At 43.9% G+C, this 232,500-nt stretch overlaps 10 protein-coding genes and 2 long non-coding RNA genes across 22 annotated transcripts in view; 5 read left to right on the top strand and 7 right to left on the bottom strand.

Annotated features, from left to right (window-relative positions):
• ppfibp2b (PPFIA binding protein 2b) overlaps positions 1-5,036 on the bottom strand; it is a 53,372-nt gene extending 48,336 nt beyond the window's left edge. For all 4 annotated transcript variants that reach the window (XM_053426548.1, XM_053426540.1, XM_053426542.1 and 1 more), the window contains exon 1: positions 4,816-5,036. The gene's annotated coding sequence lies outside the window, so the exon portion shown is untranslated. The remainder of the gene's footprint in view (positions 1-4,815) is intronic.
• A 3,581-nt stretch (positions 5,037-8,617) lies between these two features.
• On the top strand, positions 8,618-29,272 carry bmal1a (basic helix-loop-helix ARNT like 1a). 2 transcript variants are annotated; one of them, XM_053426538.1, is made up of 20 exons: positions 8,618-8,750; positions 17,566-17,710; positions 18,534-18,597; positions 19,590-19,737; positions 19,986-20,006; positions 20,205-20,237; positions 21,258-21,287; positions 21,848-22,005; positions 22,566-22,645; positions 22,811-22,903; positions 23,001-23,118; positions 23,504-23,653; positions 25,788-26,034; positions 26,261-26,367; positions 26,465-26,615; positions 26,868-26,947; positions 27,076-27,184; positions 27,364-27,457; positions 28,735-28,828; positions 29,115-29,272. In XM_053426538.1, the coding sequence occupies exons 3-20, from the start codon at positions 18,552-18,554 to the stop codon at positions 29,270-29,272; spliced, it is 1,917 nt and encodes a 638-aa protein (XP_053282513.1). In that variant the 5' UTR covers positions 8,618-8,750; positions 17,566-17,710; positions 18,534-18,551. The 2 variants fall into 2 exon arrangements, with proteins under 2 accessions (XP_053282513.1, XP_053282514.1); XM_053426539.1 differs by lacking the exon at positions 18,534-18,597.
• Positions 29,273-33,983: 4,711 nt separating this feature from the next.
• Positions 33,984-46,174, bottom strand: LOC128445116 (BTB/POZ domain-containing protein 10). The gene is made up of 8 exons (XM_053427902.1): positions 46,038-46,174; positions 41,052-41,305; positions 40,414-40,723; positions 39,463-39,565; positions 37,858-37,978; positions 35,036-35,233; positions 34,745-34,855; positions 33,984-34,429 (listed from the first exon to the last, which is right to left on the bottom strand). The coding sequence occupies exons 1-8, from the start codon at positions 46,172-46,174 to the stop codon at positions 33,984-33,986; spliced, it is 1,680 nt and encodes a 559-aa protein (XP_053283877.1).
• Positions 38,445-40,785, top strand: LOC128445117 (uncharacterized). The gene is made up of 3 exons (XR_008339254.1): positions 38,445-38,657; positions 39,206-39,714; positions 40,422-40,785. It is a non-coding gene; the product is annotated as an uncharacterized LOC128445117 (long non-coding RNA).
• A 13,815-nt stretch (positions 46,175-59,989) lies between the features above and the next one.
• Positions 59,990-61,868, bottom strand: zgc:162634 (uncharacterized protein LOC555881 homolog). Of its 2 annotated transcripts, none has more exons than XM_053427049.1 (2): positions 61,427-61,454; positions 59,990-60,657 (listed from the first exon to the last, which is right to left on the bottom strand). In XM_053427049.1, exon 2 carries the CDS (start codon positions 60,407-60,409, stop codon positions 60,197-60,199), a length of 213 nt encoding a protein of 70 aa, XP_053283024.1. In that variant the 5' UTR covers positions 60,410-60,657; positions 61,427-61,454; the 3' UTR covers positions 59,990-60,196. The 2 variants fall into 2 exon arrangements, with proteins under 2 accessions (XP_053283024.1, XP_053283023.1); XM_053427048.1 differs by lacking the exon at positions 61,427-61,454 and adding an exon at positions 61,610-61,868 and having other exon boundaries at positions 60,389-60,657.
• Positions 61,869-70,569: 8,701 nt separating this feature from the next.
• On the bottom strand, positions 70,570-155,039 carry LOC128444703 (polypeptide N-acetylgalactosaminyltransferase 18). The gene is made up of 11 exons (XM_053427312.1): positions 154,790-155,039; positions 107,649-107,856; positions 107,350-107,516; positions 102,073-102,259; positions 94,646-94,843; positions 93,113-93,227; positions 88,729-88,914; positions 86,428-86,565; positions 81,358-81,453; positions 74,832-74,999; positions 70,570-70,716 (listed from the first exon to the last, which is right to left on the bottom strand). The coding sequence occupies exons 1-11, from the start codon at positions 155,037-155,039 to the stop codon at positions 70,570-70,572; spliced, it is 1,860 nt and encodes a 619-aa protein (XP_053283287.1).
• A 17,123-nt stretch (positions 155,040-172,162) lies between these two features.
• LOC128444881 (uncharacterized) lies at positions 172,163-172,844 on the bottom strand. The gene is made up of 2 exons (XR_008339197.1): positions 172,604-172,844; positions 172,163-172,384 (listed from the first exon to the last, which is right to left on the bottom strand). It is a non-coding gene; the product is annotated as an uncharacterized LOC128444881 (long non-coding RNA).
• Positions 172,845-202,355: 29,511 nt separating this feature from the next.
• Positions 202,356-210,848, top strand: slc12a3 (solute carrier family 12 member 3). The gene is made up of 26 exons (XM_053426877.1): positions 202,356-202,637; positions 203,019-203,156; positions 203,573-203,648; positions 203,750-203,845; positions 204,097-204,236; positions 204,323-204,433; positions 204,567-204,678; positions 204,754-204,884; positions 204,991-205,075; positions 205,503-205,648; positions 205,867-205,974; positions 206,068-206,191; positions 206,372-206,473; positions 206,997-207,152; positions 207,282-207,381; positions 207,515-207,626; positions 208,167-208,304; positions 208,404-208,510; positions 208,723-208,805; positions 208,968-209,045; positions 209,170-209,268; positions 209,369-209,480; positions 209,901-209,987; positions 210,286-210,424; positions 210,555-210,622; positions 210,707-210,848. Exons 1-26 carry the CDS (start codon positions 202,356-202,358, stop codon positions 210,846-210,848), a joined length of 3,072 nt encoding a protein of 1,023 aa, XP_053282852.1.
• A 1,527-nt stretch (positions 210,849-212,375) lies between these two features.
• ldhd (lactate dehydrogenase D) lies at positions 212,376-218,323 on the bottom strand. The gene is made up of 11 exons (XM_053426604.1): positions 218,183-218,323; positions 216,509-216,621; positions 216,100-216,241; positions 215,819-215,960; positions 215,341-215,500; positions 214,990-215,189; positions 214,407-214,535; positions 213,910-214,037; positions 213,577-213,667; positions 213,310-213,421; positions 212,376-212,589 (listed from the first exon to the last, which is right to left on the bottom strand). Exons 1-11 carry the CDS (start codon positions 218,270-218,272, stop codon positions 212,409-212,411), a joined length of 1,488 nt encoding a protein of 495 aa, XP_053282579.1. The 5' UTR covers positions 218,273-218,323; the 3' UTR covers positions 212,376-212,408.
• A 241-nt stretch (positions 218,324-218,564) lies between these two features.
• fam169b (family with sequence similarity 169 member B) lies at positions 218,565-223,094 on the top strand. 6 transcript variants are annotated; one of them, XM_053427123.1, is made up of 7 exons: positions 218,565-218,685; positions 219,547-219,693; positions 219,864-219,966; positions 220,312-220,397; positions 220,681-220,843; positions 221,711-221,893; positions 222,614-223,094. In XM_053427123.1, the coding sequence occupies exons 2-7, from the start codon at positions 219,568-219,570 to the stop codon at positions 222,754-222,756; spliced, it is 804 nt and encodes a 267-aa protein (XP_053283098.1). In that variant the 5' UTR covers positions 218,565-218,685; positions 219,547-219,567; the 3' UTR covers positions 222,757-223,094. The 6 variants fall into 6 exon arrangements, with proteins under 6 accessions (XP_053283098.1, XP_053283095.1, XP_053283093.1 ...); XM_053427120.1 differs by lacking the exon at positions 218,565-218,685 and adding an exon at positions 218,692-218,911; XM_053427118.1 differs by lacking the exon at positions 218,565-218,685 and adding an exon at positions 218,692-219,003.
• Positions 223,095-224,498: 1,404 nt separating this feature from the next.
• Positions 224,499-227,778, top strand: arpin (actin related protein 2/3 complex inhibitor). The gene is made up of 6 exons (XM_053427817.1): positions 224,499-224,678; positions 225,432-225,507; positions 225,802-225,934; positions 226,646-226,852; positions 226,970-227,130; positions 227,433-227,778. The coding sequence occupies exons 1-6, from the start codon at positions 224,587-224,589 to the stop codon at positions 227,439-227,441; spliced, it is 678 nt and encodes a 225-aa protein (XP_053283792.1). The 5' UTR covers positions 224,499-224,586; the 3' UTR covers positions 227,442-227,778.
• Positions 227,779-228,227: 449 nt separating this feature from the next.
• Positions 228,228-232,500, bottom strand: part of LOC128445056 (aminopeptidase Ey) — a gene marked incomplete in the record, with an annotated part of 11,566 nt that continues 7,293 nt past the window's right edge. Inside the window, 5 exon segments of the mRNA XM_053427816.1 lie at positions 228,228-229,163; positions 230,111-230,174; positions 231,054-231,194; positions 231,281-231,448; positions 232,354-232,435. Coding sequence (XP_053283791.1) covers positions 229,042-229,163; positions 230,111-230,174; positions 231,054-231,194; positions 231,281-231,448; positions 232,354-232,435 — 577 coding nt within the window.

The following is a 232,500-nucleotide window of genomic DNA, read 5'->3' as shown; positions in this document are numbered from 1 at the left end:
AGCGGGGGGGTTCTGATCAGAGATTGAGACGTTGTTCTATATTTGTTATGACTTCCCAGGGATTATTTCATATTCATTTCCCTTTAGTTGACGTTTGACCTTTGACCTTTGGCCATATAAATCAAATAAGCCTATATTAAAGTACAAAAGAACAATTAAGCCCAATTTTGAGAGACAACTTTGAAGCTTTTTAGATTTTGTGTTCAGGAGAATGTGACGGATGAATCACCACCATGACAAACAGAGGCGGAGCTACGCTGTTATAGAACTAAAACAAACTGTTTCCCATAATGCATCAAATAGCATCATTTCCCTCTGACCCTCCTGCTTTGTTAAGGTCAAAAGCAGCGTCAGTGTTAAACTGCAGATTTGTCGTCTCCGAACCCAAACAGAGTTTTCTCAGGACACAGAACATCATTCATCTAATTTCACTGTTGTACGAGTGAAATATCCTCAGCTGACCTTTGTGTGTAAAATCTGTGGAATGCTCCTTTAAAACCAAACAGAGGCGTCTTTATTACAGAAGAACGTTTGTCATCGAGTTTACAACAACACGAGCGAGTCCTTGAGATGCTTCTGCAGAGGAAACGACAAAAGCAACTCAGACCATGAAGTGTTTGTGCTCCACCAGCTGATTCAGCGCCCCCCCCCCCCCTGCAGACAGACACCAGTGACGTCTGGAGGACCAGGGCCGTGAGGAGCTGCTCTTCAGCACCGAGGCAGCAGGAGACTTGGGTTACGCAGCACAAGAGTCACAACCTCAACCACGACGGCAGCAGGTCACGTTACAGGATGAGGTTTCACAAGCAGAGGCTGGATGTGGGACGGTCTCTTCAGAGGAGCTCAGGTCAACGTGCACAGTCACATGATTTAATTCTGAATGTCGAGCTTTAAATTAAATATATATCAAAACTTCCGTCCTGGTAGTGATGCTGTCGTTTCAAGACTAAAATGTTACACCTGAGAAATTAAACTCATCACGATCAGATCAGTTTTATGACTATGATCTGGACAAATGTTCATATAACTTGAAATATTCAATGAAACAAATATATACAGCTGTATTCTGGATGTTTGGAGATGTAACTGAGATTTGATGTTTTACAGTTCAGCCATAAACTTGATAATAAATAACTCTACATAGAAATCTAAAAGTGAATTAAGAAACTAAACATAAACACACATCTATTCTGCATTGTTGATACTGTAAGATAAATGTTTGTGTTGTGAACCGATGTTTGATATTTTCCAGTTTGACCCTAAACTTGATGAGAAATAAATACAAATCAAAAGAAAAGACAAATGTAAACAAATATATTTGGAACTTGAGCTAAGAAATTAAACATAATTTGATATTTTTTCTGTATTTATTCACATCTGACATAGACTCTGATACAGATGTGTTTGCAAAAGGCTCATAACTCACCGATATTCCACGACCGAGAGGATTTCTGCTCTTAAGACGACTTGTACTTTATAGAAATTAAAAACTGATACTAGAAAACGTGTGTATTTGACTTCCTCTGACCTTTGACCTCCTTCTCTTCTCACCTCTTTCTAACTCAGTTATAACATCCAGCCCTCGTCTCTTCTTCTTCTTCTTCCCTCTTTTCTCAAACTGTCTGTTCCTGCTTTCCACCCCGCTGCCCCTCTCTCTCCTTCCTTCTCCCCCTCCATTTCTCTTTACCTCCGCTCTCCTCTGTTCAGCCGCTGCTTTGTTTGAGATTGTTCCTGACAAGTCGTGTGTGGACGCACGTGTCCTCTGTGCATCTTCTTTAAAAACTTACATAAAGTATTTTGGATTTTAGATCAACGCGGCAAAATGTCTCATGTGAGAAGAAATATATTCGATATTTTGAAACCGAAACTGAAACCAGAACACAAACCTTCACATTCTTGTATCACGGTACAGAACAAAACAAGTTTCTTTGGTTGACTATTTAATATAAATAAACACAATGGATGAATGAATTAAAGGAAGAAACCAAACTTAATCATTTGTTCATTTAATGTATATATGTATAATATTTACAAATCTGACAGTAAACGATTCCATAAGCATCTGAGACTTTTATTTTCTCATTTCATTTAAGTTTGAGTGTTTGGAGGATTTCTTCACAGAGGAGAAGAATCTAGTGAATCTGCTGAATCAGCATTCACACCAATCAACTGTTTAACTAAATTATTATTTAGATTTTGCTCCTGATACAAACAGAGAAGAGATGAGAACAAGTGGGTGTGTCGATGATGTAAAACAAATTACTCAGGATGACAGAGCAGAGCCACACACACGTAGAAGACGCCAACGAAGGTGTCAAGAGAGTTTGTGGTGAGAACCTGATTCTCTGGAAACCCCCCAGAGATCATGTCTAAAAACAGCTTTTCAGACAGAGGCTGAAAAGAGGAGCTGCAGCATCGGACTGAGGAAACTGAAGTGTTTTCTGAACATTAAAACAATTTAAAGTAATAAAACACAAGCTGCATATGAGCAGAATGTGTCCCCTTTAAGTTCCACGACTCGTTATTCATCATTCCCACCGACACGGTACTTAACTTCCTCACATTAAACCTTTAACTCCAAACTGAACTGTCAAACAAATGTGTGGAAAAACTACAAGTGAAAAAAGCCTAATCCATTCCTGCACATCCTCTCTCTTTCTCTCTCTCTCTCTCTCTCTCTCTTCAGAGGAGAAGAAGCTTTTAATCTCTTTCTTTCTTTGCCGTTTTCTCTCCGACAGGAATATGACTCTGTCCTTTTCAGCTACCTCTTTCTCATTTCCTTCTCCTTCGCCTCACAGCGAACCAGAGATAACCTCGAATAAACTCCTTCATTTTCTCTCTCTCTCTCTCTCTCTCTCTCCCCCTATCTGTTCTTCCACTCCCTCGTGAAGCAGAGGATTCTCCCTCGCAGATTAACAGCCTGACTTTGTCTTCCCGGTGTCTGCCCTTCTCTTTCTATCTCATCCCTCTTTTGCAGCCATTCCTCTTGACTTTATCTCCCCCCTGCATCTCTCCTTCTCTTATTCCTCTCCATTTCTGCGTGGCTCCTCCTCGCCATCAGGGATCAGTGGATTACCTCCAGGGAGGGAGCTACAGTAGCGGCGTGATTAGCAGCAGTACTGTATGTGACTGCAGGAGAAAAGCACCGCTCTCGGTATTACACCAGGGGCTTTGATCACAGGGATGAGTGCCATCCTCTGCTGAGCCAGAGTGTGTGTGTGTGTGTGTGTGTGTGGGTGGGTATGTGTGTGCAGGGTGCATGCATGTGTGTGTGTGTGCAGGGTGCATGCATGTGTGCAGGGTGTGCACAGAACCAGTGGACTAACAACACCGTCAGAGCAGTTTTCAGGATGTTACAATCACAAGTTAGTTGCAGATGCGTCCCTTCAGCTCCTGTCTCCGCCCCCCCTCTTGTCTCTTGAGGACTAACCCCACGACCAAAGCAGCTTTAATCAATTCACCATCATCAATGATGCCTTTCAACTCTGTCCCTTTCAAATGAGATGTGCACGAGAAGAGAGGCAGCGGCCGACAGCGTTCGGTGGCAGGGGGCTCCTTCACCTCCTCTCAGGCCGCCGGTGGGTGATGCTGCCGTGCGTGGATGCGTGCGCACGTGAGGGCTATGACTCCAGTGCTGGATGCAGCAGATGCTCCAGCAGAGGGGAGCCACACATCAGCCTCGATGTTCATCCATTAGCAGCTCAGCACCCCCCCCCCCCCCCCCCCCTCCATCCTTTACTCGCTCCGTCAGAAGCTGATGATTTGCAATTACACAGCATGTGTCAGTGAGAGTAGACATCACTCAGCGGCCGGGAGCTGGCGGCTCGTGACGGAGCGTGCAGGGAAGCACCAGTGTCACAATGGAAGGACCATGTTTTCTGTCCCGGAGCATGTTGCCTGTACTCGGGCCACATGTGCTGTCATGTGGAAACAAAAACATCTATCCTGCACAATTTAATAGCATAATAATTACTCCTATAATCCCATAAATCCCACACAGCTGTTACGGTAATGATAATCTAATAGTATAAGCACTGTAAAGCTACACATTTAGCATTAATATTATTATTTTAATTGTTTCCTATTGTTTGCCCTGAATTTAGTAATTTGAAAAGCACCTTGTTACTGTGCTGTATAAATTAAGTTTTTTTATTATGAAATATTTATACTTTGTGCTGTGTTATAACACAGGGGGAATTATCACACTACTTGTCTTGTATATATATATATTCTTATATTTGTATTAGACTGTCTTTATATTGCACTTTTTTGATTATCTCTGGGTTAAGTTTACATTATTGTGTTTTACTGTAATTTTGTATTTCTGTATTTTATATTTTTGCCTTTCTGTACTTTTTTATTTAACTCTATCATATCAAAAGCTAGAAATGACTCATACCCAGCCACTGAAACTCTGAAAAACTTCGGTGACTTGTCGATTGTTTGTCTATAGCTTGAATTAGATTTTCCATCATTCTCTGATATGAAACTATTTGAAATTAAACTGTCATATAAATAAAGAGACATGTTGCAGCAGTGGTTTAAAGTGTGTGAGAGACAATGATCATAAGAGATCACCACAGATCTCAGATCACCAGAGACCAGAGATCATCACAGACCACAGATCACAGATCACAGTCATCACGGATACAGATCACCAGAGACCAGAGATCATAGATCACAGATTCCAGATCCCCACAGATCATAAGAGATCACCACAGATCATAGATCACCAGAGATCATCACAGATCACAGACCATTACATATCTTCAGAGATCCCAGTCATCCCAGTCTTCAGCTTCTTGTTCTACTCACCTCAATTTGTTTCACATTCAACTCCTCATGAACTCGATCGAGTCCAAATCCTATGATTCTGTTGGCGCGAGACCCCTCAGCACGCGCACACGCTCCTCACACACAGTCTGAGAGTCCCACACACACTCACACACTGGTACACACTCCCTCACACACACACACACACAGTGCAGTGGTCCCTCCGTGTGTGTCCGTCTCAACTGAAGCTCGAGCTGCTTCAACTCAAATATCAGCATGTGACAGCGGCGGTGCGTTCAGGAGCAGCCCGTAAACCTGTAAACCTGTCCACTCAGCTCCCTCACCGCTCTGTAATACAGGCTATACTAATCATAAAGACCCTGTGTGATGTTAAATCATCATCAAAATTATAGATTATAATATAATATGTAATCATATTATACACTGTATTAGATGACATCATGACAAACTCTTTTGTAAACTTTAATGTCACAAACCCAACTTCAATGTCTCTATGGAGTTATGGGGTTTTATAACTTGCACTTTTATATGCACAATATACTATCTATCTATCTATCTATCTATCTATCTATCTATCTATCTATCTATCTATCTATCTATCTATCGACCTAGTAGTTCTATAATTTTGTTTCAGAGACATCAAACTAAGGTAATTTAGTTTTTCTGATTGTATTTATCAAACAATGATGCAGACAAAGTATCAAATGTAATATAAAAACATATGTAAATATCCATTGATATATAAACTTAAAAAACACTCAACAACCTAGAAATAAAAAATGTTTTGACGTTTTAATTTAGTTGTTTTAATAAACACTGACATCTAGTGGCACAAATTCAACTCTGCAATTAGCAGTGCCATTGAGTTTAAGCCTTGTGTTCATTTCTGGTTTAACTCGTTTGTTTACTTTTGAACTTTATATTGACCTTTACACAACAATCAACAAGTGCATTTATAACTATTTCAATTGTCATTATATACATTTTGATTTATGGACCCAGACAATTCTCTTCATGTTGCCTTTGTTTTCTTGAAACCATGAATTCATTTAAATCTTAAATGATAAAAGAGGAGCGACAGCGGCTGAACTGGGGTCAGTGGCTCCTTCAAACTAAATGCTGTATGAGATGAGCTGCAAGGCAGAGGGAAGAGAAATATGAAGTCAGACCAGACACTTCCAGATGAACTGGTTTGTCTTTGTGATATCTCACAACTCATCTACAACTTAACTGCAAGGAAACGTTTGTTCTCAAATGACAGAATGGAAAACGCCTTCAACAAAAGAAATGTGGCCTTTTAATTGGCACTAATTGCTGTGTGGTGCATTTCTCATGCTGTGAACATGTAACATGTCTTTGTTGATATTTTCATTTTCATTTAGCAAACTTATTTTCCAATCGGCCGTGTCAGATCAGGTGAAACAGAGAGAATGGTTCATCTGGTAAAGCATCAATACATTAAACTGCTTTTGTCAGACAAACAAAAACACAAGTCAGATGATGATTTTAGTGTTTTCTTACTTATCACAATGTCATTTTAATGAGAACACAGAAACAACAACAACACAACACATCTGCACATTGTGTGGAATCCAGCTGTGCATCGTACATTTACTGCCTCTCGCTCACAATCAGTAGTTTCCCGCTGTGACTCATCCAATTTGGACAAAGTGGAGAAAAGTATATTCTAATGAATCCTTGAATATGAGTTTTACAGTGACAGGAAACACAGAGGAAGCATTATGGAAATACAAATGGCAGAGAGAATAAATATCTATCCCTGTAATTTAAGTTTTAGACTGAATGTGATACGAATAGTTAAGTTAAGTTCAGTTACGTTTAGTTACGTAACGTTTAGATTTGGTTAAACTTTATCGTACACAATGTGATAACTTGTTTTTGTCTCCGAAGAAGAAGAAAAAACATAGATTACTAATAAAAACAATTGTTAAAGAAACTGTAAATCTGGAGACCTAGTTACTTTCCGTCAACAGACCCATTTAAATCACATAAATTACACCCTTTACTCAATAATCTAATATTTGAATTACACTTGGGATAAGCGATTTCATGTAGATAAATAAGTGTATACATGCTGTATTTATTTAGATATTGTGGTTTGTATGTAAGATGCACATTAATTACACATTTGTAAATTCAGGTTTCCTTGTAAAAATCTGGAAAAGATGAAAATGATCTTTTACAGCTGAACTCTGTCTCCTTTACATTAATTTGTCTATTGATTCCCTTCTGCACGTGGAGCCATGTTGGATTAATCCAGAGGCGAGGCGGGAACGTTTCATCGAAACTGTTTGACCTGGTTCTACAAGTCAATAACAGAGGAACGTTACTAGACAGCGACACCTACTGCCCAAAGGTTGAAATCACTGCAACTGGGTCAGGCCCTGTAGTGATCTGTTTACATCATCCACTAAACCTGAGGTCAGGCCACAGCCACTTATCACTGAGGAACTACTGCTTCTCTGTCAATACCATCAACACCTGCCTGTTTATTGCTCTTTAGAAAAAATGCAATATATGTGTGTTATTGAAATTGAAAGGACAATGACACAGCAAGGCTTTAAATACAGTTGTGAGGACATGAATACAGCACACGTCAATGGATGACTGGTTTAATTGTTACAGTTGACAACACAATAGTGTAACTAATGTGATTAAAAGACTGAACAACCGCATTCTATTGTGACAGGCATGTCATTATATCATCAGTAGATCATAATGTGGAGGTAACACCCACAGCCCTGATTCATTGGAGGTGAGAAGGTGTTCGTGCCAGTGACCTATTTTCTTAGTGAACGAACAGACGTGTATGAGATGATTATTTCTACCATCGTCACCGCACTTTATCATTTGATCTAATGCTGCAGGGCAAGGCAGGTGAATTCCTGACCCAGTTAAATCTACCAGTAAATCATATAGGTCCACAGTTTACAGTATAACACAAAACTTCTACCAAGATTGTTTTTATCATTATTTCCTTTATTTGACAGTGAGAATGAAGAGACAGGCAGGGAACATGAGGAGAGAGGGAAGGGCTGTGACATCCCACTATAGCTAGAACTTAAACATGGACGTTAGATCGTGGCCCCCGGGATGATGCCCTAACGTATAGTTATGGTTTCTATATCTTGTTCCACAGTCGGGGCTGAATACACAACACTACACAGCCAGAAACTCTCCTGGAAGCCAAACCTTAGAGGCCTTGAGATCCCACACATGGTCCATGCATGTGATGCAGAGCAGCTGACAAATTTACATGAGTGATAACAAATAATAAATTATTTTGTTTGAATCTCAAATGAAAAATACATATTATAATCATTACAATGTGTGTGGAAACACAATATAAATCCTGAGGGAAATTCGTATGCCAGCTTGCTGCAGGATTACAGTATCAACAATATATAACATGATGGAGTAAAGTGAATAAAAACAACAGAGCTGTGTCTAAAAATATATGTGAAAATAAAAATGAAAGCATATATTGTTAATGAAATACTAATATAAAGTCTATATACTGATACAGAAAAAGAGACTGACAGTCAATTAAATGACAGCTGACAAATTGACATGAGTGATGACATAATAACACATTTAAACCCTGGAGACACAAACACACACACCCACACACACATAATAACACAACACAACACACTGAGTGGCCTCTGCATTCCGTTCTCCTCGCGCTCCGATTGGCCGAGCATCTTGTCCGTCATCTTTCCCCAGCCCGAGCTCGCAGCCCATTGGTCGCCGGGACGCCTCCTGCAGCAGCCCGCACGCCATTGGCTGAAAAACTAGGTTAGTGGTCCGACGGGCATGACGCTGAAGAGAAACTGGGTCAGCGGCTGCGATTCGTTTATGTCACACTGGTGCGGGTCGTTATCGCAGCTCGCCCGGTGGCTTCCAATGGAGACACGGACCCCGGCGGACCCGCGGTGAGTACACGGCGGACCCCGGCCTGCGGGCGCTCGAACCTGCGGCTCGGGGGTGCTCGGCGGCGGATGATCTGCGGCGGTACCGTCGATGTTTTTCCGCGGTCACGTCACTGTGGTTTTCCCGGAGCAGGGACGTTAGCTCGCTGCCCAGCTCCTGACAGCCAGTCGAGCTAGCAGCTGAATGCTAACATTAGGGACTACGCCCCCCCCCCCCCCTCTTTCTGGGGTTCATCTGTTGTTAGGGGGCCGTGCGTGTTTTGCGGGACTCGTGTGCAAGAGGCGAGCGCCAGGGGGGGGGGGGGGGGGGTGCGTGTTAAATGTCAACTAACCCCAAGGCAGCTGTGCTATCGATGCTAGCAGGCTAGCTATGTAAACAGGCCTCGGTGGGCAGCTCCAGCACGGGGGTTCTTCGACAGCATCCTGCCATGCTAACTTCAAAGCCAAAATCAAAGCCCCCCCCCGTCGTTAGCTTTACGTCTCTAAACGGCACAGTGGGAGGGGGGGGGGGGGGGGGGGGGGACTCGCACTTGAGATGTGGGCTGTTTCGAAACAGCAGCCTCATGATTGGTTATAAAATACCGTGACACTAGTCGCTGGCAGTGGGAACTGGGTCGACTGGGCTGCAGTCTCCCGTAATGGTTCCCCTGAAGAGGGTCACGGGCGCTGCTGGCACCGGGCTCTGGGTCCACAGCCGCTGGGTCGGTTTGCAGCAGGGGATCCCTGACATGGAGGGGAGGGGGGGGGGATCTTCAGCAGCAGGAGGGATGGTTGCTTTTTAATTCCACTTCATCCTGTGACTCACACTCACCAGCTGAGGATCCGTGGGATGTTTGTGAACTCAGTGTTTCCCAGTGGAAGTTCGTAGTCTGTTTGGGGACCAGTCATGTGAAAAGTCTAAATGTTAATTTGAGATATTTATTGTATTAAATGTTGGATTGTTAAAAATGCAACTAGCCCTAACCCTATCTTTTTAAATAGGGTTGAGAGCCTACTATTAAAAAAAATCTCATTGGACAATATTGATAATTATTATTTTCATTATGTTTAAAGACTCCATTTTGCTCCAGAGTGAAGAAAGAATAATGTGACGTTTATCAAGATAATTATGGATGTAGGTCAATATAGTTAAATATCCCATTATATTTAGCATTATTATAAAACTTGTTTTTGTCGGTGAGTAAAGGTTGTCGTTTTAAATTGTCCTCTTTTTGTTCACACAGTACATGAGCAGTATTTTGATATATTCGACTTTGATATTGTTTTGTTACCGTCCCTATGTTTCTGTTAGAATCTTTTAAAGTCGGATCAACAGTAGTGTGATCTACGTCCATGCGATATGACCCAAATTATTTTGAGTTCATCTATTTGTTTATAACGGCAACGCGAATGAATAGACATTTCTATAACTGTAGACTGTTTACCCAAATGGTTTTGTTTTCATTCCAGTCCGTTCGTTTGTTTGTCTGTTGTGGGGACCAGTCTGTGGCGTTATTACAGATTTCTGGTTCATGACAGACTTTCATACACAAACTACTTCATGGCAACAGACATAGTCTTTTAGGTACGAGGTCCTGGTTGTGTCCTGGGTCGTCTTAGTCCTTATGGCCCGTTCTGTGTCACAGATAATGTCCATTAGAGTTTGTTCATGTTGTCGACTTGCCTCAAAACGTGTGATTTGTGACACAATAGAACATAATATGAAACAAATTGTGTTTTTCTATCGTAAAACAATGTCATATCTTCCAAACTCCCGGTGTTATCAGTAGTAAACGTGTTAAGCTTTTCCGGACAGGAAAGACATCCGCCCTGAACTTCAGACTTGGACTCACAAGTGTTGTTGTTTTAGGCTTGTGCACAGGTAGCAACCTGCATTAGTGCTGATCTGTTGACACAAAGGCATTTTGATAACGCAAGTTTGTCGGGATGATTCGGCAGAGCTGCAGGGAACCGGCCTGTTTATCATCAAGACAAGCAAACCAGTGGTTTCTCTTAAGAAGACCTGTCCATGAAAACACATGAAAAGTTAAAGGTGAACTAATAATGTGAAGAAAAAGGACTTGTGAGCATTTTGTTTATGGTCTTCAACTTGTCTGCCTCGTGATTTTGATTTGGAAAGTTGACGAGATGCAGAAATCCCAGTGGAGCACAAACCACTGCTCTCATTAGTAGCTGGTGTTTTTTTTGTACTGTATTTAATATTGTTTACAACGTTATTCCACGGTTTGATGTTGAGTTATCTAGAACCAGGTGATTTTTGATCATTATTATTATTTAAATGTTGCCTTGTTTAGAAGCAGACATGTTTGATTAACTGCCTCCAGCATGTGTAGGACATCTCGGCCTCTGCTCTGGCTTTACCTGACTGGTGGTGTTGGGCCAGAAGAGCAGCTTAGTGTGTGTAATGCAAATGTGGGTCACTGTGACATCCCATAGTAAGTAATGACCAGGCTGCTGCAAGGTGTTTCAGGAGAGGGGCTCCCTTAACCGCAGAGCTTTGGCTTTTTAACTTTGAGAGTCTCTCAGACCACTGCTGCTGTCGGAAACATTTCCTTCCACAATCTTGTAAGAAACCAGGACAGGAAATGACGTGAGCAGGGTTTAAAGCGTGAGTAGGGTTAAAAGCGTGAGCAGGGTTAAAAGCGTGATCAGGGTTAAAAGCGTGATCAGGGTTAAAAGCGTGATCAGGGTTAAAAGCGTGATCAGGGTTAAAAGCATAAACAGCAGCATTCCTCAGGTGTTTACAAAGCATGCGGGGTATGATCGACTCATGACAGCAAGCAGATCCGTCTCGTCTCCACTGCGATTTAGTGCGACTGTGTGTTTAGAGTAGTGATTGTGTAGTTATAGAGAGCTGTCAGTCAAGCACAGACTGTATATGTCCACACAGTCTTGTAGACTTGTAATCAGGCAGCGCAAGTGAAAACATCTGCAGTCTTGACCACGTTGTTGCAGTGTTTACCAAAGAGCCTAAATAAACCCTCAATAAACGACTCCCTCTCGTGAGTTAAAAGGTATGATGTTGATAAATGTCTCTTATTCATAAACAGGAAAATAAAATGGGCTGCCCTGATTGATTTGTCTTTAAAGGAAATATACGGGCAACTTCCTGGAGACCCTGAAGGCAAAGAAATTAATACACATATTCTCAAGTATGAGAATATGAAATTGTCTTTGTATGAAATTCATTAACAGATATAGTGCGTGAGGTGTAGAGATTCTTTTAGTTGGAAATTGTTGCTTGTTGTCAGAGCTTGGTTAATGTGTTTATCATATTTACAGTTGGTGTTTGCTCCAGCTTCACATTTACTGTACAGACAATCATTTTATATTTTATTTTCCTCTGCAATAAAATGCACAAGCACAGTTTTCAAGCTTTAAACTCTTCCTTCACTGTTGCACATAAACAATCTGGACACATACACATGGTCAGAGGTGAAGTGTATGGGCAGTCCTGTTACGGCATACACAACATAAACACACACATTATGACTCAGAGTCATAACAAGTCTCTTCTCTGTAACCTTCTTGATTCAATATTGTGTTGGAGCGGTTGTAAGAAGGGAACAACTCAGCAGCTGAGTGATTGGATGAGGTGATAGGCGACAGGTGCTTTCTTCAGTTTGGTTGAACTTTGATTCCCTCATATTTCTCATACTTACTTTTAAAAGACAGAATGATTTAAAAATGATAATGATCTATATGTTTGTTTTTGTTTGAGGGAGGATCCTCATTCCAGGGTTGTGCTTTACAGTGCATGTCACATGACTCGGTCACGCGATGCACAAACTATCTCTGAGATAAAGTGACCTTGACGATAAAAAGTAATGTTGATGCATAACGTGGGATTTCAGTCTCAAATTGTATTGTGGTAATGCATATATTATAATAATCATAATAAAGCCATGAAGCACTCGAATGCTGATTTGGATGCGGGTTACCCTGGCAACAGCATGAGCATCAACGCCTTAAGCGTCTGCTTCTTCAGTCGACTTGAATTTTGTTATTTTTGAAACCTCATATTCCGTGCTCGATATAGAGGCTGAAAAACCATTGAGGATCAAATGCATTACATGCGTTTTGAACGTGCGGTATATTTAAACACGGTAAGTGAAACGGGTTCTGATATTTTAATCTGCACTGCTGTCACCGGCCCTCGGAAATAACAACATTATTCTCCTGCTCAATTTTTACGGACATTTTTCAAAGCTCATGTCTGAAAGATGCATGTGTGTGTGTGTGTGTGTGTGTGTGTGTGTGTGTTGTGCAGTTTGTTTTAAATCTCCGTCTCAGAGTTTGTTCACACACACAACGTCCTGCGGGTGATCTCATCCCCGGGTGGACGGCCCTTAAGAAAGTATAATGTGAATCGATGCCTCTATAAACTGCTTCCACTCAAAGAACTCCGGTGTTGTTAAGTGCCTTAGATGTTCCTCATGAAGTAGCTGATCTCGTGCTGAACTCCCTCAAAGTGCAACATTAGCATTCCTCTTGAGTTTGTGTGTTTTCCGACTGTGCGACACACAAAGTTCCAGTTGTTTGCGGCTGGTCAGTGTTTGTGTCGGCTGGTCTCCGCTGGTGGAAACGAGGTCGATGAGCCGAAACCGTAAAATTACCTCTTGGAGTTGGGTGATCATTTTCTCGGTGTTCATTACAAGTAGTGACACAGTTGGTCCATGTAAGAGAACTGAGAAGTGCAGCTTCACACAGACTGGAGGTTGCCAGTATCTGGCTAATTTCAAGTTGAAACCATGAGACGATGAATCATTATGTGCGCAGACAGCCGGGCCGGTATTGTGTCTCCCCGTGTGTGTTTGTGTGTTTGCGTGTCATCATAGCAATCGTTGTCCTGGAGACACGCACAGCAGCCGGTCCACCTGTAACCATGTGAGATACAATCAGGAAACTCGACAGGCGAGGAGTTCAGATCAAAATGATGGAGAGCTTCGAAAGTTGGTGTCGGTCGGAAAATGATCATATCTCCATTTTATTTGTTTGGTCACATAGTGTCATAGTTTGTTAATTTAACAGTTGGAATGGTATCGGAGGATCTGTGTCTGTCCATGGTTGAGATCCTGTCTCTGATTGGGGAGAGCGTGGAGCTGATGTGATGCCCGGACGTCTCCTCGCTTCCTGACTGGCTGAGTGGGCGCAGAGTGTCGAACAGGGCAGCTCAGCTGAATGGCATGCTGACTCACGGACACAGTAGAAGTAGGTGGTGGATGGAAATTGAGGCTGGCTGGTTTGAGACCATAGAGACCGGCTGACCCACTTTTCACTCCAGCACCAGTTCCTTTCAGTGTTCAATCATGACATGGTGGTTTTCCCCCCTCCAGCCCAGAGCTTTGTCCCAGTATAAGAGCTCACTGAGTCTGTCCTGACCCAGTAGTCGGCTGCCTGCTGCTTCAGCACTGCTTCTTGAGCTTTGCATTTTCATGTCACTACATTAAACATTCAAGAAAACCCACCACAGTGTTTCCTCCAGATCCTCACAGGAATCAGTCTGGTCACAGCTTCAGACTGGTTTCTATCGTGTTATCATTTATTTTTATTCTATCTACTAATTCCATCGATAGACCTCATTCCATAGACATGTGACAAGTCTCCAATCAGTCTGTGGACCGAGTTGAACGTGCCTTCTTCTACGTCCTCGACTAAACTGCAGCAGCAACTGGATCCAACCGCAGGTCAAAATCGCTGCCAGATCATTTGGATGATTTGATTATTAGGGCCCGAGCACCGAATGGTGAGAGGCCCTATTGAATCTGTAAGGATTTTTATTATTATTATTATTATTATTATTATTATTATTATTATTTCCCTTTGGGGGGCTTTTTCAGGGTCTAGACATGCTCAAAAAGTTATGAAACTTTGCAGGAAATTCAAGGTCTGCGGATATTTTAGTATTCTGGAGTAATTGGAATTGGGCGTGGCAAAATGGCTCTACAGCGCCCCCTGGAACCAGCCCCTAGGTTTCCACATAACGGATTTTCATCAAAATCTGGATATAGGTGTATCGTGACCAGTCATGAAAAAAAGTCTCATGGAGCATTATGAAAAACGCAACAGGAAGTCCGCCATTTTGCTTTTAGTGGCCATTTTGGCAATATCCCACATTTTTACTTTTACGTACTTGTCCCAGGGCTTTCATCAGATCAACTTCAAATTCAGATGAGTGTCATCACAACAAGATGGAGATAAAAAATGATTGAGGGATTTTTTTTTTATCACACCGTGTGACCGTGGCATGGCGTTAAAAATTGGTTACACGCCATCAAAACACGGGCATCTGTATCTCGGACATACATGTTCCAATCAAGTCCAAACTAGACATGTAAGACAATAGTCCCCGCCTGATGACATCTATGCATAAATGATGACTTAAAACCGCAGCGCCCCCTGGTGGCAACAGGAAATGTCTTGTTTTTTGCTTGTCTTACACTTGGATGAATTTCTCCTCATCCACTGACCTCAACCATGTCAAACTGTATCAAATGGGTCCCAAGACATTGACAATGAAGACATAAGATTACCGTGACTTTTCGTCAAACGCCATATGAATGGCGTGGCATTAAAGTTCATCAACTCGCCGTGAAACACGAAATTGCTGTAACTTCAGTGTTCATGATTCTATCTCTCTCAAACTACATGTGTGTAACAACAGCCCCCCCCTGAAGATATTCATATGGTTTTAAGAAATGGGCGTGGCAAAAAAACTGACCAGCGCCCCCTATAGGGCAACCCCGGCACTACGATGGCCGACATTTATACAAATCTATCGGGACATGTGTCGTTTCATAACAAACAAAAAAATATCTTGGATAGGTATGCTTGACCAAACAGGGAGGCCGCCATTTTGGATTAAGTGGCCATTTTTTTTCCATATTCCACATTTTTACTTGATGCACTTGTCCCAGGGCTTTCATCAGATTAACTTCAAATTAAGATCAGTGCCATCACAACAAGATGGAGATAAAAACTGATTAAGGGATTTCTTTCCCTTCACACCGTGTGACCGTGGCATGGGGTTAAAGTTTGGTTACACGCCATAAAAACACGAGCATCTGTATCTCGAACATACATGGTCCAATCAAGTCCAAACTAGACATGTAAGACAAGAGTTTCGGCCTGATGACATCTACACAGAAATTATGACTTGAAATCACAGCGCCCCCTGGTGGCAACATGAATTGACATGTTTTATTCTTTGATGAACTGCTCCTGGCTGCTTTAAGATATACAGCTCAAATGAGCTCAGTCAAGTCATTGAATCAAGGTCAGAATTGTGACATTTCCTCAAACCATTTAAACATTGAGGTGCGGCGAAGGATCATCCTTCGCCAAAGGACACGATGTTTTCATAAGTCCACTGTGCATTGTCCTATCACTACCAAACTTCTGTCACATGATAAGAGTACAAGCCTGAACAGCTCTATGTGTCAATATTTCCTCAGTGTCATAGCGCCACCTACTGATTATCCATGAAACAGGAAGTACTTTGTTAATCCACACTGCCTTATCCAACTGGCTCCAAACTTCTGACCTATGATCACAATCCTGATCTGAACAGCTCCACATATAAATATTAGTTCAGGGTCAGAGCGCCACCTACTGATCAGTGTGAAAATTAAGTTGTGTTAACATTGTCCGATTGACACAAAATTGCTCACGCTACATCAGAGCGCCTACATGAACAGATATATATGTCTGTGCGTATTAATAGTGATGGCGCCACCTACTGGCAAACCTACTGCCGCAGAGCGCAAAACGCATTTAACGTGGAGAAGTGCATGCTCGATCGATGATGTGCGCTTGGTCATCGATCGCTCTCTCCACCGACCGCAACAGGCTTCAACGTGCGGGTGCTCGGGCCCGCAAGTGCTACAACGTAGCCCTAGTTTCCATTGTACCAGACAGACACAGATGAACTGACCAGAGCAGATCCCCATCATGGCAACAACATTCACAGACTCGCTTTCCGTTTGGCAAATTCTCTTCAAAGCAAAAGGACAACATTCAGTCTCTGCTTTATACGGAGAGGACTAAGTTTTTATTTTAAAAAGATGAGAACTCTGTTGTTTATAAAAAGCTCTGCACACAACGTCCGGCACACAAACGATAACGTATGACTGGATATTGTAGAAGTGATTTGATGAGGACTCACTAAAGATAAATAGACATATAGAAGGAATAATTCTGAAGTAGCTGTGGAGCATCATCACAGGACAAGAGAACACGGCATTACAAACAGACACGTTTACAACGGGCACTGCACCAGTAACAGTAATTAACCAACCTGTTTGGCAGATAAGACTTGTACTTGACTAATCCATTAAATGATTACACCAGACTCGAATTCACACAACGATAAGCACCGTGGAAGAGTCCATCTGTCCCAGTGTTTGCTTAACCCCCTTCTAAACAGCAGTTATACAGTTAAAGCTCAGAGACGAGTGGGACAGCAGGTCTGTCCCACTCTGGATTTCTACCACATGTTAACGTGGTGTGAGTGGGTTTGTAGAGGCAGTGATTTAAACAGGTTAAATAACAAGGACTGGCTTTAACAGTATCATCCTGTCTAATGTCAGAATGAGAGCATTTACAACAATGTACGACAGTAAAGAGAAAATCATGAAGCCTCAGGAAATTATTCATTTAGCCCAGATTCAGTTTTGACATTTTTCAGGTCAGCAGTACTGAACATAAGGAGCTCTCTTTTGTTTTGTCCTTTGCCTTTTTCCGAATGATTTTGTTTTATATATTCTCAGATTTAAAAGATTTGCACTTGACTGACAGTTTTCTCTTGGTCTCTCTGCAGAGGTTGATGGTTCACACCCACTCAGATCAAACTGGATCAAACCAGGTCAGACTGAACCGAAACTCACAGATCTGAACTGAGCGGACCAGACCGATCCAGACGCCACCAGGCCCGTCCAGGAGGCCTGTCCCAGTTTCCTATCAAGGTAACTGTTCTTCATATGCAGCCTGGTCTCACCTCCTCGTCTGCATCAGTCTGACTCATGAGGAAACTGTCACAGTGTTGAAAACATTAACAGAAAAACAGAGACTTGTTTTTGGTACTTTTTCTTCTCACCTCATCTGCCTCTATATTTCCATATTCTGCTGCCGGCTACTATTTTCCGTTGTTAGTAAAGAAACAACGGAAAATAGACAACGTGCTTCAGCTTTAATGAAGCTAAAATATCCCGGATAGGGGCGACATCATTTTGCACTTTTAACGTCACTTGAAGTCAGAGTCAGTGCAGTAGTGACCTTAGTGTAGGGCTGCGATATAGAGGTTCCACCCACACACATGCTCCACCAATCAAGAGTCTGTCTCAGCTGTCAATCAGGATGTTTCACGCCGTTTATTAAAGCCTAACCGGGGATGGGGGCTGCTGATTGGCTGCAGCCAGAAGTCACACATACATCACATCTGTTGCTCCACTTGTCTTTAACCAGGATCATCTATATGTTCCCTGTTATATAAACACACATACATTAGATGAATTACTCTCATGCAGCTGATGTGGTCTGACCCAGATCTAGATGAGAAATTATAACAACTGAGACATACAGTATTTCTATACATGCAACTTCCTGTTTACCCCCCCCCCCCCCCCCCCCATCTGACCTAGATGTCATGATGTTATAGCAGCATGTGTCCAGGAAACTGTAACTGTGTGTGTGTGTTTGTGTGTTTTGTTTTTCTTCTTCTTTCTCTGTGTGTTGATTCCTGTCCGACCGCCGGTTGGTTGTAAACGTGATGTTTTGTCTGTTTGACAGTTGAGGGCTCACGAGTGGATGGAAGGAAATGATTTTAACACAGAGGCAGTGATGAACATCTGTGGTGAGTGTCACTTCATGAGGTCTCCGACCCATCATGACAACTATCTCTGTCATTTTAATGCTTGTCTCCCTGATTGTTTACATATAGTAAATAATTGTAGAGGAGAATTTAAGAATACACATCTTTACTTTGTTACACACAAAGCAGGAGAGAAATTGCTTAATGAAATAAATGTATTTTAAACCACAGAATGCATAATGTGGTTGAAAATTTATATTTTATTTCATATATGTTCCATCATATGAAATTATAGACATTACTAAAAACAGTTTCTAGAGGAGCAACAGTAACATTTACTAAATAAAAGACATGAGTCTGTATCCATCGCTCCTTCTGCCCTCCTGTCTTTGTGTCTTCCTCTCCTCTGTCCTTGCTCCTCCTTTTCCCTTGGCCTCCTTCTACCTGTCCTCTGTCCTCCTTCCCCCAGTCCTCTGTCTTTGTGTCCTTGTTCCCCCTGTCCTCTGTACTCTGTCCTCCTGTCTTCCTGTGCTCGTCCCTCCTCCCTCTGCTGCTGCTCTGAGTCACTGTCTGCAGTTGACTGGTTTGTCTCTGACACAAACTTAGTTTACAAGAATTTCCCATAAACTAACTTTTGGTAAACTAACATAATCACATAGACTCTACAGATTATAATTGTATTATTATTATAAAAAAAACATTGTGGGAGACTTTTTATTGCTCTGTACAGTAAAGAGATTGGTTGTTATCTTCACTGTGTGTGTGTGTGTGTTAGTGCGCACTGCAGCCCTGTGCAGAGGGCAAACAGTGCTTCATATTAAAATGATTAATAATTATATTTATTAGACAAAGGCAATTAGTTCTTCAGTAACCTGCGGGACTTTCAACCTGCCATATTAACTCGGGCAGAGCTTCGGAGCTGGTATTTCTAAAGCTCTGTCCCACGTGTGACATGAAGGTTTTTTACTTATCTTCCTTCATCAAGAGCACAAACAGCGGCCTCTTCTCACCTCATTCTTGTCTCTTCTCTGCAGATGACCTGATGGCAGACCAAAGGATGGACATCTCGTCAACAATGACTGACTTCATGTCCCCCGGCTCCACCGACCTCATCTCCAGCTCCATCAGCACGCCTGGCATGGACTACACGCGCAAGAGGAAGGGCAGCACCACCGACTACCAGTAAGAGCAGGAGAGATAGACCGGAGTGCAGAGCAAGAAGGAACAAAAGAATAATGACCATAGTAATTAACTGAAACTAATGCAATTTTTACAATTTATTTAATCACTCTGTCCCAGTCTTTAAAAAATATATGCACAGTGTATGAACTCTATAAATCAGTGCGTCTGTTTTATATTATAAATAATCACAAGAATCAATGTCTCAATGAAAGAATCTAATTAATATATATTTTTGTTTCTTTTTGCAGAATTGATGGCTTCTCCTTCGAGTAAGTTCAACCAACTTAAAGTTTTATCGATTTAAAGACAAGTTGAATCTGTCTAACACACATAATTAACTACAATTGATTTGTCACCATCAAATAATAGACAAAGCAAAGCTGCTGAACCCAGTGAACTGTTCTATGAAGCGCTGTGGATATTAAGATGTGGCCTAAAATGAATGTCCTGTGTCTTTTCCTCCGTAGTGACATGGACCCAGACAAAGATAAGCTTGGAGGGTAAGAGGTCACAGTGGTGACAGCTTTAATCCTCACTATGTTTTCATCTGTTTGTCCTTTTCCTGCTGTTGAAATGAGCCAGTTTCCTTTTGAAACCAGTTAAACTCAACTTGAAGGCTTTGGTTCCCCAAAATTATACAAAGTAAAACAAACATTCTCCTCAGTAAACGATCCCTTCTGGTGAAAATCAAGTTGTCAAACATGTCAACCTTGTTTTTATGGTAGAGAAACACATTTTGACCGAAATAAGCCGTCAACTCAATTTCCAGCTCAACGCTGCAGGAAACAATGCTCGTCTGAAAACAACTCAGACTCAGAGTTGAGAGGGTTTGTGTGTTTAACACAACAAACCTGGTAACTTGGGTCTGGGACTCAGCAGCTGGAAAACCCCCGTCACAAAAAGAGGAAGGAAGGTGAAGAGTCACATTTTAGCCACAATTTGTACCAATTCAGGACATTTGGGACCAAGTGGGGACCTGGTGCAAAAATAACAACACTGGAGGTTTCGCCCAAACTTCTCTTAACGTTCTAAATGATCTGACCTGTGAGATAATTAATCTTTTAATCTCTAAACATCGATAAAAACCGACACAGTGATTTGTTTTATAATATCTGATATTAGATGTTAGATGTTATCCGCGTGCCTGTGGGCTGGTTTTGAATACTCCTCATTCATTTTTCATTTGTTTTGCATAACTGCGTGAATGATACTGTGAGGAGGTTTGATGAACCTACATCCCGTTTGTATTACATCAGTCACGAGATGGTCTCAGGCAGATACAACCCCAGAGCTTTACTCACCTTGCATAAGCTTTGTTTCTTATGAGACTGATAAATGAGGCTAGTTACAGAACCTGTGAGGTTTGCCGTGGCTCCATTCCCTCCCTCCATCCCTCCCTCCCTCCCTTTACTCACCCCAGCCCTTCTGTCACACTCATTTAAACCTTGTGGTTTATTTTTCACTCTGAAACGTTCCCTCTTTTCGCCACTTCACTAAAACGTCTTTGTTTGTCTTTCCAGTGACCAACAGGGCCGGATTAAGAATGCAAGGTATAAAAACACCTTCTGTTTTCTCTCTCTCTTTCTCTCTCTCCCTCTCTGGCTCTTTCTCTGTCTCTCTCTCTTTATCTCTGATAATCTCTCCAACATGAATTAAATGTCAGCCTGTCTTTGGGCACAGATAAATCTTTGTGTGTGTTGATAATAAGAAACTTTACACATTGAAGTGTATAGATGTGTGGAGCTGAGGGCCTGTAAGAGCACACTACACCTAGTGGCTAATGACAAGCTCTCTTCTCTTGAATGGAAAGAACTCGTCTTTCTGTATCTTGCCAGATTCAAGTCTGGGCAGAACAGACGAGTGGGACAGACCCACGGATGTTTTCTTTACGTCCTGACTGATGGACTGTTTTATATCAGGTTCAGATAAGACTCTAAAGTGAGGGACAACTTGCCTGATCTTGCATCTGTCTCTTACGGAAAAGGTCAAATCCAACCGAGCTGATTCTTGATATTTACTTTCAGATTAATCTCAGCGAGGCAGGTTTTTTAAACAGAAGGAAGTTTGACGAGTTCAGCGTGTTGATGGTGTTCTGCTCCCTCCTCCACAGAGAGGCTCACAGCCAGATCGAGAAGCGGCGCAGGGACAAGATGAACAGCTTCATCGACGAGCTGGCGTCGCTGGTGCCCACCTGTAACGCCATGTCCCGCAAGCTGGACAAGCTCACGGTCCTGCGCATGGCCGTCCAGCACATGAAGACACTCAGAGGTTAGGATGGATGTGATGATGATGATGGCACATGGCTCAGAGTGTGAGGGGGTAGAGAAGCCTGTGAATGACTAAAAAACATTTAAATAGCAAGTTTCTTTGGTGTGAACATGGATAATGGTTTGCTGATAATAATACTGCAAACACATTCTACTCACACACTGTACACAACCTGTCAAAGAGCCATAAGGGATGTACATGCAGACATATTATGACCTTTGCCTCATCTGACTGTAAATCTTTAACAATGGGCTCATAGATAGAGCTGCAACTGATTCATCAATAAGATGATTGTAGATTAGGAGAGTGAGGTTGAGATTTTAGTATCCGAGCCAATAATCAGTGATTTGATTTGGGTTTGATCAACAATTCTGTGTCGGCCTTTATCCTTAATTCTCAAAAAACTTGAAGTCCACGTTAACACTCATTATTGTTTACTTGCAAAAATAGCTTTTTAGCACTTTTACATGAGGAGGAAAACAAAGTGTGTGAGCTGCAGGTGAGGTGTGGTGACCTACATGTCTGAGTGTGTGTTTATTGTTGTGCTTACTGTTGTGTAGGTGCAGCCAACCCGTACACAGAGGCCAACTACAAGCCTTCCTTCCTGTCAGATGATGAACTCAAGCACTTGATACTAAGGGTGAGTGCAGACGTCTGACTCTGGTAATACAGAGTTTGGCTTCTTGTTAACTGATGCAGACAGTAAAACTAATAATATTTGATTTTCCACCCAGTTCACAATGTGTTCTGTTCATTTGATATAAATGTTCATCCTTATTCTGTTGTTTCCTGTGTTTTCCTGCAGGCTGCTGATGGTTTCTTGTTTGTTGTCGGATGCGATCGCGGCAAAATTCTCTTTGTTTCTGAATCGGTCTACAAAATACTCAACTACAGCCAGGTATGTCGACAGCTTCATGGAAGATGGTGTTTACAGTGATCCCTCCATCTGTCTTCCTCACTCACTCTCGTATATCTCCCCCCCCCTCTGTGTCCAGAACGACCTGATAGGTCAGAGTCTGTTTGACTACCTTCACCCCAAGGACATTGCCAAGGTCAAAGAGCAGCTGTCCTCCTCCGACACGGCCCCACGAGAGAGGCTCATCGACGCTAAAAGTAAATAAACCCAAACACACGTCTGCATCTATTTTGTGAAATCTCGATTTACAAAAAGTTGAGATTCTATGAAATATTATAATGGTTGAGAATAGAACCAGGTATAGAGGACAAAGATTAGAAATCGTTGAATATATTTTCGTCTGTATTTTTAAACTACAAACACATCTGGAGAAAGAATGGGTGCATTTAGCTTCAGTCAACTCCTGAAACAGATGCATCATAAAGTAAATATGTGCAAGTGTCTGATTGATGGATGGACTGTCAGCTGATGATGATGCAATACATTGCAGACAATAGAATAATGTTTCGACAAGTTAGAATTAAACAAAAATGAGGCCTGCTAACATGTTATCTGTTGTGTATTTGTGTTGTGTGTTCGCAGCGGGTCTTCCAGTGAAGACAGACATCACTCCGGGTCCGTCTCGACTCTGTTCTGGAGCCAGACGGTCATTTTTCTGCAGGATGAAGTGCAACAGGCCTTCGGTCAAAGTAGAAGATAAAGACTTTCCCTCCACCTGCTCGAAGAAAAAAGGTGAGTTGTCCTAAATGTCACACAAACCCTCTTCCTGCCGATGGAAGCAAAGTGAGTGGAAGAGTGAAGCTGGTCTGAGTGAAGCTGGTCTGAGTGAAGCTGGTCTGAGGGGAGCTGGTCTGAGTGAAGCTGGTCTGAGGGGAGCTGGTCTGAGTGAAGCTGGTCTGAGTGAAGCTGGTCTGAGGGGAGCTGGTCTGAGGGGAGCTGGTCTGAGGGGAGCTGGTCTGAGGGGAGCTGGTCTGAGGGGAGCTGGTCTGAGGGGAGCTGGTCTGAGGGGAGCTGGTCTGAGGGGAGCTGGTCTGAGGGGAGCTGGTCTGAGGGGAGCTGGTCTGAGGGGAGCTGGTCTGAGGGGAGCTGGTCTGAGGGGAGCTGGTCTGAGGGGAGCTGGTCTGAGGGAGGCTGGTCTGAGGGAGGCTGGTCTGAGGGAGGCTGGTCTGAGGGAAGCTTTCCAGTTCAGATTCGGCTGTTGACTCTCGTACTTGAGACTCTGTTGAGATCAGCCCCGGTTCTCTGGTCCAACATCCTCATTAGAAGCAGGAATCACACCTCAGTTAGCACAGGAGAGGAAGTGGGCTTCTTTAAATGCTTCTATTTTCTTACTTAACCTTATGTAACATTTTTATTGCAGAAATATTGTTTATGTAAATCATTTATTGCCTTTTCACATTTAAGGAATTTACTCATTTGTTGTTATTGTTAAATAAATCTACTAAATAGGAAAATTCTGCTGGAGATATGTAAAAAAAAAAGACATGGCACCATGTCTCTGATTTTCTTTTTATATCAACTAGAACAGAACGTTCTTCACATTCCAACGTTTAAGAGTCAGATATTAAATTATCCAGTTTTATTTACACCACATAAGAGAGATGTTAATGGATGGTGGTTTAATCTCCTCTTACTAAAATATGGATTATGGATATTTTCCAGGCTAAATGTCAATCAACACTCAAATCCAGAAACCAGTCCCCTCCCTTTTCTCTCATGTCTAAATATCCACTTATTTATTTGTGTGCGTATTTGTCTCAACTGACGACAAAAGACGCCCGAGGACTTTTTGTTGTTGAAACATAAATAATGTGTTCAGACAACAGATCCGGGTTGTGACAGCTGAGAACGTGACCCTCGTCTTCCTCACGTTGTGTGAAAGCAAACACCGAACACAGGCTCGTGTTATTTCATCATGAATTCTGAGCTGAGTGCGTCGGCTGCTCGCTCGTTGTCGGTGAAGCGAACTCGGAATAAGCGGCATAAATATTTATGAGAGGTAATTTTGGAACCATGGCAACTAAAAATGTGTGTCAGCAAGTGCGGTTTGGATTTCCCTGAACCAATAGGAAGAGTCGTTGGTGTGTAGGTGTGTTGTGGTTAAGTCCCGAGGGCCTTCATCTTTATTCACAACTTAATGACTGAACTGGCATCTGGATAAATGACAGAGAAAAGCTTCGTCTCTCTAAAGCTTCTTCCAGACGTCCACTGGAGTCTGGACATTTTCCTGAAGCTGTCCAAAGAGGCTGAACGGGAGAACACAGATGTACGAGGAGATTGAGTTGTGTGGATAATTTCTGAGTGAGCACATGTGAAGAAATCCACAACGGCCTGTTGATGATATGATATTTAACAAACGACGGATGCAAAAATGGTAAAAATCTGTCTTCACAGCTGCAGGAGGTTCATTCAAACTCTCTGCCTCTCTCTTGCTAGCTCGTGCACACAGACACACACACACACACACACACAATGACATCAGACATGCTTGTGTACTCAGACTGGGTAACAACAACATAACTTCACAATGTCCCTGTGGTTGTGAACGAGTCTGACCCCGTTCGATCTCCTGCTGTGTTCTTTATGTGTGAAAAACAAAATATTCTGACCCAGTTCTTCAGGCAGTTGACGACACTCGTGTCTGAAGGCAGCTGTAGTGACACCACAGAACCTACATCAACACACAAGTCAGAAGAGTTGTTGTGTTGTTCAACCCCCTGTTTGGTTTCTGTCCACTGAACTGTGAGAATCTCCCATCACCCCTACAGCGTTCAATGGGATCCAGTGAAGTCTCTTCTTTTTTTATTTCCTGTTATAACCGTCAGCACCCTTGTCCCTCGCCCCTCGCCCCTCTCTCTCTTCACAGCCGACCGCAAGAGCTTCTGCACCATCCACAGCACGGGCTACCTGAAGAGCTGGCCCCCCACCAAGATGGGCCTGGACGAGGACAACGAGCCCGACAACGAGGGCTGCAACCTGAGCTGCCTGGTGGCCATCGGCCGCCTGCACCCCCACATCGTCCCCCAGCCCAGTCTGGCAGACATCCGGGTGAAGCCCACAGAGTACGTCTCCCGGCACGCCATCGACGGCAAGTTCGTCTTCGTGGACCAGAGGTGAGACGCGGTCCAGTGTGGGGGAGGGGCCAGTTGTTCATGTGACCTTAGTGGTTCGAAAACATAGAAATTCACAAAGGATTTGAAGGAAGATGGTGTAATTTGTTGGGGTCTCATATTGAAGTGTTAACGTCTTTCAATGCCTTCTAAACTATTGAACGCTCATACACTCAACAGCTCAAATTAAACACAACCTCTGTGTGTGTCTGTTTGTGTGTGTCTCCAGAGCCACAGCCATCCTCGCCTACCTGCCCCAGGAGCTGCTGGGAACATCCTTCTATGAGTATTTCCACCAGGACGACATCGGCCACTTGGCTGAGTGCCACAGACAAGGTGCCTGTCTGGAGACAGAGAGATCATAACAGACAAACAATACTGTAAACATGTGTTTTTATCTGTGTGCTCATCATGTGACCTTTCGTTCTCACAGTGCTGCAGATGAGAGAGAAGATCAACACCAACTGTTACAAATTCAAGATCAGAGATGGCTCCTTCATCACGCTGAGGAGCCGGTGGTTCAGCTTCATGAATCCCTGGACCAAGGAGGTGGAGTACATCGTCTCCACCAACACCGTTGTGTCGTAAGTAACACGAGACACAAACACACACATTAAAAACACATGATTAAGTTTAGTCTCTTAGTTTATTATGTGTCTTATATTTAGTTTTTGGGTTTATCCGTCCCTCTTTTCTTGAAACTTGGTGCAAAGGTTAATTTGGACTCAAGGATGAACTGATTTGATGTGTTAGGGAAAAGGTCAACGATACTGTGACCTCACAAACACATTTCTTAGCCATAAAAATCATATTATTAACGTGTGTTTTCTGTCCAGGTGTCCGATGGTGGAAGGATCAGAATACCCTCAATCTGCTGCCTCGCCTCAGAGTATGGACAGTGCTCTCACCTCCGAGGGTAAGTCACTACTTAAACCTATGAAAAGAGAAAGTATCAGTCCTTCATGTTTCACTGATTTATCCAGAAACAGATTATTCTTCACGTTGAATACAATGTCCTCATCCTGATCGCTGTGTGATTGACAGGTGGCGGGAGGCGGGCGCTGCAGACGGTACCCGGCATCCCGGGCGGCACGAGAGCCGGAGCAGGAAAGATCGGGCGCATGATTGCGGAGGAAGTGATGGAGATTCAGAGGTGAGGCGAGAGGGAACGAGGGAATTTAAAACCTCGAGGCTTTCAAGCTGAAGAAGTGTCGACCTGCAAATCTCTGGGACCCGGTTGTTACAGTTTATGTGTCGTCTAATATCTAATCAGAGGTTTGAATGTGAAGTGAATCTTAGAATCATCACAAACATCTCGTCTCTCTCTCTCAGGATCCGAGGCTCCTCCCCCTCCAGCTGTGGCTCGAGCCCTCTAAACATCACCAGCACCCCCCCACCCGACACCTGCTCCCCTGGAGGAAAGAAGGTAACCAACACACACACACACACAGACACACACACACTGCAGATATGTGTCAACCTATGAAGTGGTTTTCATGTAGAGTAGAAAACAAAGACTGAGTAGTCCCACTGAACTGAAACCCACCTGAACACTTGATATTACCCATGATCCTCTGCTTCCTGAACCAGAAGAGCTGCAGCTGTAACTAATCCACCAAATTGTTCAGAGTTCTTCATGTTTTAAAAGTTTGCTGCTGAATATTGGAGATAAACTCTGGTTTTTAATAACTTCTCTGAAATGTTCACAGTCACTCAACCATCAAACTTATTTTAATCACACTGCTGCTTTAAAGTCAAAGATGTAGATAGTGTTGCTTTAAATACCAGATTCACCCATTGCACATCATTCTGTGTCTACAAATGAACAACCACCAGCAAAAACACAAACTAGTCTCATTCATCTGATCCTCAACATGTCAATTTGATCCCTTCACAATAAAGTCTTCAGCACGATGGCGTGTGCAGATAAAGTCAGAAGTAGGTCGCCAGTGTCGGAGCGATTCTCAGAACTCAAACACTGGAGCTGAGCTCGGAGAAACAGAGACTGTAAATCGGTTCCTCTGGTCAGAGTCACACGTGTGAAACCTGAACTTGTACCTGAGCTGTGAACACGATGAGCAGCTGCTGGTGAGATACAGTGTGAGCTGGAGAACGTGAGTCCTGAACACAGAGAGGAAATCACAGCCGCCTGACGGCTCAGTTTACTGCTCACTGCCAAAGTGACCAAGTGAAGAAGCATCTCAACGTTACCTCAATTTCTCTTTTACAATAAAAAATAGATTTTTGGTGATTTTTCAGCATCAGAACTTAGAAAATAAACATTTTTATGATAGTTCATAAAAAAGTATTTGAGATTTGAGACTTTTTCGACCTAAGTTGCAACTCAAAACTATTTTTGAACTTTTTGCACTTTCTTATACATTTTTTACACATTTACTTAAATTCAGTTTTCCCTCAAACCTTTTTCTTCAGCTCCTGTAACGTGTGAATTTCCTCCTCTGGGGATCTTGTTATATATAGTGTTGTCTTTATTGTATAGTGATATTTCAGTAAGTGGACGATCCATATGAGACACAGACGTGTGTTTTTTCCCAGTGTCTTCATCTTTGTGGTGAAACAAAGATGAAGACGGAACGTTCGGGGGGGAAACTGATCAGTTTTCATAGTAAACTGATCTGTCTGTGTCTGTGTGTGTCTGTGTGTGTCTGTGTGTGTCTGTGTGTGTCTATGTGTCATCTATAGATTCAGAATGGAGGGACACCCGATCTGCCGAGCACGGGGATCATTCCTGGACCTGATTCTGTCGGCTACCCGTACTCCAACCAGTCCATCATGAGTGAGTCTCACACACACACACACACACACACACACACACACACACACACACACACACACACACACACACACACACACACGAGCGCGCCTCAGTTGTTGTCGTTCATGTTGTCGAACATTGCGGTAAACTTTAAAGAACCTGTGTATTTGGTGTAAAAGAAGAAGAAGAACAGAGTTTGGTCTCAAATCGACTCTGTAGTCGTATCAAAATGATTTTAGATTTTTTCAAATTGAACTTGATCTCAAACACAACTCACTGACCTGTTCCTCCATCCTCCTCCATCCAGGTGACAACTCCCACCTGAGCATAGACATCATGGACGAGCCCGGCTCCAGCAGCCCCAGTAACGACGAGGCGGCCATGGCGGTCATCATGTCGCTGCTGGAGGCGGACGCCGGCCTGGGCGGCCCCGTGGACTTCAGCGACCTGCCCTGGCCTCTGTGAGGCGGCTGGACGAGACCAAGCACCGGGAGCCGCTGGGGGAGAGAGAGTCGGGTCGGGTTTGATTCCGGCGGCCATGTTTGCTGCGCTCTGCAAAAAAGTTCATCTGCACACATTCACTCACCTTCAAGTTTTCAGTGTCTCCTCTCTGCCGAGAGGAGAGGAGACGGATTCCAGTGCAGACGAGTCTGGACGTTCAGACTCCAGCTCCTTCACTTCCTGTAGGTGGACCCGTGTTTCCACTGGAGCAGGGAGATGGATCCTGAGCTCGTGCTCCTGCTCCAGACGATGTGTTCAGATGAACGTGTTTGCAGCGGCGCTCGTGTGCAGATGATCTCTAAAGTTCACACGGTTACAGACATTACTCTTAAAGAAACAGTGCAGTGAGAGGAAGTCGCAGGTCTGAGGTGCTAACGTCTCTGAACTGACGTCACCACCAGGTGGCGAGCCAGCTCCGGGACTCCTGAGACCTTCATGGACATTACCTGAAGTTTGATGTGGGGCTCGAGAGGAGCGCTCCATTCCTGCCTCCCACCACGGCCCTCTTCATCATCTTCTTCATCTTCATCAACATCTCTAACGTAGGACGGTGGAGCCGCACAGACAGGAACTGGTCATTGTGTCCACCTGATCTCGACCTGATGGGAAGATCTGCTCAGAAGACACGTGGACATTTTTTTACTCCCAGGAGCAGGTTCAGTTAAATAATCCAACGAGCCCCCGAGCTGCTGCTTCCTTCACCTGCATGAAAGTTAACGACTCTTTCTCCAAACTAATTTAAAGCTGATATTCAGTCCATGTTGTTTCCCAGAGTTTAAACCACAGTTTGAACAAAAGATGATCCAAGTTCTGTGAGAAGTTGTCGATAAATGTTAGAAGTTATAAAACACAGGACTCGAACCCGATCTGAGGGACGGGAGGACGTTGGTTCAGGTTTCAAACCTGGTCTGAGGATCATTAGACTCAGATTTAACTTGATCTTGACGGACACGTGGCAGCAGCGTCCAATCTGTCCAACTCTGTCCCTGAAAACACAACTTAACAACCAGTCAGACTTTAAAGGACATCATGTGATTGAGTTGATCCTCGGGGGGGCAGCAGCCCGGTGTGTTTTCACGGTGTCACACACTTTAGGTTCCCTCTGCAGACGTTTCCCAGAGAAATGTTTCCCACTGCTCCTCCCACTCTTCAGCTCGTTGCCACTAACAAACCTGGGGTCCCACCTGCACCCCCCCCCCCCCCCCCAGCCCCCATAATCATCATATGAAGCACTTACGACGCAGTGAAACTGTCAGTCACTAAACTCCATGGATCAGTTTTCAGATTCCACACAGAGACGCTGTCTTCTTCTCAATACGTGGACTTGAACTTAGCCAGAGACGAAAGAAAAGAAAAGTTTGTCTGGTTGAGAAGTTAAAATAAAAATACCTCCGAGTTTGTTTCTACTGCGACGACGGTTAATCTTGAATCTGGTCAGTTTAGCACTTAACTAATAAGCAGATGATCTGTGACTGTACGTGTCCTGCAATCTCCCTCGTGAGCAGAAGGGGGCGACGACGTAGACGGGGGCAGCAGAGTGTGGGGGCGGAGCTACGGGAGATTCTCTGATCTCATTGGGTGGCGTCGAACAAGGTCTCAAGGACAGAATAGAAAACATCTTCATTTCAGTTTAGATTTTAGAAATGAAAAATCCTCAACACTTCTTCTTCAGGTCTCCAGCTCGAGTGTGTTCAGAGGAGACGTGTTGAGAGGAGGCCTGGTGGCGCCCCCTGCCTGTGTGGAAAGAATGTGCAATAGGTTGTTTCATTGTTTGTTTGTTTTTAAAGCAAAAATATACTTCTCATATCTATTGAGTCTTCAGATTGAATTAGACAAATTATTTCATTCTGTATCAACAAATATAAAAAACACAACTTGGAAAAACAGTAAAAATATTTGAAATGAGTTTTTTTATACAACAAAAACAAATTATACTTGAAATTGAATTATACTGTAACACACATAACCACATATATTTATACTCACTACTATACTAACGGTGTGTGTGCATAAACGTTTTCCCAATTTTGCAAATTTATATTCATTTGTTTTTGAATGTTCCCTGATAAAAATGAAAAATATTTAAAAGTCCAACTAAATAGTTAATCAAATATATTTTATTTAAAGAAAAGATTCTGATCCTGTGTTTCAAATCTTTTATTATTTTGTTTGAAATAGAAAAGAATAAAAAATTCGTAAAACTCTTATTTTCTTTCAAAGCTTCGTATCATGAACATAAGATCCTCACTTCCTGTTGATTTGTTTGTTTCTCTGATCGTTTGATTTAAAATGATTCAAACTGTTTTTAACGTGATTGTTTTAAATTTATTATTATTTTCTTTCCACACGGGCAGAAAGTTTTAGACCTCTGGTTGGAGCGTTGCTAGCTCCTGTCCCCACACATCTGTACGAACTCTGATCTGTACGAACTCTGATCTGTACGAACTCTGATCTGTACGAACTTTGATCTGTACGAACTTTGATCTGTACGAACTCTGATCTGTACGAACTCGGTTAAGTTCACAGTCGGTCTGACCCCAGGCCTGTCCACAGTAAACCACCCCCCCCCTGCTGGCGGCCCCTCTGTATCTGTTCTAGTGGTTTTTCTGTTTCAATGTTTTTACGCTACACTACAATACAGTGTTTCCCTTGTTGATATACCCCCCCCCCCACCACCACCTGACAATAATGTATCAAATCTTTAAATATTATCATGCTAAGAGTATACTTTATGCAAATATATATGAGTATGATGAGTGTATTGTATGTATCAGCAGTGAAATATTTTTAAAATAAAACCGTTTCTGTCATTGTGGACTTCACGACGTCTCTGTCTCTGCTGCTCCGGCCAATCACAGCAGCCCGCTAGTATTTTTATATGATGTTGCTGTCCAGCTTCTGGAAGCTCCGCCCACGAGGGAAAACATCTGCACCCCCGTTCGTCCTCGTGAACGGAGCTCGATGAACAACTCACTACGTTCAGACTCCTCTGATCATCACTGATGCAATAAACACATGAATATTAGTTATTTTTGATTCATTTATCTTTAGGTCAAATAAAATAATCTTTAAACTTATTTTACAGAATAAACTATGCAGAGAAGTCATGTGTTTCAGAAAAACTGTTTTATTTTCTATAATTTGATTTCATTTTATAAAAGTTTGTTTAAAGTGATAAATATCAAACCTCATGTACCTGTAGTCTGAATAAAAATGGACGTAGACTTAAGAAAATTAAATCTATTATTTCTCATAGTAAAGCACAGAAACTAATTGACAAGATGGATGCTAATAAAGTTTTTTCTTTAAACATGTTTATCAGCTCCAAACTAGATATAATAGATATAAAATAATAAAGTAAATGTCACTGTCACAAACCTTTCTTTCTTGTTCAGTTGATAGGAAACATTTGAATGCGTCTGATTCTATTAAAGATGATTCAGAATACGATCTGAAGGTCAAAGGTTATCCAGTCAGTTATCATCCGTCTAAACTGACCAAATCAAATGTTAGATTTTACATCTGTGTAAATGTCTGAAATTAATGAAAAAAATCCACTAATGTTTGAATAACCAATCCTCTTCAGTTTGATGTATTTCTATATCTGAAATCGAATGAGTCAAGATGCAAATAGTTTCATTATTTGAGGAAACAATCTGACCACAAGTTTAATGAAACATGTAAAGCATATTTAATATTTATATAAATATATAGAAGTCATCCTGTCAGAATCCTAAAATCCATCCTCTCTGCTTTGTGAAGGCGTTAGTTTCTTTATTTAACTTCTCTAGATGCGTATCCGAGAATTATTCTGAGAAATAAACAATAATGTTGAATAAAAAACACCTGATGTTAGAGAAAGTGAAGGAAAATCGTGGATCTAACGTTGATGAGTTCCTCCGACAGGAAGCTCGTCCTTCAGGCTCCGTGTGAAAACCTTCAAACTAAAAGAGACAAACTGTAAAACCAGGAAGTGATCAGATCAGAGTTGTTGTGAATTCTCTTTATTAGAAAAACGTTGTGTTTTCTGACATCCTGTGAGCTCACAGCAGCTGATGAGCCTGTGCAGAGTTTACAGAGCAGCCACTCAAACACGAGTGGAACAAAATTCATAACAAAATTAAATAAGTGGAAAAAGTATCAACCAAACTAAGTTGTAAACAACAGATGGAGTTAAACATCAGAAAAATCTGCATCCATAAAAAACTCTTTATAAAGAAACCGTTACACACACGCACACACACACAGACACACACACAGTCCACTGAAATGAAATACAGTACTCTGTCTTTGAACATGTGAACAGAAAGACTCTCCTCCGCTCAGAGGAATCGAACTGAATGACGCGAGGCGGCTGCTGATGTGCTTCTATCCGTCCTCGTTCATTCGGACGCTGTGCGTGAGAGAAGGCTGCGACAGAAGGCAAAGTGGTGTTTCCACTCGGGGGGGGGGGGGGAGCGAGTGTAAACGTGAGGAGGTGGAGCAGCCACGTTTGTGTTCGCGCTGAAAACAACAAGAGGTTCCGCTCGGAGCCGAGAGACGAAGACGCTCGTCTCCGTGTCTCCAGACGTGTGCTGTGTTTCCTGTTTCCATGAATCTAAACTTAGTGAAACACTAGCTGGAGACAGAGTGACCACGGGAGCGGAGGGTCGGGGGGGGGGGGGGAGCAGCCCTGTCATGCAGAGGGCGACGGGGAGTCGGGGTCCGGCTCGTAGTGGTACCGGGCCTGAGTGTAGCTGCTGCCGTGCTGCTGGTTCCCGTGGACCAGGCTGAGCGCCGCCGGGCTCGGACTGTCCTGCTGGTTCGGGCCCTCCAGGGCCTGCGCTGGCTGGGGGGGGGCGTTGTGGGGGTCGTTGGCGGCCGGCGGCGGCAGCGTGTCCAGCTCGTCCACCTGCGGCCCCGGGGGGGGCAACTCCACCAGCTGGTCCTGGGGAATGTCCGCGGCGGCGGCGGCCAGGTTGGTGGTGGACTTGGACTTGACGCACTGGAAGTCCACGTGGCGGCTCTTCCCCTCCTCCTTCTCCCACGACATGCGGATGAAGGGACGCTGGACGTAGTTGTAGATGACCTCTGGACGACCTCCGGGACGCCGCTTCACCTTCTCTTTGTAGGTCGGATATCCTGGAGGAGACAAACCGACGAGTCAGGAAACATCAGCTCATCTCCTACTGTCCAGTAACGAGTTGACCATTAGCTTAGCTTAGCATAAAGACTGGAAACAAGTGGTAACAGCTAGCGGGGCTCTGCTGAAACTGAATGAACTCTGATTACAGAGAGTTTCTTGTTTTCTAACATGTCTCTGTCACAGTGAGAAAACTTTTCTTATAATAATAATAATTAACTTGATTGTTTAGAACCTTTCTTAAAAGACAGTTTTCACCAAAACAAAGATAAAATATTCTCTTAACACTGAATTGAATGAAGAAGTTTCTCCACCTTCGATCCCCAGACGGATCTTCTTCAGGCCTCGGTCTTTCAGCACCGATTTGGCGACGTCTCTGTTCTCGATGTATTTGAAGAAGCGATAGAGTTTTGTGCTGTAGATGACTGAGGAGAGAGAGAGGGACGTTCAGACATGAATAAACAGCAGTTTGTAAAGTAAATTATGGTTTTTGAGGATTAATAAAACATTAGTCTTCAGGTAACAGATCTTTAATAAATGCTCATAAAGTTCTTCCAGATGTTCTTCCTCTGAATTTCCTGTGACTCAGCATCTGTGTGACTCACTCTGCGAGTACTCCTCCCCCATCTGGGGGGGGTACTCCTCGTCCCAGTCCACCACGTCGTCGTCCGTCAGCACCACCACGTGACACTCCCTCTCTCCGCTCTGAGCGCTCGCCACCATCAGCGGCAGCACCATCTCCTCCAGGTAGCACTCGAACTGATGCCGCGCCCCGTCGTTAGACAGCTCGTGCATCAGGGCGCCTGAGGAGGAGGAGCCAGGAGGAGAGGGGAGGAGACAAGGTGAGGAGAGAAGGGGAGGAGACAAGGGGAGGAGACAAGGGGAGGAGACAAGGGGAGGAGACAAGGGGAGGAGACAAGGGGAGGAGACAAGGGGAGGAGACAAGGTGAGGAGAGAAGGTGGGGAGACAAGGTGAGGAGATAAGGGGGGGAGACAAGGTGAGGAGACAAGGAGAGGAGACAATGTGTGAAGAGAAGGAGAGGAGACAAGGGGAGGAGACAAGGGGGAGACAAGGGGAGGAGACAAGGAGGAGACAAGGGGAGGAGATAAGGGGGGGAGATAAGGTGAGAAGAGAAGGAGAGGAGACAAGGAGAGGAGACAAGGGGAGGAGACAAGGAGAGGAGACAAGGGGAGGAGACGAGGAGACAAGGGGAGGAGACGTTATCAGACTTAAGAGTGAAATAGTTTATAAAATTACAGAAGTTTAAGACGTTTTCTCTTTTTCAAATGTTTTAAATTTGATTCAGGCTGAAGTTTTGGAGGCTGACGCAGATACAGACGTTAGAGAGTAAAAACTTTCTGATACAATACATTTGTTAACATTACATTATTTTAAATTGTAAATGATCCCTAAGATGTAAATACTAAACTCAATAAATATCTGATAATACTAAGATTTACCTCGGAAAGTGACACAAGTAGTGTTTAATGAACATTAACACAATACGACTTACTTCTATGTATTTAAAACAAAGTGTGTGATATTGTAACATGTGAAACTTTTTAAAGCCCAAAGTTCAGATGATTAAAACCCAGTGAAGAACCAGGATCTTCTTCTACCTCCTGGGTTTAAATAACAAGACAATAAAATGTCCTGGTTTTATTATTTGTATTCGTTGTTGTTTCAGGACGAGGCGTTGGGAGGCGGAACTCCAGCTTCTCTCTTTACGACTGTTTACATGTTTACGTGTTTACGTGTTTGTTCACAGGCTGAGGTTTGAGGGAGACTCTCCAGTAAACACTGGTTCAACCAGTTCAGCTCCACTGGGAAACGAGGTCATGTCTGGTTGACTCTTTAATTCTAAGTTCTGCTGCAGACGATGAACAAGCAGCACTGCACCACTCATGACCTCAATATCACATCTGCAGAGCGGCTTCAACAAACATTAAAACTCTACAAAGACAAATCAAGTTTCAAGTTGTTGATGTGAATTTAATTCAGTTTTTAATTAGAAACAAAGAAGAAGAAGCTAAAGAGTGAAATCTACGTTCTGACGCTGAGAGAGTGAAACACAAGAGTCTGAGAAACAAGCTCAACATTTCACTGCTAATCGTGACCTACTTACACACACACCACACACACACACAGACACACACACACCACACACACACCACAGACACACACACACCACACACAAACACACACACACACCAGCAGCAGCAGCAGTCTGTGAGCTGAAGCTCTTCTTCCCACGCACAGAAGCACAATAACAACACAAACACAAACACAGGTTTGCACAACTATCCTTATCAGGCCTGACCAAAACCATAACCCTAACCCTAAACCTAACCTACCCACAATGCACCTCTCACACCTGACCTCAACCAGGAGCTCAGAAAGGAGGTCCCCATAAGGTCCTGACAAGAGCAGTGTTTGTGATGGAACAGGTCCCAAAGAGCTAATAAAAACGAGTATGCACACACACACACACACCCCCCCCCCCGCCCAACAGCATGAACACAAACAAACTCAGCTCTCACACAAACGCTGAGCGAGCTGCTCAAACACGTCAACACCATCCCCCCCCCCCCCCCCCCCCCCCGCTCACGGCTGAGCTACAGCGGGTCCTAAAGGAAGACGAGCTGAAGTGCAAACGTCCGTCTCTCTGTGGGACAGGACTCGTCCCCGTCTCTCTGTGGGACAGGACGAGTCCTCATCTCTCTGTGGGACAGGATGAGTCCTCATCTCTCTGTGGGACAGGACTCGTCCCCGTCTCTCTGTGGGACAGGACGAGTCCTCATCTCTCTGTGGGACAGGACGAGTCCTCGTCTCTCTGTGGGACAGGACTCGTCCCCGTCTCTCTGTGGGACAGGACGAGTCCTCATCTCTCTGTGGGACAGGATGAGTCCTCATCTCTCTGTGGGACAGGACTCGTCCCCGTCTCTCTGTGGGACAGGACTCGTCCCTCTGTGGGACAGGACGAGTCCTCGTCTCTCTGTGGGACAGGACTCGTCCCTCTGTGGGACAGGACTCGTCCTTGTCTCTCTGTGGGACAGGACCCGTCCCCGTCCCTCTGTGGGACAGGACTCGTCCCCGTCTCTCTGTGGGACAGGACTCGTCCCCTACCCTCTGTGGGACAGGACTCGTCCCCGACCCTCTGTGGGACAGGACTCGTCCTCCTCTCTCTGTGGGACAGGACCCGTCCCCGTCCCTCTGTGGGACAGGACTCGTCTCTCTGTGGGACAGGACTCGTCCTCGTCCCTCTGTGGGACAGGACTCGTCTCTCTGTGGGACAGGACCCGTCCTCGTCCCTCTGTGGGACAGGACTCGTCCCTGCACCATGTGGGTCCCTCACCAAACTAAGTGCCTGAGCAGAAGTGGCCGCGGCTCGTTCACCCGCCGGGCGAGCGAGGGCTTCATACTCACTGAGGTCTCGGCACTTGATGGTGCTGTAGCTGAAGGAAATGCAGAGGTAGTCACATGCCTCCCGCAGCTCGGGAATGGAAACTCCATCAGGACAGCGGATTATCCCCGACTTGTAGTAATCCTGCCATTTTCAGCAGCAGCAGAGAGAGAGAGAGAGAGAGAGAGCACACAAACACACAGACACACAGAGAGAGAGAGAGAGCAAATGAGCAAGTGGGCTGAGTGGCGGGTTGTTCACATGCACACACAAGCATGGGAGAGAAAACAAGACGCCATTATTGATGCTGAAACGCTCACACAGGCGGCAGAGAGAGAGAGAGAGGGAGGGAGAGAGAGAGAGAGAGGGAGGGATGAGGAGGAGGAGGAGGACAGAGAAGTGTTGACAGCAACGTCACAGGAAAGAGAGGAAGAGAAAGAGAGAGAGAGAGAGAGATCCCTCCCTGCTCCAATTCTTCTCCATGCTCGCTCGCTCGGTGCAGCCTGGGTCACATGACTCAAGCACCACACACACTGTGATGGAGCAGTGGGAGGAGGAGGAGAAGCTCTCTCACTCACTTCCTGCTCTCGGGGGGGGGGGGGGGGGGGGGGGGGGTTGTTTATTCCCAGAGAACAAACGCACTCATGCAAACGTCTGTTACATCATCAGCCTCGATCCCGAGGTCATCACAGATCCACCTCCACAGAGAAGCTTGTGTTAACAGCTGATGGTTTGCAGGATTACACAGAAGCTACTGGACGGATCCACATGGAACTCAGAGGAAGGATGAAGAACTGATCAAGGAAGAACTCGTTGAATTTTGGTGAGGATCCAGATAATAATTAAATAATTAGACATATTTAAAGGGACTGATATTTATGAGTGGGTGTAATTTGTGTGTAAATAAAAATCCAGATCTTGTGGATTTAAATGTGGTTTCCAGAGGAGACTGTTCTCACAAAGACAGATGGATTTCAGGAATCTATCTGTTCTCTGTCTTTCATCGAGATTCATGAATTATTCTCTAAGAAATCAAAGGAAAAGATGAAAAAATGTCTCATTAAAACGTCTCAGTGTAAAAGAAAGTGAAAAACTTCCTGGATCGGATTCTGATCAGAACCAAAACCTAACGAGCTCCTTCCTGAGTCGTAGAACATCCATCAGCAGCTTTTGGATAATCATGTTAAGAGACAATCAGGTACTAATATAACAAAGAACACTTCTGTGAATTAGAGAATTTAGGTTATTGATGAATATTGAATTTGCTAAATCCTTCTAGAAACATTTTAAATCTACAACACGAGAGAAACTTTCTGATTTCAAACGACAGGAAAACGTCGATAGACAAACTGATCTGATTTCTCCTGTCAGAGCGATGGAGAGAGGGGAGAAGAAAGGAAAGAAAGGAAGAGGAGAAAGAGAAGTGGAGGCAGGTGGATGTAAGGAGAGAAAGTGAAGAAACTATTTTGGGTTGAAGAGGGTTTTGAACTCAGAGAGGTTCCAGAGACAGGACGGACTGAAGGAGGTGAAGGGAGAAAGAAAAGGTAAACAGATAGAAACACAGTGATGCACAGGAAGTGACACACAGGAAGTGACGCACAGGAAGTGACACACAGACGCTCGCTCACCAGGATTGCTCTGAACACGGTGGAGCTGATGCCGTCGGCCACCTCAAACTCTCCCTTCTCATTGGGTCGTGTGAAGTTGTTTTCCCGCCCAGAACCGAACATCCTGAGAAGGAACAGAAACAGGTGATTGGTCGAGTTCTGACTGTGACGAGCAGATCGTGGGTTTGTTCCCAGTTCCAGCTTCGAACCATTAAAGGAACCAGACACTGATGAATGGGAATAAAACCACTGAAAAGGAATCACCCCGAGGAGGTAAGAGAATGTAAACACATATTTATATTTGGAAAAATACAAATATCTCTGGATGAAAGAGGATTCAAACTTATAGAAGAAGTAAACAAACACACAGAACTTTCCAGAGATGTTTTTACTTCCTGCTGATCTACACAGGCTCCACCTCTAAATATCAGAATTAAAGATCAGGAAAATAAAATGTGAATTATTTTGAGACTGTAAAAAATAACCAACTCAAAAACTGGAGATGTTTTATAATATTAAGAAAACAATTATCGGTTCAGCCGACTACCGACTTATTATTTTAATTGGGAAAATCTCATCTTTTGAATCTTTTAGAATTTATTTTAACGTCTTTTCAAGGCATAAAAAAATTATCCGGACTACTGTGATAAAAGAGATTACTTCAACTCATTACCTACCTTCTTGATAACTATTATTATATATCTATTGTTATGTTCCAGTTGTATTTTATTAGGTTTATTATATTTATTTTTTTCAGCTGTACTGATGTGTTTTCTTTACGGTTTGTCTCAGTTGTGACGTCCTGAAGTTTCTTCAAGTATTTTTAAAAACACAACTAATTAACGTGTACACAACAGTTTGTCTGAATGTTCCTGTTGTTGTGAAGGCGTCCGACCGGGACAACGTGTGCGAGGCTGTAGAAACACGGCTCTGATGTTTTCCTGTATTATTATAAAACGTGTTGTTTCTCACCTGCCCAGCATGGTGTTGGGCTGAGCTGTGAAAATGGCCGGATCCACCACGAAGCGCGTGTTGTCCACAATGAGCGTCACTCGTTCTCCGAGCCTCAGGCCGCCGCGAGGCCCCTCCTTGCTGCTGAGGTCGTACACGTAGATCATGTCTCCCAGGGACTTGGAGTGGAGGTCGACTCCGGGGAGGCCCAGTGGCCGAGGTATCGGTCCTCCGATCAGAGCTCCTCCCATGTGGGAATAGGGAAGAGAGACCCTGGGGGGGCGGGGACTGGAGGATCTGGAGGAGGAGCCTCCGTCACCGCGTTCTCGGTCTGAGGGGAGAGAGGGAGGACACGTGAAGGTCAATACAGGAAACTTCCATGTGTATTATGTAGTATGTGTACTATGCAGAGGATTTGTGAGTTGCTGGTTGTACTGGGAGAAAGCGATGGAGCCAGTGACTACATAACCTGGTCGCCATGTTTTTAAAGTCCCGCCCTCACAACCAATCAGATCAGATTTGTCTGAAATCCAGAGCAACCATCGTTAAATCTGACCTGAGCAGAAACTGTGTGTATTTTAAGAAGGTCCTGCCTCATCTACCTTTAAGAGATGGAGACAGTAACAGAAGAAGAACCTTTGGACCACATGGCCGCTCACCGTGCTGCCGTGTGGGGGAGGTCACGTTCCTGATGCAGGGCGTCAGCTGACCCTCTCCTCTCTCGTGGGACGAGTCACGTGAGCGGTCGCTGGAGCGTCTCCGTTGCTCCCGGTAGTGCTCCACTCCTCCTCGTTCTCTGGCCCCGCCGGCTGCACCGCCACTGGAGCCGGACCCGTAGAGACTCATGGTGCAAACCTGCTGCCGCCGCTGCTGCTGGTTCCAGTCCAACACTGAAGAACCACGCTGCTGGTCACTGGTGGAGAAAAGAACACAAACACACACACAGTGAATAAGAGTCACTTCTATTCCTCAGACAACACAACTTTCAAAAATTGATATTTTGGTAAAGTCAATCGTGAGGTGATCTATACCGATATATCAGCTGATAAATATATTTTGAAATGATTGCCAATGATTACTAAGATGTCATTATCTGACAAAGAAATGCAAATGTGGCTTAATATGTTCCAGTTTCATCACAAATAACTGATAAATAAAAAGAAAAACTTAAAATACAACTAAATATATAGGCCTTGAATTAAGAAAGTAAACATAAATGTCAAATAAACACATGTACATCTGTTCTGAATATTCTTTTCTGTAAAATAAAAGATTTAATATCTGCAAACTTGAACTCTGATAACAAAATGTCTGTGAAAGACTGTATATTATCAGACAACTGATACATCGCTCGGTCTCTGATCATATCCCAGACCAGCAGAGCAGTAGAACTAGTCCGGATGAAGCGGAGGAGAGAGCAGCTCGACCTCGACTTCCTCTGACGTGAAGAAACGACAGCTTCACGTGGACGAGACCATCATTTCAAAAGTTGCAGAACATCTCCAGAGTCGTTTGGACAGAGCGTCGAGTCCGAGCAGGATCACGCTGCTTGTCACACACAGATCAGAAACCACTCGTGTGTGATTTCCTGGAACAATCACTAAGGCTGATTTGCTGGTGCACGGACTCGAGTCTCTCCGGACTCACTCACACAGGCGCTGGTGCAGAAGCTGCTCGGAGGGTAGAGGGTTCGTTTGGTGCGTGCAGAGCGACGAGAGAAAAGTCTGCAGTCAACTCGTGTGAACCCGTACGAGAGCTGAGTGCTGCAGGAACAGGGCTGACAACAAACCACCGAAGTCAGCTCGCAGCTACACGCACACACACACACACACACACACACACACACACACACAGACACACACCACCTCCAAGTATCCATTAGTGAGTGCATCCAAGTGAAACAATCAGAGCGAGCGGAACTCACTTACGTAAAAGACAACAGAAATGGCCTCAACTGTTTACTTGCTCCACATTGAGAGATGTTTCCGACTGATGGATAACGACCCTTCAATCTTCCCTCAGAGGCGCCTCTGTAATTCACTTCTTCTCCCAGAGACAAGCAGCCCTGAGAGAGCGGTTATAACATCTGCCCTCCACCTCACAGCGGATATTAACACTCAGGCTGTTTTCAGACACGAGGAGTTTGTGAAGTGTCCAGACAAACTGGTTCTGGACACTCTGTGGACGTTTGTCTTTCAAGAGGAAGAATGAAGAAGGAGATTTCTGAGTCGGATTTGGAACATGTCTGGAATTATTCAGGCGAGGGGCGGAGCCTGTAGAGCAGCAGGAGGCAGGACGTGAGGGATAAATTCTGCTCTGGATAGATCAACAAAACCTCTGGAATCTTTTTTTCCAAATTGACGCCAACATCTTCTGCGAGTATGTGTGATCATCAACACGCTCTATTGCTGGCTGTGGATTTTCCAGAAATTATCCGGCTACATTCTAACAGCAGCTCATGAAAAACATATAAATCTATAGACAGAGTTTTAGTTTTGTGGCATTTAGAGCAACTGAAACACTTCTTTTCAGTGTTGATTCATCCGGTGGCTATTTTCCTGTGAATATCTGTCTCAACTTCAATGTCATCTGATTTCACGTCGTGTCTGATCAACAGTCTAGAACCCGAGGATATTAAATTTGCTGGAACATAACGAATTGATCTCCTGACAGTCATTTACAGAACTAATGGAAATGTCACTCAGGAGAGAGCAAACCATCGCCCAGGTCTAAGTGTTGTTTTAAATTCAATCAGGCTGCTCTACACTGAAAACCCTCATAGATATGAATCCCCTGAATAAACACGATTTTATAAATCAATATCTCTGCATCAATAAAATATATATAAATATAAATATAAAAAAAACAAAAACATCCCATTTCTCAAGGTTCAACAAACTGATAAATTTCTGGTTTCACAACTCCGTTGATGTTTTTTTCTCATCTCATGTTCCTTCCAACAAATTTCCTGGAAATCTGTTTGGTAGATTTTCTATAATCCTGCTGATCCTCAGTTATTAATTTGGTCAATTCAAAATAAACATAACAGATCTCCTGAGAGCCGTTAAATCAACTAATCACTCATCGAAAGACTTTGCTCCCGATATAAGTCAAAAATATTCATAATAATTACAGCACAATATTATTCAGTAAAAAATACATTAAAAATCATGCAGTTGTGTAGTTAAACGTGTGAGTTTCCCTGTGCCGGTGCAGTTGTGTATCTGATCAATAGCGTTGATGCACAGACGCGTCCAGGTCTCGGTAATGAAGAGCGTCTTGCTCTGTCTCCAGAGAGGAGCTGCAATGAAATATGATGATGATGATCGTCTGCTGCATCAGAGATGGAAACTGACGAGCCGGCCGACAGACTTATTTCTATCGTTTTATAGAAATTGAATTAATGACGTATAAAAGGAGCAGTGCAGCACTTCCTGCTCGGCACAGCAGTGGAAACACATGAATAAACCACTAACGCATAAAGTTCTGACCTACTTTGCTGGAGCAGATTTTATACGTCGGTGTTTTAATGTTACAATAAAAAAAATAAAACTCATCAAGTGAAGAGTGCACTCTCCATTAATGAATAGATCATAATTATTATTATCGTCTTTAACCGGTGCTGCTTTCATTCATATCATCTTTACATCTTTAAGTAGCGATATTTTCATCATAACAACTATAATCTGCTGTATTCTGACATTCTGACATGTTCCTGAAACTACCTAGAGCGGCTGTACGTGAGAACACAAACGTCCGAGTCAGCTGCTCCAGAACTCTTCCTGCCTGGCCTCTTATCAAAGTGAGAATACAGCAGGAACATTTCTTGAAAACTCTCACAGCAGGCGAGTGGACGTGTTGATGACGCTTCTAACACAGAACAGAAGAAACATCTCACAAAGACACCAATTTGAAAAGATGATGAAATTCCAGAGCGTTCAGGGATAAGAGCCGATGAGGATAAACAAAACCACGTGGGAAACCAGACATTTCCCAGGTTCATGAGTGAAAACAGCTGATGTGAAGGGCCTTGAAATAATGTCTGTTGTGATTTGGAAGCATATTAATAAAATAGAACTGAGCCGAATCACTAGATACTTGTGTTTTCCTGCCTCATGTCCGGTGAACAGGTTTGTTTTGGTCAGACAGAACAGACCAGTGAACTAAACCATCAACAACACAGTGGGATGACTGCTCAGCACCTGGAATCCCCACCAACACCTACTGCACCGAGTCAAGGTCACAGATTGATGCCATTTTGATGGAGTACGACACAACTGTCTACACAAAACATTAACACAACCCTATCCAACATTTACAAACATTAAAGATGTTTAAATAATCAAATTTGTGCAAATTTACTTTTGAATTTCAAACTCTATTCATTTGATGTGAGAAATCAAAGACTAAACCGAGACCTCCTCACTTTCTCCTTGTGTTTTCCACCTGTCTAGCCCCCCCCCCCCCCCCCTGCAGTCTGCAGATGTCCTTGAACACAAGACGAGGGTCACCACAGCAGCCGTCTGCCTCCCTGGTCTCAGGTGACCCAGGTGGAGAGAGGACATCCTGCCTCTTGTTACCGCTCCGGCATCAAGGATCGTTATCAAAAGACCAACAACACTCGTCAGGTGTGTTGTTCACTCACCTCAAGGTTACACAAGCTCCTGCTCTTTGACAACTAGGTTTTCCATTTTCTAATAGAGACAGCGAAGTGTCACAGTGACTGATATTTGGTGATTTATGTAATTACACGAGTGCCTGACACAGCATTAAATGTTTTATCTCCGATGGGATTCAACGTTTTGCAGAACTGGGACGATTTAAAAAAAACAAAAGCCGCTCTTGCAGCCAAACAGGCAGAGAGCCAGACTCCAGATCAGCCGGGCGAACAAAGGAACTGAGGAGGCAACATCTCACTCACAGCATCCCAGCAGCTCCTCTCCTCTTTCGCGTGGCAGTGCAGATCTACGACCGCCAAGATTTCACACGGCCCGGCCACAAGAGCGAGCGAGCGAGCGGGGGGGCTAGTGTTTCACTTTGTCCCGGTTCCTGTCACCGGGCAGCAGCCTCCTCATGCACCGCTCTCCCTTTGTCGGAGGAGCCGGTGATGCTCGGCTGCTGCATCAAGGTTTAACACGAACACACGAGCCCGTCCGAGACACCAGAACTCAGACCGGAGATGCAGAGCGCCCGAGCAGGAGGTCTATTAAAAGCAGGAGGTGAGCGCCCCGAGGGGTGAGGGTCCCATCTATTATTTAGGGGCTGCTGACACAGACGTGCTGACAGGCTCAGGCAGTAAAGCTGCAGTCTGCACAAAAAAAACAAAAAGGCTATAAAAACAGAGAAATGTCCCTTTAACGAGCTCCTCACTCCAGAGGAACCATGCAAACCCGGAATGAGGATAAAGCAGCAGGAGATGTGAAGGAGATGTTTCATGGAGGATCTGATTCCCCTGCTCAGCTGCAGCAGAGGGAAGCTGAGCCGGATGACGGTGTGGGATTCTCTCTGCGGGCCACTCTCTCTGAAACCCTGTAATCACAGTAGATCACCACAACAATGACGGGGCTGGATGCGGCTCCGGGCTGCAGCGGAGGAGCAGGAGGAGGTGGAGGAGGAGGAGGAGGAGGAGGAGGACGGGCACCTACCGCTCGGTTCCGCGGGGCCGGCTGAAGACAAAGCAGCAGGGGATGAGCTGCGGGATGACCGCGGCGCAGAAGCCCGGAGCTCCTCCGAACAAAGCGGGCTCTCCGGCGGCTTCAGCAGCTTCAGCATCCTCGCTCATCACTTTGACACCTCCTCTGCATCGTCTCGCGCCGACTCGGCTTCTCCTCCCGCTCCGCTTCGGTTAATCCGGATTAAAGAGAGGACCGATATGGATCCACGCAGAGCGGGGAGCGTGCGCAGCGGAGACGCGCACCTGCTCATTCAGAGAATCTGTGAATGGCCGCGTGCTCGACTGAAGCCGAGCGATGGTGCGTTCACGTGCTCCTCGTTTTCCCCAGCATCCCAGTCTCCACGTATAGGGATGCCGGGTCATTAACATAACTGCTCTTTGATGGAAGCTATTGAATATAAAATAAAATAATAAATGTTTTTTTCATCATTTCCGCCAAGTTGCCCAAACTGGACAAAGTTTAAACCGTTTATTTCTTTGCCTTACACTTAGAATACAGAGATACAAAAAGCAAGACAAATCTAAAATGATAAATATGTACAATAAAGCCAACATCCCATAAAAAGTAAGATAAATATAAGAATATTAATATGTGCAATAAAGCTTCCATGCAATGTAGTGCAAGAGACAGTAAACAGATTCATGGTCTGAGTTTTTATCACAACTGAAGCTGCCACAGGTTCTCTCTCATGTGAGATGAGGGGTGTTCAGCTGCACTATGCAACTTCACCACTAGACGTCACTACATTCTACACACTGAACCTTTAATATGAAAAATTATATCCCCTTTTAGAATATAGGACACAGTGGTGAATGTCCCTTGTACGTTTGAGGGTCGTTGCACTTTTTAATTTAACAACTAAAAGCTGATGTTATAGGGACATAACTTCTGTTGTGCACATTTGTGTTTTGGCCTTGTAATCAACATACAGGCCGAACTTGAGGGTCCGCTGAGGCTAATGGTGAATCTGACTGGCTACTGGCTTGTATGGCAGAACCAGGAAAGCCATGTGGCCGCTCAGTAGACCAGACATCATTAACTCTTAGCCTTTTTAAACTAAACACTGTCCCCTTACAGAACACCACACAGGATGGAAGATATCCCTTGCATGTTGTACCGCAATCATTATTGCTGCGGCCAGTTGAAGTGACCACCAGGGGATGCTAGGGTCATCGTGTGTTTCGGCCTTTTAATCACATGACACCCTCTTCAAAGGCCGGCCCACCACAGGCTGGTCAGACCTGGGGGCGTGTCCCCAGCGTCTGTCCTCCTGATCCAGAACCATTGGCTGCAGCGTTCTGCAGTGTGTGCTGTTCTTTTATGGTCTGGCACAGAACCATATCTACATCTGTGGGTTGAACATGGCTCATGACACCACCTAGTGTCTATAACTGGGTCAATGCTTAGGTGGAGTCATAGATATCTCTCTATGTGATGACATTTGTATGAATGTGACCAAGATAACACTGTCCAGTCAAAGGTAGGCGTCTATTTTGAATCTATGGTGAAATCAAGCACATCCAGAGACGTCCTCCATCCTCAGAATGTCCTCCAGCTGTCTCTCACTCACTCACACACACACACACACCATCTGGTTAACAGGAAACTTCTGACATTAAAATGATATAATAAAAGTAAACCCATCTATAATTGTTGGCCTTATCATCCAGCCCCATGTCCAAGTATTACTAAAGACTAACGACATGACTCGATATTTGTGATATCATCATGTGAATGAATTATCAAGAAGACTACTCCCATGACAAGTGTCCCCCCAAAGACTCCTTGGGATAAATATGAGATACATATATTTCTACCACTATCAAAGAGTCATTAAATACAAGTATACAAACACAAGCCTTTGGCAGTGTGAAATGCAACAAGCTAACAGAATGCTACATGTACCATTTGCCTTGGTTTTCCATTAGCTAAGCTACATGAAACCTGGAAGAGGAATCCGTCCTGATTCTGTCTCATCATGTCTTAACCCCGAGTCTGTCCAGCTGTCTCCGGACGTGTTGTCCTTCCTGGACTTCTCAGCGGATCAAAGGAGTTTTACACTGTTTTGCGTTGACCTGCTAGGTTAGCATTTAGCCGCCGAGCTAGCGGCTCACAGCACAGGCGGTGGGCTAACATTAGCTTCGTTAGCTTAATAAATCACAGCTTTTAACAACGGTACCTCTTTGTGTTGCATCCCCGAGAGGACGGCTCTTCTCCTGGACGCTGAGGTACTCCGACACGAGAGGAACCGGCCGCACAGGAGACACAGGAACAATCAATAACACGAGTTTTCCCGGTGACTGTTAGCTCACATCCGCTCCATCTTTGTTTTGGTTTTGGGAGATCACGTGGGCAATGTCGCGATACAAAACGAAATCTCGGGTGAACAGCGACGTTTTATTAAATTAAATTATTCATTCATATTATCACACATACAAAAAGTAAATCATACAATTACATATTTGTACTTGATAGTTAAATTAGTCTGCGTATAAAAATATACAATTTACAGCTTAAACATGGGTTTACAGTCCAAATACAGGTTAAACTAACATTATGAGATCATGATATGAAATATACTACATTACAACTATATCATATCAATTAAATATATTTATATATATATATTAATATATATATATTTCTACTTTTTTTATAAATACACGACAGTGTTGGTCCAGCTCTTCATCTCCTTCAGTTTAAGTGCAAACACAACAAGGTAAACGTTTCATAAAGTCATAAATAAAATGTCACAAATCAAGTGAAGACATATAATAAATAAAACAAGTGCATTGTAATAATTAAAATAACAACCGGAGACGGTTCATATGAAACAGACAGCAGCTTGGAGCTCTGTAATAAGAATGTTGTAAAAAATTAAATTAAAAATAAATTAAAAAATCACGTCTGCGGTGTTATGAGCAGTTTCTCCAGGAAGGTCAACGCCTGCTGGATCTCCTCCGGTTGGAGCTCCGGCCCCGGCGGCTGCTCGGGACGCGGCCTCCTCCTCCTGGGCCGCGCCGCCTCCGGACTCCTGCCCCGGGCCGCGGCCGTGTGGAGGCTCCTCAGCCGCAGCTGGAGCCAGTCCCGCCGCTCCTGCAGCTGCTGGTGCTCCCGGAGGTTGTGCATGAGCTGCACCTCCGTCACCGCCCTCTTCCTGTACACGTGCATGAGACAGGCAATGCGTTAATTTACCTGAGCAGGAAACACACAGGCTGCTGATGAGGATCAGTTCATTAAAATGTGAATAAACAACCTGAAAGAGTTATAAGGACCTTGCGGTGCGATGTAATATATAAATCTAGATTTTATTCTATTCTATTTAGACTTTTCACCTGTATTTGATATGTTTACCCACCACGAAGATGGAAAAATAATTCTTAATGATTCTTATGATTTGAGTTGATCTGTGATAGGATGAGGTGAAGTTACCTGAGGGGCCGTCCTTCACTCAGAGTGGACAGGTGTAAAATGCACAGTGAAATAAACACCATGGTGTGAAAGTCCATATTTCGCATATTTCGCATGTTGACCTTCTCCACCTGTGAAAACAAAAACACTGTCAAAATCATATTTTCTTGTTGCTTTCAGAGCTTTTCTTGAATTTGAATATTTTATAAAAGTCCTCTGGGAGTGGAGGTTGTCTTACATGATGAAAATCAATTCAGTTTTATCAAGATTTAAGTTGTTTTGTCTTGAAATCATCATTTTAAATCATCAAGAACATCACAATCTCTCCGAAATGATGAAATGAATCAGGAATAAACTTGATTTGAGACGTTTCATCCTCCTCTACATCCCCACAGAGATCATTCAAACCTTGCTGAACATACCTGTGGTGGTGGGTGCTCCTCCTCAGTAAAAGTTTTCTATGAAGTCAGTCTCCCTCTGGTGTTTAGCTCCAATCAGTTATGATGAGCCCTGGACTCTCTGGCCTCCTTTTATAGCCACTGGGCTCAGCCATTGATGAGCCGCCTTCATTATTGCTGCTGATGTCACCGGTCCAGCTCCTGGAGGAAGAGGAGGAGGAGGAAGAGGAGGAGGAGGGTTGACAGGAATGGCAGCACCTCCCCTGAGCTTCAGGCTTTCACCACTGTCATGTCTTCAGAGCGAATGAATGTCTCCACCTGTTAAATACCAGACACACACACATAACCTCATGCACTAACATTCAAAATCTAATGAATGTCTTTATTCACTGCATGTAGTGATTATGTGAAATATATTCTTATGATTGTTGTCACATTTTTTAATGTACTACTCTAATAAAAGTATGAATATAATGACTAAATCGATCTCTGAGACGGTTTCACATAAAACTTTGCAAAACTGCACTTTTCCAAACAACTTTTTACCCCCCCCCCCCCCAAATTTAAAATTTGTCGTGCTTCTTTCTTATTTCTTCTAAACTGGTCGGATCTATGAGTCCACATCTGACGTCACCTTGTTTTGTGCGACTCCCAGGCCGCCTCACAACAATGGCTCCAACATTCGGATGGATTTACAACGCTCGCTGGCCCTCAGGAAGTCTCCCTGGTTACACAGGCACTCGACCCAGGAATTAACAATGTCTTAATGAGTTGGTCCTCCCATAGAGAAGGAGCTTCAACAGAGAGCTGACGTCAGAGAGGACTTCCTGAATCGAGGCGTGAGGGGGGGTCAGGAGGTCCGTCAGCAGACGATGCTGATGACGTCAGTGTCTCAGTCACGACCGAACATATGTCAGAGTCACAACCTTTATCTATTGTATGATTCAACTGAAACCTTCAGAGATCTCAAGACTGTTTAAAACAAATTGTCAGTGAAGGAACTGTTGGTCCATTAAATCAAATATAAACGGATTTGGGACCAACCGTTGTCTTTGGCTTTTTTTTGTGTATAATTCCCTTTTTTCGTGTCACTATCTTTGCATCACATCCCTGAGGAAGAAACACACAAAGGGAGAAACACCAAGGACGGAATTTTGTACTAAAAAGGCTTCAACAATGGAGGAGCTCAGTTTTAATGTTAACTCCCTCTGACGTGTTACGTTCACATAAAGTTTAACATTTCACATTTTCACTCAGAGTTCAGTTAAAGGGTCAGTTCACTCAAATCACAGAAAACAGGACGTCTCTCTCCTCTGTTGTTAAATGTACTGAATATATTTCACTTTTATTTGCTCTATTCTCAAGATTTCATATTGTTTCACGAGTGTTTCAGCTCACAACACTCAAATCCAACTGGTAGCTTCACTCTCGGGGGTGAAATCCGGTATTTAATCCTTAATACATCTGCCTGGGTTGATTGTGCCAAGTGGAAAAACTAGTTTTCATGTTATTTGGTCGAAATCAACCTGAAACCTTTGAGGGAAAAATTCAGATCAAGTCAGTTGCTCCAGGCTTTTTCTCAACTTTCCTGTCAGTGCCATTCTGTTGACAAATAAACAAAAGGGCAGAGGTGAAAACATAACCTCTTTGGCTGTGGTCATTGGAATAATAGTCTATGTTGTGTGTTTTATTTTTTAGTTTATGATCTATTTGTGTTCAGGCCTCTCATCTTTAACGGTTTATTCAAATTTAAAATCTTTCAGGCATCTCATCCGACAGCTCTCAGCCACAGGTGTCTCAGGGGTGATCGGTCCTGAGCAACACACACTGCAGAGAAACCTCCTCCTGCTAATATGGTCACACACACAAACACACACACACACACACACACACACACCCTCCCACACAGCCGCAGCATTAGGTAATCACGAAGGTATGAGTTTTCCAAACGTAACAGGAGCTGGGAATGTCTATGTCATGACACAAAGGCTGAGTTCGTACCAAGCAGCTCAACCTGCTGTGAAACAGATTCCAGATCAGATTCTACAAACGGTACTCGCAGAGAAACAGATGTGTCTGAGCCAAGTGCAGAAATGTAAAAGCTGAACTGATGGGTCCAGATCATCAGCCTCATGGGGAAGACGACAGCTTCAGTAGAAAAGTAAAATATACAAAGTTCTTCTTCAGATCTTTAGGTTTTAAGTTTTGAAGTGTCTGGTGATCAAACCCCCGGATCGATCATCGCCTGAGGTCAGCCGCTGCACCTGTTGATGCACAAACAAATGGCTGCCGTGCTCAGTGGCTCAAGCTGTTTACATACCAGCCTCACAAGATTGATGGCGATCGCTGCGGCCCTTCAGAGACTCTGACCTCCACTCCCCTCCCCGGGATACTAAAACAGACTGTGGTGGCCACGGCCTGTTTAGATGACACCCGCTGAACACGCCGACCTCTGACCTCAGCTCAGGGTCCCACAGCTTGTCATCCTCATTACCTCACGCTGCCTCAATGTGCGGCATGCAGAGGCATCGAGGTGCGTGGGAATATAACAAGGTGAGAGAGTAGAAGTCCCACTTCAACATCATAATGTGACAGGTGCAGAAACACTCCTGGTCCTGTTCCCATCCAGGGCCTCTGATCTGAGCGGAGCTGTTAACGTCACTACAGCGATGCAGGTGCATCAGTAAGACAAGCTGCTGCCCAAGACTCAGGAATAGTCGCAGGGGGAGTAAATAAGGCGAAGGGTCTATTTCAGACCAGGTGTTGACTTTTTACGGAGGCTGACGGCATGTCCTGAGACTTCTGACAGAGAAGATAAATAACATCACTCAGATGCTTCGCGTCTCAGGTCGCCCACAGGACACTGTGGAGAAAACCAGAGTTCAGATCAATACAGATGTGGTGATTAAGAAGTGGATTTATATGGACAAAGAAACAGGTCTAAAAAAGAGAAAGGATCTGGTTGAATATTTCAAAAAATGGACTGGATCAGCCCCTGATCCGTGTCCACGCCAAAATGTCATGACTTCTTTCTTGGCACATGTCCCGTCCGTCCGTTTACCTTCTGTGGAAATCCGTTTGGCAGCTTTGACGTAATCACGTAAACAAACAAACAAACAAACAAACAAACAAACAAACCAGCTAACTAACTAACTAACTAACTAACTAACTAACTAACTAACTAACTAACTAACTAACTAACTAACTAATGGACAGGCCATGACAACATAATCTTCTTTAGTTCCTTCGGTTGAATTAAAATAATCATTAATCCTGCTTTTATTGTCATATTCTTAAAACTCTCGACACTGACCATGTAATAACATGTTTTGAGGCTGTTTATGATGAAAAGAGATTTGAATAGAATGTCCTACATCATATCGAGCAGCCCTGAGATAAGTCAATGAGTCACATGCACCTTGCGGCTCAGCGTGATTGACAAGGTTAACTGTGCGGGTTCAACCTCAGGGTGAGCTCATGATCATTACTCGTGATGGACGGCGTCTGTTTCCCAGAACTGAGACGTCCCGTCCTGCGTCCTTTAAGGCAGCGCACCGTCCCCTCACTGCCACCAGACACCCCCACATTACTGCAGCCTGAACCCTCCTCACTCAGAGGAGGAACTCTGATCAGGGCTTTTACACATTTCTCTTATTTAACAGATAAACAATAAGAATAATTCTCTGGATATGAATCCACTTTGCTCTGTTTGCATCTCTTAGCATCAAATCCTCAAAACCTATCAACAAAATCAATCAATCAATCAATCTATCTATCATTAAATATATCATAATAATGATTATTCTCTCAAAAGACCAGCAGGGGGCGACTCCACTGGTCGTTTCTATAGAAGTCTATGAGAAAATGACTCTACTTCTCACTTTATAACTTTAGTAAACTCTTTCCAAAGGAGGTAATGTCTCAATCTCTAGTTTGAAGTCCTTGCCATTACACCATGATTTTTATTTTTTATAAATGATGAGTCACTTAGGGTCAAATAGACCATAGAGCAGTGTTTCTCCAGGCAGTAGAAAGGACAGATCCATCCCAGGCTCAGAGAGGAAAGTTACGTCACCTTGAGGTCACCACGGGTTCTTCTACACGCTTGGAACTTGAGGGGACGGATGATGAAGACGAAGGTTTAAAAGAACCTGCTAACTCGTCTGACGTGAAAATAAACTCAGCTGCTAAAACAATAACTGGACGTATAACAGATGTGTTGATAAAGGTTTATTCTTTCTTATTCAACTTGTCAGTGACCCCTGAGTCATTTGAGTTAATCCCCCCCCCCCCCCCCCCCCCACAAATGTTACGGACATTTGAAGCTGCAGAACAGAAACAGTCTCATTCATATTAACGTCCATAAACTCCCAGTTGGATCAATAACAGAAGAAAAACCAGCAGCTTTTCACCAGGAGAGTGCGTTAGATTTTCTCATGTATTGTGGCCACCGGCCTTCATGCATCTCTAAATAGATTCAAGGCTTTTTAAAAATGATAAAGTTTAAAGTTTCACTCCACTTCATTCTGAACATTCAGCCTCAAACCTAAGTGATGATTTAATAATAATAATAATAATAACTTTATTTGTATAGCTCTTATCTAGACAAGGTTATAAAGTGCTTCACAAAAAATCCATGGCAAAAAGATGAATGAACTAAAATAAAAGGTATTCAATTCATAACATAATAAGGTCAGAATCTTATGATTTATAGAGAAAACCCAACAGTTCCCATAATGAGCAGCTCTTTGGAGACTGGGGAGAGAAGACGCTCCTGAACCCGAGCGGCTCAGACGACAGGGACATTTGAATGTGATTTTTAAATTTCTGTTATTGTCTGAAAGTTAATGTGAGATAAGATAAGATACGATTTCAAAATGTTTAGATCACATAACCTTTATGTGGTTAATATTCTTTCTTCCTTTGCAGAACAATTATCAGCAGAATGAATAGCAGATAACAAGTTAGTGACATCTAGTGGTGAGATTCTGAAACATGCATTAATTTTTGGGAACCAGTCGTCAGTAACAAAAGTTGTGACCTTTTAGCTTTATGATAATACAATATAATATATAATAATAATATAACTGTGATAAATACTGAATCTGCTCTAACATATGCAATTTTATTTTCAGTGTTACATAAGGAAAAATGTTTTGTCTGTCTATGTTTATCTTTTAAATTTAAAACTGAAATTACAATTTTTTAAGTTTTTGGTTTTTGGTTTAGGTGTTTTAACAACATAATTTATGTTTTTCGATATATTTCTGTTGAAGACAGTGTTGTCTTTTAACCCTCAGCTAAATGACATTTGCAGTGTCAGGCTGTTTTGGCCTTTTATCTCAATTATTATTACTATCATCATCATTATTATTCATGTTCAACCTTCTGTTGTGTAGCACTTTGTACTCTATGATGAAAAATTGCTCTAAGTTGTAAAAAAAACACTTAAGACTGTTAAATGTGTCCTTTATTAATATATAGATTTTCTATGTAGACTTAAAAAATATTTTGATATAAGTGTATATAAAGATATTTTGAGGGTTTTTGATGAGAGCAGATGGGAACAGATTTATTAGCTGTGATTTACAACTCCTCCCCCTCTTCCTGAATTGTCATGTTTACATATGGTTTCTGTATCTGTGCTGTATTAATGTGTGACCTTCTAATTGATTTGACCTTCTTCTTATCGTTGGGCTTCAGTGTTTCATTCTAACTCGAACAGAACCTTGTAACATTTTTCACATCAGTATATTTAAAGTGAAACAGCATCTCCATCACATGTCTGCTGTTAAAACTCATCCCTTTCCTCTGGAGAAGTGATGTGTGGTTTTCCCAGAAGATCCTGAACGCACCGTGGGTTCTGGGCGGCAGAGTCGGTCTCTTTGAAGTTTCCACGTCGCTGAATCGACATTGAGGTAAAAACCATTTCTCACTTTTCTCTGTGTATTAATACTTCGTGTCCTCCGGCCTGTCCCTCGACCAGCTGCAGGGACACGGGGACACAGGGACACGGGGACACAGCAGGACGCAGGGACACAGCAGGACGCAGTGGGGGGGGGGTGGAGGGTTTCAAAAGGTGAAAAGGTCAGAAAGTTCGAATCAGGTTCAACATGTCTGCTTCACTGACTTGATGCTCACCTGTCTTTCTGCTCCTCAGATCTGAGGTCAGCTGGGAAAAGAGTTATTTAAAAGATTTAATATAAAATGTGACTGAAGCTAAATCCCGTCCACACGTGACGTCACCTGCTGAAGTGGAAACACAGTAACTTCTCTGTGGGAACTTGTTTCCTTTGGATCAGACTTTTCATCTCAGATAGAATCAAACAGCAGATCTGTGGAATCATCTGAGACCAGTGGAGCATAGTTCAACCTGAAGCTCTGTCACTGGTCGCTCTACTGGTTCAGCTCTCACATGAAATCACCTCATCCTAACCTGTGTGAGGCTGCTCCATCACTGATCTCCAGTAGATACCAGTAGATACCAGTAAAATACCTGTAAATACCAGTAAAATATCTGTAGATACCTGTAAACACCAGTCAATAACAGTGAATACCAGTAGATATCAGTAGTGTTACCTGTAGATACCTGTAAATACCAGTAGATACCAGTAGATCTCCAGTATATACCAGTAGATACCAGTAATCACCAGTAAAATACCTGTAAATAACAGAAAATACCTGTAAATGCCAGTCAATAACAGTGAATACCAGTAGATATCAGTAGTGTTACCAGTAGAAACCTGTAAATACCAGTAGATACCGGTAGATACCAGTAGCTCTCTACTATATATCATATCATATTATAACATACTCTTTGTATATTCTTTGTATATAATATTTATACATGTGTACATGTTATTATTATTATATTTACTATTATTATATATACGGTTGCTGCCATTATTACTATATACTGCTATTATACTGGTAGAATTACTATCATATATAAATATATATATTATGTTATATTATATACTATATATACTGTACTATTTGTATATACTGTCTAACAATAACATTACCATCATATCATCAGTACTATTACCATCATCTTGCCACTGCACCTTATCTACCTATTTATCTTGTGTTCCTGTTTTTTTATTCTTTCTACCTCAATATTTTTTATTTTATTCTATTGCATTGTATTTTATTGTATTCAAATATACCTGCTACTATGACGACTTAATTTCCCCTTTCGGGTATGAATAAAGTAATCTATCTATCTATCTATCTATCTTACCAGTAGATACCTGTAAATAGCAGTAGATACCGGTAGATACCAGTAGATCTCAAGTATATACCAGTAGATAACAGTAATCACCAGTAAAATACCTGTAAATAACAGAAAATACCTGTAAATACCAGTCAATAACAGTGATTACCAGTAGATATCAGTAGTGTTACCAGTAGATACCTGTAAATACCAGTAGATAACGGTAGATACCAGTAGCTCTCCACCAGTAGATACCAGTAATCACCAGTAAATACCTGTACAAAACCAATTTTACTTTTCTCAAAATAATAATTTCTGTGACTTTTATCTCACAGATTAAACAAAGCAGGAACGATTAACATTTATATTCACATTTGATATAAAATGTTTTACTTTCTTCATCAAGTTCTACATATTAAGTTGTATTTGTGTTTATGGTTAAAGGAATAATTAAATATTTTAAAAAACTAATAAATTAAACTATATTAGGTGAAATATCATCATCAGAAATGTTTGTCTCTCTATTCACAGTCATTCACTGTAATATTGTGATAATCAACTTAGAATCAGCATGAAGACCCAGTCCCTGCTTTGTTTTGGATAATACTTGTGTTATTGATTTGTGTTCACTTGTCTCATGTTGTGTTGTACTTGTGGTTTCTCTTCTGAGCAGACGATGAGCGACTGTGAGGACAGAGCATCCTGGGAGTTATGGATTTCACCGGTGAAGAGGAAAAGAAAGAAGAACTCGCTGAAGAACCAGAAATGTGTCAAACTGAAAAACGCCAGCGGGAAAACAGACGAGAGCTCGAAGAAGAAGAAGAAGAAGAAGAAGAAGAAGGAGAAGAAGAAGAACTCTGGATTCAAAGAGGCGATGGGGGAGTGGAAGGACAAGAAGAAAGAGAAGAAGGGAAAGAAACAGAAATCCTCCGTGGGGTTGGACGACAGCTTCCGGGTCACACAGGGTTTCACTTGTTCAGAACCAGAACCAGAACCAGAACCAGAACCTGAGTCACTGACTGAAGACTCCAAGAAGAAAACCAAGACCAAGAAGAAGGTGGCGTTTGATTTATCTCCCGGTCCCATCGCCATCAAACGTCCTCGATGTTCCCCCCCGTCGCCCAAAGAGAGCATCGCCCTGCAGACAGGAGACGGGGGGGGCTGTTCGCCGGCGGTGGGCCGACCGCACGACAACGACTCCCAGGTCACCAGTGACGAGGTGAACAGCCAGGACCTCTTCATCACGCAGAAGACCTTCAGGACGTCCCCCGTGGAATCGTCCAGCGGAGAAGCCTCAGGCAGCGCTCCAGAGAGGAGGATGTTCCCCCCGTCTCCTCGGGGATCGAACCCGCGTCTGCACGAGACTGGTTCTCATCAGCGTCCCAAGAAGACACCAGGGTTAGTACACACACTGCTCATAGAGGAGGAAGAGGAAGAGGAGGAGGAGGAAGAGGGGGAGGGGTTGTACCTGACAAAGCAAATATCCAAGAAGGAACCCTGTCAGACGGAGTTGGAAACAAACCTCCTCAAGGTGAAGAAAGCGTTCAGACCCAGACACGTGAAGAACATCTGGGATGTGAACCCGTTTCTGGATGATCCAGTCGTTCTGGAGTCAAAGACAAAGACACACTGGTGTCCCTCAGGTCCACCGTCTCCCTCATGTCCCCTCAACACCCCCGAGCCTTCCCGGCTTCCCCAAAAATCAAACACCTCCACACAGACGGAAAACTTCTTCACCGCAGAACTTTCCTTCTTCCTCAAGTTCTGCCAGAAAGGTCCCGGGGCCGTTTGTTCTGTGGACCTAAAGCCTCTGGACCTGAGTCTGCCCCAGAGGGCGAGGAGCCGACCCGGGTGGGGTTTGTCAGGAGTCGAGATGAAACATGAGGAGGAGAAAACGCCGTCTCCACCGGACAAGATGAGCAGCACCGGTCAGGAGGACCTGGCTCCGACCCGCTCCTCCAGGACGAAGAAGGAGCCGTCAGGTCGGCAGCGTGGTTCTGTCCAAACGACTCCGAGCCCCGAGTCCGAGTCCGAGCCCAAGTCCACCGACACCACAACCTCCAGTGAAGACAACGAAACCGCCTTGAGCACCGGGAAGCTGGACATGACCCAGGTGAGAGGACACGTCTACAGTGGTTCCTGGATCCTTCAGCCACAGAAGGTCTGTTTCTGGGACGATGACACAAAGGTTCTGTTCAATCTGTTCAATCCTCTGTTCTGTGTGACTCCAGGTCCGAGCCGTCCAGATGAGACTCAACGAGTCCTTCTTCTTCAAAGCGAAGGGGGACGGACGCTCCCACAGACCAGAGTCTCCGCTGATGAAGCTCGCTCAGGGCCGAGAGAAGAAAAGCAGGAAGGGTCGCTGAGGTCACTGAGGTCACCGGGGTCACGAGGACGGGCGGAGCTGAAGCAGGGGAATGAAAGTCAACTTCCTGAAAGTGGCTCCTCCCTCGTTCTTTGAGAGAGAAGTTAACGGTCGTTTCAGAAGCTGCAGTTTGTGGCTCTCATTGATTTTAATGTATTAAAAGAGACATTTTTATTATTTTTCTCCGCCCCATTTAAACCAATGAAGTAACAGAACATCTCTCTTTATAATTCAATATAAACTACATCCTCTAAAGTTAAACATTACAACCAGACTGTTGTTTTATCAGTTTGAGCCACGTGTTCCTAATAAACTGCCAACTCACCAGTAAATTAAAAATTCAACATTTAGTTTCTGTGTTTGGACGTTGAATCGTCAGGTTTGTTGTTTCTATAAAGTTGTTCGTGTCAGTTCCTTCTTTAAATATCAGATTACGGAAAAACTGCTTCATTAAATTGTAGTTCAGAGATTTGTCTTTTGTTCTGTATGAAAAAACCTTTTATCAATTAAAGTGTATTTATTGAACAGGAAGTTGTTTCATGTTTTCTTTATTCACCTCCCAAGCAGTGAATACATCCTCTATTAACAAACACAAATAACATCAATCATTTATTTCTGATTAAACAAAATGATCCAGGATTTATTCTGTCCTATCAACAAGCTGGTTTCCACCGTTAAACATGTTTTTGTTTACAGTATCTCTGGTTGTCCCCTTTCTGCTGTGGAGACGAGGTGGAGCCTAGTTGTGTCTGAAGAGCTTGATGCCGATCCAGCTCCACAGGTGGAAGAAGACGTAGACGGGGATGGTGACGGGCAGCAGCAGGCTGTAGAAGCACAGGCTGCTGCTGCTGGTGCAGCCCTGAGGGAAGTTCTCGTCCACCGCCGCCGAGTAGAACAAACCGAAGAGGGACACGATGGGGACCAGTCCCACCATCATGGACAGAGAGAACATGCTCACAGACGGGCTGTACACCACTGGGGTTGGTTTGATATCGGTGAGGTTGGATACACAAGCTTTGAGGCAGGAGGCGACACAGCTACACAAGTGACACACGTGTTCAGGACGGCTTCTACTCGGCGGTGGAGGCGTCTTTCTGGAGCAGGCGGGCCTCCTGGGGGATCATGTTGGGGATCCCGTCCAGGATGGGGTACGCGATGCCGAGCTCCTCGTTGATCAGCTCGTTGGTCTCAGCATCGAATCTGGAGACACAAGAGGAGCATGGTTATTAGAGAGGATCCCTGGATGTCCTCAATATGAAGACGTCTTCACAAGATGTCCTGAAAGAACAGAAACTGGAAGCTCAAGTCAACACCCGACTGTTACCCTCCAGGAAGTAGATGTGTCCCGTGGTGTTACACCATATCCTGTTCATAGAGACACAACACTGAGGAGCTTTGTGTTGACACCACAGCACTTTGAAGATATAGTTACAGAGAAAAATAATAATATTAAATATATAAAATAATCTTTACTCATAGTGTATTTCAAAACACAGACGTGTGTCTTTGTGTGTCTCACCTCAGCTGTTTCTTGGATAGGGGACAGATGTTGTGTGTCTTTGTGTGTCTCACGTCAGCTATTTCTTGGACAGGGGACAGATGTTGTGTGTATTTGTGTGTCTGTGTGTCTCACCTCAGTTGTTTCTTGGACAGAGGACAGATATTGTGTGTCTTTGTGTGTCTCACCTCAGCTGTTTCTTGGACAGGGGACAGATGTTGTGTGTCTTTGTGTGTCTGCATGTCTCACCTCAGCTGTTTCTTGGACAGGAGACAGATGTTGTGTGTCTGCGTGTGTCGCCTCAGCTGTTTCTTGGACAGGGGACAGATGTTGTGTGTTTGTGTCTCACCGCAGCTGTTTCTTGGACAGGGGACAGATGTTGTGTGTATTTGTGTGTCTGTGTGTCTCACCGCAGCTGTTTCTTGGACAGAGGACAGATGTTGTGTGTCTTTGTGTGTCTGTGTGTCTCACCTCAGCGGTTTCTTGGACAGAGGACAGATGTTGTGTGTCTTTGTGTGTCTGTGTGTCTCACCTCAGCGGTTTCTTGGACAGAGGACAGATGTTGTGTGTCTTTGTGTGTCTGTGTGTCTCACCTCAGCGGTTTCTTGGACAGAGGACAGATGTTGTGTGTCGTTGTGTGTCTGTGTGTCTCACCTCAGCGGTTTCTTGGACAGAGGACAGACGAGGACTTGCAGCAGAGCCTCGTCGATCTTCGGGCCGACTTGTTCCTTCCGGTCTGTGAAGCAGCGGACGAGCAGAGCCGGGGTGTGTGTCCGTGTGTGTGTAACAGCGGCGCGTGTCACACAGCGACCAACAACAACTGACTGTAACACAAATTTACACAGAACCTGAGGAAACATGACCGGAACCTCTCAGCTGCAGGACAACAGGAAGCGACTGAGCCGGTGTAACCGCAGAGATGGTCCTCTACTTCCGGTAAACCAGAAACTCTTACAAAGGTTCCGCTTCGTTCACCTCTTTAGTAACGCTCCTTAAAAATATTAGTTTTCATTCCTGTAATCCAAAATATTATTTGAATATGTTATATGTTAAAATATATGTATTATAATTTAAAATCAGTAGTAGTAATAGTAATTGTTAGACACGGACTGTTTCTTCAGTTTCCACATTTGTCCACCAGATGGCAGTGTTGTCCTGAACTACGCGCGTGTCACATGCAGCGCGGTCAGTGTCACCACTCGCACACTGTGCACAACAAAATATATATACCAGTCCACAAAAAAGGGGAACTTTTGTTGTACTGTTTAAAAAAAATAATATAAAAAGAATATAATATATATAATGTATATTTATACAATTATAGTAATTGATAATTTATAGATTGATTGGTCCTTCAGTTCTCATTTTGTCCACAAGGTGGCAGTAGTGTACTGCTCAGAATCAGAATTATTTTATTTGCCAAGTATATTTGCACAAACAGGAAATTGCTTATGTGTGGTTGGTGCACTGTAAATAAAACAACAATATAAAACAATAATATATACAGTAGAGAGTTATGGGCATGTGCGGTGCTAAGGTGCAGAGTTTGGTGATAGTGCCAATAATATATAAGTTTTAAATGATGTGCTAATGTTGTGATCTGACCAGAATATTATTATGATGATGATGATGGTGATAATGATGATTGTGATTATTATTATAACCATAGTAACCATTCTTTTTATATTTTTTCGCTCTATCTATCGCTCTATCAATCTATCTCTCTCTTTATCTATCCATCTATCTATCTATCTATCTATCTATCTATCTATCTATCTATCTATCTATCTATCTACCTGGCTATCTATCTATCTATCTATCTATCTATCTATCTATCCATCTATCTATCTAAATGGTTATGATGCTTTTGAGAAAGATACATTTAAATTAGATTTTATACATATTTATATATGTACATTTGTCTTCGTTTCCAATATGTCAAAACCTTGAAAGTTGGAAGAGGTTTCAATTTATGTTTATATATTAAATATTTCAAGCAATTCTGCAGCTATATGATAAATAACAGGAGACTAATAGTGCACGGCTCTATTCTTTGTTTGGACTGGAACCTCATTAAAAAGCCGGGGAGGAGAAACACATTCTTTATATCATTTGAACAACATCTAAAAAGTTTGTTCAAAGCAGAAACAAGGCGTTAAACTAAAAGGCTTGTGGAGAAATAATAAATAAAACATGAACTATAATCCAGTGTATCTGAGACTAATCGAGTGTTTGTTATGAATGTGTCTCACTTTGATAAATGTGAACCGTGTTTCCTCCGTTTCCTCAGTGAACCTCGAGTCTAACAACTATAACATATTATAAGAACAAAATCTAAAACAAATCAATTAAAAAATAACTATGAAAAATAAAACTAAATCTATAAAAGTGAGTTTTTAACCACTTTATAAACTGAGGCGGTGATTCTGCTGATCTGATGTCGAGGAGACGTCAACTGAGCAAAGTCATCATCCACAGATATAGAACTAGAAAAGACAGAATTACATAACATGTGCAGCTCTGTGATCAGTGGGTTCAGGATTAGCTTCCGTGTTGAACCTCTTTATTAGATCATCTTTACTTTCAGTCCAGAGGAGTTCCGGAAGCTCGGATGTGATTTTCCATGATGAGAAACGTCCAGCTCAGCTTCTGATGGAGGTTTGAAATCCTCATCCGTCTTCTGAGAGAGGAGAATCCTGGAGATGAGCTTCAAGGCCTCTTCTCTGATCCGCCTTCACCTTCAGTCTCTGTCCTCTGAGCACCAGTCCGTCCGGAAACTGGATTTTTCATCTCAGGACAAAACTTATTTTGACGTTTTACAAACCTGGACGGTTCTTTTGGAAAACAGTGAGATGATTTGTCTGCATGGGTTCGATAGCTCTGACCCGGCTCTGACCCGCTTCCGATGAAAAACAAGATATTAACCATATTAACACTTCTTCCTTGTCCTCAACCTCAGGGATGATGAACCAGCTGAGATCAGAAATCACTTTCTTATCTTAACTTTCATTTAATTTTCTGTAACCTTGTCGTTATTTCATCTTATTGTTGAGAATCAGTTTCTCGATTTTCAAGGGGAAACTGTTGATGCAGGTATTTGAGAATCAAAGATAATAAAACATCTCATCATGTGACATCACACACTAATGTGGTCAATTTCCCCAGAACAAAAACATCACAGGTACAAAATGATTTGTCTAAAGTGGAGGAAACGACTGGAGGTACAAGTGGTGAAGTTCTGAGTCGCTGGTTGAACATGATTTCCCTGCAGGTTATATTGATATAATATTAAACACTAGCAGAGCTTTCCAGCGTCCATACGGCTGAAGATATTGCTCTGAGACTTTCCTGGCAGCGTCCCACTTGTTTAAAAAATGTGTCTCGCTCCGACGTCTCCTGCTGCTCGAGGAGAAGACCTGCGAATTAAAGAGGAAACTAAAGTCGACAGCTTCTAAACTAAAAGACAACAAATTAAATCCAGACACCAACAATCTGCTTTTTATTATCGTGGATATAGAACAACGCTAAACACTGAGAAATGTTCCTGGCTGTTTGATTTATATCAGAGGAACATCTGGACGTGTTCGACCAGTCGGCGTCCAGATGTTCAGAGCGAGTAAAAAAAGCTCCTCTTGAAGAGTTGATGAAGTTTCACAGTGAATATGTAGGAAAAGTGTCAGAGCAGTGTGCACAGCTGGCTCCTCCATGTTAGTGGATGGGACATGAACCAAAGTACATGTCCAGTTTAATCAAAGATGGTTTAGTTCTGATGATCATCTCCACTAAATCACGTCACTTCAAGATGGCAGCCGCTGGAGTTTGTACATGTGTCTTTATATTTGCGTCTAACCCTTCTAACCCCATCTGTGTAAACCTTCAACACAAAGGCTCCTCAGCACTTCGCCAGCGATGCAGCTTTACAACGTGCAGCAGACCTTTATGTGCTCAAGGCCCCGTGTCCCAGTTTCTGAGATTGTTCATGAATTCTATTTTTCCACCCGTGATATAAGATCCTGAGAGATGAGCAGCTCACAGCAGCTTCTCTTCATGGCTCTGTGGAAACTGCCGACAAGTGGGAGGAGAAGCTCGGACGGCAGCAGCAGCATCGTGGTCTCCTCTGACACACTCTTCATCAGACCCACTCCTCACACATCTGACACACTCTTCATCACTCCCTCACCTCACACATCTGACAGAGTCTTCATCACTCCCTCACCTCTGCTGACCTTTTGCCTTCTGGGCGACGCCTCCCTCCAGCGCCTCAGGCTGTGTTTTTCAGGTTTGCTCCTCGGGCTCGTGTCGAGGAGACGTCTTCCTGCCGGAGTCGGGAGAAGTGACAGACTCGACAGAGCTTTCATAGCCGGGCGCTGATGCTCCTGTTATTTCTCCCACTCCTCCCCCCCCCCCCCCCAGGCAACTGTCACGGTGAGTGGGAGGAATCCGGTGTGTTTCATACAGACTCCCACTCAGGTGTCTCGTTACCACAGACCCACACACACACACTCGACTGTGATGTCAAATGATTTCCTCACTTCCTCTGCATTAACCAAGGAGGAGCCGGTATTTTTAACTCATTAAATGAACAGGAATAAACTCCAGTCTGTGTTCTACACCACTGGTCCTGTTCTAGTTTGAGTGGTTTCAGTCTCCATCATCAGCCTCAGCTACCAGAGAGGAACTCAACATGGAGGATCAATGACAGGTCTCTGCTCACAGCTGTTGTGAAGTTAAGTTTGTATTGTATAGAATCAATGTTGTATTAAAATCACCAATGAGTCACCTGCTGAGCGCCGGTTTCATCCAATTAGAAAAAGGAGATTAGACCTTTTTATTCCCCGTCTTCCCAGTCAGGAGCCTTTTCATTTCCATGCTGGAATATTGCTGAATTTGCATTTGTGGCTGAATCTGATAATCACATCCCCCAGGACTTCCTTCTCCTCCTTCCTTCTCCTCCTTCCTTCCCCTCCTTTCTCTCGTCTCCTATTCACCCACCATCCTCCTCTCTCTCTCCCTTTCCTCCCTCGTTCCTCACCCCAGATCTTCCTCCTGTTTTTTACCTCTCCTCTCTTTCCTCCTCCGCTGCCAAAGAAATAGATAAAATATAAAAGCTGAGCTCTCGTTAATGCAGCTGATTGATTGACAGGCTCTGATCCAATGAGGCGCTGCCCTTCAATTAGGCCTCCGCGGTCACCTGGCAACAGGGTTAACGACGTGGACCCTTCAATTAAGCCTCAGTGGTTACTCAGCAGAAGCGTGAGCCAATGAGGTGTGAGCGAAGGATGACACCTCGTCGTTACTGCTGCCTTCAAGGCCTCGCCGCTGTTTAGAGCTGCAGATGTGTGTGTCTGTGTGTGTCTGTGTGTGTGTGTGTCTGTGTGTGTGTGAGGTTTTACAATGACTCCGATGTTACGAGCAGCTCGGAGACTTGTTTACGAGCTGCTCACGATAACTCACCCCGACAATCTACTGCAGGAGAAGCGGTTCAGCCTTTCATGATGAGCTCATGCTCACAAGAGCTTCACTGCTCGCAGAGACAGAGCAGCAGACGGATCTGAGAATCTGTGAAGATGCATCCTCACTATTAAAAAGAGAGGAGGGGAGGTGGGGGGGTGGGGGGGGGGCAGCAGAGAGGATAATGACACAGTGAAGGAGGGAATCAGAGAACGAGAGTTTCCAGCTCTGCAGTGGACTAATGAGAGAGAGAGATGGAGCCTGGAGGTGAGAGTTATCCTCAGAGGCCCTGAGGCTGCACAGGCTCACACATCTGACCCTGGATCAGCTGCACCGCTGAGGACAAACTGCTTTGTTATTCTCCGCCCTGTTGCTCTGGAGTCTTTCCCCCAGAGCTTCATCCATCTAATGAGTCCACAAATCTGTCTCTGTCTCTGTCTCTCTGTCTGTGACTCGTTAAAGTCCCAAAGAAGAGCAGCGTCCAGTTTGGTCACATGAGAAGAAGCAGATCCACGTCACCACAGTGTGAACAACACGTCCTCTAGTGTCAATAATATGTCATATTATAATAAATTCAATTAAACATTAATATGTGTCCCGTCAGGTCATTTTGATAATCTGATTATTTTTTATTTCACCAAATCAAACTGCCAAAGATATATCAATATTTATAGAATCACTTTCCTCTTGAGTCATTTTCTTACAAAGTAAAAAGCACAACGTTGATTATGTTGCTTTATATTGAGCTGAGTTACTGAGCAGTGATTTAAAAAAGCTCTGAAACAAACAAAGATGGAAACAGAAACAAACAGAGGAAAGTTTTTATTTGTCCGTACTTATAAATATCCAGTTTAAATACACTCGTAAAATATTTCAGACATTTTCATGACTCTGTGTATTAACAGCTTCCCAACAATTGAGATACTTTTAAAATGTCAGGATCTAGAAACCTGAGCCCCAGCGGGAACAGAGGAGCCACCGAAGGTTCGATGCTACACAGTAGCCGATAGAAGACACACGTTCAAATCCCTGCTTCATCATCGCTGTGGTACCGCCGCCTCCGTCTGAGTACGTGTTGAAAACATTACAGTCAGATTAATAATGAATAGATTCATCCTGCTCTGAATTATTGATGGAGATTGTTGACGGGGGTTTGAATAAGCGGGAAATTGATTTCACGGCAGATCTGTTGAATAAAAGCTTAGATCTGAAAATGTGGAGCAAATAGTTAAATTCACATCCAATCACGTTCAAGATCAAACTTCAGTTACTGGATATCTGTGCCTCGTGAAATCATTTGTGTGATAAGAATGTTTGAACCTTGAAAATCCACAGGTATTTTTTAAAGGATTTCTCAAACAAAATACATTTTTATAACCAATAACTTTCCCATTAAATGTTCAGTGTTAAGGGAAATATTAAATTCTGTAAGTGTGACGTCTGTTATTGAGTGATTTCATGTTTTCATGTGAAAAGTTTTCCTGGGATGAACTTAATGAGGACGAGAGATCAAGTTACACAGATTGATCAACGTCCTGTCGTTTCACTGCATGGACACAAAACATCCCAAAATAAATCCAATTCAAAACAAGATAAACATAAGAAAATAAAATGCAGAAGATTCAATTCATCTGTTGTCGTCCCCCCCCCCCCCAACTCCCCCCTTGACACCTGAAAGGAAAACAGGCTTAAAAATAAAAACAATAATAAATAATGTAAATATAAATAAACCTAAACACAGCGCAGACAGGTTTATGTTTTAAATATTCAGCTATGAGACAAATAGTGATTTGTGAATATGGGCTATACAAATAAAATTTGATTGATTGATTGATTAATATCAGTATTAGCGTTTCCAAGGTCCAGATCGGTCCGGCTCTTATTCTCTGTTAGCGTGGATGTTTGAATTATGATTCACTGTAGATTTGATATTTATCCAGAAATTCCACTTTATCACCTGCTGACTATTATTTGCAATTATTTAAATTACTACCTGGTGAATTTCCACGATTCAGAGGAAACAAATAGGGCTCACACACACAAACACACACAAACACACACACACAAACAGGCACACACAATTTTAAAGGAACACACTCCTCCTGCCAGACACCGCCCATCTGTCACGATGATACAACGTCCATCTGCTCAATCAATTCCTTTTATGCTTCTCATCATATCATTCTGCACGTTCAGCTCAGCTCTCTGGTGATGTGCTGCGTTTCCCAGAATCCTCTTTAAAAAGGCCGACACAGAAGAAGCTCCACTGTATCACAGCTGTGTGGGCGGAGGCTGCGACCACCCAATAAGATACGAGTGAGAAGGCTTCTGGGAAATCAGATCTCAAACTGGTTCTGTCCTCAACCTCGAAATGATTCTGAACATTTGGAGTCTGGGGGGGGGGGGGGGGGGGGAGCATTGAAAAGCAGCAGCAGATTCATTCTTATGCTTCAAGGATCATTTGATTTATTTAGTTAGTGTTTGTGTGAGTTGTGATACGAGTGGAGCTCGGCTGTAAAACTCAAGTAAACAAGGATTAAGATGATCTGATGCTTCTTCCTGTAAATAAACTGAATCTATGTTGACACAGAGTTTATCATTAAGATTCATTGTTTCCTTGAGGTTTGTGAAAGTGATGAATTCTTTTCCTTCATCATTAAACATTTTCCTCCACTTTCTTTAACATTGTGAGACATTTCTACATCTTCACCAGTTTCCCAGAGAGGAATTCATAAATCCTGATGAAATCAATGAGACATTTAGGAGACTGATATAAATGAGTGAGTTATATCTGTTAATATTTTCTTTACGACCATCTGGCGACCACAGGAAATTATTCTCTTGCGACCCTGAACTATTAATTCTGGTGATTAAGTTTCATTTCATAATTCCATAGGGGGGAGTTTATATTTTATGATTTTACACGTACAAGATGAATTGAAACAGAACTCGTTGAAAATGAGTTTGGTAAATACACATCAAAAGTTCTATAAATAACCAGAAAGTTTGGTTTGGGACTAATTCATAATCTTTCATTGAAGCGTACGATATATATATAACTTTGGCCACAAGGGGTCTCTCAATCAAAACAATTAACAGACATCGTAAAGCAGCGATGAATTATGGGAGTTGTTGTTTTTCGGGACCATTGCCGATGAAAATCTACCTGACGAAGAGGTCACGTGTTAAAGTTGTTTTCATCTAACGTAGCAAACGGGGACAGATTAATCATGAGTTATCAACACAAACAGCTAACTGGCTAACAGGCTAACTGGCTAACAGGCTAACAGGCTAACAGTTAGCTCCTTGTCAAACTTCAACAACAGAGACACAACTAAAGAGGTTAAAACACAAAGATTTCTCTGAGCTTGAACGTTGTCGGAAACATTTTGGATAATGTAAGAACCCAAGTCATCAAAATATATAACATCGGACTATTTGTTTTTAGACGTTTAAATAAAAATGTGTTACATGATATCTTTGGGACTTTGAACTCTAAAAATTCTAAAAATCCTGGTTCCAGCTCCACATCACGTTCACGCTGCTGCTCAGGTTCTATGAAGATCTATCATCATCATTATTGCTGCTGCCTCAGCCACCGTCATGTGATGTGCTGGTGATGTACGAGCGAACAGGAAGTCGACCACCTCCTCTTCTTCCTCCTCCTCCTCCTCTTCCTCTTCCTCCTCCTCCTCCTCCTCCAAGTCGACTCGTCTGTGACGGTGAAACTGAAAACCTGTTGCAGGGTTGGGATCGTTTCTCCAGCTCAACACAAAGATAATAAAACCACAATTGCTCAATTTGTTTTGGTGATTGTGCGATGAGACTGCCCCCCCCCCCCCCCCCCCCCGTCTCACGTTCCAGACAGGGGCCGAAAAGACCCCACAGGCCGGCTCCTGTCCCCTGGAACCAGAGACTCTCAGGTCCCTGGTATAAAACGGTTATTGTCTCACTCATGTCCGTCTCTCTCTAACTGGACTCGTGAATCAGAACTCTTCGAGGATCCATCTCACATCTGGGTCAGTTAGTTATATTTTTGGTTTGAAGCCGTTGAGTTGTCCTCTTGAACGTCCATCACATGGGAGATGTCCCCTGCAGCCGCCTGGCTTCCCCCTGCATGGCGTCCCCCTGCATGGCGTCCCCCTGCATGGCGTCCCCTGCACTCACCGCGGTAGGACGGTCAGAATGTTCGTGATGGTCCATTTCTGAGCGCCGCAGTCCTGGATGGCGAGCTGGAAGCCGAACTCCGCCTGTTTGCTCTCCACCAGCTCCAGGCAGCGCTGGGACTCGGAGTTCTGGATGGAGCCGCCCTGAAGGAGAAGAGGGAACAATGAGCGACACGGACATGAAGCCTCAAGGCTCATTCATGGACAATGTTAGATTTGTCACACACAAATCTTCATGGAGGTGTGTTGATTAGTTTTTTCATAATCCTTCTAAGAAACAAACAAACAGACAAACAAACAGATGAAGACATCACCTCCTGGTGGACTAGTAAACAAAGAAACCACTTCATTTGAATCCTTTTCCCCTGTTATCGATTTTTTTCCTGCTTGCAAGTTAATGTTTGATGTTTATTATTCACCGGATGGTCCACTTGTTGTTGATACTGCAGATACTCTGTGTGTGTGTGTGTGTGTGTGTGTGTCTCTCTCTAACAACAGGCTGACACCTAAACTAGGTCCTTAGTAATATTGAAGGAGCAGTAATATGTTTTAATGAGCCTGAGCCCTGAAGACCAGGTGACTGAAGCAGTTTGTGTCAAACTGGTGGTGAGGCTGCTTTGTTCTAAAATCAATACGCTTTACTTCTCCCACAATAACACACACACACACACACACACACACAATGACATGCACACACGCCAGCCACCAGGGGGCGATCAAGATGCTTTGGCCTACAACTCTCTGACCCTCTGAACCCATCCTGTATTTTCAAACCAGAGTAAATTCAGAGACACGAAAAACAAACATTCAGCCTTATATTTTTTGTGTCAGGAAGTGTTCCTAATAACCTGAGTGTGTACACCTACACAAACACACAAACTATCAGATTGTGTGTGTAGAGAATCTGTCACATATTGGATTTGCTGCAGTTAACCTCTATTGACATTGATCCTGGACCAATCAGTGAAATGCAGAGAGAGGAGCGGAGTTATTTCTCATTTATAAAGATCAACACGATTCAGCTCCACCTCCTCTGCAGAGTCCAGGTCTTTATATACATCTATATAAATATATAAATATATATTTAAAGGTCTTTATAAAGCACCTGCATGTGCGGCAGTTACAATGTGATGATTCTCAAAATCCAATCAGCAACTAAATGATCGTTCAGAGACGAAGGAAACAACCTCGGAAAGAGAATAAATAATTTTCTAATTAATGTTTCAATGATGAAAAATGAACTGTTTATTGTCCCTGAATATCGACTGAGTTGTGCTCTGCTACTAGTTTCATGATGATTACAGTTTTTTGCAACATTTGTTTTTTTGTCAGAATTTAATTATAGTGAAAACAGGGATTCTATGATTATTTCTTGGCTCACGTCTCATCCCTCAAACGAGTTTGGAGGAAATCAATCCGGTATTTGTTCAAAGCAACAAACAAACGTACAGGGGGGAAAACGTGTCGTCCACAGAGAAGCTGCTGGATGTATAAAAGAATCTGTTCTGATTCATTAGCTCCTAACGGTGAAATCACTCAATTAAAAACAGGTTTAAAGAACTTTTAGAATTGTTTTTTAAACCCAAGCTGCCCTGATAATTTACCTTTCACAGTTTTTATTACTTCACTTTATAAAAAGCCTGGATCCTGTGTTATTCAATGGGACATTAGCACCGGAGGAGGTGCAGCACTGTGATGGTTCTTACTGTACGGCTGAAGCAGAGTCAGATCCATTAAAGTAATCAGGATGCTTTCTGCCTCCCACAGCGAAGAGTCAATTGGTTTTCTGTAAGCGTGTGACCTCCAGAGCGACTTCCTGCTAGAGCACTTTAAAGTTTCTGCAGCCGCCTCTCGGTTTTTTCCAGAGGAGCTCGGAAGCTGAGTTAAGATCAAATAAAAACACACGTACACACATTTTCCCTCCATCAATCCACAATACACACATTTTCACACAACCCCTCCATCGAGAGAGAGAGAGAGCGGTCTCAGACTTTTGAACGACGCTGTGCATGAACCCACGTCCACAAAAACGCAGACAATTATCTGGCATCAGTCCAGCGGCTCGTCCTGGATGCAGCGGCGGGTCGGCCCGTCATTCTGCAGAGTGCAGAGTTGGACCGCACGATCGATTCCCTGCTATTAGGGCGGGAACACTAATCAGTCGCTCAGACAGCCGGGCGGCCGGTTGGCCAGCGAGCCCGGGAATCTGTCAGCCGGATGCTCTATCATCGAGTCGCTCACCTCGGAGGAAGTGGTGAGTAAGAGCAGTGAAGAGAGAGGAACATGGGGGGGGGGGGGGATTTCACTCCCTGTGCTGGTTCAATAAAACTCATCTCAACAAGGTTCCAAAGGGTTTTTAAAAAAAAACATGAGAACAAAACAACACAGGTGAAAACAAACTTCAGAAAAATCCACATTTTCCTTGGAGAATATTTAGTGGATTATTGATGAAGGCCCATTTAGAGGACGGATCTTTATGAGTGGTTCAGTGCAGAGGTCTGAAATTACTACAGGACTCTATGCACCCTGCCAACCCTCTTAATACCCCACCCCACCCCCCCCCCCCCCCCCCCCCAACCCTTCAGCAGCTCTTACTGCACAAACCATCAAATCACTGAACGGCTCCTCGATCCTGCATCAGCACTTTACACACACAAAAACAATAACTGCCTCCGAGTTTTACTTGTATTTTGATATTTTTAAGCACCGGACATCGTTTTTTCTATTTTACAGTTTTAACTTTATAACCTCACATCAAAGCCCTGAACACTTAATTAACACGTTAATCCCTAATCATCCCCACTGTTCTTATTTAAAACTTTTAAAATAACACGTGTTATTGACTTTGTTGACAAGTTGGGACCGAGTTCAGTTTTGAGGTTTTGAACTTGACACAGCAGCTATAAATGTATTTATATGAATAACTTGTGTGTGTCAAAGTGGTTGTTGTTGTTGTTGTTGTAGTGAGATAATTAGTTTGTCTATTCTTGTTGTGTTGTGAAGGGAATCTAATCACTGGTGGAGATGAGCGTTTTATTGGGAAGAAGTGAACAAATGTCCCAAAACAAAATCCACCTTCATCAGGAAACTGTCCAAACCAGTAGGAGCTGCTCTATCCTGTCCTCCTCGTCTCCTCTAGAGGGACGGCTGCTGCCTCAGGGCCGACGTCACTTCAATAAAAGATCCTCTCATCAATAATTCACTGGAACCGACTGAACACTTCACATGAAACGCTGCCTCCCTCCGTCTCTCGGCCTGGACTCTCTCTCCTTTCTCTTATTCTCTCGCTCTGTCCGTCCACCTGCTCTCCTCTCTCTCTTCTGTTCCTTCCTTCTGACTGTGTCCTTTACTCCTTCCTGTCCATGGAGCTGCAATCTACACCCAATATTCATTCACTTTTAATCCAGTTTAACCTGAAGAAGCTGATCACACTTTAAACCACCACTCTACTTTCCCTCTTGAATCCTTCATGCAGCTGAGATTTACTCTGCGTTGTGAGAAAAGCCTTTAATTTAGTCTCAGGCCTCATTCGACTCCTCTAACGAACTTTCTCACAAAGGAACTGGACTTTTACTTCCTTCTTCTGAGACGGGCCTAATGGGCTTCATCTCTTTGACTCCTGACACGAGTCAGATGTGAGATTTCTGACTCCGGCCAAAGCTAATTAGAAGCAGATTCCCCGGGCCAGTTTGCCCAGTAGCCAAGACAGGGAGGGAACTGGGGAGCTGGAGTGTGGTGAGGTATCGTTCTCTGCGTGAGAGATATTTAAATAAGCCTCTTATACAATCTGATGTCTGGTACAAAAACAGCTCACACACACACACAGACACACACAGACACACTGCCGGGGGCATGAATACAGTAACGTCATCGTTAGACTAATTATCCGACTCCCTCTGCTTATCTGTCACATTTTTAAGACAACATAAAAAGTGTGAAGATTAAAAACGAGACAGAGGGTTGTTAAGAGTCAGAAGCTGAGGACGTGTGAAAGCTCATTATCCAGCAGCAGAGGAAGTGCTGTTAAAACACCCGTCGCATGAAATAATAAAAGTTTGATCCAAACCAGAGAAGGTGCCGCGTACAGTCGGGGGGGGGGGGACACAAATCCTGCTCAATTATTTAAAAAGAGCCGATCATCAAACCCGGGAGCGACAAGTTAAAAACATCAGGAAGTTCCAGCAATGAACAGAGCAGCGAGAAGAACGAGTGCAGACCTCTCAGCAGAGGAACCTGCCGCTCTGGATCTGCTGCTCTACCTGAGTGAGCGTCCAGGTGAGCTTCATGTGCTTGGTGGCTGCGTAGCTGCACTCCAGGAGCCGCGGCCGGCTGTTCACGTCCACCACACACTTGTTGTCGTCGTCGTCGATGGTGGGACTCAGGACCCCCAGGTGGAGCTGCTGGGAGCTGGTGTAGTACACGTTCTGCTGGGAGGCAACAGACAGGGAGTCAGTCAGTAGAGAGGACGCAGCACAGACACAGGGTTAATGATGCTGATCTGCTGCTGATTCAGAGTCTGTCTTCGGGAGGATTTCTTTCTTTTTAATATCTCCTACATAGTCCATAACTATACAGAGTTATGGACTTAAACAAAACGTATCATAATAAAACACTTGTTCGGTCGCAGAAGATTAGAAAAGATAAAGTTTAAACTTGGGATTTTAGCAAGAAGCAGCTTGTTCCTTGGTACCGGCTTCGTTGATAATGCTGATTTAGTTGCTTGATGTTTTAAATTGTGTCTAGATTTAAAACGACTAGATCTTCTAACCAGGAATAGTTGGTTCATATTGACTTTATTTCATATATGTGGCCTCATCAGACTCCACCTGCAACCAGGTGTTGATTATTGTTATGAATAGTGAAACAGTTACAGACCAGGAACAGAACCCTGAGGCACCTCAACGCCAACGGCTGCTTGATTTATCACCATCTTTATTTTGAATATTACCTTCATGAGGAAAACCTTTATACAAAATAAAACAGGGACAGAAAACACGTCCTCATTTTTAAATAATGCACGTTTGAAAATGCCACGCTGTTTGTTTTTCATTACGTGTACTCTCCTTCACCTCACTTGGAAAATCCAGCTCGTCCCTAAACAACACTCTCATGTATAATGTGAGAAATAAACAAGTTACTGATCTCATTATAAAGAGGAGGAGGGGAACTCAGAGGCAGGAGAGAGACGGGTCAGGTGGATCCTGGCTGGATAGGAACTGAGGACATTTTACATACCTGAACAAACAAACTAAAAACAAACCCAGCACCAGGACGAGGTAATGAATGCAAACGTTGGCCCAGTTTCCAAAAGGAAAAGATGAGACGTAAAAATCCCAGAGAATCTGACGAGTGAAGCAAATGAGAAGCATGAAGGTCGACGTGAAATCAAAACAAGCAAGTCTGAGTCCCAACTGAGGAACCAGCGGGATCCTCCTGGGTTCTCCCACTGGAGGTTCACCAGACTGACCCAGGGGGGTAAAGACCCACAACCCACTGGAGGTTCACCAGACTGACCCAGGGGGGTAAAGACCCATAACCCACTGGAGGTTCAACAGACTGACCCGGGGGGGTAAAGACCCAGAACCCACTGGAGGTTCACCAGACTGATCCGGGGGTAAAAACCAACAACCCACTGGAGGTTCACCAGACTGACCTGGGGGGTAAAGACCCACAACCCACTGGAGGTTCACCAGACTGACCCGGGGGGTAAAGACCCAGAACCCACTGGAGGTTCACCAGACTGACCCGGGGGGTAAAGACCCACAACCCACTGGAGGTTCACCAGACTGACCCGGGGGGGTAAAGACCCACAACCCACTGGAGGTTCACCAGACTGACCCGGGAGGTAAAGACCCAGAACCCACTGGAGGTTCAACACACTGATCCGGGGGGTAAAGACCCACAACCCACTGGAGGTTCACCAGACTGACCCGGGAGGTAAAGACCCAGAACCCACTGGAGGTTCAACACACTGATCCGGGGGGTAAAGACCCACAACCCACTGGAGGTTCAACACACTGACCCGGGGGGTAAAGACCCACAACCCACTGGAGGTTCACCAGACTGACATCGGGGGTAAAGACCCAGAACCCACTGGAGGTTCACCAGTCTGACCCAGGGGGGTAAAGACCCACAACCCACTGGAGGTTCACCAGACTGACATCGGGGGTAAAGACCCAGAACCCACTGGAGGGAGTAGATCTCCCATCAGGCCTAGCGCTGCCTCAGGCTCCCCCAGGAGGAACTGGTATTGCTGATCTACTCAAGCAGAATAAATTGGATGGATGATCATATATTTATAGGAAAACTGGTTTTAATGGGGGATTGTTTTTAGTTCTGTTCTGCACTTTGTAAAACACTTTGTAAAACACTTTGTAAACTCCTTCAGATAAAGTGGTATTATTATTATTTAGTGCAACAAGTGTCTGTGATGAAATCCCCCAGCCAATAGAAGATGAAGCCAGATGTTGTGTTGACACATTAAATGTGTGTTAGCTTTACTTCTTTACGGCTCTTGTACTTTAAACTGGTTCATGCACACACACACTCTCCAGGGCTTTACTCACACACTCAGCGAACACCAGAGGATAAATCAGAACAGAAAGGTGCTTTAATAGTTTCTATTAATATTATAAGACGGCTTTTGTTTAAACAGGAAGCTTGTGAGTCGGCGACTGATGAATTAACATGTTCTCACACATGAACACACACGAACACACACAATTTGTCAAAAAGTTTTTAAAGTCTGGTAATTGGTTTGAGTTTCCTTTGTATCAAATCGACTCCCCGACGAAATAACTCTACATAAATAATTAATTCACCACCAGTGTTCCAGAAAATTATAAATCAACGTCTAAAGTCTCCAAAGTAAGAGAAAGATCCCCCCCCCCCCCCCCTCTCCCGAGTGTGGAGTCTGTGTTTCAAAGTTTAATGTTTGATTAAACGTGTTCTGCTTCCTGGTTTCTCTTTTTCCTTCTCAGCCCCAAACAAACATTAAATTGTGCTGCAAGATTTCCTGAACGTACAAATTCAATATCCTGGCATTTCTTGTTTTGTAGACACACACACAAAACACACACACATACGCAGGGACTCCAACGCACACATTTATATTACAATATTAAACGATAATATTTAACAACACGTCAGCTCTATCTCACTACTTACAAATAGCCTCATAAAGCCGGACTCCTGAGACAGTGTCCTCACGAAGGTTGAAGTAAGAGGTTGTGTCACGTCCCTGTAAACAGCCTCCGAGGTCTAATTCTCAGATTATTGATCCGGCCACAAACCAATCTTCTTAGCAAGGCTACACAAACACTGACCACAGATCAGACGTGTCTCCGTCCTTCTCTGTGTCCACGGGAAACTCTCATTTATAAACTGTGGAATAATTATTGTCCTCTGCAAACTCCTGCACTGGCTTGGAAATTAAAAAAAATGTGAAACTGCCAAAGTGCTGTTTGCTTTCTGCAGAGATCTTGCAAACTCCACACAGAGCCCCCACCCCCCCCCCCCCCCGTCCGAGCAGAACCAAAATCAAATCAACAACCTTCTTTTGTGATATCCACTGTACCACTGTGCGGCTCCCAAAGTAACACAACTCGCTGAAACACTAAAAACAAAGCGATGCCCTTTCACAGCTCTACATTGGGCAATTTGTGGTGTTGGGTGTTTTTAAAAGAAACACACACATGCACACAGACACACACACATAGTGCAACAACAGCACTCAACCTGTCCATCCCATCCAGGTCGAGGCTTGTCCTGTTTTAGCTCTGAAACCATCTCACATCAGAAGAGCTGCGTCAGAGTGAGAGTTTAAAAGGCTTTTAAACTCCCACCTGTTCAGACTGGTTCCTTTATTAGCCTGCATCATTCTAATGTTGTTCTTTTCTATCTTTCTTTTCATCCCCGTCTCTTCTCCAGATCCCTGTTTTCATTTGCGATGTTCTCTTTTCATCCCCTCTTTCTTTTACTCTTTAGCACATTGTAATTTATGCTGTATTTTGTGAAGCACACCTTGTGAGTCTGGCCTTGAACGGCTCTAAACAAATAAAGTTTATTATTCCTGTTATTTGCATAAAACAGAGAACGCTGTGCATCGCTGACATTCAACAGTTCATCAGGCATTCAGAGCCACATCCGTCCATTCTGTTGGATACACACAGGAACGGGGGGGGGGGGGGACTCGGAGGTAATCTGAGGGATCGGACGAATCAGAATAAAAGGATCTGAACGGGGAATAAGGAACGACCGGGGGGGAATAACATCACAAAAGACACTCCGCATGAATAAGGGATGGAGAATGAAAAGCGATAAAGGGGCGTTTGAGGACCAGAGGAATATCGGAGACTTTGATGTCGGCTGTGAAACGGTTCCCCGCTGCTTTGCGCTCGGCCTCCGGAGGCTGCACGTCGCCGCCTCGTCTCTAACGCACACGCCATCGTTTCTCCGTTCACCGGGAGGTCTGGGATCAGTCTGCACGCTCAGCAGATTGGATGCTCTGAGTCAGTTTGTGCAGGTTTAGTCAATGAGGCCTGGAATTTCATTAGGCTAATGCCGGGAATCAGCCGTTAATGTGTAAATGTGTGAGAGAGCAGCAGACTACAAATAATCCTTTATATCCTAACACACTCTAATCCCTCTGTGATTACTGCAGCAGGTACAGGGCAGATAATAACTGTTATTCTGTGTGATGTATTCACGTGCAGCTCTTATTCTATAAGCCTGAATATCTGGAGTCTATAAAGTGATTAGTCGCGCTCTGGGTAATGACATTCTGCTCCTATCTCCACTCATCCTGGTAAAACCCCCAAATTCCTCTGTTATCTCCAGACGTGTCCCAGTGCACTGTGGGTAAATTACTGCTCTCTGTTTTTAAGCGAGCTGGAGTTCATACATAAATATGAGCCTAATGTTCATTTGTCATTTGCTCTGCAATTTAATAGCTCAGTATCTCTCGTGCATTTTCATTCACGCCGACTGGAGAAGTTCGTGTTCGGCTTTGAACTCACTTTCGTCTTAATATATGAATTTTAAGACCCAAACCATCAGTTCTTTAACACATTAGTATCATAATAAATTAATAATAAAGCATAATTATGCGTCCAAGAGGAGGAGAAGTGGCCGAGAGGCTTCACTTTGTTCAGTGTTAATCTCTCAAATCAGTTTCTGAATGTGAATACGATGAATCTGTGGTGAACAGAAGAAAAGAGGTGGAGACCCATCAGCACCAGTTTATCTGTTTTCACATATAGATCGTTGTTAAAAGACTGTTCACTGTTTGTGTTTTGTGTCGTTATGAATCGTGCTCAACCCGTAAATGTAGATTTTCTTTTTAAAATGTGGAAATAATTATGAGATCAAAACGAGCATTCATGAATTTCATCACAGAAAAGTCTTTATCTGTATTTAGTTTACAGCTCAAAAAACACATTTAAATGGGAAGTTTTTCTCTTAACTGAATAAATAAACAATATTTTATTTAATAATTGACGAGAGAGTAGGAGATAAAACCCCCAGGTCACGTGTCTCTGACGGCCCGGCTCCGGTCACAGTGATTAACCGCCTGACGGAGGAGTGACCTCACTCAGCTCGATGCAGAATCCTGAATGTGATTTTCTTAGTGAAGCACCAAAGTGTTTCAAAGTGGTAAATACTGGAAACGCACAGCAACACTCCCGGCTCGCTGCTGAACGTGTTCCTCAGCTCCGCCATTAAAGAGGTGATAAGTGGAGACTTTTACTGCCCCCTTAAATTACACCACCTTAAATGTGCGCTGGGCTGATAGAGCTGTCTATCGGCCTCGGAGTCACTTTTACATCCGTCAGCTGCAGAAGCATAAAAAGCCCCCCGACCAAAACATCACATGACAAAGCAGCATCATTATTATGATTACAGCCTGGTGACACATCGGCTATTTGCTCTGCTTCCAGACTTTAATGAACCAGTTTACTCAACGTGGAAATGTGACTTTTATTCATGTGAATTACAGACGGGCAGATCTCCACTGAGTCACCACATCTACTTAGAACTCCTCAGTTTGATTAACTCCAACACAAAACAGTGTCATTTCCTCTTTGAATAGGAAAGTTCACAGGTGCAGAGACAGAGTTTGACTGAATATGAAGACGGAGGACATTAGGTTTCATTCTGTGGACATTTGGAGATTTGTTGTGATTTCATATTTACATTAGATTTGTGAGTTTAAAGCTCTTTTGTGTGTGTTTTATATGATCAAGTTTTCTCTGTGTTGCTGCTCGTTTCGGCCAGAAAAGAAATGTTTGATCCCAATGGGACTAATCTGATCAAATAAAGGCTGAGAATAATTATAATAAAAAAGGATTTCTGCCCCCCCACAAGGTTTATTCCAGCCCCAAAAAGTTCTTGAAATCAAACTTTAGTTTAAACCCTATAACTGCACAACAGACTAAATCCACAACTACCTGGGAAATAAAACAAATGCTAATGTTGCTGAACACGGTGGTAACAGGCCGATATCGTGTCTCCATCTTTTTCTGAAATCGAATCATGCAGCTTTAATATTTGAGGTTATAATATCTGAGTAATATCTGTGGATAGATGTTTAAAACCAGGATGCTGATCTGAAAGGAGCCTTTTTGTTCTGCAGAGAATGAAGTGATCACTGAAGCTTCTCCACGTTGGTCTCTTTCTCTAAATCCCCCCGAAAAAAACCTGTCATTAGATCTTTGTTGTTTTATTATTTTTTAACATCTTTTGAAGAGTTGAGATGGAACAGCGCCGAGCGGAGAGGCCACTGACCTGCGGTGTCATCCCATGACAGAGGTACATGATGGGGACGTTGTCGGAGTCCGGTCCCTGGTCCAAACACAGGTCGTCTCTCAGGCTGTTCTTCAGCTGGAGAGAGAGAGAGAGAGAGAGAGAGAGAGCGGGAGAGAGAGAGAGAGAGAGAGAGAGGGAGAGAGAAGGTGGGCGATGAGGAACGGACAGAACGTAATTGTAGAAAAGTGATTTAATGTGTCTGCAATTATGATCAAAGATGGATTTCTACAGCAGCAGGACACCTTCCTCATTCAATCTGAGGTGTTATCAAATCAACTGCTCACCTCACTCAGTGCAAACAGGCTGTCGCTGCTCGATGGAGACTCACCTGGACATTCATAAATCACAGAAACATGGAAAAGACAGAAAATGGCACAGAGACCAACTGTCCCCTTAGATTCAATCAAGCTTTGAAGTGAAACCAACATGACGATGTCCCCGAATCATCAAACTACTGAAGACACATAAAAAACGTCCTATAACACAACTAACTAACACAACAACAAAACAGACAGTGGTGAAAACAACTTTCTCAGGTGTATTAAAGTCAGAAGCTCCAGTCCAGCAATTTATAAAAATAACTGAATATCGGTATTAAACTGCTGCGAGACCCTGAGTGAACTGTTGTGGGTTGTTGGAGTTACACAACTCTCAGCTTCCCACAACACACAGACACACACATCAGCATAGTGTGTGTGTCTGTGCCCCTCGTGCATAGAGACAGGTTTCTGCATCTCTCCTCTCTCCCTCCACTCTGTCCATCTTTCTATCTCCACTTCTACATTATTAATTAAGCCATTATGACAGAGTGGGGCACTACACAGCTTCAGTGGAGTGGCTAAAGTGAAGACAAATGGGACCAGTGCCGGCTCATTAGTGGCTGGCAGTGGGAAGTCACACAAACACAGGAGACCAGCCGTCACCTCTCCTGGCAGAAGAGGATCTGCATCTCAGGAAGGAAGGACAGATCTTTTAACGTGGCACTAACCCACAGAGCAACAGTCTCCAATGATCCACACACAACAATCATTATATTCCATTTTATACACATGGATCATTTTGCAGAAACCTTTCCTTATGTATTTATGAATCCAGAGAAAGAAAAGAAGGTTTGAATGATTTGGGAAATTGGTAGAAAAAGAAGAATATTGTTCCTGGATATCTCTGTTTGCAGGTTGTCAAGAGAAGGTCAGACGTCCAGAGAGCAGCTGGAGCTGAGAGGGAAGACGTCACTTATGAAAAACCCACGAGGCGCCCGTTCTCTAAAGTTGCTGTTAAAATGAAATTGTTCCACTTTGGCAAATTACAGCAATTTCCTCAATAACCCCGGAGCTTCGCTTTCCACTGGTTCCAGTTGGTTCCAGTTTTCCCTGGTTATATTTAACGACTCAGACTGTGGTGATTTGAATGTGTTGTTACCTGATTGCACAAATAGAAAGTTCTAAGTTCATTTAGTGCAGCAGCTTCCACAGAGGAAAGTGGCAAAGATCTTTTCAAATGTGTTATTGTTGATGTTTAAAGAATAAAAGAATAAAAGACAAAGATTAACCCCTTGTTGACGAATGTCGTGAATTCGCCTCAAACCCCACTCTGGTCTTAATGCCGCCGAGGTGACGATTGTGCCTGATGGTGCAAATACTACACAAACCAAGGAAGGTATTGGATGCACTCTGCCGCCATCTAGTGGTCGGAGTGGAAAATACATTCTAGCCCCTTGGGACTGTGTAGCAAAATTATTTTGAGGTATTAAGCTGTAATGATGATGGAACAGCAATGATTGCACATAAACATATGTTGTTATTCAATTTCCATCAAAAGCAGCATCAATATAATAATCTGCATACCAGAGACTGGAAAATGTGTTAAATTAAGGTTATGCCCCGTTATGCCTAATGTTGCTAATTTGCCTCATACCTTAATTTTATATCTACTGTTTATGCTATATTGAAATTAGCAATATCCACTTAATTTAGCAACTGTATGACAGCCAAAAACACAAATAATAATTTCTTTATATAATTGGAAATTAATTCAGGCAATAAGGGGTTAACTATCACAGAGATGCTATGCACTTATTTCATAGTAATCTAACGTGTCTGTGTCTCGGTCTCCTTTAAGGTGAATTCATTAGTTCAGCTTCACCAGTGGCGGCCGTGTGTTGGACACTGGGTTCACCTCAGTTCCTTGAATGCAGAGACGTGTCCAGACAGAAGTGAATGTTGCAGCTGCCTCTGGAAAGTTCAGGGTCTGTTGTGCGTCGGCTTTGTGAGTCTCACGTCCTGAACCTTTCCTCACGCAGCCTGGGAAACATCCCGTGGCAGCAGCCATCTTCAGCTCCTCCATCCCAGTGACCTTTCCAGAGAGGTGATTTGAATAGAAATGCCTGTTTGTCTTTTTTAAGAGCCTCGTTGTGCGTCGCTGCTCCTCGTGCACGTGAGCTCAATACTGGAGTGAGGTGATTGGAAACACTAATTGGCTTCAACTCTGCTGGGAACAAACTCCCATTAAACCGAGTCCTGAAGGAGCAATACGTGGAGTTTATGACGGGTGAAGGGAGGGGACATCTTCATTTTCTACTAATCTCTTTCACATGGCCTAGAGAAGGCCTGTTCTCCATCTGTCTCCTTCCTGCAGCTCCACGCTCGTCTGCAGTCACATGACCTCAGTCACATGACCTCAGTCACATGACCTCAGTCCGGTGGGAGTTTGTCTCCTGATCCACCGTCGAGCGTCTGTTCCACAATATCTCACGTTGCCGTCACACATATTACACTCATTCAATAATACAGATTCTTTATTAATCCCCAGAGGGAATTTCTCTTCCCTCTCTGCCCCATTTTATACAGAGAGTCAGACGCAGCTCTTCAGTGTCTTGCTCAAGGGCACAACGGCAGTGTGAATGCTTGTGAAAACAAAGGCTTGCGATTAAAACTACACAACACGACTTTCAGCCTGATTTTGACAGATGAGGATGAAGACACTTTGCTGATTAATGAGTTTCTAAACATATCCTGACAATTCATCCAAAAATAGAAATATGGATGATTTGACAATTTCACAAAAAGTTAGATCAAGATCCACGATGATCGCCCCCTGGTGGCTGGCTTCAGTATATGTCAGACACCCTGCCTCCTCCATGTTGTTGGATGGGGAAAAAAATCAAACTTAAAGGTTTTTGTACACATCAAGTACATTATTCTCATAATGGTTTCAGTCATATTAGCGTGTTCTTGTCAAACTGATGTATGTTCAAGTGTTCATGTTTCATAAAGTAAAATATAACTTGACTATTCAATGAATTAATAAAGAGTCAAGTCCAAATAATGACTTAAGAATTAAGAATTCCTCAGTGGTATCTGGAGTGAGGAAGGAACATCTGTGGAAACTTATCATGAGTCAGTATTTTGAACTCCAGCTCCAGGTGTGAAACAGTTTGTGTTCCACATCAAACAGCTTGAGGAGCCTCATCTAATAAGTCTGTTTGTTCAATATTTACCTCCTGCAGCTTCTGTCTGGCGTCACGAAGGAGACGGGAGAACAAACATCTCCACAGATGGTATCGCACCAGAACACTTGTTCTCCCATCTCCTGTGAGAGCTGGTTTTATGTTGAGTATGTAAACTTAAAATCTACATCTCTCTGTGATAACGCTTTCATCTGTCGCGCCCGGAGCAGAGCCCCCCCCCCGCACACCCCCGTCAACAAACATCCAGCTCGCAGTGCGACTCGAGTGTTTATCCAACAACAAACACGGGAGGTGGCGCCGCGGCTGATTCCAGAGCCGGAGACTCATTTCTCTCTTTCTCCTCCATCAACTCAGAACGTCCCCTCATTGTCTCCAGAGGAAGAGCTGACGTCCTGCAGGGAGCCAGAGAGCCAGAGAGCCAGAGAGCCAGAGAGGAAGAAGACACGACTCAAACTGGATCTGCTCTCCACTCGTGTTTAAAAGGTTAAATCAAGTCCAAAAGAGAAAGTGGAATTATTAAATCATTTCCCTCTTCCTTTCACCGGGATAATTCGGCTCTGACTTCCTGTCGTTTCTTTCAATTACACAAAAACCCCTCCCACTGCAGTTGGCTGATGAAGAGGAGAAACCACGCTGGAGTTAAGTGGAGTAAAAAGCTTTGTGCTCTCAGGGCCTCGCTGTGAAAAGAGCCCTCACAGCTGCAGCAGGTGTCACGTGCTCTCCGGCTCAATCAACCTTAATGGAAAAGTTAACGTTCTACAGGTAGAACAACTTGAAACCATTAAGTGTTAATGGAAAAGTTTCAGCCGGAGGACGTGTTAACGGGGACACCACTCTGACTGAATGAGAGGGAGAGAGAGTGAGTGGGCGAGTGGACGTGAAACTGGAAGAACACAAAGATCTCAGGATGAAGAAGAGGAGTCGTACACGTAGAAGACGAAGACAACAGCTCTGATCTTTCCACAGCAAACAACAACAAACAATATCAAATATAGAAATATTGGATTGTGCAACATGTTTTAAACACAAGAAAAGGTTTTTGCAATAGGGACGATGAGATATTTATAATTGAAATATAGTTTCTCAATAAAACTGCAACCAGCAACGACTCATGTGCAGAAGCAGCTCTCTGCTCTATGTCTTCTCATAACTTTATATCCTGATGATGTTTGTGTTTTGTTCTAACTGCTCTGTGTTTGTTCTTTATCTAAATAAAACAACATTAATTGTGTGAGGCTGTAATTAAAGCTCTTTATAGATTATTGTTTTCCTTTTGTCTGAAACGTGACAATAGAGCAAAACATGTTCACACAACTCGTTGCTTTTTAAGCTGCCACAACAAAGGCCTGGCTTATTAATTTTAGATAAAGCTAACGAAGGAGAGTTTTGTTCCTATTTCATAATGAATTAAAATACTGCTGAATACTTGATGCTCTGCTCGGAGGAGCTTCTCTCAGAGTGTGAGCTCCAGAGGGGACGCAGTGGAGACGTACAGTGTGTGGTGGGTGGTGTTTGCTAAGCTGTGAGGAGGGATCCACGCTCTCCTCCGTGTGGCCTCCTGGTTCAGATCCGGTGAAACTCACCACTCCGTAGGCGACTGTGTTGCTGTAGGACCGGAGCTCGGGGTAGATGTTGGCGAGGAACCAGCTGAACGGTCGACAGCCGAGTCTGGACCTCAGGGCCTTTCGCTCAGAGACGTCCCCGATGTCTATTCCCGAGTTCTGGAGAAAGGAAATAAACACAAAACCCACACGTACAGTTAGTTTAATAAACTTTTACAGCTTCCGTCTGATCAGATGAGGAAGCTGAGATGTTTCTCTGCAACATAATTATTAACCCTGTGCTCAAATATGTCTGTTTATGATAAAGCTTCACGATGAATACATTAAGCTTCAACTGCTTAATCTCCAATGGAGCAGGAAATCATAAACAGCCGGAGCAGAGGTCAGGGCCTCAGGCGTCACTGCATCGTTATAATGATAAATCAATGACTAGTGAAGTGAAGGGGAAACTGCAGGAAGACGTGGAAGAGGAGTCACATGATGAAGAGAGTTCTAAATCTGAGAAGGAATTCACTGGAACAATCCCCTGAAGATGATAAAGAGTCACCATTTCATTGCAGGAGAATAAACGGTTGATAAAAAGACAAATTAAATTCACATTATCTCAGCTACATTATCTCAGATCTGTGTCATCATACAGCGGCTCAGATTAAACCACGTTCTAATCTGCTGGATCAAGCTTTAATAATCTGGATCCGCACCAGATCTCACACACGAGGAATCAGGCCTGGAAAGAAATTCCTGGATCTGAACTGGAAGCACAACTTGCCCCCATCCTACACTCGATGGGTCAAGAAAATTAAGGTTTTCCCTCAAGGGCTCTCTGAGGAAATTTGATAAAATCTGGAACCCCTTGTTGTTCATTATAGACTCGTTAGATATTACACCTGAGGAGTCAGATATCTGAGTTCTGCTGAAGTACCACTAAAACACCAAAAACACATTAACATCACCAAAATGTTAGTGTTAGTTTAATCTTGTGTGTATTTTGTTTTGTTTCTAGTTTATTTTTATCAATTTTTACTTAATTTTGTTGTTTTGTTTTGTTTATTTGTCAATTTTTAATTTTCCCTTCACCTAGAGACAGGTAGGGTTGGGGGGGGTGTGTGTGGGAAGAGGGCTGGGGGGTTACTGTTTATTGTAAAATGTGTACTCTTTTATGTCCTCATTTTGTATTTTGTAGGCTCAATAAAACAACAACAAAAAAAGAAATTCCTGGATCTGCCATTTTGTCTGTTTCCTGCTCAGCAGCTTTTTGAGTAATTTTCCTGAAAACAAATATATCTCCAGTAGAGAAAAGCTATCGGGTGATTTTTAAAAACCTCCTCAGTGACTGAAATCTGTTGGTTCAACAAAAGACAATGTTTGAATGGACTCTCAGTGGAAGCATGAAAAGAGAGAGAGAGTGTGTGGACGGTGCTGAACCAGAACCTCTGGGATCTGCCCCGAAAAACAAAAAGACCAAAACACACTGAACCTGTTATTTCTCACCAGGATTGATCGTTTGGGACATGAAAGATTTTAAAGTGACATGAGGAAACGTTTGTTCACTGCAGGATTCTATTTGGCAAAGAAAACTGGTGGTCTGGACATTTTTTTGTAAATGTCAACCTCATCGGAAATAAGAGTAAAAAGAAACAATAGCAGCCGAGAGTCACAGTTTTTAAAAGGAGACACATGATGGTTTTCTTTCCTCCAGTGTTTCTACCTCCACTGAGGACGTTATGGTTTCACCCATTTTAAGCAAGATAATTTAGAGAAGAAATCAGTCAGATTCAATTGCTACAGACTTTCTACAGAGTTTCTCTCTCCAGCACCGGAGCAGAAACTCCAGATCATCTCCAGTGAGCTCATGAGCAGGAGATCTTCTGTTTGTGACGTTTCTAACAAGCGACTGACGTGAAACACAAACATCTCAGAGGAGGCGGACACGTAAACCTGGAGAGAACAAACATGTGACCTCCACAGCTGAATTTAAACCTCCCGCCTCTTCGTCTGAAAGCTCTGGAGATGTCCCTGACGTTGTGAACACGTCTGACTGGAAACCCTCCAGCTGAGTTCCTTCAAATGTGAAAAGAGGAAAACCTCCAGCCCTCCATCGTCGACAGCTTCCGTCTCCTTTAAATCCAAACTGTCTGAAAACTGTTTTCAACCCGTGTGCATGCTCCACGGATTCACTGTGACCTCTGTGACCTCTGTGACGGTTGCTTGGAGATTCTGATCACAAATAAGCACGAGTGCAATTAAACCCACACACATCCTCCCACGCACAGAGTAAGCACAGTGTGTGTCTGTGTGTGTGTGTGTGTGTGTGTGTGTTACCTGCAGTGGAACGTTCCAGGCCATGTACACGTGACTCTTGTGCTGGTCCATCCACACCTCCGCCACCCGCAGAGCGTTGCGGCGCACGTGCACCGTCAGGTTCTCCGTGTAGGGCTTGTGGGCGCGCTCGATGTGGGCGATCCTGGAGCAGGGCAGGACCTCCACGCTGCCACCACACTGCCACACCTTCAACACACACACAGACACACACACACACACACAATGAAGATATGTGCCAGGTGCATGCCGGTTAATCCTGTGTCCTCTAACAAGGGGATTAAATCTTTACTGTGACTGAAGCTGCTTGATAGAATTAGTGAACATGAGAAGGAATCACCACAGGAGCACATGTGGAAACTGGCAGATATGTTTTACTCAGGCCGAGCCACCGTGAGACAGAATCTAAAACCTCTTCCATCTTTCCTCAGTCTTGTCAGGTAGCTACATCCATAGCTGCAGTAAATAAAGCCTTGTTTGTGTCCTTTCTTTTTAGATTCAGAACGCAGCACTGGTGAGAGAGCGGCTCTGACTCGTCTGTGGGAAACGAGACAATCCTCCTTATTAAGATGATTTGCACACGTTTAATAGAACCTGCTTTAACGTGCTACAGGGTCCAATTGATTTATTTGACCCCACAAATACAAAGTAAGGACAAATAAACAAATCAACTAGAAACTGTGCCCATTGAAAGAGGTCAACCAAACTGAACTCCCCCCCAAAACTCAAACTCTAACCAAAACAACTGACAGAACAAATTAGGACAGATTGAGAAATATTTAGTGGCTGAAATCATTTGAAAACAATCTGGACAATAACGTAAACACATCTACCATATATAGGAACAAACGTAGCCTCTGGGACCATGAACGTGAAGCCAAGAACCTGTGTTTCCTCAAATGACCAGCAGGAGGTGACGCCACAGGTTTTAAAAGAAGTCAGTTTCTACAAGAGTCTTGGAGAAAATACTGATCTATGTCTCAATGTCTAGTTTCAAGTCTTCCTCAATACAGCTGATGATCATTTAGTAAATTATGATCATTTAGAGACATAAAGATGATTAAGCATTAATGGAGGGGGGGGTGCACGCCATGTGACTGACAGCGAGTTTCATCCAATATCAAACTTTACAACTTGTTTGCGTTTGAATCTTCCTCAGAAGCCTTTTTCTTTCTGTCACAAACATGGAGAAGCCGATTGGAAACGCCTGTACTCTCTATTCCAGTCCTGCAGCTTGTTTGTGTGCTCACACTCTAATCCCCGCTGCCACTCGCCTTCCCAGCATCCTTCCACAGCGCTGGCTCTGGCCCGGCGCCCGGGCAGGAGTAAAGACTCCAGCCAGAACCTGGGATAATACATGCCTCCCTCAGAAATACCTCAGCGTTCTCCATAAAGGATTTACAACACGGGGTGAGAGCAGAGCGAGCTTCTCCTCCAGCGTGACCATCTTTGTCTGAGCGAGTGGGTGTGCGGGGCGAGATAGAGAGCGAGCGGAGGCAGAATGGAAGAGGGAAGACAAAGAGGAGAGATTTAGAAAGAGTGTGAAACACGAGAGCCGGAGAGAAGGTAAAGGGATAAAGGAGAATGGAGATAAAGTGGGAAGAACAGAGGGAAGATAAAGGAAGTGAAACACAGGGGGAGAGAAAGACTGCTTCTCTCACTCCGCCTGACTCATCCGTTTCCAAAAGCCTTTTCTCTTCTTTAAATAAAAATCATTCTCCCAACGGATAAATCAGGGTCGTGTTCGGACAGGCAGCACGGAACGTCACTGCTATTTAGAGAAGCTGCAGATGCCTGTGTGTGTGTGTCTGTGTGTCTGTGTGTGTGTGTGTCTCTATGTGTCTGTGTGTGTGTGTGTGTTAGTGTGTGTCGCCCAGACTAAACCAAGCCCATTCACTCTCCTCATTGTCTCCCCCTCTGTCGTCTTCGCTTCTTTTAAAAGTTTTAACGAGAAAAAAACGCGAGGCGACAACAAATGAATGAATTATAAATTGCTCCGGGGATGACCGGCCTGAGACAATGGGTATTAAATATGCAGAATATTATTCCACGCGCACGTGAAGCGAGCTCCATCACAGCAGGAGTGTGCAGGCCGGAGATATGCAGCGGGAAGAAGAAGAATCCTGGCTGATAAGAAAAGACGTCTGTGTTCGGTGTGACGGAAATAGAAAGAGAGTCGACCGAGTGTTTTCAGACTCAGACCTCAGGTTGAACTCACGTGGAGAACGAGGTGGAGGACGAGCGAGGCCCTGGAGACGTGAGCAGAACTGATTCTGTCAAAATATCACGGCTGATTTACATATTCATGGATCTGAAATAGAGGGTTTTACAGAGCGACTGCAAGGAAGTGGAAATATTGACTTTTCCTCCTCGTGTGCTTCTAGTTATTGTGGAGTGAAAAATAAAAACCTGACAACGATGATGTGTTTGTGTGTTTGTGTATGTGCTTGTGTGTGTCTCGCTGGGTCGAGATCTGATGAGTCATGGTTTCCTGTGGAGCGTCGGCCCCAAACGTTCCCACATTCTCTACTCAAGCTGACATATGTACAGATACTCGTATGTACTAATACAACCTCTGCAATCAGTCAAAATGCACTCAAATTAAAAAGTGACCCTCTGAAGGTCGTTTCTGTCATAAAGCTGATCTCAGACCTGCAGCTGGATAATCTCCTGACAATCTCCAGAGCGGCTGCATGGCAGGAAACGTTTGTGTGAGTTGTGATAGATACACAACAAGGATTCATCTTTACTGTGTTATCGTCCATTTAGGTTTAAATCTGTCCGGGTGTCGGGAAGGTGAGTTTGATTATGCGACCGGCTGCTTGAGGCCTCGCTGCTTCTCACTCCGCTGCCATCGGGTCAAAAGGCGTTTGAGCAATTTGTCTCCGCACGGGAAGCTGCGGTGGAACGAAGGAGCCGGATAATAGAGAGCAGCTTCTACAGAGCGACCACAGAGCAGCCAGGAGCTCGGGAGAAAAGCATCATCGGCCTGTGACGTCCCACTGACTCGAGAGGCGAGGAAACAACAGGACGTTCTACACCTCGGGCGGATTTGGTGATTTATATTCATGACATCACATCATGTTTATGATTTGAGGTGAAAGCCGTTTTTAAAAGGGAATATTTAGTGCTCCATCATTCACAGTGTGAGTCTGAGGCTCCTGCTCATTAACCCTTCACTGCAGACGGGGCCTCACACACAGTGGAGGCTGAACAGGGCGTCACATTCCTGGAGGTTATAATAATCTCTGGTGGTTCAGATCCACATGAGCTCAACGCTAGATTCACTCTTTCATCGTCTTAGGCTCCATGAACATCTCCTTCATATCGCTCTGCACTTTGTTTGACGGCTGTTAGTGAGAATCTCTATTTATTAGAAAAAGGTAAGATTGAGGGAATAAAGGGAAAATGAAGGAGGCGGCACCAGCTGTCAGCAAAACACAACTGGAGTGAGAGATAATGACAGTGAGGCCACACAACAACAATAACACATCAATCTTCTCTTTAAGCTGCAGCATCATCGATCGCTCACAGCTGTCCACTGAATCTGGAGCCTGAGAGAATCGTGCATTCCTCATGGTGAGATGTGTTCTTCACCCAGCGGCTGCACCAGTATCAGCACCAGCACCAGCACCAGCACCAGCACCAGTATCAGCCAGGCCCGGGCTCATCATCACACCCGTGCGTCAGTGATCGTAAATCACTCCACGCCCGAGCCCGAGTCAACACTCTCTCTCGCCTGTCTCCAGCGTCTGTCGAGTCTCAAAGCTGTTCCAGCAGCCGAGGCTACAAATCTGTCCCAGGAGGACGGAGCTGCTGCGGAGACGCCGTCCTCTTGAGGACCGGTTTGGAGCTGAGATCGTTGTGGAGGCTGCAGACGCTGTGCAAAGACTCCCGAGCAGCTTTAATCACGGATAGATCTCCTTCTGCACACACTTTCATATAGTAAGGTTTTATTTTGATATATTGAACTTTATGGCAGCACTGGGGTGAAGCCTGGTGTTTCCTGTTTGCATGTTCCCTCTGTGTCTGTGTGGGTTTTCTCTGGGGACTCTGGCCAAAGGCAGATTGAGGTAAGATTAAAGAGTTATAGAGTCGTTATAATAAATGTATGTAGTTGATTCTAACCTCATGACCACATGAGTAATGTGAAGGACTGAGGAAGACCCCGTTCTGTCAAAGTAAAGGTCGTTCTTCATCTCTGCTGATATTCAACACATCTCAGTTCGGACAGTGACAGCAGCTTCACAGGACACGCACCACACTGTGCACACGTGAAGCACTGCATGCTGGGAGAGGGGGGGGGGGGGGGGGGCAGGAACATGTAGAAACGTTTGCACGAGGTTGCTGCTGGTTAATAAGAAGTTAGTCTCTCACACCGACTCACCCTGATGCCGAGCTCCACGTTTTCTCCACCGTATATTTCCATGCCCTCATCGAGCAGGCCGATCTCCTCGAAGTACTTCCTGTCCACCACGAAGCAGCCAATCAGAGCCGGGCTCCTAAAAATAGCAGAGGAAATAATGTTTTCTACGGAACAAGATGCAAATCGCTCGAGAGTTTAAATGCAAAACAATGTTCAACACAAACACAAACACGAGCAGAGTTCTAACCCACAATTAGCCCCACACTGAGGAACGAGGCCCCGAACATCTATTTTCAAGTGAGCTGCACATTTGATGCTGTAAACATACGCATTAGACTTTCATGAAAACCCTGCAGTATACATTAGACTAACAAATGATCCCGCTGTCAACACGCTGCCTCACACAACACAACAGGACATGTGGAGGGAACCCTGGAGAGAGAGAGAGGAAAACTTCCTCCCTCAACATCAGACCGAATCAACAGGAGGGAAAAATCACTCCTATTAGTATTCACACATCTCATCTTATCAATATGAAATACAGCCGCGCTGCAGACATTAATTTGATTCAGTGACATCATGAAGGCTGAAAAAAGTCAGGACTCAACATCATGCATGGTTCAAAAATGCATTTTAAAAAATATCTCTGGATCCTATTGGACTTTAGACTAGATCAGCAAATCAGTTATGATCATACGGTAGGAAAGACGTCACTGTGAAGTCAGAAAGGAGCATCGTACAGTGGAGACACCGTTAAACTATTTAAATAATATCACTAGAGAGAAAATCTACAGTTTATTTAGATTAACTAATTACTCACACTGTAATACAGGACTCACTTCAAATGTCTAATCAATCAAATAAATGAAAATGGGGGCAATAACTTGTGATAAGGCAAACTCAATTAAATAGTCAAATTAAACTTATATAATAAATAATATAAACTATGTATTTACATCAGAAATTAGTCTCTTCTTTAACAAACTGCTTGACGGTCATACGAAGGGGGGGGGGGGGGGGGGGACTAGTAAACACACCCAGTGACTAATAACACTTGACAAAAATAAGGTTTAAAAGAAAGAATAATAATTGGGGCGATTCATCTTCCTCCGGTTCAGTATTGAGCAGCGTTTGTAGAAATCTGCATCATTGATTTTCTCTCTGTGAACTAACACAACAACCTCCTGGAAATATTGTCGAGTCTGCAAGTTTCTTTTTTTTCTCTCTTGTTGCTCTGCAGGATATCTGAGCAAGTTTTATTCTGCAATTGCTATTCCATCTCAGGGCAGAAGCTCCAGAGTCGGCTGCAGCACATGTGGAGTAATAAAGGAGACAGAGCTGTTTACATCCGTCTTTTTATTTACTTAAATTTTTTATATAATAATCACATTGGAACTGTGTTTTTAATGGTTTTTAATGAAGAAATAATGAGCTTAGTAGGTGATAGTATCAAACCTGCTTCCATATGCTTCAAGGCAAATGATTAAGAATTAATATTTCACTGATATTTCATGATACCTGAGGACAAAGCCCCTCCCCCCTCCCTGTGCCCACCTGATGGGGGCCGTCTGGTTGCGTTGCGTCCACCAGGACTTGGGCGGGTTGAGGTATCGACACCACAGCTCCCAGTCGAAGCCCTGGGCGGACAGTGGGTACTCCTCGATCTCGAAGGTGTCGTACTTGATGTTGTCGAACGAGGGAGAGACCACGCGGGTTCGATCCTCTTTGATCCGCTGCAGGATGGGCTCGGCCCTGCAGCACCACAGAGAGGATCAGAATCAATCCAGAGCAACAACACATAAACTGAAGGAATAATCATTACAACATTAAACATTCTATATATAACACCACATATTTGTACTAAATATATTAAGCTACAGCAGGACCTGTTCTTCTTTGAGTTTAAATTATAGAATTTAAAAAGTCTCCATGAACAACAGTGTCTCCTTGTAGTTTGATGTTTAAATACGATGGTGGAAACTTTTCCTCGAGCCCAAAAAATTAATTTTCATAACACTAAACTTGTTCCTTAGCAACACAACTGCCGAGTTCAACATCACTCAGATGAGGAGGTTGGAGGAGATTGGTTTTTCCTCATGTGATTTATTAAGATTCACAATCATTACAGTGATTATAGCAGAAGGGAAAAGCAAAAATGAATAAAAAAAACATCCTCCAGCTTCTGGGCAGTTATTTTCATACCCGTCCATAATAAAATAATAAGTTTGACTAGAAAATGCGTTTCTGTGCTCGATCACAACCCGAGTCCCAGCAGCTCAGGATGTGAGTCGACATGTGCTCCAGTGCATCGGAGCCGTTTTTCATGTGTCCTGCAGCCGGAGGCAGTTTGAGTCTTTGTGGAAGCAGCGTGTTTGATTCAGAGTCAAACCCCCGAGTCGGTCGGTTCTGTGTCCAGCAGCAGAGGACCACAGACAGATGCATGCAGGGAAAGAAAAGACAAGCTGGAGCATTTGAACACCAACCTGCAGGTGGAGAACAAACATGAGATCAAAGACTTCATCCTTCATCCATCTCTTAAATCAAATCAAGCTGCACCGACTCACACACACGTGAATATCAAATCCTCTGATCCTCAATTATTCTCTGGGAAATCAACAAAAAGTAAATAAACTTGAATGCAACAATAACTTCTACAACTTCTGCTTCTCACCAGCTCTAGAGGTCGGCTGAGATCAAATCCTTTCATCTAAATCCAGAGCAAAGAGGGAATATAAAAGAGGAGGAAGAGAAAGGAGTGATTGTAAGTCCAGGCTGGAAGCGGAGGAGTGGATCCTCAGCGCTGACTGGATTAAGAAGGTCAATCCACCAGTGAGCCGTGAGGATGGAGCTGAATCAATGACCGAGGTTCTGAGAGGAGCCAGAATCAGAAGGAGCATCCTGGAGAGGATCTCGGCCTCGTAGACTATTCCAGAGGTTTTAGATTTAACAAGAAGGGAAGTGAAGGAGCTCCAGGGTCCAAACAGGAGGCGACCAGAACCTGGATATCAGACTGGACTCAGTCCTGGAGGTTTCTCTGATGGAGAAAGAAGAATCCCAACGTGTGGTTGATGCAGTTGATGAGAGAATGTGAAGGAAACAACTTCTTATCATCTTCAAACTGCAGCTGCTGCTCCGGAGAAAGATGAATAACATCTTTACTACGGGAGCCTTGAGGGACAAACTGCCCACGACCGTCTCCACACAAACGAGGAACCTTCCCTCACAACCTTCATGTTTCATTAGCTCGGCCCGGCAGAGGTGTGTGGTAATAAATCCAGAGAGCAGGAGGAACTGGTTTATTCTGCACGCTGCTTGTTCGTTAGCGGATTGAACCTCGACTCCTTTTCCTCTCTTCTGCACATTAACACTGAAACGACGAGAAAACACAGGAAGCCTCAGAATCTAGTTTGTGGGAGAGAATCCGGTAGGAAACCAATTAGTGGGACCTCCACATCAAAGGAGGCTGCGCCAGTCAAGGTAAAGTTTTCACAGCTCAAACTTCATATCGACCTGGAATAAAGTCCCCCCCCCCCCCCCCCCCCCCGCAGCGGAATATGAAGATTAGACTGAAGGTGAACGTCAAAGTACTGAAAGTCTTTATTCACAGTCTATGTTCTAAGAGTGAAGAAGAAACTCCAGTGGCCTCAAGAGTCAAGTTTTAAAAACATATATGTTTCATCAATTAAGTATATGTGAAAGAGCAAAAAGTAATTTATTCGATTTAATAATTAAATTGCTAATTTAGTCAATAAATCTACTTTTTTCTAATTTAGATTACAGGGAAAATCATGTGACTCAAGTTATACTGATTTAAATTTAGGTTTAAAAATAACAAGAAAACTTTACCTTGATCAATTTATATTGTTTTTGTTTTTATATATCATATCATCATCGACGATTAAATGTTTATGCTCGTCTATTTGAGGTGTTACGGTAAAGGTGCTCCGAGCGCACAAACACCGTAACACTCTAATAGACAAGCCTCCGATTTGTGTTTTGCCTTTTGTAGTTGTGTTGTTGTGGCTTTTGCATTCCTCTTTTGTGTTGTGAGCTTGTGTGCGACGTCTTGGCCTCCGCAGGTCGACCCTGTACTGAGTCTGCTGTTGTCAAGTCAGCAGGAGACAAAGGACTCAATGTGTTTCTGAGGAAGAGGAGGGTCTGAACATTTGGTTCCTCTTCCTCTCACCCCCCCCCCCCCCCCCCCCCCCCCCCACTGGCATGAGCAGACATGTCATTACTCTGTCCCCTGATGTTCTTTGTGTACATGTGGATGACGACTGGTCGAGCACATGTTCAGGAGCTGCAGAGGATTATTGTGATTACACAGTCAGGAAATCACTGGAACAGAAAACCGTCTCTAATTGCTTGTGTTTGAAAATAGCCGGCGTTGCTGATAAGTCAGTGAACGATTATGCAGATAAGCAGTCGGTGCTTTGTTGGTAATTATACAGCAATTTCTCTACATCCAACAGAACATATACATTTATATATATATATTATAATGTGTGAGAGGGAGGGTGGGATTCAGAGTCGAGGAAGGAGCGAGCAGGATTCAGAGGAAGGTGTTTGTGGAGGAAGACAAAGGAAGAGAGCAGGGGATTGAGAGGTCTGTAGGTTCTCCACCTCTTTTCATTAGAGCGGGTGAAGTCACACAGTTTACTGAGGCAGCTCATCACGGCACTCGTCACCAGGTGGAGAACAAGAAACTGAAGTGGATTGAAATGTGAGCAGTTTAAGAGAAAGTGGACAAAATATAAAACATTCACCTCCAGCTGAGTTCTTTTGTCTCTCTGCAAATGATTTCATTAGTCACACACCAACGCCGCCTCTGTGGTAATATGTGGGAGGTGTGTGTGTTTGTGTGTTTGTGTGTGTGTGTTTGTATCTGAGAGAGAGAGAGTGAGTGGGTGGAGGAGTAGGGGGGTGGGGGGTGAAAAACCCTGTAAATGTTTCCAGTTCAATCTGGAACACAGCAGCAACAAATGTTATTCTGGATTCCAGCCCAGGCATTATGATGAAGTGTGTGTGTGTCTGTGTGTAAGTGTGTGTGTGTGTCTGTGTGTGTGTGGGCTAGAGCCAGGTTCGTATGAGGCAAAATCTCTTCACTGAGGTTCTGGTTGAGATTAGGGATAAAATGGTGATTGTGGTTGTGTTGAAATTAGAGTTGTTGCGTTGAAGTCACGGTGATGCCACGTTGCTTCTTCTAAATGATTTTTCATCACAGTGTCAATTTCACTCTGTAGAATATTGTTTTAAACAATGTTTGTAGAGTTATTGCAGGACGGGAAGATCCACGGCTTCAAATCCTGGTGTTTAATTTGTGGTGTCACAGAAATCACACCAGAAATCCAGGTAGAAGTCATTGAGCAGACACACAACCGACACGCAACAGACACGCACACTGTGTGAACAACAGATGCACACGAGAAGCAGCGGTTGCGTTTGTGTGTAGGTGTGTGTCTGTGTGTGTCCTCATTCAAGCCTGCGTGTGTGATATTCTTCAGCCTGTCAGGATGATTAACAGACACACACACATCCCTGCTGCTGGATGCAGTGGTTCCAGTGAGTGAACCTTGAGGAGCTGAAGTGTCACAGCTCACACGCACTGACATTGAAGTTTTGTTTAAAAAGAAAAAAGCACTTGATTCCTGTCGGAGGAGTTAATGGAGTTCAGAGGAGAACGTGTCGGGAGCCGCAGCTGCCCAGCGCGGTGATGGATGAACCAGGCCCCGCTCCTCTAATGAGGTCAGTAATTAACCACTACTCCCAGTACTTACTCTATTTAATGGATTCATTAGGAAATATTTCCGCTGCGTGTCAACACGACGGAACGCGAAGCTGCTATTAACTCCGTTTCTCTAAAGGTTAAAGGTGAGAGTTGTGTCAAGGAAATGGAAAAATGTTCCTCATTAAAATGGAAATAACATTTTTATCAGGATCATCGAAGGAGGAAAAAGTCACGAAAACATAAAGTCCTTCACGTTTGATCACTAAAATCAAATCAGTCAATTTTGAAACCAAGTCAAAATTTAAAGTAAAATGCGTTTGTGAGCAGCCATCGCACACGAGGCACACAAAGGTGGGATCATGAAGAACACACAATTCACTCCAGTACAAACACTTCTATCTACAATCTGCCATGTGTGCATCCTCCCTGTCTACAGGTGAATCTATCTCTGGGTACAGAGGTCATCCTGAGTGCGTCTCCTTCAGAATCCAACACATCCTCTTGTGTGTGTTGTGTGTCTCCTTCAGAATCTAACACATCCTCCCGTGTCTGTTGTGCGTCTCCTTCAGAATCCAACTCATCCTCTTGTGTGTGTTGTGTGTCTCCTTCAGGATCCAACTCATCCTCTCGTGTCTGTTGTGCGTCTCCTTCAGAATCCAACACATCCTCTCGTGTCTGTTGTGCGTCTCCTTCAGAATCTAACACATCCTCCAGTGTCTATTGTGCGTCTCCTTCACTCTTTGTCGCCTCCAAAAAGCCTGAAACGTCTCATGACTCTCATTCAAACCGGATCAGTCTCCTCTTTCTGCCAGAAGCTCCCGGAGCACCGGAGCGTCTCTGAAGGTCTCCTCACCGATTCGCCTGCCACCTCCAATCAAACAGGAATCTGGGTCTTTTTATTTAACACAGGACGTCTGCAGGCGAGTATCACAGCTGTCGAGCAGAGGGAGTCGCAGACGCCTCAGATATTTACAAAGTTCTGATTATGTTAAAGCTTCATCATCCTCATGTGGGCGTGTCCAAATAGTCCGTCCACATTGAGCTCTTAAACCCTTTTGACAGGCGATTGTTTTCCAGCTTTGTGCAAAAGTCCAAAAATTAAAATTGCAAAGCTCAATGAATCATTATTCAATATTTAACTCTGCACTTTCTTGAGTTTGACTCCAGGACGACATCTAACTTTCACTCCTTTCTCTAAGTAATGTGACCATCCTGCTGTTTGAACTTTAAATGGCAGCTATAATGATCCTGCTGAGGCATAAAAGCATAATAATCGTGGTATACAGACAAAAAAAAGACCATAAAAATATATATTACAGTCAACCTTCATCTGTCCTTTAGTGTGGAGATGTTCTGTGTGGTCAACCTGTTCAGACCGGTTGTTAACGTCCATCCTGAGACACACAAGCTCACACCAGGTTTTAAAATGCAACTCGAACGTGACAACTTGTGATCGGATCTCACTTCATGATGCATGTGCAAATAATCATGTATAATTACGTCATGTGTGCTTGTGTAGACCAATTTATGATGTTTAGAGATGTGTCATAGGCCAATATTTGTGTTTGTGTGTTGCGTTCACACAACAAAAAGATGGCAACAAGCCTCCCAGACCAATGTGGTCTCAGGACGCATGGGGGTGCGTTCAAACGTGAACTCAGCACTGAACACGTGGGTTCAGATCCCTCAGGACAGACGTTAATATCAGAGTCAAAGTCCACAACACTTTATCACAAAGACACCCTCATAGTATTTGTTCATAAAGCTACTTCACGTCTCTCATCTGCAGAAACTAAGATAAAACGATCACAATTTAAATTATGGGATGTTCAGGCTGCCCTCAAAAAGTCCAGATGTCTCCACAGACACTTGGACACAAGGTTGTCTCTGTCTCAGCGTCAAAGACAATAACCTCAGGTTTAATTAAGATTTTCAACCTGAGTCTCTGCTTCTCTTTGAAACACAACACAGCCTGAATATAAATCCCTTCTGCTCCAGCTGCTCCCACCACCGACTCACTCTATGACCTGAAGCACTAATAAACATGTCAGCGGTCTGGACCCGGGACCCAGCTCCACCGCTCCTCCACAGAACACACAGGGAGGAAATAGAATAATCCCTTCATTCAACCGGCTCATGAACAGATTGCTTCTTGTCACTCAAAGTTCTTTTCTGCTGCTTTTCCCTGATAAACTGTTGAATCGAGGAAATTCAATCTGCCAGCTTCTCATTCTTCTCTCACTTCTCTTCTCTGGCTTCAGCGTCACTGCACGGGGACAAAGCGTCAGAGCTGGTTCCAGCTTCAAAGGACAGGGGAGAATTAATGCAGCTGTCCACAGCTTTCACTGGCCTCCTCATTGAGTCATGGATTCTCTCTATTTGCTCTAATCACATTTCGGTGTGTGGTTTAATCACCTCTGGACTGAGTGCAGGTGGGAACATCTAACTTTCTCTAATGAGCGAAGAAGCAGAGTCCAGGGAGAAGCAATCAACACTTGGTGTGTCAGAGGTTCACAGGGTGGCGTGGAGGACACCCTGCTGTGAGGTGAGAGCTGCTGTCACAGCTTCACCGAGGTCTGAACCTTTTTCCTGAGAAGAGGGAGAGCGAGTGGGCGTGTTGATGAAGTGATGGAAACTGAAGATCACAAATATCTCAGGATGAAAATGAGGAGGCATAAATGTAGAAGATGCCAAAAATGTAAACATAAGGGCTGAGTCAGCATCTTCTTCTCCGGGCTGCAAACAAAATGAAAGACAAAGCTTTTAAACCACATGACCTCTTGCTCCTTCTTCATATGTCCAGATTGTCCTTATTTTCCAGACGTTTTCCAGAGCTCTGTCTGAAAACAGCTTATGAATAGCACTTATTGTTTTATTTTATTTCTCTCTTCATCTGTTAATATATATATTAAGATATATATATTTTATTTTCTATTTTAAATGTTGATATTCCATTTTATACTATTTCTATTTTCTTTTATTTGGTTGTAATTACTTGAGCATTAATAGAAGAGAGCCTGAGACCCAAGCATTTCATTGCCAGCGACTGCTTAATGTTATTGTTGTGCATTTGACAATAAAAATCTTGAATCTTGAATCTATAATCTAAAGGCTGGGTTAGGGTTATCTTCTGTATGTTCTCCTGCTGTACAGATCGGTGAGGACTCTGTGGCTTCACCTGTCGAGCTCACTCGTCGTTTCTACTTCACAAAGTGCTGAGGCTCATTTAAGAACACAAAGTGTGTGTGCTCACCAGCCGATGTTGAACTCCACGTGTGCGTCGAACAGGGCGACCACGGGGGCCGAGGCGGCTCTCCAGCCCCGGACCCTGGACCGGATCAGCCCCTCCTGCTTGTCGTGGTGGACCAGCTTGATGAAGTCGGGGCCGTGCTGCGTGTTGGTCTCGTCCACGAAAGTCTGCAGGTGCTCCTTCAGCTCCACTGGGGGGGGGGGGCACACACAGACACAAACACACACATACACACAGAGACACACAAAAGTTAAAGCAAACTCAGAGAAGCTTGTTGAGTATTGGTCTTATCAACAAAGAGCCACAGCAACTCCCTCATCACACTGGACAGAGGAAAGCAGTGTGTGTGTGTGTGTGTCTGTTTGTGTGTGTGTTGACTCCTGAGGTTTGACTCTGACTTAAAACAATTAACCAACACATTTCACTTGAGTGCTGATACTTGTTCAGGTTTTATCTGCAACAACAACAACACATTTACATTTCATGGGGAGTCGTGGAAACACAATGGAATGCACATAAGCTCATATTGAATTCACAAAGATGCTGAATTTACATAAAACCAAATACCACGACCAGGAGGAGGAGGAGGAGGAGGAGGAGGAGGAGGACGAGGGGGGGGGGGGGGGGGGACGAGGAGGGGGGCGCTGAGTTAAAGTGCTGAGCAGCAGCACAAAGGAGGCACAGCGAGGACGTTCAGGATTATACAGCAAAAGAAAAGTGAAGTTCAGCAAAGTTTACCTAAAGTTAATTTGGTCCTAAATCGTAATGAAATAAAACGATAACCTTGTTGCTGAAGGAATCGACGTGTTCCCAGCCTCCACCAATCTAAATGGTCCCAGTGGAAGAACCTGACTGGTCTGCACTTCAGTCCCACCTCAGTAACTGGAGCTCTGACAGCAGACTGGCTCTTATCAGGCAGCAGCAGAGCTCCACCTCCATCCTGAGGGTGAGGGGATCAAATCTCTGCCGTCGGGTCCCAAAGCCTTTTGAGAAGCTGATAATTCAGCCGCTGCAGTGATTTCAGAATGATGTGTTTATTTATCACGTGTAATTATGACAAAGTGTGGTAGTTTGAATCCTGTTTGACTCCTTCACATCAGTTTGCCCTCTAACTAAAAGCTCTGACGGATATAACCTGTATTTCTTCAGTTGAAAGACTTGGAAAGAGACGAATCTGAAAGTCTGTGTGACGCAGGTTTTTATCATAAAGAAGATAAATGAAGTGTTTCTGTCTCTAGTGAGATAAACAGGGTTTTAGAGAACGTTCTGGAAATGTCACTTTCACATTTGGATAATAGCAGCAACAGCCTCAGTTTCACTATGAACCAAACACTTCCACACCTCATGTATGAAACGCTATTTGCCACATTGAGTTTCGTGGTTATCCGTCCACCAAACTAATAGAAAACCTGCTTGGTGGAGGTAAAAGTTTCAATATGAGCCTCTTGGTTAGAAAATGAAGGTTTTTTTCATGAGAGAAATCATAATACACACAGTGGAAGGTTTGTTTTGTTGCTCTCTGCAGAAATGTGTCACCCAGAACTGCCACAGTCAACAATCATCCAACAGTTAATGAGGTTTCAAATCACTGACTCACCAACTTCTCCAGCTTAATAAGAACAGTGAGATGAGAAGCAAACAGAAAACAGATCCAAAGGTTGTTATTAAAATGATTTGGCAGAACATCATGGAGCTCACATGCACATTGTTCTGATTATGCTCAGATATGTTGTGCGTTTGTGTTTTTTTTAGTGTCACTCCTGTTTTTCTTCATGGATGATTTCAGACATGCTTTGCACACATTCACATAGACACAAGGGCAACACACACACACACAGACACACACACACAGACACACACAGCCCACAATGGAACAGCGAACATCCTTTTCTTGTTGTTATACTTGTGTGTTGTTATACTTGTGTGTTGTTATCCTGCCCACAGGCTACAGCTACTGCCCTCCACTCTATTCATTAGAAGCCTCAGCCTGGATTATGAACTCCCTCTGTTTCCCTCTAATGAGCCACAGTCTGCTGCTGCTGACCTGGAGGAGTGATGGGCTCGTTTCAAACTGGACTGGGAGTGTTGGGAACCTTTGTGTTTCATGCACACCGGAGATTACTTTAATTCATTAAAAACATAAAAAGCAGGAAAAGAGCTCAAAGCGCCACAGAGGTCCCACAGACTCCTTATTGAACCGTTTTGAAATTCAACAGGTTCAGAAACATACCTGGAATATTCTCTGAGGAATCAACCAGAACAATGACAGAGGAAAACAAACAGGTTTTTAGTTTCTTTTTAGGTTTGGTTCTTATTTCCGATTTGGAGAAATCTTCAGTGCAGTTTATTGTCCATTAAAAACCTGTTGTTGGATTTCCTCTCTGGTTGAATCTTTCTAAATTCTAATAAATCTGTTTCCTCTGAGCTGGAGCTCCAGGCGTCAATAAGACAGATTCTAAACATATGTTACAGACTCATTTCAAAGATGTGAGGATTTACAAGCCTTAGAAACTCAAAGGAAACGCTGCTTTTCTCAACTCTTTGTAATTGCAACACAACATCCGATTGGAATGTGACTCAGAGGAGCTCAGACCTCAAAAGTCCCTAAAATCAAATCAAGCTAAATTTACAAACACTCATAAATATCGGTTTTTTAAATGTGACGGATGTTGTTATCAAGACTCAAGATTTAATGATTGTCATTAAAAAGTCTCTTGCTCCGGATTCACAGTGAAATGTTATGAGTTCTTTTCTGACTCAAACCACATCCCTCCACCAAGTTTCATAGAAAATCATCCAGTAGATTTAGTTTATATCCAACAAACTATCATAAAAACAAATGTAGAGGAAAACGCAGCAAAAGAAAAACTTGAATTGTGCTCAGTCTAGTTCCCCCCCCCCCCCCCTTCAATTCAAACAAGCAGCTTAGGCCAGTTTTAAATTCCCAGCTCCACAGTGGTTGTAGTTCCAGGTTTTCTAACTCAATTTGTTCCCATAGACATTTAAATCCACGACAGTTCACACACTCAGGAATATATTTTATTATTCTCTGAGAAATCAATGAAAATGGTGAAACATATTCCGACCTCACAATGTTAAAGAAAGAAAAACAAATAAACCCTGGATCCACATCCCAGTTCAATGAATCCCCCCCCCCCCCACTCCACGTCCTGCATCCGAGTTCCATCAGAATCCGTCCAGTGGTTTATATAAGATCCTGCGAACTGACAGACAAACAAATGAAAGCTGATAGAAAAATAACCTCCCGGCTGGAGGTAAGAAAACACAATTAAAGCAAGCGCACCTCCAGTTAGCTAATTAAGAGTCAGACGTCTGGTTCACACTGTGAAACATGTTGTCGCCCACGTGCAGCTGCGTCTGAACAACAGGAGACCAGTTCTCCACCAGTCCACTCAGAGACCTGGTGTGAGCGACTGGGCACGTCCCACCACTGGAGAGGAGATTGATCCTGTGAACCACTGACGTCTGGACTGTGTCCTCTCATCAATCAGTTCAATGAAAATAACTGTGATATTAGATAAATGTGAATAATCTAGTGTTTTTCAGGTTTACACAGCTCAGTGATCTTTAATCTGCACCTTGTGGAGTTTTATGGATTAAACCTGTGACGTCTCGAACACGCTTCCACCTCCGGGGCTCTGAGGGGCTTTGTGAATAATCTGGACCAGGATCTGCTCCTGAATCTCGTTATTTTAATAATTTCCTCTGAATGTCGTCACAGATCTTTGTAGGAGGAAGACGTCTCATAATGATCCTGACTCCACCTCCCGCCCCCCCCCCCCCCCCCCCCCCATGCCTTCACCCGAACCCTGTCCGCCCCCATTTCTCATAATTACAGCGTGTTTATGATCAATAAGCAACAGTAACGATCAGGAGAGTTCGCTGAATTATCTCCCATCGATTCCCTTTATGACCCAGAACCTTGTCAAGCAGGAGCATTAGATTTCCTATGAGGAGGAAACTGTAAGAAGGAATAATTGGAGGTAAATGATGAACCTATCTCTCTCCCTGGTCGCTCCAATAACATGCATCCAACCCGTGGAAGCACCAGAACTGAACTCTGTGTTGTTGAAGAACAGAGGATCATAAAACCTGCAGCCGACTGGAGAACGGGCAGATTCCTCTTAACGGTAATTATAGATGAAATATGTTCTGTGCAACGTGATGTGATTATTAACACCAGTCTTCCTGCAGACGAGTCGCACTCATGTAATAACTTCTCATGTGTTTTCATACACCACTGAAGCAGCTAATGTGTGAGCATGTCCCCGGTCCCGTGCAGCGTCCACAGCAGAGAATCAAACCAGTGGGACATTAAGCACCGGCACTCACTCTCCCTCTCGTTGCACTAACTACTGTTGGTTCACACTCGAGGAGGTTTACATGTATTTGAAATTCATTCCAGCCACAGTCGCTGCTTAGGCTGCGATTAGTGGAGGGTCTAAAGTCTGACAGAGGCCTCATGGAGCCGGATGCACTGGGTCCACTTAATGCTGCTGCTGCTGCAGACACAGGTTTGAACAACACAACGCTCTGGTGTGGTGGGAGTGTGTGTCTGCACAACGACAACAGGGAGAAGGGATCATAAGATTTTTCATGTCCCATATGCCAACATGGAGGACCTATGACAGTTAGCCACCAGAGGGCGATAGACAATCGGCTTCACTTTTGAGGAGCCGTCATGTCGTCCATCTTTAAATGGACACACCCCGGCCGAAACATTATGATTGACAGCTGAGACTGACCAGTGATTGGTCGAGCGTGTGGATGGGCGGGGCCTCGACACTACGTCTCCATCCCTGAATACTGACGTGAGGAGGAGGAGACTCGTCATCCATCTTTATTTATGATCTATGGGCCAAACTAAATAACGTCCAACCTAATTTTGCTCTGTTATTATTCATTGTGCTCAATATATTTCAAGAAAGCAGCAGATCAAATGTAAAATATGTTGTGGGAAAACTATCAGTATCAAATTTAACTGCAGGAAATCAACTGGTTTCTTATAGATTTTCATATTGATGCAGAATTTCCATCACAATCATAACAAGCGGTCGATTTCAGGAGAAACTGTTGCTGCAGAGACTTAAATCCCAGTGGGACACATCCTTTAATCCCAGTGATGGAAGGACGTCTTAACGAGTGGGAGCTCTGCGTTTAAATGAGCCTCAGCTTTAAATGTCAGAACTCGTTGTCCCCTGGGGGAGGGGGGGGGGGGGCTCAGTGTGAAATGAGTGGTGCATCAGGACGGGTTCTTACGGCTGCTGCTGTGGTCGTCCACCAGGATGATCTCCTTCAGCAGGTGGGACGGCGTCCTCTGGATGGCGGTGTGGACGGAGCGCAGCAGCACCGACAGGGCCTCGTTCACGAAGATGAAGATGATGCTGAGCTGAGGAAGGTCGGAGGAATACGACAGGTTCCTGCAGCTGGAGAGTGGAGGGGGGGGAGAGAGAGAGAAACAAAGTAAACCATTACAGGCTGGAGCCACGGGAGGAAGATACCATCGCTCATATTGAAGTAATCAATCAACCGGTGTGACCATCGATCGGCCGACTCACCCGTCAGGTCTCAGATCAGCAATCGGGCGAGTGAGGGAGAGGCGGTCGCTCAGGTAACCATTGTAGCCATAGTACCGGAACTTCTTGAGGGCGACCCTCCGACTCTCGGGGCCAAGGTCGTGACCCCAGTGTTTGAAGAGGGAGAGGGCGGGGTCAGAGGCCAAGGCTGAGGAAGACGCCAAGTCCTCACCGTCCTTCAGGGGCGTGTCTGTGGAGAGAGAGAGAGAGAGAGAGAGAGAGAGGGAGAGAGAGAGAGCGAGAGAGAGAGAGGTTGGTTGCATTTTGTGGCTGTTTTTTTTAACAAGTCGATTTGAATAGATTGGAGTTTCCCCCCCGAGCGCCACCACAGAGCGGCGTGCTGTCAGACGCCGTGACAGCTCTGGAGAAACCTGATGACAAATGAGCGTCCTTCTCCTCCAATCAGGAGGCTTCGCTGGGAGGATGACAGAGCGGCCACCACGTCTGCTCGGTGACCATTAAACCAAACCTGCTGGTTGAGGATGAGAGAATCATCTGAGCAGCGCGGGGGAAACGGAGCAGAACTTAAACCTTATGTGTGGGCGGTGTGGCCTAGGGGGTAGAGTGGTCGTTCTCCAACAAGAAGGTTGCCGGTTCAATCCCCTGTCCTCTTCATCTGCATGCTGAAGTGTCCTTGGCAAGATACTGAACCCCTAAAATGGCCACTCATAAATGTTGAGTGTACTACTTGTAAGTCGCTTTGGACAAAAGACATCAGAGTCATGACCATGAAGTCAGTTTGACAGACACGTTCTGCAGAGGACGACTTCAGATCAGTTTGGAAATAAACACCAAAAAACAAACTCATGGTTTTTCTGGAACTTTTTATTTAATGTGAACCATCTCTCACAAAGAGACGAGACCGTCTAAGAAGAGATTCTCACTCGTTGCTCTTCCCCCGTCCGGTGGCAGATCTGGGGCGACGCGGCCGCAGAATCCAAATGAGCCGGTGCGTTGTTTGTCCGAGCGGCTGGAAGACGTGGATCATCCCAGAGATATGAAATATTCATGAGCCGGAGTCTCTCGCTCAAATCCCCGAGCGGGACGCCCCCAGGTGCTGGCGAAGGTGAGAGAGTCAACAGGAGGTGCTCGACCCGTAAAATAACATTTGCTCCACATCAAGCTGGAGAGCAACATCCTCAACACATTCACAATCAACGTGTCCGGAATAATTAAATGTGTTTTCCTCCTCACTTTTTAATATGGAGGAATAAACTATGAAGGGACCCTCGGGGGCCGGTCCTGCACATCTGGGGGCCACAACCAGGATGAGATCAGGTCCTGTCTCACACTGATATATTCACAGAGGCAGTTACTGTATATATGCAATGACAACCCGAATTAATAAAGTCTATTGAAGCATTTTATGAATTAATAACACACTGAACCTGGTGCATTACATCAGCAAACGTTGACTCTGGATAAATAAACCGACTGTGCGTGACTTCTACTTTTCAAAGGAGAATAAGAAGGTTGGTGGATTCTTTTACGGGAACAGTGTGAACTCAGCACGTCTCTAAGTTTCTCATTACAGTGGATTAATGTTGCTGAGAAACATGTCGTCTATTTTCATAATTCACTGACTACAACTTGTCATCCCTGTTTATCCAGTTAACACGATGTGGTTTGTTTGTTCCTCGTTTGCATCGAGCCCAGCCGGTGAATAGAAATGAGGATTTGAGACGCCTGGCGACAGAGAGACTGACTCACTGAGCTTTGCAAAGTTTGAGTTTCTCTGTGAAAGTGGAAGTTATGACAAGTGGAGCCTGGAATAGATTTCACTGGGTTTCACTTGGGATGTGGAACCTTTGCTGATGCTGAGTCACCGGCAGCTGCATCGTCCTGTGACTCAAATCTCATTTAAACATCTTTATTTTGCTTTCCACAATAATATACGTTCATTAAAAATGTGCTGTTAATAGTTTTGTATGATTAAATTAAAGAAACACAGTTTCCTCTTTGTCGGGCCGGGTGCAGGAGCAGGTGGGAGAGTGATTGACAGCAGGGGGCGGGGTCCCGGAGGTCCTGGTGTACAAGGAGACTTTGTGTTGTCTCCAGAGTCTGAGAGACATTTGCAGGTATGTTCCAGTTCTGTTTAATGTGCTGCAGCCGAGCAGATCATTATCCAGCCGGCTGACGGGGGAGCAGCACCTTCCCCCACCGAGTGTTGGTCCGGCTGCTGGTTCGCTGTGTTTGCACGTTGGATGGAGAGGAGAGCTCCCAGGGGACACTGCTGTGTGGAGGCTGCTTCTCTGTGACCTTGTGCTCTGTCGATGAGCGAGGACGTTACAGCTCCATCCTCCAAATGAAGTCTTTCTGTCCAACTGATGCAAAACCAAGCAGGAAAAATGAAATATGAAATATGAGAGTAAAATCCGGTTTTGGATGAAGTGTGTTTTCCCTGGAAAGACTTCCTACCGCTTCTTCAAACCACAAACATGGTAATAAATGTGATATTAAAACCTGCATTCATGTATTTCCTCAAAAGAACAGTCATGTAATTTAGTTTAGAGCTCATAAAACACATTTAAGTGATCAGTCACAGAGCCATGCAGGAGCTGAACGAGCTCATCCTGTTGCTGAACGATCCAATCAGCACCAGCGAGGAGGCGAATGAAACATTTGGTAGAAATTTGGACGAATCCGACTCTAACCTTAGTCAAACGTCCCTCTTTCCTCTGAAGGTCTGTGAAGCGGCTGCTCTCCTTCCTGCAGCTGAAAGGCTTTTCATTGGTCTGAAGAGCAGCTCTCTCCTCTCAGCCGATAACTCGTCTAATGGTCTTGAGGCCTCTCAGCAGCCGCTCACTGACGGGTTCTCCTCTCTGCTGCTCCGGAGGTTTCAGGAGGTTTTAAGAGCTGAGAGGAAGCGGAGGCTGGACGGCGTGAACGAGACGGCGTCTCGTTCACGCCGAAACGTGAATCTGGTTTCACGTTTCGGCGAAGGTGAATCTGAGAAACGTGTGAGGTTTCTCAGATTCACCCGAGAGGCAGAAGGACAGTTTCTTGTGTCCTGCCCCCCCCGCACTCTGTCCGACATGTGTCATTATTGATTCAGTCCGACCCGGCTGCTCTTTCTCCAGCAGCTCCAGGGCACAGGGCACCACTGCAGGAGAAGTCAGGAGGAATCAAGTGGAGCGGCCACGAGGTTGTGTGTGTGTCTGTGTGTGTGTATTACAGTACCTACAGTAAAGTGTGTGGTTGTGCAGTCGTCACATGGACACACTGCTCAGTTCACATGTTTTCATTTATGCTCTGCATGTGTTTGAACTGTCGGAGGAAGTTAATTAAAAGTTAAGAGCAAATAAATATTAGTTCAAGATCTCTCACACACACACAGTGTTAAATACAATATTTCATGGTTTACAGTTGAAAACACGACTCTCTATTCATCTGCCACCTGACAGAGCCTGGGGGGGGGGGGGGTCAGAGGTCAACACACACGGGTGCAGCTCACTGTTCAGTCTGGCAGCTTCTCCGGCTCCACAGTAAACAGCGTCGCTTTGTTCTGTGATATCGCTGCTGGAGAGAGACTTGGCTGCTCGTCACTGTCTGTTCAGCTGTGATCACACACACACACAAGCACACACACACACACACACAAGCACACACACACAAACACACAAGTACACACACAACAAAAGTTCACAAAGAGACACAGAGGGGAACGATTTTGGAAAGAAAGTCAGATTTGTTTTCAACAAACCACCAACTAAGGGATGCAACTTATTTACTGTGTTTGAAAACTGTTAAAGTAACTCCACTCCCTCAGAACGCCCCCCCCCCCCCCCCGCGCTGCTGTTTCCCCCCACCAGCCTGTTCACTTTGAATCCAGACTCATGAGATCAATGTGACCTTTGAAATCTTATCACTTCATCTTTGTGACAAATGGTCAAACTTTGAGAAAATGTCCTAAAGTCAAACTTTGATTTATCATGTTCAAGTGTCGTGAGGCCACAGTGACCTTTGACCTTCAACCACCAACTTCACTCAGTTCATCCTTGAGTTTAATGTTTGAACCGAGTTTGAAGAAATTCAACATTTTCATGAGGAATCGAGTTTACAAGAACCAGACGGACGAATAACCAGGAAAACATCAGAAAAATAAAAAACTGAACAGACAAAATAAAATAAAAAGATATAATTCAAAGGGGAGACAGGAGAGAAAAGCCAGAGGTGTGATAAATGGATGAGGAGGAGGAGAGGCAGAGAGAGGGATGAGGAGGAGGAGAAGAGGCAGAGAGGGATGAAAGGCAAAGAGAGGGATGAAGAGGAGGAGGAGAGAGAGGGATGAGGAGGAGGAGAGGCATAGAGGGATGTGGAGAGACAGATAGAGGGATGAAGAGGAGGAGGAGAGAGAGGGATGAGGAGAGGCAGAGAGAGGGATGTGGAGGAGGAGGAGAAGAGGCAGAGAGAGGGATGAGGAGAGGCAGAGAGATGGATGAGGAGGAGAGGCAGAGAGAGGGATGACGAGGAGGAGAAGAAACTGAACAGACAAAATAAAATAAAAATATATAATTCAAAGGGGAGACAGGAGAGAAAAGCCAGAGGTGTGATAAATGGATGAGGAGGAGGAGAGGCAGAGAGAGGGATGAAGGAGGAGGAGAGGCAGAGAGAGGGATGAGGAGGAGGAGGAGAGGCAAAGAGAGGGATGTGGAGAGACAGAGAGAGGGATGAACAGGAGGAGGAGAGGCAGAGAGAGGGATGAAGGAGGAGGAGAGGCAGAGAGAGGGATGAGGAGGAGGAGTGGCAGAGAGGGATGAAAGGCAGAGAGAGGGATGAAGAGGAGGAGGAGAGGCAAAGAGAGGGATGTGGAGAGACAGAGAGAGGGATGAACAGGAAGAGGAGAGGCAGAGAGAGGGATGAAGGAGGAGGAGAGGCAGAGAGAGGGATGAGGAGGAGGAGTGGCAGAGAGGGATGAAAGGCAGAGAGAGGGATGAAGAGGAGGAGGAGAGGCAAAGAGAGGGATGTGGAGAGACAGAGAGAGGGATGAACAGGAGGAGGAGAGGCAGAGAGGGATGAAGAGGAGGAGGAGAGGCAGAGAGAGGGATGTGGAGGAGGAGAGGCAGAGAGAGGGATGAAGAGGAGGAGGTGAGGCAGAGAGAGGGATGAGGAGGAGGAGGAGAAACAGAGAGGGGGATGAGGAGGAGAAGAGGCAGAGAGAGGGATGAGGAGGAGGAGAAGAGGCAGAGAGGGATGAAAGGCAAAGAGAGGGATGAAGAGGAGGAGGAGAGAGAGGGATGAGGAGAGGCAGAGAGATGGATGAGGAGGAGAGGCAGAGAGAGGGGTGACGAGGAGGAGAAGAAACTGAACAGACAAAATAAAATAAAAAGATATAATTCAAAGGGGAGACAGGAGAGAAAAGCCAGAGGTGTGATAAATGGATGAGGAGGAGGAGAGGCAGAGAGAGGGATGAAGGAGGAGGAGAGGCAGAGAGAGGGATGAGGAGGAGGAGGTGAGGCAGAGAGAGGGATGAGGAGGAGGAGTGGCAGAGAGGGATGAAAGGCAGAGAGAGGGATGAAGAGGAGGAGGAGAGGCAAAGAGAGGGATGTGGAGAGACAGAGAGAGGGATGAACAGGAGGAGGAGAGGCAGAGAGGGATGAAGAGGAGGAGGAGAGGCAGAGAGAGGGATGAAGAGGAGGAGGCGAGGCAGAGAGAGGGATGTGGAGAGGCAGAGAGGGATGAACAGGAGGAGGAGAGGCAGAGAGAGGGATGAAGAGGAGGAGGAGAGGCAGAGAGAGGGATGAAGAGGAGGAGGAGAGGCAGAGAGAGGGATGAAGAGGAGGAGGCGAGGCAGAGAGAGGGATGTGGAGAGGCAGAGAGGGATGAACAGGAGGAGGAGAGGCAGAGAGGGATGAAGAGGAGGAGAAGAGGCAGAGAGAGGGATGAGGAGGAGGAGGAGAAACAGAGAGGGGGATGTGGAGGAGGAGAGGCAGAGAGAGGGATGAGGAGAGGCAGAGAGAGGGATGAGGAGGCGGAGGAGAGGCAGAGAGAGGGATGACGAGGAGGAGAGGTAGAGAGAGGGATGAGGAGGGATGAGGAGGAGAGGCAGAGCAAGGGATGAAAGGCAGAGAGAGGGATGAAGAGGAGGAGAGGCAGAGAGAGGGGAGGAGGAGGGCGGAGGAGAGGCAGAGAGAGGGATGACGAGGAGGAGAGGTAGAGAGAGGGATGAGGAGGAGGAGAGGTAGAGAGAGGGATGAGGAGGAGGAGAGGCAGAGCGAGGGATGAGGAGGAGGAGGAGAGGCAGAGAGAGGGATGAAGAGGAGGAGGAGAGGCAGAGCGAGGGATGAGGAGGAGGAGAGTAAAGGGGAAGTGACAGAAGGTGTTCATCCCTGGTCAACTGTAAACTGGGCGATGCTGAGCTCTGTCACATCAGCTCTCAGAGACACTCACTATTTACCAGCTCAGACACCAGGACGGCTTTTTGTGTGTGTGTGTGTACACACAGACACACACACACAAACACACACACACACACACACACACACACACACACACACACAAAAACACACACACACACAGACACACACACACACAGACACACACACACACACACACACACACACACACACACACACACACAGAGACCTGAGGCACGCCTGCTCTGACCACAGCCTGATGGATTAGGAGCGAGCCGCTCTGCTGGGTGACAGAGCGTCTCGTCCCCTCGTCGCTCTGCAGGACGAGCTTCAGGAGCGAGGACACGTCTGATCCAGAGACAAACATACATGAGAGTCCACGGGTGTGTGTAATCAGATGTGTACATGTGTACAGGAATCTGCATATATACTCAAAATCTGCAAATGTGTGAAGAGATTTGCTCGTGTGTTGAGATTTGTGTAGATAAATCTGTAAATGTGTGTATAGATCTAGATGTGACAGGTGGGGACAGTTACAGGACAGACTCACAGATAAAGACGTCACATGCACACACAGGAAATTGTGTTTTTGTTACAGTGGCTCCGACCGGCTCCAGAGTTCTATAGAGAACTCAGTGTTTCTGTGAAGTGAAGTCACTGATGAACTAACAGCTTGTTACCAGAAGTGAAAACTCAAATTACAGCTTCGGTGACAATCTGTCAACAACCCGCTGCACCTGCGTGTAGAAAATCATTTGGTGCTTGATCAGTTCGGTGTCTGTCTGTCAAACGCTCGGCTGCTAACGGCTCCATCTGGGCTGTCGGGGGGGGGGGGGGGGGGGGGGGCTGTGATTGACAGCCGACTGGCAGATGAAGTGTCGGGGGACAGGAAATAAGATGCAGTCGGGGGGGAAAGAGCAACCAAAACAATTTCAAACTCTAAATTCAGGAAAAATCAAAGCGTCAAACTGCCGGAGCCGAGATTCATGTGTGAGTCCGTCTCTCACTGAGAGAGTGTCCTCCACTGCATGGACACAAATACCTTCAGGAGAGAGGTGCATGTCTTCTGAGGACAGAGTCGGCCTCACTGTGTGTGTGTGTGTGTGTGTGTGTGTGTGTGTGTGTGTGTGTGTGTGTGTGTGTGTGTGTGTGTGGTGGGGGGGGAGGAACAGATGCTTCCAGGACCAGAATCTACATTTTCTTCCGAGAAAACTTTTCAGCTTTTGGCCTCGATTCAGTTTCCGAGAACTCAAACTGCTTTACGTCCGATGGGCCAACGCTCGAGCGCACCACCGGTTCAGGGAATCGAACCCATGACTGTAAAGGGGTGTTCAGTATTTGCATTCAGCTCTGATTCAGATGGAGTGACAGCGAGGATCCTGTGCAGTGTTTGTCTGGATTCAGAGACCTCATGTTCCTCCAGTGCAGCTGATTTGTTGCGTGGGACACCGAGACGCACATAAACACTTTAAACAGATCAGGACCTTAAATGCAACACGAGCTCGATTTGCAAAACACAGTGAGTGGATGTAAAAACCCTCAATTAAAGCTCGGCGCCTCCTCCGTCGACTTTCAAGCTGCTCATCAGCCTCGTATTGAAGCGGCTGCCGCTTCGCAGGAACCTTTCCCAGCATGCTTTGCACTCGCAACACAAACACACGCCCACTCGCACCCGAGGATTTGAAAGAATTTGTTTTTTGTGGAGAGAATCTCATTTGCTCTGCGACATCATTCCCCTCCGCACGCTCTTTGTCTTCCAATGTTTAAAGAGTCATCAGGGAAAACACAGGCAATTCATTTGGCTTTTGTATCGACACTGAGCCGCCGTCAGAAACACACAACGGCTGCTCTGCACAGCGCAGCGAGCGGGGACTCACAAACGGGCTTTTGTCGATTCTGTGTGTTTGGTTTGAAATCTGCCACGAGCACATTCAGAGTCATTTGCAAAATGTTGTGTTGCTCCCATCTGGGGCAAAAAGTGAGTCCATCTGCAGCAGCCCTGAAGAAAAGGAAACAAGTTTGTGTAAGTGTTGTGTTGTGTTGTGTTGTGTTGCTGCTCAGGGTGTGAAGACACAAACACACTGACAGGGCGACAGGATGTGAGAGTGCAGACGCAGCCTCGTGCAAAAGTTCACACACGATTAATTTGATCAAGCGACGAGCAGATGGTGATTTGTGTTCTCTCACGTCTGAATGATGTGGTTTATGGATCAGACCTGGAGTCAGATGTTTATTTATAATAAACACACAAAGACACAAAGAATAACCAGCTGAGACTCATTTACTGTTTTTAAGATGTGGCTTCAGAACTCTGCTCTTCATTTATCGGTTCACGTCAGTTTTCAGCATTTGGAAAATATCAAATCAAATCAAATCAAAATCAAATCAAAGTTTATTGTCACATGAACCAATGACAGCGTTTACAGGGTGAAGGAGTGGCTCTTGTATCTGGTCTGAATCACGTGTAGATGTAAAACAGATTAATGAATCTGGAAACTCATTGAAACCTGACAGAGTGACACGTTCAGGTGCAGAGCAGGAGAATCAGACGTCTCACGACCGAGCTGTGATTTCCCTCGTGTGACCGGACTTATCCAACTCTGCCCCCCCCCCCTCGTTGTTTACCGAGCTCACTAATGCAGCGGCGTGTTTTCTGAGCTCGCTCCACTTTCCACCGTCTCCCCAACACGAACCTGACGGGCGGCAGATTACAGATTAGAGAAGAAGAATCCATTAACGAGCCGTCTGCTTCCTGTCTCCACCATGAACGGCCTCTTCAACCTGCTAAACCCCATCTCACACCATCTTCTTCACATCTCCATCCTCCCTCTTTGCACGATGATGGTCGCTGACTGTCATTCCTTCTGCCTGTCGCTCTCTTATATTGTGTGGTTGTGTGTGTCTGTGTGTGTGTGTGTGTGTGTCAGAGAGACAGTGATGGAGTGAGACTGAGAGGACAATGGATTGCTTCCCTCTGCAGCTCGGCCCAAAACATTATCCATCACTGCTCCCAGGAGAATCAAGCATATGCCCCCGAGCACAAACACACACACAAACACACGCACACACACACCCACAGGGAGTGCACATGATTGGTAGGGACCGGGGGGGGGGGGGGGGATCTTCCACTTCCAGAAATCAAAACAAATTGAGTGGCTCTTCCTGAGAGTCCATATGTTCTCTGCTGCGACAGACGGCTCCACTGCTTCACTAATTGTGTTACAGCTTCTCTGATAACGTCTCATTGTCTCACACGAGCAGCTGAGCGGCTGAACCTGATGGCTTTACAGTGAAAAGGCTTTTTCTTGAAACGATAAACAGAGATTTTAAGCACCGGGCGAGGAAGATAAAAAAATCCTCTAATCTGATTCTGCTTTGTTTTCTGTTTTCTGCTGCGTCTCTGTTTGTGTGATCGAACATGAAGACATGAGCTCCGGAGCTTTTCTCCTTTAATTCACTGTAACGAGGCTCAAACAGAAACATCCCACTGAAGCTGGAGAGCAGAGACAGAGACAGAGACAGAGAGAGAGAGAGAGACAGAGACAGAGAGAGTCATTCAGAGAGAGAGAGAGAGAGACAGAGACAAAGACAGAGAGAGAGAGAGACAGAGACAGAGAGAGAGAGACAGAGAGAGAGAGAGAGACAGAGACAGAGACAGAGACAGAGACAGAGAGAGAGACAGAGACAGAGAGAGACAGAGAGAGACAGAGTGAGAGACAGAGACAGAGACAGAGACAGAGAGAGAGAGAGACAGAGACGGAACCAAACAAGCCAATGGACTGAATAGAGGGTTTACACATTTATTTAATGTTCCGATTTGAAGGATGAAATCTAAAAACAAAGAACTATGTCGTGCATGTTGTTGAGTTGTGTACTAAAATGATCTTAACCCAGAGAAATCCCCAGATTTGAACAGGTCATTTAATTATAGTCGCCTTTATAATTGAATCATATCCTCTTCATCTGAGGCTTCACTCCTCTCTCCTGTAACTTCCAGAACAAACAGATTTTAACGAAGAATTTTTTTAGTTCTGTCACTGAAGCTCTTCTAGTTAAGCACAAGCGCACAGAGGAACCAAGCAGCCCAAGAGGATTATGGGAAAATGGTGGTTTAGACCATAGATATATATATAAAGGCTAGATGTCTTGTCCTTGTTGCCGGCTAACGGAGTTGAACGTCCGCACATGGCGGCTCGCCCACCCATAACATTGTGTTGGTAGTGGAACATGTACTTTTTAAATAAAAGAAATAAAATAATTCTTGATGTATATTTGTAAAGGGAAATTTTGTACATCTGACGTTTGTAACAAACCAAACTGTTTAAAAATCGGTTGAAAGTTAAGCAAGTTATGGTTATTTAAAAAGAACGTACAATTATAACACAATGTTATGGGTGAGCGAGCTCACTGTGGCAAGATGGCCGCCATGTGCGGACGCTCGATGCAGTTGGCTGAGACATCTAGCCTTTATATATATATCTATAGTTTAGACAACATACCCATGATCCCACGCTTCTTCACGACATCATTAAACCAAGTAATTTGTGATTGATCTGATTGAGCGACCCCTAGTGGCCTGAGCAGAGAAGACAGTCTGAGGAAAGTGATGTTCTCTGAGTTTTTCAGATGAAAATATTCTTCCATTTAACATTATCTGGATTTAAAAAACAAATAAAGAAAGACTTGTGCAAAGCCTCGTCTCCAAGAAGAGACACTAACCCTCGCATGTTGTCCCCTGTGACCCCTCACACAACAATACGTGTGGTTAAAAGGAATAAATAAATTAGATTCAGAGAAACGTCAGCTTATGCAGCTGAATCACTTCCCAGAACAAGTCTTTCCGGCGCCGCTCACCTGAAATATGCATCAGGCTGAGCTGCAGCTGTTTAAAACACACAACTGAACAGATTGGAAAAGGTTGTTCGCCTCAAAACAAGACATTTGCATTTGCAGCGGCCGGTTTACTCTAACAGCACAATATGCTGTTCCTGACTCCGGGGGGGGGGGGGGGGGTGTGGGCACAATCAGACGGAAAGAAGGGCACGGCTGTTCTGGAGAAGACGACGCCCCCCCGAGACACGGGAGGAGAAACCTGCTGCTGCTGCTTCAGGAGGCCAATTAGTGCATCGCAGCAGCTCGGCAGGTCGTGGAGAGGAGGAGGAGGAGGAGGAGGAGGAGGGGGGGGGGGGGGGTGAAGCAGAGAGAATTTAAAACCTCTCCATTCAAACCCCATCATATCCGCGCAGCAGAGAATTAAACTGCCGGAGCTAATGATGAAGAAGAAAGAACTCATCTGAGCACAAACAGCACGGAGGATTCCAGGAGGTGGATCCTTTACTGGCCACACTGGTCGAGGTGAAGTGGAAACAGAGAAGAGACAAACTTTCTCACAGTCTCTCATTTGGCTTCTATTTAATTTACTTGTTTTTAAAATGTGAATTCAATTCCAATTTTTCATTTTGTCTAAGTGTTGTTTTTTACATTCCAGTACGGCCCCTTTACTCTGCCTCTGTGGATTCTGCTGATTGCTTATGAATGAAAAAAACAAAACCAGTTAAGTCAATAATTCAGCTTCAAACACGAACAAGCAAATACAATTTCATGAAACATGACAAATAAAGTTGGTGCCAAAAAACGGACTCGTGGATCAGGGACGTAAAGCGGCTTCACTGCAGATTAACCAAGTTGGATGAACACAAAGTTTTCTTACTTCCCTCTGCTGTAATATTCCATGTTTCCTTATTTTTTTAATATGATTTGGAATAAATCAAGAGGTTCTGCTGAAACTCCAGTGGGTGTTTGTCGTTCCACGGGCCCCCCCTGGCCCTCTGAAGCTCTGTGCACGGCCCTGCGCTGCAGTAATCATCATCCCTGTGGATTCTTCTCTCTTTAACGAGTCCACTCTGCTACATGTGACTTCATATCAGTGACCAGTGGCTGCAGGTTGTGTGAAGAGCACTTATATAAATCTCACACAGAGTTGGATAAAGGCTGCAGAGCTTTCCCTCGCCCTTGACATTTCCATTTCAGTTTTTTATCCTTCAGTGTAAATGCCACGGTGGGTTCAGGTCACTGCAGCATCACATCGACCTGAGCCTGCTGGGATCTGGATTCCACTGGGAGGGTGCACAGGTTCTGTTGTGTGGCTACTTGAGTTTCCAGTCCCACACAGACTGGGACACGTCCAAGGTCCAACCCCGTGGAGGCTTTTATGACGTGTCGTTAAACAACAACAACAACAACAACACACTGGTGTCCGGGCTGTGGCTCGGGTGTTGTTCCTCAGAGCTGAGTCGCTGAAGGACGTCGTGTTTGCTTGTGCTGCCTCTCGCTTGCTCAAAGGCTGAAGTCAGTCGGGATCATAATGCACAGTGACAAGGAGACTGCGACCGGCCCTCGGAAAATAAAAACCTGCTCATTACTGTAAACGCTTCTCCTCTACTGAGCAGAACCTCCTCCTGCTCCTGTCACATCCTGCAGAGCTTCAATCCGCTGGTTGGTGGAGCAGCTCAGCTCTGATCACCAGCCTCAGGTAGAGCAGCCGGACGTGTGTGTGGTGCTCTGGTTGGTTTTTTTAGGAGAGCCTTCATATTTCCCTCAGCAGAGAACCTTCAGGATAAAGTATTTTCTACTCTGTCTCGTCTCTTTGGTAGATTCTCTCTCGCTCTGATTCATCTGCATGAGCGACAGCCGTGTCAGTGGACTGGTGTGTGGATTGTGTGTGCAGTGTGTGTGTGTGTGTGTGTGTGTGTGTGTGTGTGTGTGTGTGTGTGTGTGTGTGACACAGCAGAACGAGCAGCGAGCTGTGGGCTGGTGAGGGGAACACGCTCCAGGCAGCTCAGTGTCCTTGGCTCAAACTCCACGTCTCCGAGCTGCAGACTGTGAAACACTGAGTCTCCACGGGGACACAGTGTTTCACTGATCTGCCTCAAGAAAGGTTGAAGCTGCTCCTGTTGTCTTTTAAATGTGGACATGTGTCTCTGGGGACGAGCTGATGGGTAGAAGAGTTTGGGCAAATACCACATTGGTATATAGAAACATACTGCAGGTCCTCGGTTTGATTCCCAACCCTCTCCGGACCACTTGCTTCATTCTCCTAACTCTCACTTTCCTGTCTCTCCTTCATTGGCACAACCTAATAACAGCTTATAAGAAAAACACTATTAAAGCAAACACGTGCCTGCAGGTTTGCTGCAGAAGGAGCAGCGAGCGATTCAGGAGAAAGATTGTTGAGATATGAAGCAACACAAGCAAACAAATACACAACTCCCTTCAGAAGAGATTCTTTCTATAGATGGAGGAGCATTACCAAGGCAACACCACCACCACCAACAGCTAGAGCTCCACACGAGGGAGATGGGACAGAATCCAATCTCTGTTTAGTGAAGCCCGACCGCTATGGGTTTTTGGTTAATAATGAAATTAGAGAGGAAGGAGATGGACCCAGATGCAGAGTTTTAAAACAAAAAGGTGATTTTAATATAATGAGTGTTTAAAACCAGACAAAAACAAAACATAACACAAGCCGGTGACTACTGGAGGGAACAAGAACACAAGGAGCAGAATCAAAGCGCCCAGGCACACGGGGGACACAGAAGATAAGGACGGGAAAGCAGGAGGATTGGGGTCGACAATCAACGACAGGAAGTGAAGACGGAAACAACACACAAGGAACACAGACTACAAAATAAAGCAGGAAACAAACACAAAGTACAAACATGAAACCAACTCAAACATAAACAACAGAGATCTACCAGTTTAACAGAAAACCCTTTTACAAAATCTAAACTGCCAGATCGTTACATGTCTGTGTTTAGTGCAGAGAGAGGTTCAGAATCGTGGCTCGATGTCCTCTGTCTCCACCAGGAGACCCTGGAGGTTGTCCCTGTCCTCCAGAGGCTTCATCAGACCTCGTGTCCTCCAGAGGCTTCATCAGACCTCGGGGCTCAGAGACTTTATAAAGACGGGTCCCTGGGTCAACGCGGTCAGACTCAGATTTATTCCAGCTTCATCCCTCCTCACTGAAGAAGCGCTCCTCTAATAGACACGGACTGTTTTTTAATAGTTGGCTCTGGTTTGGATCACGGCTACATTATAAGATTGGATGGTTGGGAAAGTTCAGCAGTTTGTTCCATTACATTAATCTGCAGGCTCCTGAAAACCCAACAGCAAAACACCGGAGCTGGTCCCAGAGCAGCCGGATCGATACCGTGCTGAATGTGATGAATAAGAAAAGAGCGACCAGGCGGCTGGGAGCCCCCCCCCCGGGACGGCCAGACTCTCACTTTTCTTCCACAAAGTAATAAAAATTCAGACGCTGGTTTCAGCCCCGTCTTCAAGACTCACACAGGTTCATATCCATTCATCACGAGCGTCTCACCCTGACACTGGTTCCACGGGACGGAATCAAACCCTCACACGCTCCAAAGTCCCGTCAAACTTTTTCAAACTCAAGCTGAACTCCACTTTTCGTCCCGACGCGGTGATAAACTGAGGACGTTAAAGATGCAGCTACACGGGGAACGAGTCTATGATCGGTGTAATACATAATACCTTTGTTACTACAGCCATGAAAAGTACTATTAGGTATTCAGTATTCATCCTCGGGTGCTTAGTGTCCTGCTCCGCTGCCCAATGACAGGAGAGGGTCGGGGGGGGGGGGGGGGGGGGCGGCGGCTGCAGTGATATTAAATCATTTAGATAATGTGTTGACCCGGGGGAAGCACAGACACAGATGACCTCAGCACGACTGATAGCAGCAGGCGGATGTGACCGGACAGTCAATACACAGACACAGACACACACACACACACAGGAAGGTACAGACACACACACACACACACACACAGAGGAACAAACAGCCACGTGCACTCAGAGAGATTTGTACAGTCACTCGGCCTCCTCACGTCTCCGCAGGGATTCATATATTATTCCGCTGACGTTTACAGCTCGGCTCTGAGGCGGGCGGGGGGGCGGGGGGGGGGGGGGGGGGGGGGGTCTCAGGCGGGACAGGTCGTTTATTCAGGAGCTCGGGGCAGTTCTGGCCCCGAGCGCTTGAAAAGGTGGAAGGTAAAAACAATCAGGAATATTTTACTACACAATATATCTATCGTGCAATTCCTCTTTTTTTCATTTGCAATATCCAGGACTCCACAGACGGTGGCTCCACTGAAACCATGTGATCGGTGGTTTGTGCTTCATGACACATGTTAAAGCCAAATAATGAATATGATATAAATTAATTAAAGGAAAATAGATTATAAATTAGATTTTTTTTTACTTTATTACCTCGACCTCTGTAGGAATAGTTAAAACACCAGTGTGTCCATTTAAACCTCAACTGGAACTAAACACCTGTGGGTCAGACTCACGTTAAACTGGTGTGGTGCTGCCTCCTCTGTTGGTTTCCAGTGTCCGACAGTGGGTGCATGTGAGTGTGTGTGTGTGTGTGGAGATATGATGACAATCAATGTGTCGCTGCAGATCCTGGACGATGAGGAGGGGGACGAGTCCAACTCTGTCTCACAGCCGTCCTGACAGGCCTGGTGATATATTCATGATGCAGGAACCGTGAGTGCTTCTCCAGGACGAGTGCATCGTATGTCCCGGAGTCACGAGAGTGAAAACTCTGATCGTCTCTAAGTGTCAGGAGGACGGCAGCAGGACGCTGTTTCCCTTCGTATCACAACTAGTGTCACATGTGTTATTCATCCAGACGCCGGGTGGGAACACGCTGGGGGTTGGTTTATTCATGGCGACAGAGAGAGAGAGACTCGCTCGCTCGTCATTGGACGTTCATAGAAAGCAGCTTGAAAGTTAGGAGCCAATCAAATGACCAGGTGTGATATTCATGAGGTTTCTCCCTGTGACCAACAAACTGTAAAGTTCTGCTTCGCTGCTCAAACATCTCAACTGATTAACTCTGTGTCATTTCATCAGTGACACAGAATCATGTCTCCACCCTGCTGCTGTGGGAAAGGGGGAGAGCGGTCGTCCTCTAAGCACAAGGTTCGATCCCTATATGTTGATAAATACAGATCCTTTACATGAGTCTCACTACACAGACACTAGAAAAAGACAGACTGAGAAATATCACCAATCCTGAGCTGCTCAGAAACAAAAAGAAGGAAGTAAAGATTCAACTTTCATTGAAATCAATTCTATGAATATATTATTGCATAAGAAATGATGAATGTGAACTTTGACGTTTGGAAAACTGGCACATCATGAACACAGTGATCCAAGAGTGAGGCAGAGACAGTGAAATCTGAAGAGACGGTTCTGACTCAGACATCAGAACCTGCTCAGGTGGATTGAAACCCAACAAGGACGAGTTTCAATACTTACAAAATCTTTACAAATCTGTACTGGGAGGTTATTTCCTATCTTTGACCTGAGCAGGGAGAAGCTGCAGTTTGGAGTGAATGCCGACTTCCTGCTTTGCCCTCAGCAGAGTGGCTGATGGGTAGATAAGAGCTGAGAGCAGAGCTACAGTCTGGATTGTGTGTTTGAGTAATAATTAGGAATCTAAATGTCGACTGCAAAGCTTCTTTCAAAGCTTCAGGATGACGAGGCTCAATTCTGTCATTTGCATTTCTCCAAACCATCAGATCTGGTTCCTTGTGGCGTTGGACAAATTCAAACTCTGTGATAGATTTGTGAGAATGATGCACCGGCTCATAAAAGTTGACGTGAGGTTGCGTGGTCATAAATCTCAAAGACAATCAGACAGGAAGTAGAATCTAATCTCATCGTGGTGACCGGGGAGTTTTCCCTGAGCTACATGACAACTTATTCAAAATCCATTTGGCTTTGTGAAATATGTTTTCTTCTGCTGATATGAAGTTTGCATTTTGTCTGAGGGAATTACAGAAGTGAGGTCACGTGACAGCAGCAATTTTGTTTCAAAGGAGCCAATGACATATTGAGTTAGGCTCTCATTCTTCAGCAGGCACTTGCCAGACTGTGGAGGAGTGAAATAAAATAAATGTAAGATGGTAATTCAGCCTCTAAAAGTGAGTGAGAGGAAGAGACGAGGATTCAGAATGTCCCCGCGTCTCTGCAGCGAAGCAGAACAGGGATCTGTGCAGGTGTAGACGTGCCCCCCCCCGGGGACATAAAGGTTAAGAGTGTTGCACAACCCTGAGTCAGAGCTAATGTCTGGAGTGTGTCCTGTTTCATTCTGTCCCGTGTCTTACAGCCTCGGCCCTCGACCAGCAGCCATCTGTCAGCCGTGACCTGGAGGTGGCGTTAACGTGCCAGAGCACCAAAGAGACAAGGCTGGAGAGAGAGAGAGAGAGAGAGAGAGAGAGAGAGAGAGAGAGAGAGAGAGAGAGAGAGAGAGAGAGAGAGAGAGAGAGAGGAGCTGAACTGGGGATGAAGAAGATGAGGTGATGAGGTGATGAAGAGAGAGGAGAGAGGAGAGAGAGCAGATGTAATCCTCTGACCCGCGACGCCTCCAGCGCTGATCAATGTGTTGACTTTTAAAGACGTCTTCATGTGGACGTGAAGCGAGCGAGACGGAGGCTCCGGGGGAACTCGCTCAGGAAGGTTTTCAAAACACCAACCGATCGATGAAGTAACAGGATCCTGTTGCTGCTCTACAGACGGTCGCTCTCTGCACATTTCAGCTGGAACATGATTTGCGTTGTGCAGTCCGCTGGGTTGTGTTTTGCTTGTTTACACAACACCTCACAATGACGACTGACGTGCCCGTTGATTCTGTTCTGTTGTATCTTAAACGGCCTCGAGATAGATAGATAGATAGATAGATAGATAGATAGATAGATAGATAGATAGATAGATAGATAGATAGATAGATAGATAGATAGATAGATAGATAGATAGATAGATAGATAGATAGATAGATAGATAGATAGATAGATAGATAGATAGATAGATGGATGCATGCAATAATGTGATTGTGTCAGTGTCCAGTAGGAAAGTGTTCTTGTGCTGCTGGAGTGGATAGTACAATAAAATATGAAATATATCTATATAAAAACAGCAGAAAAACATATATATATATATAAATATCTAAATATATAAGAATATGTAGTGGTAAAGTCTGTGCATGGGGCTAGTATAGCCAGTAAAGGGATTGGATGGTACAATAAAATATAAAATGTATATATATATAAAAACTGCAGAAAAATATATATATATTAATATCTAAATATATAAGAATATGTAGTGATTCCTTTTAAACAACAACGGTTATTTATGGACGTCGGAGGCTTTAATCATGTCCCAAAAAAATAAGACTTTCAGATTCAGTCCAGATGAACGGAGACAGACACAGCACAGTGTCTCTGTTCATTTTCCATGACTGATCCACTCTCAGCTCCGTGTCCTCAGTCTCTCCACAGCAGCACGAGCTCAGTCTACGTCTCCAGCAACAAGGATGAAGCTCGTCTTCACCTGAGGACGACGTGTGACCCGAACAGACCTGAGAGACGCTCTGCACGCTGGTTCATGTCCAACCTGTGTCCACGAAAACAAAGGGAATCTGCGATGAGGTGGAAAATGGGATCCAGCTGTGGAGGTGAACACCTGCTGAGGCGGCTCCATCTTCAGAGAGGAACACATGCGGAGCAGAAACGCTGAGATGAACTCATCTGTCCAGGACACACGGGCTGATTCAGACATTCAGGTCTTCATCAGCAGAAGACATCTACGTGGTGCTGCTGCTCAGGGAAGCAAACAGGCACTGGGATGGAACATGTGCTGACTTACTATCTGAAGTTGTTTATGTCAGGTTGTGAACCCTGAGAGATAAAGCTGAGTCACTGGGAGATGATTGAAGGCAAAAGTTCTACCACACATGGTTGGTTGAGGTGTTGCTGAATAGAATCCAAGTATTTATGGAGTAAGTTAGGACTGGGAGGAAGTAGAGACAACAGGAAATGGGTGAACGAGCCTGTTGGAACAAGTGGAGCAAGTGGAGGCATCACGTGATCCAGGCAGATTGAAGAAGAGGGTGAGGTGCTTGTAAGATGATGAAGATGCAGCAGAGACACCACCAGATCACATGGTCCCAGCTCTGGAAGGTCGAGCTCCTCCAGAAGCTTCTGATCCAGTTGGTTTACAACGTTTAAAATATCCAGAGAACATATTTTGAGTTGTTGTCCGAAGGTTCTGTAGAAGTTGGATGTTGGCGTCATGACCAGATGCTGAGAGAAGATTCCATCAGGAGCAAAGACCCATCAATCACTGCTCAATGACCTGGGATTCAAACCAGGAACCTTCTTGCTGTGCATTGATTGGTTGAAACTGCGCCCACCTGAAACTTGTGGCAAGTTGTGGTAATGCACACATTTGAAGGGGTCAACAAAAAACACAAAACGCTTTACTGTGTAGTTTGTAGTTGCTCTAAATAAACTCACAACTCCAGTAACCTTCCTAGTCTGACAGGTTAACTGACACTGCGCACACACACCGTGCACACAGACACACACATCGTGCACACACACTGTTCTTGCATGTTGCGGTGGTGTCTAACAGACGCTGAAGGAAGCAGACTCACACCTCCTGTGTTTGAGTCGCCCTCTCCAGTCTCTTGTCCCCCTCCATGACACCCTGCCTCAGATTCCCAGACAAGCTCCCATTCTGTCAATCAGCCGTGATGCCTTCAGGACAAACCCTGTCTGCTCAGCGTCTCTCTGGCTTCAGTCTCCCATCAGCTCGTCTCTCTTCTCTCCTGACGACTCTGTGTGTCAACATGAAGCTTCTCTTCCTCCCTCTGCTTCTTCCTTCCTGTGCCTGATCCGTCTACGTTATTGTTTGAGCCCCATCGACTCTCCTCCTCTGTCGTGAGGAGACAAACACTTTGTCTGGTTTGTGCTTCAATGTGACGGAGAGACACGTCTGTGGCCTCTTGTTTGATAAAGGAAACCACGAGCCTGCATCATGAAGCAAGGAGGTACTTTAGATAGATTCATGTACAGATCTGATCCAACATCAAGGATCAGATATGTTACTTATATAGAGAAGTGGAGCTAAAACTGGAATCTCATTGTACGTCTCTTTAGAAACTCTCCCCGAGGCCACAGAGCATCACTGTGGTGTTAACTCCATCTTATCTGTGCTATTATGGCTAATTAACCTCTTTGGCCCCTCCTCCAGAGAGGGGCCCCTAGAGGAAGAGGAGCAGGCCGAGCAGAGACGAAGGTGTCCGGGGCAGATGGTGACCCCCGACCCCACGGAGCCAGACATGACAGGTAGATATTAAAGGCGTCTGACACTAAACCACTTCAGGCTCCCACAGGAGGACCGAGCTTTCAGCAAAATAACAAAGCCCCTCAGATGAAAATCTATATTTGAACTTTTTAACACATCTGACTTCTGTATTTTTCCACACTAGAGTTTTGCCCCGAGCAGCGTCCTGGTTATTGAACATTTCCATTCAAGCTGAGGATTAAATTCAAATGCAGCCGCGTGATCGTGGGTGATTCATGTGAAACCTAAATTTAGTCCAGACAGAAACCTCCGGGCGTCGCTGAGTGGAGATCTGAAGAGGAGCTGAGGCCACAACACAACAGGGACACAAAGAGTGTAGACCGGAGACACACACGGATTCCAACAAAGAGCTGCTCGTTTAGTGGAAACGCTTGATAGCTTTTGTGTACGTGTGTGTGTCTGAATGTGTATGTGTGTGTGTGTGTAAGTGGGATGTTGATAGCGCAGCCAAAGCAGATTGTTCTCTTGCAAATTATGACCCGACCAATGAAAAGCCGCTAAGATAATGTGTGGAGACATAAAGGAAACATACACTCTCTCTATGTGTGAGTGTGTGTGTGCGTGTGTGTGTGTGTGTACATGTTTAGTGCCTTCGCTTATTACACAGTCCACCACACACACACACACACACACGGGTGAGGTATTTGTGGTTAGATGACTAAAGACAGGTGCTCTATGGAAGCTGCTCATTTATGCAGACTACATATGTTTGCGACCCAGGGAGTAATTGCAGTGTGTGTTTGTGTGTGTGTGTCTCTGTGTTTGTGTGTGTGTGTGCGTGTGTGTATGTGTGTCTGAGACGACTTTCATTGCTCTGTTAGGATATTTGTTGGTGCTCCTGGGAATTCCATTTGCACAGTTGTGTGTGTGTGTGTGTCTGTGTGTGTACGTGTGTGTACAGAAACAGTAATCCAGTTGGTTCAGCCCTGAGAGAACGAGTCGGGGACGGAGCCATAAATCATTGAAAGAGCGTATTTGCTTCTCGACTTTATTTGAGTCTTCGGCTCATCAGTCATGTCGATGTGAGAACGTGTTCCTCGGACTCGGACCCGGACCCGATGAGCTGCTGGGTCAAATGAAGGATTTTGGCTGAGTGGCTCTGGAGGAACAAAGTGCTGATGAGGATCAGAGCTGAAGCTAACGTCCCTTCTGGAGTCTGAAGCCCTGAATCCTCACAGACCTGAGATCAGCTGCAGAGTGAGACGCAGAGAAGGATCCCATATGAAGGAGCAATCAGTTCGACAACATGATTCAAACCCAGAGCCTCTGTTCACCTCCCTGCTCTGTTCCTCTGCAGGTGAAGGTTCTGTGACCGGTGATTTGTCTGAAGATGCTCGAATGAAACGCTCGTGAAACTGGATTAACACGAGCAAAGACCCCCCCCCCCCCCCCCCCCCCCCCCCCTACACACACCCACATCTTAAAGTGTCACTGCATTCGTTTTCTGGAAATGAAAATCCACATTTCATCCCCTCGGACTCAGCCTTGGGGCCGGTCTCGGTTCCCTAAGTGGTTTCTAAGTGTTTCCTCCACCGTGCTTGACATGCTCTCCTTCTGAAATCCTCTCTCAGCCGCCTCTAAGAGCCGGAGAGAGAAAAGGAGCCGGAGGAATTCACCTACAAATCAGCTTCTCCAGCAGAAACAACCTCGGGACACAGATCTGTACACAGACGTGTTTCCAGCCCAAAAACACGTTTCATCTGAAACACCGACATCTGGAGAGCCTGAAGTCAGAGAGCTCCATCGCTCAGATCCGTGTTCTGCTGGTTTGTACCGACGCTGATGGAAAATCCTTAAAGTTCATTTGTTCGAGTGGATTCAACGATTATTGTCTCGTCCACAAAGTGCTTCTGTGATCCCTGATCGATGAAGCTGCCAAACGTGGAGTCTTTAACACGCAAGATAAAGACAGAAGGAAAATAACCTTCATTAGAGCCTCGCTGGCTGATCCTAGAACTGTCATCCATCTGATCTCGCTGCTTCATTTGTGGCTAATTACAGTTGAAGCTGCTAAACACCCCCGACACCATCTTCTAGCAGGAGCCATAAACCGAAGCTCTGCTCCTAAGTTCTGCTGCCAAAAGGAACCGGACAACTTTGATGAAGAAACCTGCGTGAAGTGAAGGTGACTCCACGACCTGCAGCTGTTAGGTTAGTTTAACGTGGACAGTAAAAACTTTGTGGCTCTTCCGACCCCGACACAGTTGGAATTCTCCCGATGATGCAGACGACCAGTTCAACGATGACAGAGAACGAGGCCTGCACACAAACCCAACACACCCAGTTTGATTCCGGCTCACCGAAGAGTTATGTGAGTTACTGTGGCCTCTCCGCCAGCGTCTGACCACTCTCCTCTGACCTCTGACCTCTCGTCATCACTCTGCCTCCGTCAGTGTTTTTTTTGTGGCACCGTTCTGATATAAACTCTGTGAGCAACAAAAACCCCAGAAGATCAGCAGCTTCAGAAACACTCGCTGAGGTCACAGTTCCTCTCCGGGTCTGAGGTTTGATGGGAACATTAACAGAAGCTCCTGACCTGGAACTGCAGGATCAGAGGAAAAGCACTTTGTAACTCTCGTGTTGCCATCTACAGAGAAATGCTTCGGAATCCAACAGTAAAGAAACGTTTATATATTCACCTCTTAGCTCCTTATTGAAGATATGTACTGATATATATGAGTGGCTGAGAAAACAGAGGTTCCATCTGACGCTTGTCTGTCCATGTGTGAGTTTGTCCATGTGTGAGTCTGTGAGCTTGTGTGTCCACGTGTGAGTCTGTGAGCTTGTGTGTCCATGTGTGGGTCTGTGAGCTTGTGTGTCCCTGTATGGGTCTGTGAGTGAATGAATGACGGAGGAGCAGAGGAGGTGCGGGGGGGAGTTTGATAGCGGGTCAGTATTTGCTCATCTGCAGAGGGATTAAGATTAGCCTCAGTAATCTGGACGGCACAGACGGATGAACGCTCCTTCACACACACACACACACACACACACACACACACACACACAACACACACACACACACACAAGCACGCACGCACGCGCACACACACAGACACACACACAGATGTGTGTTCGGTCAGATTAAAGGTTACACACACACGTGGGATTTCAAACGATGAAATTGTAAACTGATGTTTGGAGACTCTTTACATGATCCTGTTTAAAATGATGTGAAATCTAAATAAATATAAATATATAAATAGTCGTTAGAATATTCACTGGTTTTCCTCATGAAAAATGTGGTAACAGGAGATTTACATGATCAATTTCAAATGGATCTCAAATTAAAACCATAATAATTACAACATTCATGGTTTTTTGCAGCAGACATATGATTGTGTTTAAATGTATGCTTTTATTTATAGCACAAATTCAGTATTTGTATAATCTATTATGGTTTATTGACTTACATCTACTCTGAGCTGAGGTTCAACAGATTTACGCTGTGAAGCATTTGGAGATTCTCCAAGAAATTACATCACCGTAAGAAAGAAATACCAATAGTGCTCAGTTAAAAGGGTAAAATCTTTAAAACACTTATTTGTTCATCCGGTATACGAGTTAAACAAAGGTCAACTAGTTATAAATTAGTAGAGTTTTGGATTGTAAACTAAAATAGATATAATGCTTCCCCAGTTTTTACATTTAACATCATCGTTTCCTGTTTCCATGATGTCATAACCTTCCTCCGCACCAACACTAATCTCCCCCCCCCCCCCCCCCCCCCCCCCCCCACCCTCCTTTGAGGTAAACCATTGAACTGTAACGGATTATTCTACATTCCCCAACTTCCAAAGTAGATCATTGTAAACCCCATCACATTAAGTCTCTGCCCCCCCCCCCGGTTTCTTCTTCTGCAACTTTATAGTTTGGTTTAGTTGTCGTCTTCTTTTCCAGCTACTTTCATGACTCATCTATTTTCAACTTGCCAAACATAAAACTCTTATTATAGTTACGTATTTATCATCTGTAGAGGAAATCTATATAATGTATATATATGTCGTCCATCTTTATATATACAGTCTATGAGCTAAATGCTAAACTGTAAACATTAGAAACTAGTCCGTTTAGCACATCAGCTTTAAGCTAAAGTTGCTTTTAGCTCGTTGATATAAATGCAGGTTTCACTCAAAGTTAAATAGGTTTTTTATATTTAAGATACAGACTCAGAGACGGACATGTGATGAACGTAAACCACTAGAATCAATTAAAGCTGAAACCAATTAAGAAACTGACTCAACTCTGAATATCTAATGAGAACTCAACCAAGTTTCAATTAAAAGAAAATAATGAGTTTGCTGGAATCTTAGTATTCCAGCAAACACGTCTTCTCTCAGTTCTTCTGTCAAATCTCACCCTCTTCAGATATCTCACCCCCCCCCCCCCCTCTCCAGGAGGAAGACTCAGATCTCCTGAACCTGGTGAAGGTCCAGGAGCTCATCTCCTCCTGAGTCGTATGGAGGATGAAACATTGACGTGAGCAGAATGATCCGAGGATCTGCAGCTCAACGCTCACACATCAACACACTGGTCTTCATGTAGCACACGTACTGAGCAGATCCATGATGGGAACCAGTTCTTCACTGGGGAGAAGCAGCTGGAACATACTGGTCCTGTGATCTGCAGCAGATTCCTCTTAGAAGCATAAACATCTAAATGTAACTAATTAAAAATCTGTGAAGTGATCACTCACGTTCCCGTCAGCTGCTGAACAAGACGAATGAATTCAATATAACATTACATGTAGCATCATGTTTATCTATGAATGCCACCTACTTGACTTGTGTATGATCATGATTATGATCATAATAAAAAATGCTTGGAGCCCCTATCTTGATAAATGGATGTAAAACAGGAATAAATAAGATATAATCAATTAAAACTAAGTGTTGTTAACGAGACAAATAAAGAATCTGATGTAATTATTGTCTCAGTCAGTGAAATGTTAAGGAATTGATCTTTTAAAGGTCAATTAGCTGATTGAAATGTGACCTCATTGCTCTAAACGCAGGCTCGTTAGTTCCTGTGTGTCACTCTGTAAATACACAACTTTGTGTTACGGTGACTTTACATTGACAATGTGGCTCTTCTTCTTTTTCTACTGGAACTGATATCAAGTAACTTCTTTGACCTTGAGAACAAGATGAATAATTAATAACGCACTGGAAAAGATGAAAAAACTAAATTAAAAAGCTTCTGCAGAACAACGAGGAGCTAAACTTTTGTTTTCAGACCTTGATGAAACAACAACAACAACAACAACACGATCATTATTCCATCACAACAGTGTGAAAGCAATCAGGAAGCTAGAGGGACGGACACGTCTCCTGCTGTTCACTCACGACTCAAACACACAAACATCACTGGTCCTTCGCACCGTGTGAACGTGGCTCAGGCGTCAAACCAGCAACCTGTTGCTGACCAGGCTCTAACCAGCGTGGAGCTTCATCTGTACGGAAACAAGACGCCGGGCGACGACACCTCAGCAGCTCAACAACAGCTTCCTCCGAGTCGAGAGCCCAAGCCGGTTTCAAGGTTCCCCTCATCACCTTAATATTATTTTAGACATATTTTCCTTATTTTAAATATTTTTCACGATATTCAAGAGTAATCTGGAAATGTGTTGAAATATCAAAGCGAATTTCGCGGACCCCCTGCAATGCCGTCGCGGACCACCAGGGGGCCGCGGACCTCTGGTTGAAAACCCATGTTCTAAATGCTCCTTTTTATGTATGAACAGGTGGGAAGACCAGCAGCTGACTGGGAATCATAGAGAACATTTAATCTTAGTGGCTGTGAGCGAATAATGGTTCAATTAAATATAATAATGTAAAAACTAGTAACATGTAGACAGTGGTTCTCTGCTCTGTTATTTCATGTCCTTCAAAAAGTTAATCAGTGATGTTTTCATTCCAACGTACAAGAAATAATTAATAGAGCCCGACCGGGTTATTGGTTCGCTGATTAAATCCCCAATTACGAGTCTTCCACATTTTGTTTTTTGTGTTTATGTTTAATGATCTGAAAACGAAAATTGCAGAATAAACAATCCAGAAAATAGGTTCTTTTTATTTCTAGTTATTCATATTAGAGTTTCCGGTTTAACTGTAAAATATCAAAACCTCAATAACATTTCTTTTGTGTGTCATCAGGGTTTGACGATCTTGGGAATCATTGAGATTAAATATCAATAAGACTTATGGTGGGAAAGTAGAAACAGTTACTTCTTCATTTAAACTATAACAGATTATAACTCGCAGCTGGAGATGGATTCCACAAACTGTGATGTATTTAAGTTGTGAGTTTGACAAGGACAGAAACTCAGGATGTCTCCGTCTCTACGCGTCAGATTCACTCTTTAGTTTTTCTTTAAGACAAATAAGTTTAAGGAAAAAGATCCTGTTAGTGTGACTTTTAAAAGTTTAAAAGTCAGGAGCTAAAAATGCGTCATGTGGACTGTGATGCTGTGATTTGATTGGATGTGACTCTCAGAGGCCGAACACAGTAAATGTCACAACGTTTAGCTTCAGATTTAATAAACTGTGACTGGTTCACGACATCAGCTTCTTTTTTAAAAAGGCCCATAAACGTCAGAGCCGAGAGAGCAGCACAAATAAAGAGGTGGAAATATACTGAAGTCAGAAAGACCTTTACAGTCAGTTGACTGAGGGGGACTGGGGTCAGTGGATAATGAATTTAGTTTCACTTTGTCATTATGGATTATCTGTGAAAGTGTCAATTTCATGTGTTGGAAATTGAACAGATGAAGGGGTCTGACTACTTCCTCAAACCCGTGTTTACAGGGACGAGAGGAGCACGAGGGAGAAATCAATGAGCGGGTTCTAAAAGGAGCTTTGAGAGGATTCACATTTCCAGAGAGAATTTCATACGTGAGATATTCTTTCCTCCACAAAGGGAGAAAAGTCTCTGAGAAGGATTTAGCTTCTCTTTCCTCCGGGTAGGAAAGTGATCAGTGTCACAACGAGCAGCAGGAAACACAACGGGCCCTTCAGAGAGTATTTGAATAAAAAGAAAAGCCTGACTGAGGCATGTTGTGGAAATGTTTTGCTTTTTTAATGAAATGGAATCCTGTGACTTCTTGACAACATGAAATGTGTCTTAGTGGTTTTTTCCTTTTGTTGCTTTAACTTGTTTTTCTCATCATCAACAGCAAATGGGGACAAATTATTAATCGTGAAAGTTGTTGAACACATGCTGAGAATAAAGCGTTTGTGTTTGAGGAGATGAGACGATCGTCCTCACGTCTGTTAACGCCTCAGACAGACATCATCACATCCTTCAGTAGTTTTGTGAGACGAGTGATTTGAAGGGAATTTGATGAGCGACACAGAGAATTAAAATCTGGAGCAAAACAAGAATCATTTCAGAAAAATGTGACACATGTAAAGAAGCTGTTATGAGTGATTTTCACTGAGAGGAAAAGCAGCTTTGTCCCACTGAGACAAAAAACAAGACTGGACTCAAGGTTCTGAGAAAGCAAATAAATATATTTTGCAATGTTTCAAACAATTCTCTTCACCCCCTGAAATCAGCCCCCCCCCAAAGCAAAAACTATAAAAGCTCTAACGTTTATTATGTTTTGAAAGCAAAGGATCCATCTTTCATTGCCTCATGTTCATTACTTATAAATTGGTGTTGCTAACGCCAGAGAGAGAAGCAGAGAAATATGTTCATATCTCAAAAACCCCAAAACGTATGTTCTCCAAATAACTTAAATATGTTGTTTATATATTTAGAAATGTTTAGGATCAATATCTTTAATGTGTTTATCTTGCAAAATGTAAACCCTGCTTCCTCCATGTTAGCAGATGGGACATGAATGAACTAAACGTTAAATGTGTTTATTTTAATTCGTTATTTGATGCTATAAAAACTGGGTGAGGGATCATAGGTTCACAGTCTATGATAGAGAAGCTAAACACTGGGTCAACTCCCAGACTCCGTTTTATCCTTTCTTTACAACCTGCAGGACATTTTTCTTTTCCTCTAATAGTTGCAGCTCATATTTTTCCTGTTCTGGTATTAAGTGTAAATCCCCAACATTTGAAAAGACAGGAGCTTGGAGCCGGCTGCCGGCGCTGCTACCTGCTGCCTCGGTGCAGCCTGTGCATGCTGATGCCTCCGGACGCGGCTCGGTGTGATTTACAGTCCCGGTGGATTCCAGCTCGGATCTGAAGTGTGAACGATGTGGAGGCTGCAGAGACTCGTGCTCGTGGACGAAACAGAAAGTCGGAGCTTCATTACTGAGACGCTGCAGAGGAGCCGGCTCTGTTCTGTGAGTCTGTTTGTTTAGAGCTGATGAGAAGCCTTGAAGAAACTGATGATAAATTCAACTCCTCGTTCTCCGTCTCCGTGCTTCCATCTCCTGAACCACAGTAAAGAGGAGAGCTCCGGATTGGCTGCTCGCCCTGAAGGGATCATGTGACCTAACTCTCCTCCTGAGGCATTTTATTAAATCTGAAAGACTCGAACGACCCGAGATGTGACCTTTAAATCCTGTTCCCAGTCATAACAGGCTGACTTCACATGCACAACCAGTCTCCTGTCGGTCGGGTGGACGACGTGTAGCGCGGGGGGGGGGGGGGGGCCAACGACAGGAAGTAAGATGGAGGGGGGGGGGGGGGCAGATTAGCATCAGGAGGGTTCGACCTTCTGAGAGATTGATGCTCTCGTTACTCTGATCTCTGCTGGAAAGATCAGGATCTCAGAGACTGACGGAATTGTTTGTGTATCATCAACTCATGTTGTTGTTGTTGTTGTTGACACTCATGGAGAAGTTCAGAAGGTGAAATCTAAGCTAAGACAATAAATTCAAAGATGGTGGTGTCATGGCATCTCCGTCTCTCTCGCTCTAATCTCTCTCCTCTCGCTCTACTGCGGAATTCAATTCAGCCTCAGAAGGAAAAGGTCACATGCACAAGTGAAAATGTGTCATCTGCATATTCATGATACACTTTGAGTATTTCTTTATGTCTATATGTGCTGTCAGGATTGGAAGAAACTTTCTATGTGGGTGTGATATTAAAATATATAAGAAGCACAGATGTGGAGTCGAATCGTCTCGGGGCCGAAAATCAGCCGAACAGAAAATCTGAATCTGCACAGAGAGGAAATCGAAAAAGGCCTCGAGAAACTTTCCACTTGATGAAACTCGGATTTGATTCTGCAGATGTTGTTCTCTCGCTGCGACCCGAGAAACAAAATGAGGTTTAGACTTCAACCTTTTCAAAGAAGTGCTTCAAAAGGGAGTTGAGGAAATTGTGCAGTTGTGTTTATCTGCCGAGACGCTGAGGAAACAATAAAGAGGAAGAGGAAGAGGAGAGGGAAGAGGAGAGGGAAGTGCTTCCTCAAGGCGCACAACATTAAAGCCACAGCAGTTCATTACCGAGTCGCTTCCTCACGCCGAATAAAACACAGGCAGCGCCGGGAGTTCTGGGAATAGTGTAGCTTTTAAACCACACACACACACACAGACACAAACACACAATTCTTTGCATGGACTCTGACACACATGCATTACGGAAGCAAAAGAGACACCCTGCTGTTCACATCTCTCGTTGGCAGCCGGGGGGGTAGCGTGTGTGTGTGTGTGTGTGTGTGTGTGTGTGTGTGTGTGTGTGTGTGTGTGTGTGTGTGTGTGTGTGCGTGCGTGTGAGTGTGTGTTCCTCTCAGCTGAGCACGCAGGATTTCTCTCCCTGAAGAAACAAAACTCCTCCGATGGACTAATTTCTCCAGTTGCTGCTTCAATCACACTCACATATACATGTAACTGTGCTGCAGGTGTGCAGGCGCATGATTCACGTGTGCAACTGCATCTTTTACACACACACACACACACACACACGTACAGCCACACACGTACACACACAAAGAGAGAGAGAGATACACTGACCTCTTTTGTACATTCCCAGAAGGTTTTAAGACATAAATATGGATAAAAAGAGGTAAAAGACCAATGTTTACTCAGGTTTGGAGGGTGTGTGTGTGTGTGTGTCTGTGTGTGTGTATGTGCATGTGTGTGTGTGGTACTGCTTTGTAATCTGCTCTCAGGACCCTGGGGGAAGTGGAATTGCAACACCTGATTATCCCGGAGCCCGAGCATCAACCAGAAAGGTAATTCTCCAGAGACAGATTGAAACTCTCTCTCTCTCTCTCTCTCTCTCTCTCTCTCTCTCTCTCTCTCTCTCTCTTTCTTCCAATTCCTCCGTTGTCCTTCTTTTTCCTTTTATCTTCTTTCTGGATCACACACACACACACACACACTCTCACACACAAAGACACACACACAAGTCCCATCGATAACACCTCCTTCCCAGCACCTCTGCGTCTCTCAATCCGTTTATCCTCTCGATGCCTCCTCCTACTAGTCTCTCTCAATTACCCCCATCCCCCACGTCCACTCCTCCACTCCTCCACTCCTCCTCCTTCCTCTCTTTCATCACTCTGTTTGAAAGGCCTGGTGGTTTTGACGATGATTGCTGCAGAGAATTTTCCATCACTGGCGTAATTCAGCAAACTCTGCTGCCATTTCATTTCCTCAGACCGCTGCAATCAGAGGAAACGCTCAAGTGAAGGATCTGGGAGTGTGTGTCCTTTGTGTTTCATTTGTGAAGCTTTGCAGGACGGCAGGTATCAGGGCTGGATTTCACTTCTCTCAGTCGAGGCTCCGTCTGGAGTCTAGAAGAAGTTGCAGCGATTTCAAAATCCACGTGCGCACAGAGGTTGTATTGTGTCGCTCCGAGTGAGTGACAGCTAACGAGGCCGAGGTGGGTGAAGCCGCCCGGAGCCGAGTCGCTGCAGCAACAATGAGCTTCACAGAGCGGCAGCTCGCTTCACAGAGCGGCAGCTCGCTTCACAGAGCGGCAGCTCGCTTCACTTCAGTTCCATCACGTTCAGTCATCGCCCCGCTTACGCTCGAATGACTCGGATCATCCGAAACTCATCCGTGAGGAGATGGAACTCTTTTCTTCAGACGTGAGAAGCTCCAATGTGTTTATTATTATTCTATTTGTTCTTAAAACTCTCTTTCACAGACGCAGAAAATCCAACGTGTTCCTAAAAAACTTTAAACTTTAACTGTGTACGAACTCTTCGGAGTCGGCATGTGAACGGGACGGACCCATTGAGGTCGTATTGATTTTAAACTCGTCAGACTTGCTGATCAAAGACCTCAAAGCTCCTCGACTCTCACTTCTGTCTCTTATTGTTCACGTGTTAAACGTCTCTACTGTTCATCTTCATGAGAAGAAAGGAAAAACGATTGATTCATTAAAAAGTGATAAAGACTTTTCTATTAATCAAGCATTTCCTTCCTTTTAGAATTAGCAGGTGTTGCATGTCATTTGTGATTTGGAGGAAATATTAATAAAACTACATTCAGACTGAAATAGTTTGAGGTCTGATGATAAGAAGAGGCTTCGTTTCCTCTCCACACAAGAAGCACTGGATCCAACACGCCGCTGTAATCACCGTGATGAATCGAACATAACCGGCTCCGCTAATGGGTTCATTCATTTAGCTAATTAATCCACTGATTAGAAAATATTTCAGAGTCTGCACAGAACTTGTTTAGTTGAGCTCTGGAACCTTGAGTGAAGGCAGAGGCCGAGGGAAACGAGTGATTCTTCATTAAACCTGATGCAGGATGTGGAAAAATTAAATCCTTCACGGAGAAAGAAACAAAAAAACACACAAACTCAGATGTTTCTCAGCAGAAGTGAGGATCGTGTGAGAGGACCCACAAACCTCCTCAGCTGGATCCAGCAGGTTCACACATGTTCTCCAAGACTCTGTGTCACTTTGAAATGATCCTGACACACATGGGTTCCTGCCCGCCCAAGCCTGAACCTTTCAAAATAAAAGCGTGAAGTGATTCAGTGATGGAAATCAGGACCCATGACATCAGGGAAGAATCTGTGTCTGTCCGATATGGTGAAATTAGAAATAATCCTATTATCAAAATGATCTGTGGGACCAGATCTAATTACCAGTTACTGATCCCTGATTAGTTCTCATCATTTCAAGTGATTATATTTCCTGTAAGTCTGTTGATTTATTACGTTTTTGCCTCGATGCTCCATCCCGACTTTTACAGCTCAGAGAATCTCTCATTTCATTTCTGGATCGGGGAATCAGACGCATCATCCAACTATTTATTTATAGTCTTTGATCAGAGTGAATCACACTGTGTTCCTAAAGCCCGGCTACAATGCAGTCACAGTAGTTTGACTTCAGGGGACGGACATTATTTGGATAAGAGAGGAACCGTGTCCTCTTCTGAATTCATCTCTGAAAATAGTCAGAGCTCCTTCTCAGGCCCGAGCCACTGTAAAGATACAAGATAAGCTTTCATTGAGAGATCGGGATGTGGGATGTCCTCCTGGCCGAAGGCAGTCGATAATCAAACGCCATCTTTGATGTCACAGAGCGGCTGGAAGGATCAGAGCAGAGGGAGGGTTCCGTGAACAGCCTCGGGGCCTCGGCCGGCCTCAGATGGCAGAGAGCGACAGTGGGTGGCAAACTCACATCTCAGATAATCTTCCCAAAGCACAAGGAATGAAAAGCACTTCTGTATTTGGGCCGTGTGACGCCAGCTCTCCACAGAGAGGAGGTGGAGCAGCCGGCTGAACTCAGGTGCTCCTTCTTCTCTCTGAGCGTTAAGGAACCGGTGACTTCCACGTCCAGCTGAGGGACACAAGATAAATGGGTTTTCACCAACAGATCCACCTTTCCTCTGCTGTGACTCGGGACAGGGGTTCACAATGTGTTCATCTGACTTAACAGCACCTTGGATTTAAGTTTCTAAATGTTTTCTGTCCGTTGGGAAATGAAAACATTGATTGTCCAGATTTCAAAAGGGCAAATGTGGTTAATGTGATTTGAAAAATATCAATCACATGAATCCAAAGTTCATCCCAATCATTTAAAACTCTTTATCTGGAGGTCAAAGGGAAAATCAACATTATAATGACTGTTAACAGAGGAAATGTTCATAAAATGGATGTGAGGCTAAAGTGGTCATAAAATAAAAATATGCATCATCATTAACTATATTTTCTTTGTATTTGTATGTTCATATGTTAATATACAAGCTCACAAAGCTGCTGGATCATAAGTAAAGAAGCCTCAGTCATCAGTTTATCTTTGTGTCTGTTGAACTTGAAGCAGCAGACGATGTGTGAGACAGATGATTTGGGAGTTTGTCCCGTGACCTGGACGATAACCCCCCCCCCCCCGACAGGAAGCTGCAGCATGTGACCTGAAGCGGTTTAGCCGGGCAGCAGCGGAACATCTCCTCACAGAGCTGAGATCCAACATGACAGATTCAGGGGGACCCGAGGTAATGATGATTAAAGAGGACAGATTCATCCGCTGGTAAAAAAAAGTCCTGAAGCCGACGAGCCTCCGGCGTCACAGCACAGGGCCGCTGAGATCCTCCATCAGCCACCTTCCACTGCAGGGAGCCACATATCCTCCATCAGCCACCTTCCACTGCAGGGAGCCACATATCCTCCATCAGCCACCTTCCACTGCAGGGAGGCCACAGATCCTCCATCAGCCACCTTCCACTGCAGGGAGCCACAGATCCTCCATCAGCCACCTTCCACTGCAGGGAGGCCACAGATCCTCCATCAGCCACCTTCCACTGCAGGGAGCCACATATCCTCCATCAGCCACCTTCCACTGCAGGGAGGCCACAGATCCTCCATCAGCCACCTTCCACTGCAGGGAGCCACAGATCCTCCATCAGCCACCTTCCACTGCAGGGAGCCACAGATCCTCCATCAGCCACCTTCCACTGCAGGGAGGCCACAGATCCTCCATCAGCCACCTTCCACTGCAGGGAGCCACAGATCCTCCATCAGCCACCTTCCACTGCAGGGAGCCACAGATCCTCCATCAGCCACCTTCCACTGCAGGGAGCCACAGATCCTCCATCAGCCACCTTCCACTGCAGGGAGCCACAGATCCTCCATCAGCCACCTTCCACTGCAGGGAGCCACAGATCCTCCATCAGCCACCTTCCACTGCAGGGAGGCCACAGATCCTCCATCAGCCACCTTCCACTGCAGGGAGCCACAGATCCTCCATCAGCCACCTTCCACTGCAGGGAGCCACAGATCCTCCATCAGCCACCTTCCACTGCAGGGAGCCACAGATCCTCCATCAGCCACCTTCCACTGCAGGGAGGCCACAGATGGAACAGAGGCATCGTTGAGCTGTGTCCACACTCCAACACAAGGTTTACACTGAGCCTGAGGGACTGAGGAGACACTGCTGCTCCTGCTCCTTCTCCTGCTCCTCCTGCTGCTCCTTCTCCTTCTCCTGCTCCTCCTGCTGCTCCTGCTCCTCCTGCTGCTCCTGCTCCTCCTGCTCCTCCTGCTCCACACACTGTGACAGTGACAAATCTGTTCAGTAAAGAATGGGACGGTCATATTAGAAAACGCCTGCTCCACTAATTGCAATGAAAAGCACTGGAGGGGCGATGCATTCCCTCTCTGTGCATTATATATATATTACGCTATAGACTATAACTATATATATATATATATTTATTTGTTCCCCCACAGTTTCATAATGATAAACAGTAGAAGTCCTGCCCTGGTCTGTGGCCTGTTATCACATCCACAAACCTTTTACCCGTCCTTGGCAGACAGGGAGGATCTAGCTCATGTTCTGTAGAAGCTGTTTTCAGTGTTTCTGTTCATGTGTCAACAAGAAACGTTTCTCAACAGACAAACCTCAGCTTCACCGCTGGCTGGTAACTCTCTCCACACTATCCAGGACCCTGAAAGGTTTACTGATCCTCACAAGATCAGTGTTAATGCTGGAGAAGATCCTAAAGAGGAAACACAAACATCTCAAAGGTGACAATAACAACAGCTTCGTTAAGATCCAGTTCTCTTTGTCGGACCAGGAACTTTCCACCTAACTCATCTTTCTCCTCCTCTGCTCCCTGCTGTTCTTAATTCCGCCAGACTTACCATCTCTGCTGATGCGAACATCATCAGAGATTCACTTTCAGCTCCCTGAGTCTGTCCCTGTGCTTCTCACTTCCACTGGCCTGCAGCTAAACACCAGCTTCCTCCTCTCGGGGACGAGCAGATTTCCCTCAACGCAGAGATGAAGTGGTGGCAGAGAGTCGAGACGACTTCCTGAGCCGGAGCCGACTTCAACGTGCTGATGGAGAGTGGAGGAGATGTAACCTGAGGCCTTTCTTCCAACTCTCTGTGGGTTCACGTCAGTTTTAACGAGATTATTTTATGGCATTTGCAGAAAAATAAGTTTTAAACTTTATAGAGTTTGCTTTTCTTGTCATGTGTTTCCTGCAAAGATTTAGCAAACCCAGTCCCCTGCTGAAGCACGCGTGACCCATGGTCCCTGAATGCACCACAACATCTTCTTCTACCATGAGTAACAACATGTGCACATAACACACATGCATTCACTGTTTCAAGTTTTCAGACACACAACAGTCGTGTGAGTCTGTGAAATGGAGGAGGAGACCAGTGGAGGAGACCAGTGGAGGAGACCAGTGGGGGAGACCAGTGGGGGAGACAAGCAAATAACATGTCATGCATACGAGTGCATTTTACACACACGCACAGTTTATTTGTGTTCATAACAACACTGAAGAGTGTGTTGTTGCCACTTCACAGGATCCAGGAGATGATTAAAGTCCAGCTCACATCAGCCCAACTGGTCCCAGACCAGATCTACACACTATCATGGATTCATGTTGTGCACTGAAATCAATTCATCAAGCTAAAGAGTCTTGATACACCACAGGTTCAACCAGAAACACCCCCACTGCCTTTTGAATTACTCATCAAACCAGAGTAAAGGAATGACTCCTGTCTTCAGAGACGCTTCTTTAGAAGACACCAGCTGGGACAGACGTTTCCCCCAGACCCCGAGAGGACAACTTCACGAGGCTCACAGCCGCCGCCTCTTCCCAAAGCCGTGCACGAGGAGTTCAGACGAGGGGCGGCACGGAGGAGAGCCCCCCCACCCCCGGTGCCTCGTGCCGCTGAGGGATCTAGAGACAGTGAGTGACAGTGTCTTCACTACATGTGAGACTCCGTGTTGGACACCACAGTGAGGAGAGCTTACAGCACGACGGGAGGACGACAAGGTGTGTGTGTGTGTGTGTTTCACAGAAGCACATACAAGCACCTAGTATTTACACAAAAACACACACACACACACCTCCTTACATACACATTCTAGGATGAGATGTGTATGCGTGACTGGCTGAATGTAGAGCGACATGTTGGATCTCTGTAAACCCTCCACAGTGTGTTTTGTTGTGTCCTCTCTGTGGGACAACATGGACCCACTTCCTGCTGTCGATCTGAAGGATTAATTCTAATGCAACAAAAACACAATTATTCTTATATTCTGGGGATAATTGACTAAGAATAAAACTGATTGCTCCAAAGTCCTGAACACTGGACATTTGATTAGAGTCAGTCTGCAGAGAAATGGAAATGGCAACGAGCAGAATTATGAATTTAGGAATAATAAACAATTATTGACTAAATCAAATTGAAACTGCTGTAGGTGCAAAACAAGAACAAACAGAGAAGCGTCTCAGGGGGATTTTTGAAACAACCCGATGACAGTTGATAACCATTAATGTAAAAGCTACCGAGGAATGGTTGTTATCAGTGTGGAGCTGCAGCCCTGAAGCCTTCTGGGTAAAGATAAGGCTGGTGGTGAGACACAGAACTAACTGCAGAGTCTTAACACCACGAGCCGGAAGCTGTGGCTGCAACTGATAAGCTTTCCTACACAAGATCAAATCATACAACCCCCGAAAACAATGGTGCTGTTGTTTGTGTCTCTGTTAATAGTTTCAAATAGAAAACAATACGAGCAGCAGGAAGTTACACTTTTAACAAACAGGAAGGAACAATTTCAGGTTCGGGCACAAATCCCAAGAAGTCGAGTGATAAATGAAAGTTCATCTCGAGAGAGAGGAAAGTCTCCTGTGGTCGGATTTCAACCAGCAACTGAAATGAAATACCTGCTGCTGCTTCTTCATGGAACTAAAAGGTCAGAGGTTTGTATTCTGCTCATTGTGTAGTAGAAACACAACCAGCTGCTGCTTCCACACGTCGCTCCAGCCCCTCGAGTCTCATGTCAACGAGCTGCAAAGCCACAGAGCGGCTTCTCCTCTGGTTTCAGTGCAACAGAGACTCAAACGTCCTGATTCCATCTCTGCAGTGGGACTTTCATCTCGTGTTTATATAACACGCTTTGCATCGTGGGGACACTTAGGAGGAATAATCCATGTTGGCGTCCTGGCTCCTGAAAGTGATGCTAATGTGACGAGTAGTTTGATCCTTCATCTGGAGGATTTCTCTCACTCAGGCTGACATGAACCCAGGAGCCTTTTATAGGAACTCAGAAACTTTACCTGTACTTCCACCAGTGAGACCTTGTTCTAAACTTAGCTCCTTTACTGTAGGAGCAAAGTCCGGTGCTGCAGATTCCATCCCTGTGCAAGATGAGAACATGATTCCTCTGCTTGGGACGCAGGTAAAGTTTCTGAGTTCCTAAAAAAAAAGGCTCCTGGGTTCAGGAGAAGAACTGAACGTCCACAGAGGAACACGTCAGCCTGAGGCCGAGCATCAGAGAGAGAGAGAGAGAGAGAGAGAGAGAGAGAGAGAGAATGAAGAAAGACCCAGGATCCAGGGATTTGTTGTTTCTACAGCTCCACCACAGCTAACACACCCAGTCTCCTCGTGTTTAAGAAAGTGAAATGAAACGTTCCTGGATTCATCCCGTGATTTAAAACTGTTCAATGGAAATCTGTTCAGCAGTTTCTGATTAAACACTAAACACAATAGCCCAAGAATCCCCTTAAATCTAATCAACCTGCACCAGCTACACACACATAGAAAAATGGAGTGATTTCTTTCTTGGCCCATTTCCTGTCTCTCCGGGGACCTGGTTCCTCCTGGTCAGGTTGAAGATGGATTATCAGTTATTTGACATCATTCATCATGTCCAGTAAAATGAAAACACTGTGGTTCTGGGCAGGTGAGATCATTTCGGATCCCGTCTCTGCTTCGTCCACTAACGGGTGTGAACTCCCCTGACACACGAGCATCAGATCGGAGCCGTTTGATGAAGGTGCTGACGACAGTGACATCTGTAGAAGTGGGAGCGTCGCACCTCCTCCGCCTGACAGACGAAGACGAGGGCTTAGACGAGGATCTGTCACCAGATTATCTCTGGTAACGTTTCTGTAGCTGAGGTGAGAGAGGGAAACATCCTCAGGAACATCACTCTTCATTCAACACGGAATGAAAAGTTCTGGGGGAAACGATGCAGAGAAAGGGAAAGTAGATTCTCCACAAATATGTAATGGGTTCTTCCCCCCCCCCCCCCCTCCACAGAATGTAATGGAACTGGGTTGAGTAGTTTTTTCCATCATCCTGCTGTCAAGCAATCAAACAAACAAACAAACAAACAAACAAACAGAGGGAAGAAGTTTCCTCTGGATGGAGCTGAGATCCTGGTGAATTCATAAGAGAGAGAGATCCCCCCCCCCCCCCCCCCCATTTCATTGCTCAGCGTGTTTATTGCATATTTTCATATCAAATATCTTTTATGATCCAGCAGTTCCCTCACTTATTCTCTTTATATAAATAAATAAATATCATATCATATAAACAGCCTCATTTGGAGGCTTCTCACAGCAACTGACCAAGAAAACTGAGTTGTGTACTTGAATGTCCCAGAGTACCTGTGTGTTACAGTAATGTCCCTGTGTGTTACAGTAATGTCCCTGTGTGTTACAGTAATGTCACTGAGTACCTGTGTGTTACAGTAATGTCCCTGTGTGTTACAGTAATGTCCCTGTGTGTTACAATAATGTCCCTGTGTAACTGTGTGTTGCAGTAATGTCCCTGTGTGTTACCGTAATGTCCCTGTGTGTTACAGTAATGTCCCTGTGTGTTACAATAATGTCCCTGTGTGTTACAGTAATGTCCCTGTGTGTTACAGTAATGTCCCTGTGTGTTACAATAATGTCCCTGTGTGTTACAGTAATGTCCCTGTGTGTTACAGTAATGTCCCTGTGTGTTACAATAATGTCCCTGTGTGTTACAGTAATGTCCCTGTGTGTTACAGTAATGTCCCTGTGTGTTACAGTAATGTCCCTGAGTACCTGTGTGTTACAGTAATGTCCCTGTGTGTTACAGTAATGTCCCTGAGTACCTGTGTGTTACAGTAATGTCCCTGTGTACCTGTGTGTTACAGTAATGTCCCTGTGTGTTACAGTAATGTCCCTGTGTGTTACAATAATGTCCCTGTGTGTTACAGTAATGTCCCTGAGTACCTGTGTGTTACAGTAATGTCCCTGTGTAACTGTGTGTTACAGTAATGTCCCTGCGTACCTGTGTGTTACAGTAAAGTCCCTGTGTAACTGTGTGTTACAGTAATGTCCCTGTGTACCTGTGTGTTACAGTAATGTCCCTGCGTACCTGTGTGTTACAGTAAAGTCCCTGTGTACCTGTGTGTTACAGTAATGTCCCTGTGTGTTACAGTAATGTCCCTGTGTGTTACAGTAAAGTCCCTGAGTACCTGTGTGTTACAGTTATGTCCCTGTGTGTTACAGTAATGTCCCTGTGTGTTACAGTAAAGTCCCTGCGTACCTGTGTGTTACAGTAATGTCCCTGGGTACCTGTGTGTTACAGTAATGTCCCTGTGTACCTGTGTGTTACAGTAATGTCCCTTTGTGTTACAGTAATGTACCTGTGTGTTACAATAATGTCCCTGTGTGTTACAGTAATGTCCCTGTGTGTTACAGTAAAGTCCCTGAGTACCTGTGTGTTACAGTAATGTCCCTGTGTGTTACAGTAATGTCCCTGCGTACCTGTGTGTTACAGTAATGTCCCTGTGTTACAGTAATATCCCTGAGTACCTGTGTGTTACAGAAATGTCCCTGTGTGTTACAGTAATGTCCCTGTGTCCCTGTGTGTTACAGTAATGTCCCTGTGTGTTACAGTAATGTACCTGTGTGTTACAGTAAAGTCCCTGTGTACCGTTGTGTTATTGTGTTGTTGCAGCCTGGACCCACTGATGTTTACAGTTGTGTTGTTTTCTTCATGCAACGATCCACATGCTCTATAGACCGTGACATCCAGATCTCATCTCACACCACAGTCATACATGTTTGATGACACAACAGACATGCAACGTACACTCAGATGCACACACACACACACACACACACACACACACACACACACACACACACACACACACACACACACACACACACACACACACACACACACACACACACACACACACACACACACACACACACACACACACACACACACACACTTAGGAGTCCACACTTCCGCCTGCACACTCCTCCAGTTCAGCAGACTGTCAACATGGATCAACTGTTGACTCATAAAGAGACGACTAAAAATAAGTCTTGCACTTGGCAGGAGAGAAACCGATCAGATCAGGAGGCAGCAGCACGTGAGGAGACAGATCCTCGCCTTCAGGCCTCGGATCCAGTTTCTGCCTCAGAAACAATCCTTCTCCTGCTTTTTAATCGTGTTCATCTCACGTCTACGCAGAGTGAGAACGAGCGGCTGTGAACCGAGGTGTTAAATTATGCCGGAGGTTCATCACGAGGCCTCAGCACAGCCGGCAGTGAAACACGGCACCAGCCAGAGGAGCCACCGGATACCACAGCACATCTCATCACCGCTGGGCTCACCGGGTGGAAACTGAACCTTGTTCCACATCGAGGCCAAAGTGTCGGGAGTTAGGAATAAAGATTAGAGACGGGAGAATCCTTCATTAGGCCCTAAACAGGGGGTTTTCTGTACTGCAGCAGCAGAGGGGATGAAAACATGCAGTATTAATATAGAGAAATATACAGTTAAGTATACGATGTTGTATATAATTTAAATAAGACGTCAAATTGTGTCTCTGCAATACAAATGTCCCTCCAGTGTCTATATCGGTATTTTGTCTTCGTATTATCAAATTGTTCACATCCCAACAATCTGTACAACCTGAGCTAACACGTTATACAAATCAATAAACCCTGAGAGAAGATTAAAGTACTGACACTGTCTTGTATATTAAAAAGATATGAAAATCTTGTCCTTCAATCAATAACTTATTTGATCTTTGTGTGTTTTTTTGTTTTTGGGATGTGAAGATGTTTACATGAAGGTATTAACATAATGATGTCATCACGGGGGAAGAACTGGAGGCTTCACTTCCTGAAACAAAAACAAACTTATCTCTTTAACCATAATGGTTTTAATCTTAAATCAATTTGAACATGATTTCATAAATACATGTTCTCCCTATTCCAGGTTTAATTTTAAACAGGATCCTGCAAACAACAGTTTCCTGAGGTCGGTTACGTGTGAAGAGCGAGACGTCTGTTGACAGAGGATTAAATTTACATCATTTATTAATTACTTTACTCGTTCTGTTGTTTTCATTACAGTTCATTATCATTTTATCAGAAACGTTTTGTTTTCAGAATCAATTTTCATGGAAAGTCAGTTTATTTACCGTTTTCCCCGATGACTCTTTTATTATGTTGCTGTTGGTGCAGATGTGCGTTTTACCAAATTAAAAAACTAGATTATAGGTTTATAATCACAATATAACTGCAGAGGTCAACATGGGACAGTTTGAAACTAAAGGTCGTCCCTGATGTTTGTCCTCTTGTAGCCTGCATATGTTTTTTGTCGGCTTGTGTGTCTTTAAATGTCGTCGCTGCAGAAACGGGCCCGAGGAGCAAATCTGTCACGAGCTGCCGGAGTCACCGATGATCAGGATTCAGAAGAGACTGAATAACGCTCAGTGACATTCTGACTGTTTCCAGGAGCCAGAGACTGGAGCAGAATTTAAATCCCACGTTTACATTCTGCTCAAGTGCTTCGTGTTTCACTCGCTCCGGTTATAAAACCTCGGGATGCGTTTCCCTACAGGACGAGTGTGAAGCTGCTCTGTATCTTCAAAGAGAAAGAACTGGTGTGTGTGTGTGTGTGTGTGTGTGTGTATGTGTGTGTTATAATCAGAGTTATCTTCTATTCAACCCAACAGGACGTCTCTGGATCAAACTACCGGCTGCAGCAGCAAATAAACACTCGGCCCGAACACGGCAGCTGACCGAGCTGCTGTGTGAGGTCAGAGGTCGACGTCAGCAGCTTGTTGGTTCATTCAGAAGTTGGAATAAAACACACAACTTTTGTCTCTTTGGTTGTCGTAGCCATCGGGAGCTAAATGATGAAGTGTGATGATACATGTCAGAGCTGGTGCAGAGGAGGCGGATGGAGCTCGGTGGACGTTACACCTGATCTGAGACCTTGGCCTCGAGGAGCTACACAGACTCATCAGGGAGATCTCCCACGTGAAGGCCAGGGTCTGACTGAGAAGGTCAGACGTGATATGAGGAGTCAGCAGCTCCACAGAGGAGAGTTAGTAAGGGAGACGTGGGGGTGCATCAGGCCCACCACCGAGCAGCTTTCAACTTCTACCTGTTTAAGTCGTCAGTCATCATATAAAGAGAATTACAAGTGAAACTCAGCAGAGCTCAAGTTCCAACAGGTCCTTTCAATTCAAATCACACTGCAGCGAGTCACTCCTCTTAACATGTCAGATTCTTTTCATCAACATCCATGAATTATTCTGTGAGAATAAAATATGTGTGTGACTGTGAGACATTAACCATGAAACTGGAGGGGGCCCCTCTGAGAGCTCACAACTCCACCGAGGCTAAATGGACAAATTCACAAAATACAAAGAGTTCTTTCTCGTCCTGTGTTTCATCCTGAAAACAAGTTTCATCAAAATCTTTTTCACAAACAAACAGACGGGAGCAAAACACCTCCACTGCAGGGGAAATAAAAAATACCTTCACTTTAAGTTCTGTATTTTAAACTCACTGTTCAGACGAGTAATTTATTTATTTAGTATTTAAAATTTAGATTCTGTGAGAGCTCAGGATTCAGAAGGTGAGCTGAGGTATGACATCACCTTTGTGTACAAGTACAGGAACATTTAGTGCTTGAGATTATTATTCATATATTCATATAACACTGCAGTATTTACAGGTAAGTATATTTATATAATATTTTGTGTGTGTACCTGCAGGTAGTTGCAGCTGCCGCCTGTTCTCCTGTTTCCTGATTCTCTTACTTGTTTAAATGTTTTCAAGGAACTTATTTAAACTGCTGGCAAATTGAAGTCTGCTCATTTTGTACTTTGTGAGTTTATTGTTTTTTCCCTCTTCACTTCTCTATTATTTTGTTATTGTGTTATTCAGAATTTGAAATGTTTGTGTTCTGCCTCTGGTGTTTCCTCGTTGATAATTTATAAGATTAATGACGGAGTTTCCTCAGTTCCTGTTTGTTCTGAGTCTTTTATTTATAACAAATGTATTTTGTGAAAGCAATGGGTGACTCGCGGGGGGGGGGGGTTGTTTTATGACAGCTGTGGAAATAAATTCTGATTGATGTATGGATTGATTAATTGATTGATGGGGGGAGGGAGGGAGGAAGAGTGGAGAGAAGAGAGATGAGTCTGGACAACAGAGACGAGGAGACGGGACTCAAGTCCTCTCCGTCTTCTACCATCATGAGCGAAGTGAAGCCAAATCAGCTTGATCTCCCCCTGGTGGCTGGGGGCAGTATATGTTTCACAAAGCCCACTTCCTCCACGTTAGCTGATGGGCCATGCAGCAAAACAAAGAAAATCTAAAGCACACTTTAAATAGATTCGATGAAGTCTGATCTGAGGTAGTTCTCATTAAAGTCTGCTTCTGATGATTGTTTCTGGCTCCTTTATGAGGTCATCATCAACAGATGTTATTGTTTGTATATTTCGGCTTCATTTCTGAATCATGGAAGAACAACTATTTTAAAGTTGTTCTTACCTTCTTCTGTCTCTTTTACTGCGTATTTCATTTTTTCAGATTCTGAGTCAAGGCCAGTGAGAGTTCAGTTTGTGTATTTTCTCTGTTACCGGTGAATTCTCCTCATTCCAACCTGCAGCTCTGCAGTCTGGTCTTTTTGTATCAGGGACAAACCATAAACACATAAACACATCACCCCCCCCCCCCCCCCTGCTGATGACTGGATCTGGCACCGGCTCCGAGGGGCGATGCAGTGTAGAGGAGTGAGCCTGGCACTCCGGAGGATACATCCACTCACCCGCTGTGACCCCAGAGCCCTTTCAGATTCTATTAGCATGTCTGAACAGCTCCCATCACTCTGCCTCCCTCCATGTTAATGACCAGCAGGTATCATACAAACACCTGTCTGCACAAAGAGGAGCCGGCGTTTTCATCTTCTTCAGTTTACATGTGAAATGTCTCGACTCTGCTGAACCACTGGGACACTACAGACTGTGAACCCCTCCAGTTTGGACACAGCGCCCCCTGTTGTGCAGCGACACTCTGACCTCACTCATCATCATTTTCACGTCTGGATTTATGACAGAAAAGAAAAGATGCAGGTGACGTTTAGAAGAAGAAGAACTGGTCGGTTCCACCTGAATATGAACTACTCAACTAATTCAACTGTGAAACACTAATTTTCTGTGTCTGTTGTTTCAGTATCTTATACAAACAATCCTCTTACACTGTACATCTTCTGTTTTGTATATATACCTCCACTTTTACCTAGTGTCCCTCTCCCCTGTGCTGGTGTGAATGAACCCTGCATCGACAGGATTGATCCAGATGTGATTGATAAACATCTGTCGGCCTCTTGTCCCTCAGTGAGGACGTTCTGCTGCCGTCCATCAGCCATGAAACAGGAAGACGGCTCCAGCGTTAATCATCTCACTTCATCTTCTCCCTCTTTCCTACATTCAGCTAGTGGATCATGTTCTGTCCCACTTATCTGAGGATAAAGGACGAGTTTGTCCCACTTCTTCAACGGGTTGACTCACTGAGGAGGAGGAGACAGAAAACCTGAGTGACCAGATTCAGTCAATGAGCTAAACCGACAGTGAACAGACCGACCTGAAGGAAACCATCACCTAGAGGGAATTTCATGTTCAGACAGAGAAGGAGAAGCTGCTCCAGCTCTGACCTGATTTCTGTTGTGAGACAAACGACCTAATCTGATTTCTCATTTCAGGCTGGACTTTAAGATTTGGCCAGCGGCGGCTGAAAATGGGGCAGTGACACAAACACAGATTAAAATGGGACAGCGGCTGTCAGTGGGTTCGATGCTGTGTTGGACTTTCATCCTCATGGAGACTTCAGTCACCGGTGGACTCGTTTCTCGTTTGTCCTGCGAGGAGATTAATCCATGAATTCGATTTCAACATCGACCAGCTGAGGAGGGGAAGCTTCTCCAAAGACCTGCTGGGGCGGGGGGGTCTATGACGTCACAAAAAGACGATAACGATGGAACTGAACTTGTTCACGTGGCCGATACCGAGATCAGGGAGTGAATACTGATATATCGGCAGATCCAAATATCTAAAGAACCACTCCTCAGATATCGTGTGCATTGAGAAATTGGCATTTAACAGTTCAACTATAAATCCTGTTGTAAATAATCATAAATACAGAAAACAGATGTCCACAACTACAAACAAATACGTAGACAAATGTAAGATGTAAACATGAATGCAAATCATTCTTGAGTGAATTAAAACTTGTATCTTTTCTTATCTTGATTTATATCTGCAGACAAATATGGCAATAATGAAATGCTCAAATCAATAGTTTTACATTTGGCCCACACTTTCCCACTGTCACAAGTACCATGAGAAACCTGGACAGACGGCTCCTGTTGCCAGATCTGGGCCACAGAGCCAAAGAGGGCCCCAATCATCTCTGTGCCATTTGGACCATATTCCCCATTTACCACAGGGGCCACTTCAGGTTCACATCAAGGTTCCACCTCGTCTAGAGAACCACATGTTTGACCCAAATAGTCCCACATTTGATTTGTGATATTTGGACCAAATTTTGCAATTTCACAAGTGGCCACTTTATGGTCACATCCATTCTATGTGGGCCACATCATCGCCTGACGTGGCCCACATCTGGTTGCTGTAGTTTCATATTCATATATAGTTCAATATACGTGTTGAGAAAATGCTAATGCACTATGCAGGCGAGGAGGAGGGGAAGCACGTGATTGGTTTAAATGTTGCTCCTCAGACTGGAAACATGTTTTGCTGTTTTAAGGGTTTACTATTCCCAGGAGCAGAAATCACAAATGTATCTTTAATTTGTGATTTTTATATTTATATCGACTGATTTGAAAGTTTCCACCTCGATCACATATTTGTCCTCATCGCTGTAATTAAAATGGATTTTCTGTATTTCAACGAATTGATTAAAAAGGACCCATGTTTCAATTAACTGGATTTCTCAAGCAGGGACTTGGAAATGTAAATTGCTCCCACTATTCTCTGGAGGCTCCTTAAACCAGCTTCCCTCCACTGCCGTGACCTTTGAGCAGACCCCCCCACCGCTGCACTGACCTTTGATGTGCTCGTTGACCACGCTCTCCAGTCGGTCCAGTCTCTCCATAATCCTCAGGGTTTCTCCTTTTCCGTCCTCCTCCAACTTTCTCTGCGCCTCGTCGCCGCCGCCGCTCTCCGCAACTTTGTGTCCTCCGGTGGCCACGTAGTTGGTGATCCAGCCCACGTACAGCAGGCACACGATGTTGGTCATCCCGCTGAGGATCACGCACGTTGACACCAAAGTTTTGGTTCTGCGTGAGCACAGCATCGCGACATCCCTCCCCGCGCTCCTGCAGGTGCCGGGCGCGCTCGGGCAGGTGGATCAACGAGCCGTCAGCGGAGCGACGCTGCGGGTCAGTGCGCATCAGGTCCCGGCTCAGGCATCGCACGAACCCGCCCCCCCCCCAGGAGGCTTTCACTGCTTCTCTGTATCCGACAGCATGAATAACATGTGTGGGGAGATTAGAGAGGGGGAGGAAGAGGAGGAAGAGGAGGAGGCTCCCCGCTGAGCAGCCGGTGAAATCAGGCTGCGCTCCGCCGCTGCAGAGCTGTCACAGTCCGCGCAGCAGCCTCCTCCCGCCGGCCTGGAGCCGTCATCCGGACCAATGGGAGGGGAGGGGGGCGGGGTCTGCACGGTAAATGCCGCCCCCCCCACCACCCGCACAGCTGGAGCTCAGGGAGGAGGGAGGTGAGGAAGAGGAGGGAGGTGAGGAAGAGGAGGAGGGTTAATGGAAATAAAACAGGTGCCTACGTCTGAAGTCTATGGTGCGTGCGTAAAAGTGGGTGTTTGTGATGTTTAAACCACGTGTGTTTGTGTGTGTGTTTGTGTGTGTGTGTGTGTGTGTGTGTGTGTGTGTGTGTGTGTGTGTGTGTGCGTGTGCTGGTGTGTGTGTGTCTTATGAAATGAGGACATTTTGGCCTCTCCTTACTCTGTAGGATTAGGGTTTAAATTTGTGATTAGGGGTAAAATGTGCATTGTGATTAGTGTACGTTTAAGTTTAGACATGAATTGTTCACGGTTAAGGTTTTGGATTCTGTCCATAATCTCTATAAATACATTTTACATGTGAACGTGCAGAATCTCGGGCCTGGAAGCTTCAAGGTTTCTATTTAGATCAATCACGTTTGAGCCGGCTCAGGAAACACGTCAGCTAATGAGTTCATCAACCATCATATGCAGATAGAGGTTAATAGAGATAGAACTATCAGTGTATGAAGTATGAAGAAGTATCAGTGTTTATTCAACTGATGAAAGGACAAAGTGGGACTGCAGCACTTGCAGGGACTGAGGGATTGTGGGTAAATGAGTGTGTTGAGCCTTGTTAAGCAGAGGGATGCTAGTGTGACCTTTCTCAAAGAGGAGACAGGTCACACAAATTTCTTACAGATTCTTAACTACCAGCCTCCAGATCTGACACAAGATTAACCTCATTATTCTGCAGGACATTTGTCTCGAACTCTTCAGCCGTGAACAGAATAGACAGAGGAGCAGCTGAGGGACATTAAACGACAGAGGACGAGCAGGAGGAGGAAAAAGAGCCTTTCTTAAAACACAGCCTCCATCATGTCCTTTCTTTCAAAGTTTAATTAACCAACACATTTTAAACTTTGTGCCAGGTTTGCTAAGTGAAGCCCAAACCTCGTGATCGCCCCCTGGTGGCTCAGTATACCCAAGGTATTACATATTTGATCAGATTTACCAATGTTGATGTATCGTGTTGAAGATACTGGAAGGTGTTGTACATTCCTTTCCTTGTTGATTTGTTCAAGAACAGACACACACACACGCACACACACACACACACACACACACAGCGACCACCTACCTGAGAGCTAATGTTACTTCAGAGCTTCACACCATCAACAGATGGATCTCACACTTAGAGCCCGGAGGCTGCTGCTTTCATCTTTGTCTTTCATCCGCTGCTTCGCCGATCAATCTCACACACACGCACATGCACACACACAGACACACACGCACACGCACACGCATACACACAGACACACACACAAACACACACACACACATGGCACTGAATTGAAAACTCTCCATTCACCCAAGAGCACTCTAGCAGATCCAGTCGACTCGCTTTGGTTATAAATAATACATTAGATCTAAAATATTAAGCCTCTCACTCTATTCTGCTTTCAGTCTTGTTCGACTGTCTGTCTGTCTGAGTCTAATTCACCTGCTGCCACGATGAGCCAAGCCTTATAATGTTTTTCATTTAGTAAATAACAGGAAACTTACATTTAGTACATTTCAGCTGAGCGCTCGTGTGGAGAGCAGCTCCCTGCACATCTGGATCCTCTGGACCTAGACACCCCTCGTTGTGGGGACGTCTCAGTTGGACAGACGCCGTCTCTCGGCCTCGTTCAGACGCCATTGGGCTGGTTATGTGGGGCCATGCCCGTCTGCAGCGAGGGCTTAATCAAATCAGTGTGCGGGTGGATCAATTGAAAAACCCTCCGTGTTGACAAGTGTCGGCTGTGACAGGAATGATGCAAACCGTGGCCCGTGTGCTGGAAGCTAATATCCCAATCAGACCTCATGGCCGAGAGGGACATGTGCAGGTTCCACAATGTCCTGAGACACCAGGTCCTGATTAAAGTACCTGACCTGTACTGCTTCATCATCTCATCTTCTAAAGCTGCCAAACACAAAGTGAATTCTAGCATCACTTCCAGGTAACAACCCTTTGATTCCAATCTGTACAAATAAGATATCTGCTTCCTGTGGTGAAGCACATCTCCAGTGTGGAGTTTAACTTGGTTGAACTTTGACCTGTGACACGACCCACGCCTGCATTCATGTGTGTGTGAACGGGTTCTGAGACTTTCTGTGTGAAACATGTCGGCAACAAAATACAAAGAATCGCTGCTGAGAGTTATTAATAAAGTTGTTTTTATCAGTCAAGCACTTTTCAGATCTTTCTCTTCAAGCTGCAGCATCACTGCACTTTGACTTCTGTCTTTCAAACACTTCACATTTAGGAAGAGGAAAAAAAAAACCTTCCTTCAATATCCCCGATGCTGAAGACGCTGGAGTGAAGGTGAAAAGGTCGTCAGGACCAAATCAGGTCTCAAGTTTGATCTGTTCATGTCCTTGAGCTGGGACACGTTTTTATTAACAACAAAGATGGAGGCTGAGCAGCTTCCTCACATCTTTATCTGTGAAGAGACGAGAGAGCAGAGGAGGGGAAGTGAGATTCAAACAAGATCGTCTGCTCCGGTTTGTAAAGAACAAGTTTTATGTTCATTCAAGTTAAAAGGTCAAGGATGAGAGAGAGAGAGAGAGAGAGAGAGAGAGAGAGAGTCATAAACATCTGGACAAAGTTTCATGGCATTTTATCAAATATTTGTTAATAAACACAACCGGTCTGTGATGTTAAAATCCTGACAGTCGTGCAATAAATGTCATTAAAACTTAAACAGCATCACAAGTTGCTTCTGTACCGACGTTAACATGATTTGCTTTAATCGTTCTTCTGTGGAGAGACAGATTAGAATTAAAACTCCAAACACTGAAACCACTTTTTTAATCTGACTTGTAAAGTGCAGTGATTATTTGTTAATCCTGCAGATTGACTTTTCTCTCCATCTGTTCATCGGTGTGACGGCAGCCGCCTCATTCACCTCGGAACAGGATTTTATTCCCTCTGCAGAGAAGAGAAACCATCAGAGGAAAGCTGAGCTGCGTGAAGTGAGTGACAGGGAGCACCCGGCCGCTCAGTGGCTGCTGAGCGTGACACTTTCTACTGCGTTAGAGGTTAATGAGATTTTTTAAACCGAGGCTCGTTCTGAGAAAATGTTCCGTGTGCGTGTGAATCCGCCTCCTGGTCAGTTTCATGTCTGCCCAGCCAGAGACTCGTGTTGCATCAAGTCACTGCTTCAGTTCAGTAATGCAGGAAATGTGAAGGTCGTCCGGGCAGGACAAGGCCAGGCTGATAAGCTGCTGTCAGACCTGGAGCCCAGACGGTTCCCTGGAGTTCTCTGGAGGCGCTGTAAGTCAAATAACACGTCTGAGTGGGAAAAACTGCAGGAAAGCTCCCAGCGAGCGAGTGGTCACGTGGATCATGTCTGAACAACAGGAGCCACACGAGCTCTGGATGTTCTCCTGTTGTCCTGAACGAGTCTGACAAGCTCCTGCTGCTTCTTCATGTGTGAAACACAAACTCAGGGAAATGTCCAGACCCCATTTCTAGAGTTCCTTTCTGCAAACAGCTGGAGGCCAGAAGCTGGACAACCTGGAGAGAAGCCAATCAGGGGGATGATGGGTCCGATTGCACGACCTGATTGGGCGACAGGTTTGAATCTTCTCGTTGTGAGGCTACAGGGGGGGGGGGGGGGGACCACAGCAACACTCTGCCGTTGAGTCGTTTCAGCTCCGAACCGACTGATCAGAGGTCAAAGTCAAACTGAATCAGTCTTTAGAACGCTGCAAAACACAACCAGTTACAAACTGAATATAACATGTTATATATTCTCAGAGTAAGATGTAAGAAAAAAGGCTTGAATTAGAAGAACTATGGAATTTACTGCAGGTGTAATTCTAACATCATGTAAGAAATCTAAAAGATGAATAACTAGAACAATAGGTTAAATTTAATAAGACTAAGATAGATGATAAATTGTTGTTCTTGGTTTAATCGGCTCATGTTGATGGTTGATCCTCTTCTGAAACCTGAAACCAGTGGAATCATGAATCTCAAAGTCTTCACCCTGAGGTCTGCAGTTCCTCCGTGTAAAACGTTCACACCTCGTCTCAGCTGCAAAGCTTCTTAACGACCCAAAGAGCAAATACGCTCCGAGCTAGTTTCCTGACAGACGTCCTTCAATCTGTTCTTAAACTTTGTTCAAGTAATATGTCAAAGGCGATTTGACCACGGTCTGCTTTTCTCTTTCTTTTATTTCGATTTCTGTTATTTAGATTGAAGCATCTCTGGGGGCAAGTCCCGACTCACAGGACGTGGTCTAGCCTCCAGTCTCCAGTCTGCAGTATCCAGCCTCCAGCTCCAGTCTCCAGCCTCCAGCCTCCAGCCTCCAGCCTCCAGCCTCTAGCCTCCAGCTCCAGCCTCCAGCCTCCAGCCTCCAGCTCCAGCCTCCAGCTCCAGCCTACAGCCTCCAGCTCCAGTCTCCAGCCTGCAGCCTCCAGCTCCAGCCTCCAGCCTCCAGCCTCCAGCCTCCAGCCTCCAGCCTACAGCCTCCAGCTCCAGTCTCCAGCCTCCAGCCTCCAGCTCCAGCCTCCAGCCTCCAGCCTCCAGCTCCAGCCTCCAGCCTCCAGCCTCTAGCCTCCAGCTCCAGTCTCCAGCTCCAGTCTCCAGCCTCCAGCCTCCAGCTCCAGCCTCCAGCCTCTAGCCTCCAGCTCCAGCCTCCAGCCTCTAGCCTCCAACTCCAGCCTCCAGCCTTCAGCCTCCAGCTCCAGCTCCAGCCTCCAGCCTCCAGCCTCCAGCCTCCAGCCTCCAGCCTCCAGCTCCAGCCTCCAGCCTCCAGCTCCAGTCTCCAGCCTGCAGCCTCTAGCTCCAGCCTCCAGCCTCCAGCCTCCAGCCTCCAGTCTCCAGCCTCCAGTCTCCAGCTCCAGTCTCCAGCTCCAGTCTCCAGCTCCAGTCTCCAGCTCCAGCTCCAGTCTCCAGCTCCAGTCTCCAGCTCCAGCCTCCAGCCTGCAGCCTCCAGCTCCAGCCTCCAGCCTCCAGCCTCCAGTCTCCAGCTCCAGTCTCCAGCCTCCAGTCTCCAGCTCCAGTCTCCAGCTCCAGTCTCCAGCTCCAGTCTCCAGCTCCAGCTCCAGTCTCCAGCTCCAGTCTCCAGCTCCAGCCTCCAGCCTCCAGCTCCAGTCTCTAGCTCTAGCCTCCAGCCTCTAGCCTCCAGCCTCCAGACTAAACCAATTTGTGCCTCTGTTTAAGGGCTGAGTCAGGTCTCAGAGAGTCGTTTCTATTTTCTAACATTTCATCCATTTCATCCATTTCTTACCTGATTTACTCAGTGTTTGTTTTTCTAACTTTTCACTCAGGGCTTTTTGAAGCGGGTTCTCAGTGGGTTTCTCCACATCGCAGCTTCAGGTGCAGATAATGAAAACCTTCATAAATCATTTCTGTACAGCTACTCACTTTAAAGTGTACGATAGAAATATGCGGGATAAGAAAAATATCACTGTCTCAGGGACATCATTGTTTATCTGAATGTTCTGTAGCTCATGCTATTTATAATAATAATAATATAATGTCATGTCAAGTAGTTCTAATGCTGGAAATAAACCTGCTCCTTCCTTAAAGTGAGCGTATGTGTTGGTAGCAAAAGGTCAAAGTCACGTTGACCTCACATTGAACTTTCTCTGCCTTGTGAAGGTGATATCTCTGGAATGAAGAATCCTTTCAGATTTGTATTTTTATGTTTTTCTTGAATGTGATATCTTAAGATTAGCTTAAATATAGATATATATAATATAAATAGGGAATGTCTTCAAATTTGGTGCAAACTTTTACTTCAACTTATTTGGTGCCAAGAGGTCAAAGGTCAAGGTCACAATGACCTCATGTTGCTGTGTTTCAGCTGACAGAGGTCAAGGTTACAGTGACCTCTTTATGAAATAAAGAAGTTGTTCTGTAGCGTGCCCTCTAGTGGAATATCTGAGATCTGCTCAGCTACGTGTTGCTAAAAACAACTCAACAGCTCAGTGGTTGAAGGGTTCCTCCCGCTGAGGTGAGGACAGAGGAGGAGAACAATCACACACGTTGATCATCTGCTCGACTCCTGTGCTAACGAGAGCTCCTCAGTCTCAACGAGTCCACGAGCTCACAGGAAACGATGAATCACTCTCAGTCTGTCTTCATCTCCACACACTGAGACAAACGCCCCAGTTTCCCCATTCATCTCATAAATGGTTCCTCCTTCATGTTAAATACATCAAACCAAACCTTCCAAGTGATTAATTACCCTCATATTAACTTTAGCTCCGGAATAATCTGCATATCTTTTTTTAATAACTTGTAATTTAAATTGAAATATCATCTAATAAACCTAAGAGATTTGCCGAGGAGCCTTTTGATCAGAAGCGTCGACGGCCGTGCTTTTTGTTAATGTGACGGGCTTTTTCTCAAATTGGACCCTCGGGAATCGAAGGGACATTTGTTATATAAGCGCTGAGTCGCTGACAGATCCTGTAAAGTAATGTGTGAAGCTGAGAGTCCAACAATCAGCCTGAGGGCTCTGATGAAATGGAAAGCACTTGATTTGTGTCGGAGCCGCAGACGTGGACTTCCTGGCACAGACACATTAAACATCAGCACTGAGACGTGGAGGCAGATTTGTTTTTCTGTTTTTGTCGTTTGTCAAAATGTCCAGAAAGTGATGTGGAAAATCTACAAAGTGTAAAAACCTCAGACACAAGTCGGTGAATCCATCTTCAGTGCAGCCTCATGTGTCGTCTCTGGATGACGCTCATCAGACCAACAGTGAGCCTATCGTAAAATAACCTCTATTCTAGCGACTTGTGATGAAGAAAAACGTAAAGGATAAAGTTTGGTTTGCTAAATATCTGCACTAGTGTGAACAGGGAATCAACATTTCACATGAATCTTGATTAGTTGTAGAACTTTATCCTAAGAATCATGAGGATTTGGTGCAGACGTTAAGGGACTGTTGGACCTGGAAGGAGGTTTGAGCTCCACTGAGAGACAAAGTTGTAACTCAGATGAAGATCCGACAAATACACACACACACACTTCTGTCTTTGTGTCACTCTCACTGATGCAGGCGTCTAGGGAATGAATTCTGTCTCAGGAAAAACCAGGATCTCAATTCCCAGAGTTCAAACAAGACTTTAACCTTCTCTTACTATATCCCTCACTCTCCTCTTTTTATTCCTTCCATCCTTTTCTCCCTCTGGCACCAGAACCCATGAGAGGCAGACAGCTGACTCTCACGCGTGTCGCTCCTGAAGGTTTATGTGTGTGTACATGTATCTGTGTGTGTGTGTGTGTGTGTGTGTCCCGTCAGACTCTGGTTCTTCCTTACAGGATATCGTGATCGGCTGTCAGACGTCTCCGTGAAGCAGCAGCGTGATGAGTCGCTGTCAGTCCGGCTCACACAGAGACCTGATCCAGAAACCTGCCCCTGCAGAGGAGACCACAGGAACCAGCCTCTGTCCGATCCGTCCACCAGTTCAGCTCAGATTCACGACTCTGCTGAAGAGATATACAAACCTCTGTCCTCAATAGTTCTGCATGTTGGTACATCAATATGTATATGTTGTGTATTTATGTGTATATGTAGTTTTTATTCTATTCATATTTATCTATTTCCAGTGTTACTTGACACTTGCTGCTGTTATATTGCAAATGTCCCCACTGTGGGTCAAATAAAGGATTATCTTACCTTATCTTAAATACTCTCTATTGATGTTTCCATTCTAATCTGTTCAAATTGATTTTCTTGCGACATTACTTTACATCAAAGTCTAAGTTTTCACTCTGCCGCTGAAATATGTGACAATATGACGCCTGTTATTTTACGTAGATCCACGTATGAAGGAATAGAAAAAGACTAATTTAAGGATAAAGGAGATTTTAATCATGTTCTCCATTCAGCCATGAAAACAAATCTAATAGAGCAACAGTGGCTGGTGAAACAGAAGAAACAGCCTGAGTCAGCAGCTCCTCTACCTGTACATCAACTTAATGAGACTCCCGCCTGCTCGACAGAGGAAAACTACCACGATGGATTCTCTGCTCCACGAGTTCAGAGCTTTAGAAAACAAGAGCAGAAAGTCCTTCACTTATTACCTGTTTACTTTTTCATAGTGTAAATATAAAAAATTCAGATCCTGGTGTTTGGTGGTGGTTTGTTCTAAAAGGTTTTATTTTTACATTTTGCTGATGTCAGCAGTGAAGGAGCTTCGTGAAGATGAACTTTCTTCTCTCAGTAACAGAGGAAGTCACCTGATGAAGGGATGTGACCTCATGACCTCACGACCTCTGACACAACTTGTTTACTGACAAACAGCTGGAACTCTGTCTGACAGACGTCCTGAAGTGTCTGTGATCCACTTTAATGAGGAATGTTACATATTATATCTTTAAGTGTAATTTGTGATATATCTCCTTCATAAACACGAATTCGTATTTCTGTTTGTAATATTTATAAAATACTATTCGAGAAGGATTTGATCATTTCTGCCTTGTTACTGGATAAAAGAGGGAACTCTGCTGAATGCACTGGTCAAGTGGAATGTTACCATTTCCAGTCGCAGCAGCAGCTCAGCAGAAGTCAGGGAGGTTATCTCCGCCTGTGGCTTGTTTATAACAGATACACATTATTATGCTCAGAGGCAGCGACACACAGATGTTATCGCTCACGTCACAGAGATGTGGTGCGAAAGTGTTTTTCCACGTTTGACCATTTTTTAACTCATTTCACTCGTGAATTTCTCAAACTTTATGGAAGCGTAAGATTACAGGAAAATACGTTTAAAGCGTCAATATATACAACTTTTGTACTTCAAAGCAGCAGCTTGATTAAAGTGAGTTTGATGTTGAACTTGGGGAATGTTTCCTCTTTGGGTTCGATCTCCTGTGAGACGTGTGGGACTCACTGATGGTCACAGCTCACGAGTGAAGCTGAACTGTCGATCAACCCGGAGTTTATCTCCAATATTCAGCAGGAAACTTTTAAAATATGAAGAATTCTAAACCGCTTGATTTGTTCCAGCAGCAGCTCTAGATTGAAATTGATAGACTCTGTGTTTTCTTCACGTGAAAACCACTTTATCGCTTGCACACAGAGATCAACACAACCTCACATCTGCTCATCGGACATTCTCAGGAGATTTAAATAGGAGGCAGCAAAGAACAACAACTCTGGAGAAACTCCGGAGAAAGTCTGGAGTCTCACATCCAGCCCCTCTGGAGAATGTCAGGCGATCAGTGCAGCTCTAGAGTTTCTTTAAATATATGTACAATACATCGAGGACAGCGCCTCTGTAAATTGATATGATAAACTGGTAAATAAAAGAAGTTGGTAACATAATACTATATTATATTATACTGCATTACATTGCATATTGCAATCTGACACTGTTCACTGCTTTGCATTTTGCATTTCATTTTACTTTTACTCTTCACTTTTTATATCTTTCATCTATTATATATTTTTATCTAGATATATTTATGTCTAAATAAATGTTACTTTGTATAAATATTAGAAAAGGTAAGTAAATAAGAAGTAAATAGTGAGTAAATATATATTGTTTCTTTTTATTGCTTTTCTTATGTGTGTTGTATTTATTGTGTTTTTATGTTTCTATGTTCATTGTATGCACCAATAACCAGAGCAAATTCCATGTAGGTGTAAATCTACTTGGCAATAAATACTTTCTGATTCTGATTCTGATTCTGATTCTGATTCAGGTTGAAGAGTGAATTTTTCTCTCGTCTCTCGTCTGACACACATCACGAGATTGAAAACACATTATAAATCCCATGATTTGTGATTGCATGAGTTACAAGTGATATAGAATTTCCGTCTGTCGTGAATTCCTCCAGAAATCCAATTTCTCTGAATGTTGATCAGGAGAAATTTGATTTAACAGGATCTTGTTTGAAGAGACCCGAGGCAATCAGCCCCCCCGCTACCTCTCGCCTCCTCCAGCCGGGCATTACATCTGCACACTGAGAGGGAGAAAATGTGCAATTACTTTCACATCATCTCATCGGAGAGGAAAATTGGTGCCGCCAAAGTGTAAAAAGGAAAATCCAGTCCTCGTCTTGTTGGAAACTCGAAGCGAGAGCAACGAGACAGATAATCAATCACAGGTTGGAAATATGAAAGAAAGACGAATGCATATCTGATTAAACAAATGACGAGAACAGAAAGTGAATCTGAGGAGGCTGCAGAACAAAGTGGACGTGATGTGACACGATTCTGACAGCTGGTGAAATACTGTCATTAGCAGCACCATCCTGCAGATTACATCTGTTTCACTTGTTTACGTTGGAAAAAGCTTTGTTATCATCCTCATACTTTGGCTCATTTAGACACTAAATCTATATGAAATGGATTAAACTGCAGCTGCTGGTTTCTGGCCGTGAGCTGAGCTAAATTTGATTAGTAAATTTATCTGTATTTTGAGATTAAACCAAGCGTGGAATCACAGAAAGAAGAAACCTGAGTGCTCACTCATTTTAACGGCTGATAAATATCGTCCTGACGTGAATTCAAAGTAGAAATATGCACAAAAGTATTTATGTTTACGTTTTTAACGCTTTAACGTTCATGTTTTAAAGGTGACCTGCGCCCTGAGACAAAGCATTGTGCTCCATGTTTGCTGCAACATGAGTTATTGAAGTGACAAATAAAGATGAATCTGAATATTCAATGAGTATTAACAATAATGTCCAGTTGTTTTACGATTTCTTCCCATAACTTGTAAAACACACTATTGTCTTATGTCTGATGGATTTTTTTTAAGCAGATTTTCTCATATTTAGACTTAATTGATTAAAAATTGCATTGGATGGTAAATTTTATGGATGTTTTAATATTCTCCTAATGTCAAGAAATTTACAAAAAAATCCAACATTGTATACTGTGTGTTATTTTATTGACAAATCCTTGTATGCTATTGTAAATATCGCATTAAATGACCAGTGTGCAGGATTTGGTGGCATCTAGTGGTGAGTTGGCAGATAGCAGCTGAATATCCATAGGTTCAAATCAAAATATCAAATCAAAGTTTATTATCACATGCGATAAACTTGTGAGGTTGGGGGGGGGGGGGGGTAGGTTTCATCAGCGTGCATAAAAACACAAAAGGTCCTGACCAGAGCTGTCAGAGGTTATAGGAAAGGAGTCCTGGAAGTACCCAGAATGCAGTGCAACATGACGTGACGTGCATCCTCAAGCGTTTATATTTCATATCCCTGCAGTTTATAGAGAGCTGCACTTTACTTCCTGACAGGAAACATATTGACCGAACCAGCCGTCCGCTCCGATCCAACGAAATCTATCGGATCCGACTCACGAGCACATTAAAACTGTAGGTCACGGACTTTATTGACTCGGCCCTTCAAACGGTTGAGCTGCCAGTGACCTGTGGTAAATCTTGGCCAGTGTTTGTGTGTGTGTGTGTGTGTGTGTGTGTGTGTCTGTGTGTGTGTGTTGCACTCATCCCCAAGGGACAGAGAACTGCTGGTCCTGTAATTATAAGACGATACTAATTCATTATAATGACAGGGAAATAATTAGATTTGAATAAATTACAACACATGTTTATGTATTTGCAAGTGTTTCGAATATTTATGACTTGTTCAGGCTACAAAACTAAAAATAATAGAAAGTAAAAATCTAATTTAAGAATTTATAAGAAGAGGCACAGGATGGAAAAACAACAACATTACCAGTAAAGGTCAAAACCAAGGAACACTGGTACTAATCATCAAGTGTGGAAGTAAAAGAAAATAATGAAACAGACTGAAATGATAAGAAATGAACCTGGAAGGAACGTGTTATAGAAAAACAAATTGTCACATCTCCTGAATGCTCACACCTTCCAAGGTTCAAAGGAGAAGCTGTGACAGTGAAACTTCTCTTTCTCCAAACTCTGAACTCGCTGACAGTGAAAAATCTAAACTGGCTCCTCTCCTCCTGTGAATGACTGAAATAAACAATGAGAGCAACATTATCAGGAGGACCCTGCTCCTCCTCAGTCCCCTGCTTCTCCTCCATCCTTGTAATCACAGCAGCTGCAAAGAGGGTAAAATTACACTGAAACTATCTCTATTCTTCTCTTTCTCTTCATGCAAGAACGGCTGCAGCCATTTCTGAACATGTGATCAATGACGAGATGCATCAAGCTGCATCGGAATCGAACCGTGATTGGTTCAACCGCTGAATGATCGGTGTGGGTAACAGGGCATCGATCTGTGCGGCTGAGGGAGCAGCATCAGTGTCGACCCACCGCGACGCCACCCGGCGGTTTGAGACCTGCTGCTCTGAAGCCTCCAGTCCGACATCTTGGTCTATTTAAACCTGGAGTGACCATATTTGGAGGAAGGAGCTCAAGGACACTGTCACCTGCACCCATTGGACATCACCAGCTGTCAATCACACTGTGGTATCCAGCCCCCCCCCCCAATACATACAGTGCTTTATGGTCTATTTGACTCTTATGACCTTCACACAAAAATATAATTTGTATTCAGAAGCAAGAATGAGACTTAAATATTGCTGCATCCCACAGGCAGAAGAACAAGAACCATCGTTCTGTTGTTTGCACTGTTACAGACAAAATGATTATTTAACACCTAACCTCTGTTTTCCATTTCTGCCTCTACCAACACAAACACAGATGCTGGAATGATGAATCACGTCCAGTTTTGACAAGGAGCTAAATTTTCAATAGAGAGACGTCGTCCTGTTCTGAAAACCTGAGCAGAGCCTTGACCGGCGGAGAGGAGGTCGATGCCGAACAACAGCAGCCGTCAACAATTCAAACTCAAGAGCAGAGATACACAACATCCCTGTTTCTCACCGGGAGGGAAATCTGTTGAACTGCACACATGGAAATTATAAATCTCTCCTGCAGCAGGAATCCAAGAAATATGATCTTTTCATTTATATCACGTAGGAAGAAAAATCACAGATCACATCCTCAGTCGATGGTTCTGGAGAATCGACATCTGTCTGTTTATGGTTTGAAGGAGAACATTTTATTAAATTAAATCAACAGACTCACAGTCCTGACAAACACAAAGAGAAACCACAGAGACTCAATACACAAGAGAGGCGGAGATAACTGAACACAGGTGAGACCCATGAGGACGAGTTCAGAAGATCTCAAGGAAACAGGGCAAAGACAGGAAGTAGACAAGGTAAGAAGTTTCAAAATAAAACCGGAGATGAATAACTCCAAAGGGTAAACAAAAACAAATCCCAAACACGAGTCGAACAGTCACGACCTAAAGGTTTGATGATCCACCCCTGACGTGCTCCGTCTCTGACATCACACGACAGACTGCCCCCCCTGAAAACACCCTGACGACCCCCCCCCCCCCCCCCCCCCGTGCTGACCAGCTTCACTCGCACCTTCCGTCAGATCTCTGGAGCCGTGTGAAGTCTCCTCCAGATTCAAACGCTCCAAAAGCATCTCGGTCCCAGAGGAGCATCACAGAACTCTCAGTGGCTACAGGCCGGATTCTGACCCACATTACAGGGCCCCTGTAGTTTGCCTAAAGGGCAGTGTACCACATTCTGCTCTTACATAGACAACAATCCTGCAACTGTCTCCTTCATCTTACTGACAAACAGGACGCAGGAGGTGAGGCTGCAGGATAAAACTCATCCAGGTCTTGGCCTTTCAGCACCGGCGTCCCTCAGGGATGTGTCCTCTCCCTACTGCTGCTCTCACCCCAGGAGAGCTGCTGGTTAATCTCCTGATCAGCAGACGGCTGGAGACAGAGCCTGAGGAGGAATATTGCGCCCTCTGGTGGATTCACAAACTCTGTGGTGATACGACTCAAATCGGAAGTATGGATTCACAATCTCGTTGTTTCGGTCTCTAACCACCATGTTTGTTGTACTAAAGGAATCGTGAGTTGTGGGATTTACTTAATAAGACTGAGTGAGAAGTACTTTACAAGATCCCAGCAAATTGTTACCTCGGTTTGTTAAAGTTCAGCTTCTGTATCTGTTACTAAACCACACACTTACACATTTACCCATATTTCTGTGGGCTTTCAACTCTTATTGAGCTGTAACACGTAAACATCGTCCATCACTTGTTAAATACAAAGTCGAGCAGACGCTCTCGGCTCCGTCTTGTCAGATTCTATCAGAGTTCCACGTCAAGGTCGCTCAGTGCAGGATTAACACGTCTCATCCAAACTGCAGGAAGTCAATGAAGCAGCGTTTTCCACCTTAAACAACTTTTTAAAAGAATCTAACATTTATGATCCTGATTAATTTGTTCATTCTTTTCATCGTCATCTCTCATCTTTTATCTCTGCAAGATATTGTCTTTTTCACCTTTTTAAGATCTTAGTTTTTTTAATTTCTTTCATTATCTCAGTATGTCCAGCTTCTAACTAATTGTTTCTTATAAAATACTTAAAGCTGCACATTATACTATGAAAGCATCGATATAAACAAAGTTTATTATAATTATAATGAAAGGCAGTTTACATGTTCTCCACAGGCCTGTGGGGCTTTTCTCCGGCTTCCTCCCACAGTCCAGAGACGAGGATGTCAGGATAATTAGCCTGTGTAGGAGAGAGTGTGAGTGTGAGCTGCTTTTTGTCTTCATATCTCAACCCTGTGATGTCCAGGTTGTTTCTGGCTTCATCTTTGTGGGATGACCAAACCCATTGCACATAAATAATCCAGATAAATGTTTATGGTGTTCATTCATTCCCAAATTCGGGACGATGTGCAGGTTTATCTATTTTTATATTTGAATTCTCCTCCAGAACTTATTTCATTACCTGTTGTTTTATTTAACCTGTTCTTGAAACTTTCTTTTGGTTCTTGTTACCAACACAGAGATGGTTTAATCAGACTTCAGACTCTGCACACTCAGGGCCTCACTAATGTTTTCAATTATTGTGACTGACGGGGAAGTTTCATTCCTTCATCTTCATCATGTTTAATAGTTCACACAGTCTGCTGACCTCGGCAGATTCTCAGCATGACTCAGCAGCAGCAGACGATTAATACGACCGTCGGAAACAAGTGTTTGTGGAGCGGAGTCGTAAAATCACAGTTAACTACACAGAGTGCTGCTCAGTGTTGTGTTGTTTAACTACTGTATTCAGCTATATACAACATTTCATTATACTTTTTAATGATATCTTTTTGGTTACAAATAAAATACATCAATATACTTTTATCTATCCGTCTACCTATCTATCTATCTATCTGTATTCTCAACACACACACACTCTCTCTCTCTGGCTTTGTGTTAACTTCAGCGTTGTCCTTGACTGAATTTATATTGTGGGTGTGATCCTGACTCAGAGTTATCGAACAGAGAGACGGATGAGAGGAGGCAGAACTTCATCTGAACCCGTCCACATCTGGATCAGCTCCAGCTGCTGCTCGTCACAGAGAGACTTCAGCTGCAGGACGAGCTGCTAAAGAATTCATCTTTTCATCCATCCATCTGTTCATCCATCCATCTATTCATACATCCGTCCATTTATTCACCCATCTGTTACTCCATCCATCTATTCATACATCCGTCCATTTATTCACCCATCTGTTACTCCATCCATCTATTCATACATCCATCCATTTATTCACCCATCTGTTCATCCATCCATCTATTCATCTATCAATCTATCCATCCATCTATTCATCAATCCATCCAATGAATGATGAAATATAACAACACAGACATAAATAGATGCAGAAATACAAAAATAAGTATCAAAATAAAATAAATGAATATGTGTAAAATTAATGGCAAAAAGTCTTAACAGAAAAATAACGAACGCAGGAATATCAAAAGTTAAAACTGAAGAAACAAAAGCACACAGGAGAAAACACAGGAGAAGAGGACAGGAGCTCAGGAGACACAGGATACAGAAACACAGGAGGACAGGACATAATGGCGCTAAGACAACGATCCGAAAAGAACATAGAGGAGCACAGAGACTTATATACACACAAAGGGAAGGCAGGGGCAAATGAACACAGGTGGAACACATGAGGACTGGTGCAGACAATCACAGACAGCAAGTGAAGAAAAAGAAAACACACAGAACGGAGACTACAAAATAAAACAGGAATCAGAACACATGAAGTGGCACAAACAAACAAATAGGGATAAACATAAGACAAGAGGCGGTAATAATAATTCAAATTGAAAACACTCTTAAGAGGCAAAAATCAAACGACAAACTGTGACAGAAAGGATACGTGGAGGTTGTTTACCTAGAAACGAGTGAAGTGATGTGATAACACAAAATGCTCAAAATATTTCTCCCCAGGATAAAATGTGGGAGTTCCTGGAATATTTCCCCATTTTGGACAGAGGGTGAACTAATCATGACATGTATTTCATGTTGTGCAAAGTGTTCTGAGGGAGTAAAGAAATAAAACTCTTATTTTTCCACCAAGGAACTCTTCGTCACGAACACTGCTCTAATTATACATCCTGCAATAAGTTCGTGAAACAGTTTAAGACACAGGGCCGAACTAATTCGTATGTCTTCTGCAATGAGCGCCACAGTCCAGATCTTCGTGTGTGCAGGGCGATTAGCCACCAAGCTAGCTAACTAATGGCAGCAATGATGTTACCTTAATTTAGTGCGTTGAATGGTTATTTGGGGAGGGGGGGTATTGACTCTGAATTCAGCAGAGTTCCCTCTTTTATCCAGTAACAAGGCAGAAATGATCAAATCCTTCACGTAATAGTATTTTATAAATATTACAAACAGAAATACGAATTTGTGTTTATGAAGGAGATATATCACAAATTACACATAAAGATATAATATGTAACATTCCTCATTAAACTGGATCACAGACACTTCAGGACGTCTTCAGACAGAGTTCCAGCTGTTTGTCAGTAAACAAGTTGTGTCAGAGGTCGTGAGGTCACATCCCTTCATCAGGTGACTTCCTCTGATACTGAGAGAAGAAAGTTAATCTTCAAGATGCTCCTTCACTGCTGACATCAGCAAAATGGAGGTAATTAAAAAAGACGTTTGTCAGGAACAGGATAACATTACGCTTTTAAACTCGTTAAAAAAAAGTTTAAACCATATTTTTTTTAATGGATTCTAGAATCCTGCGCACAGGTATATACGTGTATGTAGCAAGCTAGCTAACAGGCTATCTTACCGAGGCGAGTCCGCATCGTTTACGTTACGATGTCAAACCTCCTCCTCAAATGCGCGTGTCAGCCGAGCAGACCAGCGTAAAGCGGGTGCGTCCTGCCCGGCTGTACGCGGGTCTGACGAGCGGACCAGTGTACAGCGGGTCCGCCGTACACATAATGCAGGTAGTTTTTTTCGGGCCATGTTGAGGGTGAAGTTTTCCCGAACTATTGACTTCCTAGTGCGCGATGCTGTTGCAGCGGACGCCGCCATTGGCCAATGTTTTGTCACTACTACACATGCGCGACTTTCAGAGATAGGAAGGAAACGAGATGGCTCACTCCTCAGCTATTTCCATCAGCACCTCCGGTAAAACAATGTTTAGTTCATCTGTATGGCACAAAAAACACGCGCTATGACATAACCAACGACTCATCGACGAGTATATCCGTCGGCGACTATTTTTGTCATCGAATTTTGTCGACGATATCGAATAATCGTTGCACCCCTACTCTGTAGTAATGAAGACCTTCGAGCGCCTCATGCTGACCCACCTCAAGACAATAACCAACCACCTCCTCGACCCGCTGCAGTTTGCCTACAGAGCCAACAGGTCCGTAGACGATGCAGTCAACATGGGACTCCACTTCATCCTCCAGCACCTCGACTCCCCTGGCACCTACGCCAGGATCCTGTTTGTGGACTTCAGCTCCGCATTCAACACCATCTCCCCAGCTCTTCTCCAGGACAAGCTGACACAGCTGAGCGTGCCTGAGCCCACCTGCAGGTGGATCACTAACTTCCTGACTGACAGGAAGCAGCGCGTGAGGCTGGGGAAGCTCGTCTCTGAGACCCGGACCATCAGCACTGGAGCCCCACAGGGTTGTGTGCTCTCTCCTCTACTCTTCTCCCTCTACACCAACAACAGCACCTCCAGCCATCCCTCTGTAAAACTTCTGAAGTTTGCTGACGACACAACCCTTATTGGATTAATCTCCAATTGGGACGAGGCTGCCTACAGAGAGGAAGTTAACAGCCTGGCTTCCTGGTGCAGCCAGAACCACCTGGAGCTGAACGCTTCAAAAACTGTAGAGATGGTAGCAGACTTCAGGAGGAGCCCAGCTCAAACCTCTCCCCTCACCATGTGCGACTCAGTGGAGTTAAACAGTGGAGTCTTTCAGATTCCTGGGGGTGATCATCGCACAGGACCTGAGATGGGCGGAGAACATCACCTCCATCATCAAGAAGGCCCAGCAGAGGATGTTCTTCCTGCGGCAACTGAGGAAATTCAGCATGCCGCGGAAAGTGATGGTTGACTTCTACACAGCCATCATTGAGTCCATCCTCACCTCATCCATCACCGTCTGGTTCGCTGCCTCCACTGCCAAGGACAAAGGCAGACTGCAGCGGATCATTCGGTCAGCTGAGAAGGTCATCGGCTGTGACCTGCCGGCTCTCCTAGACCTGTTCCACTCCAGGACCAGTAAGAGAGCACTCAAGATCATTGCTGATCCTTCTCATCCCGCTCACTACCTTTTCCACAGACTTCCATCCGGAAAAAGGTTCCGGGCCATCAGGACTAAGACCTCGCGCCATCTGAACAGTTTTTTCCCCATGGCAGTGGGGCTCACAAACAAGCCCCCTGCATCACACTGACTCTGCATCAAACGACTCTATAGTCTGTTTTTATATTGCTGTTTTTATATTTTTGTTTTATGTTCAGTGCACCAATGAACGACACCAAGGCAATTTCCTGTATGTGCAATCATACTTGGCAATAAAAAGAATTCTGATTCTTGATTTTTTGCTGGGCACAGTTTTTGGCGCCCCCCTCTGAGGGGCGCCTGTCATCGCCAGGCACTAAACTTGAACTCGCCTCCGGCGATTTGACAAACGTGTTTGTTGATCCAGGATTTGAGAAGGAATAATTAGACACTTATACATGAAGTTCTGGAAATTGAACATTTATTGTAAAATAAAGAAATACTTACAGAGAGTCTCTGGGGTTCTGCCGGACACGTCACCAGGTTCACTGGATCATGTCGAGAAGAAGCCCAGTTCAATCCTAAGTCCACAGTATATATAATCAGACACAGGGTGGGCACAGAGGCGGTTCTTTTTCCCTGAGGGAATTCAGCCATTGGCCAGATGTACACTGTTTCCTCAAAGTGCAGTTTTTTGCAAGCACATCACTTTCAACTGACCAGGTGTCCCACTACTGTGGCCTTGGCAAACAGGGAGCTTGCTACAGTGGAGAGACCCAGCAGATTAAGCATTTCAGGAGGATTTCATATCTTTTTCTCACCACGTTTCATGAAGCACCTCATTGTATTAGTTCTGGCTGATACAATGAATTTCCATCACACACTTTTCTCCGAATTGTATTTTGGGTCAGATTGGCATTCAGATTGATACCTGCTCTTTCAGTGGTCGTGCTCTGGGCCTGACCCTGCGTCTGAGTCAAAAAGATATACATCATTCCAAATATAAGAAACAGTTGTAGCATTATAGAGAAACATAGATATCTCAACAATCCCTCTGTTGACATGTGTTAATCACATGTCACTAAAATCAGGGTAAGGCTCCCAGCATTTCATCGGGCTATTGCATGAAGTAGTCCCCCTGGGACCCTGTACATTAAGTTTAGTTGCAGCAAGAGGGGGGTTCTAACCACTGTTAAGGCTCCTGTGAGAGATTTTGTTTCAGGAAAGCCTTTTTCTAGCAAGTAAGGGCTGTATGCACTCAAAAGGGGCCAATTTGGGTCAAAACCGTGTCCAGATTGGGTCCATACATCACCATTTGGGGCTATGTGACTAATCATAATTGAGTGTCAACTTATTGGGGAAGTCCGAAAGCAGGGGTCAGAGCGATTGAGGGGACAGTCTGTAACGCAAGAGCAAAGGCATGGTCAATATCTGGTAAGTTGTCACCATCTGAGCAGAAATCATAAGAAACGCAGTCCCTCATGTCCCTTGTCTCCTCAGAGTGAGCTAGCAGAGGCAGTTGTAATGCACGTTCAGTGTCAGATAGTATGAAGGCCTTAACCAGTTTAGACCATTTGCCAAAGAATTAAGTCATAAAATCATCCCATGGTTTCACGCCAGAGTGTTCCTTCATTTCCACAGAGAGTGAACGCAGTCCATGGAGTGCTTTAGATAAGGTACCGTCTGGGGCTGTGTTGTTAGGGATAAACATACAACATTGTGCGCCCATCATAACACATACATCCCCTTTCTCTGTTAACAGGAAATCAACTGCTACACGATTTTGAAATGAAATCAAGGAGGTGGCAGACAGCTGTTCGTGTATCGCAAATACTGCGTCTCTGGTGAAATTGGACAAGCGTTGGATATTATAGTGGAGAGCTGATTGGGAGTAACTGGGAACATAGCACTAAGGATATAGATACTAAAAAATCATGCTGCAATGTTATTTGCCAGTTTATACTCATCTGGGACCCCCTTGGGAATTCCTATAGCATCCATGTACACCGGACTACTGGAGAATGCATCAACTGATCTGCGTGCCCTAGGGATGGCAGATCAGTTGATGCATCAGTTGATGCATCTGCCATCTGAGTCGGGGGGGACGTGGTGGAGCTTGGGGTTAGTTTCTTTTCGAACCATAGTAGAGGAAAAACTATCACTAAAGGGATTAAGGTCAAAAACAGTACTGTCCCCCTAAACCCACATAACCCAGGGTGCCTGAAAGGATGCCAAGGTCTTTGCCTTGGTTCCATTTTTCCTTATTATTTAATTAAAACACATGCATAATATTGTGGATTTATTTCAGAGAGAAAATGAAACAGAAGAAACAAAATTAAACTCTAACACTGTTGACTCTGTTAAATGATTAAAATGAATAGAAAAATTGAACACAAAAGGTAAAAATAAAACTCTAATACTGTGGACTCTGTTAAATGATTAAAATAATTAGAATAGGAAATAAAAGTGAAAAACTCCGTCGTCGGTTCACAGGTCCCGCCGAGAAGGTCTTTATCAGTGTGTGAGAGGGGGTGTGGTGTAGCTCTGAGAGGTTACTAGCACTTCAGGCTGTATCAGTAGTGTGCCTGGGGGAAGTGGCAGAGACCCAGCAGAACGCATCAGCACATCAGAACGCATCAAACAGCCGGCGTCTGTAAGATTTTATAACAGTAGGTCTTGGTTCTTCCTCCTCGAAAGTGCACACGCGTAGTCCCTCCTCTTGGCATTTGGAATAAGGAAGTGAACAGGAGACACTCTCAAGGCCTTGACACAGCTGATGCCATGAGGGCCAAACTGTTGTTGGAGAAAAGGTATAATGGTGTTCCTGCTATATCGGCTAAAATGTTCTGTTTGTACAGAAATTCGAAACAACTAAGCCAAAACAATGAAACAGAACTGTGACCCACATACATTCTAATTTCAAGATGACACAGTAGGAAGGAAAAGGTTATTTAGTTATGATTTGTATAAAGGCCTAATATCTGGCTCAAACTGCTCATGCTTCCACCCCCCCTTTAGTTGCAAATAGTTTCAGTCAATTATTATATATAGAATTATTCAACCCTAACAATCCCTCTTTTCACACCATTTAATGGTGTGAACCACTTACTGGGGAGTTCATGTACCCCTCAACCGTCATCCCATCCAGTGCAAACCCGTCCTCATACATCATCATCATCGTCGCATCGTCATCTCCATCGTCCTCAGCTTCCTCTGCTTCAGCTCCACAGCATCCTTCATCAGAGCCGTGGCGATCTATTCAGCAATTTCAGAGTCTACATCCATGTTGTGTCATGGTGCGTAGAGGTGGAGAGGGCACTGGTCACCCAGCCACCAGGGGCAGTTTTGAAAAAATTTCTTTTAAGAACTTCCTATAGCAGTGCACACACATAACCCTCTCCTGCCAGTGGCAGATCCAGGGTCATTCGTTTATATGTGACAACACAGGTTACAGGAGCAAGCTGTTCAGATATCAGCTTCTGTCAGATCTGCTCCAGGAACAAAATTGTCAAGAATTGTCAGTGAGGCTTTTTTAATTTTAAGAGTCAGTGATCTGGATCTCAGCCTTGTAAAGATCCTTTCGTGGAATTGATACTCGCCTACAGGCCAGGTGTTTAAGCTTGCACTGTACAAGCCAGGCGCAGGGCGTAGTCGGTCAGGGTGGAGGAGGTGGAGTTGACACCGGATGGGAGTGGGTTGTGGAGACATGGAGCCCAGATCCCAGAGATTGAAAGGAAAACAAACTGAAAAGTGATTAATATGCTGCAACTGAGTTTACAGTAGATTATATAAGCTTATATTTGAAAAGGAAAATAAACAAATAATCAAAACAAGACATACAGGTAGACCCATCTTTTGTGGTCAACAATTTCTTTACAATTTTGAGGAGTAATAGCCAAATAAGTGGACATTCAAAAATAAAAGATTCAAAAAGTGGCAGAAAAGTGACAGAAATCTATGATTTCATGAAATATTAAATGATTAACAAGCTGAATTTCAATAAGCAGCAAATTTAACAGCATTTGAGTATTTGTGTTCAAACCATTTCCCAAAAGTCATCGACTGCTTCATTACATCATAATTCAGAAGCTTTGACGTCAAACAGCCCTGTGGTAAAACAGGCATCACATACAAAGGACAAATGTGTGAGACAGCTGAAACAAAACAAAACAAAATTAATAAAAGTCATTCTGCCACACTTTCCTTTATGATAAAATAAAAACAAAAAGTAGAGCTTAACAACATCTTTCAAATTAAGAATATTGGACGTTAAGATAATTGGTGAAACAAAACAGACAAAGAGAAATTCCCTTCTTCTGGTTCTTTAAAAGTTAAAGTGTTGCAAAGAAATTAAAATATAATTATTGATATGGTATTCAATCAAGTGTGTCAACAAGGGGGCTTGTACTATGGTTTGTGCTTTTCATTTAAGATTAAACACGCTATGAGTTAAAGTGTTTTAGACATCTGTCCCTTTAATTGGATTAAGATTTCTTCTTTCAATGTTGAAACATATTTATTTTTAGGTCGCAAAGGTCTAACAATAGTTACATGGAGGGTGAATCAAACTTCTATTTTAAAGGCCAACTGTAAATAGATTACACATGTCTTGATTATTTAATCTTAAATGGATAATTTGAATGTGGAATTAAAGCAACTACAGGTGAAACCCCCCCCCAAAAAAAAGAAAAAAAAAAAAAAAAATCTAATTCTAGGCAGCACAGAATTAAGTTTAAAGTTAAGTTTGAACTTCTCATCCTGATTGGATTCATTTTGCTCATATAGAAAGGACGTGAGTGATTTTAAGCTCTAAGAAATACAAGTAAATAGCAAAGCATTTCAACAAACAAAGAGAAGAGATAGATTTCCCCTTCTCATCAAACCTGAACAGAGCAAAGCAAGATCAGATCAGAAACAAGTTCTCCATACTAAAAACTAAAAACAATTATCATCTTCATTGTCACAAAACCATAGTTGAGGGTGACACTTTTGTAAAGATGTAAAATGGCTCAAAAATAATACAAAACAGAGAAAGAAAAGTCCCCCCCAAAAAAATAAAAAAAATTAAAAAAAAATTATGTGATTTGGTTAATCACTCATCCTTGAAGTTATATTACGAATCAAATAATAAATTGTCTGTAAATAAAAGTATTAAACTGGTGTCTCCTATTATCCCTGCTGTGTCAGTTAAAAAATGAGAATAAGCTATTTAATGATTGGATTTTATGCAATAATTTGGAGGCCAAAACCTTTTCTCCTTTTCTCTGATGGATTAGATATATTGGAAAAATCCAAAAATAACGAATTGGTACCAAAAAGTGTAATTTTAACAATTTCTTTTGGAGTTTTTTTACTTCTGAATGAAGCAATAGTAAAAACAAACAAACAAACAAACGAACAAACAAATAAACGAACAAACAAGCCTCCTTATGATCTCAACGCCAGTTGCAAGCTGTAAAGTTTCTGGCTTTCCGACTCCCAAACACTCTTATCTCCCTCTTTTCATCCTGTGCACTAACAACAACGTTCTATTATCCATCTCAGAACAAGATATTACTGAATTGAAACATCTCACTCCTATAGATCTTTCTTATTCCTAAACATAGCTTTATCTTTCTCGTCATTAGTTAATCTCTCAAACCTTCAGTCAACATTCTTTTACTTTCTTTGGCAAGTCCTTTACACGTTTACTCTCACATCCATACATACAACATACATCAAATGGCAGGCGTATATTGCCTCTAGTCTAGTTTTTGTATTATTTCTGTCTCTCCTCTGTCAGTCAGTCGGTTTTCTCTCAGTCAGTTTTTTCTGGGTCTCAGTCCGTCGTTTCCCTCTCTGTCTCAGTCAGCAAGCTGACCTTGACTCTTTTTCTTCTCCTCCTCTCTCGTTTTCACAGACACACTTTTTCATTCACATTAGTTCCTTCAGAAAGAACTCCCTATATTATATAATCAATATTAATTTATAATTATTATATTAGTAATTTCCTCTTTTCTGGCTTTGTCACGATCCACAGAGTGTTCTATGGTTTTTAAAATGACCGCCTCTATTTAGTAGTCATCATTTTGTTTGCTTCTTTAACTACTATTTTCACAAGTTTTATCAAATACTGTTGGCAGAACTTAGATGTGGAGGACGCATTGCCATGCCTACTTGGTCAGAACAGGAAGCTTCTACTACAGAAATATTTTCAGTGACGCCCGTTCTCTGGGTGTTTAACACAACCAAAATACACACTTTTCCACAATCTATTAATATTCTGCCAATATCTATTCCAACCCCCAATACAGGACTGTAATCGTCTTACACTCTTTGTGTTGGTAATATACCGACGACTTACAGGACCCACCCATACATTTATTTCCCCAAACTTATTTATCTGACTCCATTTATGACTTCGTCATTATCCTGCACATTCAAAACATCACTTTTCATCAGTATTCCCCACACTTTCGGACTCTAACAGAAAACTTGATCTAAACACTCTCGGACTTTAACCGATAAGTGATCCTAAACACTCTCGGACTTGAACGGGGGTCAGCGTCTACTAATTCTATGTCTATTGGCTGGCGGGCTAAAAACCTCCAGGCTGCCTGCGGGCGTTTTAATGACGTTGTGTAATGGCACTCACGTGATTGGCTGTACAGGAGTGAGACATCTGATTGGCTACAGACGATCCCCTCTTAGAAAAAATGCATTCGTGAAACAGAGACACGTCAGGGGAGTCTCAAAAGTCTCAAAAGTCTCACACACAAATGCAGCGAGGTTTACAAATTAAAAGCACTTTGTAAATGCAGGTCCAACAGTTTATATATGAATGTAACAAGCTCCAAATATGTATTTGATGAAGATTGCAAATACTTTTACATGCATATATTTGTGAATTTTTTTTCTATTTGTGTGTGCATCGGAAATATGTTTATGAATCTTATATTTTACATGTGAATTTTTTTTACTTATATATGGAATGAAACATATTTGTGTGAGCATTGAAAATGTATTTGTGGATCTTTTTTGCACATGTATTCATTTCTGTGTGCATTTAATCCTTTTGAGACTGTTCTGGCTCCATATTTTATCAAGAAGGTTCCTCCCCACCTGATTTTAGTAGACCGGTCACTGTGAACAACCAACTCAAGGACACATGGAGGTGTGTTTCTTACTCGTCCAAATCGGTCAACAACCTTTCATCTCGAATCACGTCGGGGTCACCAATTTGTCGAGCCCGGTCCCGTCCGGACCGGACAGCGTTGTGTTCGTTGATTCGAGGTTCAGATGGGAAAGGCAATGATTAGACAAATTCAATGTTCAAAGTTTCACAGTAACAAGTTTATTGTATAAGAACTATACTTACAGAGAGTCTCTGGGGTTCTGCCGGACACGTCACCAGGTTCACTGGATCATGTCGAGAAGAAGCTCCCCTCAATCCTAAATCCACAGTATATATATAATCAGACACAGGGTGGGCACAGAGGCGGTTCTTTTTCTTTGAGGGAATTTAGTTATTGGCCAGATGAATACTGTTTCCTCAAAATGCAGTTTTTTGCAAGTACGTCACTTTCAACTGACCAGGTGTCCCACCACTGTGGCCTTGGCAAACAGGGAGCTTGCTACAGTGGAGAGACCCAGCAGATTAGACATTTCAGGAGGATTTCATATCTTTTCTCACAATATTTCATGAAGCACCTCATTGTATTAGTTCTGGCACGTCCTCTCTCTTTTCTGAGCATCCGTGCTTTCATTATTTCAAATCTCAAGATGAACTTCCATCACACACTTTTCTCCGAATTATATTTTGGGTCAGATTGACATTCAGATTGACACCTGCTCTTTCAGTGGTCGTGCTCTGGGCCTGACCCTGCGTCTGAGTCAAAAAGATTATACATCATTCTAAATATAAGAAACAGTTGTAGCATTATTGATTATATGGATTATACAGTTAATATTTGTTCACAGGATATAGGTAAAATATAATCACAAGATACAGAGAAACATAGATATCTCAACAACATGTATGTGTATTTATAAACTCATGTTTCCAATTAAATGTCCTCTGTAGGTCTGGACTGAAAGGAGCTTTTGTTAATTTTATTTTTCTACATTACAGTAAACCCAAGAGTTTATTGTGAGTCACTCCCACATTAGCTGTGCTCCTGCCAAAATGTACTCATTGGAACAAGTGAGTATTAATCCTCAACTAAAAACTAGTGGAATACACTATCAACTTCGGCCTTAGTAAGATGTTTAGAAGTGCAGCACCAGATTTATGACATTACTGGGCACTTAAAAAAATACTATACATGCTGTATTTGTAACCACTTTGCATACATTGCAATCTATAGGAGCCAATAAGTGTAAGGAGTGCAGACAGGTGTGTGGATCCAATCGCACGACTCGGAGACACAAGAAGGTGCAATTAACCAGCTTTACTGTAGAATATTGGTACACGTCACGGCAGTCCAAACACGGGTACAATAATTCCACAGGAGACAGGCAGCGGCAGAGTTCGTAATCGTTCCAGTCCAAGGTCGGTACACGGGAGGGCAGTCGATCACAGGGCAGGGTATCCGGCAGGGAAAAGGCAGAGACGTAAACCGTTAAGCAGGCAGGGATCGGTAACAGGAAGGCTATCAGGAGGAATTGCTGGAACGCTAGGAACATTGAGAAACAAAGACGAACTGGCAACGCCACACAGGAACGCACAGACTAAATACACCGGGTGATGAGGACCAGGTGCAAACAATCAGGGAGGAGCTGACAATCACCCAGGTGGAACACACACACGAGGGAGGGAGTGAGGAGTCTGAAACGAGAGGAGAGGTGAGTAAACAATAACAACAACACATAACAAGAATAAGTTATAAATCTCCAGCCAACTTAACTTAATAAACTGGGCTGGCCATAACAATAAGCTTGTGTATGATTAACATTTATGAAGTGGAGTATAGAGGTTGGAAAGTATTAAGTTTATGTTTGATAGATTTCACAAGACACAGCAACTTGGTTTAGGCTACTGCAGCAAAGCAAATATGAGCTTATGATAGAGTAATTGTACTCAGAGCTGTATGCTTAATGAATAATGCTGGAAATAAACATAACCACAATAATGGAATTGTGGAGATAACTGACCTCTAAGACTTTCTGGTCCAGCTGCTGTTGGGTCACTTGTTCAGCTGGTTGGATGGAGTGGGAGGATCCAGAGAGCTGATTCCTGTTTGGGCCAGGGGACCGTGGTGAGGGCTGACATCTACCTTTGGCAGGGTAACAGTCGGGGTAGCGGCTGTATCTCCACTAAGTGATTCAGTTTCCTGTGGCGTTGCAAACCTACTAGGTCTTTGTAGCAGTCGTTGGATTCCCACTTTCCGGTTGACTTTGAGACTGGTGAATCTTATGGAACACCAGTTGCTCTTTCAAAACCAGATCTCCTTTCAAAAATACTACCAGGACGGACATACTTTTGATAATGCTGTAAGTGGCACATGGATGCTCCTCCCAGGTCTCTTTGGTGATGTCTAGCAGTCCCCTGGGTTTGTGGGAATACAGTAGGAGAACATCCAGTGGAGGATTGTGGGACTTCTATATATATATATATATATTGATTTACTCTCAAGAACAAGAAAGAAACTCACAAATCACAAAGACATGAAAAAAAGATAATTCGTGGATGTTATGAAGTAGTAATAACAACATGATGGATCACAAAAACATTACATGGATATGGACAACTCAACTAAACACTAAGAAAATAAATATGTAATTTGATAAGTAAGTAAAAACAAACAGGACCCTGAGTAGGTTGCGGTTTGAGTAGGTTGCGGTCTATCTTGGACAATGAGCACCACCCACTTCACAAAACTCTCATAGGTCAGAGGAGCGTATTCAGTGGCAGACTCCTGTCATTGTCATGCTCATCGGAAAGGCTGAGGACGTCCTTTGTCCAGGGTTCCCACGGTACCTGGAAACCATGGAAAACATGGAATTTATTTTTTCATTTTCCAGGTTTGGAAAAGTCATGGAAACTGAGCAAAAGTGAACACTTCCATGGAAATTGAAACAGTTATCCTGGAAAATTGTATTGGATGATGTGTAAAATAGTAATAAAATGAAACTATTGAACACAGAATTAAGATAAGTTTATAAAAACCCTTTACATGTGAACAGCTCTTACTGTAGATAGAAATGGATGATCCCATGTTGTAGAACATGCTCTTGGCATCCTATCTGGTGTATTGGATGTTTGAATTTGATGAGGCAACTTGGTGATATGGACTTTAAAAGTATAGTTTCGGATTGGTGGACTTCGGGAATAATAACCGAGAAACATTACTCGCGATCTCAATAGAAGGGTCAAATACATGCATTTCCCAGCCAACACGGGAGCCTTGACATCTACAGTGAAACTTCTTATGCAAGTTTATCCTCAAATGTAAGAAGCTGTGTTTCAACTGTGTGGTAAACCTGGGTTTATCAACGTTAGTTAGTAACCTGTGCAATCTTGCTAGCTAGCAAGCTGCAACTTGCTAGCTTCAGCTTACACTAGAATTGTTGAGGTAATTTTTACCTTGCTTTTAAAATACTAGAACTATGTTCGATCCCCATATGTATTTCACTCACTGACTTTTCCTAAAAGCGTGTTATTCAACACATTTAGGGGAGTTTGTTTTGAATTTGGATTCATTAATGATGGTTAGCAAGCACATGCAGTGCAATCTTGCTAGCCAACATTCAGCTTGCTAACTAACTAGCTAGTGTTGGCTAGCTTGCGTTGCTAGCTAACTACCAATACATTTTCACATTAGGCTGTGACATTACTTCTATACTAGTTGACATGACCAGTCTAGTCTTGATCAATTTTGTAACATTCATTCTTATATCTACTTTTAGCTATTTTGTGATTTTTCTTTAAAAAAATGATACTACTAAATAGGAACATTTGGGGTGAGACATTTTTGAGGTTGCTGTACTGAGGAACAACAGGGGAACCAGCCTTATGTTTTTCCTTTTAGGTTCATTAGTTTGATTTACAAAAGCTTTTACAGAGTAAGAGTAGGCATATTACCTCTTCTACGTAAGACTCATAATCTCAAATGTGTGATGCATTACAGGAGTGAGTGACAATGACACGCTGTAGATTCAGGATGAGGAAGAGAAGAGGGGAGAAGATGAAAGAGGAGGATACAAGAGTAGAGGATGACAGAGGAAAAGGGAGAAGAGTGGAGAGGAGTTGAGAAGAGTAGGAAGAGAAGACATGAGCGGATACGAGAGGGGAGGTGTGAAGAGAAGAGGACAGGATAAGATAGGAGAGGAGTGGAAGAGAGAACAAATATCAATCCCAGTGCTCATGTGTCTCAAAGTTCCCGTTCAATAAATTGTTGTTCATCTACAGATTGTTGCATTATTTCATGCATTGATATATCAATAAGACATAATCTCTAAGCATTTACAATGTAGACTTGACTGGCACATCTTTTAAATCAAGTAAGTAGTCAGGTGTCCTAGGGGGTTGTGTTTGTGAGGGGAGGGGGGCGCGGAAAGCTTCAGGGGCCTATAGATCATTACTTAATATGATACCTGGAAAATCAGGAGGTAGCATGGAATTTTTTTTCAAGGCAAGCGTGGGAACCCTGTTGTCCCCAGAGCCATTCGGCTTCATAACGCCACACAGAGGGAGAGTGGGGGGGAGAGATCTTCCCGGCATGAGTCGACCATATTCGTGGCACCTATTGTACTTCTGTCCGTCCTGGGAGAGGGACCCCTCACATGTGTCTCTCTCTGAGGTTTCTATGTATTTTTACCCTGTTAAAGGGTTTTTTCGTAGTTTTTCCTTACTCTTGTTGAGGGTTAAGGACAGAGGGTGTCACGCCCTGTTATAGCCCATGACAAAAATTGTAACTTGTGAATATGGGCTATACAGGTAAAATTTGATTGATTGATTGATATTCCTATATATTTATATAAATATATATTTCTGCTGTTTTTATAATATAAATACAGTTTATATTTTGTTGTACTATCCACTCCAGCACAAAATCACTTTAATACTGGACACTGACACAATCACATCATTTTATTCCATACCTGTATCTGTATATATGCTCTCCGTATGTGATATATGTGATGTATGTGATTTATGTATATATGTCAGTGATGTGTTAAGTGTACAAGCTACTGGATGATCTGAATTTCCCTCTGGATTAATAAAGTATCCATCTATCATCTATCTATCATCAAAGTTTATACGAAATTTGCTTAAAACCACAAGTCACAGTTCAGTTATAAAAAAAAGACAATTCGTAGACGTCACGAAGTAGTAATAACAGCATGATTTATTTTTAAATATATCACTTAAGTCCAATAAATATAATATATTCATAGATATACAGTATCATAAATGATATTATATGTAAATAAGTTTATTTTTATTCACAGTTATAGAATTAAAGGATAACGTTGGAATAGACAAGGGGAGGAGTCTGTGAGAGGCAGCCTATAAATAGAGGAGCCCTCAGACATCAGGACAACGATGATCACGTGTACGAATCATCAAGTGTGGAAGTAAATGAAAATAATGAAACTGACTGAAATGATATCAAATGAACCTGGAAGGAACGTGTTATAGAAAAATAAATTGTCACATCTCCTGAATGATCACACCTTCCAAGGTTTAAAGGAGAAGCTCCGACAGTGAATCGTCTCTTTCTCCAAACTCTGAACTCTCTGACAGTGAAAAATCTAAACTGGCTCCTCTCCTCCTGTGAATGACTGAAATAAACAATGAGAGCAACATTATCAGGAGGACCCTGCTCCTCCTCAGTCCCCTGCGTCTCCTCCGTCCTTGTATCACAGCAGCTGCAATGACGGTAAAATTGCACTGAAACTATCTCTATTTTTCTCTTTCTCCTCAAAGCAACGTGGAAGAATGCCTGCAGCCATTTCTGAACATGTGATCAATGACGAGATGAGTCAAGCTGCAGCGGAATCGAACCGTGATGAGTTCAACCGCTGAATGATCGGTGTAGGTAACAGGGCATCGATCTGTGCGGCCGAGGGAGCAGCATCACCAACACGGAGGTGTGGGGCCGTCGGAAAATATCAAGAGATCTAGCTCCGGAATTCAAAGAGAAAACAGGGGTACCACTTTCTCCCCCTCCTACTTCCCACCTCCTCCTTCTCCTTCTTCTCTCTCTCCAGTTGCTTTATCTTCTCCTTTGTGGCCTTCACATTGTCCGAGTATTTCGTGAAGGTGGGACTCTCAAAAGTCTGAAACACAGGCTTAGGGATCTGCAGTAACAACCTCTGGTTTTCCTTCTCCAAATCCCAAATCCGTTTCTTTCTCCTCTCGAGCCATTCTATCAGATACACTTTCTCCTGTAAGCTTCTCTCCTCGTTGCGGAGACTTGTCTTCAGCTTGTCCTTCAGAATTGCACATTTCACCTTCAAGTCACATTCGACCTTCTGGCTCTCCAAGTGATGGAGATGAGGCTCAGTGGTCAGGGAGATGTTTTCTTGCACCTTCTCATTCATCGTCGTCTTCATAGCTTCCATCTCCTTTTTCAAGTCTCTCTCTCTGGCTTTTGATATGTTAACAGACGTCAACATGTTGACACAGTTCCTCTGATCTGATCCAGATGTAAGTCATTAGAGGCCTTGTGCTTCTTCAGAGTTGCATTCTCAGCAAACAGCTGCCTCTTCAGAGCAACGTGTACTGCAGCTAGAGCAGCGTTTACTGCAGCCTGTTTTTTCAGAGCAGCTTTCTCGGCCACATGCTTCAGTATAAATGCGTTCATATCCTGCAGGGGTACCACTTTCTCCCCCTCCTACTTCCCGCCTTCTCCTTCTTCTCTCTTTCCAGTTGCTTTATCTTCTCCTTTGTGGCCTTCACATTGTCCGAGTATTTCGTGAAGGTGGGACTCTCAAAAGTCTGAAACACAGGCTTAGGGATCTGCAGTAACAACCTCTGGTTTTCCTTCTCCAAATCCCAAATCCGTTTCTTTCTCCTCTCGAGCCATTCTATCAGATACTCTTTCTCCTGTAAGCTTCAGGTACAATGTAATTAGATTTTATTTGTACACGGTTACATTTTGTGGTTGGACGCTACGCCCCCTGCACCACACTGAGAAGAATGAGACGAGAAGAGGAGAAGACTGAAGTCCAATCAAACCTGACATACACAATACAACGTACATTATGTCAAGGCAGAAGACAGAGAAGAGAGAAAGTGTGTGTGGGATGGGGGGGGGGGGGGGGGGGGGGCGAGAAAGACACACAACCTGTTTCCAGAGCTTCTCACACATGACACAAACATGCTGGCTGTGATTGTTCAGAAGGGAATTGGTTGGTAGTTGTCGAGCGGTCGTATCAGGTCACAGGACGAGTCCCAATGTGAAGCCAGGCAGTCCAACAGGGGGGGGGCAAGGTTAAAGAGACACACAGCGACAATGCAAAGACACACAAATACCGTCAGGAGCCATTTGCAGTAACTAGCTGGAGACGCCTGTTGAGGAACCTCAACATCTGGAGACTCCTGCTCAACCTCAACATCCGGAGACTCCTGCTCAACCTCAACATCCGGAGACTCCTGCTCAACCTCAACATCCGGAGACTCCTGCTCAACCTCAACATCTGGAGACTCCTGCTCAACATCTGGGGACTCCTGCTCAACCTCAACATCTGGTGACTCCTGCTGAAGATGTTCAATGGCTTGAGACTCCAAGGCCCAAGCATTCTGTCTGAGATTCTCTTTGCATGTGATCTCCCTGCATTGCTTTGATATGAGGTTGTCTTTCCTCAATATGAGGAGCTGAGCTTCCTCCAGTTTGTACTTTAGAACTTGCACTTCTGTCTTCAGCTCTTGATTCTCTTTGCCATGTTTCTCTGTCAGAGACGTAAGTTGCATCTGGTCAGCCATCACCAACTCTCTATGTTCCTGACAGGTTCTCACATCTCCATCCTTGAGGACATCCTCCAGTTTGGTCTGAAGTGAGCTCCGCTCGATCTTCAGTCTGTGAATCTCTCCTTCATGTTTGACGGTCAGATGTTCCAGGTGAGCCACTCGCACAGTGAGGGTCTTGTTTCTCTTGATCAAGTCCTTCTCATTCACTCGCGTACTGTGAAGATCTGCAGACAGCTGTGTATTCTCAGTCTGAGACTCACTCAGCCTCATACTCTGATATTTCAGAGAATCACATTGGCTCTGCAGATTGTTCAGTGTTGCCAACTGATGTTTGTTCTCAGTCTGGAGCTTCTCTGTCAGGTTCTTATATTCATCCAGCTTCTTCAGTAGCTCATGATGGCCACTGCGATTCTTCTGCTGATGAACGGTTCGCGTGGACTCCTGTGGTTCGAATGTTTCTTCAATCTCTGACACGTAGAGGCTCCGTGACTGGTCCATGAGGTCTGAGTAATCATGTTCCATGCTTGTGAACAGTTGCTTCAGGGAATTAAATAATATTGACTTTACATGCAGTTGTTCACTTGTTCTTGAAGCTCTGTGTGTTGAATAAGTTCAAGTTATTTAAGGTACATTGAATGCACGTAAAGAGGCCACATCAAAGGAGAGTGGTGTTTTGGTTTTTTAGCCCTTGATTTTGCACCTTTAGCCTTGTTCCTTTGTTCTGGTCGATGCTCTTTGATTTCTGTGTGACTCTTCCTGCACTTATCCCTTGATTCAATGTTCCTTAGAATTACTATTTGGCCTCCCACCAATAGAGCAAACTAAGAAGGATATTTCATCAGGAAGGAAGGAAGATGAAGACAATAAACCAAACAAAGAATTGATCTTAGACAAAAATTCATAACAAGTTTAAATAATAATTCTAGACACTGTAAAGCTGTCAATTTGTAGAAGTAAAGGAAGAATGAAGAGAAAGGTGGTGGTTCCTTGGTGGACAGATGACTGTGGCTGCTTTTATTTTGAAAGAACAAGATGTGATCAGTCCATTCAGGTGCTTTTATTTTGAAAGAACAGGATCTGATCTCAGTCAGCTGCTTTTATTCTGAAGCGGTGTGAAGTTAGATCAAAGAGAACCATCAGCTATCTGAGATTTTACAGGTTTTTCTCTTGATAGTCAATTTTTTACAGGTTTTATATTTCAACTTTTTATTGTTTGGTAGTCCTTGTTTTTTTATAATGAATACACAAACGCCCAGTTAACTGGTCAAAGGTTTCGTTGGTTTACACAAATAAACAAAGTGTCAAATATGATACATTAATTATTCGTATATTATATTTAATTTCAGGTCACTTGAGGTTTTTGGACAGCCAGTAGCTCCTCCTCTTCCTCCTCATCTGTGTATGTCTATGTGTGTGTGTGTCTGTTGGTCGGTCTGTGTCTCTGTGTGTGTCTCTGTGTGTGTTTGTTTCTCTCACTGAAACGGCCGAATTATACTCGTGTTGCACGGAAGCACGCAAGACACGCAACACGCCCCTTTCTTGCCCTCTGGCGTCTTGCGTGCGTCTGTCGATTTTTCTAACTATACGACAAAACGACGCGAGCCTCACGCAGCCCGCAAGGCTTGTGATTGGTCGGCTTACTACATCCCGTCCGCAGTCTAGTTTCCGGTTTCATGCCCAACAATACACGGAAATCAAGGAAGATTTAGAAGAACGAATATGGACCAAATAGATGAGCACTTGTAACTTGTGAATATGGGCTATACAGGTAAAATTTGATTGATTGATTCATTGATATTCCTATATATATATATATATTTCTGCTGTTTTTATAATATAAATACAGTTTATATTTTGTTGTACTATCCACTCCAGCACAAAATCACTTTAATACTGGACACTGACACAATCACATCATTTTATGTGATATATGTGATGTATGTGATTTATGTATATATGTCAGTGATGTGTAAAGTGTACAAGCTACTGGATGATCTGAATTTCCCTCTGGATTAATAAAGTATCCATCTATCATCTATCTATCATCAAAGTTTATACGAAATTTGCTTAAAACCACAAGTCACAGTTCAGTTATAAAAAAAAGACAATTCGTAGACGTCACGAAGTAGTAATAACAGCATGATTTATTTTTAAATATATCACTAAAGTCCAATACATATAATATATTCATAGATATACAGTATCATAAATGATATTATATGTAAATAAGTTTATTTTTATTCACAGTTATAGAATTAAAGGATAACGTTGGAATAGACAAGGGGGAGGAGTCTGTGAGAGGCAGCCTATATATAGGCTGCCCCTATATATAAGTCTTTGTGATTTGTGAGTTTCTTTCTTGTTCTTGAGAGTAAATCAATACATATATATATATGTATATATATTTGGATGCTCCAGTTTTTCACACAGAATATAAAACATGTGATATGGATCATGTAAAGTTTGGCGTGTAAACAGATTCTAATATAATCTGCTTCTCAGAGGATCAGCCGCTCGGAAGGTGCACTTTTTATTTCCACTCTCTTCAGCCTGACAACACAGAGCTTTACATATTCATGACGATTTGAATCATCGAGTGTTGGTTTGTGTATAAAATAAATCATGCTGTTATTACTACTTCGTGACGTCAACGAATTGTCTTTTTTTTATAACTGAACTGTGACTTGTGATTTTAAGCGAATTTCGTATAAACTGTGTTTGTTTTAACTTACATATCAAATTACATATTTATTTCCTTTGTGTTTATTTGAGTTGTCAGTTAGCTCATCCGCACATACTAGGGGCTCACTTGGGGTTGGAGAAAACCAAAGAGAGAATATTACAGAGGTTCTATTGGCCAGGTATCTGTGGTTGCACAGAGTGCCAGGTCACCGCTCAAAAACCAAGATACAAGAGCCTCTCATTCCCTTACTCCATATAGACTCCATTTGAAAAGGTGGGGCTGGACATTGTGGGTCGAGGCCATCAGTACATCGTGGTCCTGATGGACTACGCAACCAGGTGTCCAGGAGTCATTCCCATTAGAAAAGCTAATGCTAGACAATTAGCAAATTAGCTCTTCCTCTTCAGCACTAGGTAAGAGTTACTAATATAATTTTGACTGACCAAGGGACTCCCTTTATGTCCCGGGTCATGAGACAGTGGTGTGCCCTGCTGCGAGTGAAACAGGTCCCAACCTCTGTATACCATCCGCAGACTGGTGGATAGTGGAGAGGTTCAACTAAACTCTTAAAGCCATGCTAAGAAAGGCAGTCGGCAAAGATGGAAGAAATTGGGATCAGCTCATTCCCTACCTCTTGTTTACAGTCAGGGAAGTCCCACAATCCTCCACTGGATGTTCTCCTACTGTATTCCCACAAACCCAGGGGACTGCTAGACATCGCCAAAGAGACCTGGGAGGAGCATCCATGTCCCACTTACAGCATTATCAAAAGTATGTCCGTCCTGGTAGTATTTTTGAAAGGAGATCTGGTTTTGAAAGAGCAACTGGTGTTCCATAAGATTCACCAGCCTCAAAGTCAACTAGAAAGTGGGAATCCAACGACTGCTACAAAGAACTAGAAGGTCTGCAACTCCACAGGAAACTGAATCACTTAGTGGAGATACAGCCGCTACCCCGACTGTTACCCTGCCAAAGGTAGATGTCAGCCCTCACCACGGTCCCCTGGCCCAAACAGGAATCAGCTCTCTGGATCCTCCCACTCCATCCAACCAGCTGAACAAGTGACCCAACAGCAGCTGGACCAGAAAGTCTTAGAGGTCAGTTATCTCCACAATTCCATTATTGTGGTTATGTTTATTTCCAGCATTTATTCATTAAGCATACAGCTCAATGTCTGCAAAGTGGTCTTTGCTCATAGGTTTTCTGGAATGTAGAAAATTAAAAGGAACACGAGCTCCTTTCAGTCCAGACCTACAGAGGACATTTAATTGGAAGCATGAGTTTATAAATACACATACATGTATATATGTGTGTGATATAAACCAGCCATTTCCTTGAACATAGTTTACATTTGGATATTGAATCATGCTTTTCACCTCATCTTACTTTTGAGTTTCGTATTGCGAACTGTGATTTTTTTAACTCACATGAAATTAATTACAAGTTATTAATTTGAGTTGTCTAGATCCATGTGTTGTTTTTGTGATACATCATGTTGTTATTACTATTTCGTAACATCCACGAATTGTCTTTTTTCAATAGTCTTTGTGATCTGTGAGTTTCTTTCTGGTTCTGATGAACTTAAGTCTTGATTATCAGTCTGAAGAACAAACTGGTGTGAAGCCATTTCTGTGAACCAACATCACTGCTGTCGCTACCTTCATCACTGAGTGTTGTTGGATACCTCATCTTCATCATCTTAGCTTTAACAAATATTCACAAACACTTGACTCAGAAGTTAAGCTGATTTATAAATCCAGCCTGAAGATGAATTACACAAAATGTACATGAATCAAAATCAAACAGCGAGTGTGAGTGAGATGTTGGGACAAAAACTCAAAGAAATGAACTATAAATCGACCCTCTTGGGTCTTCCTCAGGTCTTATTAGAAACGTGAATATTTTTATCTGAGCTGTGAGGTCCTTCCACTTCAATGTTAAGAGCAAGACTGAGAGAGGTGTCTGAGGGCTCCTCTATTTATAGACTGCCTCTAACAGACTCCTCCCCCTTGTATATTTCAACGTGATCCTTTAATTCTATAAATTCTATAAATTCACATCTGTGAATAAAAATAAACTTATTTATATATATTATCATTCATGATACTGTATATCTATGAATATATTATATTATTGGACTTAAGTGATATATTTTAAAATAAATCATGCTGTTATTACTACTTCGTGACGTCTACGAATTTTCTTTTTTATAACTGAACTGTGACTTGTGATTTTCCGCGACTTTCGTATAAACTGTGTTTGTTTTAACTTAGATATCAAATTACATATTTATTTTCTTAGTGTTTATTTGAGTTGTCTAAATCCATGATTTCTTTTTGTGATCCACCATGTTGTTATTACTACTTCATAACATCCACGAATTGTCTTTTTTTTCATTAGTCTTTTGTGATTTGTGAGTTTCTTTCTTGTTCTTGAGAGTAAATATATATATATATGTGTGTGTGTTTGTGTGTGTGTTTATTCTTTTTGATCAGTGTAATTTGGAGAATTTGTTGTACAGAATATATGTAACACTGTTTTTCTCAAGTTAGAAGGTTTTAGGTTTAGGTTCAGGCATAGGTCCAGGAAATAGTTCTCTCGTGTTGATGCTTCCTCTTTCATAACAGGTACTTGTGATTTCACTGTCTTTTGGTTTAATTCCAGGAGATGAAGCCGGTCCTAGAGCCGGTCTTAGAGCCGGTCTTAGAGCCGGTCCTAGGGCCGGTCTTAGAGCCGGTCCTAGAGCTGGTCCGTTTGAGGGGAATAGCGGACTCGAGTGGGAGAATTCAGGCTCTCGAAGTACAGAAGGCAGATGGACCCAGAAGCAGAGTTTTAACAAAAAGTGTATCTTTAATAGATGAATGCAGAAATAGCCTATTATTAGCATAAACTACATTTTTTTTGTACATTTCTTTTTGTATTTCATTATTTATTTAGATAGGAATTAATTAAGTAAAAAATATTTAGTGTTTAATGTGAAAAGTAATTGTAAAAATCTAGTCGAATAGAAAGTAAAGATATTTGCAGATGCAGTAAAGTGAAAAGTAAATAAATCTACTGAAGTATAGATACATGAAAAGTTTACTTAAGTACAGTAACAGAGTAATTGTACTTTGTTAGAGCTGCAAACACTGAGAAGCACTGAGAGGTACAAGGAGTCTCCAGAATTCAAGTGGAATAAAAAACCTTTTCTCCAGGAACATTTCAGGACTTTTATTTCCTTTTATCTGCAGCTGCTGAACCACAGGATGTTTCAGAGTTTTATTGACAGAGGGCCCGATGGGTGGGAGCTGTTTTCTTTCACCTTCACTCAAAACGTGCCTCTGACGCCTCTGGGTGTTTCTAAATTCAGCTGCTCCTGTGTGATTTTAAGTGAAGTTGTAATTCTTCCCATGTTTGCGTCTCTCCCTGGTGAAGCTTCCTGATATCGATCATTCTAAAGCTCCCTGTTTGACACGATGCTGCTGAAGCTCCTCAGACTCTGTCTTGTGTTCTCTGCGTTTCTCCTTTAAACCGACAGGACTTCATTCTCCCCGGTCTTATTTATCTTCTGTTTCACACGTGTACAGCTTCAACTCTGATGTTCCAAGCTGCTGTAAAGCGGTCTGATGTCGTTGTGGGTCGCTCATTACACAGATAACATATTTCCTCTTTATAAGGGACAGCAAAATCTGAAATATATGAGGGTCGGCAAAAGAAATAGTTAAATAATGTGCAAAGGAAACAAATAGAAGTGCATCTTCCGGACTTATTGTTTTCTTCAATTTCAATGTTCTTAACTGAACCAAAAAGGACCTTGGTTGCAGGAGTAAAAGGCCCAGAGAGCCTGAACCGCTGAGACCATAGATATATATATATAAAGGCTAGATGTCTCAGCCAATGGAGTCGAACGTCCACACATGGCGGCCATCTTGCGACAGGCGGCTCGCTCACCCATAACATTGTGATGTAATGGTATGTACTTTTTAAATAACCGATTTTTAAACAGTTTGGTTTTTTATAAACGTCAGAGATGTAGTTATGACACCGCATACTTATGAATAATTATGTTATTTTCAAAAAAATTGAATAATGTTCTAAAATAGGTCGTGATTTCCCTTTACAAATATACATCAAGAATTATTTTCTTTTCTTTTCTTTAAAAACTACATGTAACACTACCAACACAATGTTATGGGTGAGCGGACGAGACACCTTTATATATATATATATATATATATCTATGGCTGAGACTGTATAAATACTTGTTTTCCTGCTCGGTGGATACTCCAGTTTTTCACACAGAATATAAAACATGATACTGTATATCTATGAATATATTCGATTTTATCGGACTTAAGTGATATATTTTAAAATAAATCATGCTGTTATTACTACTTTGTGACGTCTACGAATTGTCTTTTTTTATAACTGAACTGTGACTTGTGATTTTAAGCGAATTTCGTATAAACTGTGTTTGTTTTAACTGACATATCAAATTACATATTTATTTTCTTAGTTTTTAGTTGAGTTGTCCATATCCATGTATTCTTTTTGTAATCCATCATGTTGTTATTACTATTTCCTAACATCCACGAATTATCTTTTTTTCATAAGTCTTTGTAATTTGTGAGTTTCTTTCTTGTTCTTGAGAGTAAAGCTATATATATATATATATATACATATATATATTTGGATACTTCAGTTTTTCACGCAGAATATAAAACATGTGATTTGGATCATGAAAAGTTTGGCGTGTAAACAGATTCTAATATAATCTGCTTCTCAGAGGATCAGCCGCTCCGAAGGTACACTTTTTATTTCCACTCTCTTCAGCCTGACAACACAGAGCTTTACATATTCATGACGATTTGAATCATCGAGTCGGTTTGTGTTTGTGTGTTTGTGTGTGTGTGTGGGGGGGGGATATAGAACTGTTTAGTCAGCCGGAAAAGTCAAGTCTTGCAGATTTGAACCTCGTGCAGTTTCAGTATCTGTATCAGCTTGAAAATAAACTCATCCAGGGATCTTTTTAAGAAATGAACTGAAACTCATGTGACTCTTCAGTTAGATTCTTCTCCAGGAGAGAATGTGAAATTCACTGATTCACATCGAAGAGCTGGAATGAAAACTCACAACACAACTGCCCCGATTCAAAGAGTCTGTCCCGGATACAACTCATTGTGGTTTCTCACAATTTGGCATCAATGAAATCTGATTTATTCATACATCATCATTAAAGTAAATTAAAAATGTTAGATATTTATTCTCTAAACCTGAACTCCCTCTTTAATCACAGCTGCTGACTTTGTTTAATCCTCGTCACGGATCTTGGTCGAGTCCGGTACGAGCTTGAATCATGTCCTGGATCAGTAGTTATAGATCATTGCCCTGTGCTGCACTATTTTATTGTATTTCTATTTAGTTGACTGGTAATCGTGTGAGGTTTTACAAAAGTGTTATATGAAAAAGCTTCACTGAGGTAAGGTTTTATTCTGTGTTTGTTTGAGACTTTTCGTTTACAAAGATCTTGTGAAAATGTCTTTAAAGTGTTTTTAATAAGATCAAAAGAAACAAGATGATTCCAGAGTTGCAGGATGAAACGTGGGTGTGTGCCTGCAGGTGGAAACAGGAAGTAGACTCTGCTGTTACTCTAATTGGGATTTCAGAAACCACATGAGTGTCTTCATTTCTATAAAAACTAAAATGTTTACCCGTCCAGACTCAAATCAGCCTGCAGACGTTTTCATAAATCTCCACAACCTCATCAAACTGAACCATGTTTCTGTTCTTTACAGTCTGAAAAGACTCTGAATGCTCTGTCTAAATCAATAAACAAATGAATGAACCCTGCCTCCTCCACATCAGCAGATGGGACATCAAACTCAAACTTGAATGTATTGATCAAAAATCTTATGGCTCCAAAATTTCTGCAGCTGAAGCCACTGTGTGTCTGAGATAACTAAAATATGTTCTGTTTATATATTTGTGTTGCATCAGAACATTGTCCACTCCTTTTCGTTTCCTTTATATATATAAATACATACACACATATTCGTTTCAGTTCTTCATATTTAAAGCAAATCTAAGTGAAACGGAATTCACTCCAAACATAAAAGAGAAGATTAAGATCAAGAGTCTTCTGTCTGTGACCCTGACATGACGATTACATCTGAGAAAAATCCCCAAATAAGACGGAGAGAATAAAAGACGAGATTAAAAAAGACGAGATGCAAAGATGAGAGTTTTGGAACTTTTCTCAAAAATATGTTTAAATTCAGGGGAAATCCAACCAGGTTCAAGAGCGTTGAAGGGAAGATGAAAAATGACAACTTGTGTTCACCAGATTCTCCCTGATTGAGAAGCAGCGTTTTCACTTTGTAAAGATGAGCGTGCAACATCTGCTGTGATGTTCTGTCACAGTTCTGATGGAAAACAAGATGTAGCTGCACTGGAAAAACTCCAAAAACGAATTATCACCTTTTAGAAACGTGTTGTCTCCACCTCAGGTTTATTTCTGCTCCACTCTTCTCACCATCAGGTGTGAAACAGTTTGGCTTCTCTCACGTTCTTCATCTCCTCGCTCTCACCTGCCCCGAGTCCTCGCCACGCTTCACTTCCTGCTTCACTTCCTGCTTCACTTCTCCTCCTTGTGTGTCTGCTGCTCCCTCAAACCTCCCCAGCAGATTTGATTTAATAACAGAGGCCAACATTTCTGATCAAGTGAGATATTCCCCTCGTCGGGGGGGAGGAGGGAAGTGGAGCTCTGAGCTGTGGCGTCTGAACGTTTAGCCGTCGTGGTCATGGAGGACGACAGGAAGTTGTTTGTGGATCAGCAAACTCAGCAAATCACAGTGAACAGCAGCTGACAGTAATTAGCAGTGAAACGTGAGCTGATTAACGGCTGTGTGTTAGTGTCACAGTCGTATTATCGTCTATTTGAAAACCACGGGGGTCACGAGCCAATTCAATAATCCACAAAATCCAAACTAATTACAAACGTGCAATGATGTTGATTCAGATTTGATTCAGGAAAAGTTACGACTTCTGTTAAAGGTGTTGTTTCAGTTCTGGATACTATTTTTTTTTTTTCTGCAACAGGAGAGAGGAGGTGTGAACACTTTGTGAACACGCTGCACATGAAACAGGAATCGATCTCCTAAAGGTCAACGTGCACGTGAGGAGCGACTCGTACAGAGAGCGAACATGTGGACATGTTATTAGAAAAAGACGAAAGATTGTGAACTTCTGTAACTTGATGAAGTCAGAACAATGAAAAGTCTCAAGAGAGCAGAGACAATCAAATCATTAGCAGGAGTAATATCCGTCCTGCAGCGCCCCCTGTGGTTTACAGGAGTGATACTGCAGCTCCTCCTGCCCCACAGCTGCAGTGTTCAACAGTGGGGAGCGTCTGCCTCCTGGTGGCCATTACGGAGAAGAACACATCAGTGGATTCAAAGAAATTCAAAAGAGCAAACAAAAGTCCAGAAGGAGAAATTGAGTTTTATAAACAAATCACAATATATTATTAGATTTTCTTTAAGAGAAGATAACCTGAGATAAAATACAGTTTACTGGTTGTCATCTTACTCATCGTGACACCAGAGATGCTGAGGATTCTGCTCATGACAGGTTTTTATTTTTCATTGCATCCTATCACTGGCTTTAATGCACATTAGACTGATACTGGTTTCACTCTCTGGAATATAAAAACATATAATATTATTATCACGCTCCAATCAGCTGAGGAGCGTTTCATGAGGGTCGTCCATGTCACAGATTCTCAGGTTTCCTGCAGAGAACCAAACTCTGTTGTTTCCACCTTATTATCCTGGTGCTCTCCTCTCTGTGCTGCACTACATCTAATCATTCTAAACCGAGCCAACCCTCTCAGACAGATGTCCCAGACCACATTGTCTCCCCCATGCGAGTGTCCCAGCCTTCCCTGCCTCCACAGGAGGATACTTGACATTAAAAAGTATGAGAAGCCCTTAATCCAGCAGCCGTCCAATTCCCACATCCCTGACCTGATTTCCCATTCAGTGGGAAATGACATCCGGGAAAAAGCCTGAGCTCTGACAGGCTCTTTGTCATCATTATACCAGAGAACCCCCACTGAGAGCTGCTTACTGCTGCTCTTATATAACAGCACAGGTACATATATATAAATATATAAAGTGAGAGAGAGAGAGAGAGAGAGAGAGCAGGATTGTACCTGTTTATTAACTTCCCTTCAAACAAAATACAGCTCCCCACGACCCTCATCAGTTCCAGGTCCATGAGCAGCCCCAGGTGGGTGTCTACTAAAGCACCCCCCCCCGGCTCAGCGCTTCCTCTCAAGGGATGAACCAATTGTGTAACTGAACCAATTGTGTAACTGAATTGTTGTGGTGCATGGAGGGTTTTCTTTGTATTGAAGTGTCTTTTCTTTACGTTTGTGCTCCTGTCGTTGTTAATGAGGACCGATCCCTTGCTCTGTTTCAATGTTCTATGGAGACATTATCTGATCAGTGCAAAGTTCCAAACATGTGATAGTTATTATTTGAGAATGTGTCTTTTTCAATATGGTGTTTGACAAGTTCAGACCTTTTCTTCATGCTAAGATAAGTAACCAAGAAACTAACCTCTTATTCTAGCTTTATCTTTAGCGTACAAACATATGGTATCAGCTTGTGAGGTGCTAATGTATTTCCCTACAGACATTCATACACATTCTTCTTTGTTAAATGTAAAAACATTTATTTTTCATGATCACAAACCGAACTTAATCTGCTCTTGTGTCTTGATCAAATCCGTTTGACCTTGTGTCAAAGATGATCACGTTCGACTTGAAGTAGATATTCGGACCCGTGATGCACATGAGAAAACCGCTCTGCCTCAGTGTCGAGGTGGACGTGCAGATCTCAGGCTCGTGTTCAAAGGGATCTGGGATCAGAGAGCTCCAGCTGTGGGAGGTGGACTCGGCACAGAGGTGTGACGACTTCCAAGATTTAAAATACTCGCTGGTTCCATCAAATCATTACATATTTACAGACTTCTCCTAATGCAGTGTCACTTCTGTGCAGGCAAACAACTGTCTGCTAGTTTTTTATCAACTTGATGGATACTGACGTGAAACGTGAAGTCAGGCTGGTGCAACGTTATACATCTCCTCCTCAGGCCCTGAGAGCCAAACTGGTAACTAGCTGCTTAAAGAACAGCTAATAACATCTTCAGATTTTTGATATCTGTAGTTTTGGTGAGCATCAACATTTAAAACAAAGTGCAAAGTTATATCACAAACCTCAACCTACGTCTTTGAACAAAACTCAAGCTCAGGGGTCCCTGTTGTAAATCAACATCTCAGAGGCACTGAGTTGAAGTCTGTGCTAACTGTAAGTCACTGGCATCAAAATGTCTTTAAGGGAACTGAAGTGTGTATGTTGTGTTTTACCTTCATCAGGAAACACTGTGGTTAACGATGATGCTGGTCTGTGGCTGGTTTTGACCGGTTTAACCTCATCACTTGTTTTACAAATGTTCTTTTTAGAGGAAGTAGTTTCTTTGAGCTTTCCTTGTTCCTCGTATCTTCTGTTGTGATCAGTAACCTTGGCCCCTCTCTGCACATGCACACTTTGAGTATGTGTGCACAGCCTGGAGCACGAGGCTTTGTGCCCTGTGCTGTGATGGAACACCTGTGGAGGTTAAGCATTGCAGCAAATGACTGTGTAAACTAAAGTCTTGCACAATTAGGCAGCTTGTATAGCTTCAAGCGATAGTGAGTCATCATCATTTTCTTGGTATAATGACAAATCAAGAACTTATCATATTCACCATCTGTACTTTTGCTTAACTGAGTTTGAGTTAAACCTCCCTCCAGGAGACCAGAGAGGCGGTGGTCTAGTGGCAGAAACTTGGACTATGGGCAGAGAAGGTCTCTGGTTCGACTCCACGGAGAGACAACAAAAGACGAAACCTGGATTGATCTGTCCAAATATCCAAGAGTCTCCCTACCCTGTCTAGTGCCCCTGAGCAAGGCACCTTACTCCCCCAACATCTGCTCCCCGAGCGCCGTACATGGTCGCTCACTGCTCTGTGTGTCCTGCACCAGATGGGTCAAAAGCAGAGGTTTAATTTCCCTACCTGCATGAGTGTGTCTGTGCATGTGATTGGAACTAATAAATGCATCTTAATCTAAATCTGAATCGTACACTTCTGACCTTGTGTTGTCTCAGTCAAGGTCATCTCACCAGTTGATCTGTGTGTAATGATGCTTTTAAAAATGACATCGTAACTTTAACTCTCTGCAGAGGTTTGTCATTGACTGATGTGATTAAACAAAACCCCAAATAAAATTCTAAACTTCTAAACCTCATGTCTGGTAAATCTGGGCCTTTGTTTTTGAGGCTTTGGGGAATGAAATGTTCAGAAGGACGTTTTTATAAATGATTCTTCATCATGTGTGTGATTCATGTTTGAAATGGTTTCCTGGTCGACCCTACAATGTGAAACCTTTAACAGTTCCTGTAATGAGTCTTGTTTGATCACTGAAGCGGGCTTGGTACTCGGCCTCGGGCTCTTCCTGCTCGGCTCAGGTCAAATATAAAAGCCAACCCTCCAAGTAGAGTCACAGGCAGTTCCCTCAAACTACAGAACATGGCTCCGGCACCTTAGACTGAGCGAGCTGCGTCCGATACATCCTCTGCCTCTGAGGAAACCTTCTGAGTGGTTCTTCAAGACGATCCTGACGTCCTGCATGGAGCTGCCAGGTGTCGACGGCGTCCACTTGGCCTCGTACGGACCCAGAGCTCCTCAGGCCGCGGTCAACGGGAAGACCCCGGCTGGAGGTCTGGACGGGTCCGGTTACTACCAGTGTTACAGGGACGGCAGCAGCGTCGCGTCCCGTGGGTCTGATGCTCCCACTGGATACGACACAGTGGACGCGCCACCGCACTATGACTTCTACACCAACACAGGGGTGTGGGGCCGTCGGAGACGCTTCCGACCGTCTCTGTACCAACTGTCCGCCGACCCTGAGGTGACCAGGCTTCTATCAGCTCGTCTATCAGCTCCACTCAGATTACGTTAAATACACATTACTAAAAGAATAATAGAAACAAAAACATCCTTTTCATTTGTTTTAGGTCATCATCTGATAATCAATTTCAATTTTCTATTTGTAAATAGGTTTGTTTTAATGGTGCATAAGATGAAAAATTATCACTGGTCTATTTCAGCAATAGAAAGTAAAGTTTATGATAATTTTAAAACAATTTCAAAACCTTGATTACTCAGAATACAAAATCTCATTTAAGTATCACTTCTACAAAGTTTGGCAGATCTTGTATGTTTATCATAACTTGATGGTCAAAGGACAGAATCTGAAAACTGACCAAACTTGATATTTGAACTTTAGCAGGATGACTCCAAACCTCCCATGTATGAGGAGACAGCAGGCGAGCCGATGGGAGGAGGCGACAGCTCCGAGGAGGAGGAGGAGGAGCACAAAGAGCCTCCGCCAGAGCCCCCCCGCTTCGGCTGGGTGCAGGGAGTCATGGTACGTTCTCTGCTCATTCTATAAATAATAAATCATATCTACACCGTGTCATGCAGCTGATTGAAAAATAATCTTGACTCGAGAGAAAAACAAATCTATATCACCGGCTTCTCTCATATTTAATTCACAGCTTTGATTTGAAACTTGATTTTCTTTTCTAATAAGACTTTTATTTCATTGACCTATTCAATTGTTTTTCAACTCTGTGGTTGTATGTCTCCACCAAGACTCGCATGAGGTCACTGTGACCTTTGACCTCCAATCACTGAACTCTAATCAGTTAATCTGAGTCTAAGTGAACATTTGAAGGATTCTCCTGAGGCGTCTGAAGATAACATCTGGGACCTTGATCCCGAGTCGAACCAGGTCCGAGTTGTTTGGTGACTTCGGTCAGTGACTCTGTGTCTGTGCTGCAGATCCGTTGCATGTTAAACATATGGGGGGTGATCTTGTACCTGAGGCTGCCTTGGATCACGGGTCAGGCTGGAATAGGTGCGTCCAATCAAAACATCATCTCACGTTTAATTAACGTTTATTGAACTGTGTTCGATCCCGAGTCCTTTTCTCTCTTTGTGTTTGTGTCTGTGCCTCAGGTCTGACCTGGGTGATTATCCTGCTCTCCTCTTTTATTACTGGGATCACTGGTCTCTCTACTTCCGCCATCGCCACCAACGGCAAAGTCAAAGGAGGTCGGTTCAGACTCTGATTCATGAAAGTGTGAACAAATACTCATAATATAAACTTACAGTATTCTGAAGGTACATGCATTTAGACTGCAGATTTATATAAAACCACCATACCGCCCTCTTTGGATGTACTCCATGAGTACATCCAAATCATCTTGATCGCCCCCTTGTGGCTGGCTGCAGTATGGTAACCCTGCCTCCTCCATGCTAGCAGATGGGACACGGACCAGACTAAAGCATCCTCTCTTCTTCAGGTGGGACCTACTTCCTGATCAGTCGCAGTCTGGGTCCGGAGCTCGGTGGATCCATCGGTCTGATCTTCGCCTTCGCCAACGCCGTGGCCGTGGCCATGCACACCGTGGGCTTTGCTGAGACGGTCACAGACCTCATGCGTGTACGTATGTTTCACAGGACCTCCACCTTTAACCAGGTCACCATTGTTCTCCTTCAAGTCACGTGAGACCTCCTCTTCCTCCTCAGGAGAGCGGAGCCGTCATGGTCGACCCGGTCAACGACATTCGCATCGTCGGCGTCATCACGGTCACGTGTCTGCTCGGTATCTCAATGGCCGGCATGGCGTGGGAGTCCAAGGTGAGATCCAACACACACGTGAACAGGCTCAGCCATCATGGCGGGGGTGACTTGTGAAAGGAAACGGAAACATGGAAACGTTTGGTTAACCTTCTCCTCCATGTCTTCATCTGTGTGTCTCTTCCCTCCACAGGCTCAGGTTCTGTTCTTCCTGGTCATCATGGTGTCGTTTGTTAATTACATTGTGGGAACCATCATCCCCGCCTCCCCACAGAAACAGGCCAAAGGGTTTTTCAGCTACAAAGGTGAACATAGACTCAGTGATACGAATTCTGTGGCATATTAATTCTCCTCTAAACTAATTATTTCATCTTGAACAGCCGATATCTTTGCTGCTAACTTCGTGCCTGGCTGGCGGGGGACTGAGGGGAGCTTCTTCGGCATGTTCTCCATCTTCTTCCCCTCGGCCACGGGCATCCTGGCCGGAGCCAACATCTCTGGAGACCTGAGGGTAAATCTGTTTGTTTCTCTACCTTCTTTTTTCTGTAAAATCCTGATTTGTCCTCCTCTTCCTGGACATCCATTCACTCATTAACTCTGAGTCCTCTCGCTCCCAGGATCCAACAGTGGCCATCCCCCGGGGAACTCTGATGGCCATTTTCTGGACGACCATATCCTACCTCATCATCTCTGCAACCATAGGTTCTTGACTCACCTGCACTCAGAGTGTTGAGGCAGCTGGTGACAGCAGCTACGACCTTCTCTGCTGATTCTCTTTTCACTGCTTCTAACAGAAAATTACTTTTTACACATTGATGTCACCTGCACATCAAAATATGTCCTGAATCATTTGTTGTACTCGCTTGTGCCTCATCCTCTGCTACAGCTCTTTACATTTCCAAACAAATCACTACAGTGAAAGGTGCATATTAAATACATACTCAGCATTTTTATAAATTTCTTATTTTCATTCTATTGCGGTGATATTTTTATTCTCTGCTGCTGTGTGTGGATCAATAAAGTTTTATCTTATCTTAAACATTTATTTAGATTTTGAGGTAAGGTCAACATATTGTCTCTATACCTGAGTTGTCATTGTGTGTGTGTGTCTGTGTGTGTTTCCCCTCAGGAGCCTGTGTGGTGCGTGATGCCTCTGGTGAGTTGAACAACACCATGTCTTCCCCCTGTGAGGGATTAGCTTGTGGTTACGGATGGGACTTCAGCGAGTGCATGAAGAACAACACATGCAAATACGGCCTCATGAACTACTACCAGGTCAACACACACACACACACACACACACACACACACACACACACACAAAATTAAGACACAAGAAAGGGTTAAAGTACAGTTGATCGTTGCAGGAAATACACAATAAACACTTGAACACTTCAGTCCTTCTTGATAACTCCCTCATGTACACAGCAGCTGAGCTCGTACACAACAAACAAACAGTTTGGTGAAAGTAAACAGAACTTTTCCGTCTGCAGTCGATGAGCCTGGTGTCGGCCTTCGCTCCTCTGATCAGTGCTGGTATATTTGGGGCGACCCTCTCCTCTGCCCTGGCCTGTCTGGTGTCTGCTCCCAAAGTCTTCCAGGTAAAAACACATACACGTATTGTTTCTTTTCTTATATATATATATATATTCCTCTTACTGCTTTGACAAGGAAATATCCTTTCCTCTCTCCAGTGTCTGTGTAAGGACAAGCTCTACCCGCTCATCGGCTTCTTTGGAAAAGGTTACGGCAAGAACGCAGAGCCCCTCCGAGCCTACCTGCTGACCTACGTCATCGCCGTGTGCTTCATCCTCATCGGTGAGGATTCACACCGAATCTCTGAGTCTTAGAAACGAGGAGAAGAAGTAATGAAAACTACAATAAAGAGATGGAGAGACGTGGACGTGCTGTTGTTGACAAATACAGACATGAGCTTCAGGTTTCTGACTTCATCTGGATATTATATATTTTGTTGGTATGTGTCTGTGTTTCCACCAGCTGAGTTAAACACCATCGCTCCCATCATCTCCAACTTCTTCCTCTGCTCCTACGCGCTCATCAACTTCAGCTGCTTCCACGCGTCAGTCACCAACTCACCAGGTGAAGCCCGGAGAGGAGGGAGGGATCTGAACCATCAGTGAAACAGAATAGAGCCGAGAGGAAAGAGGATTAGTGTTTGAGTGTGTGTGTGTGTGTGTGTGTGTGTGTCAGAATCAGAATCAGAATCAGAATCAGAAAGTATTTATTGCCAAGTAGGTTTACTTGCTCTGGTTATTGGTGCATACAATGAACATAGAAACATAAAAACATAAAAACACAATAAATACAACTGACGTAAGAAAAGCAATAAAAAGAAACAATATATATTTACTCACTATTTAGTTCTTATTTACTCCCTTCTATTAATAATTATATAAAATAACATTTATTAAGACATAAACAAATCTAAATAAAAGATATATAATAGATAAAAGATATAAAAAGTGAAGTAAAAAGTGAAATGCAAGATGTAAGACAGTGAACAGTGTCAGATTGAAATATGCAATGTAATGCAGTATAACATAATATAATATAATGTGTTAATTTAACACATCCGTGTGTGTGTGTGTGTCTCTCTCTTCAGGTTGGCGTCCCTCCTTCAGGTTCTACAGTAAGTGGTTGTCGTTGCTGGGTGCCGTGTGTTGTGTGGTGATCATGTTTCTGTTGACCTGGTGGGCCGCCCTCATCGCCTTTGGCGTCGTCTTCTCCCTTCTGGGATACACACTGTACAAGAAGCCTGGTAAAGCTCACACACACACACACACACACACACACACACACACATACACACATACACACACACACGCACACACACACAGTCCCACAACACAAAGAGCTATAACCTGTGACTCTGCTGCTCTGTGTTCAGCTGTGAACTGGGGCTCCTCGGTGCAGGCCAGCTCCTACAGCATGGCTCTGAATCAGTGTGTGGGCCTCAACCAGGTGGAGGACCACGTGAAGAACTACAGGTGAGAGAGGACGGACTCGTTCTGCTTTCATGTCTTTGTTGAATTAGACGTAGAAACAGAAATGTGCTGTGTCCATGGTTCGGAAGTGACAGATTGTGAGATCTCTGACCCCATCTCTCCGTCTCCTCTTCAGACCTCAGTGTTTGGTTCTGACCGGGCCTCCCTGCTGCCGTCCAGCTCTGGTGGATCTGGTCGGCTGTTTGACCAAGAGGCTCAGTCTCATGATGTGTGGCCACGTGGTCACCGTGAGTTCAACACGTGTTATTCATTCTCAAGCTTGTGTTAGAACGGGATCATCTGGGATACAAAGGAAATGAAAGCTGAGACGTTTGGGTCAAAAACAGGGGAACCACTTGCTCCTCCTCCTTCTTCTCTCTCTCCAGTTTCTTTGTTTCTTTCTTTTCTCTCTTTGTCAGTTCTATGCTCTCCTTCTTCTCCTTCTGCTCTCTTGCCAGTTTCTCTATCTTCTCCTTCTTTTCTCTCTTCTTCAGTTCTTCGCTCTTCGGCTTTTCCTTCTCCCGTGTACAAATACAAATGTTCACCACTTTCAAATTTTCCGCAAATTTTGGTAAGAATTGGAGCATGTTGAAGTCCTCAAAAAGCCAATTCATTTGCCTGGAAAAAATTTATAAATAATAATCCTTACAACTTCGACAGGCCCCCCCCCTGTCTCACGCTCTTCAGTGCTCGGGCCCTGATCCCCTGGACACAGTCACGTCCTCACATTGGTCCTCACGTTCATCTCTGTAGTGATCAGTGAGCTCAGAGCAGATTTGTATTTTCAGGCTGGTCCTTCCCCAGCAGCGACACAGGAAGCTGTGAGTGAGCGTCACGTCACCTGGTTGAACCAGCGGAAGGTCAGGTCCTTCTACAGAGGAGTGGTGGCTGCTGACCTGCGATCGGGGGTCAACATGCTGCTGCAGGTGAGGATCACAACCTGGAGGTGGACTGCAGCCTCACATTCACACACTCACACTCTGCTGAGGTCTTGACCCCTCCTCATGTCGCTGTGTGTCCACCAGGGGGCAGGCCTGGGTCGTATCAAACCCAACGTTTTACTGATGGGTTTTAAGAAAGACTGGCGCTGCGACTCGCCTCAGGCTGCACATCACTACATCGGAATACTGCAGTGAGTTCAGAGGAGAGTAATACTTCACAAGCACAGTTCATAGAGTTCATAGAGCAGTTTGATTTGTGTTTATTGGTTTTTATATCTTTACTGCTTTACCTGTGGTCATTGTCCTTTTTAGTCAACTGCCTTATATGCTTAAGACGAAGGATCTATAAATAAAGTTTATCATTATTATTAATTGTGTTATTGTGTGTGTGTGTGTGTTCCAGTGATGCGTTCGACCTACACTACGGTGTGTGTGTGCTGAGAGTGAAGGAGGGACTGGACGCCTCTCATCCACCTCAGGCTCACGGTGAGAGTCTTAATTCAAACCAGAGAGAGACAGTGAGTTCATTAATGGACTGCAGCGACGTTACCAGCAGCTAACAAAGAGCATGCTGGGAAGTTTAGTTCATAATCATCCATCACTGTCAGAATTATTGACTTCATGTTAATTCATGTTCTTCTCCCTCAGTGAATCCGGGTTTTGATGGAGGACCGGAGAGTATAAACACCGTCTGTGCTCCTGCCTGCGTTCAAACCAGCGTCACATGTCTGTACATTCATCTTCACGTTATTTATTAGTATTTTTCTATCACATATTATTCAAACTTCACCCAGAGATCCTTTGATTCAGTGTCATTAAAATGCAAACACAAGATTCCCTGTGTGTGCAGCGTCTGTGTCCATGGATCCAGATCCTCAGCCGAGCTCAGTGTTCCAGATGAAACAAGAGAAGAAGACAATCGACATCTACTGGCTGTCTGACGATGGAGGTGTGATCCTCCCTCCATCCTCCACCTTCTCCTTCTTTTCTCCTGTCAACTGTATAATCTGGATCTATACCCTGAATATGATCTACTCTCTATTATCCAGGCCTCACGCTGCTGCTGCCCTACCTGCTGACTCGCAGGAAGCGCTGGGCCGGATGCAAGGTCCGAGTGTTTGTGGGAGGAGACACCGACAAGAAGGAGGAGCAGAAAGAGGAGTAAACACTTTAATTACCACTTAACATTAACTGATTAACAGCAGCAGATTTAACTGCTGACTTCACGATTGAATTATGGCATTTGGCCACTAGAGGGAAGCAGAAACTATAAAGATACAGACGCAGCTCTGGAATTATTATCACCTGAAATTTATATTATACAGTTCAACCTACTTGTCCTTATATTCAGAGCTTGTAAAACTTTAAGTATTAAGCTGAGACTTCCAATCTTCCACAGCAAATTGAATTGTTAAAGTGAGTGGTGTCAGTGAACCAGTATGAAGAACACCAGCAGCCTGGAACTGGGACAGTGAAGGTTGATATTGATTTGTGTTATTAACTACACCTGTGCTTTTCCTGCTTTGACAAGTCAAACTCTCTCTGTGAAAATCTCTGTTTATCAGATGGACTTTGTTTCAGGGTGCTGGCGCTGATCAAGAAGTTCCGTCTGGGTTTCCAGGACGTGGAGGTGCTTCCTGACATCTACCAGCCTCCTCAGCCCGGGAAGTAAGGACGTCTAAGCTCTGAGCTTCTCTGCTTTAACATCTCTTCTGGGAGAAGCCTTCACCACGATCACTGACATGTTAAGATGTTTAATGAAGGTTCATCACAAGATTCCCTGCATCAGATCTAGATTCAAAACATCTGCTATTTCAGGAACTTCAGATGCAGAACACTAGTTTACATTTGCAGGAACATTTTGGTTTCCATGTTTTCTGCAGGGATCAGGGTCTAACTGAAGTTCTAGATAAATCTTTTTAAACCTCGATGAGTTCCTCAACCCGGCCTCCATGTGTCCCCCCAGTGTGGTTCAGTTTGAGGACTCAGTGGATCGATTCAGGCTGGAGACGAATCCCAAGCAGGACTCTGACTCTGGGCCACAGCAGCAGCAGCAGGAGCCGTGGATGATCAGTGAGCTGGATTTAGAGAGGAACAAGGCCAAGGTCTGACCCCCCCCCCCCACACACACACACACACACACACACACACACACACACACATGGACACAGCACGTATAGAGTCAGTCTGAAGTTTCTCTTCTTGTCCTCTGTTGAACTCCTCTGTGGGATTCAGTCTCTCCGTCAGATCCGTCTGAACGAGGTTCTGCAGGTTCACTCCAGAGAAGCTGCTCTCATCGTGATGTGAGTTCTTCTTCTGTTGGTAGATGGTAGATGAGACAGTGTCCTCACTGGAACACAGACAGATTTCATTTATTGTCTCGACAGCACGATGCCCGTGGGGAGGAGAGGGGTGTGTCCCAGTACCCTGTTCCTGGCGTGGCTGGACGTCCTGTCACGTGACCTGAGGCCCCCGGTCCTATTGGTCCGAGGGAACCAGGAGAACGTCCTCACCTTCTACTGCCAGTGAAATGTCTCCATAGCTGTGTCCCAGTTCAGGGTCGTGGGACACTCAGGCCCGACTGAAAAGAGACCGTCTGATTTCTGATCACCAGCTTGTCTCGTCCTCACCGCTGGGACTCTGTCTTCAGCCCCTGAACTGGGACACAGCTCACGACTCCAGTGCACTTTCAATGAAGCAAATGATTAATCCTGACATTTTTAATCTTGTGTTGACTTTTCCTTGTTGACATCTGATGATCATCTAATCCTGCTGTTAATTAATAATCATGTCGTTGCCTTTTACTTCACAATATTGATGATATACATGTTTTATAGATTCTACAAAATCATATCAGTCCTGGAGACATTTTGTGTCTGGTCCTTAAATGTATGGAACAAATTAACGAAACAAAAGAATCAATTATTTTATTAAATATGATTGTTGAAATGAACATGATTATAATAATAAAAGACTTGGAACACTGAACAGTTACAGCACATTGTGCCTGGTTTGATTCTGGGAAACTTTAACTTTGTTCTCTGTCTCCTGTCATGCGAGTGTGTGTGTGTGTGTGTGTGTGTATGTATGTGTGTTAAACAATGAGATGTGTGTATTCTCTAAGTATAACAATACCACATGGTGTCAATCAATTATCTGTGTGCTGATTCAGACCAGTTCCACATATTTAAATCTGTCCAGAGTTGTTGACTCATAATTCACAGATTCATCCATGTAGAATAAACACGTAGTTTAACTATTTGTTGTGTATTTGTACTTGTATATAAACACATACTTTAAATACATGCTGTAGTGAAGCAGGCCACATTGTGACATGGCAGCGTGTTTAGCAGACCTTGACCTTTGACCTTTACAGGGAGTTTCATATTTTTATATTTTTTATATTATGTTTATTCTGTATCAGACTCTACTGAAGTCACCTTAACCAGTTTGCTGCACCACAATATATCGTTACTAGGGTGCGGGTATAATAATATGAATTGTTGCTTTGATGAGTGTCTGACTTCCTCTTCCCCAGATTCAGACTCCTCCTGTTCTTAGTTCTTATTGAACCTCAGCCAGGATCAGACCTTTCTCACCGATTAAAACCAGTTTCACTCTTCACAGCCTACAAACCAGTGAAACCTCTGCCAGATCTGAGTGAGAGACGATTCCACTCACGTCTCTCACAGGTTCTTTGGTGCAGAACATTCAGTCAACACTGATCTGTTGGACTCCTGCCTTACTGGACATTTGTCATTCCACAACAACCAGTCTGGCTCCTTCTCAGCAGCATCTGGGAGTTTTGTTCTGCTTAAGAAGAGTTTAAGAATAGAGGAAGAGTTTCAGGGAGTCGTCAGCTTCTGTGTGTAAGTGTGATTATATCGATTCAGGTTGTGTTGGAGCTAAAATGTTGCTTTGAAGAACTCATCACACTAGAAATATGAATAATATCACACAGATAATATAAAGGATTTAAATCCCATTGTTTTGAAGTTACAATCTTTTCTGGAACTGAATCCTGTAGTTTATCATTTGATTGTTGGAAATAAGCAGAAGATTCTCCATGTACACTGACTAAAACTCAGTTCATATTTCTCGGGGCTGAAGAACTTTCCCAGGATTCATCACGTTATCGGGGTCGAGGACGTCTTTGAGACCCTGCATGACCTGGATGGCCGTGGCTCCCATCTCCTCACGCAGCAGCGCTCTCTTCCCCAAACCCACTCCGTGCTCCCCTGTACATGTACCGTCCATGGCCAGAGCTCGCCTGCAGGGAAACAAGCCTCATTACTTCACTGCAGAATGAAACCTGTGTCTCCAGCCCCGGCCTTCAACATGTTGGTGATGTCACTATAGTTTTCATTAAACCCAAGAAAAGGACTAAAGCTGAAGCTGCTGTTATCAGACTTGGACTAAACAAGGTGAACCATACGTCCAGCTTGGCTCTCCAGCTCCTCCTGGAGGATCCTGAGTCTCTCTCCCAGGACAGGAGGGATAAAGAATCTCTGCCCTGGAGGATCCTGATCAGATGTCTGAACCAGCTGAGCCGACTCATTTGAAGCTCCAGCTTCCTCACACTGAAACGACCTCTGAGGCTGAGCCCCGACCAGGAGGCTTCTTCTGGCCCCTTGTATCTGTGACTCAAATCTTTCTGTCACTAACCTTGAACATTGTAAACCAATCACTGAAACAATTATAATACCTAAACATATATAAATCTCTATGTTACAAACCCTAAGGACTGAAACCTGTTGGTCTCTGTGCTAGTGGTTTTCACTTTGTACCATATTATCCAACAATAAAAGACATGACGAGTTTTCATTAATAAATCCTGCTCTTTATCGTTGCTGTTGTAAATATCTGATGTGCTTCAGTAAAGGTGTGAAATAAAGATGAATCTCATGAAACTGAAACAGTTCACAAATCTGAAGCCTGAGTGTCAGGTGGATGATCAGAGACACAGTGAGAAGAGTCAGAGACGTCTCACCTGGCGAGTCTCTCAGTGAACAGATGGACCCGGTGCAGCTCCTCGGGGTCGCTGGGGTCGACCACCACCAGGCAGTGGAAGTTACCGTCTCCTACGTGTCCCGCTATGGGACCTGGAGACAGACACTTTCATTTAAAGGAGACATATTTTGCTCCTAGATCATTTCATTGTAAATAATAAATAATTAGTGTAAGAGAACTGACGGATGAAGAGGTTTTGTCTTTCGTCCAGTTTGCACATTAGTGCTGAGTGGACTTCACTGCTCACCTGTCAGTCTGTTTTCAATCAGGTCCTCTTTCGTCTCCACCAGGATTTGGGGCAGTCGAGAAAGAGGGACACACACATCGGTTGAGTAGGCCTGTGCACGCACACACACACACACATACACACATTGATTGAAGAACTATTTTAAAGCTAATCGGTTGTAACAGTTCTGGTTAAAACGTGTAATTTCTAATAGTTTTAAAGTAATTTGATTTCTGGAAGCCTCAGTGTCTCTTGGTTCTAGACCCTTGTTGAGGAACCTCAGGTCTGAGACCCTGTGTATTTTAGAAGCCAGATCCACGTCCCTTTGCTGAAGAGGCAGCCGGAGTTGTTTACCTTGCAGCCGGGCCTGAGAGCCAGAGCCGCGTACCAGGCGTCATGACGGGCTTTCCACAGACGCTCCCTCGTTTCTGCCTCTTGGGCCCACTGGAAATCTGAGCCTCTGTTACTCTGAGTGATTTCCTCTGTGACGACAGGAACACAGCAGACAAGTCACTGTACCATATACTTTAAATAAAGGGAAGCCAGAGGGTCTTGATCGCCCCCTGGTGGCTGACTCTGTGTTAACAGAAGGGACATGGACCAAAAGCTAAGCTCAAAATCCAATTACACATGAATAGTTTTTTCTCAAAGGTAAATTCTGTCTTTTCAGGTTTTTCTTAACACACTGATCATTTTTCAGGGAGGTTTAATTTCAATTAGTTATTTGATGATATGAAAATGGGCTGAAACATCATGATTGACAGAATCCAGGATATTTTACCTTCTCTGGTTTAAACTGATGTATTTACAATTAAGTCTACAACACAATGCACTTTGTGTCATTCACACACCAGTTGTGTTGACTTGTTCCTTCAGGCTTTGCTCAGAACCGTGGAACTCCAGGAACAGCGTCGGCATCACAGGGTACGAGAGACGACTGAACCTGTTGCACGCGTCGATCATCACGTCATCCAGAAACTCTGGATAACACACACACACACACACACACACACACGCAAACACACACACACACACACACAGGGAAAACAACTGTTAGTGGGATTCATTTTAAATCTAAAATATACGAGTGTGCATGAGGCCTATAGGTCCATCTTCAGACTGTTGTTCAACATATTTCACTTCTGCCAATAACTGATATCGATCTATTTTCCCTGTGAGTTCTTTCACCCGTTCCCGCTGCAGGATTCTATCACCCACCGACTGGAGATCAATAAAGCTTCATCTCTTCCTTCGCTCGCCCCAGCTGCTCCAGACTCAGCCTCCATCTCTCTGTTGCTGTTCTACCCGACAAAAAATCCGCCTCATGCTGGAATATTAGATTAACATTGAGCGTCACGTGGCCGAGTGAACCTGGGGATAAGCCCGAGGTTCATTCATACCCAACTGTATGAATGCTGGGCTTCATCTCCTCACCGATGCGAGCGATGGGCACTCCAGCCTGTAGGACCTGCACGGTGCTGTCCACGGCCTCCTGGATGGAGGGAAAGGAGCAGACGGCCGACACCACGGCCTCTGGGACGCCGTACAGCCGCAGCGTGGTCTTGGTGATGATGCCCAGGGTTCCCTCTGAGCCCACAAACAGGTTGGTCAGGTTGTAGCCGGCTGACGTCTTCCTGAAGACAGACAGGGAAGCAGGAGGAGACAGGAATGAGGAGGTTTGACGCTGCATTCGATTAAGTTGAATATTGAAATAAAAACATATTCTTCTGTTCCCACGTGTTGTACCAGGAAGCCATGACATCAGTCAAAGGGTCAAGTTGTCACCTGGGGCGTCGGCCCTTCCCGGCTGTGTGTAGGACGGAGCCGTCGGCGAGCACCACCTCCAGGTTCAGAACGTTTTCCCTCATGGTTCCGTAGCGCACTGCGTTCGTCCCTGATGCACTGGTGGCGGCCATTCCACACAGAGACGCGTCAGCGCCAGGATCTGAGGGAGGCAACAACACATCACTAGTGTTTCTGACATTACTCCCTGAATCTAAAACAATCCTGCAACACTGACACTGAACTGATAAGAAATAAATTAACTCTGTACCGTTTGAACATCATTAAATCCTCTCTTTGTTTTCATTGAGATGAGGAATCACTTTGGGGCTTGTTATCTTGTCCAATACCACCCTCTGCTGGACGTATGAATTTAAACACCCTCAACACCTTCAGCTAAAAACTGACTTAACCAGAACAAAGATGTGTGAGCTGTTATTCCTGAAGAACACGTTGAACGCTGTGGATCAGTGCGACTGACCGACAGGAAACCACAGGCCGGTGTCTCTCAGGTAGGAGTTCAGAGCCTTCCGGGTCACACCCGGCTCCACCGTCACGTCAAAGTCCTCCTGGTGGAGGTCCAGAACCTGGTCCATGTTCCTCAGACTGAAGCACACGCCGCCCTACAGGAAGAAATATATACACATACAGTCTAGTGCCTGTCTTGTGTACAAATACACGTAATAGTCAACAACATGTTACTTTTATTACTGCCTTTATTTCAAGAGCATTAAAAACATGCAGGCGCCTGTTCTTCCTCACCTTCACTGCACTGACGCCTCCCTCCAGACCCGTCCCGGTGCCGAAGGGGATGATGGGCAGGCCATGACGGTGGCAGACTTGAGCCAGAGCACTGACCTCCTCCACACAACCAGGAAACAGCACCACATCTGGAGGACAACACCTGAAGAACAGACAGTGACAAAATGTCTGTGTGCAAAAAACATCACTTTCAAGATTGTGGACGTGCTGATGCTTTGTTGTGTTTCCCTTTTGATTCATTTATTTTTAAGCCAAGAATCATCTACTGAAACCTTTATGTCTGTTTTCAAACCCCTGGAGTCGTAATGTCCCACAACTCGACTTTATCTGGAATTTAATGTATGGAAAATACAAAAAAGACACAACATGTGTGTGTGTGTGTCTGTGTCGCAGAGTGAAATCCACAAACCTGTGCAAAGACTCATCTTTTCCATGTTGTTCTCTGACAGCTTCACCCAGTGAGACGCGACCCTCACCACATATAGACCTGAACGCAGAGAGAGCACTGTCCAGAGACGCACACTGTGCACACAATACACAACATACACACACACACACACACACACACACACAGACACACACAGTGAAGAGCAGTGAGTCATGTGTGGGAGGCTACAACGACAATACAAGATTGTGCACTTGAACTGAAAAGTGGTCCTGAAATAGTCTGTTTTGTTAATGCAGAGAGAAAACATGTGAGACATCTCTAGAAACAGATTCTTCATGTGAATGTGTAACAACTGGAGGCGAGGGACATGGACAGGGACAGGGACATGGACAGGGACAGGGACAGGGACATGGACAGGGACAGAGACAGGGACAGGGACATGGACAGGGACATGGACAGGGACATGGACAGGGACAGGGACATGGACAGGGACAGGGACAGGGACATGGACAGGGACAGGGACATGGACAGGGACAGGGACCGGGACATGGACAGAGACAGGGACAGGGACCGGGACAGGGACAGGGACAGGGACCGGGACAGGGACATGGACAGGGACAGGGACCGGGACATGGACAGAGACAGGGACAGGGACAGGGACAGGGACATGGACAGGGACAGGGACAGAGACAGCGACAGGGACAGGGACCGGGACAGGGACATGGACAGGGACATGGACATGGACATGGACAGGGACAGGGACCGGGACAGGGACATGGACAGGGACAGGGACCGGGACAGGGACATGGACATGGACAGGGACAGGGACCGGGACAGGGACAGAGACAGGGACATGGACAGGGACATGGACAGGCACAGGGACCGGGACAGGGACATGGACATGGACAGGGACAGGGACCGGGACAGGGACAGAGACAGGGACATGGACAGGGACAGGGACAGGGACAGGGACATGGACAGGGACAGGGACATGGACAGGGACAGAGACAGAGACAGAGACAGGGACAGGGCACCAGTGTGGCCTCACATGTGTAATTGTTTGCTTCATGTTTAATCAGTGATGGACAAGTGACTGATTTATTATCCTGGACTGAATGTGTACGACATGACAACAGTTATAAGATAAGATATTAAGATATATAGTATAAATAAGTAACGAATAAATGAAGCTCAGATTGTGTTTCTATCATGATTTACTAATAATATCGATTAAAAAAGTTATTTGGAGGCACAGAAAGTTCAGGCTGCTTGACACACTGTCAACAGTTAGCTAACAGCTACAGTGAAGCTAACGTTAAGCTAACTTCAGCCTCTCTACTATATTAGTTAACTTCATTATTTGGTTAGTTGTGTTATCACTAGTATGACTAGTAGTATTACTACTGGTATTACTACTAGTATTACTCCTAGTACTATTACTATCGTTGATACAGCAGCACTGCTGCACAGTTAGCTACTAGCAACACTGCTACTTCTTTATTAGCGGAGTTAGCATTCAGCTAATTAACCTGTTATTATCTGTATTGATGCTAATTAAACAACAAAGATCGTCTATGAACACAAACGAACTTTGACCTTCTGCTGCTGCTGGTGGATTATTCACGTCAACTGATAGAAACAACCCGGACATTAAACCTGGTGACACACACGAGGTTGAGTTCACAGTGAACTTACTCTGGTGACGTTTCCACAGTTTAAGTTAAAACTCCGCAGGAAACGATGGAGACAAGAAAACTGGAGCCGACGAGTCAGGAGAGAAGCCATCGTTCACCTGCACCTAACGAGTCAAGCTAACTGCTAGCCACACCGGGAGATCCGGTGCAGGGATTTCACAATAAAACACAAGATCATAACATAAAACACACCACCAAAATAAACAATCAAATAATATACAGTACAGTAAAATATTCTCAATGTCTCTACATTAGCATCACATCAGTATCTGTTGTATCGTGTTGTATTTGCTACATATGAGAGTTGTGATATTTATTGTTACTTGTGTAAGTCTTGACGTTTCCAATAACATTTTATATATTTTATCTTGATGTCCACATGACTGGTTTCCGGTCTCAGCTCGGGGAATTGGGCTGATGAAGGACAAAGTCAGGTAGCTCCTCTTTCCCACCAGGTGGTGCTGCAGGTTAAACCAGTTACAGGAGAAGTAAGGGAGGATACAGGTGGGTTGTGGGAAGTCACAGGTGGATTGTGGGAAATTAAAGCTGAAAAGTTACAGGTGGAATTTGGGACGTAACAAAAGTGTATTCTAACATTTGAATACAGTCTACGATTCAAACGTATAAAGTACGTGAAGTCTCTTTTTTGCGTTTTGCGTTTACACGCATATTCCTGTTAGCAGCTGAAAGGTCAAAGGTCACAGAACAGCGGCGGAATCTGCAGATTCAGGTGTGTTTTCTGTGACTCGTGTTACCAGGACAACCGGATCCACGTGAAATATGAGCCGATGTTTCCACGAGGAAGTGACACGTCACCCAGAGGTCGTTTATTATTTGAATCGTCTTTAATCTGAGATTTCACAAGTGAGGAAACGTTAAATACTCCGATTTTTAAACGTAGTTTGGTGGAAGGACGTTTGTTACATAGGCAACATCCCAAATTGTTGTTGTTGTTTCACTGCTGACAACAACACAGGGAAATGACTTTACCTGGGATTTAAAAATGGTATTAAAAACACATTATTATCATTATTGTCGTTTTCATTATACATATATCGAAATATATTATATGGAAATTATGTATATAGAAATATATCTGAGGAGATATGACTTTTAGAGCCATGACTTCTTTTAAATGACTTTTTAAAACCCATTTCTATAGACCTGCTTTCATGGGATCTGTGTGTTCTTTTCACCTTTAACTTAAAAAAATGTATAGTCATATTATATACTATCATTTGACACAGCTCTGTATTCATCCATTTAATTTAAACACTAACCACCTAAAATACATATATATATAGTAGTACATGATACAACGATGAGAAACCAATCAAATACCCTGTGACGTGGTTTCCTCTCCAGCTGTGCTCCCTGCGAGACGCCATGTTCCCTGTCGACTCTCCAGATGTGAAGGACACTGACCTGACATCAGCTTCTGAACAGTACCTCTCTTCTCTGCAGTCCAGACCTTCTGATAACGACTGGTTTGAGTTGTCTCAGACGTCAAAGGTGAGAGACAACTTCATTTTCATGATGGAACAACAATATCCAGAAAACTCACCTTTTGAATCATCTCTTTATTTACTCTTGTGAAATGAGATGTTTTCTATTTTTAGAATCTAACGCTCTAAGCGAAGTGTTGCGGCTCCTGAATGTGTTTCCTCTTGGTCTCTGCTCAGGTGGAGATAACGTGGAACAACGTGAGGCGGCTGCGGCTGTTTGAGGAGGACGGGCCTGACGCTGCGCTGCCGGCGCTTCATCCTCCTGATGATCCAACACAAGGTTCACGACTGAAACACACAAACCACACGCACCGCAACACGCTCACTTTATTAGGAACACGTGCACCTGCTTCTTTAGTCATGTGGCTTATTTGTTAGAGCTCTATTAACACCTTGCTTTGTGAGTGTGTTTGTCCGAAAAAGTGTTTGCTCAGTAAATATAATATAAACACAAGGTAATATACAAAATACCAATAACAGTGTAAATGGGATTGCAAAGAAGAAATGTCAATATTGTTGTTTGGTGAATATTGTGTCAACGTAAACACGTCTAATGGTCGAATGTACATTTGTGTGATATGTATGTTATCATGTAGAAACTAATGTTTCCTCTGTGATCTTCCAGTTGTGGCTTTGTACCTGCGTGAGAGGTGGTGGCCTGTGGAGGACATTTTACGGACGTCCAGTAAATCCAGATGTGGTTTGATGTTGGTATGTTTTTATGTTGGCATCAGGACAACACACAACAATTAGACCTTGTCCTTGACCCCTTGAGGAGACAAGGGGAGGAGACATGAGCGTCTGTCCTCTCCATGATGTTCAAACTCTGTGTCCCTCATCCAGAGAAGACAGACGCAAGAACAACAGAGATCAGAATATTATTCATGGCTCTTGAGGAGAACAGTCAGACATATTCAGAGTCGCGATCATCTTCACCTGTGTGGTTTGTTTTCCTCTTCCTGTGGAGCTTCCTAAGTGGACGTGTTGTTCTCAGGTGCAGTCGCTCATGGAGAGGCTCGTCGTGTTCCTGCTGAGTCAGGTAGTGGAGAGGTCCTCACAGCAGGGGGCGCTGTTCTCCCTGCATCCCCGCACCGAGAGCTGCAAACTGCTGTGGACGGACAGTCAGGCCGTCGGCTTCTACTCCGTCAAACACAAAGGTGCGATGGACACGTTTCATTTAAATCTGGAGTAATTGAGTAACTTTGTTTTAACTTACTTAAAATCACAATGATTCTACCACCTGATGAATTGTCTCTGTGTCACATGACGACTCACAGAGCTCCGGGCTTTTCTCGGCTCATGACGTCACAGCCGCACACAAACAATGTCAGTAAACACGTCTCTAGGTGATTGACATCTGCAGCAGAGGGATGTGCAGATTCACAACATGTGGAGGCCGATGCTGCAAGAACAAGAAGGAGTTGTGTAACGCATAATTAAATCCAGATGTATGTGAACACCAAGAAAGCACGTTCACTGCCTCACGACGACATTCACTTCTGCTTTTGAACGCAGAATCTTATGAACTCATGAATGTTGTTATAGGTCAAGGTGATCATATATGAGTCTGGAATAAAATATATGAAGACTGGAAATGCACTAGTTCGCAGAAGCATAGAGCTGCGGAGGGTCATTTAGTCCAACTACAGAATCCTGAAGTGTTATAGAGTTCTGTTATAGCGCCCTCTAGAGAATTAATAACATAGCAGGTCTGTGAAAAACTTCTGGTTGTCAAACGAGTGGCTGAAAAGCATCTGCGATGAGGTCTACTGTAATAATATCTTCTGATGTGTTTCCATTAATCCCCCCCCCCCCCCCCCCCCCATGTAAGTGCGGGTCACATCTCAGTACGAACAGTTCTACTTCTCCACAGACGACTTCCTCCATCACATCAAGTCATAAATCTCATGAAGCAGGATTTATTGCAGGACTGTTGCATTAGAAAATGTTTGTTATTAGATTATATCAGTATACGTGTTGCAGTAAACCCCCCCCCCCCCCCCCCCCCCCCTGCTGTGTTCCAGGCAGCCTGTGCGACGGCCGGAGCGCTCCCTGTTACCTGCTGCCCGTCCTGGACACCGTGCTGGTGAGGAGGAGCTGGAGGAGGAGAGGCTCTGCTCTTCAGATGCTTCAGGACTTCTGCTCCTCCTTCGCCACAGAGGAGCTCCTGGGCCTCAGCGCTCCGCTGTCACCCAGCATGGCGGCAGGTCAGCTTCAGTTTGCTTCCTGTCCGTGTCAACAGGGTGTCTCCGAATGTTTAGCACAGATTCTTACAAACCTTGGTGACAGGATGCAACATGAGCCGAGACACAACCCGTTCCATCTGAGGTGGACCCAGGAGGTCTCTACCATGACTCTCTTTAGTATTGTATAAGAGAGCGTGTTTGACATGTTTTATGGGACTGATATTTACGAGTGTGTGAACTTTCAATAACAATCTGGATCTTATGAATTTAAATGTGGTTTCGTAAGAGGAGTGTAGGGCGGAGGTACAGCAGGAGTCGCACTGAGGACCCCTGTAGTTTATTGACGTAGTTTATTGTCAAGAGAATACATTTCTTTTGTTTTTGCACAAGACATTGGGTTGTGTCTCTTCTCTTCTCCAGAAGACTCGAGCACGGTTGTTCTCTCCAGTCAATATAAAGTAACACGACTTGACTCATCACATCATCTCTGCAACTCTTCAGATTATTAGATCTTCAGAACATTCCTTCTCCATCACTCCTGGTTGGGAGGATGAAATGAACGTTTCACTGATTAGAGGTCAGGTTGATCTTCTCTAGAAGACTCAGGGAAGACGTGTCCTCCTGCTCCTCCCAGTCCCCACAGAGATCCCAGGTGGTGCTGAGCAGTGTTGTGCAATGTGAATGCAGTGCAGATGTGTGTTCCTCCTCTAACTGTGTTTGTGTGTCTCTCGTTGTGTTCAGTGTGCAGGAAGTTCTTGCAGCAGCACGAGGATCAGCGGGAGCGTCTGTACGAGGTGGAGGCTCCGGGCGGCTGGGCTCGACGCCGAAACATCTGGCTCAACATCCAGCTCGGACGCTACGCCCTCAGGACAGATGATGTTTGAATCTGTTGTGTTGAGATGTCTTTAAGAATTTCATCCTCATGCTACAAGACTCAAAACACTTCCTGAGGATTCCAGTGTGTTCTGTGCTTATCTACATTTAATTCTACTTTTATTTTTTTGTTCAAATATGCTCAAAAACATACTTTTAATGTTGAGAGGAGCTGCCAGAGGAAACTGTTTTCTCCATATCATAGATCTGAACTCGGCCATCCTGGGCCGAAGACCACAATAAATATATGAATTATATATTTATACATTTATATTTAAATTAATTAGTGGGCTTCAGCTGTACTTTTGACCTGGAATCTATTATAATAAAACCAAGAGTTTAATCGATATATGTGTAGATGCACATTTTTGTCTTGTGATGAGAAAGACAGTTTCTGCCTGGACGAAAAGATGCAATATGAAAATACCTGGGTCCATAAGTAAAGATGTTACATTACATATCATTCAGCTTTTATCCAAAGTGACTTGTGGAGGAGAAAGGACTGAATGACTTTAAGAAACAACGAAAGGAGCAGAAGAAAGAGCAGGAAGAGGAGAGGAAACCATGAAGGAGGAGGAGGAGGAGGAGGAGGAGCTCAAGACTAGGAAACAACGAGAGGATCCTCAGCTCAGGTCGAGCATCAGTAGCTCCCTACACATCTCCACCTTAACACCTCCATCCTGTCTCCTCCACCCTTACCCCTCACACACCTCTTTCCCTTTAAAAAAGGAAATGATATTTGTATATAAATAAATATTAGGCAACATTTAGTGGAGTGCACTTTCACTGAATTTGTATGATAACAATGCTCCATAAATTAATTTCCTTTAAAAGAAGTTCTCCTTCACATTTAGAACTATGAACGTGGTTTTCTGTGTTTGGATTTTGTGGAATGATCCTTAAACTTCGTTGACATCTCAAGCATAACATAAAAGTACGAACAAATACATATGTCTGCAAATTCAAGTGTTTCCAAGATCGAGTTATATATATTAACTTGGATTTAAATCAAGCACTTAGTTTCATGTGGAAGTCGATTCGGAACAATTCAAATTCAATTTGTGCCAAACTGTGTGATTCTTTACTTGGAAACATTCGATAACTAATAATTAAACTGTAATTATGTAATAAAATAAAACAAAACAAAATAAATATACACACACACATATATAAATCAATATTAAACAAACGCAAGAAAGATAAATGAAGATCCCACTTCTCAAACAAGTCTCAAAAAGAGTGAAATAAACACATTTAGTGTATTTAAGAAAAAAAATGTAACATATTTTTTAAATCTGACATGGTGAAAATTACATGTACAGATATGAATAAACACAGGGATTTAAAAAAGCAAATAAACAAAGACTTAAATGCATTAAAACAAGAGACTGTTCAATTTACCCACAAACGGTTTTAAACCTTTAAAACAAATAACAGATAAAGTTCATGTGTTGTCAACACTGTTCACGGCTTTATGTTTTTCATGACAGGAAGTGATGATCCATCCAGAAATGTGAATAAATAACAATAATAAAGTTTATTTTGAATTCTAGTGATGATTCTTATGCATTAGTACTGTTATTCAACATACGTGTTAAACAACAACAACATTAATTTATAATGGTATCCCTTTATTAACCTTCCTTGAAATTGTCTCATTTTCCTCTTCTCACTTATTTCACTGTCGTTTCAGACTTAAGACCCGCACAGGTTCACTCACACGGCGGAACGAGCCGCTTCCACAAACGAGCGCACCTCTCTGCAGAAACCGGAAGTCAGGGAACAGGAAGTCAGGAAACAGGAACAATCTCGGGAAGAAGTGACACAAAAGTTCATCAAACATGAGCCGAATTTACCACGACACGTCTCTTAAGAACAAACCGGTTCATAATGAGACCTTCGACGGTGTCTGGTCCCCGTCCGCGAGTGAGAGGTAAGATCCTGAAGAACCAGAGAACGGGACCTGGTGTGGTTCCTCTTTGGTTCCTTTATGGTTCCTCTATGGGTCCACACACAGTCACACTTTAATTTACACAACGTAACACATTATGTTGTGAGAAGTAACTGTTGCTTTTATTATCTGGCATTCAAATGATTCACCAAACTGTAAATACTGTGTTGACGTTCCTACTTCCTGTTTGTTTAAAGGTTCAGTGTGCTGGATCTAGTGGCCTCTAGTGGCGAGGGTGAAGATGGCATTAAATTGAATATTTCATTTATAATGTAAAGGATATAAAGAAGGTTTTACTTTGTGTCTCTCGATCCGTGACTGTAACAAGATGGAGAATATGAAGCCCAAATATCTGGGATGCAGGTGCCGCCATTTTGAATTGGTGATTTTATTTGGAATCAGAGTGTGTGCAGTAGTGATCATGGAATGGAGACACGGGTGGGATACGCCAACTCAACAAATAACCAAACTTAAAGGTCCAGTGTGTAAGACTTAGGTGAAAAGGATCATTGGCAGAAACTGAACTATGATCTGTGTTTGGGCTTCACTTTTAAAAAAGCTGTTATGTTTTCCATCTTTATTGACACTCATTGATCCTGAGGCTGGACAGATTGGTTTGTGGATTTTTTTTTATTCCAGTTTTCCATGAAGAAGAAATTGTTGCACATACAAAGGCTTTGTGCACAGTCAAAACTTAGAAAGAATAATTTTGAATTTTATTTTTTCCGTACCCAGCGGGGCGGGGGTTCTTCTGGAGGGGAAGCTGCTGGATGTTTCCAGACATGTGATCAGCGACGTCAAAAATCAAAAGGTAAAGTTTTCATTTCCAATGTGTCTTTATTAAATAAATTAAATACAAAGCGATACTTAATAAGTAATTTGTTAAAAGTCGTCTGGTCGTGCCCTCTTCTTCTGTAGTGCTACATCGGCACCTCAGTGGAAAAGTAGCGCCACCTACTGCTTACCTCCACAAAGCAACCCCTAATGTATTCTCTGAAGGTTTATGAAAATGCGTTTAAAGTTTATGACCCATTTGGATGGAAAACAGACGAGTGTGTCTAAGACAAAAGAGAAGGACATTACATCTCTGTTGTTTCCGACACAGGTCCGTTTCTATGTGCTGTACGTGAAACCCAGCCGCATCCACCGGAGGAGGTTCGATGCCAGGGGGAATGAAATGGAACCAAACTTCAGCGACACCAAAAAGGTCAACACCGGCTTCCTCATGTCCACCTACAGTGAGTCCACGTCTAGACCACAGTAAACACTCCAGTAAATGTTTTCTTTGCGCCCCAGACTTAATTCAGTTGGGCCTCTGTCTGTGTTTTGTCCTCTGGCTTGTTGTGCTTTAAGATTTACGTTGAGTCACCTGTTCCTGTTTCCAGTTGTGCGTCAGCAGTTAGTGTTAATCATTATATTCAGGGTCTGTTGTTATGTCTCCAGGCCGGTGACACCCAGTGCTCAGACGCTGTCTGTCTTCTGATTGTCCTTCTGCTTGACGTCGGTGGTCAAAGCTTAAAGGTCAATTACCAGGAACCACCGTAGTGAATTTCATTACATCTGGCACAAACTTAGAGACTCACAGATTCACTGATTAGATTTGTTTGTCCTCTTGAACGTGATAGGACGAGTCCGTCTTTAAAGAAGTTCCTCTAATTCTGATCAGTTGTCTCAGGTCACAGTGGTGAAGGTCAGTGACCTCATGAGTCCTCCTGGTGTTTCCAGTTTGTTTTTTAAAACACGGAGCAGATGAGAGTGAAGCCTCCGAACTCAGGGATGTAGATCTGGACATGATTTTATATGATGGACATTTTCTGCAATAACTCTACGTCTGTAATTATTTCTGATATCTGATCTGCAGTTCATCCCTTTAGTTGTTGTAACGTAGTTTGTCTCAGTGTGTGTTTGTGGCTGATGATGATTCAGATGCTCCTCTTGTGTCCACACAGAAGTGGAAGCGAAAGGCGAGACGGACATTCTGTCCCACGAGCAGCTGTCCACGATTGTGGACAAAGACGAGCTGATGAGAATAACCGACAAGCACCGACCCAGCGGCACCTGGGGCTTCTGGTACCCGGAGGCGGAGATGGACAAAACCGAGCTGGAGACAGGACAGGACGTCCGACTGAAGACCAGAGGAAACAGTCCTTTCATATGTGAGTGACCGGGACATAGAACATGTCCACGACAGCCTCATGTCACTTTAACCAAAAACAGAAGAGTCCTCCGCTGTTTCCTGTCTCTATAAAAAACGATGTTGATTGTTCCTCAAGTCTCTTTAGCCAAAGTGGACGGAGGCTCAGTGACCAAGTGTAACTTCGCTGGGGATGAAAATGCTGGAGCTTCGTGGACGGACAAGATCATGGCCAACAAATCAGAACCAGGAAACACAAAGATGTCTGGAGACGGAGAGGGAGCGGGGGAGGATGAGTGGGTGAGACCATAACCATAAATATATATGACATGTTAGTGTGTGAGTAGATGATCTATACCAGTAATTAAAAAGTACCGGTAAGTAAATCAGGGATTTTCTTCCTTATCTCTCGTGCTTGACAAATGTCTTAAATTGAATTCATCATGGTCTTAAAAAGTCTTCAATCACACATCAGCCGTCCAGATGTTTGCTCGTTAGCTGAAGCTCATCCACAGTCACTTCTGTGCTTCAGAATCAAAATGTCAGTGAAGCTTCAGATAAACAGAGAGAGGCTGAGTTCTCTGTCTGTGTTTCTGTCCCAGGACGAGTGATGAGCCGTCGCTCGTCAGCCTGAACCCGAGGCCTCGCTCCGGCCTCCAGGTTGAGCTGCCTCCACTTGGCCCCGGGCCCGTTTATCTGTCTTGGGCCTGGACTCCCACATTCCACTGGGCTGTCGGAGCGGTTGCACAACGGACCGTGGGGCCGGACGCGACTCGACTCCTCCAGCGGCACGGACAGAATCCAGCTGTTGGTGGAGATGCAGAAACGGGACCTTGTTTTTTTACTTTGGATCAAATCCCCATTTTTATAAGACTGTAAATACTCCTGTCGTCACAGACACTAAAACAACACCCCCCTGCCCTGCTATTAAATATTATATTGAAAACACCTTTTGCATCATTCTTTGTCCTTCAGGTCACTTCAAGAGACAAAAAGTGTATTTTATATGTTTTATGTCTGTGTTTATTTGTCTGTTTGTCAACAACTTTACATTTAAACTCAGTGAAAGGATGTTTTGTGGTTCAGGGAAGAACCCGTTCAACTTGAATTCAGATCAGGATCAGGAGGCAGATCCAGGAGTTCTGTTTTTTAACTATTATTAACATTTTGAAATTGAGCGTTTCAAAACCTTTCTTTGATTTCTCAGAGAATTATTCCTGGACCTCAATGAAAACATTATTTATGAGTGTGTGCTGAGCGGGGGGGCGTGAGCTCCCCTGACGACACCTCGAGTCAGAAACCAGCTGCAAAGTTTGGCTTCAAATTTTAAGGTTTTCAAAGACATTTACTCATCATCATCATCACAGTCGTCTTGTTTTCACATTTCAAAACTCATGTTGAACACAAAATGTATATTTTATTATGTAAAAATACAAGAATAATTTGTTTTCTTGATTAGAAAATATATATTACAAACATAGACAAACTTCAACAAACAGGTTTCTGTCTTTTGGCTCCGACTCTGGAAATTAGCACCAAATTTAACTGTTGCATCAAACTTATCAAACTCATATTTACAATGAAATGAATCAAACAAATGAGTTTCCGTGAAATTTCTACAGTGAAAAATATTTCTGATAACAGACAGGAGCAACAAGAACAGATTGAAGCTAAACAACTCAAATCACAGACGACTGTTTCCATTAAAAATATACTATATAAATAATGCATACACGTATTCTGTACATAAAATAAATCATTATCTGTTTTCTGATCTTCACGTACAAAGGCCACAATTGCAAAATGAAATCTGAGATGTCGAGAAATCGGAGTCGGAATATTACGACGACGTAATTGAAGAGAAAGTCGCATAATTAGTTATAATATAATTAATAATTTAAGAAAACAAGCAGTGAATAAAATGTTGAAACGATTCGAATTCAACATTTTAACAGGAGCTGATCTTCAGATACTTCCCCTAAAAATACATGTAGCCTAGAGTAATGATACTTGTAATATTATGCTTCCCCCCCCCCTTCTTATATCACAACTTTATTCTTGTGCATTTAGGCGATAATTTCCCCCCTCGGAGTGGCTGTGATACTTTGTCGTGCAGATCGGTTTCTCAGACCAGAATCCGGATCTGGATCAGTTCTTGTTCCCTGATGTCGAGCGTCAGGACTTCAGTCGCTCTACGAAGCCGTTTCCATCTCAAACCACTGGAGGATCTTCTCCTGGTGCTCCTTCACCCACTGGATGTTCACGCTGATCTGCTCCACGGCCTGCTCCTCCTTCATGTACGCCAGATCGTTGTCGGTCACGAATCGCACCAGCTGCACAAACACAGATGTGGGATGACGCTAACGTTAGCGTGTCGCAACTGAAGCACAACGTGGAAAAATTCATCTAAGTCATTTTATCTTAATTACCGGAAATTATTCACGAAATAATATGTTACACTCATACAGATGTTAGCTGTCAGAATCTCACTGGAAAAGAAACCCTGCGTTCTGTGAAGCTCGAGACCAAAACCACAATTAGTCATATCTCCAAGTATTTCCTGTTGTGTTGCCAAAGCCTGATTCCTCTGATTAGTTCTGATTCATCTGTGTCACTGAGTTTAACTCTGGTTCAAGAATCTCTACAAGAACACATCAGACGTGAATCGATCCTTCAGACTCTCGTCCAGCATCGATGAAGCTGGAAATATGAATCCCACACAAACGTAGCTTCAACCAGAGACTCTAGATCAAGATGGACGAAGTGACAGCTCCAACAAATGAGCCCAAAACACCCTGATCGCCCCCTGGTGGTTGGCTGCAGTGTAGGTCGTAAACCTGCCTCCTCCATGTTAGCAGAAGGGGCACAGAGCAAACAAAAAAACAAAGTACATGTTAAATTTGTGTCTCTCTCCAAATGAGGTCTGTGGCGTAAGATGGGGACGCATCTTAATCTGTGATTCTGACGATCACGGCGACTGTTCACTACGTTTAGATCCGTGTGTGCACAGCATCGTCGTCACAGGAGGTCACACACACACTTCACAGTTTGTCTACATGTCAGTTGTGTTGCACTTTGGATCAGTGGGTACTTCAGGGTTGAAAACAACAAACAGCAGCACTGGTAGAAGTCACGATGACAGAAGGACGTCAGATAAGATATCAGGGTGGAGCCAGCAACTCGTCTGATTTAATTACGGAGACTGCTGCGTGACTGGATCGTTTGACGTCACTGCGCCTCGGAGTTTATCACAATAACCTAATAAAAACCTCCTGGTTACCTCCTCCAGTTCGAACTCTGTGGAGAACCTCCTGGCCACGACCGCGATCAGAGAGTGTCCGCCGCTGCAGCAGAGAAAGAGACGACAGGACATGTTAGACAAACTCACAACACAACACAACACAACACAACACAACACAACACAGATGAGTTTCTGAGATCCCTGCTCTCGCTCTCTGTGTGAATGACAGGTGTCGGTGTTTGCTCCTGAAATGAATATACCTGTCTGTTGTGTAAATGTAAACCTTGAGACTTTATGAAGGAAAGCTCGTGATAAGCACAGATTAAGACGACCTTTGTAACTGATAAATCACTGTAAGTGTTTTATGGCTCTGGTTGTTTATTCGATTGTTTCGACCGCAGGACTCCGGGTTGATCTGCTGTCGCTCTAGAGTTGTGTAGTTGTTCCTCACTCTAGTCGAGGAGATGAGGGCAGAGGATGTGACTCCTGAGGCCCTGTGAGGACATTTATGAATATGGGCTATATTACTAAAATGATTCTTCATCACCATGTTGAAGACAAACAATAAAGTCAAGAATAAAGTGATAATGTCGTGTGTCATGGGAGGATCAAGCTGTTCTCTGCGTAAAGTGATGAATGTAGAATATCTTCTGAAGTTAAACTTTAGTAAAAGTTCCCCTTGCAACTTATTTTCAAAAGGAATTCTCTTTTTCTTTATTCTTGAGACATGAAAACTTTATTCTCACGTTAACCTTACTCCATCGTAGAGATTTAAAGTTGTGTAACAAACCTGGAAGCTTTGAAACCAGGTTCAAACACAACGTCTGAGATTAACTCTTCATGAAGTTGCTAATTTGCACATTTCAACGAACCTTGTGGTGAAAGCTTCTCGTCTTCCAGTCTGTATTGGTAAAACCACATTCTGAGATTCATGTTCAGGACTCAGGACGACCCCTGAGACTCAGTCCAGATAGAAACTTACCGCCGACTGAGAAACTCCCAGTTCGCTCTGATGAAGTTCCAGGCCAGCGCCTGCCCCGAAGGATTCAGGGCGATGAGGTTGATAACGTTCCAAACGCTCATAAATCGGATCTTCTCGGGGTCCAAGGTGTACTGCAGGTATCTGCAGGACGAGGGAGACACTGGTGGTTCATCTAATCACAGGAATGCTCACGATGAAGCTTTTCTATTCTGGATGTGTGGCTTCACCTGTTGAGCAGCCAGGTCTCTCTGCTGCAGGACAGAGCCGCCCGGAGCTGCTCCATCTCTGAGGTGTCGTTGGAGCTCTGCAGCTTGTTCCAGGCAAAGTCCCACTGAGCCTTCCCCCCGGAGGCCACCGCCTGGCAGTAGATGGACGAGCGCAGGTTGGGATGGATGCTGAATCAGACACAAACACACAGAGGCTTTCTTCTCGTTCCTGAGATGGTGACCGGACGTTTTCTCCATCTGTTCTACATCCATGGATTTTTCTTCCATCTTTACAGATGTTAATGTGGATGTCGTCTAAACACCGTTAGAGATGTTGGCTCTTTTATGACAAAGGGCTTCATTGACATCATTTTCACATTTGGAAAATAGGTGTCAGTCCGGTTTCAGTCAAAACTACAGAACAAGGGTCTAGAAAGAACCATGCACCTGGTGCCATGACCCTCTACTCCGCCGTCATTCTGACCAGAGTGGTTTTAGATATGACCGGAATAAACCATGAACTTTAGACCACAGCTCAGATTTTTGAAATACAGCTAATAATAGATATCGACTTTTCCTCAGGGCTTCACATTCCATGCAGCGTACAACATCGTCTATCCTCGAGCTCGGATAGCGATTCTCTGATTTGGATATTATACGTGACACATTCACATACAATGTAAAGTGCAACGCATGAACACACATTAACACATGTCCATACATACAGAACATGCATGTGTGTTGAGGTGATGAGCAAATACAACACAATGCAAAGTCAGTGTCTCTCATTTAAAGTTGCACTCGGACGACAGATTCAAATTCAGTGTAAAAGCACCAGGTTCTGTTTCTTTGATTCTCAGTTAGTGAACCGGGGGTCGTGACCTTGACGAGTGCAGCTCTAAAGATAAACCACGATGCCGAGTCAACAACGACCATCATCACACGACACAGAGACACAATGAGACCACACCTACCTTCACTGAGGCGCTGCTGGAAAGTAAAGCTACAGAATATAATGACAGCTATTAAAATCAGACCGTGTACACCAGTTACAGGTGATTTCAAATATATACTTATCCAGAAATGTTTTATACATGTTGGTGTCGTTTTTCATTCCAGAGGGCAAACATCTCTGTAGCCATGGTCACACATTCTGGCAGTCCATTGTGACAGGCCCACCTGACGGCGAGGATCTGGCTGTGTCTTGGGAGGAAGCACAAACATCTCATCGTTATATTCAC

This window comes from Pleuronectes platessa, chromosome 7, assembly GCF_947347685.1.
Source record: "Pleuronectes platessa chromosome 7, fPlePla1.1, whole genome shotgun sequence".
Classification (NCBI taxonomy): Eukaryota; Metazoa; Chordata; class Actinopteri; order Pleuronectiformes; family Pleuronectidae; genus Pleuronectes; species Pleuronectes platessa.
This window is presented reverse-complemented; position numbering and strand designations above follow the sequence as displayed.

Bases quoted from the DNA above. Each gene is read 5' to 3' on its own strand.
- slc12a3 (XM_053426877.1), top strand. From the start codon at position 202,356: ATGGAGCTGCCAGGTGTCGACGGCGTCCACTTGGCCTCGTACGGACCC. The intron at 202,638-203,018 runs GTGACCAGGCTT...GAACTTTAGCAG, and splicing joins AACTGTCCGCCGACCCTGAG to GATGACTCCAAACCTCCCAT. The intron at 206,192-206,371 runs GTGAGGATTCAC...TGTTTCCACCAG, and splicing joins CGTGTGCTTCATCCTCATCG to CTGAGTTAAACACCATCGCT.
- zgc:162634 (XM_053427048.1), bottom strand. From the start codon at position 61,815: ATGTTTCCTCAGGTTCTGTGTAAATTTGTGTTACAGTCAGTTGTTGTT. The intron at 60,658-61,609 runs GTGAGACACACA...TTGTGTCTCCAG, and splicing joins CTGTCCAAGAAACCGCTGAG to ATTCGATGCTGAGACCAACG.
- LOC128445116 (XM_053427902.1), bottom strand. From the start codon at position 46,174: ATGAGCGAGGATGCTGAAGCTGCTGAAGCCGCCGGAGAGCCCGCTTTG. The intron at 39,566-40,413 runs GTGAGAAACAAC...GTTCCTTCTCAG, and splicing joins CCCAACACCATGCTGGGCAG to GATGTTCGGTTCTGGGCGGG. The intron at 34,856-35,035 runs GTGAGTCACACA...CTCTCTCCTCAG, and splicing joins GGGGGAGGAGTACTCGCAGA to TCATCTACAGCACAAAACTC.
- ldhd (XM_053426604.1), bottom strand. From the start codon at position 218,272: ATGGCTTCTCTCCTGACTCGTCGGCTCCAGTTTTCTTGTCTCCATCGT. The intron at 215,190-215,340 runs GTGACAACTTGA...GTCTGTCTTCAG, and splicing joins GGGAAGGGCCGACGCCCCAG to GAAGACGTCAGCCGGCTACA. The intron at 213,422-213,576 runs GTGAGCAGTGAA...GTCTGTCTCCAG, and splicing joins GATTGAAAACAGACTGACAG to GTCCCATAGCGGGACACGTA.
- fam169b (XM_053427118.1), top strand. From the start codon at position 218,962: ATGAGCCGATGTTTCCACGAGGAAGTGACACGTCACCCAGAG. The intron at 219,004-219,546 runs GTCGTTTATTAT...TTTCCTCTCCAG, and splicing joins AAGTGACACGTCACCCAGAG to CTGTGCTCCCTGCGAGACGC. The intron at 219,694-219,863 runs GTGAGAGACAAC...GTCTCTGCTCAG, and splicing joins AGTTGTCTCAGACGTCAAAG to GTGGAGATAACGTGGAACAA.
- LOC128444703 (XM_053427312.1), bottom strand. From the start codon at position 155,039: ATGCTGTGCTCACGCAGAACCAAAACTTTGGTGTCAACGTGCGTGATC. The intron at 88,915-93,112 runs GTGAGTCGGTGT...TGTGTGTTGAAG, and splicing joins ACGTGGAGCTCGGCATCAGG to GTGTGGCAGTGTGGTGGCAG. The intron at 75,000-81,357 runs GTCAGTGGCCTC...GTTGCCTCCCAG, and splicing joins GTCATGGGATGACACCGCAG to CAGAACGTGTACTACACCAG.
- arpin (XM_053427817.1), top strand. From the start codon at position 224,587: ATGAGCCGAATTTACCACGACACGTCTCTTAAGAACAAACCGGTTCAT. The intron at 224,679-225,431 runs GTAAGATCCTGA...TTCCGTACCCAG, and splicing joins TCCCCGTCCGCGAGTGAGAG to CGGGGCGGGGGTTCTTCTGG. The intron at 225,508-225,801 runs GTAAAGTTTTCA...TTTCCGACACAG, and splicing joins GCGACGTCAAAAATCAAAAG to GTCCGTTTCTATGTGCTGTA.
- bmal1a (XM_053426538.1), top strand. From the start codon at position 18,552: ATGGAAGGAAATGATTTTAACACAGAGGCAGTGATGAACATCTGTG. The intron at 22,904-23,000 runs GTATGTCGACAG...CTCTGTGTCCAG, and splicing joins AAATACTCAACTACAGCCAG to AACGACCTGATAGGTCAGAG. The intron at 27,458-28,734 runs GTAACCAACACA...TGTCATCTATAG, and splicing joins GCTCCCCTGGAGGAAAGAAG to ATTCAGAATGGAGGGACACC.